At 35.7% G+C, this 288,358-nt stretch overlaps 2 protein-coding genes and 1 long non-coding RNA gene across 3 annotated transcripts; all 3 read left to right on the top strand.

Annotated features, from left to right (window-relative positions):
• The first annotated feature begins 133,101 nt into the window (after window positions 1-133,101).
• Window positions 133,102-235,591, top strand: LOC140149662 (uncharacterized). Its single transcript, XM_072171740.1, has 35 exons — window positions 133,102-133,281; window positions 173,879-174,202; window positions 181,334-181,512; window positions 182,079-182,208; window positions 182,459-182,634; window positions 183,987-184,116; window positions 184,855-185,030; window positions 185,341-185,538; window positions 187,998-188,127; window positions 189,362-189,552; window positions 192,364-192,493; window positions 193,278-193,440; window positions 194,288-194,394; window positions 195,587-195,672; window positions 196,287-196,350; window positions 197,375-197,454; window positions 198,549-198,603; window positions 200,663-200,712; window positions 203,504-203,551; window positions 210,771-210,828; window positions 216,903-217,162; window positions 217,890-217,982; window positions 219,209-219,361; window positions 221,127-221,252; window positions 222,127-222,270; window positions 223,943-224,137; window positions 225,242-225,397; window positions 226,390-226,519; window positions 226,701-226,876; window positions 227,215-227,295; window positions 228,439-228,655; window positions 230,065-230,103; window positions 232,432-232,557; window positions 233,902-234,002; window positions 235,556-235,591. Exons 2-35 carry the CDS (start codon window positions 173,884-173,886, stop codon window positions 235,589-235,591), a joined length of 4,503 nt encoding a protein of 1,500 aa, XP_072027841.1. The 5' UTR covers window positions 133,102-133,281; window positions 173,879-173,883.
• LOC140149681 (uncharacterized) lies at window positions 205,796-206,121 on the top strand. Its single transcript, XR_011858698.1, has 2 exons — window positions 205,796-205,876; window positions 205,989-206,121. It is a non-coding gene; the product is annotated as an uncharacterized lncRNA (long non-coding RNA).
• On the top strand, window positions 235,565-262,569 carry LOC140149680 (uncharacterized). The gene is made up of 3 exons (XM_072171755.1): window positions 235,565-235,735; window positions 240,158-240,421; window positions 261,614-262,569. The coding sequence occupies exons 1-3, from the start codon at window positions 235,684-235,686 to the stop codon at window positions 262,420-262,422; spliced, it is 1,125 nt and encodes a 374-aa protein (XP_072027856.1). The 5' UTR covers window positions 235,565-235,683; the 3' UTR covers window positions 262,423-262,569.
• Window positions 262,570-288,358: the final 25,789 nt, after the last annotated feature.

Below are 288,358 nucleotides of genomic sequence, written 5' to 3'. Positions count from 1 at the left end.
TTCCGTGACCTTTTTCCAACCACGCGATATGTAATGACTTAGTTCCGACCAACAAAAGCCTGGTCAAACTTACACCGGGTGCCAGGAGTAGCAGCGTTCACATTGCAACTTACGCCTGGCGGGGGTTACACCCAGCTCACTACTCCTGACTTTTGCCAGGAGTAAATCGTCGGACATACGCCTGGCGGAACTTACGTTGACCATCGTTCACACAATGCCACGACTCCTGGCAGCGCCTACCGCTACTCGATACCGCTACTTCTAGCAACCTGTGCCGACCAAGTTCCGCTGCGGCGGGCGTATGTCCGACAATGTGAAAACAACTTCTATAGAATACTCATATCATGCTGATCACTCGAACCTGTAAGATTAGTGTCTTTGAATAGAGCGGTATTGTATTCAATCTATGATTGCAGACATACACAGGTCATGAGTGTAACCTGCTTACAGTGTAGGGCAATACATTCAAAGATAGTGTGCGCCCATTGCTATGGTAATTAATCCGGTCGAATACAGGGCGAATACACTCGGGCGAATAAAGCAGAAAAACCTCGAACTCTAGCTGTTGTTAAATGTTTTAGAACACAAATGTCGTGCTTCAAGTCCCGCAATCAATATTCAAAGGGGTGGGGCAATCTATTGTCACACATCCCACGATTCACATTTCCCTGAGCACTGGATGGGTATTGGTTGGGACCAAATCAGAGTATGCATAGTAAGGGGGCCCACAATAAATCTATTATACTTGTAGAAAACCTTATCCCACAGGTTTAAATGTGGTATATCAGAACATAAAGACCCAGCTTTAATATGATATTTTATCATTTTAACAACAACAACATTTCTCTCTTAGGTGAATATATGAATAATTACATGAAATCATGATAAAGAGAACAACTAAAATAACAGCAAAACAAAACCAAAACTTGAAAACATGGGTATTTCTCTTCACAAATAATGTTTAGTTTCCTGTTGCTGCCCACCCCAAATTGACCAAAATCCCAAAGCAATTCATTATTTGAGATGATTTCATTATTTGTATTTTTCGTATGAATATTTTTTTTCAAGAATTGTTTAGTTTTCCTTCCGCTTGTTTCACAGAATGATACACGATCTAACAGCTGATCTGTAGGAAGATACTGAATATAAACTTACGAGAGTAGAAAATCACGGCTACTTTGGTCTATGGTGTATGCTTTACTCGTCATAAACATGACATGTATTCATGTACTACGGGGGTGGCATTCCCCACAAATATTTTTCTTGCCCCCCCCCTTTTGAGACAAAAAACCCAAAATTACGTAAATTTCCACTCTTCGCGGCAATTTTGCGCAAAATTTGTTGATTTTGCCCCCTGAAATTCACTTTGCTCCCCCCCCCCGGAAAAAATTCATGGTGCCGCCACTGCATGTATTGAACAAAAACATCGCTATCATAGAAATAAATCCAAAGATACAAGTATGTTTATTTGAGCTCATTTCTAGGTCATTGTGCTGTTATACTACCTACCATTTTCCTTTTCTTGTCTTCCATATCTTTTCAAGGGAACTTTACCAGATGTAACCTTTTAAGAGCTGTGTAGATCAGAATAAAACAATACCAAAAGAAAATCAAGGTTTACACAGAGAATTGGGACTTCACCCTTGGGGATGCCAATGAAGGGCACAGGCATAAAACCCACAAGTCTCAGCACACTTTACAGGAATTCGCTGACCCAATAAACACCTTATATAAACCATTTAGCATCATCCAGGATGCATCTACCTCTATACAAGCGCAAACCTTAATCAGCCTATGGCCATCGCAACCAGAATCAGCTCCCGGAGTTTCATACCGGTAGCAGACCACAACAAATAGCAGTCAGGTCCTTGTCCAGGAGAATTTCAAATAGTACCTCAATTTTCCACAAGAACATTATAACATAACACTTCGAGGAGTAACTTTTGGGGGCACGTTGGCGCAGCGGTATGGGCTCTGCCTTGTAATCGGTGGATTGCCAGTTTGAGTCACATGGTATCATCATGTAGTACTCTTGGGCAAGGCACTTTACCTTACTTGCCTCTCTCCACCCAGGGGTGTAATGGGGAGCTGTTATGAATTTGTCCATTGAGCGCTGCCCAAAGGTATGAGCATGCATTAGGCATTATACGGCAGCTGACATATTCTAACGACAGCGGAATAAATGTAAAGCGCTTTGGTACTTGTGCACATGTGAAAGGCGCTGTATAAATACCAACATTTATTTAACTTGTACCATCAAGGACTCAAGCACCAGAGTCTACGTGTACGTCTATTGATAGAAAACTCAATAAAACTCAATTAAAAAACACAGTGAAAGCATTCTTCGTCTCTTATTAGTTGTAAAATGGTTTATTTTACTAGTAAATACCCATGACACTTGCAAAATCCCGAAAATAAAAGCTGTAATTTAGTCATAATGATCAGTTCTGTAAATATTTTTCACCGGTTATCGCGCCATTACCGCGATAAAATTTCGAAATCAAAAATCAACAAAAAGTGACCCCATGTTGCACGAAAATAACAGAACAAAAGTAAAATCGAAGTTAACGTAATGAAAGATAACATATTTCCCAAATAAAAAAATCTGATGGCAAATTTATTTCATTACAAATTTTACAGAGATATAGCTGCATACAGAGAGACAATCAGCAAGGGAGAACCACAAGTGCAATTAGATGATGAGATAGATAGAAACATCAGCAAACTAGACGTTGACACCTGCTTGGCTATGATGAGTCGAGATATGCAAGTATCTTGGCAATCACTGCGAGCACATAGGTGGTACGTTTGCTCATTTATTTTCACAACCATATGGTACAGGTATCCATCATAAAATGTACCACATTTTCAATTTTCAATGTTGCCAGCTTGTATGCTATATACAACAAGTACATGTACATTGCGATGTTCATTTTAAAAGTTGACAAATGCTTGCTTGTAAGAAGCACATCAAATGTTCCAGGGGGGTCGAAGGGGGCACCCCTGTGTAATGACCCCCATTAAAAAGTCACAGCAGGGCCCCTGCACCCCCTTGTTTATGGTTTTAAAAATGTGCACCCCATTCTGTACATTGATCCTGGCTATGTGCCTGTATAGATAGTTTTCAAAATTCACAATTTACAGGTTGGGTTAAATTACCAGCACATTTATGAAGTACATACATTTTTAAACCAAAGGTCACTCTTGAGTCATGGCTTTAATTGCCCAACCTGCCACCAATCAGAGTGATCATCATGCATATTTAAGTTCAACTTTTCCACTTTTCAGGTACCTAGGCAAGCACATTGCCTCAGAGTATGCAATGACCAAGAGAAGAGACCAGCTCGTAGATGACAACTTGCAAGCAGAGATGGTTCCAATGGTTTACCAGTGTGATGATGCTTCTGGCTCTGGGGGTATAGTCACTAAGCCAACACCCATGGCATATGTTAAAAACCTTGAAATCCTCATCAAGAATCACCTGGACCATCATGACAAGTATGTGACATATATACAAAAGAAATTTTGTTTCTCTAATATCTGTGAACTGAAGTATTACATGAATGTGAAAGCCATAGCGCATCTAGCCCAATGCCCTTGGGTATTTTTATTAGTTAACGAACAGTGTCTGTGAAGCCACCCCCCCAAAAAAAAAAAACCCCACAAGCATGCACATACAATACAGCTGATTTAAATGATGTGTGAAGAAAAAACTCTTATTCATGGAAAGCTAGTACACAGCATGGTTGCAATTATGAGAACCAGGGTCTGGAAAGACTACATTGACGTCAGTATGCAAAGTTCAATTCTTTGATCATAGAAAAAAATCCAAATGGCCTCTGCTTGAAGAGTATGTACCGGTATTTTGTTGGTTGCTATAGTATGTATGTACAATAGTGTACATGTAAAATCCATCTTTTCTTTTTTCCTTGAACTTAAACTGACCTGCAGATATGGAAATCTTACATCACACAACGGTCTTATACCAGACAATGAGATCTGGATAAAGATTGGAGCAGACAAGGGTGGTAGACCAACACCAACCATGAAATTTAATTTTCAGATTGTCAATGTCAACGCACCAAATTCGGTGGATAACACCATCAATTTTGGGTGTTATGAGGGGCCGGACAGCATCACAAACATCACCATTGCAATGGAAATCCTGCGGCACCAACTGGACAATGTAAAGAAAATGACATGGAGGTAATTATTTTAAAATATGTGATACTGGTACTATATAATTCTTGGAGATCATCCATGAAGATATTCTTGGGGAAATACAAGTAGCCTGCATGGTACAAATGTACATGGTGCAACTAAATAATTTGATTTGTATTAACTACATGTATAACATTAACTTCACTATTCCATAATTGCTTCTCTGCACTGAAAGTTGACTCAATTACCGGTAAGTTAATAATCTAAGTGCGAACTACAGTACAAGGTTTAATATAGAAAGTCCCAATTTTCTTTGATAAGGCCTAAATAATCTTGAAATAATGTTTAAGTCTTCATAAGTTTTTTTTTTCTTGGTGATATTTAAAAGGGAGGGCGCCTTTAAATTACCTAAAAAGATAACAGCATGATTTGTAGAAAGGAAATTTATACTTCTACGCTACTCAAATTTGGTACACTCACCGGAGCGCTTTCACCGGGTCAACCGGATGTTATTGCTCTGAAGATTGTTGTTGCTAGTGATGTAGTACTAGGACACCTCCGATGACGTCACAGATGTTGATGACGTCAAACTTGAAGATGTTGTGCCGCCCCTTGGTTCCGGGGGGTCAGGAGGTTGTCCCAGACAGGGTCGATGTCCAACCCTTTGTCACGGTTCAGTCTGGGTCTTTTAGTTCTGATATGGATTGCTTCCAAGACCCTGCGAGGGAAGTCCTTGGACTCCCTTTCTAACACTTTTACGTTCTCCCAGTCAATCTGGTGTCCTTTGCTCCTGTCGACGTGTTTCTTGATCGCTGACTTGGAACTGGCCGCTTTGGATTGATCTTTTCGAGCTTGCGTCCAGACTCGCCAATGTATAGGGAGTCACAGTCTTTGCAAGGGATGCTGTACACGACACCGGATTGCTTTTCTTGTTCAGTTTTGTCCTTTAAGTTTGACGTCATCAACATCTGTGACGTCATCGGAGGTGTCCTAGAACTACATCACTAGCAACAACAATCTTCATAGCAATGACCCGGTGAAAGCGCTCCGGTGAGTGTACCAAATTTGAGTAGCGTAGAAGTATAAATTTGCTTTCTATTTACGTTTACCGCTACGTATGAATATACATCATTATAGCATGATTTGTACGAGCGTATTTATTAATGTATATAGTAGCTGATTAAATGATATAATTAATCTATACATATATTATCTGATCTAATGTAAAATATCAATAATACTTGTTATTGTAATAACCTTGAATTCTATATTTGGAGTGTATTTAAATAAAACAGACGGTGTAATAAGAAGTATACCATGTAGAAAAGAATAGTGCCACCAATTTCAAACCTTGCTTTATCTTATTAAGGGGGGGGGGCGATCTTTTGTGCGTAATTATAGGGGCCAGGGGATTCACTCTATCATTATAAAACAATATTCAGTAAAGTAGTACCGTAATAACATGAAGAATGAGTCCTAATTTCTACATGCAACAATTAGGTTTAAGACTGTTCGAAAGCGGTACAATATGACGTAGGCTATGTATTATCAAAACATTTGAAGGTTTATGTTTCATTATATTGCGTGTTCATAAAGAGTAGTAGAGTATTACATATACTTAGCAAATTGCCTGTCTGTCAACCTGCTACATATAGGCCCTACATCTGTACATAAGTCGCAGAATCGCACAAGACGATGAAGAATTTAACAAAGTGAGTATTTGCTACTTTTGCTTAAATCAAAATACATTATAACGTCTTTACGGAAAAACTTCAATCAAGCACGAACATTAATTAATTTACTCTACAAAATGAACACTGACAACTAAGAAAACAAACAAGTAGCCTAAAGATGACTTCGTATGGGTCTTTAGAAACTTTCATAAATGGGACCAAGTTTAAAAAGGGTGAAAAGCCACACAGGAAAGAATTTTTAAACTTGGCCCCTTTTTACGTTTTGAAACGTTTTTTTGTAGATATTAATTCTTTTTTTGAGGTAAAAATATTAAGCGGTAAGTGGTTCTTTGTAGCCATGCGAGGCGAACTAGTTGGATATCCATATTTCGCGGTTAACGGTTCTTTGTAGCTCTGCGGGGCAAACTAGTTGGATTTCGCGATGAGTGGTTTTTTAAAGCTTCGAGGGGCAAACTAGTTGGATATCCATATTTCGCGGTTAGCAGTTCTTTGTAGCCCTGCGGTTCTTAAACCTCAGGTGCAGATCACTAGCGTTGGTTGAAGGAACAACATACTATATACCATTACGGCACCCTTGGTGGCCCTGATAGCATCGGACTTAATGTCCAATTTTCTGCATTCAAACTTTAATTTCCTTTTGGTCACGCCCTGCCCATTTGGTAGATCTTCATTCTCTCCATTATAGCAGTTTTTTGTATTAATTTCCTGTGTTTTCTCATTTTCTTTTTTCCTTTTTTCTTCCTCTCTTTCTTTCTTTCTTTCTCTCCTTCTTTCTCTCTTTCTTTCTTTCCTCCTTTCTTTCGTTTTTCTTTTTTTCTTTAATAGGCCTATTTTCATTATTCCTTTCCTTTTTAGTTCTTTTTCTTTTCTTTATTTCTTTCTTCTCTTTTCCTTCCTTTCTTTTTTCCATTCTTTCATTCTTTCTTTCTTCCTTTCTTTTTCTCCTTCCTTCTTTCTTTCTTCCTCTCTTTCTTTCTTTCTTTCTTTCTTTTTTTTCCTTCTTTCTTTCTTTCTTTCTTTCTTTCTTTCTTTCTTTCTTTCTTTCTTTCTTTCTTTCTTTCTTATTTTCCTTCTTTCTTTCTTTCTTTCATAGGCCTACTTTCATTCTTTCCTTTCCTTTTTTTTCCTTTCTTTATTTCTTTCTTCTCATTTCTTTTTTTTTTTTTCTTTCTTTCTTTCTTTCTTTCTTTCTTTCTTTCTTTCTTTCTTTCTTTCTTTCTTTCCTTTCTTTCTCTTTTCTCTTTCTTTTTCATTCTTTATTTTCATCCGTTAATTTTCACCACTCTCTCTTCCTCTTTCTTTGCATTTCATTTAATATCTAGAATTTGTCTGCGACCGCTTTCGCTCGTGCTGCTTTAATTTGCGTGTTGCGCCATTTCTAGTACGCACCTTTTAACATCGCGTTTCTCGTTTTTGTTTTCCGCGCTCGCAGACATTCTCTATTTTGCTCACTTTGATAAAGTACTTTTGTACGAAACGTCAGTGTATAATTTTATATTAAAACATCGTTAAACAACACCATTTTGTTGAATTACTTTTCATTATTTGGTGGCATGGTGGTGATAAAATATCAATAATATTTGTTATTGTAGTAACCTTAAATTCTATATTTGGAGTGTATTTAGATAAAAACAGACGGTGTAATAAGAAGTATACCATGTAGAAAAGAATAGCGCCACCAATTTCAAACCTTGCTTTATCTTATTAAGGCAGCGCTGCTAACTGAAGTTGATTTAAAGTTGCGAAAGGGAGAGCACACTGTTTATAAAATATTATGCAATTCTGGTCTCGGTTAATATGTTTTAATTTCTTAGGTGACAAAGTATATACTTCTCTACCAACGGATACAAAGATATATCATCTTGATATAATATTTAAGTCTAGATAAGGTTTTTTCTTGGTGATTTATAAAAGGGAGAGCACACTGTTTATAAAATATAATGCAATTCTGGTCTCGGTTAATATGTTTTAATTTCTTAGGTGACAAAGTATATATTTCTCTAACAACGGATACAAAGATATATCATCTTGATATAATATTTAAGTCTAGATAAGGTTTTTTCTTGGTGATTTATAAAAGGGAGAGCACACTGTTTATAAAATATTATGCAATTCTGGTCTCGGTTAATATGTTTTAATATCTTAGGTGACAAAGTATATATTTCTCTACCAACGGATACAAAGATATATCATCTTGATATAATATTTAAGTCTAGATAAGGTTTTTTCTTGGTGATTTATAAAAGGGAGAGCACACTGTTTATAAAATATTATGCAATTCTGGTCTCGGTTAATATGTTTTAATATCTTAGGTGACAAAGTATATATTTCTCTACCAACGGATACAAAGATATATCATCTTGATATAATATTTAAGTCTAGATAAGGTTTTTTCTTGGTGATTTATAAAAGGGAGAGCACACTGTTTATAAAATATAATGCAATTCTGGTCTCGGTTAATATGTTTTAATTTCTTAGGTGACAAAGTATATATTTCTCTACCAACGGATACAAGAGCACACTGTTTATAAAATATTATGCACTTCTGGTCTCGGTTAATATGTTTTAATTTCTTAGGTGACAAAGTATATATTTCTCTACCAACGGATACAAGAGCACACTGTTTATAAAATATTATGCACTTCTGGTCTCGGTTAATATGTTTTAATTTCTTAGGTGACAAAGTGTATATTTTTCTATCAACGGATACAAAGATATATCATCTTGATATAATATTTAAGTCTAGATAAGGTTTTTTCTTGGTGATTTATAAAAGGGAGAGCACACTGTTTATAAAATATTATGCAATTCTGGTCTCGGTTAATATGTTTTAATTTCTTAGGTGACAAAGTATATATTTCTCTACCAACGGATACAAAGATATATCATCTTGATATAATATTTAAGTCTAGATAAGGTTTTTTCTTGGTGATTTATAAAAGGGAGAGCACACTGTTTATAAAATATTATGCAATTCTGGTCTCGGTTAATATGTTTTAATTTCTTAGGTGACAAAGTATATATTTCTCTAACAACGTATACAAAGATATATCATCTTGATATAATATTTAAGTCTAGATAAGATTTTTTCTTGGTGATTTATAAAAGGGAGAGCACACTGTTTATAAAATATTATGCAATTCTGGTCTCGGTTAATATGTTTTAATTTCTTAGGTGACAAAGTATATATTTCTCTACCAACGGATACAAGAGCACACTGTTTATAAAATATTATGCACTTCTGGTCTCGGTTAATATGTTTTAATTTCTTAGGTGACAAAGTGTATATTTCTCTACCAACGGATACAAAGATATATCATCTTGATATAATATTTAAGTCTAGATAAGGTTTTTTCTTGGTGATTTATAAAAGGGAGAGCACACTGTTTATAAAATATAATGCAATTCTGGTCTCGGTTAATATGTTTTAATTTCTTAGGTGACAAAGTATATATTTCCCTAACAACGGATACAAAGATATATCATCTTGATATAATATTTAAGTCTAGATAAGGTTTTTTCTTGGTGATTTATAAAAGGAGAGCACACTGTTTATAAAATATTATGCAATTCTGGTCTCGGTTAATATGTTTTAATTTCTTAGGTGACAAAGTATATATTTCTCTACCAACGGATACAAAGATATATCATCTTGATATAATATTTAAGTCTAGATAAGGTTTTTTCTTGGTGATTTATAAAAGGGAGAGCACACTGTTTATAAAATATAATGCAATTCTCGTCTCGGTTAATATGTTTTAATTTCTTAGGTGACAAAGTATATATTTCTCTAACAACGGATACAAGAGCACACTGTTTATAAAATATTATGCACTTCTGGTCTCGGTTAATATGTTTTAATTTCTTAGGTGACAAAGTGTATATTTTTCTACCAACGGATACAAAGATATATCATCTTGATATAATATTTAAGTCTAGATAAGGTTTTTTCTTGGTGATTTATAAAAGGGAGAGCACAGTTTATAAAATATTATGCAATTCTGGTCTCGGTTAATATGTTTTAATTTCTTAGGTGACAAAGTATATATTTCTCTACCAACGGATACAAATATATATCATCTTGATATAATATTTAAGTCTAGATATGGTTTTTTCTTGGTGATTTATAAAAGGGAGAGCACACTGTTTATAAAATATTATGCAATTCTGGTCTCGGTTAATATGTTTTAATTTCTTAGGTGACAAAGTATATATTTCTCTAACAACGGATACAAAGATATATCATCTTGATATAATATTTAAGTCTAGATAAGATTTTTTCTTGGTGATTTATAAAAGGGAGAGCACACTGTTTATAAAATATTATGCAATTCTGGTCTCGGTTAATATGTTTTAATTTCTTAGGTGACAAAGTATATATTTCTCTACCAACGGATACAAAGATATATCATCTTAATATAATATTTAAGTCTAAATAAGGTTTTTTCTTGGTGATTTATAAAAGGGAGAGCACACTGTTTATAAAATATTATGCAATTCTGGTCTCGGTTAATATGTTTTAATTTCTTAGGTGACAAAGTATATATTTCTCTACCAACGGATACAAAGATATATCATCTTGATATAATATTTAAGTCTAGATAAGGTTTTTTCTTGGCGATTTATAAAAGGGAGAGCATACTGTTTATAAAATATTATGCAATTCTGGTCTCGGTTAATATGTTTTAATTTCTTAGGTGACAAAGTATATATTTCTCTACAACGGATACAAAGATATATCATCTTGATATAATATTTAAGTCTAGATAAGGTTTTTTCTTGGCGATTTATAAAAGGGAGAGCACACTGTTTATAAAATATTATGCAATTCTGGTCTCGGTTAATATGTTTTAATTTCTTAGGTGACAAAGTATATATTTCTCTAACAACGGATACAAGAGCACACTGTTTATAAAATATTATGCACTACTGGTCTCGGTTAATATGTTTTAATTTCTTAGGTGACAAAGTGTATATTTTTCTACCAACGGATACAAAGATATATCATCTTGATATAATATTTAAGTCTAGATAAGGATTTTTCTTGGTGATTTATAAAAGGGAGAGCACACTGTTTATAAAATATTATGCAATTCTGGTCTCGGTTAATATGTTTTAATTTCTTAGGTGACAAAGTATATATTTCTCTACCAACGGATACAAAGATATATCATCTTGATATAATATTTAAGTCTAGATAAGGTTTTTTCTTGGCGATTTATAAAAGGGAGAGCACACTGTTTATAAAATATTATGCAATTCTGGTCTCGGTTAATATGTTTTAATTTCTTAGGTGACAAAGTATATATTTCTCTAACAACGTATACAAAGATATATCATCTTGATATAATATTTAAGTCTAGATAAGATTTTTTCTTGGTGATTTATAAAAGGGAGAGCACACTGTTTATAAAATATTATGCAATTCTGGTCTCGGTTAATATGTTTTAATTTCTTAGGTGACAAAGTATATATTTCTCTACCAACGGATACAAGAGCACACTGTTTATAAAATATTATGCACTTCTGGTCTCGGTTAATATGTTTTAATTTCTTAGGTGACAAAGTGTATATTTCTCTACCAACGGATACAAAGATATATCATCTTGATATAATATTTAAGTCTAGATAAGGTTTTTTCTTGGTGATTTATAAAAGGGAGAGCACACTGTTTATAAAATATAATGCAATTCTGGTCTCGGTTAATATGTTTTAATTTCTTAGGTGACAAAGTATATATTTCTCTAACAACGGATACAAAGATATATCATCTTGATATAATATTTAATAATATTTAAGTCTAGATAAGGTTTTTTCTTGGTGATTTATAAAAGGGAGAGCACACTGTTTATAAAATATTATGCAATTCTGGTCTCGGTTAATATGTTTTAATTTCTTAGGTGACAAAGTATATATTTCTCTACCAACGGATACAAAGATATATCATCTTGATATAATATTTAAGTCTAGATAAGGTTTTTTCTTGGCGATTTATAAAAGGGAGAGCACACTGTTTATAAAATATTATGCAATTCTGGTCTCGGTTAATATGTTTTAATTTCTTAGGTGACAAAGTATATATTTCTCTAACAACGGATACAAAGATATATCATCTTGATATAATATTTAAGTCTAGATAAGATTTTTTCTTGGTGATTTATAAAAGGAGAGCACACTGTTTATAAAATATTATGCAATTCTGGTCTCGGTTAATATGTTTTAATTTCTTAGGTGACAAAGTATATATTTCTCTACCAACGGATACAAGAGCACACTGTTTATAAAATATTATGCACTTCTGGTCTCGGTTAATATGTTTTAATTTCTTAGGTGACAAAGTGCATATTTCTCTACCAACGGATACAAAGATATATCATCTTGATATAATATTTAAGTCTAGATAAGGTTTTTTCTTGGTGATTTATAAAAGGGAGAGCACACTGTTTATAAAATATAATGCAATTCTGGTCTCGGTTAATATGTTTTAATTTCTTAGGTGACAAAGTATATATTTCTCTAACAACGGATACAAAGATATATCATCTTGATATAATATTTAAGTCTAGATAAGGTTTTTTCTTGGTGATTTATAAAAGGGAGAGCACACTGTTTATAAAATATTATGCAATTCTGGTCTCGGTTAATATGTTTTAATTTCTTAGGTGACAAAGTATATATTTCTCTACCAACGGATACAAGAGCACACTGTTTATAAAATATTATGCGCTTCTGGTCTCGGTTAATATGTTTTAATTTCTTAGGTGACAAAGTGTATATTTTCTACCAACGGATACAAAGATATATCATCTTGATATAATATTTAAGTCTAGATAAGGTTTTTTCTTGGTGATTTATAAAAGGGAGAGCACACTGTTTATAAAATATTATGCAATTCTGGTCTCGGTTAATATGTTTTAATTTCTTAGGTGACAAAGTGTATATTTCTCTTAAAAATTATTTCGCATAAAAGTATGCAATTCTGGTCTCGGTTAATATGTTTTAATTTCTTAGGTGACAAAGTATCTATTTCTCTACCAACGGATACAAGAGCACACTGTTTATAAAATATTATGCACTTCTGGTCTCGGTTAATATGTTTTAATTTCTTAGGTGACAAAGTGTATATTTCTCTAACAACGGATACAAAGATATATCATCTTGATATAATATTTAAGTCTAGATAAGGTTTTTTCTTGGTGATTTATAAAAGGGAGAGCACACTGTTTATAAAATATAATGCAATTCTGGTCTCGGTTAATATGTTTTAATTTCTTAGGTGACAAAGTATATATTTCTCTAACAACGGATACAAAGATATATCATCTTGATATAATATTTAAGTCTAGATAAGGTTTTTCTTGGTGATTTATAAAAGGAGAGCACACTGTTTATAAAATATTATGCAATTCTGGTCTCGGTTAATATGTTTTAATTTCTTAGGTGACAAAGTATATATTTCTCTACCAACGGATACAAAGATATATCATCTTGATATAATATTTAAGTCTAGATAAGGTTTTTTCTTGGTGATTTATAAAAGGGAGAGCACACTGTTTATAAAATATAATGCAATTCTGGTCTCGGTTAATATGTTTTAATTTCTTAGGTGACAAAGTATATATTTCTCTAACAACGGATACAAAGATATATCATCTTGATATAATATTTAAGTCTAGATAAGGTTTTTTCTTGGTGATTTATAAAAGGGAGAGCACACTGTTTATAAAATATAATGCAATTCTGGTCTCGGTTAATATGTTTTAATTTCTTAGGTGACAAAGTATATATTTCTCTACCAACGGATACAAGAGCACACTGTTTATAAAATATTATGCACTTCTGGTCTCGGTTAATATGTTTTAATTTCTTAGGTGACAAAGTGTATATTTTTCTACCAACGGATACAAAGATATATCATCTTGATATAATATTTAAGTCTAGATAAGGTTTTTCTTGGTGATTTATAAAGGGAGAGCACACTGTTTATAAAATATTATGCAATTCTGGTCTCGGTTAATATGTTTTAATTTCTTAGGTGACAAAGTATATATTTCTCTAATAACGGATACAAAGATATATCATCTTGATATAATATTTAAGTCTAGATAAGGTTTTTTCTTGGTGATTTATAAAAGGGAGAGCACACTGTTTATAAAATATAATGCAATTCTGGTCTCGGTTAATATGTTTTAATTTCTTAGGTGACAAAGTATATATTTCTCTACCAACAGATACAAGAGCACACTGTTTATAAAATATTATGCACTTCTGGTCTCGGTTAATATGTTTTAATTTCTTAGGTGACAAAGTGTATATTTTTCTACCAACGGATACAAAGATATATCATCTTGATATAATATTTAAGTCTAGATAAGGTTTTTTCTTGGTGATTTATAAAAGGGAGAGCACACTGTTTATAAAATATTATGCAATTCTGGTCTCGGTTAATATGTTTTAATTTCTTAGGTGACAAAGTATATATTTCTCTACCAACGGATACAAAGATATATCATCTGATATAATATTTAAGTCTAGATAAGGTTTTTTCTTGGTGATTTATAAAAGGCAGAGCACACTGTTTATAAAATATTATGCAATTCTGGTCTCGGTTAATATGTTTTAATTTCTTAGGTGACAAAGTATATATTTCTCTAACAACGGATACAAAGATATATCATCTTGATATAATATTTAAGTCTAGATAAGGTTTTTGGTGATTTATAAAAGGGAGAGCACACTGTTTATAAAATATAATGCAATTCTGGTCTCGGTTAATATGTTTTAATTTCTTAGGTGACAAAGTATATATTTCTCTACCAACGGATACAAGAGCACACTTTTATAAAATATTATGCACTTCTGGTCTCGAATATGTTTTAATTTCTTAGGTGACAAAGTGTATATTTTTCTACCAACGGATACAAAGATATATCATCTTGATATAATATTTAAGTCTAGATAAGGTTTTTTCTTGGTGATTTATAAAAGGGAGAGCACACTGTTTATAAAATATTATGCAATTCTGGTCTCGGTTAATATGTTTTAATTTCTTAGGTGACAAAGTATATATTTCTCTAATAACGGATACAAAGATATATCATCTTGATATAATATTTAAGTCTAGATAAGGTTTTTTCTTGGTGATTTATAAAAGGGAGAGCACACTGTTTATAAAATATAATGCAATTCTGGTCTCGGTTAATATGTTTTAATTTCTTAGGTGACAAAGTATATATTTCTCTACCAACGGATACAAGAGCACACTGTTTATAAAATATTATGCACTTCTGGTCTCGGTTAATATGTTTTAATTTCTTAGGTGACAAAGTGTATATTTCTCTACCAACGGATACAAAGATATATCATCTTGATATAATATTTAAGTCTAGATAAGGTTTTTTCTTGGTGATTTATAAAAGGGAGAGCACACTGTTTATAAAATATTATGCAATTCTGGTCTCGGTTAATATGTTTTAATTTCTTAGGTGACAAAGTATATATTTCTCTAATAACGGATACAAAGATATATCATCTTGATATAATATTTAAGTCTAGATAAGGTTTTTTCTTGGTGATTTATAAAAGGGAGAGCACACTGTTTATAAAATATAATGCAATTCTGGTCTCGGTTAATATGTTTTAATTTCTTAGGTGACAAAGTATATATTTCTCTACCAACGGATACAAGAGCACACTGTTTATAAAATATTATGCACTTCTGGTCTCGGTTAATATGTTTTAATTTCTTAGGTGACAAAGTGTATATATTTCTCTACCAACGGATACAAAGATATATCATCTTGATATAATATTTAAGTCTAGATAAGGTTTTTTCTTGGTGATTTATAAAAGGGAGAGCACACTGTTTATAAAATATTATGCAATTCTGGTCTCGGTTAATATGTTTTAATTTCTTAGGTGACAAAGTATATATTTCTCTACCAACGGATACAAAGATATATCATCTTGATATAATATTTAAGTCTAGATAAGGTTTTTTCTTGGTGATTTATAAAAGGGAGAGCACACTGTTTATAAAATATTATGCAATTCTGGTCTCGGTTAATATGTTTTAATTTCTTAGGTGACAAAGTATATATTTCTTTAACAACGGATACAAAGATATATCATCTTGATATAATATTTAAGTCTAGATAAGGTTTTTTCTTGGTGATTTATAAAAGGGAGAGCACACTGTTTATAAAATATAATGCAATTCTGGTCTCGGTTAATATGTTTTAATTTCTTAGGTGACAAAGTATATATTTCTCTAACAACGGATACAAAGATATATCATCTTGATATAATATTTAAGTCTAGATAAGGTTTTTTCTTGGTGATTTATAAAAGGGAGACAACACTGTTTATAAAATATTATGCAATTCTGGTCTCGGTTAATATGTTTTAATTTCTTAGGTGACAAAGTATATATTTCTCTACCAACGGATACAAAGATATATCATCTTGATATAATATTTAAGTCTAGATAAGGTTTTTTCTTGGTGATTTATAAAAGGGAGAGCACACTGTTTATAAAATATAATGCAATTCTGGTCTCGGTTAATATGTTTTAATTTCTTAGGTGACAAAGTATATATTTCTCTAACAACGGATACAAGAGCACACTGTTTATAAAATATTATGCACTTCTGGTCTCGGTTAATATGTTTTAATTTCTTAGGTGACAAAGTGTATATTTTTCTACCAACGGATACAAAGATATATCTTGATATAATATTTAAGTCTAGATAAGGTTTTTTCTTGGTGATTTATAAAAGGGAGAGCACACTGTTTATAAAATATTATGCAATTCTGGTCTCGGTTAATATGTTTTAATTTCTTAGGTGACAAAGTATATATTTCTCTACCAACGGATACAAAGATATATCATCTTGATATAATATTTAAGTCTAGATAAGGTTTTTTCTTGGTGATTTATAAAAGGGAGAGCACACTGTTTATAAAATATAATGCAATTCTGGTCTCGGTTAATATGTTTTAATTTCTTAGGTGACAAAGTATATATTTCTCTAACAACGGATACAAAGATATATCATCTTGATATAATATTTAAGTCTAGATAAGGTTTTTTCTTGGTGATTTATAAAAGGGAGAGCACACTGTTTATAAAATATTATGCAATTCTGGTCTCGGTTAATATGTTTTAATTTCTTAGGTGACAAAGTATATATTTCTCTACCAACGGATACAAAGATATATCATCTTGATATAATATTTAAGTCTAGATATCTAATATTTAAGTCTAGATAAGGTTTTTTCTTGGCGATTTATAAAAGGGAGAGCACACTGTTTATAAAATATTATGCAATTCTGGTCTCGGTTAATATGTTTTAATTTCTTAGGTGACAAAGTATATATTTCTCTACCATCGGATACAAGAGCACACTGTTTATAAAATATTATGCACTTCTGGTCTCGGTTAATATGTTTTAATTTCTTAGGTGACAAAGTGTATATTTCTCTACCAACGGATACAAAGATATATCATCTTGATATAATATTTAAGTCTAGATAAGGTTTTTTCTTGGTGATTTATAAAAGGGAGAGCACACTGTTTATAAAATATTATGCAATTCTGGTCTCGGTTAATATGTTTTAATTTCTTAGGTGACAAAGTATATATTTCTCTAACAACGGATACAAAGATATATCATCTTGATATAATATTTAAGTCTAGATAAGGTTTTTTCTTGGTGATTTATAAAAGGGAGACCACACTGTTTATAAAATATTATGCAATTCTGGTCTCGGTTAATATGTTTTAATTTCTTAGGTGACAAAGTATATATTTCTCTAACAACGGATACAAAGATATATCATCTTGATATAATATTTAAGTCTAGATAAGGTTTTTTCTTGGTGATTTATAAAAGGGAGAGCACACTGTTTATAAAATATAATGCAATTCTGGTCTTGGTTAATATGTTTTAATTTCTTAGGTGACAAAGTATATATTTCTCTAACAACGGATACAAAGATATATCATCTTGATATAATATTTAAGTCTAGATAAGGTTTTTTCTTGGTGATTTATAAAAGGGAGATCACACTGTTTATAAAATATTATGCAATTCTGGTCTCGGTTAATATGTTTTAATTTCTTAGGTGACAAAGTATATATTTCTCTACCAACGGATACAAAGATATATCATCTTGATATAATATTTAAGTCTAGATAAGGTTTTTTCTTGGTGATTTATAAAAGGGAGAGCACACTGTTTATAAAATATAATGCAATTCTGGTCTCGGTTAATATGTTTTAATTTCTTAGGTGACAAAGTATATATTTCTCTAACAACGGATACAAGAGCACACTGTTTATAAAATATTATGCACTTCTGGTCTCGGTTAATATGTTTTAATTTCTTAGGTGACAAAGTGTATATTTTCTACCAACGGATACAAAGATATATCATCTTGATATAATATTTAAGTCTAGATAAGGTTTTTTCTTGGCGATTTATAAAAGGGAGAGCACACTGTTTATAAAATATTATGCAATTCTGGTCTCGGTTAATATGTTTTAATTTCTTAGGTGACAAAGTATATATTTCTCTAACAACGGATACAAAGATATATCATCTTGATATAATATTTAAGTCTAGATAAGGTTTTTTCTTGGTGATTTATAAAAGGGAGAGCACACTGTTTATAAAATATAATGCAATTCTGGTCTCAGTTAATATGTTTTAATTTCTTAGGTGACAAAGTATATATTTCTCTACCAACGAATACAAGAGCACACTGTTTATAAAATATTATGCACTTCTGGTCTCGGTTAATATGTTTTAATTTCTTAGGTGACAAAGTGTATATTTTTCTACCAACGGATACAAAGATATATCATCTTGATATAATATTTAAGTCTAGATAAGGTTTTTCTTGGTGATTTATAAAAGGGAGAGCACACTGTTTATAAAATATTATGCAATTCTGGTCTGGGTTAATATGTTTTAATTTCTTAGGTGACAAAGTATATATTTCTCTACCAACGGATACAAAGATATATCATCTTGATATAATATTTAAGTCTAGATAAGGTTTTTTCTTGGTGATTTATAAACGGGAGAGCACACTGTTTATAAAATATTATGCAATTCTGGTCTCGGTTAATATGTTTTAATTTCTTAGGTGACAAAGTATATATTTCTCTACCAACGGATACAAGAGCACACTGTTTATAAAATATTATGCACTTCTGGTCTCGGTTAATATTTATTTAATTTCTTAGGTGACAAAGTGTATATTTTTCTACCAACGGATACAAAGATATATCATCTTGATATAATATTTAAGTCTAGATAAGGTTTTTTCTTGGTGATTTATAAAAGGGAGAGCACACTGTTTATAAAATATTATGCAATTCTGGTCTCGGTTAATATGTTTTAATTTCTTAGGTGACAAAGTATATATTTCTCTACCAACGGATACAAAGATATATCATCTTGATATAATATTTAAGTCTAGATAAGGTTTTTTCTTGGTGATTTATAAAAGGAGAGCACACTGTTTATAAAATATTATGCAATTCTGGTCTCGGTTAATATGTTTTAATTTCTTAGGTGACAAAGTATATATTTCTCTACCAACGGATACAAAGATATATCATCTTGATATAATATTTAAGTCTAGATAAGGTTTTTTCTTGGCGATTTATAAAAGGGAGAGCACACTGTTTATAAAATATTATGCAATTCTGGTCTCAGTTAATATGTTTTAATTTCTTAGGTGACAAAGTATATATTTATCTACCAACGGATACAAAGATATATCATCTTGATATAATATTTAAGTCTAGATAAGGTTTTTTCTTGGTGATTTATAAAAGGGAGAGCACACTGTTTATAAAATATTATGCAATTCTGGTCTCGTTATTATGTTTTAATTTCTTAGATGACAAAGTATATATTTCTCTACCAACGGATACAAGAGCACACTGTTTATAAAATATTATGCACTTCTGGTCTCGGTTAATATGTTTTAATTTCTTAGGTGACAAAGTATATATTTCTCTAACAACGGATACAAAGATATATCATCTTGATATAATATTTAAGTCTAGATAAGGTTTTTTCTTGGTGATTTATAAAAGGGAGAGCACACTGTTTATAAAATATTATGCAATTCTGGTCTCGGTTAATATGTTTTAATTTCTTAGGTGACAAAGTATATATTTCTCTACCAACGGATACAAAGATATATCATCTTGATATAATATTTAAGTCTAGATATCTAATATTTAAGTCTAGATAAGGTTTTTCTTGGTGATTTATAAAAGGAGAGCACACTGTTTATAAAATATTATGCAATTCTGGTCTCGGTTAATATGTTTTAATTTCTTAGGTGACAAAGTATATATGAGCACACTGTTTATAAAATATTATGCACTTCTGGTCTCGTTAATATGTTTTAATTTCAGGTGACAAAGTGTATATTTCTCTAACAACGGATACAAAGATATATCATGTCTTTTGATTATAATTTTGATTTAATATCTAATATAGATAAACGGTTTTTGAAATCGGACATCCCTAAGCGAAGATATTGAGTTCGGAAGTTATGGTATTGTAAAATTGGAAATTGAGATATCGGCCTTTAAAATATTATTGACAATGTTGAAGTAGGAATTTAAGTTTGAAAAATGTCTCAAAAATACAAGATGCCAGTTATATTCGGTCTGAAACTATCAGACATTATTTTTAACATTAATAACATCACAAATTCACAACATACCCAAATTGTGAAAAAAGGGAGAGCACCCACCGGCAGATTTTGGCTATATTTACGATTTCTACAAAGTGTCTCCTTTTGACAACACGTCAAAGATATCATCTTGATATAATATTTAAGTCTAGATAAGGTTTTTTCTTGGTGATTTATAAAGGGAGAGCACACTGTTTATAAAATATTATGCAATTCTGGTCTCGGTTAATATGTTTTAATTTCTTAGGTGACAAAGTATATATTTCTCTAACAACGGATACAAAGATATATCATCTTGATATAATATTTAAGTCTAGATAAGGTTTTTTCTTGGTGATTTATAAAAGGGAGAGCACACTGTTTATAAAATATTATGCAATTCTGGTCTCGGTTAATATGTTTTAATTTCTTAGGTGACAAAGTATATATTTCTCTACCAACGGATACAAAGATATATCATCTTGATATAATATTTAAGTCTAGATAAGGTTTTTTCTTGGTGATTTATAAAAGGGAGAGCACACTGTTTATAAAATATTATGCAATTCTGGTCTCGGTTAATATGTTTTAATTTCTTAGGTGACAAAGTATATATTTCTCTACCAACGGATACAAAGATATATCATCTTGATATAATATTTAAGTCTAGATAAGGTTTTTCTTGGTGATTTATAAAAGGGAGAGCACACTGTTTATAAAATATAATGCAATTCTGGTCTCGGTTAATATGTTTTAATTTCTTAGGTGACAAAGTATATATTTCTCTACCAACGGATACAAGAGCACACTGTTTATAAAATATTATGCACTTCTGGTCTCGGTTAATATGTTTTAATTTCTTAGGTGACAAAGTGTATATTTTTCTACCAACGGATACAAAGATATATCATCTTGATATAATATTTAAGTCTAGATAAGGTTTTTTCTTGGTGATTTATAAAAGGGAGAGCACACTGTTTATAAAATATTATGCAATTCTGGTCTCGGTTAATATGTTTTAATTTCTTAGGTGACAAAGTATATATTTCTCTACCAACGGATACAAAGATATATCATCTTGATATAATATTTAAGTCTAGATAAGGTTTTTTCTTGGTGATTTATAAAAGGGAGAGCACACTGTTTATAAAATATTATGCAATTCTGGTCTCGGTTAATATGTTTTAATTTCTTAGGTGACAAAGTACTAATATATATTTCTCTACCAATGGATACAAAGATATATCATCTTGATATAATATTTAAGTCTAGATAAGGTTTTTTCTTGGTGATTTATAAAAGGGAGAGCACACTGTTTATAAAATATTATGCAATTCTGGTCTCGGTTAATATGTTTTAATTTCTTAGGTGACAAAGTATATATTTCTCTACCAACGGATACAAAGATATATCATCTTGATATAATATTTAAGTCTAGATAAGGTTTTTCTTGGCGATTTATAAAAGGGAGAGCACACTGTTTATAAAATATTATGCAATTCTGGTCTCGGTTAATATGTTTTAATTTCTTAGGTGACAAAGTATATATTTATCTACCAACGGATACAAAGATATATCATCTTGATATAATATTTAAGTCTAGATAAGGTTTTTCTTGGCGATTTATAAAAGGGAGAGCACACTGTTTATAAAATATTATGCAATTCTGGTCTCGGTTAATATGTTTTAATTTCTTAGGTGACAAAGTATATATTTCTCTACCAACGGATACAAGAGCACACTGTTTATAAAATATTATGCACTTCTGGTCTCGGTTAATATGTTTTAATTTCTTAGGTGACAAAGTGTATATTTCTCTACCAACGGATACAAAGATATATCATCTTGATATAATATTTAAGTCTAGATAAGGTTTTTTCTTGGTGATTTATAAAAGGGAGAGCACACTGTTTATAAAATATTATGCAATTCTGGTCTCGGTTAATATGTTTTAATTTCTTAGGTGACAAAGTATATATTTCTCTACCAACGGATACAAAGATATATCATCTTGATATAATATTTAAGTCTAGATAAGGTTTTTTCTTGGTGATTTATAAAAGGGAGAGCACACTGTTTATAAAATATTATGCAATTCTGGTCTCGGTTAATATGTTTTAATTTCTTAGGTGACAAAGTATATATTTCTCTAACAACGGATACAAAGATATATCATCTTGATATAATATTTAAGTCTAGATAAGGTTTTTTCTTGGTGATTTATAAAAGGGAGAGCACACTGTTTATAAAATATAATGCAATTCTGGTCTCGGTTAATATGTTTTAATTTCTTAGGTGACAAAGTATATATTTCTCTACCAACGGATACAAAGATATATCATCTTGATATAATATTTAAGTCTAGATAAGGTTTTTTCTTGGTGATTTATAAAAGGGAGAGCACACTGTTTATAAAATATAATGCAATTCTGGTCTCGGTTAATATGTTTTAATTTCTTAGGTGACAAAGTGTATATTTTTCTACCAACGGATACAAAGATATATCATCTTGATATAATATTTAAGTCTAGATAAGGTTTTTTCTTGGTGATTTATAAAAGGAGAGCACACTGTTTATAAAATATTATGCAATTCTGGTCTCGGTTAATATGTTTTAATTTCTTAGGTGACAAAGTATATATTTCTCTACCAACGGATACAAAGATATATCATCTTGATATAATATTTAAGTCTAGATAAGGTTTTTTCTTGGTGATTTATAAAAGGGAGAGCACACTGTTTATAAAATATTATGCAATTCTGGTCTCGGTTAATATGTTTTAATTTCTTAGGTGACAAAGTATATATTTCTCTAACAACGGATACAAAGATATATCATCTTGATATAATATTTAAGTCTAGATAAGGTTTTTTCTTGGTGATTTATAAAAGGGAGAGCACACTGTTTATAAAATATTATGCAATTCTGGTCTCGGTTAATATGTTTTAATTTCTTAGGTGACAAAGTATATATTTCTCTACCAACGGATACAAAGATATATCATCTTGATATAATATTTAAGTCTAGATAAGGTTTTTTCTTGGTGATTTATAAAAGGAGAGCACACTGTTTATAAAATATTATGCAATTCTGGTCTCGGTTAATATGTTTTAATTTCTTAGGTGACAAAGTATATATTTCTCTACCAACGGATACAAAGATATATCATCTTGATATAATATTTAAGTCTAGATAAGGTTTTTTCTTGGTGATTTATAAAAGGGAGAGCACACTGTTTATAAAATATAATGCAATTCTGGTCTCGGTTAATATGTTTTAATTTCTTAGGTGACAAAGTATATATTTCTCTAACAACGGATACAAAGATATATCATCTTGATATAATATTTAAGTCTAGATAAGGTTTTTTCTTGGTGATTTATAAAAGGGAGAGCTCACTGTTTATAAAATATTATGCAATTCTGGTCTCGGTTAATATGTTTTAATTTCTTAGGTGACAAAGTATATATTTCTCTAACAACGGATACAAAGATATATCATCTTGATATAATATTTAAGTCTAGATAAGGTTTTTTGTTGGTGATTTATAAAAGGGAGAGCACACTGTTTATAAAATATTATGCAATTCTGGTCTCGGTTAATATGTTTTAATTTCTTAGGTGACAAAGTATATATTTCTCTACCAACGGATACAAAGATATATCATCTTGATATAATATTTAAGTCTAGATAAGGTTTTTTCTTGGTGATTTATAAAAGGGAGAGCACACTGTTTATAAAATATAATGCAATTCTGGTCTCGGTTAATATGTTTTAATTTCTTAGGTGACAAAGTATATATTTCTCTAACAACGGATACAAAGATATATCATCTTGATATAATATTTAAGTCTAGATAAGGTTTTTTCTTGGTGATTTATAAAGGGAGACACACTGTTTATAAAATATTATGCAATTCTGGTCTCGGTTAATATGTTTTAATTTCTTAGGTGACAAAGTATATATTTCTCTAACAACGGATACAAAGATATATCATCTTGATATAATATTTAAGTCTAGATAAGGTTTTTTCTTGGTGATTTATAAAAGGGAGAGCACACTGTTTATAAAATATTATGCAATTCTGGTCTCGGTTAATATGTTTTAATTTCTTAGGTGACAAAGTATATATTTCTCTACCAACGGATACAAAGATATATCATCTTGATATAATATTTAAGTCTAGATAAGGTTTTTCTTGGTGATTTATAAAAGGGAGAGCACACTGTTTATAAAATATAATGCAATTCTGGTCTCGGTTAATATGTTTTAATTTCTTAGGTGACAAAGTATATATTTCTCTACCAACGGATACAAGAGCACACTGTTTATAAAATATTATGCACTTCTGGTCTCGGTTAATATGTTTTAATTTCTTAGGTGACAAAGTATATATTTCTCTACCAACGGATACAAAGATATATCATCTTGATATAATATTTAAGTCTAGATAAGGTTTTTCTTGGTGATTTATAAAAGGGAGAGCACACTGTTTATAAAATATTATGCAATTCTGGTCTCGGTTAATATGTTTTAATTTCTTAGGTGACAAAGTATATATTTCTCTACCAACGGATACAAAGATATATCATCTTGATATAATATTTAAGTCTAGATAAGGTTTTTTCTTGGTGATTTATAAAAGGGAGAGCACACTGTTTATAAAATATTATGCAATTCTGGTCTCGGTTAATATGTTTTAATTTCTTAGGTGACAAAGTATATATTTCTCTACCAACGGATACAAAGATATATCATCTTGATATAATATTTAAGTCTAGATAAGGTTTTTTCTTGGTGATTTATAAAAGGGAGAGCACACTGTTTATAAAATATTATGCAATTCTGGTCTCGGTTAATATGTTTTAATTTCTTAGGTGACAAAGTATATATTTCTCTACCAACGGATACAAAGATATATCATCTTGATATAATATTTAAGTCTAGATAAGGTTTTTTCTTGGTGATTTATAAAAGGGAGAGCACACTGTTTATAAAATATTATGCAATTCTGGTCTCCGTTAATATGTTTTAATTTCTTAGGTGACAAAGTATATATTTCTCTACCAACGGATACAAAGATATATCATCTTGATATAATATTTAAGTCTAGATAAGGTTTTTTCTTGGTGATTTATAAAAGGAGAGCACACTGTTTATAAAATATTATGCAATTCTGGTCTCGGTTAATATGTTTTAATTTCTTAGGTGACAAAGTATATATTTCTCTACCAACGGATACAAAGATATATCATCTTGATATAATATTTAAGTCTAGATAAGGTTTTTTCTTGGTGATTTATAAAGGGAGAGCACACTGTTTATAAAATATTATGCAATTCTGGTCTCGGTTAATATGTTTTAATTTCTTAGGTGACAAAGTATATATTTCTCTACCAACGGATACAAAGATATATCATCTTGATATAATATTTAAGTCTAGATAAGGTTTTTTCTTGGTGATTTATAAAAGGGAGAGCACACTGTTTATAAAATATAATGCAATTCTGGTCTCGGTTAATATGTTTTAATTTCTTAGGTGACAAAGTATATATTTCTCTACCAACGGATACAAGAGCACACTGTTTATAAAATATTATGCACTTCTGGTCTCGGTTAATATGTTTTAATTTTTTAGGTGACAAAGTGTATATTTTTCTACCAACGGATACAAAGATATATCATCTTGATATAATATTTAAGTCTAGATAAGGTTTTTTCTTGGTGATTTATAAAAGGGAGAGCACACTGTTTATAAAATATTATGCAATTCTGGTCTCGGTTAATATGTTTTAATTTCTTAGGTGACAAAGTATATATTTCTCTACCAACGGATACAAAGATATATCATCTTGATATAATATTTAAGTCTAGATAAGGTTTTTTCTTGGTGATTTATAAAAGGGAGAGCACACTGTTTATAAAATATTATGCAATTCTGGTCTCGGTTAATATGTTTTTAATTTCTTAGGTGACAAAGTATAATATTTTTCTCTACCAATGGATACAAAGATATATCATCTTGATATAATATTTAAGTCTAGATAAGGTTTTTTCTTGGTGATTTATAAAAGGGAGAGCACACTGTTTATAAAATATTATGCAATTCTGGTCTCGGTTAATATGTTTTAATTTCTTAGGTGACAAAGTATATATTTCTCTACCAACGGATACAAAGATATATCATCTTGATATAATATTTAAGTCTAGATAAGGTTTTTTCTTGGCGATTTATAAAAGGGAGAGCACACTGTTTATAAAATATTATGCAATTCTGGTCTCGGTTAATATGTTTTAATTTCTTAGGTGACAAAGTATATATTTATCTACCAACGGATACAAAGATATATCATCTTGATATAATATTTAAGTCTAGATAAGGTTTTTTCTTGGTGATTTATAAAAGGGAGAGCACACTGTTTATAAAATATTATGCAATTCTGGTCTCGGTTAATATGTTTTAATTTCTTAGGTGACAAAGTATATATTTCTCTACCAACGGATACAAGAGCACACTGTTTATAAAATATTATGCACTTCTGGTCTCGGTTAATATGTTTTAATTTCTTAGGTGACAAAGTATATTTCTCTACCAACGGATACAAAGATATATCATCTTGATATAATATTTAAGTCTAGATAAGGTTTTTTCTTGGTGATTTATAAAAGGGAGAGCACACTGTTTATAAAATATTATGCAATTCTGGTCTCGGTTAATATGTTTTAATTTCTTAGGTGACAAAGTATATATTTCTTTAACAACGGATACAAAGATATATCATCTTGATATAATATTTAAGTCTAGATAAGGTTTTTTCTTGGTGATTTATAAAAGGGAGAGCACACTGTTTATAAAATATTATGCAATTCTGGTCTCGGTTAATATGTTTTAATTTCTTAGGTGACAAAGTATATATTTCTCTACAACGGATACAAAGATATATCATCTTGATATAATATTTAAGTCTAGATAAGGTTTTTTCTTGGTGATTTATAAAAGGGAGAGCACACTGTTTATAAAATATTATGCAATTCTGGTCTCGGTTAATATGTTTTAATTTCTTAGGTGACAAAGTATATATTTCTCTACCAACGGATACAAAGATATATCATCTTGATATAATATTTAAGTCTAGATAAGGTTTTTTCTTGGTGATTTATAAAAGGGAGAGCACACTGTTTATAAAATATTATGCAATTCTGGTCTCGGTTAATATGTTTTAATTTCTTAGGTGACAAAGTATATATTTTTCTACCAACGGATACAAAGATATATCATCTTGATATAATATTTAAGTCTAGATAAGGTTTTTTCTTGGTGATTTATAAAAGGGAGAGCACACTGTTTATAAAATATTATGCAATTCTGGTCTCGGTTAATATGTTTTAATTTCTTAGGTGACAAAGTATATATTTCTCTACCAACGGATACAAAGATATATCATCTTGATATAATATTTATTATAAAATATTATGCAATTCTGGTCTCGGTTAATATGTTTTAATTTCTTAGGTGACAAAGTATATATTTCTCTACCAACGGATACAAAGATATATCATCTTGATATAATATTTAAGTCTAGATAAGGTTTTTTCTTGGTGATTTATAAAAGGGAGAGCACACTGTTTATAAAATATTATGCAATTCTGGTCTCGGTTAATATGTTTTAATTTCTTAGGTGACAAAGTATATATTTCTCTACCAACGGATACAAAGATATATCATCTTGATATAATATTTAAGTCTAGATAAGGTTTTTCTTGGTGATTTATAAAAGGAGAGCACACTGTTTATAAAATATTATGCAATTCTGGTCTCGGTTAATATGTTTTAATTTCTTAGGTGACAAAGTATATATTTCTCTACCAACGGATACAAAGATATATCATCTTGATATAATATTTAAGTTAAGTCTAGATAAGGTTTTTCTTGGTGATTTATAAAAGGAGAGCACACTGTTTATAAAATATTATGCAATTCTGGTCTCGGTTAATATGTTTTAATTTCTTAGGTGACAAAGTATATATTTCTCTACCAACGGATACAAAGATATATCATCTTGATATAATATTTAAGTCTAGATAAGGTTTTTTCTTGGTGATTTATAAAAGTTAGAGCACACTGTTTATAAAATATTATGCAATTCTGGTCTCGGTTAATATGTTTTAATTTCTTAGGTGACAAAGTATATATTTCTCTACCAACGGATACAAAGATATATCATCTTGATATAATATTTAAGTCTAGATAAGGTTTTTTCTTGGTGATTTATAAAAGGGAGAGCACACTGTTTATAAAATATTATGCAATTCTGGTCTCGGTTAATATGTTTTAATTTCTTAGGTGACAAAGTATATATTTCTCTACCAACGGATACAAAGATATATCATCTTGATATAATATTTAAGTCTAGATAAGGTTTTTTCTTGGTGATTTATAAAAGGGAGAGCACACTGTTTATAAAATATTATGCAATTCTGGTCTCGGTTAATATGTTTTAATTTCTTAGGTGACAAAGTATATATTTCTCTACCAACGGATACAAAGATATATCATCTTGATATAATATTTAAGTCTAGATAAGGTTTTTTTTTGGTGATTTATAAAAGGGAGAGCACACTGTTTATAAAATATTATGCAATTCTGGTCTCGGTTAATATGTTTTAATTTCTTAGGTGACAAAGTATATATTTCTCTACCAACGGATACAAAGATATATCATCTTGATATAATATTTAAGTCTAGATAAGGTTTTTTCTTGGTGATTTATAAAAGGAGAGCACACTGTTTATAAAATATATGCAATTCTGGTCTCGGTTAATATGTTTTAATTTCTTAGGTGACAAAGTATATATTTCTCTACCAACGGATACAAAGATATATCATCTTGATATAATATTTAAGTCTAGATAAGGTTTTTTCTTGGTGATTTATAAAAGGGAGAGCACACTGTTTATAAAATATTATGCAATTCTGGTCTCGGTTAATATGTTTTAATTTCTTAGGTGACAAAGTATATATATCTCTACCAACGGATACAAAGATATATCATCTTGATATAATATTTAAGTCTAGATAAGGTTTTTTCTTGGTGATTTATAAAAGGGAGAGCACACTGTTTATAAAATATTATGCAATTCTGGTCTCGGTTAATATGTTTTAATTTCTTAGGTGACAAAGTATATATTTCTCTACCAACGGATACAAAGATATATCATCTTGATATAATATTTAAGTCTAGATAAGGTTTTTTCTTGGTGATTTATAAAAGGGAGAGCACACTGTTTATAAAATATTATGCAATTCTGGTCTCGGTTAATATGTTTTAATTTCTTAGGTGACAAAGTATATATTTCTCTACCAACGGATACAAAGATATATCATCTTGATATAATATTTAAGTCTAGATAAGGTTTTTTCTTGGTGATTTATAAAAGGGAGAGCACACTGTTTATAAAATATTATGCAATTCTGGTCTCGGTTAATATGTTTTAATTTCTTAGGTGACAAAGTATATATTTCTCTACCAACGGATACAAAGATATATCATCTTGATATAATATTTAAGTCTAGATAAGGTTTTTTCTTGGTGATTTATAAAAGGGAGAGCACACTGTTTATAAAATATTAATGCAATTCTGGTCTCGGTTAATATGTTTTAATTTCTTAGGTGACAAAGTATATATTTCTCTACCAACGGATACAAAGATATATCATCTTGATATAATATTTAAGTCTAGATAAGGTTTTTTCTTGGTGATTTATAAAAGGGAGAGCACACTGTTTATAAAATATTATGCAATTCTGGTCTCGGTTAATATGTTTTAATTTCTTAGGTGACAAAGTATATATTTCTCTACCAACGGATACAAAGATATATCATCTTGATATAATATTTAAGTCTAGATAAGGTTTTTCTTGGTGATTTATAAAAGGGAGAGCACACTGTTTATAAAATATTATGCAATTCTGGTCTCGGTTAATATGTTTTAATTTCTTAGGTGACAAAGTATATATTTCTCTACCAACTGATACAAAGATATAACATCTTGATATAATATTTAAGTCTAGATAAGGTTTTTTGTTGGTGATTTATAAAAGGGAGAGCACACTGTTTATAAAATATTATGCAATTCTGGTCTCGGTTAATATGTTTTAATTTCTTAGGTGACAAAGTATATATTTTTCTACCAACGGATACAAAGATATATCATCTTGATATAATATTTAAGTCTAGATAAGGTTTTTTCTTGGTGATTTATAAAAGGGAGAGCACACTGTTTATAAAATATTATGCAATTCTGGTCTCGGTTAATATGTTTTAATTTCTTAGGTGACAAAGTATATATTTCTCTACCAACGGATACAAAGATATATCATCTTGATATAATATTTAAGTCTAGATAAGGTTTTTTCTTGGTGATTTATAAAAGGGAGAGCACACTGTTTATAAAATATTATGCAATTCTGGTCTCGGTTAATATGTTTTAATTTCTTAGGTGACAAAGTATATATTTCTCTACCAACGGATACAAAGATATATCATCTTGATATAATATTTAAGTCTAGATAAGGTTTTTTCTTGGTGATTTATAAAAGGGAGAGCACACTGTTTATAAAATATTATGCAATTCTGGTCTCGGTTAATATGTTTTAATTTCTTAGGTGACAAAGTATATATTTCTCTACCAACGGATACAAAGATATATCATCTTGATATAATATTTAAGTCTAGATAAGGTTTTTTCTTGGTGATTTATAAAAGGGAGAGCACACTGTTTATAAAATATTATGCAATTCTGGTCTCGGTTAATATGTTTTAATTTCTTAGGTGACAAAGTATATATTTCTCTACCAACGGATACAAAGATATATCATCTTGATATAATATTTAAGTCTAGATAAGGTTTTTTTCTTGGTGATTTATAAAAGGGAGAGCACACTGTTTATAAAATATTATGCAATTCTGGTCTCGGTTAATATGTTTTAATTTCTTAGGTGACAAAGTATATATTTCTCTAACAACGGATACAAAGATATATCATCTTGATATAATATTTAAGTCTAGATAAGGTTTTTTCTTGGTGATTTATAAAAGGAGAGCACACTGTTTATAAAATATTATGCAATTCTGGTCTCGGTTAATATGTTTTAATTTCTTAGGTGACAAAGTATATATTTCTCTACAACGGATACAAAGATATATCATCTTGATATAATATTTAAGTCTAGATAAGGTTTTTTCTTGGTGATTTATAAATGGGAGAGCACACTGTTTATAAAATATAATGCAATTCTGGTCTCGGTTAATATGTTTTAATTTCTTAGGTGACAAAGTATATATTTCTCTAACAACGGATACAAAGATATATCATCTTGATATAATATTTAAGTCTAGATAAGGTTTTTTCTTGGTGATTTATAAAAGGGAGAGCACACTGTTTATAAAATATTATGCAATTCTGGTCTCGGTTAATATGTTTTAATTTCTTAGGTGACAAAGTATATATTTCTCTACCAACGGATACAAAGATATATCATCTTGATATAATATTTAAGTCTAGATAAGGTTTTTTCTTGGTGATTTATAAAAGGGAGAGCACACTGTTTATAAAATATTATGCAATTCTGGTCTCGGTTAATATGTTTTAATTTCTTAGGTGACAAAGTATATATTTCTCTACCAACGGATACAAAGATATATCATCTTGATATAATATTTAAGTCTAGATAAGGTTTTTTCTTGGTGATTTATAAAAGGAGAGCACACTGTTTATAAAATATTATGCAATTCTGGTCTCGGTTAATATGTTTTAATTTCTTAGGTGACAAAGTATATATTTCTCTACCAACGGATACAAAGATATATCATCTTGATATAATATTTAAGTCTAGATAAGGTTTTTCTTGGTGATTTATAAAAGGAGAGCACACTGTTTATAAAATATTATGCAATTCTGGTCTCGGTTAATATGTTTTAATTTCTTAGGTGACAAAGTATATATTTCTCTACCAACGGATACAAAGATATATCATCTTGATATAATATTTAAGTCTAGATAAGGTTTTTTCTTGGTGATTTATAAAAGGGAGAGCACACTGTTTATAAAATATAATGCAATTCTGGTCTCGGTTAATATGTTTTAATTTCTTAGGTGACAAAGTATATATTTCTCTACCAACGGATACAAAGATATATCATCTTGATATAATATTTAAGTCTAGATAAGGTTTTTTCTTGGTGATTTATAAAAGGGAGAGCACACTGTTTATAAAATATTATGCAATTCTGGTCTCGGTTAATATGTTTTAATTTCTTAGGTGACAAAGTATATATTTCTCTACCAACGGATACAAAGATATATCATCTTGATATAATATTTAAGTCTAGATAAGGTTTTTTCTTGGTGATTTATAAAAGGGAGAGCACACTGTTTATAAAATATGCAATTCTGGTCTCGGTTAATATGTTTTAATTTCTTAGGTGACAAAGTATATATTTCTCTACCAACGGATACAAAGATATATCATCTTGATATAATATTTAAGTCTAGATAAGGTTTTTTCTTGGTGATTTATAAAAGGGAGAGCACACTGTTTATAAAATATTATGCAATTCTGGTCTCGGTTAATATGTTTTAATTTCTTAGGTGACAAAGTATATATTTCTCTACCAACGGATACAAAGATATATCATCTTGATATAATATTTAAGTCTAGATAAGGTTTTTTCTTGGTGATTTATAAAAGGGAGAGCACACTGTTTATAAAATATTATGCAATTCTGGTCTCGGTTAATATGTTTTAATTTCTTAGGTGACAAAGTATATATTTCTCTACCAACGGATACAAAGATATATCATCTTGATATAATATTTAAGTCTAGATAAGGTTTTTTCTTGGTGATTTATAAAAGGGAGAGCACACTGTTTATAAAATATTATGCAATTCTGGTCTCGGTTAATATGTTTTAATTTCTTAGGTGACAAAGTATATATTTCTCTACCAACGGATACAAAGATATATCATCTTGATATAATATTTAAGTCTAGATAAGGTTTTTTCTTGGTGATTTATAAAAGGAGAGCACACTGTTTATAAAATATTATGCAATTCTGGTCTCGGTTAATATGTTTTAATTTCTTAGGTGACAAAGTATATATTTCTCTACCAACGGATACAAAGATATATCATCTTGATATAATATTTAAGTCTAGATAAGGTTTTTTCTTGGTGATTTATAAAAGGGAGAGCACACTGTTTATAAAATATTATGCAATTCTGGTCTCGGTTAATATGTTTTAATTTCTTAGGTGACAAAGTATATATTTCTCTACCAACGGATACAAAGATATATCATCTTGATATAATATTTAAGTCTAGATAAGGTTTTTTCTTGGTGATTTATAAAAGGGAGAGCACTTTGTTTATAAAATATTATGCAATTCTGGTCTCGGTTAATATGTTTTAATTTCTTAGGTGACAAAGTATATATTTCTCTACCAACGGATACAAAGATATATCATCTTGATATAATATTTAAGTCTAGATAAGGTTTTTTCTTGGTGATTTATAAAAGGGAGAGCACACTGTTTATAAAATATTATGCAATTCTGGTCTCGGTTAATATGTTTTAATTTCTTAGGTGACAAAGTATATATTTCTCTACCAACGGATACAAAGATATATCATCTTGATATAATATTTAAGTCTAGATAAGGGTTTTTCTTGGTGATTTATAAAAGGAGAGCACACTGTTTATAAAATATTATGCAATTCTGGTCTCGGTTAATATGTTTTAATTTCTTAGGTGACAAAGTATATATTTCTCTACCAACGGATACAAAGATATATCATCTTGATATAATATTTAAGTCTAGATAAGGTTTTTTCTTGGTGATTTATAAAAGGAGAGCACACTGTTTATAAAATATTATGCAATTCTGGTCTCGGTTAATATGTTTTAATTTCTTAGGTGACAAAGTATATATTTCTCTACCAACGGATACAAAGATATATCATCTTGATATAATATTTAAGTCTAGATAAGGTTTTTTCTTGGTGATTTATAAAAGGGAGAGCACACTGTTTATAAAATATTATGCAATTCTGGTCTCGGTTAATATGTTTTAATTTCTTAGGTGACAAAGTATATATTTCTCTAACAACGGATACAAAGATATATCATCTTGATATAATATTTAAGTCTAGATAAGGTTTTTTCTTGGTGATTTATAAAAGGGAGAGCACACTGTTTATAAAATATTATGCAATTCTGGTCTCGGTTAATATGTTTTAATTTCTTAGGTGACAAAGTATATATTTCTCTAACAACGGATACAAAGATATATCATCTTGATATAATATTTAAGTCTAGATAAGGTTTTTTCTTGGTGATTTATAAAAGGGAGAGCACACTGTTTATAAAATATGCAATTCTGGTCTCGGTTAATATGTTTTAATTTCTTAGGTGACAAAGTATATATTTCTCTACCAACGGATACAAAGATATATCATCTTGATATAATATTTAAGTCTAGATAAGGTTTTTTCTTGGTGATTTATAAAAGGGAGAGCACACTGTTTATAAAATATTATGCAATTCTGGTCTCGGTTAATATGTTTTAATTTCTTAGGTGACAAAGTATATATTTCTCTACCAACGGATACAAAGATATATCATCTTGATATAATATTTAAGTCTAGATAAGGTTTTTTCTTGGTGATTTATAAAAGGTAGAGCACACTGTTTATAAAATATAATGCAATTCTGGTCTCGGTTAATATGTTTTAATTTCTTAGGTGACAAAGTATATATTTCTCTACCAACGGATACAAAGATATATCATCTTGATATAATATTTAAGTCTAGATAAGGTTTTTCTTGGTGATTTATAAAAGGGAGAGCACACTGTTTATAAAATATTATGCAATTCTGGTCTCGGTTAATATGTTTTAATTTCTTAGGTGACAAAGTATATATATTTCTACCAACGGATACAAAGATATATCATCTTGATATAATATTTAAGTCTAGATAAGGTTTTTTCTTGGTGATTTATAAAAGGCAGAGCACACTGTTTATAAAATATTATGCAATTCTGGTCTCGGTTAATATGTTTTAATTTCTTAGGTGACAAAGTATATATTTTCACCTACAAAGATATATCATCTTGATATAATATTTAAGTCTAGATAAGGTTTTTTCTTGGTGATTTATAAAAGCGAGAGCACACTGTTTATAAAATATTATGCAATTCTGGTCTCGGTTAATATGTTTTAATTTCTTAGGTGACAAAGTATATATTTCTCTACCAACGGATACAAAGATATATCATCTTGATATAATATTTAAGTCTAGATAAGGTTTTTTCTTGGTGATTTATAAAAGGAGAGCACACTGTTTATAAAATATAATGCAATTCTGGTCTCGGTTAATATGTTTTAATTTCTTAGGTGACAAAGTATATATTTCTCTAACAACGGATACAAAGATATATCATCTTGATATAATATTTAAGTCTAGATAAGATTTTTTCTTGGTGATTTATAAAAGGGAGAGCACACTGTTTATAAAATATAATGCAATTCTGGTCTCGGTTAATATGTTTTAATTTCTTAGGTGACAAAGTATATATTTCTCTACCAACGGATACAAGAGCACACTGTTTATAAAATATTATGCACTTCTGGTCTCGGTTAATATGTTTTAATTTCTTAGGTGACAAAGTGTATATTTTTCTACCAACGGATACAAAGATATATCATCTTGATATAATATTTAAGTCTAGATAAGGTTTTTTCTTGGTGATTTATAAAAGGCAGAGCACACTGTTTATAAAATATTATGCAATTCTGGTCTCGGTTAATATGTTTTAATTTCTTAGGTGACAAAGTATATATTTCTCTACCAACGGATACAAAGATATATCATCTTGATATAATATTTAAGTCTAGATAAGGTTTTTTCTTGGTGATTTATAAAAGGGAGAGCACACTGTTTATAAAATATAATGCAATTCTGGTCTCGGTTAATATGTTTTAATTTCTTAGGTGACAAAGTATATATTTCTCTACCAACGGATACAAGAGCACACTGTTTATAAAATATTATGCACTTCTGGTCTCGGTTAATATGTTTTAATTTCTTAGGTGACAAAGTGTATATTTTTCTACCAACGGATACAAAGATATTATCATCTTGATATAATATTTAAGTCTAGATAAGGTTTTTTCTTGGTGATTTATAAAAGGGAGAGCACACTGTTTATAAAATATTATGCAATTCTGGTCTCGGTTAATATGTTTTAATTTCTTAGGTGACAAAGTATATATTTCTCTACCAACGGATACAAAGATATATCATCTTGATATAATATTTAAGTCTAGATAAGGTTTTTTCTTGGTGATTTATAAAAGGGAGAGCACACTGTTTATAAAATATAATGCAATTCTGGTCTCGGTTAATATGTTTTAATTTCTTAGGTGACAAAGTATATATTTCTCTACCAACGGATACAAGAGCACACTGTTTATAAAATATTATGCACTTCTGGTCTCGGTTAATATGTTTTAATTTCTTAGGTGACAAAGTGTATATTTTTCTACCAACGGATACAAAGATATATCATCTTGATATAATATTTAAGTCTAGATAAGGTTTTTTCTTGGTGATTTATAAAAGGAGAGCACACTGTTTATAAAATATTATGCAATTCTGGTCTCGGTTAATATGTTTTAATTTCTTAGGTGACAAAGTATATATTTCTCTATATATTTCTCTACCAACGGATACAAAGATATATCATCTTGATATAATATTTAAGTCTAGATAAGGTTTTTTCTTGGTGATTTATAAAAGGGAGAGCACACTGTTTATAAAATATAATGCAATTCTGGTCTCGGTTAATATGTTTTAATTTCTTAGGTGACAAAGTATATATTTCTCTAACAACGGATACAAAGATATATCATCTTGATATAATATTTAAGTCTAGATAAGGTTTTTTCTTGGTGATTTATAAAAGGGAGAGCACACTGTTTATAAAATATTATGCAATTCTGGTCTCGGTTAATATGTTTTAATTTCTTAGGTGACAAAGTATATATTTCTCTATATATTTCTCTACCAACGGATACAAAGATATATCATCTTGATATAATATTTAAGTCTAGATAAGGTTTTTTCTTGGTGATTTATAAAAGAGAGAGCACACTGTTTATAAAATATTATGCAATTCTGGTCTCGGTTAATATGTTTTAATTTCTTAGGTGACAAAGTATATATTTCTCTACCAACGGATACAAAGATATATCATCTTGATATAATATTTAAGTCTAGATAAGGTTTTTTCTTGGTGATTTATAAAAGGGAGAGCACACTGTTTATAAAATATAATGCAATTCTGGTCTCGGTTAATATGTTTTAATTTCTTAGGTGACAAAGTATATATTTCTCTACCAACGGATACAAAAGCACACTGTTTATAAAATATTATGCACTTCTGGTCTCGGTTTTGTTTATACCGTCACCATGACGGCCAGGTCAAACCCCTTGACATCTCCTCAAACACAAAGATGTTTTCAAGTACCATGGTTAATTCCATCAATACTGGCAACACTGGCGCAGAATTTTATTATCGTGCATGTGTTACACACATGACATTATGATACCGGGTATGGTTTTGAACACATCTTATCTAGTGGCATCTGTGAGTCGCATGAAATATTAATTTATCAAAATTAATACAGTCTACCGTTTATCTAAACGGATAGGCCTACTATATCATATTGCAAACTCACTATCACTACGATGAGAACGGCACATGCTAATAATTGATTGATCACCCTATTCTGTAGAAAATTGTGTGTCTGCTATAAGGTTACCAGTATCACTTATATACCAGATCATACATTTCGTCGGCCGTATCACATACTGACGTATTCGACATTTTTAACATTTTTGAGAAAATTGGTATATTAGTTTGTTATGTTCTAATCTATATATTCACCAAAAACCATGCCTCAAAATGGCTTAATTAGTAAGATATTAATTAATTTAATTATGTCGTATTTACAAAACCTTGAGATGTCCGCATCACATAACGACGTATTTGCCGATCACCTATACTGCGCAAGCCCAGTATATCGTACCTGCAATTTGAAGAATTTGCCGTTTCACATACTGACGTATTTGCGCAACGTATTTGCGCGACTCTGTCATTTCACGGCAAAATTGCTGTTTTGTCCTTTTCACATACTGACGTATTTGCGCAACTGTTTCACATACTGACGTATTTGCGCGACGTATTTGTAATTTGAACGGCGAAATTGACATTAGTCCTTTTCACATAGTGACGTATTTTATTTAATATTGATTTTTTGCAGAATGAGTTATGCTCTGATAGTGATAAGTGAATTATATTGAAAATATGGTATATTTGCATTACTGTTAACCTGGTTTTAATCGACAATAATATTTTAATCAAGATTATAAGGCAAATGAAAATCGCTAAATTTTCAAGTTCGATTTTCTCGAAATGCGTATTTTGCAAATACGTCAGTATGTGATGCGGCCGACGATTTTATTACAGAATTAACAGCGTTATTTAGCACGATGTTACATCTGTTCACTCCATACTTTCTCCCTCCCCTGCAGCTGATGAGTTCCCACTTATCCGAGGAACGAAACCGGTCCTGCTACTTATTCTGTCAACCTTACTTCATGGAATGTTTATTATAGGCCTAACATGGCACACCCGTTGACTAGTAACTGCAGTTGTTTATCACTCAACCGCACGTTTCTTTTGTCACATGGGTCTATGGTTTTAACTTAACATTCCAGGTTCTTTGGTTTGATTATAACTACCCTTCGCGTGTATGTACCATACAGCATGTATCGACTTAAGCATTCTATAATTGCTAGCTATGAAATGTGTCTGCATCATCACTTATCAGGCATACCTATGCTACCCATATTGTAGTTGAGTTATAATGAGTAATAAGTATGCGTCCCCATGTCGTTTTGGGCCATCCCCCCCTATTCCTTGAAACCTTGCTTTATCTTATTAAGGCAGCGCTATTAACTGAAATTGATTTAAATTTGCGAAAGGGAGAGCACACTGTTTATAAAATATCATGCAATTCTGGCCTCGGCTAATATGTTTTAATTTATAAGGTGACAAAGTACATATTTCTCTACCAATAGATACAAAGATATATCATCTTGAAATAATATTTAAGTCTAGATACGGTTTTTTCTTGGTGATATTTAAAAGGGAGCGCACATTTAGTAGCTGAAGCATATATCTATACATATATCTAATCTAATATAAGATTTCCATAATATTTGTTATTGTAATAACCTTGAATTCTATATTTGAAGTATATTTAAATAAAACAGACGGTGTAATAAGAAGAACACTATGTAGACATGTGAATAGCGCCACCAACTTCGAATCTCGCTAACTCTTATTAAGGCAGCGTTATTTTCAAAATCTATAGTTTGAAATGATTGTTACTCTAAAACAAAGGAAGGACAATGATGGGAGCAGTATGCAGCCAACTTTATTGAGATTATCCTCAATATAATATTTAAGTCTAGATAAAGTTTTTTCTTGGTGATATTTAAAAGCGAGAGTAAATTTAAAACTACTTAAAAATATATCAGCATGCTTTGTATTTATTAATATAGTAGCGGAATAAAGGATATAATAAATCTGTACATATATCTAATCTAACAATCATATTTTTTATTGTAATAACCTTGAATTCTATGTTTGTTTGAAGTGTATTTAAATAAATCAGACGGTGTAATAAGAAGTACACCATGTAGAAATGTGAATAGCGCCACCAATTTTGCATTTCGCTAACTGTTATTGAGGCAGCGCTATTTTCAAAATCCATATTTTAAAGTAAATGGTTACTCTAACTGAAGGAAGAAAAAAGATGGGGGCAGTATGCATCCAACTTTATTGAGATTATCCTCACTTAGTTCGTTGGTTCGATTCCTAAACAATATTGTAATCGCTAAACTTGAAATTTATTTAAAATTACTAAAGGGAGAGCACACTGTATATGTTAAATTATTATTGTAGCCTCGGTTTACCAAGGGATGAAAAAAATTGTCATCTTGAAATTCTAAATAAGTCTAGATGAGATTTGCTTTTGCTTATAATAGGGAGAGCAGATTTACAACCACGTAAAAGATATCACTATGTTTTCTATTTATTAACGCAATGGCTGATTAAATAAAGGTTATAATAGATGTATGCCTATACCTGATTTAATGTATAAAACCAATACCTTTATTGGAGGCCGTGACTCCTATATGATTGTCCTGATTTTTTGAGGCCAACGTAGGGGCAGTGTTGCCATATTTTTCGTGGTATCCTTTTTATCAGAAGTACCGGGAATGCAATCTCATCAAAATTTGTGCCCCCGTATAGCTTTACAAACCTCTGTGAATGTGCCCACTTCAGGATTTGTGCCCCGTAGAGCTTTACAAACCTCTGTGAATGTGCCATCCCTTCAAGATTTGTGCCCCGCACGTCCACCACACCCACGTATAACTTTAGAACATCCACTAGATAGTGAGTAGTTGAGCTGTCCTTCACATTACCGTACTGCTGTTTATCAATGTGAGGGTAAAAAGTCGACCATAGTCAACTCAGCCAGAAAGCTCTCAAAGATCTTACCGTTGAGGCGGGTAAGGCTGATAGGCCTTAGTTGATCAAGGCTTTTTGCATTAGGTGTTTTAGGTATCGGAGTTATTGATGAGGTTTTCCATACTGCTGGGAACACACCTTGGTTTAAACAACAATTAAATATGTGAGTTAATGGCTCAGTTAGTTCAAAAGCAAACTCCTTTGTGACACGCGATAGAATGTCAGCCGGATGCATGGACTTCCCAGCAAACACAAAACGTTTTCGACATCATTCGCAAATGGTTATAAAAGGTTGTCAGAAAACGTTTAAATGTCGGGTTATATAAAGGGTATATTAAGGGTATAAAACGTTTTCATAACATTAAAAATCATTTTTGATAATCTACTGCTCAGCAAACAAAAATGTTTTACAGAAAACGTTTAAATGTCGGGTTATATAAAGGGTATAAAACGTTTTAATAACATTCCAAAAACATTTTTGAAAACTTGATACAAAACATTCTAAACAGAATGTTATTTTGGGGTTGAAAAATATTTTGCGAAAAACGTTTGCCCAAAATATTTGCAATAACGTTTTAAAAACATTTTCATGACCTTTATATAACCCGACATTTAAATGTTATCTAAACGTTTAGAAAAAAACATTTTAAGAACATTTCTGTGCTTGCTGGGTGCAAATATTTTAACATAATGTTATTTAAGTGTTCACAAAATATATGGCAAAAAATATTTGCAAAAATAGTTTACAATAACATTTTTGAAAACATTTTAAAAATATTATTGTAGTGTGTTTTCATACAAAACGTTTTAAAACGTTTTCATGACCTTTATATAACCCGACATTTTAATGTTATTAAAACGTTTTTATGTAAACCAAAAGCCAAAATATAACTTATTAAAAACGTTTTTAAAACGTTTTTGTGTTTGCTGGGTTGTTAGATTTTATGTTACGTAATTTTTTGTTAACTTCACCAGGTGATATGCGCGGCGGAGGTAGGGTAGGACAATAAGCGGACAGGTTTCTAAGATCAAGCGGGGGTAACTGGTTACAAATATCAGCAAAATGATTGTTGATTGCTTCAGCGATAATAGGAGGATCCTTTGAGATTCCATCGATCTCTATGGTCTTTGCAGTGGATTTTCCTCCAGCTATGTTTTTAGCATATTTGTGCCATTTATCTGGTTGTTACAACGTAACCCATCGATGTTCTTATTGTAAAAGTTGTTTTTTGCGTTGACTATCTCGCGTTGCACTTTATTACGTAACTGCTTATAGGTGTCCTATTCACATATATGTGAATGTGCCCTCAATTCAAGCTTTGTGCCCTTGTATAGCTTTAGAAACCTCTCTGAATGTGCTCTCCCTTCAAGATTTGTGCTCGGTATAGCAGTACTAACATCTCCCTCTCAAGATTTGTGCCCACCCCCCCTTTTAGCATTACAAACCTCTGTGAATGTGCCATCCCTCCAACCCACCCCTGTATAGCTTTAGAAATCTCTGTGAATGTGCCCTCCCTTCAAGACTTGTGCCCCCTCATAGCATTACAAGCATCTGTGAATGTGCCCTCAATTCAAGATTTGTGCCCTTGTATAGCTTTAGAAACCTCTCTGAATGTGCTCTCCCTTCAAGACTTGTGCCCCCTCATAGCATTACAAGCATCTGTGAATGTGCCCTCCCTTCAAGATTTGTGCCCTTGTATAGCTTTAGAAACCTCTCTGAATGTGCTCTCCCTTCAAGATTTGTGCTCGGTATAGCAGTACAAAAATCTGTGAATGTGCCCTCCCTTCAAGATGTGTGCCCCGTATAGCTTTACAAACCTCTGTGAATGTGCTATCCCTTTAAGATTTGTGCAGGCGCATAGCATGACAAACCTATGTTAATGTGCTCTCCCTTCAACATTTGTGCCCCCGCTTAGTATTACAAACATCTGTGAATTAGCCCTCCCTCTCAAGATTTGTGTCCCCCCACCATAGCATTACAAACCTCTGTGAATGTGCTCTCCTCTCAAGATTTGTGCCCCCCCGCATAGCATTACAAACCTCTGTGAATGTGCCCTCCCTTCAAGACTTGTACCCACGTATTGCTTTACAAACCTCTGACAGTAAATATGCCCTCCCTTCAAGATTTGTACCCCCGTATTGCTTTACAAACATCTGTGAATATGTCCTCCCTTCAAGACATGTGCCCCCGTATAGCATTACAAGCATCTGTGAATATGCCCTCCCTCCTTCAAGATTTGTGCCCCTGCATAACATTACAAACTTTTGTGAATGTGGCCTCATTTCAAGATTTGTGCCCCGTATGCGAATTTTTTTTCCGTAGTTAACATTTGAATAGGAGAAACTTATAATACATAATGTATAGTATTACATGTATTGTGAGGCTAGATTCCACATGCCATTATTACTAAGTACTTCTTCTTACTTAACAAAAAGAAACGAACTATATTATATTTAAAATTCTACCAAGGATTGACCGGGGTTCGAACCAACAACCTATCGATCCATAGTCAGACGCTATACCACTACCCAGCAAACATTATAATATTGGCCCAGTAATGGCTTAAACCGGTCTACTTCTGGCAATACCGGACACGGCTGACGGTATAACGCCAGTACAAATCCGATACTGGTCAATGTTTGGCCGCCGTTTTCTTACCAGGATAAGCTGTGCCGTACTTGGTCCATTATTGGGCCAATTGAAGACCCTACCCGAATATGGCATCGAGCCGGCACATACATACTGGTCCAGTTGCGGCAGACACTTGTAGGCCGGGCTTGTAGGCCCCGAGTGCCGGCCCTGTATTGGCCCAATGTTGCATTAATGTGGGCGTGGTTTTGAAACCCTGACATTTTCTACTATCAAAATACAATATTTGATCAGTATCATCTTCATTTTGAAGGGCCACATGTTATTATTATTATAAAGAAGAGGCAGTGAGTTTGCGCTTGTTCCGAATATTTCATTTACTGCCTTGTAAAACATCTACGTGAGCAAGGCATAATTTTTTATCTGATGACACCATAGAATATATATTTCATTTATCAATGGCTCAATTTTGTGAGCTTGGTTTGTTATCGACCTTTAATACTTTGCACATCAGTTAACACAAATTCAATTGTGCTGAGTGCAAGTAACCTGTAGGTCTCCTTTAAAAAGAAGGAGGTCTGGTTCAACAGGTGAAACTGACCAATAATGCCTGAACCAACCGGATAATCGAGGAATGAATAGAAGAATATTCCACAGCTAGACGTGGACCAAAATGAAATAAAATAAAAAGTACCAAAATTGGACCATTACCGTTTGCTTACGGTTGCATAATGGGAATATATTGGCAATATTATATTGGCCCAGTACAGTATTGAATAAATTGGACCTCTACTGGGCCAATTTCAACCCATTTTGGCCCAGTGCTGGCAATATCTATTGGGCCAGTCGAATGCCCGTGTGCACGACCGTGTCGGACCAATACAGGCTGCCATTCTTGGTCCTTTATAGCAGCTTTTATAGAGCCAGTATCGGGCCGATTGTATAATGTTTGAAAGCCGTCTTTCTATCATACTTGTTGATTACGGAATAAAGCGTATATACACGATATACTATATTACTAGTTAATACGTATATAGGCCCTATCTCCGATCAATATTGAACCCTATAACCCTAACCCTAAGACCCTAACCCTAACCCTAACCCTATCCCTAACCCTAACCCTAACCCTAACCCTAAACCTAACCCTAAACCTAACCCTAACCCTAACCCTAACCCTAACCCTAACCCTAACCCTAACCCTAATAGGCGGAACACCACGTATAGGCCTACAGTTGCTTAAACGGGCTCCCTATTCAAATGTTAACTACGGTAAAATAGTTCGCGCCCCGTATAGCTTTACAAATCTCTGTGAATGTGCCCTCCCTTCAAGATTTGTGCCCCCCGCATAGTATTACAAATATCTGTGAATGTGCCCTCCCTCTCAAGACTTGTGCCCACGTATAGCTTTACAAACCTCTGACAGTAAATATGCCCTCCCTTCAAGATTTGTACCCCCGTATAGCTTTACAAACATCTGTGAATGTGCCCTCCCTTCAAGACTTGTGCCCCCGCATAGTATTACAAACCTCTGTGAATGGGCCCTCCCTTCAAGACTTGTTCCAACGCATAGCTTTACAACCCTCTGTGAATGGGAACTCCCTTCAAGATTTGTGCCCCCGCATAGCATTACAAACCTCTGTGAATGTACCCTCCCTTCAAAACTTGTTCCAACGCATAGTATTACAAACCTCTGTGAATGGGAACTCCCTTCAAGATTTGTGCCCCCGTATAGCTAAAGTACAAATCTCTGTGAATGTGTCCTCGCTTCAAGATTTGTGCCCCGTATAGCTTTACAAACCTCTGTGAATGTGCTCTCCCTTTAAGATTTGTGCCCGCGCATAGCATGACAAACCTATGTTAATGTGCTCTCCCTTCAACATTTGTGCCCCCGCTTAGTATTACAAACATCTGTGAATGAGCCTCCCTCTCAAGATCTGTGTCCCCCCGCATAGCATTACAAACCTCTGTTAATGTGCCCTCCCTTCAAGATTTGTGACCACGTATAGCTTTACAAACCTCTGACAGTAAATATGCCCTCCCTTCAAGATTTGTGCCCCCGTATAGCATTACAAACCTCTGTGAAAGTGCCCTCCCTTAAAGATTTGTGCCCCCGTATAGCTTTACAAATCTCTGTGAATGTGTCCTCCCTTTAAGATTTGTGCCCGCGCATAGCATGACAAACCTATGTTAATGTGCTCTCCTTCAACATTTGTGCCCCTGCTTAGTATTACAAACATCTGTGAATGAGCCTCCCTCTCAAGATTTGTGTCCCCCCCGCATATCATTACAAACGTCTGTGAATGTGCTCTCCCTTCAAGATTTGTGCTCCAGCATAGTATTACAAACCTCTCTGAATGTCCCCCTTCAAGATTTGTGCCTTTCATACCTTTACAAATCTCTGTGAATGTGCCCTCTCTTCAAGATTTGTGCCCCCGCATAGCATTACAAACGTCTGTGAATGTGCCCTCCCTTCAAGATTTGTGCTCCAGCATAGTATTACAAACCTCTCTGAATGTCCCCCTTCAAGATTTGTGCCTTTCATACCTTTACAAATCTCTGTGAATGTGCCCTCTCTTCAAGATTTGTGACCCCGTATAGCTTTACAAACGTCTGTGAATGTGCCCTCCCTTCAAGACTTGTGCCCTCGCATAGCATTACAAGCATCTGTGAATGTGCCCTCTCTTCAAGATTTGTGCCCCCGCATAGCATTACAAACGTCTGTGAATGTGCCCTCCCTTCAAGATTTGTGCTCCAGCATAGTATTACAAACCTCTCTGAATGTCCCCTTCAAGATTTGTGCCTTTCATACCTTTACAAATCTCTGTGAATGTGCCCTCTCTTCAAGATTTGTGCCCCCGCATAGCATTACAAACGTCTGTGAATGTGCCCTCCCTTCAAGATTTGTGCTCCAGCATAGTATTACAAACCTCTCTGAATGTCCCCCTTCAAGATTTGTGCCTTTCATACCTTTACAAATCTCTGTGAATGTGCCCTCTCTTCAAGATTTGTGCCCCCGCATAGCATTACAAACGTCTGTGAATGTGCCCTCCCTTCAAGATTTGTGCTCCAGCATAGTATTACAAACCTCTCTGAATGTCCCCTTCAAGATTTGTGCCTTTCATACCTTTACAAATCTCTGTGAATGTGCCCTCTCTTCAAGATTTGTGCCCCCCATAGCATTACAAACGTCTGTGAATGTGCCCTCCCTTCAAGATTTGTGCTCCAGCATAGTATTACAAACCTCTCTGAATGTCCCCCTTCAAGATTTGTGCCTTTCATACCTTTACAAATCTCTGTGAATGTGCCCTCTCTTCAAGATTTGTGACCCCGTATAGCTTTACAAACGTCTGTGAATGTGCCCTCCCTTCAAGACTTGTGCCCCCGCATAGCATTACAAGCATCTGTGAATGTGCCCTCAATTCAAGATTTGTGCCCTTGTATAGCTTAAGAAACCTCTCTGAATGTGCGCTCCCTTCAAGATTTGTGATCGGTATAGTAGTACAAACCTCTGTGAACCTCTGAGATTTGTGCCCCCGCATAGCGTTACAAACCTTTGTGAATGTGCCCTTCCTTCAAGATTTGTGCCCCGTATAGCAATACAAACCTCTGTGAATGTGCCCTCCCTTCAAGATTTGTACCCCCATTTAGCAGCACAAACCTATGTGAATGTGCCCATCCTTCAAGATTTGTGCCCCCGCATAGCATTACAAACCTATGTGAATGTGTCCTCGCTTCAAGATTTGTACCCCCGTATAGCATTACAAGCGTCTGTGAATGTGCCCTCCTTCAAGACCCCCCCGCGTAGCATTACAACCTCTGTGAATGTGCCCTCCTCCTTCAAGATTTGTGTCCCTACATACCATTACAAACTTTGGTGAATGTGGCCTCATTTCAAGATTTGTGCCCCGTATAGCTTTACAAACCTCTGTGAATGTGCCCTCCCTTCAAGAGTTGTGACCCATGATAGCATTACAAACCTATGTGAATGTGTCCTCGCTTCAAGATTTATGCCTCCGCATGGCATTACAAACCTCTGTAAATGTGCCTCCCTTCAAGATTTGTGCCCCCGCATAGCATTACAAACGTCTGTGAATGTGCCCTCCCTTCAAGATCTGTGCCCCCGTATAGCTTTACAAACATCTGTGAATGTGCCCTCCCTTCAAGATTTGTGCCCCCGCATAGCATTACAAACCTATGTGAATGTGCCCTGCCTTCAAGATTTGTGCCCCGTATAGCTTTACAAACCTCTGTGAATGTGCCCTCCTTCAAGATTTGTGCCTTTTATAGCTTTACAAACCTCTGTGAATGCATATCATTACAAGCATCTGTGAATGTGCCCTCCCTTCAAGATTTGTGCCCCCGTATAGCTTTAGAAACCTCTCTGAATGTGCTCTCCCTTCAAGATTTGTGCTCGGTATAGCAGTACAAACCTCTGTGAATGTGCCCTCCCTTCAAGATTTGTGCCCCGTATAGCTTTACAACCCCATGTGAATGTGCCCTCCCTTTAAGATTTGTGCCCCCGCATAGCATTACAAACCTATGTGAATATGCCCTCCCTTCAAGATTTGTGCCCCGCATAGCTTTACAAACATCTGACAATAAATATGCCCTCCCTTCAAGATTTGTACCCCCGTATTGCTTTACAAATCTCTATGAATGTGTCCTCGCATCAAGATTTATGCCTCCGCATGGCATTACAAACCTCTGTGAATGAGCCCTCCCTTCAAGATTTGCGCCTCCGCATAACATTACAAACGTCTGTGAATGTGCCCTCCCTTCAAGATTTGTACCCCCCATAGTATTACAAACCTATGTGAATGTGCCCTCCCTTCAAGATTTGTGCCCCCGCATAGCATTACAAACGTCTGTGAATGTGCCCTCCCTTCAAGATTTGTACCCCCGCATAGCATTACAAACCTATGTGAATGTGCCCTCCCTTCAAGATTTGTGCCCCGTATAGCTTTACAAACCTCTGTGAATGTGCCGTCCCTTCGAGATTTGTGCCCCCGCATAGCATTACAAACCTATGTGGATTTGCTTTCCCTTCAAGATTTGTGCCCCCGCATAGTATTAAAAACATCTGTGAATGTGCCCTCCCTTCAAGATTTGTGCCTTTTATAGCTTTACAAACCTCTGTGAATGTGTCCTCGCTTCAAGATTTGTGACCCCGCATATCATTACAAGCATCTGTGAATGTGCCCTCCCTTCAGTCCCTTCAAGATTTGTGCCCCGTATAGCTTTAGAAACCTCTCTGAATGTGCTCTCCCTTCAAGATTTGTGCTCGGTATAGCAGTACAAACCTCTGTGAATGTGCCCTCCCTTCAAGATTTGTACCCCGCATAGCATTACAAACCTCTGTGAATGTGCCCTCCTTCAAGATTTGTGCCCCTGCATGGCATTACAAACGTCTGTGAATGTGCCCTCCTTCAAGACTTGTGCCCCCACATAGCATTACAAACCTCTGTGAATGTGCCCTCCCTTCAAGACTTGTGTCCCCGCATAGCATTACAAACCTCTGTGAATGTGCCCTCCCTTCAAGATTTGTGCCCCGTATAGCTTTACAAACCTCTCTGAATGTGCCCTCCTTTCAAGACTTGTGTCCCCGCAATTACAAACAATGTGCCCTCCCTTCAAGATTTGTGCCCCGTATAGCTTTACAAACCTATGTGAATGTGCCCTCCCTTCAAGACTTGTGTCCCCGCATAGCATTACAAACCTATGTGAATGTGCACTCCCTTCAAGATTTGTGCCCCCGCACAGCATTACAAACCTATGTGAATATACCCTCCCTTCAAGATTTGTACCCCCGTATTGCTTTACAAATCTCTATGAATGTGTCCTCGCATCAAGATTTATGCCTCCGCATGGCATTACAAACCTCTGTGAATGAGCCCTCCCTTCAAGATTTGTGCCCCCGCATAGCATTACAAACGTCTGTGAATGTGCCCTCCCTTCAAGACTTGTGCCCCCGCATAGCATTACAAACCTCTGTGAATGTGCCCTCCCTTCAAAATTTGTACCCCCGCATAGCATTTCAAGATTTGTGCCCCCGCATAGTATTGCAAACCTATGTGAATGTACCCTCCCTTCAAGATTTGTGACCCCGCAGAGCATTACAAACCTCTGTGAATGTGCCCTTCCTTCAAGATTTGTGCCCCCTCATAGTATTGCAAACCTATGTGAATGTGCCCTCCCTTCAAGATTTGTTCCCCCGTATAGCTTTACAAACCTCTGTGAATGTGCCCTTCCTTCAAGATTTGTGCCCCCGAATAGCATAGCAATACAAACCTCTGTGAATGTGCCCTTCCGTCAAGATTTGTGCCCCCGCATATAGTATAGGCCTATTGAAAATAAGTGTCCAATATCTCTCTGGTTTGTGAAAGCCAGGATATGTGGTGAAAGTAACGGCCCAGTATGAAGCAGCATGAGTAAACATCTGATCAATATCAGCATGGTATAATTATAATGATAGTGATATTTGATTAGAAAGCTTATTTTGTTTGTAGGCTAGTTACAAACGCACTCCTTTTTTCACGGCAGTGAAATGATGCCACTTGCACCCACATCTCATATGCACAGTTTATCCCTTACATATCCTGTGTCTTGAATAGCTATATGTGGTTAACCAGTGTGGTTAAGAGGCTAGGAAATAATTCCTAATATCTCATACCCTAGTTTGTATGCCTTTATCTAATCTTGCCACACATGACAACTTAATATATAGCCTTACACCCGGGAAAAAGTCTGTTAAGTGGAGGAATTTTTTAGCCTTTTTTATAAACATGTTTTCAATTGGCTTATAGCCATCACATGCTGACAATACACATAACTGATTGGTTAATCAAAACTACCATTTCATGGTCAGGCCTTATCACAAAGTAAACATAGGCCCCCTATCATCTGTAATTAGAAAACTATGCAGCAGGCGATTTACTTCGGAAAAAGTTTAATATAATTACATTGCACAAAACTAAGTCCATTATCTATAGTTAATTGAATTGTTACGAGTCGTACTTGACTCAAGGCCAAAATCACCTTTTACCCGAACTCACACGAATGCACAACACAAATACACTGTTTGATTTTAAGCTAACAAATCTAAGTCTTTAATTGAAAACAAAGTATGCTTGGTACATATAACAACAACTACAATAAAATCACACAAACAGTTTTATTCTATCGGTACTTAACCAGCGGTCTTCTTGTTGGTGATTCTAGCGTTCTTGCAATGTTCTGGACGACTGGTGTAATATATCCTTATTCACTTGTCCTGCGAAAATCAGCTAAGTCCATTGTACACTTGCATTTATAAATCCTTGCGTATAAAATCCTCATACGAAAATGATGATGCTTTCTCCAATCTCCTTTGCGCTGCCTTCTCCACAAAAATATCTCCTTGCTCTGCTTTCTCCACAAATATATCTCCTTGCGCTGCTTTCTCCAAAAATGGTGTTACTTTCACCATTCTCTCTTTCTTCAGGGAACAGTTTTCTTTAACACAGCTCCGCTGTTTTTTGACAGATGCGTGGCCTTCACAAACCCAGCAAACTGCAGCAATTCGACAGAAGAACTTTAATCCTTTGATGAGGAAGAGCACATTTGTTTGCTCGCTATCTCCTTCGTTGCTGTATTAAAATAGCTCAATTATTGGCTACATAAACTGGTTAAAATGTACTTCTTTTGTGAAGCACGAAGACCATCACACACATGTGCAGTTTCACAATCTCCCATGACATTCTGTAAAGTCCAAATTTAAGCCTCCAGCTTTTTATATCAGTACTCATGCACAAAACCCATCATCTATTAATAAACCATCACTTCATTCACATCTTCACAGATGATGCAAGCTTGGGATTTCCCAAGATTAATTATACACATTAACCTTTCTCATTACATCACTTCCTGGGTGTTTTTTTCTCTATGGTGCAATAATGCTGAACTGGGGATTTCCAAGTTCCAAACATAGCTCTGACTTTGTTTACAATAATTTTGGGGGAATTCCAAAATGACTTTCCACACCATCATCTTGCACGTACAAGGGGCTTTCCCATCTCATGAAATACTTTCAGCTTGTAAACAAAGTTAAATAATTAAATTAAATTACTCGGGGCACATCACAGAATGTTTATTGACTCTTGTAATAACCCAGTTAATTGAATGTTTATTGACTCTTGTATTAACCCATGTGTATAAACCTGTATAATATTGGTGTTCATATAAAAGCTGGACCATGACCCTGACATAAAAATTCCTTTAAAAAAGGAACGGGGCGCCCAATGTGAGCTTGGTCGTGATGTGGTGAATTTCATGGTGTTTAGATTTGGCATTAATTATCTCTTGCAAACCCGGTGACACCTCATTATAGAAATCAGACCTATTGATAGGATGTAAGAGGGGATAACCTTTTCCAGGCATAAATTGGGCCATATATAAAGAAAGTTTTGCTACTTTGCAACGCAATAAAAAACTAAATGCAAAATGAGGTTTTTAAAAAATATTGTTTTCCAGAGTCAAGACGCAGGTATTAAGTCTCATATCACTTATTTATTGTCGAATAAGTGCAGAGTAGGTTAGATATGAATATTAAATGTTAGACCAAAGTAGCTCAAAGTAGGCCTACATGTACTATATATACACCTGATCCGTGAACTTGTCTTTTTTAAAGACAAATTCTTGTATACTTTGCATACTGCATGTTTCTAGAATGTCTTGCTGGCAAGTTGACGTCATTAGATGCATCATGAGATTGAGTGTGACATAGGGACTTATGCACACCATGAATAAAGCCTACAATGTATAGTGGCGTGCCTGACAGTACGGTATCATGGCGTGCCTTACAGTATAGTGGCGTGCCTGCAGTAGTGTTGGCCAAAATTTATCTGCGCGGGGAAAATTTTATACATTTTGAAGTGAAAATTTATAGGCCTACACATTGGGTTCATTACACGCGAAGCACGCGAAAATGTTAAATTTTACACTATTCTATCCCCGGGGGGTCACTCCCATTGTGGCCTGTACACCATCCGCGATAATCAACTTTTGAAACAAGGATTTAACCCTTGGCTAAAACGATACCCTAAACAGGTGTTTTCACACCCTAAACAGGGATTTTATTCCTTGCATCAAATTTCATACCCTATATTTCATTTCCGCGTATTAGCAATTGCAATTTTGCTACGCTATGTTTTGACACCCTAAACACGATACGCGCGTATCGTGCCTATCCACGAAACACTACCCTTTTTTACGCGTTTTTATCATCGCGGATGGTGTACAGGCCACAATGGGAGTGACCCCCCTGGGTATTCTAAAACCCAAATTTCAAGAAGCATTCGATTAGAGCTTTTACCACTACGCCAAAAAAGTAGATCCATGTTAAGAGTGATCATACTGCAGTTACTGTCCGTTTTCCTATACACAATACACAGTGCTCTTTCCCATTGACGCGTGACCTCTACAAATAGCCCTACGTTAAAAGTATGGGGATATGACTAGTTAACGTCGCTGTGTGAAAAATAACCGGCCAATATTAAAAGTACTCTTCTAAAGTTCTAGAAAATATAGTTTTTTAACATGTCCTAAATTTTTAGCTAATTTAGATGTTTGGAAATATTCGTACTTTGGTGTTTTAGTTAATGTTATAGGTAATAGTACATTGCCTAGTTAACGTCGCTGTGTGAAAAATAACCGGCCAATATTAAAAGTACTCTTCTAAAATTCTAGACAATATAGTTTTGTAACATGTCCTAAATTTTTAGCTAATTTAGGTGTTTGGAGAGGGTCGCACTTTTGTGTTTTAGGAAGGACATGTAAACGACAGATAACACCAAAAATATGAAGAAATTAGTTCCAAACCGTGTTAAGTCAACAATCATTATGTTGCTCATTTTCAAGAATGCTGGTTTACAAAAAGCACGCCATTGTGTCATTTCGTGAACAAAGGTACACATACCATTGTTTCCTTTCGTTTCCTTTATAATCGGTTACCCAACTGAAGCTATAATACCAGCTTTATTGCGATATCGCACATGTAAAACAGACACTTGTGCACAACCAGAGAAGATCCGATTTAATCAGTTGAGCTGTTTCAATGAGTGTTATCTTGGTTTAATAGCTTTTAATGGGGTTAAGTCCTGCAAAGGTCGAGATGAATTCTACTGTAGACATGACTGCATCATGCATAATTCATCTGTAAGATCTAAAATGTGCATGTTAAAGAAAGTAGACAAGTACAGGACTTGAATTAATAATTTGTGATTTTTCTAGCGAGGTGTCACAAGACAATTCTCTAAACATGCTAAATAAAATAAATTTATATTAAGGCCGTATAAAATTAATGTTTTGGTTCTCGTCCCCTCCCTCCTCAATTTCTGTGATTTGTCAGATTTTTTATTTTTTTTAGATTTTTCAATTATTTTAGACTTTGGAATGATCTATGAATTATACATATAAATAAGTTTATTAGAGAATAAGGATCACTTCCAAGTCTTTTTGTGGTACTCTAGGGGTTTATCCTCAGAATCTCACATTTGAAAAAAAAAAAAAAAAGTGCCTCATCGTTTCTTCAAGCACTGTTGGAAAAGACCGAAAACTACTGAAAATGGTGATTTTAGTTTTTTACATTGGAAAAAAAAAAAAAAAAAACCTCCCTCCTCATTAATTCATGAAAATACTCTGGACGAGAACCAAAATATTAATTTTATACGGCCTAATCTGCGATGTTAATATTCCCGCCGATTACGAGCTGATCAAAGTATAGGGCCTACGATCCGTTAAGAATTATTTAAACAAGGGTTTATTCGGTGACAGCAAAACAGAGGGGTCAATGGGTGTGAGAAGTTGAAAGATGATGGGCCAAAGTGACCGCACATCCCCGTCCCCCATGTAGCATTAAGCAGGCGGTGGTGGAAGCGATATCGCAATTTTTGACATCGCCATTGGATTAACACATAATCATGAAATCTTCACAAACAATTCTAAATTTGTTATGTGGTGTCAAAGCAAAATTATCTTACTCTAAAACCGTTGGGGTACGACAATGTACCACACTGTACGTATGTTATTTTTATAAATGCTAACCGTGTATTTGAATGGGGCTGTCAGCCTTGTATTTTCGCCAGCCTCGAACGTCACGTGTCGCGTGACCTATGCCGCCTGGCATTAAGGTGTATGTGCAATAGCGCCATCACAATATCGCACGATATCAAAGATATAGTGAGGCGTACGTATAACTCTAATTAAGGCGAGTGGGGTGGTAGGGTTTGTCCAATTTTAGCCGTAAGTTAAAACTGCAGTGTAGGCCTACATATTAATACGTTGATAGAAAATGAGTCAACAAAGCCAATAATCGCATATCAGTGCGCAAAACAATTAAGGTACCAGTATAGGCATACCATTGCCTAATCTAGTAGGCCTATAAACCGAACTTGGTAAGTGAGCTTTATTCCTTTGTAGGCATAGGCCTACTCAGATCCTCTTGCATCCCACGCAGTACGATTTACACCTCTCCCACTGCAATAGATATTTACATTTCCTAATCTTTCTTTGATTACATGATTACTATGCTAATGTTACAATTGTTTTTAGAGAAGACAATTTTACCCAAACGGTTAGGCCTAATTACAATTCAGAATAACACATCAAAGTTCCCAATCATTCCTTTTTAAAGGATATTTTACCATTGTATATCCTAAACAAAAACAAATATGTTATAATTAGAACCTACAGCTAATAGCGGCATCTTTTAGCTCGGATTTACTGACATCGTTCAAGAAATAAAAACACGATGTAATGGTCTAAAACCCCAAGAAGGATACAAATTCAGAAGTTGCAGTTTGCTCCATTGCCATTGCAATTTACACAAAGCGTTCTCGAAAAAGGAAACTTAACTAGCGCCGGCGTTAGCTTTCTAGCACATAGAACTAATATAGTGCCGTGCTTCCATTGATTAGAACATAAAAGTGCAGGTTTTGATGTCGTTCCTTCCTTAGGTTTCTCAATTAATTTCAACAAATGAGGTCTTAAATCAGAGCTAAAAGGTATATGTAGGCCTACTGGCTGCTTGTGTTAACATATTTGTCTTTGTTTTGGATATACAGGGGGTGAACATAACAGGTAGGACTACCTTAATTATTTTGCGCACTGTATAATTCCCGAGTTTTTTCCTGACTTCTTGAGTTACTATCGGAAAGTTTTGGGCATCCCTCCACTCGGTGGAAATGACACATCCCTTACAAGTCGTGATCTCCTTTGTATGACCCATGTATACCATTTCCCGTGTGTCTTAATTTTTGAGTGCAAGGCACCTCTAGTTCCCCACCGATCCGCCTTAACCTGCGATAACAAAGGTAAACAAATGGAGTGGGCGACAATTCAACATGTTCAAGTCTAGCCTGACTGATTCGCATTCACAATCACAAGTGACTTACTAGTCTAGCCACGAATTTGCTCACCAATCGTTTGTAAATTCGAAGCTAAATCTCGACTCGAGTAGCAAAATAACAACAAACTACGCATATCATGACTATGATGAGTAAACAAACAGCACAATTTGTAGACATAATTAATTCAAACAAACAAACAAAATTAATAAAGACACGACCGCACAGTACATACAAACTCTATTCAAATACGAATTCGACAAAATAATTATTAACTAAATTCTCTAAGAATAGATATTTGGTGCGTTAAACAGGATATAGCCTTTGCATCGAGGTTTGAGATTGAAATTCCAATTTCCTCTCTCACGAAGTAAGGGCTTATAGAGTAAAATTGTACAATTGTGTTTGGGAGTGGCCTTCTCTCCTTTCTCCTTTTTCCTTGCTATTTTTTCCATTTCTTCCTTTGTTTATCAAAGCTATCTGCATGGACCAGCATGCATTTTATTATAGCCTATACTGACTTCTATCCAGGCTATTGCATTTTTATTGTATGTTGGAACGGTCAATGGATTTCCCATGGATTAGCATGTGTCCCTCAGGCTGCGTTCACATAGAAGTATACGGTATACGGTATTCGCTATACGAAATACGCTCATTCGATCAGGCTGAGTTCATATAGGGTATACTATATGTGAACTCAGCCTGATCGAATGAGCGTATTCGTATTAGACTTCTGGAACTCAGTCCTCAATGATAGTCAGTCATTTATCTTTTGGTCGTTATATGACTATCATTTGAGGACTGAGTTGTTATAATATATCTTCCGAGGTGCAATTTCAGACAATAGCTGGGGATTAGTGGGGCAGAGGTTATCTATTGAATCCTTTCATGACCACTGAAGCATAGTCAAGTATGCCAAGGACACTCGGCACAAATTGAAAGACCATCACAAAAGAATGCATGCATGTCAGGTCATCGACACCAATTTGGTGTTTGTTATGACACAAATTTTGTGTCTGTTATGCACCTCGAAATATGTACCTTAAAGTCTGTATCTAATTTCGTATAGCGAACAGCGAGTATGTCAGTTTACCCATTTTCTTCGTCTTATCAAATGCTTTTAACTTTACTTCTTGAGGTCACATTGCATTCAATGAGGTGTCATAATGTGCAGAATTAGATAGTGCATCTATTAAAAAATGTATTTACCCACATATGGTTTAGGTTTTTAAAATTTGGACGGTATACACTGCACTAAAATCGAACACGCGCGATTCCCACTATACTATACTAAACGCAGGTTTACGGCCTTTTCGAATAGCTCTTATGTGACCCGGTACTATGAAATTACCTTGCTCGATTTAAGCTATACGCGTCCACCTGCAAAACGTGCATCGTATACCCAAATAGTATACTTCTATGCGATCGTAGCCTTATGTGACCCGGTACTATGAAATTGCCTTGCTCGATTTAAGCTATACGCGTGAACCTGCAAAACGTGCACCGTATACCCGAATAGTATACTTCTATGTGAACGCAGCCTCACGGACCAACCTGGGTAAACAAACAATCAAACAATTTAACAAACAATAAATATTATGTATAATATTTATAGTAACACTTTCGTGCACTATCTATACATGGTCTATATACCAAATCCATTCTTGAGGAATTCTTGTCATATAGGCCTACAGTCACACTTTGACACACCATACCCCGGATACCCCCTTATTTTGGAAAATATTAGTCACTTTTTTTTCAGCCACTTTTTGACAATTTAGCCCCAAGACGGATTGACTGACGCGCTGCCTAATACCGTGAGTATTGATATAGGCCTAAGGGGTGGTGCAAGAATTATGTGTACCCCGGTTGGTGAATTATAGGGGGGCAAATGTTGTTGGCAGGCCAAAAGGGAGGGGACAAGCATTTTTTGGCAGGTCGAAGGGGGGGGGGGGGGGCCAGCTATTTTGCCAGGTCGAAAGGGGGAGGGGGCAAGCGGTTTTTGGCACAGATATTTTAGGCACCATTTCTATATTATGCCCTAAAAAGGTGCAGGAAAACACTAGAAACACGTTCATATGCAAACTTTCCTGCTCGCTGCGCTCGCATTATACCGGGGTACCGGTACCGTATGATAAGACAATTTAAGGTTTTAAATTCAAGATCCCAAAAATCTTAGTATGTAAAGGGGGGGAGATTTTTTGGCATGTACAGCCCTAGTACCGGTAATGGACACTGCAACACTGCATCAGTGATGGGGGGTACCGGGTAGTCTCGGTACCAGACGGGTTTTGCTCCTCCGCCACTAAACAAACCGGTTTGTTTAGTTGACGGAGGAGCACAAACTGGCTGGTACCGAGACTAGGGTGGGGTCTCCTTCCTGACGACGAAGCGTGAAATTAAAAAAGCTTGCAATTAGACGTACATGCGCGTATTTTTTTTTTTGCGGGGGGGGCTTTGGTGACGCCAGCCCCGGGGTCAAAGCAGGGGCAGCCAAATCGAAGGGCGGCGGAAAGAAGGGGTGGCAAAAAGAGGGGTGGCGAAAGAAGAAGGGGCAGCAAAAAGAATTAGTAAAGAAAAAAGGGCGGAAAATGTGAAAAAATTGTACTATACAAATACATCAAAATGTCAAAATGTGTTGCTTTTGGGGTGGTAGCGCCTATAAATCCTTTGGATTTTCTTCAGCCCCCCGGGGAAGGGGCGGCCATGGTACGCCACATGCAATATGCCAGTACCGGTATCTCATAAAATTTTTGTCAATCTTTTTTTTTGCCTTAGAATCCGTTTTACTATTTAGGCCTAATGTACATGTAGCAACAATGGGCTATTCCAGATGAAACATGCACCCCCCCTATAGAGGGCAAAAAAATTTTTTTCTAAAATGTCTGGAATTCCAAAGCATACTTGAGGGAAAAACCTGGATTTCCGGCCCTGTTTAGTGCATGTAAAATCTTGAAATCGATGGAGGGGTATAGAGGGTTTTTAAAATTGTCAAAAAAAGTTGGAATTTTCAATTGACTTACCCAAAAAAATCTGGAATTCCATCGCCCTCTATAGAGGGTTTCTAAAAATATCCAAATAAAAAGTTGGAATTTTTCAATTGACTAGCAAAAAAGTCTGGAATTCCATGGAGGGGTAAAGAGGGTTTTTAAAAATAATCAAAAAAAAGTTGGAATTTTCAATTGACTTACCAAAACAAATCTGGAATTCCATCGCCCTCTATAGAGGGTATCTAAAATTACACAAATAAGTTGGAATTTTACCAAAAAGTCTGGAATTCCCTGTTAGGGTTTTTAGAGTTATTTTAGGCTTGTATAGGTGTTTATTGTTCTAAAGGTTTCATTATATTGGCTTTATCTGCATTTATTCAAAGTCATCTGTGATGTTTTACATGTATAATATAGGCCCACCACCAAGGCATATGTTTAGCAGTAACGTATGCAGGTTTTCAAAGTCGGGGACAGGGGTCTCGATTCTCTGACTGTTTTAAAATTTAATAACTAATTCCCCAGTTTCTCCCCCCGATTGGGTGCATTATTTCCCCGAACTTTTTGACAAAAGTGTGGGGGGGGGGGGGCACATCCCCCTGTCCCCTTTGCGCACGCCACTGGTGTTGGTATCCTAGGTAACCACTAAAATTAAGCTTCTCTTTTGTGAAGGGTTGCTGTTCTCCTTACGGGTTTTCAATAACAATGTGTGGTATGTAGGCCTACTAGTTTCTATATTAGGCCTAAAAAATGTTTGATTGGCGTAACATAATTTTAACATTTTTGTTAAACTGGGTCTTTAGGTCCATGAACTGAACCACACAAAGGGACGCCTACTCTGTCGGCAGCACACATTTCGAACTATAAAAGGATTGTATTGTGAAACTCAGTTCCTTGCTTCAGCTCTTTCTAAAAATTCATTAGGGCAAAATTCTTTCTTTATGTCCTTAATTATTCTTTATTTAATCCTGTTCTTTCTTTCTTGAGACCTAGATCTTTTTTACCCTACTTTACAACTCGAATAATGGATATACCGTAGAACGTTCGCCAAGTAATGGCGCTATGGGCCCCCTTGATATAACTGGTATTTTAGACACAAACTTAAAGTGCCCTCCCACAAAAATCCCACCAGCAAATAAGGGCACATACCCTTAATTCTTGTTGTGATTTTAGAGGAGGTAGCTCTCTCTTTGTACATGAAATTTACCCCAAGGCAAAGGAGCGCCATTAGGCGAACGTTTACGGTGCATAAGAATTCAAACTTTCTTACTTTGGTTTGAGCTGAGACTAAAATACCTAAAGCCTCAAATGTTGTTTTTATATTAAATATATACCTGTATTTGAATGAAATAGATATATTTATAATAGGCTACATGATAAATACATGAAGCCACTGCAAGTACAACGAGTGCGATCTTGTCGCGCCGAGGGTGCTTGCTAATTGCTGCAGTACCATGTACTACGCAGGTGCTCCTTTGTTAAAAGGGAATTCCCTGATTGGAGAGTGGACGATCAAAGCGAAGTAAGAGCTCATATCTAAATTCGTTGGGGACTATTACTTTTTAAAGTTTCAACGTCCGTATACATACGACATGTATGAATAAAATACGACATAAATAAAGTAATCGTCTTCCAAATCTAGGTATATCCATTTAACACCCAGATTCGGAAGATAGAGGAAATGGTCCTTTTGTTACTAAAAATAAATAACTTGACTCACAAATGCTAGTATTTCGAACGCAATGCAACTTCTTTTCTAAAATTTGCAAGTTTCTTGAGTTTTCTTATAAACACGACCAAGCTGAGTTGTCCACACTTGCGTTTTACTTGACTTTGTTTATGTAAATATATTCAAGGATTTTATAATTGACACCTGTCTATTTCTTTCCTTGCCCTGTTGTATAGCTATTATTATAAGATGAGCTCAAAGTGTATATTTCTACATTTTGAGCTCAAAATATTTAATAGGGATATCATATGTCTATACTATTACTGGGGTGCGCATGCGTTGTGTGGGCTGTGTGTGGGCTGTGGGAGTGAGTGTGATGCTGTTTTAAACAAGTATAATAGGCATATAAAAACAAAATCTTCGCACAAGCTAGAATGAAGAGAAGACCCAAGTCGAGCTGTAGACTGCGCTGCATTCCTTTTTTTTTTTTTTTTTTTTTTTTTTTTTTTTTGATAAACAATTATTCATACGTTTCCATGCATGAAACCATTTAAAATCTATGACGAAACACATCACATCTCCAGTGACTGCCCTGCCCAGAGAAAAAAGTTTTCTCATGGATATCTGAGCTGTTAAATCAGAACAGGAATGATGAGTTTTCCAAGGTCAGGTCAGAGAGATTAATTTAGGGAATGATAAATTAAACTGGTCTACTACAGTAGACTAGTCGAGCTGGGGATCACCATTGCAGGGGATGAACCTATACACCCACACCACTCTTCGTCATACATAAATTCTCCCAGCCACATTTCCCTAATATAATATGAAATTTAAAAAAAAAAGGAAATTTAGTTCGGCAGAGGTGGGGCTCGAACCCACGCTGCACCGCTATCATGTATACAGTATCGACATATTACCAGCGCCTTTACCGCTCAGCCAACTGACTTGTTGGGGCCATCTTGAAAGTTTGAACATATAATCACAACTTCAATTACTTCAACATACCACGTGACAAGCAAAGACAGAAAACGTACCATATTTTGGAATTTTATCTGCTTAAAAACATTAATGTGTAGAGCTACCATTATTAATATTGTTGAATTCTCAGGCGCATACAGACAATACGAGGGGCCTATGATACATACACAATTGATTTCGTGCACGCACGTGCTCTGCAAGGTAGGGAGCCTAGTCAGCCTACCATTTTTCTTGTAAGACTGTCTGGATTTTTCACGTAGGTCCCCAAAGTCCTTTCAGATATTAAAAGATAAAATTCCCATAAAGACGAAACAGTAATCTTTAGTGGGGACCAACGTAAATTTTACATAAAATTTCCGCCATCAATTCAGTGTTAATTTTTATTATTCAGAAAATATTTTGGCGTATATAAAATTGAAATAAAATTCTCTGCTTCCTAAACCACATAAACTGAAGCATGTTTGGGTATCACGAATCGTTATATTCAAATATTCTTTTACACCTATGATGCTTCAGTTTTTACACAAACAAGAATTGTCTTTAAAAAAAAAACAAGTTCACGGATCAGGTGTAGGCCTATAGTACATGTACTTTGAGCTACTTTGGTCTAACATTTAATATTCATATTTAACCTACTCTGCACTTATTCGACAATAAATAAGTGATATGAGGCTTAATAATGATACATGTGTCTTGACTCTGAAAAACAATATTTTTTAAAAACCTCATTTTGCAGTTAGTTTTTTAAGCCACCGCGGAAGCCACCTGCAGGATCTCATTTTGCATTTAGGGTTTTTATTGCGTCGCAAAGTAGCAAAACTTTCTTTATATATGGCCCAATTCGTGCCTGGAAAAGGCTATCCCCTCTTACAACCTATCAACAGGTCTGATTTCTATAATGAGGTGTCATGAGATAATAATACCAAATCTAAACACCATGAAATTCAACACATCACGCGTCACGACCAAGCTCACATTGGGCGCCCATTCCTTTTTTAAAGGAATTTTTATTAAGCCACCTACAGGAAACAAATTTGGCTATAAACTACAAAGAAAATTGTACATGTATGCAAGATGCCTTATCACTAAAGTAAACAAATTACACAGCCATTTGCTCTTGCTAGCTTTTGTCAGGGTCAGGGATATTTGTCTCATAGTCCTGCTTTTATGAACACCAATATTATACAGGTTTATAGGCCTACACATGGGTTATTACAAGAGTCAATAAACATTTGACCAATTAACTATAGATAATGGGCTTAGTTTTATGCAATGTAGTTATATTGAACTTTTTCTGAAGTAAGTCGCCTGCTGCATAGTTTTCTATACAGACGATATGTTTACTTTGTGATTAGGCCTGATCATGACCTGCTAGTTTGATTAACCAATCAGGTATGTGTATTGGCAGCATGAGACGGCTATAAGCCAATTGCAAACATATTTATAAAAAAGGCTAAAAAATTCCTACACTGAGCAGACTCTTTGCCGGGTTTAAGGGCTAAATAGTAATATGAGATGTGGGGGCAAGTGGCATCATTTCACTGCCGTGAAAAAATATTTCATTTTAAAACCCTCCCACTCAGCTATTTTAAAAAGGTAATCAGGCTTCCTCAGCATGTGCAATAAATTAGCATTACATTTTTTCTTACTCATCTGGAAACTCATCTGGAATGGATAACAATTGAAATGGCAGACATGTTGGTTTTAAGTTCTAAGTGACAGAGGGCTATTTCTCTAGTTCGATTCCACAACCATTCACACTTATCACCTGTGTTATGGTATTATTTTGCGAATTGCCTCGTGGTATACTTTATGGAGGGGAGACTTTTATTTAAATATAAAGGAGCTTAAAGGACGAGTGGCCAGAATTCGGTAGGGTCTATATAGCTTTACAAATTCAGAGTCTTGCAATTATGATTTTAGAGCCAAAGGGGTAACTATATATTATAAAATTATAAAAGGTTAGAAAGTCAGTATTAAAAGCAAGTCAGTAAGATACACCTCTACACTACAGGCTGCACCCCATAGTAGGCCCACAGCTAAAAAATACACTGACAGAAAAAAAATTAAAAAAGAGGAGAACTTTTTTATTTTTATTTTTTTCTACAATGCAAAATTGATCATTAAGAGGAGGAAGCAAATTATATTGCCAATACCGTATGTTAACTTAAATTTTCCACTTTTATGCAAGAAATAAAAGAAGAAGATAAAAATTCCCTTTTAAAGGGAAAGCCATCTTCAATGCAGAAGAGGTCTTGTAATTAGTTTGGGTGGAAGGCATTTTAGGATCACTCTAGTCTTAGGATCCATCATGTTTCATGACAGTCCACCAAACCAGGTGGTGTTCGCATTGCATTTTCATCGTCAACCGTGTAATTGAATGGGATTATTTTGAAAATTTAAAACGCTTGAAATTTCACAAACAAATAGGCCTATATGTTAATAAATAATATAAATAAAAGCTAAAACCGTGGGGGTTCGAAAATGAACCCCACAAAACTAACCGAGTACTAGTATATGGAAAATGCCATACGGCCGTCGGCCGGGCGGTTTCACAAGCTGCCGGCTCTATCATGCCATTCGCCGCCTGCACCAAACCATCAACGATGAGAACATGCACACAGAAAAGCAAAACATTCAACTCCTATAACTTCCTGTCAACTCTTCAATTAATTACTCCAAAATGTTCTGTCTTTTTGTCTTTTCTGCCTTTTAGGCTACCCTTGCTCATTAATAATATAAAGAAATACACTGCAGTTTTTAGTTAATTGGCTAAAAACTGTCATCCTACTTGCCTTATACATGCACATTAATTTTATATTAATTTATATATTAATTCGCAATTTATGCATATCACATTATAAAATGTATAAAGACTGATATTGTTCAATAGGCCTACATGTATATAAATTATACCCATATCAAAAATAGGCCCTGAAATTACATCGAATTTTTCCCGTTGAAAAGACAAAACTGATGTTCAATTATTTCATAAATTACATTTTGAGTCATTTTTATCCATAAAACGATACAGGATATAGGATATTTTTACTTTGACTTTTACGTCCATAAAGGTTTTAATCATGTTATCAATACACACATCTCATGCTGTGCTGATCTCCAGGAGGTCTGAAAATCTAAGAACGCCTGATAACAAGGATACTATCATGTTCTTTCGTTGACATGCTGTGGAAACTATTATAGGCCTGGCATATAACTTTTAATGTCATATTTCCTTCAAACCATAACTTTTGAAATTCTCACTCGTTTTCATTCGTTGAAACGGCAAAACATACTTTCTTTTTCTTACAAATCGAATAACAGGTCTTACATATATTTTCACCATAAAAATTTCCGCTAAGTAATTCAAACCAATGCTAGTACCCCATATAAATCTCTTTATCAAACAAAGACGATCTCCGAATTAGATAGCCAGCTCTTAGCTGGCGAAAATCAGAATCCCTCAAAGGGACAGGGACAATAAAATGTTTGTTTGTTGTTGTTGTTTTGGCCAAATAATTATTTTATTGTTTTGATTACGTTCGATAAATCATTTGGTTTTACCATAGACCACTTATCTTTCCTATTTTGGAGATTGATGATAAAAGACATAATGTACGATTTTGGTAAAATTTTAATTTTGTTCTTCTTTTTTGTCAAAAATTACTATGATTACATAATATTACTACTACATGTACTAGTAACACTTTATCTGTCAAGGGGGTCTTCTGATCATTTTAACCTGAGACTAGTAAACCAACAGTCTCAGGTTTTCTAGTCTCAGTTTTAACTAAGCGAAAATAATGAGGTAAACGTAAAAAACCGACTTAGCCGCTTAACTGTGGAGCTTTGGGGGATCAGAATACTTTGGAGGTTTAGTCCTTTACATGGTATTTCAGATAGCATTGGGCAATTACAATCATGTAAGCAGTACAAATTTGAGCAAAATATGCAGCAAATGATAGCTTTACTGTAATACCAGAAGATGGGAGTAATATCTCTTCTGCTGATCAAGCAGACCCCCCCGATCCAAAACATAGCCTGGAGTGACTGTGAAGAATGCATGTATTATAAATGCAAGTGTGTATAACTTTGTTTGCTAAGTCATGGAACCTTTAATGTGTTTGAAGAGCATAATTATCTTTATCCATGGTTAAACAAACAACCATGAACAAGATCTTGTTCTGTTACACGTAGGCCTACATGTACTGCTCTGTGGTTAAAGTTTGCAAATTACCAGTTTCATTTGATTTTGTTTACTTACGTTTTTTTAATCTCCATGTGTAATTCAACCTTTTTATGTTCAACCAGCATGCAGGAGAATTTTAGATGTGCTAAGAACATTGTAGGATTTACAAAAGCAAAACTTCAATTATAATGAGTTAATTAAATAAAGCCTAGTAGAAACGAGATGCAGTGCAGGGTATCTTAATATTTTAATGGCATTATCAATCAAGTTTTTTTCCTCCATCTCCTACACAAAACCCAATGGCATATAAATATTAAAATTCCTCATCAAATTTATAATATGCTAATTAATCACATCCCGTGAATAAAAGGGATTATATTTGATATTACTATATTTTGCATAACATCAGAGAAGATGTATTTCGATTGAACATCTGCATTTTGTTCCATTCAAAGAACAGTAGTTTTAGCTAGTATGATATTGGATTCATATAGGCCTATCCCTCAGAGGACTATCCATAGAGACGAATTCGTCTGACATTTGGTTTGTAATATGGAACATTTTCCAAATGCAAAACATGCAAAAAAAACTCAATGTCCGGATTTTTTTAGGCGGGGAGCATCATTTAATATAAACCATTTTTAATAATAATAATACCGGTAATATGCACTTCTTGATTTATGCTTTTGGAATTTTCAATGTATATTTAGAGTCCCTCTTTCAAAGTTTATATTTATGTGTAATCTCACTATATCATAATTTACTGATACTTTGGTCAAAATGTACATTAAAATGATCAGAAAAAAACTATTATTGTCAAAATTTCTGTTTTTGGTGTCATGTTATTTATTGTATTTTTGGCGACAAAAAAGAAAAACCCACCCTATTCTACGGGCGGACCTTTCAACTATGGTCGGGTGTTTTTTGTACTTGTTTTTCTAGAGAGAGGCTATCTTGAAATGACGCTAAAATATCACCAAAATCTGAAGAATTTTTACAAACACATTTTCTATGATTTAAGCAAATAGCAAAATAAATGTTTTTTTTTAATTCTCAAAAACACAAATTCCAGGTCGGTTGGGCCCATAGAGAAGGGTTTTTTTTGTAGCCTTTGAGTTTGATACTATATTAATTTTTTTTTATTTGCAACATTTTATAAAACTTAACTAAATATTAACAAAAACTGACGCTAAACTTAATTTGTATCCATCATTGAAAATCAATCAATTCCGGAAATTAAACTTGTTATTAAAACCCCAAGCCACAATGGGTTGATTTGTTTTTAATACACAGAATAATATTTTCCCTACCCAAATATTTGCAGCTACCCAAATCTGCTAAAAATATTCTAAAAGCACACAGTAAATTTGAAAACAGATAACACTTTGTACTGCATGGATGGAACATCATGGAAGTGTGTGTGCACTATCTGTGTGCAATGTACCACGAACAAACAATTACGTAATAGTATTGACTCTGCTCCTACTATAATTACTGTTTAAGTGGTAATTTTCGCGTACAGTTATTTTCGCGATTTGGAGTTACAGAATCATTTTTTTTTTTTTTTTTTTCGCAATGCTTAGTCTTGCCCTATACTTGCAATACATTATTATATATACTAGTATTCGCGAGGTGTTAATTTCGCGGATGGAACTCCATTCGCGAAATCCGCGAAAATAAAACCCTCGCGAAGTGCGCTTGCTTTCTGTGAACTTGTTTTCATTAACTTGGTTGACAATCTCATCCCCCACTCAGTTAGTTACCTCATCAAAATGCTGCTTTTGGTATCAGATGAAAGCTCATATTTTTCTCATAAACATATTGACATTTGGCGTTCCAATTCGTTATATTTCCGTAGAAATCATCAAAAAACTGTCAAATATGGTATGTCAAATATGGTATACCATATTTTGAGACTAATTAGGCAGTTTTTTGATGATATCTTCAGAAATACTGAGTTGGAACTTCTAATTTCAATATGTTTATGAGAAAAATAGGGCCTTTCACTTGAAATCAATATATTACATATTACAGGTCACCTTCCATGATCATGATGATTATCATTAATAAAAACACTGTAGACTACCAATATCATGCTGTATAAATGTCCGTAATTCCATTAGGAATTGGGCATATTGACAAAAAACATTTACATGTTCATTTTTGCATGAGTGCTTGAAAGGGATGACATTTTATGTTATACATAAGTTTTAAAGAATTTGATTTTCCAAATATATCAGGTCACCTTCCTTTAAGGTAGTGTACTTGTTTTAAGCTGTTTCTTTACTCAATGAAACTTTCATTAATTGAGTAAAGAAACAGCTTATTCAGGGCAACCATTTTCTTGGGGTGACTTCATTTGAAATCTACACCCCCTGTGTGAGAGACTAAAGTAATGTCTTCCATACATGGTGTATGTCTTTCAACTAGAATAGCCTAAAATGTGTATATCATATATACCTGGTATATGGCCGGGTTTGCCTTTTGATGGTCCTGTGGGCAAGGCAACATGATTGTTGCAGATCTACTCACTCAAATGGCTTTACCAAGATTGTGTGCAAAGTGCGGCAATTTGGCATTTTAATACTAAATGGGCCAATCTAGGGTTGATTTTGGTCTAAAATAGACCAAAAGGGAGATGCAAATTGTAAATTTTGTCACAACATATCTGTCAACTGAGTAGGGGAGGGGTCTGATTCGCCACCCTGCGACTTGTTTTCCGTCAAGTTGGTGTACCTTGCTCTTTTTCTTTCCTAAATAATTAAGGCTTACTCAACAAGAATGTTGGTTGTCATGGTCACTTGGACTGTCAATCATGATGATTAGGGGGCCTATAACTAGTACCCACCACCAACTTGTGGGGTGGCCGGTGGGAGAAAACACCCCCAACATACATTACATATGCACATACATAATGACAAATTGCATTGAACTGGAAGAGAATGGAATTCCTGATATCTATTTGCACAAAAGGCTGGAAATCCCGACAAATTACTAACAAAACCATCTGGAATTCCAGCAACTCAATGGACAAAAATATGGATTATATTTGATATTACTATATTTTGCATAACATCAGAGAAGATGTATTTCGATTGAACATCTGCATTTTGTTCCATTCAAAGAACAGTAGTTTTAGCTAGTATGATATTGGATTCATATAGGCCTATCCCTCAGAGGACTATCCATAGAGACGAATTCGTCTGACATTTGGTTTGTAATATGGAACATTTTCCAAATGCAAAACATGCAAAAAAACTCAATGTCCGGATTTTTTTAGGCGGGGAGCATCATTTAATATAAACCATTTTTAATAATAATAATACCGGTAATATGCACTTCTTGATTTATGCTTTTGGAATTTTCAATGTATATTTAGAGTCCCTCTTTCAAAGTTTATATTTATGTGTAATCTCACTATATCATAATTTACTGATACTTTGGTCAAAATGTACATTAAAATGATCAGAAAAAAACTATTATTGTCAAAATTTCTGTTTTTGGTGTCATGTTATTTATTGTATTTTTGGCGACAAAAAAGAAAAACCCACCCTATTCTACGGGCGGACCTTTCAACTATGGTCGGGTGTTTTTTGTACTTGTTTTTCTAGAGAGAGGCTATCTTGAAATGACGCTAAAATATCACCAAAATCTGAAGAATTTTTACAAACACATTTTCTATGATTTAAGCAAATAGCAAAATAAATGTTTTTTTAATTCTCAAAACACAAATTCCAGGTCAGTTGGGCCCATAGAGAAGGGTTTTTTTTGTAGCTTTTGAGTTTGATACTATATTAATTTTTTTTATTTGCAACATTTTATAAAACTTAACTAAATATTAACAAAAACTGACGCTAAACTTAATTTGTATCCATCATTGAAAATCAATCAATTCCGGAAATTAAACTTGTTATTAAAACCCCAAGCCACAATGGGTTGATTTGTTTTTAATACACAGAATAATATTTTCCCTACCCAAATATTTGCAGCTACCCAAATCTGCTAAAAATATTCTAAAAGCACACAGTAAATTTGAAAACAGATAACACTTTGTACTGCATGGATGGAACATCATGGAAGTGTGTGTGCACTATCTGTGTGCAATGTACCACGAACAAACAATTACGTAATAGTATTGACTCTGCTCCTACTATAATTACTGTTTAAGTGGTAATTTTCGCGTACAGTTATTTTCGCGATTTGGAGTTACAGAATCATTTTTGCAATTGTTATTTTCGCAATGCTTAGTCTTGCCCTATACTTGCAATACATTATTATATATACTAGTATTCGCGAGGTGTTAATTTCGCGGATGGAACTCCATTCGCGAAATCCGCGAAAATAAAACCCTCGCGAAGTGCGCTTGCTTTCTGTGAACTTGTTTTCATTAACTTGGTTGACAATCTCATCCCCACTCAGTTAGTTACCTCATCAAAATGCTGCTTTTGGTATCAGATGAAAGCTCATATTTTTCTCATAAACATATTGACATTTGGCGTTCCAATTCGTTATATTTCCGTAGAAATCATCAAAAACTGTCAAATATGGTATGTCAAATATGGTATACCATATTTTGAGACTAATTAGGCAGTTTTTTGATGATATCTTCAGAAATACTGAGTTGGAACTTCTAATTTCAATATGTTTATGAGAAAAATAGGGCCTTTCACTTGAAATCAATATATTACATATTACAGGTCACCTTCCATGATCATGATGATTATCATTAATAAAAACACTGTAGACTACCAATATCATGCTGTATAAATGTCCGTAATTCCATTAGGAATTGGGCATATTGACAAAAAACATTTACATGTTCATTTTTGCATGAGTGCTTGAAAGGGATGACATTTTATGTTATACATAAGTTTTAAAGAATTTGATTTTCCAAATATATCAGGTCACCTTCCTTTAAGGTAGTGTACTTGTTTTTTAAGCTGTTTCTTTACTCAATGAAACTTTCATTAATTGAGTAAAGAAACAGCTTATTCAGGGCAACCATTTTCTTGGGGTGACTTCATTTGAAATCTACACCCCCTGTGTGAGAGACTAAAGTAATGTCTTCCATACATGGTGTATGTCTTTCAACTAGAATAGCCTAAAATGTGTATATCATATATACCTGGTATATGGCCGGGTTTGCCTTTTGATGGTCCTGTGGGCAAGGCAACATGATTGTTGCAGATCTACTCACTCAAATGGCTTTACCAAGATTGTGTGCAAAGTGCGGCAATTTGGCATTTTAATACTAAATGGGCCAATCTAGGGTTGATTTTGGTCTAAAATAGACCAAAAGGGAGATGCAAATTGTAAATTTTGTCACAACATATCTGTCAACTGAGTAGGGAGGGTCTGATTCGCCACCCTGCGACTTGTTTTCCGTCAAGTTGGTGTACCTTGCTCTTTTTTTTTTTTTAATAATTAAGGCTTACTCAACAAGAATGTTGGTTGTCATGGTCACTTGGACTGTCAATCATGATGATTAGGGGGGCCTATAACTAGTACCCACCACCAACTTGTGGGGTGGCCGGTGGGAGAAAACACCCCAACATACATTACATATGCACATACATAATGACAAATTGCATTGAACTGGAAGAGAATGGAATTCCTGATATCTATTTGCACAAAAGGCTGGAAATCCCGACAAATTACTAACAAAACCATCTGGAATTCCAGCAACTCAATGGACAAAAATATGGATTATTTTGTTAAAAAAAAAAAAAAAAGTCTGGAAATCCAACCAAGGATAAACACAATAAACCTGGAATTCCAACACCCTCTATGCCTTCAGACTAACAAAACGGTGGAAAAATCTGGAAATTTTGTTGACCAGAGGCAAAAAAGTCTGGAAATCCAACCAAGGATAAACACAATAAACCTGGAATTCCAACACCCTCTATGCCTTCAGACTAACAAAACGGTGGAAAAATCTGGAAATTTTGCGCCAAGCATAGGCAGAATAGGCTGGAATTTGGAACAGCATAAGTAGAATAGGCTGGAATTCCGAGCCCCAAAGACCACCAAAAAATCTGGATTTCCGTTGCCCTCTATAGGGGGGGGGGGGGGGTGCATGTTTTATCTGGAATAGCCCAATCCGTGTATACATGGTAACGCCCACTTTAAAACTTTTCAGCCAATAATAATTTGGATCACGAGCTATCCTTATCAGATAACGAGCTGCACATGCGTAGTAGGTCTGTCTTCTAATTTTGCACGAAATTCAGTCAATCATTGTGGACGAATTTTTAGAACTGTTCACCATAGATGGAGCAAACAAGATGACCGAATTAATTAATCTGTAAGTAGTTTGTAAGTGTGTACATTGTAGTACATGGATTGATGACCTGATTTCAAGGCCTTGCTCGGCTCAATGATTGTTTTAAAAAAGGTAAACAAATATGACAAAACCCTGTCGAATTTTGCACCACGTCCATGAATTAGGTAGTTCGCAATAGCCCTAGAACTCTGGCCATAGTATCCGTTTTTACTTCTACTAGGGCCAGAGGCACTTACATTGAAAATTTGTTGGAGATGCTTGAACGATCCAGTACAAAAAATGACAGCATTTCAATGCTTGATCGAGGTCACTAATTAACATAATAAAACCCACTTGAGAACACACAATCGCCGGTCATTTCTAAAGATGCATTTATACTCAATCGCTTTTGGAGAAACCTGAATCGCACGCATGGTCAGTGTACTAAATCGCCGTCGTATTTGCCTGCTGAGCATGCGCATGATTCGCTGTTTTTCAAAAGCGACACATAGGCATATATTGACACCCTCTGTCGGTCAACGTTCTCTAAAATTGCACACATAACTTGTGTAGTTAGCGACAATGATTCAGTCTGGGTATAAACACAGCTTTACACAATGACTAATTTACATAGGCACAAAAGACCGTGTTCATGTACCGTTACTCAGCCAAACATGGCAGAGTAGGTCCCGGATAACGGTACATGTTCCTATCTCCTCAACGTTATACCTTTCCAACAAGGAAAGAGATACGAAAGGCGAACGTCTAGTTCGCAAGGCAAACTTAAAAAAAACCGGGCAAAACAGACGTGTCATTTATCGGTATGACATTTTCGTTATTGATGCTGCCCTATTTTAAGTTTGCACAGAAGAGGCATCTCAGTTTTAGTGTGTCGATTGTAAGTAAATTGCACATACTCACTCTAAATGGTTCATCAAACTAATCCTGCGTTCCTTATGAAAATAACCATATGCTGCATTTTATGTACAATCACCAAAAAAGATGAAAAACGCATCTAAAAAATTCGGTACGTGCAAGCTTACGGCACTAAAAATCAAAGTCATAAAACAGCCGAAACAGAGTGGCGTCATTGCTTTGCCACAGAGCTGAATGTACCACGTGACACCTGATCATGTGATATTTCATATTTACGGCACTAAAAGTTGAAGTTGCATTGGAATTGTGTGCTCTGGAAAACTTATTTTTTTCTGGATTAATAATGGAGTATTAATTAAAATTTCAAACATGAACGTTTAGGTAAGAAGTACAACAACCCGTGTAATTAATATTATGACAAACATGCAGATATTTAAAGCAATATTATAACATTATCATACAAAATAGATTAGCAATTCTTTGACATAAAATGTTAGTTTTTACTGTCAGATATATCCCCTTTTATTTTTGAGCCGAACAACTACGGCAAAGCAAAGAAAATTGGAATTTACTAACAGCACGTATGTTGCCAATACGTACCACTCCTTCAGTCATGTTATGGTACGACCCTTTGTTGTGTAGATCACCGCCCCATACGCCGTGTAACGTACTGTGTGTTATGAACATCGTGTATGCGTTCGACTAATAATTCCATCGTAATAATAAGACGCCGGTTCCGGCGCTTTATTCAAAATCTCGGATTTTGACAAATCTACAGCACCTAGAGTCTTGATTTTTGCAGGGTATATTGGTTTAATAAAGTACAATATAATCGTGTAAAAAAATGAATTTTAAAAAATCAGTGAGGGCGTCCTCAACAGCAAATGTTATAATATGGCTTTAAGCTTCTGGAGCCTTTATTTTCGTAATTGCTCTAATTGAAATTACGTTGCGTTAGCTTTCTGCATACATATCCTCCCATACCGTACTAGCAGAGCTAAGTACGGTATGGGTTCCTCGTACTATGAATTAGGTATGCCAGGCAAACCTTAGTAACACATTTGCTAGTCAGCGAAATTCGCCTAGACCTGGGACCAAACACAATACATATAAATTACATAGAAATTTCAATTTTTTTCAAGAACAGGGCGGTCAAGGAATCCTACATGTTTTCTATACTTCACTTGACCCAAATCCCCCAAATATATGATTTTTTATGGTGATGAGACACTCACACATGGAATTTTAGAGGGATTTTGATAGCAGTTCCATTAAAAAAGCTGCTATCGTCATAAGACTAAGATCTAGAAACACCCCCGTAATGCTGTTTTGGGGAATTTTGCTAGCAGAATCTTTTTGATGAAAGTCAATCTTTGACTAGATGTAACTTTGCTGCGGAAAGTGCTATGACAAAAAGGTTTTCAGTATCGGCTTTCTTTACTCAAGGGCTTTAATTTTATATATAAAATGATGCAGTTTGATGGCAAATTTGAATCACCTGGCATACCTACATGAATGTGGTACCATTCATGGCACCCTGAACTCAATGTTGCTGTGATGACGGCCTCTATTTATAGGAAGAATTCAAAACATGGCGACAATAACGGTCACAAGTCTGGTCATTTTACATCCTCAAATGTGCTCAAAATTTACAAACATGCACCAAATATGTTTTGTTTAAGTCTTATCTTCACGTGAGGAAATGTAGGAAGTGGTGTTTATGTGAAAAAGTGGTATTTTTTGTGTACCCTGGATAGGTCTAACCGTCTAAGGTAGACATCTCAGACCTCGCAGCGGAGAAGTCAGTGGAAATTGTAGTGACAGAGATCTATGTGAGTACCTGCGGGCTAATTTTTATTGTGTTAATTTCTGTTGTGACGTACACACAGCTATTCAATTCTCTCTCACTTCAAATTGGACATGGTGAATAGAAATGATGGCCATTGAGGTTGCATCACTGAAGTCATGAATAGATTATGTTTCCCCAAAAGTTTTAAAAATTAAGACAATTTGTTATTAAATTTGACGATCAAAAATTTAGAATTTTGGTATATCGATGGGTACAATTTTTTTGAAAAATTGGTATATTGATGGGTACACTTTCAAATTCTCAGCGTCACAGACCTCTATGCAGAGAAGTCAGTGGAAATCAAACTGAAGGTGGGGTGAGTTCCTTGGGCTAAATTGCTATGTGAGCTTTTTGCATGATTGCATCTTTTTAAATTTTTTGGACTACTGAATTTGGTTGATCTGTGTGAAATGTTTCTCTCCAGTTGGGCTGGTGATTTCAGAACTCCACTCGCCCAGCCAGAAATATACTCGCCACTAACTGGGGATCTGGCAGGTGTTATTACTAGCTGGTACTAGCTGGGGGGATCCTCAGCTAGTATTGCAAACCAGTTGTACTAGTCTTCCGCTGCCAAAACAAAATGCAGATGCTATACAACCGACCAATGTAAGGTGGCATGTCCTTTTTGTCCCCCCAAACAAGGCTGACAGTATTTGGACTGTACCAATTTTTGTAGGGAAATATGAATATGGGTTAAAATGAAGATTCACATGGCAATTGTGGTCAATTTCTGCCTGGTAGATGAAGTTTGCCAGCCTGGTTAAGCTGTCTGGGCTGGGACACTCTTCCATCAGCCCGCCTGATACGCTATGTATACTGAAATGGAAACTTTCCCAATTACTTGTATTGGAAACATGTCACTTGTTTTATTTATTTACAGTGTTTACTAAAAATCATACAGAATGTGTATTTTTTTTTTGTATATTCACAGTCAAGATGGAAGACACAAGTTTCTGGTCATAAGTAGGTCCAAGGTTGAAATGGATGAGAGCCCAGCCAGCCAGCATGTCCCCTGCACCTGATAAAATCACAAGATCATCTGTTCATTGCAAAATAGTAAGTTGTGATGTACTTGTCTGCCTATCAATTGTGGACCTCAGTACATATAGTTGTACAATGGATGTCTCACCTATGACATCAAAGAGCATAATAAATGTATTTAGGGATTGGATAGAAATGTTTGCACAGTATTTTTTTGGGACATGAGAGCACATCAGATGATCAAACATATCAAATTGCATTCTGAATACGAGGAATGTCCTTCTGATATCAAATAGTTTTGATTTTTTGAAATTTGTGATATAAATTTTTAAAAATTGGTATTTTTGATACCTAACAATAACAGTCCTCAAAGTAAACTTTATAAATCTATGATGTATACTTAAAGTCTCAGGTTCAAATCCCAATGGAAACAAACCACTTCATTGTTCACCTTCTTTATTCCTTCCTTCTGCGAATGACATTCCATACCTTTTTGGTTTCAAAATTTGATAGTCCTCAGTCTACCTGTAATGAGCTACCTAATTCATACACGAATCATTATGATGAAAATATACAACAGATATTATTGTAATTTTGCTCATAAACCTGGTATCTATGGAAACCTTTGAAAAAAAAAGGGACTAATCGCATTCCATGTCAACAATGGATATTGTTTGTCAATACATTGCAGTGAAATTCAGATATGCCTGTTGTGGGCCATATTCATAGTCCTTTTAATTTTCTGTAGAACATTTTTGACATTGAAATAAAATTGAGATAAAAAAAAATGTGATTCAGTTGTCACTACATCTACAGGAATTCATACAGTCTTGCTTTTACTGTATACCTGGCACTTTCATTTCATTTATATAGTTTTCCTTAATCTTAAAGAGTCTCGCACAAATTAGAGAAAATCATTACAGCTTTTGTCACAATAAATTTTAAACAGTGGCATAGCCAGGGGGTCCTGGATAAAATGGGGACGGCAAAGAGTAAAGTATCTTTAAAATGACTAAAAATGGGACTAAAAATTGACAAATGGGGATGAAAATTTGGTTTTGCCCCCTCACACCAAAATTGGCTATGCACTGACTTTAAGGCTTATTTAGTGATTTGCTCTGATTGCTCATATGGAACATAGTAAAAATCATCAACATGAAATTCAGTTTTTTGCACCTTTGTTGTAGCATAGGGTTAAATACCACTAATAGGCCTGGGCGATACATTGAAATACGATGAGTAACTATTTGTTTTCATGGCATTCGAAAAGACTGCATTAAAATCGCTGAAATTGATCAAGTTATATAGCCAAAAAGTACTTTTTAGAGTTTGATGCTTCAAAATGGTACATTTTCTCTCATTATGACATTTTTGATGTAATAGTACCAAAATTCATACGCACGGCTTCGGTTTTTAGTAAATAATCGCCCTATCCTATTGTAACTTTCATCTTCGAGGGCGCACTGTAATTTTAAGGTGTTTACGGTTCAGTGCGTTAAAACAAGAAAAGTCTCAGGTCAACCTATGTTGAATTTTTGATCATTTGGCATCTAAATCGTATAGGTTCACCTGATATTGGTGGCATTGAACTGTGAGAGTTCTGAATATGAGAAAATTCCTCCCGAAATTGGGCATTTTCCCATTGAAACCCGTGTAATACATAATTAGTGGTATTTAACCATAGACTTTCAACATAGTTTGGAACCCTGGATGATTACCCATGATCATTTGCATAACTGTAGCGGGCAGTATGTAGCCCACCACTTGTATAGAGCGTCTATCCTTAACAAAGTGTTCGAACCCTGGATAATTACCCATGATCCTTTGCATAGCTGTAGCGGGCAGTAGGTAGCCCATCACTGGTATAGAGCGTCAATCCTTAACAAAGTGTGTGGAACCCTGGATGATTGCCCATGATCCTTTGCATATTTAACTGTAGCGGGCTGCAGATAGCCCACCACTGGTATAGAGCGTCTATCTATTATAAACAAAGTGTTTGGAACCCTGGATGATTACCCATGATCCTTTGCATATTAACTGTAGCGGGCAGTAGGTAGCTAGCCCACCACTGGTATAGAGCTTCTATCCGAGTATTCATAAACAAAGTGTGTGGAACCCTGGATGATTACCCATGATCCTTTGCTGTAGTGAGAGCTTCAGTTAGCTTCAGGAGGTGCTGTTGGGTCTCATTATTATTATTAGAGCTAGTGCTCAGTGGACCATGTGATGCATTGCTGCCCACTTTACATGCTGTAAAGCGAGTGAGATGGCAGCAGCCATATTTGTTCAGTTTTAGCCATTAGATACAGGAGGTGCTGTTTGGGCTCATTATTATTATTAGAGTGCTCAGTGGACCATGGGATGCATTGCTGCCCACTTTACATGCTGTAAGGCAAGTGGGATGGCAGCAGACATATTTGTTCAGTTTTAGCCATTAGATACAGGAGGTGCTGTTTGGGCTCATTATTATTATTAGAGTGCTCAGTGGACCATGTGATGCATTGCTGCCCACTTTACATGCTGTAAAGCGAGTGAGATGGCAGCAGCCATATTTGTTCAGTTTTAGCCATTAGATACAGGAGGTGCTGTTTGGGCTCATTATTATTATTAGAGTGCTCAGTGGACCATGGGATGCATTGCTGCCCACTTTACATGCTGTAAGGCAAGTGGGATGGCAGCAGCCATATTTGTTCAGTTTTAGCCATTAGATACAGGAGGTGCTGTTTGGGCTCATTATTATTATTAGAGTGCTCAGTGGACCATGTGATGCATTGCTGCCCACTTTACATGCTGTAAGGCGAGTGGGATGGCAGCAGACATATTTGTTCAGTTTTAGCCATTAGATACAGGAGGTGCTGTTTGGGCTCATTATTATTATTAGAGTGCTCAGTGGACCATGTGATGCATTGCTGCCCACTTTACATGCTGTAAGGCAAGTGGGATGGCAGCAGCCATATTTGTTCAGTTTTAGCCATTAGATACAGGAGGTGCTGTTTGGGCTCATTATTATTATTAGAGTGCTCAGTGGACCATGGGATGCATTGCTGCCCACTTTACATGCTGTAAGGCAAGTGGGATGGCAGCAGACATATTTGTTCAGTTTTAGCCATTAGATACAGGAGGTGCTGTTTGGGCTCATTATTATTATTAGAGTGCTCAGTGGACCATGTGATGCATTGCTGCCCACTTTACATGCTGTAAGGCAAGTGGGATGGCAGCAGCCATATTTGTTCAGTTTTAGCCATTAGATACAGGAGGTGCTGTTTGGGCTCATTATTATTAGAGTGCTCAGTGGACCATGTGATGCATTGCTGCCCACTTTACATGCTGTAAGGCAAGTGGGATGGCAGCAGACATATTTGTTCAGTTTTAGCCATTAGATACAGGAGGTGCTGTTTGGGCTCATTATTATTATCAGAGTGCTCAGTGGACCATGTGATGCATTGCTGCCCACTTTACATGCTGTAAAGCGAGTGAGATGGCAGCAGCCATATTTGTTCAGTTTTAGCCATTAGATACAGGAGGTGCTGTTTGGGCTCATTATTATTATTAGAGTGCTCAGTGGACCATGGGATGCATTGCTGCCCACTTTACATGCTGTAAGGCAAGTGGGATGGCAGCAGACATATTTGTTCAGTTTTAGCCATTAGATACAGGAGGTGCTGTTTGGGCTCATTATTATTATTAGAGTGCTCAGTGGACCATGTGATGCATTGCTGCCCACTTTACATGCTGTAAGGCAAGTGGGATGGCAGCAGACATATTTGTTCAGTTTTAGCCATTAGATACAGGAGGTGCTGTTTGGGCTCATTATTATTATTAGAGTGCTCAGTGGACCATGGGATGCATTGCTGCCCACTTTACATGCTGTAAGGCGAGTGGGATGGCAGCAGACATATTTGTTCAGTTTTAGCCATTAGATACAGGAGGTGCTGTTTGGGCTCATTATTATTAGAGTGCTCAGTGGACCATGGGATGCATTGCTGCCCACTTTACATGCTGTAAGGCAAGTGGGATGGCAGCAGACATATTTGTTCAGTTTTAGCCATTAGATACAGGAGGTGCTGTTTGGGCTCATTATTATTATTAGAGTGCTCAGTGGACCATGGGATGCATTGCTGCCCACTTTACATGCTGTAAGGCGAGTGAGATGGCAGCAGCCATATTTGTTCAGTTTTAGCCATTAGATACAGGAGGTGCTGTTTGGGCTCATTATTATTATTAGAGTGCTCAGTGGACCATGTGATGCATTGCTGCCCACTTTACATGCTGTAAGGCAAGTGGGATGGCAGCAGACATATTTGTTCAGTTTTAGCCATTAGATACAGGAGGTGCTGTTTGGGCTCATTATTATTATTAGAGTGCTCAGTGGACCATGTGATGCATTGCTGCCCACTTTACATGCTGTAAGGCAAGTGGGATGGCAGCAGCCATATTTGTTCAGTTTTAGCCATTAGATACAGGAGGTGCTGTTTGGGCTCATTATTATTATTAGAGTGCTCAGTGGACCATGGGATGCATTGCTGCCCACTTTACATGCTGTAAGGCGAGTGAGATGGCAGCAGCCATATTTGTTCAGTTTTAGCCATTAGATACAGGAGGTGCTGTTTGGGCTCATTATTATTAGAGTGCTCAGTGGACCATGGGATGCATTGCTGCCCACTTTACATGCTGTAAAGCGAGTGAGATGGCAGCAGACATATTTGTTCAGTTTTAGCCATTAGATACAGGAGGTGCTGTTTGGGCTCATTATTATTATTAGAGTGCTCAGTGGACCATGTGATGCATTGCTGCCCACTTTACATGCTGTAAGGCAAGTGGGATGGCAGCAGACATATTTGTTCAGTTTTAGCCATTAGATACAGGGATGCCAGATTTCCTTCAATTGTAGGATTTCCTACATTTTGTTACTCCAAATTTCCGCATTTTATTTATCTATTTTCAGCCCGTTTTGAGGCTTTGTAGCCCAAAATTACACACTTTTTCATGTTTTTCATGCATGCAAAGTCACTTCATGCCATTAACACCCCTGTACGTCTTAAAATTAATACATTGATCTTATAGACCTTTTTCTCAGACGTCACCAATCAATCGATATTGGGTCCATCATTTGAGGAATCTACACCAAACGCAAATATCGCGCCACTGCGTGCGTTCAACTTTGCGTGACACTAGGCATTCTGTGCGAGATTTCCAGCTCGCAACACAAATTTTTTCCAACCCCATCCCCCCCAATGTCAAAAAGAAATCTACGCCACTGGTGTTGAGAATTAAATTTTGCTGGTATATGGCCGCATTTACCTTTTGATGGCCCTCAACATGATTGCCACCTCTGGCTCTTTGGATAGAAGACACTCCTCCCCCACAATTGTAACCCAAGTTTTTTTTTCCAAGCTGTCCCCCAGTATTCCTTTACCTGGAAAAATGCATGGAAATTTGTGCGCACGTATCGCTCAAAAATTTGCTATTTTAATGCTAAAATTCAAAGGGGATGTACCGGAGTCACCAAGCCAGGGGGCAAAATTTCCAAATCGTCCAACTGATCTGCTACTAAAAGGACATCACCGGGACAAATGCGCGCAAAGTATTTCCTTGGATTCGGCTAACAAAAATATCAGTTTATAATCTCAACAATCCTACCAAATGAATCACTTTACTGAAATCTTTTGATTTATTTTGTCATTCATTTTTTGCTTCAAAATATATTTTTTCTTGATTTCTCAAATAAAAAAACCAAATGTGGTAAAATTCGTTTTTGTATTGGCCTAGGGGTGTCATTACACCCCATGTGCATGACTTTTCTCAGGAGGGAAAATTACCAAAACATATGTTTTGATATATTATTGGCCTTAACTCAAACTGCAAGACCAATGGAAATATAAATGTGATGATTTTTCCTGTGACGTCACTTAATCGATATTGGGGTCGCAAATGTAAACAAACAACATGTGAGTTCCCTGCATGCATGTGATGTGAAAACGCCAAATACTGCATATGTTCTCCTCAGTTTTGTCATCTTCACCAAAGCTTCCATAAAATACTTGTTTTAACGTAAACTGGTTTACCTTTGTTCAGGGACGTCGCCATGGGGTGTAGGGGGGGTGCAACACCCCCTGGCGATCCCTCCCAAAAAAAAGGAAAAGGAAAAGAGAGAGAAAGGGAGAGAGAAGGGGAAGAGAGGTGGAGAGAGAAAGAGAGAGAGAGAGGGAGGGGGGAGGTGGAAGAGGGTGAGAGTATACTATGTGTCTCTCACATCACATGGGAAAAAACTACAATAAGTTCGTAATATAGCCCCTATTGTGCCGGTATATTGGGCCTACAATGATGTTGGCCAGGCATGTTGAGGTGATGCAGATGATGAAATAATGATTTTGCAAGATCAACAAAAAGTGCGCATCCCATCACCTCTCCACACCGCGCCCTTTATCATCACAGGCATAGATCACAGGGATGGGGATAAATCCCCCCCAATATTTTGCTAGGGAGATGGTCCATATAATCATCCCTGAATGTTGACACATGTGTGTGGGTTTCTGACCAAATTAACCAAATTTTTGGCCATTTTAGCCACAAAAGTGCCAATTTTTGCGAGCTTCGCGCGAATTTATTCCACTTTTGCACCATATTTCACCAGTTTTTTTTCAATATGGCAAAAATTTTTGCGCGCTTCCCGCGTATTTGTACCATAAACTTATTCTGTCGCCAAAAAGTGCTAGATTCACTATACTTCCAAGATTTTGTTTTTATATTGGCCCCCTCATTACACCCCATGTGCATCCCCCTGTATGTCAAAAAAATCTACACCACTGTCCATCAGCACCAATTGAGATTAGCCATAGGACAGGGTGGCAAGTCAGTCCCCTCCCTGCTAAGTTGACAGATATGTTGTGACAAAATTTACGATTTGCATCTTCCTTTTGGTCTATTTTAGACCCTAAATTAACCCAATTTTTGCCCATTTAGTATTAAAATGCCAAATTAACCAAAAGTTGGCACAACCAAAAGTCCAGGGGAGGGCACTCGACTTTGGAAGTGATGGGGATGTGCGGACAGCAGTTTGAAACTAGGGGTCTTTCGGTGAGAGCCTAGACAGTGAAAAAGGGGGTCTTTCAGTGAGAAGGCCCCCCAAAAGGGGGGTCTTTCCGTGAGACTGGGGAAATCTGACCAAAAAAGGGGGTCATTCAGTGAGACTGGGAAAAACTTTGGGTCAAGATATTAAAGTTTTTTTTGAAAAATTTGAAATTTTTTGAAAATTTTAAGGAAAAATACTGAAAAACGGGGTCATTTAGTGAGAGGTTATCAGAAATTTCCCCAATTTTTTGAAAAAAGGAGGTATTTTGTTGACAGGATAACAAAAAAGGGGGTCATTGGGTGAGAGGGAGTTTGACAGTAAAATAAAAAAGGGGCTCATTGGGTGAGAGGTAGTTGAAAAATGGGGGTCAATGTGGCCGCACATCCCTGTCACCCATTTTTAGTGAGTGCCCCCCAGGCCAAAAGTTGGCACATTTTAGGGCACATTGTCCCACTGCTAAAATCAACATCACTTCCGGGTAACGAGGATGCATTGTTAGCAACCAAGTCTCGCGGGAAAAGCAGTGGACCAGTTCATCTGTGATCAAGCCATCAGCCAAGATGGCGAAAACTTAGATTCGTGAGTATAGTATTTACTTGGATTCGGCTAACAAAAATATCAGTTTAAAATCAAAAGATTGTTTCTCAAACATTTGGTTTTGGAAGCAATTTATGAAATCAATAAATCATATGAAAAGCATTCTAGAATTTTCCTAAAACTTTTTTTCTCATTTTCTCAAACTCATTTTCATATCTAATCTACTCTGCACTGATTTGACATTAAATAATTGTGGTTTGTTTGAGACAGATTGTACCATAAATTCTGGAAAAACAAACAAACAAAAAAAACAACCCAAATTCCGCAAACCACATTTTGGTTTTCAGGCCACCCATGGGAAACAAACTTCTTTTTTTAGCCTTTATCCAACCCATGTACTATTCCTCTTGTGTGTCAGCTTTATCTATCTAAATATTTGAGTGTAAACACCACTAGGTCACTGCTACATGTAGGTCATGCTTCCCTCTGACCTGCCTTAATTGTGAAAATAATAATGCCAGGTATGGAATAGTCTTGATTCAAGTCTGTATCTACCCGAAGCCACATACTGTGTGGTTCCTAGTTAGCTAAAGATTAACTTGTATAAAGACTAGCTATTATGGAACTGAGCCAATTCTATGCAAGTTGCCTTTACATCTAAAGAATCACTTGAACTGTGCAAAGAGTTGTGGGATACTTACATGCAATAGGTGGTTAACAACTGCATTACAGTTATAAAAAAATATACAGTAAATGTTTACGTGGTCTATGGTTGATATTGAACATGTACATGTATAGACCTTTTTCATGTACCATTTATGCCAATATGCATACAATTCTGCTATGACAATACCAGTATTACCTTACAGACTTATTTTATTAAAAGGTTGTGTCTGGTCACCCCTATATGTGGCTGGACGCGGCGAATGAGCCGTAAACTCGGCAAACTTCATTTCGAGCTATAGGTGAAAATATATGCAAATCTCGTATTTTGGCGAAGTTGAGATTTTTGCAGATTTGAAATGTTTAAGCTTTCTTCTAAACACATACAAAGTTTTATTTTAAAGAAATAAGTGGAAATATGAAATAATCTACATTTTCTGAGGCCCATCTAATGAATGGTCATTTTGCTTCCATAACTTTGAACGAGTTTTTCTCGTTTTTGCGTTTTGATTCATGACAACCTATAACAAGCCATAACTTCGCTTCTGATTGTCATATGAAGTTCATTGAGGTGTCATTTTAATCCCTGCAACATGCTCTTTGCAAATATGTAAAAAGGTAAAAATGACCAGAGGGGGACTTTACGGCTTATTCGAGGTGTCCAGGCACATATATGTCATCAAATTGTAGTGTTAAGGGGGTACTACACCCATTGCATTTTTTTGCATTATTTTGCAATTTGTGAAGAAATGAGAAAAAAAATTGGACAAAGTGGTATATGCAAAATGAAGGTGCAAATCTTCTCGTTCTATTGGTGGCATCGGTATCAGTCAGGTAGAAGTCAAAAAGTGGTACATCAGTAATGTACCAGAAGATTTGCCCCTTCATTTTGCATACCACTTTGCCCATTTGTTTTTTCTCATTTCTTCACAAAATGCAAAAAAATGCAATGGGTGTAGTACCCCTAACAAAAAGATGCCAGTGTGTGTACAGTTTTCACTTCAATAAACTGACTCCAGTACATACTAGGCCTACCCCTTGAGTGAATATAGTTGTATAGCCATTGTATGCAGTGGTATATGGCCGTGTGTTTTGAACTCGCCACCCTTAGCGTTACATCACAAATATTATGAATTTTTACACCAATCAAGTTTCAAATTAGAATATCTACACAACTATCAACCCTAAACTAGCAAAAGTATACATTTTTGAAAAGCTGAAGGCATAAGCAATTCAAATATACACATTTCAACTCATTGTACAGGGTGACCTTGAAGTTATACAGGGTGGAATAAAAAAATTCCAAATAAAAAATGGGTCACTTAATGCATTGCTTATTACTAACTTGCAGTTATAAACTGAAAGTAAACAACATTGATTTGGTTAGAGGTTAGGGGTACCCTACTGACTGGGGAAGAAAAAAAATCACAGCTGTTTGGTAATCTCAGAATACAGGGTGTCCCAAAATATGTTCAAATTTTTTTACAATTCAACATATTTTGAACTGAAACATTTTACCCCTAACCCATACAGAAAAAGTAAGTCCATATTTAGATTCCTCATCAAATTTCCTCTCAGAAAATGTATACTTTGACTATGATAGGATAAGTAATTAAATATTTACAGCAACTTTTAGATTTTGAAGACATCCGCATTGCTTACTACAGTGTTTAATATGAAAACGGGTAGTTTTGTGCGTAAAAGTTTGTATTTTATAGACTAAACCAATCATAAAGAGTTCAAAATGATTAAAAACAATTAGCATAATTAATAACCTTTCACAAGAGCTCTTAACCATGCCTGTAGCCCATATGGATGCAAAGATATGATCAGTTGATTCAACGTGCACACACAAAATCTATATTTCTCATAGACTTTGTACATACCGCCACCGCCACAACCGCCACCGCCACAACAACCACCTTGGCCATTCTGAACTCAAAAAATTATAACTCCACTATCTCAGCTGATAAACAATTCTCCTTTGGAGGTCTGTTAGGTCACTCATTTAGCTACAAAATGACACCAAACACACTACAATACCTTTTGTTTAAGCAGAGATATAACAATTTGAACGAGTCTCGATTTGGAAAAGCGTAACAAAACCACCATTTTTGGGTGGCGAGTTCAAAACGCGTGGCCATATATATGAAAGAAAGTTACTTGAGAAAAAAAACTTTTACCCATTGAAAAACATAGGGAAAAATTAACATTTATTGAAAATTTAGGTATGAAAAAATAAGCCCTTTTGTAAAAATATATACCCCTGAATTCATGAGCATGGCTAAGAAATACGTAGGAAAGAAGACTGCATTGTTATACCGAGTTCATGAGCATGGCTAAGAAATACGTAGGAAAGAAGACTGCATTGTTATACCGAGTTTATGAGCATGGCTAAGAAATACGTAGGAAAGAAGACTGCATTGTTATACCGAGTTTATAAGACTATATCCTGATTATTATAAACCATGATAGTTTCACACACAATATTTTGCCAATTTCTCAGCTGGGGACTGCATGCTTTAGCAATTAAGATTTTGGAACATAAATGTGATTTGAGAAATTTACTTGCATGCAAAAAATTAATTTATAGTAAAAAAAAAAAAAAAAAAACCCGTTTTACCGGCCTGACCGACCCAGATTTTGCTTGTTGGGAGAATTTGTATTTTTTTTTTATTTTGTGCTAAAATCATGTAAAATCAGCCATTTTGGGCCAAAATTTATTGATTTTCTGAACATTTTCAAAATATGTTTAAAAAATAATCATCACTTAAAATTTTTAAAGCTTTCTAAAATTAAGAAAACAAAAAACCTGACCCTACTTAAAAAGTCCGTCATCCCGTAAAACAGGTTTTTTTTCGTTGCCTAACCAAAATTTTACTAAATTTTGTACAGCTAAAAAATTCACATAAAAGTGTCATGCTGTGTCATGACAATTATGTGTGTGCTTTGCAGAAATTGGACTATTCCATTTGAAATCTACCATACCCCTGTGTAAGAAAAGTCTACCACTGAGGGAGTATGTTTTTCAAATGGAATTGGCTATAGGTTACATATCTTTCACAACTGGAGTGAGTATTTCAAATGGAATAGTGGCACCCTAAATGACATCGGAATAATTTGAAATTTGGCACAGGGTAATATTTTGACCAATGGCATAATTTGACTCGGAGACTAGGTAAAAAAATGAACAGCTGGATCATAAGTCCAAAAAAGGATAATGTTATGGTTTAGGGCATTTTAGGTTAGGATTACGGATAAGGTTATGGTTAGCATTAGGGTTAGGTTTAGGGATAGGGTTATGTGACAGTTATAGTAGGAATTCCAATTGAATGAACGCAGCTTTCAATAGTGTGACTTTTTTGCGTACATTGCGCTATGTACGCCAGCGTGTGCAACTATGCATGAGTAACGCGGAAGTGAATCCAACCATGCCAACGCACTTGTGATTGGTTAACATTGTATCCAAGGTCGTGCGTTTGTGTTGTAGTTTAAAATATGCGATATACGATCGCGGTTTATCGAGTACAGCTGTTGAAAGCTGCGTTCATTCAATTGTAATTCCTACTATAGGATCAGAGTTATGATTAGAGTCAGGGTTATGTTTAGGGATTAGGGTTCAGTTTAGTATTAGGGATAGGGTTATGTGACAGTTAGGGTCAGAGTTATGATTAGAGTCAGGGTCATGTTTAGGGTTAGGATCATGGTTAGGTTTAGGGTTAGGATTAGGGTTAGGTTTAGTATTAGGGATAGGGTTATGTTATGGTTAGGGTCAGAATTATGATAAGAGTCAGGGTCATGTTTAGGGTTAGGATCATGGTTAGGTTTAGGGTTAGGATTAGGGTTAGGTTTAGTATTAGGGATAGGGTTATGTTATGGTTAGGGTCAGAATTATGATAAGAGTCAGGGTCATGTTTAGGGTTAGGATCATGGTTAGGTTTAGGGTTAGGATTAGGGTTAGGTTTAGTATTAGGGATAGGGTTATGTTATGGTTAGGGTCAGAATTATGATAAGAGTCAGGGTCATGTTTAGGGTTATGGTTACTATGGTTAGATTTAGGGTTAGGATTAGTATTAGGGTTAGTGTTAAGTTACGGTTATGGTCAAAATTAGGATTAGCATTAATTAGGGTTAGGTTTAGTAAATTAGGGTTAGGGTTATGTTTAGGTTTAGGGATAAGATTAGCATTAATTAGGGTTAGGTTTAGTAAATTAGGATTAGGGTTATGTTATGGTTAGGGTCAGAGTTATGATTAGAGTTGGTCATGTTTAGGGTTAGTGTTATGGGTATAGGTTTAGGATTAGCATGCAGCCAGCTCACTTTGGCTTGTGTATGTAAGTGGAATCAAGCCAAAGATTCCCCTCAAAAATATATGATTTCCAAGGGCGGTGTATTTCTGGCTTTTTGTTTTGCATCCCTGCAGTACCGTTTCAGAAAAAAAGACACAAAATATATCTTCCAGTGCCATGTGTACATTTTCACATGAAAGTAAACAATTTTGGGTTAAAAATGGACAGAAAAAAAATTGTCTTGCCGTCACCGAGAATTGAACCCCGGCCTTCAGCATGACAGGCGAGATTTCTACCACTGAACCATCCGTGCTATTATGGCTTTAAGTATTTTTTGGCCAAGCTGGAACATGGGTGTTGCATCCGTGTAGCGTATATATATACTAAGCGTGTACACAATGTAAGGTGCGTGCATGCTTTCTTCTGTACCTCGCTATCTGCGCGTGTTTATCGCGGTGGAACTAGCGTTCATAACATTCAAGTTTGACCAAGAATTACTTCATTTACCTGTAGCTATTTGAAATTTATAACTGAATACGTATATAAAGTTAAATGCGTTTCAAATTATTGAAATCAAATTTCATGATATAAAATCTACAAGCAATTAAATAACATTTCAGTGAATCTGCAAACTACATTGTGTAACTCTAAACATCACAATAAAAATTCTGTATAAAATTCAGATAAAGAAGGCTCTAATCATTTCCTAGGGCCGTGTGATGATATGATGATCACGCGCACGAATAACACATTCCTGCATGGGCTGTGCTGAGGAGGGTCTGTCGATACGAATGTTCTATGTGCGACTAAATGGTATGTGCAACTACATGGTCATGTGACTATCCGGAGACTTTATACTAGAGTCCGAAGTTTTCCGTTTTACGGAAAACAAAAAAATAACAAAAACAATCACGGAATCGGAGGTACAACACGGAAAATTACATTTTTGTATGACGTGACAAAAATTGTTAAAAGATAAGAGAAATAAATGTTAAAACCAATCTTGAGTTGTGTGTGTCAATTTTTATGATAAAAATACTGTTTAATTATACTGAAATAAAGGTATATTACCAAAGCATGAACCCCCTATCCATCCAAACATCGTAACAGTTGGCCTATTATCGTGAGAATATTCCAATCAGAACATATTGATCGCGATATTGAACGCTTTATTGTGACATTAATATCATTCATAATCATTGTTTATACATTTTTAGCTTTATTCATAAAACATGGATTTACAAATCGGACTCTACTTTATACATAATATTCTTTGTACCTCATCCTCTGGATTAAGGTCATATGATATAATTTCTTAATAAACTGTGCAATGTAGCGAATGGGATAATTTGCTAATTAATAAATGTAGTAGGTTATAATTCCCAAATAATTGGCAGAAGGGGGCATGTGTACAACTGGGCTCATCTGTATTCGTAGCAATAAACGATACATTTTGCACTGAATTGAGCTTTGATACTGGCAAGAAGGGGCTATATCAGGTGTCAATTCATTATTAGAAAACCTATGGCTAAAAATGTTTACCTTATAAAATAGTGTGATTTTGAGTGATTGTTGTTCTGATGGCTAAAATGTTTACCTTATAAAATAGTGTGATTTTGAGTGATTGTTGTTCTGATGGGGGAATTATGCTCATCCATAGTGTTGGTAAAGTTGCTATTTCAGTAGTAGTGGGAATCCCCTGCATCCACCATGGTGCCACCATGGTGGATGTTAACAACACTAACTGCATGCCTCAATTAGACAATATATAGCTCATCCACAGTGTTTGTAAAGTTGCTGTTTTGGTAGTGGGAATGCAGAGAAGGGGGAATTCCCTGCATTCCCCCATGGTGCAGCCACTGACTATACCTCTATTAGACAACATTTTGCGCATCCACAGTGTTTGTAAAGTTGCTTTAATACATGCTTTACTAAATTGAAATTACAGAAATACAAGGACTAGTTTCAGATGGAAGGGATGAATGAGAAGCCTAGCTGGTCATCGTCTCCACACCTGATAAAATCCCAAGATCAATCATCATTTCATCACAAAATTGTAAGTTGATGTACTTTTGCTAATTAGCCTATGATGGGTGCAATCATATATATGCAATAGAATATACACTCACATTCATACAAAAATGTGATGTAATTAAGCAAACTCAGTCTGAAGTTGGATCAAATCAATTTCCATATTTTTATATTTCTAAAAGTACAAATTTGTTAGCTTGATTTCACTGAAAATAATGTTTTCTATCATCTATTGTTAAACAGTGATTCAAAATTTAGTTACATAAGAAATACTGATACATTTTCCTTTGTATCGCCAAACTTAAATTTCTGACTTCCAATTGATTTTGCTTGATCACATCACAAATTATAATGTTCACAATTATAGCTCTGACTGGTTTAGTGCTGATGCGACCAAACTCGCCCTAGTCGTTGTGCTGTTCACTTGAAGGGCACTGCTTCCTGGCCAACCCCCATGTCATAATCAGAGGAAACCGAGTGAGTTCTAGTTCACAGTTTTATCACCAATATCAGAAGATATCAAAGTGCATCAATGTATTAACCTAACACTACAAAACATCAAAAAACATCAATTCACAATGCATCATGCGAACAGTCATATGGGTACGGAAAGCTTGAACGACCAAGGTAGACCCCCATGGGAAGGTATGGCTGTGCGTGTGTCTGGCACCCGAGGGGTCCCAGATTCAAAACCGCACCTGAGAAGAACTTGACATTTTTCTGTTCTTCTTTCTTTATTCCTTCCTTCCTACTCCCCCCCCCCCTTGCCAAAATAGGCCTGGGGCATTAGGGTTAACGTAAGTTCTCATTATAAAAATCAGGTCCAGGTGTGTCCATGAAATGCCAGACTTGTACAAACATATGATGTACAAGATGATGAAGACAACTAATATTCCTAGGCAACTGGATGCTGAGAAGGAGGAAGAACAAGTGAAAGGAGAAACTGAGCTATGGAGGTAGAGGAAGCTTATATCCTCACTCTGGTAAAACAAACCAGCCCATCTCCAGGAAGCACCCAGTGGGAAATCCAGACAACCTTGACGTCTTGCTGTAAGGTGAAGATGCAAGGAAGCTGATGTCTGGCAAAGCTTATTCTCTGCTCCCTGACAACTGCTCTGCAACATCTGCCTCCCTTTTACTCAGGCTAGTCTCTACTGTGAATCATGGACATAGCCAGCTTTCTTGGTAACAGGGGGGTTGGGCAAGATAATTTTTGTTGTTGAAAAAACAAAAAAAAACAAAAAAAATCGCTGTTACGTAATTTTGACTCGCACCTATTATCGAAGGGTATTCTACATACATTTATACCATTTTTTTTAAAGAGAGTGTGTACATTATATTAAGTCTTTGAGCTTCCGAAAAAGGCTTTATTGGGACAATGTGCACGCAAATATTTTGTATTTCACACTATTTGAGCCATGATCTGGGTGAAAAGGGCCTCATTGGGACAATGTGTACATGTAGCATGGAATTTTTTTTATTTTACACTATTTTGGCCCATGATCAGGATGAATTTTGGTGGAAAACAGGCTCCTTGCCCCTTTTCTTTTTCTTTGCCTTCCCGATTTTCTCTTTCATTTTTGTAGGAGGGACACTTGCCCCCGGCTACGCTACTGCTGTGAATGTCTATGATCCTGTACTGTTGTCTGCTCAGGCTAGTCTCTACTGTGAATGTCCATGCTATGTTATAGCACATCTGTGACAATGACAAAGGTACCAAAATCTGAATTTTGATGATTTTTACAATAGTCCGGATGAGCAACTCATTGAATGGGCCTTTAAATAACAAATACTTTATGCATCAATCAAAACCAAAATTGTCATTTGCATAATTAATTTGCATACATTTCGGTTGAAGGGGTGTTTCCCTTTGTTTTAGACTAGACTTGATCCACCAGTCCTTCAACTGCTTACGCACGGTCATCGGGTTGTGCTTGCAGGTGAGGACTGGTAACGATTGCGTTCGAAAAGTGTCGAGCGCACGCACTCATGAATAATTAATTAGTTGTGATCACATGGTCACAGCATCTCCTTTTAAGGATGTAATACGTTATTATGAATGAAATATTTGCATTGTTTACTACAATCATGACATTTGACATGAAATTATAAATAAATAAAAAAATTGTACTGCCTGAATATTTATTCATTCTAATTTTACACATCATTTTCCAGCCCGTTTTCCAGGCATTTTGAGTTGTCACTTTCGTCTCCCCATGCTCTTTGACTTTTAAAATATGCATTAAACTTTTAGACTCGAGATAAGGGCTGTGCAATAATTATGAGCCCTGGGGAGGGTAAAATTGGGGGAGCAATTTTGGCAAGCCAAGGGAGGGGGGGCAAGCAATTTTGGCATACATTCATGTGGCGCCTTTTTAATAAAATGCATTCAAAAGGCTTAGGAAAACAGTACGGAAACGCTTAAATATGCACATTTTCCTGCACGCTGCGCTCGCAACATACATCTAGTCCATTTAAGGTTTGCAAATTGTGATCCCACAAATTTGGCATGTTCAAGGGGGGGAAAGATTTTTTGGCGGGCTGGGGGGGGAAGCGATTTTGGCGGGCCGAGAGGGGGTGGGCAAGCGATTTTTGGCGAGTTGTTTGAAATTTTACCCCGGGTCATAATTATGTGCACAGCCCCTAAGGGAGGTCGTAAAAAATTTAGCCCGCGATAGGGGGTCATAAAAAATTTACTCCGGTCACCGACATATATGTGACCCCCCCTTCAGAAGAAAATGACATCCCCCTTAGATTATACCGTTTGTAAGTCATGTATAAATGTGCAGTTAGGAGTGGGCCTAGGACTACGGTACGGGATTGGTAGTCAGTATAGTGTTATGGTACGGTAGTCACAATGTTACGCAACTTACGTCACACAACTTACGTGACGTAACTAATGTTGAGTTGCATCGTTAATCTACGCAACGTAACTTACGTTGCTTTGTGAACTTACGTTGCATTGCGTTGCTAAGTTACGCAACGGAACTTACGTTATGCAACGTAACTTACGTTGCGTTGTTAATTTATGCAACGTAACTTACGTTGCGTAACTTACGTTGCATTGCGTTGTTAAGTTACCCAACGTAACTTACATTGCGTAACTTATGTTGCGTTGCGCAACTTATGTTGCGTTGCGCAACTTACGTTGCGTAATGTAAGTAACGTCACACAACTTACGTCACACAATGTTACGCAACTCACAATGTTACGCAACTTACGTCACAATGTGACGCAACTTACGTCCTAATAACAGTAGGATAGGAGTAGGCCCACGGCTGTAGACTACAGCAAGTGTAACACCATGCATACATAACGATACGATGTGTGTATAATCATGATAATAGGCCCAGTCTTAGACTAATGTGTGTATGCGTAGACTACGGCAAGTATAATGCCTGCCCCTGACGGTACGATGCATGAGGGCCTAGCCATAGACTACGGTAAGTGTAATGCCTAAATGGTGAAATGCGTGCAAGGCCCAGTCGTAGTCTTGAAAAAGGTTAGGTAAATAGGATTACATGTACCGTACATAGTCATGGTACTACTGCTAGGCCTAGCAGGACCAGTATTTTGTCCTACATTCATGCAAAACATACAGGCTAGGCCTATCATTCTTAATCTAGACCTACTCACATTTGAATACTTTGTGGCTAAGCCTAAAATAAGCCATGAAGCCAGAGCCTAGGCATACTAGGCCTAGTCATAATTTTGGGACTCCGTTTTTGGATCGAGTCTTTGTCTTGTAAAATTGAGACTTGAGATCCAACCCATGATTTGGCATGAAGACATGAACTTACCTTTTTTTAACATGAAGAATACCGTCCATTCGATTTCAAGTGCAGTGCAGCGTCTGATGTAGGAGACGTGCAGTTGCACAGCACAGTTCTCGGTGAGGCAAGTTACAATGTATTCACAGGTTGGCACTAAACTTTCACAGCGGGACTGACAGTCGTGCAGTGACAAGCATACTCAGATTCAGACATGACAAACACTATGACATCGTAATTTAAATTTGTAAACCAGCACCATCACGATCACACTGTTGGTTTGATTTTGACATGAAGACCTGGGCGGGTTCAAGAACATGACAACATTCTGCTCTTCGTGCAGCATATTTGTCAATTATGCATGTCTGAATCTGATGTACATGATGTATGCCATACTCAGGATACTATGTAGGCCCTACATGTCTATCATGCCATGGCATGGTATGCAATCATCATGATCATTCATGCATTCATGACCGAGATTCATGACCATCACGACAATGAATTTCTTTGTCTGTCTTGAGACCGTGCATGACTGAGTAGCTTTCTGTAGTACTTACATGCTTAGCCCGTGCCTAGCCTGCACTGATCAATGAATAACATCACGGTGTGTGTACAATCCGTAAAGTTGAATTTATCAGGCTGCTTGTTGACAGTGCACATTCAATTCATGAATTGCAAACTAGAAAATGCCGATCGCCGTTTTACATGGCACAAAAATGCCTCATATTTTGCTCTAAAACAACCCATGACTTCAGATAAACGGTCTAAAAGATAACCAGCAACGTCACCTTCAACTTCTCCAGCCAAAGTTTCAGCATTGACAATAAGGTTTGAAATTAAACGTATTTTGTTGTTTTTTCTATGCACTTTCACACAGACAAGCTGATGGCATCTCTCTGCTCTGATTTCACAAAAAATGCAATTTCATGAATAATTAATCAGGTATCATCTCTTTTACAAGCCCTTACTGGCCGTACAACAAGTATTGCTCAGGCGTCAATGATAATACTGCTGATGAGTTTGAGCTAGTTTGATTGAGCTACTAAGCATGCACGCGAATTCGTCGTGAAAACAATAAAATACAAAAGAAATTTCTCGACACTTTTTTGCATGTTTCGTTCTCAGGCCCCGAACGAGAAACGGCCATTTTATTCCGCCATTTTGAATTGTTTCGAGGTCGGGGCCAAGGGACTCAGGCTAGTTTTAGACCACTAAGAGATGGGGCCATTTATTGTGTGCTCACTGTGCTGCATGCCATCATTAGGCTCATAGTGATTTGGATAAATGATCCTGTCAAGTCACATGCCAGGATCCAAGCACAAGGCCATGTTTTTTTTGTTTGGCATTGCCTGTCTTCTTGGAAATTATTCTCGGGAAATTCACTTCACCAGCTGTTTTGGTACCATCCAAATATTTGACAGGTGAATACACTTTCTTTTTCTGTGTAGTCCTGTGGGGGAATTCGAAAAAGTAACTTTTACACAGAAACTTTCTTTACTGTGTACTCCTATAGGAGTCCTTTTTTACTGTATAGTCCTCCACCCTACAGGAGATCTTTTATACTGTGTAGTCTTACAAGGGATTTTTAAAAGTAGTCCTCTTGGAGAACCTTTTTACTATGTTATTACTGTAGTCCTGCACCGAGGAAGGTCTTTATTTTTGTGACTGAGTGTAGTCCTACAGGGAGCCTTTTTTCACGGTGTAGTCCTAAACAGGGGGAGGGGGATAGAAGTAGTCCTACAGGGAACTTTTTGTCTGTGCAGTCGAACCTACTCCCCTATCCTCCAATTGACACAGACTTAAAAAAAACGTACCAACCATCAAACCCAAACTCATTTATGAACGGGTGATCTGCTAATATTGGGTTCTGTTTTTAAGTTCCTGCAATTAAGTCAGTCCATCAAATCATCACAGACCATCAGACCAGATAAGTACTGGAAATGAAAATGTGTACGGTACATGATATAACAGATGTACATTCATTTTATGTGCCCCTCTAGGCTTGCAGGAAATTAATTGGTAAATCAATATGAAAAAATTGACAAAGTTAAAAAATAAAAGAAGGAAGATGTTTTTAATTTTACAGTACAAAAAAATCATACAAATGACCACTTTTCTAGCACTATGAATCATGTCAATATTCTGCCATCTCCCCCACCCCCATACATGCCTAAAATGATTCGAAATCACAATTTGGTTTCACCCAAAAGAATCAGGCATATGGAAATTTCTGAATGGTTGCCAGGGTAACAAAACATTTACTTGGTATAGTTTAGGGAAGTTCATGAGTCTATACTTTCACCTCCCTTTAGGCGTATAGGTTAAGGTTTTTCCATGACCTTTCTGGGTGAACAGGAACTTGTTTTCTGATCAGTTAGGTCGAATCTTCCGGTTATGTGTATATGATCAGATAAAAAGTTAGGATTTGTTAACATGGGATACATCTATTGCCAAAAATCAGTTTCAAGTTTTCCATTGTATTCTTGACTATTAGGGACTGTGCAATAATTATGAACCCGGGGGGTAAAATTTCACAACAGCATGCCAAAAATTGGTTGCCCCCCTGGCCTGTCAAAAATCACTTGCCCCTCTCAACCTGGCAAAAAATCTTTGCGTCCCCTTTGCACATGCCAAATTATTTGAATGATGTAGATATTGCAAGCGTAGCGAGCAGGAAAATGTGCTTATCTGTGACCGTCCATCACAAACTGCTCGTAAAGTTGGCAAATTGTATTCTGAGTTACAGTGCAAAATGTGAAGGTTGTATTCATATGTACCTCAAGCAAGCCTCGAAATAAGAAAAAAATCCAAGCCTTGCTTTAGAAATTTCAAGGGTCTCACCAATTTTCAAGGGTCCGAACCTGGACCCTTGCCTTTGAAATTTCAAGAGAGAGAATTAGCTACGGCGATCACAGTATTTAGATTGTAGAACATTGAAAACCCGGGTTGAAAACTTGATGGGAAACCAAAATGAAAGTGTACTCAGGGAGCTGGACATATTATGTGAAACAGGTTTTCCAAGGGAACAACAAAACTAGGATTTTCTGCTCTTTGCTTGGTTCAATTGTTATGGGTCACGCGGTCCCGTACGGTAGGAAATTTGCGGGTCCGCGCCTACTTTCATGGGTATTTGACGCAAGGATGCGCCTTATTTCAAACGCTGACCTCAAGTTGGTGTGACATGTTTCTCATTTTGCTAGTGAGAGTCAAACACCTTTTAAATAAATCATTAATCCTATTGTTGAAGAGGATAATAAGCTTCTACTTATGTATCTCCCCAAATAGCTCTAGTCTTTGTTTGCTTTGGCTAAATCCTGTTCACCTCACCTCACCTCACAAGGCTGTGTTCGACCATTGTTGGACGTAGCCCTCTTCATGATTCTTCCACTGTTTTCTGTCTCTTGCATTTCTTGTCCATGTAGGTCCCATCATAGGCAGTAATGTCATCACGCCACCTCCTCTTCTGTCTTCCTCTTGATCGTTTCCCTGTTCTTGGTTGCCATTCTGTAAGTCATTTGGTCCATCTGTTATCTTCCCTTTGTACAAGGTGACCTGCCCATCTCCATTTCGCTTCTTTGAGTTTCACCATAATGTCTTTGACTTGAGTTTGACGTCTTATTTCAGTGTTCTTAATTTTATCCCTTAAGGTAATGTGTAGCATCATCCTTTCCATTGCTCTTTGGGCTGTTTGTAGTTTCTGTTCCAGGTGCTTGGTTGTCGTCCATGTTTCGCCCCCATATGTCATTTTTGGCAATACACACTGGTTAACATTCTACTTCTCAGATGCATTGGTAACTTTTTATCACATAGAATGTCCTTGAATCTTCTAAAGCAATTCAAACCTGCCTTTATTCTAATCAAAACTCTTTCCCTGGTGTTGTCCTCCATCTTCACTGTTTGGCCAAGATATTTATATCTTGGCCAAATCCTGTTCAAGTGGTGGGTTAACCAACAATTAACAATGAGAGGACATTCCTGAATGTATTATTATGTCACCACATAACAAACAGAAAAGCGATGGGACTTTTGAATGAAGTTCTGTTCAAGAACTCTTCCTATACCTTTGTTCAGGAGACAAACGTTGTTAATCGGTGATAAATCTACACTTTTCCAGTAGCGTACCCGGGTAACATTTACGCGAATGCAAGTTAACAGACTGAGCATGTTACGCGTGAGTGCGTAAAATTTGTCATACCTGAACATGTGTGTTTACATGTTGAATTTGATTAATTTGTGGGTTTTAGCGGGTTCGCCGTTGGACAAGTTTAGAACTGTCAAGCTTTCGTCAGGAGTAGCTCTGACTCAGGACAAAGTACCTAAGAATGAGACATGTAGGCCGCCCCCTGCCTACGGATGGCTCTGAAAAGAGCTGTTCACTGAAGACTGCCCTTGTCAACAGAGAACAAGCAGATCTCGCCTATCTGCTAATTTTAAAGGTTTTGGTGGCTCTGAAAAGAGCCGTTCACTGTAGACTGCCCCTTGTCTACTGTCTACAGAAAACAAGCAGACCTCTAAACTTGTCCGACAGCGAACCCGCTAAAACCCCACTAATTGTTATGAAGCTTTATGAATTCCCGTCGTAAAAGCCTATCCCACAATATGTTGAATTCAGTTGGAGGTAGCAGCTAAACATTGTCATTTTATTCTGTAGTTTTATTGCTGATATCATCAAAGAAATCACTGACCTTTTTAGGTTGAGTGGCAAGGACTAACTGACATTCATCATGAAATAATCATGTGAATTAGACAATCTTTAGTTTGTTTTCGTTGTTGAAAGAGATTCAATCATGTTTTCCCATTGTTCATCACTTGCGTCTGCGTGTTTACTTCACAAGGCAACTTTAGCTGCCCAAGCAGACGACATGGATGCATTGTTGTTGGCAGTGATGAACAACAGTGAAATATGATGGAATCCCGAAACAACTATAATTTTGGATTTGTATCAATTTTTTTATCGTACACTGTCAGAAATATTTACATAAAATAACATAAAATTACAGGCTTTTGCAATTGACAACATTTTTCGGGTTTTCAGTGGTTTCCTGTTTCTGTTTTTTTTTCACAGAATGTTTCTTGTGTTACCCTAACCAAACCAAACATCAAAAAAGCGCAATTCACAAAGCATCTGCTAGTGCAGGTACCCCACGTGATGCGATTGCATCAAACACACATATGGGCACGGAAAGCTGGGCCGGCTGAGGTAGATCTATATGTGACAAGCTGTCCCCTCCACAAAAACATTACAATAGATTGGTCTTAAAAATAATACAGTCATGTTTAATTGTACAGCTGCCTGTATTAGTAATATTGCTCAAATTCCAAATAATGTTTTTTTGGAGGGTGTCTGCCTTTCATAAAAAAACCTCATTTAGAGGCATATGCGTGTAGACATAATTCTATGGTATATGGGTATTTACTGACACTTGAACCTTTAGTATGATCATAATTATAAGCAAAGTGCTACTTACTGTCAGAAAATTATGTGGTTTACCTCCCACCCGCCTCACTTTTCAAAGACCAGGTGGACGTGAAACATTTTTTTATACCCACAGTACCGAACTGTCTACTTGAAAATGCATCTTGTTTTCAAAAGACAAAAGAGAAAAGAACAAATGTTTGAATGTGGATCATTTTGAAATTGGCTCTATCTTTGTCTGGATATAATAATGCCAGGAAGGTATAATGACAACACCAGTTTCCATCTATAAACTTATACGATGTAAAGGAACCCAGAGAAAACAGGGTACCGAAAATACATATTTACTGCAAGGCTGGCTGATCCTCGTTTTGTGTAAGCAGTATTTTGTAGAGGTACATGTAGTGGTAGAGTTTACACATTTTTGCTGATTCACTTAAAAGTCGTAACTTCAAAAGTGCACCAAGTGAAAGTTAGACCAGAAATACGAGAATGATGTGAAAATTATGTTTAATACACAACTTGTACATGTAGTAAAATAAAATACCAACATTGTCTGTATTATAATGGATTAAAATATATACATTTCACTTTTTTGTCATATTTATGAATGATTTATGCAAATTATGCTCATTTTACACCAAATTTGATAGTACAATAGCATGTTATTATTACAATACTCTACGTAAAATATGCAATCTGCAAAATGTTGAAATACTATTACTACAGACATTTTGTTTCATTCTTGCAATAGCCCGTGCGGGCATAATCTTAACACTGGCTTGACCGCCAAAGGACGGGTATAACTTTGCTATTGGGCAGGTAACGTGTATGGGTGAAGGTAAAAAAAGTTAAAGCTCAAGAAATAAATTATCCATTTTCAAAACAACCAAAGCAAAGAAATATTGTCCAACCTTTTGAAGTCTTGAATAGAGCATTATAATAACTGTGTTGGTCGCACGGCCCTATACAATTTTTGACAATATTTGTTATACTTGGAAAGCTGTAATAATTCAAGTTCAATAGCTAGGTCACCAACAACAAAATACAAGTAATATGAGGATGTAATACAAGGTTAATTCCGCCTTGGTATAAGATCTGGTGCCTTGATTTTGTTGGAAAACATGCTCATTGAACTCTTGTGATGACTCACATACTGGTAGTGGATTTCCTTATTGCAATGCATGCATAGCTGCACATCACGCAAACATTTAAAGAAAGATACAAATTGCAACAAACTGAATATTGAGTTCTATATTATACAGACATCAAAAAAATTAAGGTACCAGTTATGTTCATCCCTGTACAGGGTGTATCAAAATTGGTACCCATCGGCTTTGTTTTCTAATGAAACGCCTGCTTCTTCCATATTCAACATTAGATCCTCATGAAATGACTACAGTTTTCAGCTTTATGACCTGCATAAAACTACAAATAATTATAAGATGGATTAAATGTCATAGTGCATTTTAATGGGGCAGTCCTACTCACTGGATATTGATAGGTACCAATCATTTTGATACACCCTGTATACCCTAAACAAAGATCTAAAAGCCAAGGAACCAAATCAAAAGTTGTATTTTAATATTCTAATCAATAGAAAGCATGGCGCTAGTCCTCTTGTCTGAGAACGCTTTATGTACAAAATCAATAGGACATCCAATGGAGCCATATGCAACTTTTGAATTTCTTGGGATTTTGTGATCACCGTATCTTTATTTCTTGACCGATTTCAGAGAATCAGGCCTTAAATCCAAGCTGAAAAATGCAGCTATTGTCTGCTGGTTCTAATTACGACATACCTGTCTTTGTTGAAGATATACAGGGGTGAAATTAATTAGTACCTTAATGCTGTTGCTGTCTGTATATCTTTTGTGCCTAACATGCTCCTAACTGTATATACATAATGATCTCAATACTTCTCCAGTTTTAACACAAGCCTAACCTAATCATAATGCTAAGACATACAAAGATGTGGAGGGTATATCAAAGTTCATGCGGTTATATACAGTGGCCTATCAACTGGGGGAAAGTTGCACTCCTCCTGGCTCGAAATACCGGGACAAAATTCACCAATAGTTGTTATGTGCATCTTTCTTTGGTCTAGCTTTTTAGAAATTTTGTCCCCTCCCGAGGCTTGGTGGTGCTGGTATACCTCTGGCTATAAAAGCATATAAACTGAACCGCTTCATTTCTTTTTCAAAATTAGAAGTACCTGAAATTTCTAATTATTTTCCTGAAAAGTTAGGCAAACATTGTAGAACTTTGTCCTAAAATGTAGAAGCAAAGGGGTCATGCAGTAGTTAGTAGTTTTTTTTAACAACACATGGGAAAGTCATTTACATTACCGTGTTTTTTACAAAGTCTTTTTAAAGGAAATTGGTAAGTGCTTCAGGAAATGTTTGTTTTGCTATGCATTGGTTCAATAGCCAACTAAGCAAAGCAAACAATATGATTTGTTTCATTTTCAGTATTTTATTTAGATAAAGAGACTCCTAAACAATAAATTAAATGATGGAAAAAAAATCAGATGACAGAGATAATAATCTCACAACAAAAATAGAAAAAGAAAATGCCACTTTGATATTAAGATGATACAGATCATGCCTTGTACATTTACGGAAGAAAATGGATACCTGACATGTTTCAGTGTTGGGAAAATATCGCACAGAATATTCACTAATTATTGTGTATTTTTTTATTTTTTTCTTGCTTCAAACTCCGCAAGTAATGTTTGTAATGTTACTCAATGACAAGGTTAGATGTCATTTCATGGTTTCTTTTACAAGAATGGTTATTGTCTTTTATGAACAGCCACGGCATAAGTTTTCAATTTGTTTTTAAATAGACTGTACAGAAGAAACATCACGCCACAGTAACGTTTCACTTGCCACAAGTCCTGCAGGCTTTCTGTAGATGATACATTTTGTTTTTGTGGCGCCCGCTACGACGGCACCCCTATATTGGCTTGACTTTGCAAATTGCTTCAAATTTTGGGTTTTCTAGAGTAGGTGCTTAGAATAAATAACACAACTAACTTGTTTTTGATTTTGATTTTATTACTGTTTACTAATATGCATTGAATGCAAGTAAAGTAGTTCTATATAGGCCTACAGCGGGAATTAACACTTGAAATACAAAATTAATAAAAATGCCTTTAGGTCTTCTAAAAATGCTTTTCAAGAGATGGCGCTGTTACGATCGCAGAGTATGATCCAGGTGAAGAGCGGCATGATTTGATGCGGCATTGATCCAAAAAAGCTGCTTTGTTGATCAAGGAACCAGGAATTCCATCGATAAACATGGGTTCTTATTAAAAAAAAAAAAAAAAGGGATGGATGGTCTCTTATCCCTGGAAAATCTAGTGCAGTAGTTGCAATTGACATTTGTTGTGTTATTTAAAACATTAACTTTAAAAAAATCCTTAAAATCCTGTGCGTATAGGCTTGTCATCTTTGTTTGAAATACAAAATTGGGTTAATAAAAACACCAAATAGGGCCTACACCGTGACTTTTGTGTCGCTTAAACATGTTAAACAAGTTCAAATGCTCTTAAAACCTGATATCCGCGGCGACTTTCTTTTAAATCAATAACTAGGCATGCAATATTGTCAGGTATTACAACCGACAGTTATATCATATGTCCACTTGGAAAACAATCCTTTTATAATTAAATATATGCAAACCTATATTCTAAATAAAATAGTTCTGCTCCAACAACCCCCCACAACATGATTTCCTAATAATAGTAACCGAAATGGTATTCCTGATCTTTATTCCTTTTTATTTGAAACCAACCCTCTTTCGTCCCATGCAGTACAATTTTACACCTGTTTCACTGCAATAAAATATGCTTTACATTTCCTAATCTTTCTTTGCTTACTATCCAAACGGTTACATTTCAGCCCCGGGTTGGCACTTCAATATGAAATGGATATAGGTGTAGGGCTGTGCAATCAGGGGCATCTGGTGAGAGCAAAATATAAACATAATTATGGGGTCATTGCAAGGGTGAGAGCATGATTTTTGGCATTCGGTGAGAGCAAAATGTACAAAATATGGGGTCATTGGGTGAGAGAGGGACCATTTGGATCTAAATTAGGGGGGGGGGGCATTGGGTGAGAATATGACTTTTTTTAAATGGGGTCTTTGTGTGAGAGCGAAAAGAAGCCTCGAAAATTGAATTTCTAGTTCTAAATGGCTTCAAATGGCTTTGTTATTTCAAAAGAATTAACAAAATCAGTGATAGACGAGGCGTGTTGCTGTTCAGATGGAAATATACGGGTCTAGGTCTTTGGGTGACAGATCTAAAGGAAAAATATGGGGTCTTTGGGTGACAGAGCATGTGCTGGTAATGGGGTCTTTGGGTGACAGTGATGGTGAAAAAGGGGGTCTTAACAGCCCTACATATGCGTCACCTCCAAAGTGGGAGTGCCCCCGGATTTCAGCACATCACATCAAAGCTCCCATTAGGCACCCCATTCCTTTTTAAAGGAATTTTTATTATCAGTTGATCATTTTAATCAAGGTATACATTATTGGCCTATTACAGATCATAGGTACATGATAGTCTAAGCTTACTGCTGTTGAAATTTTGCATAAATCTATTATACTGGCTGCAAAGTTACAAAGTTTCAAGTTTGATGTGTCCTTTTTTCTTATGTTTTATTATGTTACTGATTTTTATTCCCTCCTTATATTTGCCTCTTTTATATTGCAAGCTTGAGCCTATATAATTCGATTGTGTCTGTGTCACATTATAAAAAAAAAGCTCCTCGGTAGGCTCAAAGTAGAGCCCAGTTCACACCAAATTCCTGTGAACTGGGAGCGACATCGTCTGTGAAAATAAAAATGGTGAAATTGCAACAAGAACTGTCACCCTAGTGAAAATACATCTTATTTAGCAAAATGTCAACATGGGGTCAATTATGAAAAATATATTCTGAACATACTGGACTAAAACCACAGTTCACAATATAACATTAATTGAAAAAGAAGTGCGAATGTTTCGTCATTTATCGGCACAAATAATTTTGACAATATTTTTCTGACGGATGTAAAAATCAATCTCCTAATTTGCATTAAGTTGCCATTCCCCCAGCTAGCGCGTCCAAATCCTTGGTATGTGTATGTGATTAGGCAGCGCACTGTAAGGGGCTGTGCAATAATTATGAGCTGGGGGGGGGTAAAATTTCCAAATGGTGTGCCAACAAATGCTTGGCCTCCCCCTTGGCAGCGAGCAGGAAACTTTTGCATATATAAGCATTTCTGTACTGTTTTCCTAAGCCTTTTTAGTTTGTTTTATTTAAAAGGCGCCCCATGAATATGTGCCCAAAATTGCTTGCCCCCTCCTCTCAGCTTGCCAAAAATTGCTTTTCCCCTCTTTTGGCTGGCCACAATATTCTTGGCCCCCACAATTTTACCCGCCCCAGGGCTCATAATTATTGCACAGCCCCTAATGATCATTGCCCTGAGGTTGGATCAGAGCACAGCATAGGGTGACCAATTAATTAATTAATTCATTCATTCATTCATTTATTATTTTCACTCATCAAATTACAAAAAGCTAGAATACATACAAAATCATAATATAAGTGAGAGTGAAGGAATCACAGGAAAGGCCAAGGAGAGGCCTGAATTGGTTAATTCATCATTTGACATGGCAGCAGACTGTCACTTCAATGAAGTAACAGTAAGCTGTCATATCTTGATATGAATTAACCTAAATACATGAAAAATAACAGTTAACAATAGTAAATAAGAAAATGCACAACACAAATAAGTAATATAAAATATAAATATCCAATTTGGTCATATAAACCAGATACAATAAGAGTTAATAGTAACTTTGCATAAGATGTTTTTTTAAATACATGGTGGAATTGATTAATCGATGATGAACTTTTAATGGTGTTATCAACATTATTCCATAACTTAGTAGCTGCATATTTAATAGATTTTTCACAGAAAGCTCTTTTGATAAAAGGAAGCCTCAGACGATCTTTATTTCTGGTGTTTAAGTCATGGATCTTAGACTGTTTTACAAACAAATCATCAAAAACACTTGGTAAAAATCCATTTTCATGCTTGTACATAAATAAACCAAGTTCAAATGTATACATATCCCTGACACTTAAAGTATTATACCTAATCAGTAAGGGATTAGTGCTACTTCTATAATCACTTGCACTTATAATACGAAGTGCCCTCTTTTGAATTTTAAAAAGATTTATGTATGATGAACATCCACATCCCCAAGCTAAAATACCATAGTTGATATACGGTAATATCAACGAACAATACAATGTATATAACGCCTCATGTGGGAGGAAGTTTTGAAATTTATTAATGATACCGACATTTCTTGAACATGTTTTTACAATATTATCAATATGTTCTCTCCAGTTAGCAGCCTGGACAACCGATTCTTTTGTTCTGCAAGACTCACTCAGTCATTTAATGAGGCAATACAAACGATCGAATTTGGTGTTGAAATGAGCTAAATTTTGAGTTACAACTTTTCAATGTAAAATTTATTTTCTCGGCCAAATAAAAAGCAATCATTTTCATTTTTTCAGTAAATGTCAGGTCAAATTGTAGTGCTTGATACTGTATTTTTTTTTCAAATCCTAGTGTTAAACTTAGGCGTGAAATTCAGTCATTTCGTGTAAGATTTTCGATTTTGATAGGCTTAAACTCTGCCCTTGAGCCTTTTTTTTTGGATCAACCTTTTAGCTTTTCAAAGTAATATAGTTCGCTAATGAAGGATTTTCCCAACTTTCTAACGCACATCACCGTGAGCGATATATCATAGTTTTGTCAGAATTTCCGTTTGATTTCATCAGTTTTATTCCCGCCTGAAAAATTTCAAAATCAACGCGTGAAATCTAAAGCTAATACTAGCATTGTGGATCGATATCCCTGGGTTTAATAGGAATACCGGCATGGGTACAGTGTTGCCAGAACGTCAATATAGCAACGAAATTCTCAGACCTAATAGCGCTCCTACTGATCACAGCCAGCGTAGCTGGGATTTTTTCAAGGGGGGTAAGCCTGTATGGGCGGTGGCCCAAATCCACCAAATTTCCCTGCACTTGGGGGGGGCGGGGGCCCAAATAGACAATTTTTGCCAGGCTTATTGAATATAATCGTATGGTATTGCATATCGTATGGATTCTCCATCTCTCTTCCCTCCTTCTCCCTCTGTCAGGTTTTTGTTTTTTAACAAAAACCTGTTCAAGCAATTATTTAAAATTGCTTACCTAAAAACAGAATAACTTGGATGTTAATACTTGACGTAGTGTTTCAATTGTCACGAAGGTGACTGGGTATGGTGCCTTTTGTTTGTGTTTGTTTGAAACTGCTTTTGGAAACCCACCGAAAGTCATAGGCCCTAATGAAGCAGCCAAAACAATACCAGGTTAAACATGGAAGTTTATAAAACCTATAAATAATCTTAAGGAAAAAAAAAACATTTGTGGCAACAATAAGCCTTGCATTGGAAGTCATGGTTAAAGTGTGTTGAGTACCACCCCAAAGTTTCCCTACATACACCCCCACTACCCACCTCTGCACCCACCCCACCCCATAGGCCTACATGCACATGATATTACATAATAATATATAGCATAGCTATACATTTAGGTATACGCCTACATGTCAAATTAAAAACAAACCCGAACACAAGTCTGAAGGGTGTCATGAAAATGGCAACCCGCGATGGGGGGGGTAGGTCATACAAAATTCACCTGGAGATAGGAGGGACAGAAGATTATAATATATAGACCCACACGATGCGTTACAGAGGTGGGAAATATCTTTCTTTAGCAAACTATATTAGTTTGAGACGCTAATAAACCAATTCCATTATAATAACACGCTTATTTTTCTAGGTTTGGACCGTGGATTTTCCTGTGGACCTCAAGCGTGCGTCTCTTTTAAGAGAAAATACGGACTAACCTAGGTAAACAAACAAACAGACAGACAAAATGGTTTTCATAATCATGGAATCCATATAAATTGAAATTGCAGGCTATCACGGGAGCAATTTTTAAAATTCACCTCATTTACCAGAAAACCCAATTGGGGATTTGGGCTACTAAATCGCTGGTCGGGCAATATGCTTTTCAATGGAAAATTGCCCTGGATGACAACAATGAAAATATCGACTATTTCTGCTGGTTGCTCACGAGATAAAAGTACTAAGTTTGACATTTTCGAGCATGAAGGGAAAAAGGGTAAAATAAAAACGCAAATTCTGACAAAACTATAATATATAGACCCACACGATGTAAGCGTTACAGAGGTGGGAAATATGTTGCTTTAGCATACTATATTAGTTTGAGACGCTAAAAAACAATTCCGTAAAAAGCTCGCAGGCGAACTCAAGGCCTATAAAAATCAAAAATATCACACTAAAAGACACAATTTGATGCTTAATTTTAACACCAGGATTTTAAAAAAAAATATATATCCAAGCACCAAGTTTTTAACTGACATTACTGAAGAAAAAAAAAATATTGCTTTATATTAGACCGAGAAAATTAATTTCATAGCAAAAAGGTGTATCTCTGAATTGTGCTGATTTTAACATGTATCGATCGACTTTTAAGCGCGACTAAGCATTTCTAAAGAATCGGTTGTCCAGGCTGCTAACTGTCTCCAAGTGATATTCTGGTCAATTTGTAGACCTAGAAACTTAGTGCTTGGCACTCTTTCAAGCGGTGTTCTTGCTGTAGAGTGCCTGTCAGAATCAAGAAAGAGTAACAAGTTGTACTCGGGTTTTGTGTTCCTCTTGGTACCGAGTAACATATAATTAGTTTTTTTAGCATTGACAGATAATTTATTTATCTGGAACCATCTATTCACATTAATAAGCTCTTTGTTGAAAACCTCCTCAACAACATTAAACTGATTGTGAGAGTAAAATAAATTGGTGTCATCAGCAAATGAAATCACATCAAGTGAATCAGTAATTAAGTGAATATCGTTAACGTATATGATGAAAAGCAGTGGACCCAGTATTGAACCCTGTGGCACACCACAAGTAAGATTTTGCTGTTGAGATGAAACACCATTATAATAAACATATTGTTTTCTATTACTCAAATAATCCTCAAACCATTTGTGTGTAATACCTCTAAAACCATAGTGATAGAGTTTATCAAGCAATATTGTATGGTCTATAGTATCAAATGCTTTTGATAAATCTAAAAAGACACCTACTGTAAAATTGTCATTGTCAACAGCTTCAGTAATTTGTTAACCAAGTCAATCACTGCCATATATGTGCTGTGGTTTTTCCTAAAACCATACTGACGTTTGTATAAAATGCGATGATGATCTAAATATGACATGCACCTGTTAAAGACAAGTCGCTCCAGAATCTTTGAGAAAATTCGTAAAACAGATACTGGGCGATAATTCGAAAACAAGTCATTATCATCCTTCTTATATAGTGGAATTACCTTCGCTACTTTAAAACTGTCAGATATTTTACCAGTACAAATAGACTCGTTAAAAATTATCTGAAGTGGTTTTACTATCACTGGAGCAACTTTTTTTTATTATAAATGAACCGAGTCCATCATGCCCTGGACTTTTGTTAGAGTCCAATCCATTGATAATTTTTAGGATTTAGGTGCTCAGTGATAGGTGTAAAAAACATACTGTTGTCATGACTGATTTTACTCATTGACAGATAATGCGAGTAATCAATACCTGGAATACATTCAATTGATGAAGCCAATTTTGGACCTATGTTAACAAAGTAATCATTAAAGCCATTTGCAATGTCATTTGGATCTGTGTATACTTTATTATTATCACGAAATTTGGTGGTGAAGTTTGTTATTTTTATTCAGTATATTTTTAAGTATTTTCCAGGTGTTCCTCATATTGTTTCTGTTTCTGTTCCTCATATTGTTTCAGTGATCTATTTATTCATAACAGGTAATTGACAAAATACAATGCATGGGGAGGAGGAAGAGGAAGCAGAGGATTGGATGTCGTCAAACAACCGCACACAGGAACAGGTTAGTTATGAAAACAAAAGTTCAAAAATACATATACAGGGTGTCCCAATAGAACATGTAAGTTTGATGGGGGATTATATGGGAACTATAAAAAGGATCTTAATTTTAGGACAAAATTGCACCTTTTATTTAAATAAGGTATATTTTGTTTTTTGAAATTAAATATTTGAATGTCTAACTTTATTCTAAGTAAAATTGGAAAGAAATTGGGAAACCGACATTTATGCACCAACATTTTGTCAAAGAAATCAGATCAGTAAATCGTATCAAAATGTTACTGATTTTTGAAAAACCATTGGATTTATGAATGATTTTAACTTGTATACACCAAGTAAGATTTTTTTTCCTTTGGGAATGATGGTGTTATGAAGAAACTTGGAATGGGTTAGGCTATTGTATGATTATACTTGCAGCCTTTATTTTCAAAATCAGTGAACCGAATCTGATGCAATTTTACAATAGGTAATGGACTTCATAATTCTGTTATAATTAAGATTTTGTTTTTGTATTTTGAGCCCTACCTCCTGATGGACATTTTTATTGGGACCCACTGTATCACAACTTCCTGTATAAGTAGCTTTACAAATTATCTTTTGCATCAGTGGCGTAGATTTCTTATTGACATTGGGGGGGGATGGGGTTGGAAAAAATTTCTTGAAGTATAGTGAATTTTTGGTGACAGAATATGTTCATTGTACAAATGCGCGCAAAGCGTGCGAAAAATTTGCCATTTTGAAGCCAAAATGATGAAATATGGTGCAAAAGCGGAATAAAATCTTGTGAAGCACGCAAAAATTTGCACTTTTGGGGCTAAAATGACCAAATATGAGGTTAATTTGGTCAGACACCCACATATAGGTGTCAACATTGGTAGGGGATGATTGTATGGATCATCCCTTCTGGCAAAATATTGGGGGGAATCTACGCCTATGTTTTGCATCATGATCATTGCTGGTCAAATCAGATAGCTAGCTAGTAGGTTATTGAACATTATACCATCTGCATGGCCATGGGGGGGGCAAATTGTATATCACCCGCGTACAAAAAACAAGTAAATTAATTGTCTTTTTTTTAAGGTTGGGTCCGTTGATACATGAGTATCTCACTTAGGGTGCTGTAATTTTCTTCGGAATTTATGTCATGAATATACTTAGGGATTTTTCATTGTTCTTCTTGACTGATCTCTAGCGACAGCTTTAGGTGTGTTCAGCATGACTGAATATAACACTAAAATTGGGGGGCGACAACTTTGGAAGTGATGTGTGAAGTGCCCCTCTGTTGAAATCTAAGAAGCCCTTTCTGAAATAGCTGCCTTATAGATATATAACAATTCCTGCATTCTATTCTTGTGCACATCTAAATATATGACACCTGGCAGCTATTGCAGACGGTAGCTTCTTGCATTTTTTAGCTTTTGTTGAATTTGGTATGATGACTGTGACTGACCATATAGAGCTGCATACTTAGTAACCTTACTATATAGGGCTACAGCTCTATGACTGACTGATAGGCCTACCTGGGGACTGTCTGTTGTAACTGGTAATAATCAGAACAAAGTTATATTGACCTATGCTCACAGTAACTTTGCTCAAAGGAAGTTGTACAAGCTAGATGTAGGCTTAATCGGTTGTTTTGCACGCGATGGTACAGTGTGCATTCTATGATTTTTGATATTAAAAGGAGGAAATGTTACTGGTATTATAGAGACAGAGTATAATCGCAAATTTGCTGGTTTTAAAATGATCATCAAATAACAATCATAAACAAAAAGTACACAAGTTATATGCCATATGTATTGGTGATTATTAGATAGGGGTAATGGGGTATAGCCCCTCAATATTTGACAAGGAGGAATTGCATATGTAATCATACCTCGATGTTAGGCAAGTGTGAAACAACACTGAGTATACAAATGTATTATGTTGTCAGTCAACTTAACATAATGCCATAAAGTGCCTCCAGTATAGTCACAAATTTTCTGCAACGCCGTCGACCATCTGATGCTCCACTTTCCCCTTTCTCAGATGGGGAAAATAAATCTCCTGGGGTTTATGATGTTTAACAGTAGCAAGTATGCAATTCTGGCCTAATGATAGAGGTGGGCTATAGAGGGTCTTAATTATCTGAAGTATGTGTACTGATCCCATATTGAGAAATTAAAAAAAAAGCAAAATCCAGTGCCCCATAGAACCCTATATTAGGCTCTGTGGTTGCCCGACTAGAGGTGGGTTATAGAGGGTCATAATTGTGATGCGATCAAGCAAAATCAGTCGGAACTCGGAAATATTGATTTTGAGATATAGCCAAACAACAAATATTTCCTTTTCTTTCCTCTTGTTTTGGAAACTCTTTAACTGCTCATATCTTTGGAACTGGTTGTTCAATTTCAATGTGGGTTTCTGCAAAATCCAGCTTTGTAAATGCATTTTACTATCCTATAAGAAACTGAAAATTTAATATTTCCGAGTTCCGACTGATTTTGCTTGATCGCATCACAATTATCAGAAGTATGTGTACTGTCAGTCATCCCAATTGACAAAAGCCTTCAATTTACACATTTTCTCGCTTTGTGATATATGATTTTGGTATCTAATTATGTATTCCTGACTGGGAATCAGATTGTGAAGCTTAACACATCCTATATGCGCAACTCGCAATATTGCCAATTGTGCAAAATTACACTCGATCCCAACCATTGGCGTCAATCCTGGGGGGGGGGGGGAATAATTATGTGTTCCCCGGGGTGGTGAATTCTCAAAGTGGTCTGCCAAAAATTGCTTGTCCCCCCCCCCCTTTCGACGTGCTAAAAAAATCTTTGCATATTTGAACGTGTTCCTATAATGTTTTCCTACACCTTTTTAGGGCGTAATATAGAAACGATGCCCAAAATATCTGTGCCAAAAATCGCTTCCCCCCCTTTCGACCTAAATCGCTTGACCCCCTTTCGACCTGCCAAACAATGTTGCCCCCCCCCTTTTGGCCTGCCAAAAATCCTTGCCCCCTATAATTCACGACCCCGGGTACACATAATTATTGCACCACCCCTAAATCGCCTCATGGTGGAGGCATCCCAATCGACGCCTTGCGTCAAAAACCGCGACATTTCTACTTTGTTCTTTTCAGCCACTTTTGACAATTCAGGCTGATTGTCCCACCCTACATTTCAAGATGGATGGACGGTCATGCTCGTAACACAATTGTTAATGGAGGGGTGTTTTGTGACAGTTTCAGAAAAAATTGTCGCCAGGCCAGCCTATTCACGTAACACAAATTGTGAGATCCAATGGTATACTGTAAAACTGCGCCTACAAGAATATAGAGTGCTTTTGATGAAAGCTAAATTAATCCAGGTGCCATCCATCGACAAAATTCTAACATTATGGAGTTTGAGCAAATAAATTACCGATGCACACATATACAAACAAGTACTATTGTAAGACCAATCTATTGTATTGGCATATTTACATGTACGGCTGCTTTGTATTAATTTAGCTTTCATCAAAAACACTCTATATGCTTGTACTAGTTGTAGACGAGGTTTTACAGTATTGCAGGAGCGAAGCCATTTATTGCTGCCAAGTTTTCCTTTCCTGTTTAACACCAATATTGACCTTGATTATGATCAAATTTAGTAATAGTGCAAATTTTCATGCACTCTACACACAATTAGTCAAACATTAATTTTCATTCATATTCATATTAATTTTATTTCCATCATATAAACACATACGAATACCGTACCTGACGGAAGTCTTGAATTGTAGCTCTATTATTAATAGTAGTAGTTAGGTCCCTTTTACTATGGCCTCCTTGAATTGTTTAGTGATGAGAAAACGTATGTTAGGCCAAAACAAATTGTTGTGTTACCCTAAAATGGTAAAAATCAGGTCGTTCGGTCGATTGATTTTTTTAAAGCTTCAGTTTTTTAAATTCCCAAAATATTAAATAATGCTTCTTCCATGGGGAACATTTTGACTACTGGATAATTGTGTTAGATATTCTTATTCAATGGGTGCGTCTTGTAAAGAATTCACGTAATTTGATTGGTTTTCTGGTGTATAATATCTCACAATAGTTGATAGTGATATTAGTCAGGGCGCTACGCCAATCGCAACGGCGGCACGCTTGTTGCTCCTCAATGATCGCTGCGATAATGCGTCACAGTAATACACGTCTTGCGCGAACTAAGAACGCGATTCGGCGGCTTAGATGTTCGTGATGGTTTTGTTCATTTAAAACAACGGGATGTCCTCACAAAAGTAACTTAATTTTTTTCTGAAAAAAGGCAGTTTTTCTCGCAAAAATTACATTAAAACTGAATAAGAATGAGAATAAAAGATAGGATTTTGTCTTTTGCCTATCCAATATCGTGTCATAATGGATGGGCTGGCCAATATTTTTATCGTAGTGGATACCGGCTGGGCCGCATCCACTACTCAAAATATTGGCCAGCCCATCCATTATGACACGATATTGATAGGCAAAAGACAAAATCCTATCTTTTATTCTCTAAATCAATTTAAGCCTAGTCTTTCAATAAAACGTTTATTTTAAAGTGGAAAACATTGATATTTTGAACATATCTGTAAAAATCCTCATTAAAAAAAATGAAAAAATTGCAACCCTGATTTGTCACGATTTAGGGTCAGTCGCTGAAGGCAACACAGCCATATTTTTTTGCCTTATATTGAAACATGATCCAACCAGGAAGTATAAAACAATTTATTGAAAAACCGACTGAATGTGGAAGATAATCACCTAGCAACAATACTCATCAGTTGTGCATAAAGGAGTATTTCGTGATTCTAGCATCCTCTTTTTATGACATTTTTCAGTAGATATCCATGAAAAAAGCTTATTCCCAAGATTTGAGTTGATTCCGATTTTGCGTTTGCAAGTTATGCATATGATTATGCATATTACACTGCTCCATAGGCCATTGTTGTAATTCCGTTCTGGTATACCAGAACAAAATTCAAATTTGACGATATTTTTGCTAAACAAATTAATCTGCAAGAAATTTTTGGTAAATAAACATTGTGTAGCCAGAGGTTTCCAGTGGTATAAAAATCTCAACTTTTTTTGAAAAAAGTGGGGGGATGAGGCTGTGGATCACGAAATGCCCTTTAATTACATGTATTACAGTGCCTCATAGGCCACTCTGTTGTAATATGTGTCTTGTCGACAGACAGAAAAACAAATCGGTTGATTTCTTCATGAAGCAGGACACACCCCTTGTATATACCATCTCTATTGGTGAATCTATGTTTGTGTGAATTAGTCAATAGTAGCCTATATTAGTGTATTCATGTATTAGCCACTCTAGCTGACACACTAAATTACCCTATTCCCTTTAAGCCTACATTTAGCCTATCTAGTCACATGAAGCAGGACACACCCCTTGTATATACCATCTCTATTGGTGGATCTATGTTTGTGTGAATTAGTCAATAGTAGCCTATATTAGTGTATTAGCCACTCTAGCTGACACACTAAATTACCCTATTCCCTTTAAGCCTACAGCCTATCCAGTCACATGAAGCAGGACACACCCCTTGTATATACCATCTCTATTGGTGAATCTATGTTTGTGTGAATTAGTCAATAGTAGCCTATATTAGTGTATTCATGTATTAGCCACTCTAGCTGACACACTAAATTACCCTATTCCCTTTAAGCCTACATTTAGCCTATCTAGTCACATAATCTAATTACCCTATTCCCTTTAAGCCTACATTTAGCCTATCTAGTCACATGAAGCAGGACACGCCCCTTGTATATACCATCTCTATTGGTGGATCTATGTTTATGTGAATTAGTCAATAGTAGCCTATATTAGTGTAATAGCCACTCTAGCTGACACACTAAATTACCCTATTCCCTTTAAGCCTACATTTAGCCTATCTAGTCACATAATCTAATTACCCTATTCCCTTTAAGCCTACATTTAGCCTATCTAGTCACATGAAGCAGGACACGCCCCTTGTATATACCATCTCTATTGGTGGATCTATGTTTATGTGAATTAGTCAATAGTAGCCTATATTAGTGTAATAGCCACTCTAGCTGACACACTAAATTACCCTATTCCCTTTAAGCCTACATTTAGCCTATCTAGTCACATAAAGCAGGACACACCCCTTGTATATACCATCTCTATTGGTGGATCTATGTTTATGTGAATTAGTCAATAGTAGCCTATATTAGTGTAATAGCCACTCTAGCTGACACACTAAATTACCCTATTCCCTTTAAGCCTACATTTAGCCTATCTAGTCACATAATCTAATTACCCTATTCCCTTTAAGCCTACATTTAGCCTATCTAGTCACATGAAGCAGGACACGCCCCTTGTATATACCATCTCTATTGGTGGATCTATGTTTATGTGAATTAGTCAATAGTAGCCTATATTAGTGTATTAGCCACTCTAGCTGACACACTAAATTACCCTATTCCCTTTAAGCCTACATTTAGCCTATCTAGTCACATAATCTAATTACCCTATTCCCTTTAAGCCTACATTTAGCCTATCTAGTCACATGAAGCAGGACACGCCCCTTGTATATACCATCTCTATTGGTGGATCTATGTTTATGTGAATTAGTCAATAGTAGCCTATATTAGTGTAATAGCCACTCTAGCTGACACACTAAATTACCCTATTCCCTTTAAGCCTACATTTAGCCTATCTAGTCACATAATCTAATTACCCTATTCCCTTTAAGCCTACATTTAGCCTATCTAGTCACATGAAGCAGGACACACCCCTTGTATATACCATCTCTATTGGTGGATCTATGTTTGTGTGAATTAGTCAATAGTAGCCCATATTAGTGTAATAGCCACTCTAGCTGACACACTAAATTACCCTATTCCTTTTAAGCCTACATTTAGCCTATCTAGTCACATAATCTAATTACCCTATTCCCTTTAAGCCTACATTTAGCCTATCTAGTCACATGAAGCAGGACACGCCCCTTGTATATACCATCTCTATTGGTGGATCTATGTTTATGTGAATTAGTCAATAGTAGCCCATATTAGTGTAATAGCCACTCTAGCTGACACACTAAATTACCCTATTCCCTTTAAGCCTACATTTAGCCTATCTAGTCACATAATCTAATTACCCTATTCCCTTTAAGCCTACATTTAGCCTATCTAGTCACATGAAGCAGGACACGCCCCTTGTATATACCATCTCTATTGGTGGATCTATGTTTATGTGAATTAGTCAATAGTAGCCTATATTAGTGTAATAGCCACTCTAGCTGACACACTAAATTACCCTATTCCCTTTAAGCCTACATTTAGCCTATCTAGTCACATGTAAAGGGGTGTGTCCATCTCTATTGGTGGATCTATGTTTGTGTGAATTAGTCAATAGTAGCCTATATTAGTGTATTAGCCACTCTAGCTGACACACTAAATTACCCTATTCCCTTTAAGCCTACATTTAGCCTATCTAGTCACATAATCTAATTACCCTATTCCCTTTAAGCCTACATTTAGCCTATCTAGTCACATGAAGCAGGACACGCCCCTTGTATATACCATCTCTATTGGTGGATCTATGTTTGTGTGAATTAGTCAATAGTAGCCTATATTAGTGTATTAGCCACTCTAGCTGACACACTAAATTACCCTATTCCCTTTAAGCCTACATTTAGCCTATCTAGTCACATAATCTAATTACCCTATTCCCTTTAAGCCTACATTTAGCCTATCTAGTCACATGAAGCAGGACACGCCCCTTGTATATACCATCTCTATTGGTGGATCTATGTTTGTGTGAATTAGTCAATAGTAGCCTATATTAGTGTATTAGCCACTCTAGCTGACACACTAAATTACCCTATTCCCTTTAAGCCTACATTTAGCCTATCTAGTCACATAATCTAATTACCCTATTCCCTTTAAGCCTACATTTAGCCTATCTAGTCACATAATCTAATTACCCTATTCCCTTTAAGCCTACATTTAGCCTATCTAGTCACATGAAGCAGGACACGCCCCTTGTATATACCATCTCTATTGGTGGATCTATGTTTGTGTGAATTAGTCAATAGTAGCCTATATTAGTAGTAATAGCCACTCTAGCTGACACACTATATTACCCTATTCCCTTTAAGCCTACATTTAGCCTATCTAGTCACATGAAGCAGGACACACCCCTTGTATATACCATCTCTATTGGTGAATCTATGTTTGTGTGAATTAGTCAATAGTAGCCCATGTTAGTGTATTACCCACTCTAGCTGACACACTATATTACCCTATTCCCTTTAAGCCTACAGCCTATCCAGTCACATGAAGCAGGACACACCCCTTGTATATACCATCTCTATTGGTGGATCTATGTTTGTGTGAATTAGTCAATAGTAGCCTATATTAGTGTATTAGCCACTCTAGCTGACACACTAAATTACCCTATTCCCTTTAAGCCTACATTTAGCCTATCTAGTCACATAAAGCAGGACACACCCCTTGTATATACCATCTCTATTGGTGGATCTATGTTTGTGTGAATTAGTCAATAGTAGCCTATATTAGTGTATTAGCCACTCTAGCTGACACACTAAATTACCCTATTCCTTTAAGCCTACATTTAGCCTATCTAGTCACATGAAGCAGGACACGCCCTTGTATATACCATCTCTTGGTGAATCTATGTTTGTGTGAATTAGTCAATAGTAGCCCATGTTAGTGTATTAGCCACTCTAGCTGACACACTATATAACCCTATTCCCTTTAAGCCTACAGCCTATCCAGTCACATGAAGCAGGACACACCCCTTGTATATACCATCTCTATTGGTGGATCTATGTTTATGTGAATTAGTCAATAGTAGCCTATATTAGTGTATTGGCCACTCTAGCTGACACACTAAATTACCCTATTCCCTTTAAGCCTACATTTAGCCTATCTAGTCACATAATCTAATTACCCTAATCCCTTTAAGCCTACATTTAGCCTATCTAGTCACATGAAGCAGGACACGCCCTTTGTATATACCATCTCTATTGGTGAATCTATGTTTGTGATACTTTAATAGCTAGACCAATGGGGAACAATGTACAGAAGGAAATGACACGCCTACATGTAGCTGGTTCCAACATAGTGCATGCTACTTGTATACAGTATAAAGCTAAAAGCCTATGTGGAATCCTGCTCAGAGTTGATTTGTTCGCTATCCTAGTTAAGTTTATACCAGTCAATTTGTGCATAATTATAGACAGCTCTTGTCTCTGATTTGTGCTACTTGGACTTCATATTTATATCTCACCTTTTTGGATGTGACACTATCAGGTGCATTAAGTTTGCTTTACTTGTGCATTACTCACTCCTGTCTCTAATTTCTGCTACTTGCACTTCATAGCTTGCCTAATTGGAGTTGAATAAAGCCTGTTTGGAATATATACCACTTCGAAGTGACACATTCTAGTAAGTTTGCTTTACTTGTGCATTTTTACAAAGTTAGCTTTTTATGGGGCTGTTTGTTGTAACTCTCACAGCCAGCTTGCTCAGTTTTACTCTTGTCTGTATTAGGGATGCACCATTAGATATTATCGGGGGGTTAGGGAGTTTTTTGGAGAAAAAAAACATTGCCCGCTAGTGAGACAAAATTTGTTTTTTGCCTCGCTGATGCGTGAAAAAAATTCCCTACCCAACTCTGTATAAAGGTATAGGCCTACATTAAAATTGGAAAAAGACAACTTCGCCACTTCAGCGCGAAAAATTGCCGCCAAAGGCAGTGATTTTTTTTGCCTGGCCCTTACTCCCTAACCCCCCCAGATAATATCTAATGGTGCGTCCCCTATCATATGCATTTTCAGATGTAATCACAGTTTAGGGAATAGGGTTGCATGCTTGATTAGGGTTCATATCCATGCAGTTCAGGATTTAATTTTATAGAGATTTGGGCTGGTTTTAGGATTTGGAATAAGTGTTCAGTTTAGGATTAGGTTAAGGGATTAGGATTCAGCATATAGTTGTTGTTTTTTGTTTCCTTGACTGGGCCAAAATATGCAGCCCCTTTTGACACGTCAAAAAGTCTTTGGCCCCCTTTCAAAATGCAAGCAGAAAATTTGCATATTTGAACGTTTCCTAACATGTTTCTATGCTTCTTATAGGACAAAAACGGTGCCCAAATATCCATGCCTAAAATTGTTTTTGCCCCCACTTTTTTTTGCCTGGCAAAACTCTTTTGCCCCCCTATAATTCACCACCCGGTACACATTCTTTTTGCGCAACCCTTAATGATATTGGCACAAATACGTCCCACAGGCCGTCCCACATATATGGGGACTGAAGGGTTTGTCTTAAACCTGGAATTATGGGAACTTTGGGGCCTCATAACTGCTAAATTGTTGGTCTAAAGTATATAAAAGTATACATATTTAGAATGCCAAAGACTTGATGAGTTCATCTGTGAGGTCAAATTTTGGCCAAAATGCTCATTTTTGGAGAAAATTTAAAAAAATGTTTTTTTTGGGCCCAATTTTTTTTTGGTCAACGTAACATTTATTTTTTGCCACTTCATCCTCAACCAGTTGGTCCTTTACCCACTAATGCCCTGCAGGGCAAGATTTTTTTCCACCCCGATCCTGGCATTCCCCGAATAATACCAACCCGACCCGACCTGTCCCGAACAATTTGGAACAAACCCACCCGATTCAACGATTTGAACCGAATTTTTTGTGATCACCTGACCGGCTGATCCCATCTTCTGTTAACCGCATCCCGACCAGTTTCAAATCGGATCCGATCAGTAATGAAACTAAGAATGACCTACATGTATGTATCCACCCATTTTCATAATAATTATGGATTTATAATACCACACACACTTCCACTCACCTGAAGTTAAATTTGACTGTGAATAAAGAAATAAGTGAACACAACACCACTGTTGTATGGCAATCATTGTTAATTATCAAACAAATGTCACATGAACAATTTTAGTGTAGTTTGCAATCATGGTATTGATGGTAATTACTTGATAGTTATGCATGCAGTAGTACTTGAAATAAAAGGTTTCTAATTTTCCTCCTCAAAATGTATCCCTAAATATACAATGTTCTTATTGAAAAGAAAATAGTAGTTGTAAGATAACAAGGGTTCGGGCAAGGGTGTTTTTTTTTGTAAACTTTGCACTTGACTGAAATATTGGGGAAGATTTTTGTATGATAATATGCAATAAAGTTGTCAAGGTACATACACAGATTGTTCAAACCACCTTTGGAATAAAAAAAAACCCAAAAATAAAAAAACATCAAACTTGTGCTGTTTAGTTGAATTAAATATGATTCAGATACCTAGCCATAACTTTTTTTATCATTTTAGCTCTCGATTTACTAATGTACAAATATTAAAAAGAACGGAGCCCCTGTTTTAATCAGTTTAAAGGTTTATTTTTGAAATTTATCTACAATCATGGAGGTTTTGGAAATATTACATGTTTGGTATACATTCAATTCTGAGCCAACATATTAGATAAAGCTAAAATGAAAACTACAATGCTAGACAAAATAGAATGTGCACATTGTAATGACCATATTTTCGTTATTTTTAGAGTGATGAAAAGGCGCCTTCTTTAGTGTCAAGTCTAAACATTACCCTCACCCCCAATACCTCCCCGGCCCCACCAATCAATGTTGGGTACTACTGAGCGCACATGAACAAAATGTCATGATTCAACATTAATTGGGGGTACAGGGGCTCATCTGCAATACCGTACTTATTTCATTCCAACCCTTTTGTCCAGGGTTGTCTCTAAGGCTACCCGGAATTGCATAATGACACATGTTTTATAGCTATAGTTTTTTTATTCTTCGTCCGATTTATATAAAATTTTACATCAAGACTAACAATTTAACTGTCTTTTCCATAATGCCAAACCCAAAATTGTTTTGGTGTTACTAGTGTAAGGGAATGGTCAATTTATATGCATGCAGCCTTTAATTTGAAGTTCATACAATTCAACTAAAGTAGCTCATATAACGTCATATATATGTAATTTACATCATAAGTGTTGTACGTCCAAGAAATGTTCATTTTACCTTTTACATGTAAATGAAATATTATAAATGCAATTAATTAAAAGTATGATCAGAGAAACAGAACATGACAAAATGAAATAAATGTTTTTGAAGTTAAAGAATAGACAAAATTCACAAAAAAATCATTATTTCGTCTTCAGTAGATAGTTTTAACTATGTTAAAACATGTTTAGTATATTTTACAGGTTTTATAGCTATATTGTTCTTACCGTAAGTCCGATTCTCATGAAATTTTACATGAAGAGTCACAAAGGTATTACCCTTTAACTCATAACCGACAATTAATATTGCTGGTGATGGTCTAAGGGTGCGGTCACTTTTTATTCATAGATATCCTTTATCTAAAAGTTCATGGTTTACATCGTTATATCAAATATATCGTCTTTGGTAGACAGCAAAAAATGTAAATGCATATTGGTGAATTCTCGCATAATCGTCATGTATTCACATGTGCGTATATGGTCGAATCCAACGAAAAGTGTACACGGCATGTTCAGGGCCATAACTTAAAAGTATTAATCAATTGGCATTCGTTTTTGTATTGTGTTTATTCGCTTTGATTATACGCTTCGCCCATATATAATAAGACCCCTTTGTGAAAAACTTAGACACAGAGACCCCAAAACATGCTATTTTTACCCATTTTTTCAAAATATTTCTTAAGGTATTTTTAAAAACATCTAAATCAGTTATGAAAAGAAGTCATTGGATTGAATCTAAATTGATTTCCTGAAAGGTGTGTATTCAAAGATTGCCTGTTCAATTTTTCACATATTTGTACATAATTATGAATTTTTGTGATAATTTTTTTGAGTGGTATTTTTTTACATTACCTACGAATACAATTTTTCATAGCATTAGATATATCTTTAAAAAATGGAAATCACTAATAAATTCGTAATTGATACAAGCTTTGATATGTCCAATACTGAAATGCATTGCATTCGGACATCTTTATTATTGTGTTTAGCTGCCAGAAATTCTAAATGGCACAAAGGTAGGTTTGGTAAAAATATGCATTACCTCCGAATACATGTTAAAAGCTGTGCCATTTCCACAAAGTGAGAGAATAGTAAACAACAGTTAAGCAATAGGTGCAGGGTAATACACTCTTTATTTCTACCAAGTTTCAATAACCTGCGTTTAAATATTTCTGAGATGTCAACAATAAAAGCAACTATTCGTAGGTAAATTGCGGTAACCGAATGTTACCTACGAATACACTTTGACATCATGACAGTATTGTGAAACACCACCATTCATGCCGATGCCCATATTGGTACATAACGAAGGCCTGTATGTTTGCTATCAAATCATATGTCAATGAAAGTTGCGAATTCACATACATGCCCACCATGCAAAACTGAATACGACTTAATTGGTGAAAAATATGTACTGAAATAGACGACGGTCTGCTCATTTGAAAGAAAAATCAGATTCAAAGAAGATCAGAAGGGGATAAATACTTGGATTTGTCAACTGTCATGTGTGCTTCATTTTAAATGTTATACCGACCTTCTGGTTTCTGAGTAATTTGTGTCCAAATTGATTTATTCGAAGGTAACTTTTGACGTTTTCGCTAAGGTTACCTACGAATACCATGGAAAAAACGACTGTTCTCATTGTCTCATGATCTAGACAACACATTGATGGACCCTGGTATAAAGCTAATTGTAGTTACCCTCAAACGAAAGGCCACAAGACGTAACTGACTCCAAGATAGACTTCACAAGTCTGCAATAACGGTTTTAAGCGATTTGTGTGCAATTAAGCAAATTAAAGTCACTTTAGTGCCTTTGTTTCTTACTTCAATCCTCTTTCAACCGCTGTGAACCGACATTATTAATACATGATAGGGTCTAAAGTATCAATAAACGCATTATAAAGAAAATAATACATTCAAAGTGCTTTATAAAATGAAGTTTTGATTACGATATCCACCAAAAGTCTAATTCTTACCTACAAATACTGAAATGTTACTTACGAATACAGCATAATACATGACATGTGTAATGAAGTGTCCCTACCAATGGAAATTAATTGTCAAAAACTTTAAGCGGTACCCCAGGACACTATTATTACCCATATACGGATTCATTCAACAATTATTTATTATGTAAAATTGCTGATTAACTACTTGTATATCAAAATGAAGTGGTCAAAATCTTGCTAAAAGCATCAAAAATTTTTTGATCTAAGGTAATAGCATTTATTCATTTGGACGCACCATCTGAAAGAGATCTAAAACTACCATTTTATTAATTCATTACCATAATAGCAAAATTTAAACCTATAAACTCAATATAGATATTGTTAAATCGCTCATGTTACCTACGAATACCCGGGTTTCTTCACCTTTTCATTGTATAAAGCGTTAGGTGTATGCGTATAATTCCTAATATTCTTGAAAACATACATCATACTCGTTCTTATACAATGTGTAAATTGATTCATACTCCTTTGATAAATGAAATACAGAAACTGACCTAAACTTCATTTTCAAAAATAAACTAGCATAAATTGACTAAGATCATATTGATCGCGTTATAAAAATAAAAACAAATATTTTCTGGTTGAGCTAGCATTTTCCTGACACCATGTGGTCTAAAATAAAAAAAAAAAGCGTTAATGGGAATATTCCATTTGTTTTAGGTTGATTAGTATTGCGATAGTGAAAGCATCCTAGTGGTATTCGTAGGTAACATTGGGTTTTGATATCACATTTACTATCACACGTCCTGGATTTATTTTTCAAGATTAGTAATGGCACTTTTGGTTCCTATAAGGCCAATATGTCATCAATCAATGGGCAAAAGGAAAAAAATGTGGAGACATTTTTATTTCGGACTTTTATTTTTGGCTCGTGGACACTTTTGGTTGGATTCGACCATATGTGTATGTGCACCAATACGTGTGTGTGTGGGGGGGGGGGGTGAAGGAGATGTAATCGTGTTCTTGTGTTCTTTGATGGATTTGTTTGTATGTTTGTGTATAATGTATGTGGTACTGTTGTTTGACCTTTAGTCCATCCATCCCATATTCATTAATTGCATCTATCATTACAACATGTTACAGGCCATGTTGCAGTAACTTTGTTTTCAATTCCATTAAAGCATATCAACAAAACTATTGAATCTATGGACAAGAGACTACATGAAAATATAAAAGAGAAAGAAGATTGCCGTATCAAATACTAAAGATAACACAGCTATATTTTAGCTCAGTTGATTCGTTTCTTTGGTTTATATACGTATGTGTATGTGTTGTTGGTTTTTGTTTTGTTTATTGGAAAAATATACTATATGTAGAATGAATATAAATTCAAATGTTCAGTACAAAAATGAAGCATTCAATTTAATTTGTATTCATAGACACAAAAAAAATTAAAAATTAAAAAATTAAAAAATTGCAGGGAATTGAACCCAAGCCCTTCCGTTAACTGCCAGTCGCCTTATCCACTGAGCTATTGAAGTGTTATAATTCTACGTGCACCTAGATTCTTTATAAACGAATAAAGAGTGTTTAAAACTAATCCACTTGTTTTATGCAATAATGATTGGCTTATAGAGGCCGTCAGCATGACGTCATATGCCGCCATCTTGTGGGTACACGCTGCGATGATCGTTCTTATAATCTCCACGCGTGAACAGCAAAATCACCTTGTCGATGCGTGATAACAGCTGTGTGGCAAGCTGCGCCTTGCGCGTAGTGTCCGACGCATGAACACGTGTATCATTTGTACCCACAAGATGGCGAAAGGCTGACGGCCTCTATTGAGTAGAGAACCACGGTATTCAGACCTGTTCTTCACAAATTAGATTCCAAAACTGGACAGAAATAGACAAATACACGGTATGCAACCCTCTAAACAGAATAAAGACATACCGTCGTTTTATCTTTTCAGTTTCTGTTTCCGTATCCGTTTTTGAAAGTCATTGTTATTCTGAAGTGGTAGTCTCCCAGTGTGACCAATCTTTTATTCTAGCCTTTTGTTAGTTACTGAAAATATGAAACTCGTGAATTTCAGTTTTCGTTTTGGTAAGTTATATATACATAAAACCTTGCGATGTGCGGTTGGGTGCTAAAAGACAAATAAAAGAAGAGTCTAAATTTTACGGTCCTAAATTCACGGTAAATTGTACGGCTTCAATTGACTTGTGTTTGGTGTATATGCACTTACGCCTAGACGTAAGTGGCTCGTAAAAATAGTCTTGCATTGAAATATATACTAACCATGTTGAAAAGTTATAAGCAAAAGTCTTTCATATTGGCGATGAAACGAGCGTCTGAAATAAGGCCGGTTCAAAGTGAATACGTTTTGGGCGTCAAAATATATGCGGCTTCGAATAAAAAACTATGAACTGGAGAAAGATATATTTCTACAGCGTTGCCCGACTGTATTGCCCGTTGACCAAGGTAAGCAAAATTTAGAGAATTTCTTTAACGAAGTTAATAAAATCATAATAGGTAAACTCCATTGAAATATTGTCATGATTTAATGTCTGTATAAATGGGTCTAAATGGGAGCAGTGGCGTGACAAGTGGGGGCCGGGGGGTGCAAGCTGCCCCTGGACACAAAAAACCTGGAAGAAGAGTCAACAATTGGGAAGGGAAAAGGGGAAAGGGAGAAAAGAGGGAAGAGAAAGGGAAAGAAGAGAAAAAGTGGAAGGAGAAGAGAAAAAAGGAAAGAAAGAAGGAAGAGAAGGGGAAAGAAGAAAAGAAAAAGAGGGAAGAAAAGGGGAAGGAGAAGAGAAAAGGGAAGGGACTCAAGGGAGAAGAGAAAAGATCTATAGGCCTACTACTTTCATTGTGAAATTTGTACTCTGAAACACTGATATTTTCTAATATGCCAAAAACCAGGAGCTTCATGGCGCTCAGCCCCCTTGACCAGGGGCGTAGCAAGAGCATCAGGGGCCCATGGACAAGGAGCAGTATGGGCCCTTTTAACCAGGGCGGGATTTAGCCTACCTTATGGGCCCTGGTCCAGGCTAAAATTTGGAGGCCCCGAACTCACGTGCCGAGGAAGGCATGTGCATTTAAGTCAGTGGCCAAGTTTTGGTTTAACGGTAAAGGGGGACAAAGGGGGGGACTAACATATTTTGTTCAATTCAATTTTTTGAATGCGCGCGAAGCGCCGAAAATTTTACAATTTTTTGATTTTGGGGCCCAAAATTGCCATGGACCCGGGCCCATCTGTCCCAATGGTATAAAAATCCGGTCCTGCTCTCCATTATCAGCCCTTATTTAATTTTCGCTTTTGTGCTCGGGGCCCCTGAGCCTCGGGCCCATGGACTTCGGCCCACCCTGTCCCCCGCTTGCTACTGCGCCTGCCCTTGACCCCCGCCTGGGTTTCTGGACCCCACCAACTCCACCCGTTTAACGCTTCGCGGCAAACGAGCTATCCCTCGAACATAATACTAAAACTTTTGATCAGAAATTGGGAATTTTTTAATTTTGCCCTCGGAAGGTCAGGTCTGGTTACGCCCCTGACCTGAATAGGAGTCAAAAGATTTGCTTTTAGGGCATTTACGACCTGCCTGTAACTCGGTGCGTAGGTTGACCCATACCTTCTTGCAGGTTTCAACTGCAAACAAATCAAGAAATTAATGAGTCAATAGATAAATAAATAAGTAAAAAATAAATAAATAAGTCAATAAATAAGTCAATAAATACATAAATAATTAAATAAATAAATAAATAAATAAATAAATAAATAAATAAATAAATAAATAAATAAATAAATAAATAAATATATAAATATTATATGATTGAAGCGACGACAAATATGACAGCCCTCACAAGTGGTATATATGAGACCACCCACGGTGACCCACCAAATATATATCTGTCGAGTTCAACAAAATTCAACTCCCACAAATATATTTCCGGTGAATACTTTTTTCATTGGCTGATATCCACTTGAGATCGGTATCATCAAAGTAGTATTGCTCTCATTTCATGATTCATTGAGCAATCAATTTTGGCATTCGACCGAAATACGCGTCAAAAGATAAAAAGTCTCGTTCCGAACTTGTGTAGGCCTACATTGCTAGGGCCTAAGTGTGTTTTAATGTCTGATTCACAAATTCTAGAAATAAACAAGAATTTTTTTTTTAAAGAACACGCAATGATAGAGTACCAACACTCGTGGTTTTAGTTGTTCTGCATTATAGTTTATGAAGATATTCATTGCAAAGCGATATATATCCATTCCTACATGTTACTTATTTTGCCCACTTAATTATTAATTATAATTATGAATTTCACTGATAATAATGCATTACATCTTTATTCCGCCCAAAATAACATTGTTTATAGGTGCCAAAAACGTCAAGAATTCCGCTAGTGCGGAAAAGATGACAAAAATGGGTGAACCTCCATGGCAAACGCATTTTTATATCAATAACCAATGATTTACCACCCCAGACCCTCACACATCCTCTGCCAGGGGCAGATGCATATGGGGACCTATAGAACTGGGGCCAAACATTATTTATGTAAAACCGGGGTGGAGGCATAAATCTGAATTTGGAGTTAGACTTTTTTCTGCATCAGTCGATTTAAATAGAGCTACGTTAATCTGGAAACATTCACTTGTACATTTAGGTTATGTTTGTAAGCCTAAATATCATATTATTTGCATAAAACATTACTTACCATCACTACAGCATTGGAATGCTATTAATGAGTTCCGGTAAAATACAGAAACTATTTGAGGTATTTTGGGCTGGTCTTTAGACTTATTACTTAAGAGTGGCGAATTGTAGCTTAAATAAAAGTGGAAAGCCTATACATAAATTTGAGCCACCAAAAAAGTCGCATTTTTATAATTATTGAGAAAATAGGTCCGAGAATTAAAAAATGGCAGAATCGGGTTTGCAGTCTTGAGAGCATGTCAAAAACAGTGAGGGCGCTGTTCGTGGCCTCGTAGCGGGAAAACAAGGTGGATTTACAATCGACTGGTGATCATAAAAAATTTTTAAACGAGCCCAAAAGGCCTCAAAATGAGCAAAGAAAACCGGTGTTTTTACACGTATTTCAATGGGAAGATTATTTAGTGGTGTGCGCCCATAACATTTTCTTTCAGTTCGTTATCAGCCATTTTGGAACTATCCAGGCGTATTTGACAACTGGGTAGGTTAATTTTCATTGGGGATTTTTGAAATCATCGTTCGTCGAACTATATTCAGGTGACCTCGAGCCTTTCATATAAATCAATAGTATCTCGCTATCAGTTGCGCGATATTTAATCCGATTCAACTCGGCGTGTCATCATATTTTATTCGTTGTCGTATATATTTTGACGTCACAAAAAGTATTCGAAGCCGAATATTCGCCTTCGAATATTCACTATGAACCGACCCATAGTCAAATATCTCCCAATGAGGCGCGTACAAGTGGTGATTTGGTAATCATGTTTTATATTGAAATGCAATACAAAAGAATTGCAGTGGAGCAAAGATAATGTATTCTATTCATTCGTACCAATGGCAAGCTAATCTGATAATTGGTTGGTCCTATATGCAAGACTCGGGTTTATTTTAAATGTTTATTTTCGAATTTCCAGAGCTTATTTTCAGTCATGGATCATACTGATAAATTTCGCAAGGGAGGGGGAGGGAGTGAGATACTTGAGACTGAACAAGTGAGAGTGGGAGGGGGTGAGGAAGAAAGAGAGGAGAGGGAGAGACGGAAAGACTAGAAAGAGAAGGCTCGAGAGGAGAGAGTAGGGACTGGGGAAGGAATGGGGAGACTGATAACGGGGGGGGGCAGGAGGAAGCAAAATAGGGAGATAGACATTGATACGAGGGAAAGGCGACACTGTGGCCCTGCACAAGTGCATTGGGGCGCGACAGGCTCATAAGCGGACCTTTTGTGATTTAAGGGCTTATTTTCAACGTTTTTACAGAAAAAAAAGTGGACATTATCATTCGGATTGGCATGCATTTTGTTAAATTTAATGTAGATCAATTTAGCAATGCAAAGACGAGAGGGCGCTAGACCATTAAAAACATCGGTCTTGTCTCTCCCGCTTTTATTGACATAGCCATCTTGCCTCTATTGAAATAAGCTGATTGGTACTTCAAAGTTAACAATGAAGTCAGATTACAGTAAACTTACTGAATCACTTGCGTTTTCAGTATCTGAACAATAGACTTACAGAAACTGAAAAGATAAAAAGACCCCAAGTATTAAAATCTTTATTGTGTCTGCATACCGTCAAACGCATCTTTCATTGCAAATGTCTATATTGACTGTAGTAAATGAACCGTGCAAGCACACAAGTGACAGTACTACTGTCCTGTCCTTTCTATATCTACCTTTGCATACGCTCGTTTTTCACTTAACACACAAAATAGAGTCTCATTTTGTCAGAATACTATTGAATACCGTTGTGATTTTCCTATTGCCAACATTTTTATAATCTAAAAGCAAGGAATAAAGTTTTGAAGACGTAAACTTAAAATTCATACATTGATATGGTCTAAATTATCGCAAACAAGTAGAGTTACATTAAATAGCTCCATTGGTAGAGCGCCTACCAATAATTAAACGGGCAATTTTGTCCGCATCGGGTTTGAATCCTACATGGTCAGTTGTTTACTTTGATTATGATATTTTTTTTTTTTTCTTCGTATTTACTTTTATAGAATAGATTTCAGATTTTGATTGATCTAAATAATAAAAAAAGGTAATCTGCACTGAGTGAAAACTGAAACAGTTTGTACAAGCTGGCATTCCTTTGCATTGTATGAGTTTCCTGTCTTCTAGGAATCATAAGACAATGGAATTAATCTTAATTTTCATTTATTTGTAGTGTCTGTTTCAATTTTCGTGCAAAATTTTTGAAAACATGGTTCTGGTGATTATCATGGAATAGCGTCACAACTGTTAACAAGCGATCACTAGACCGTATTAAAGAGCAGTGTATTGTATGTTCATACTCTGTCACAAAATAGTAATCAGTATTGTGTCAGATATTAACTGACAAATTGAACCCTGAAAAGTGTGTTAACTTTTTAGATTCTTTTAAATAGCAAAGCATACACAAGTCATAATAATATGTATTTGATTATATGTAGCATTCACTATTTGCAGCCAATAATTACTGCTTCACAGATTATTATTAAATCGAACACAAACAATTTTAACCTTGGTTCCCATGACTGTGAATAACATTTTATATCTTCAATTTATCTTAAGTGTAATGGTTTGGGCCTGTCAGTGATATCAAGAAAGGAGCAAAATGCCATGTTCAAAAATAATTTCATTTATATAAAGATCTTAAAATCAAAAATCAAAAAAAAAAATCAATTATAATATGTATTAGTGAAAAATACAGTATGTTTAATATTACTATTAAACAAACTGTATTTTTATACATGTATATACAGTGAATGAAGTTGATCCAGTTTGTTACACATTGGTGTGTGCAAAAACTGTGCATAATTATTTGTTTGCTTGTTTGTTTACCTAATTGGTCCATAATTTGTTATGAGTATATGGCAAGTTATGGCATAGGCGAGTTACCAAGAGTTAGTGGACAAGGGCAAAAGGCGAGTTAGTGGACAAGGGGGAAAGGTGAGTTAGTGGAAGGCGAGTTGACAACGTGGAGTTAAAGAGGCAAAAGGAGGGTTAGTGCATGTATTGGGCAAAGAAGAGTTAGTGAACAAGGTGAAAATCTGACAAGTTTAGACAAGAAAAGACCAAGTTGGATGGTGAAAACAGTTTAACAACCAGTGGCGGCGCCAGGGATTTTTTCTTGTGGGGGCATTGAGGGGGCATTCTCTTGTAAAATTGGTTAACATTTTGGTCATATACTTGTGCATCAATTATGCCTTACACCCTTGTCCACCAACTTCATCTTGAAAATCAACTCGCCTTCCCATAACTCGCCTTTTCCTTTCCTTTTTGCTGTGATCTATAGGGTCTGTAGTTTGTGAGTAATTTCAATGTAAGATTATATGTGATGAGTGCACATGATCTCCTATAGACTATCTAAACACCATAAAAATGCATGTTTTTGGCCCTTACTTCCAAATTAGCCGATGTGAATAGTTTCCATTCTTAGAAGGATCACTTGGTTGCATGTAAAGAATACCACAGGTACTGATAAAAAAATAAACAAGCAAACAGTAGTATATACTCCCCAACAAAAAATCTTGACGGGTGCAAATATAAGGAACCTATTCATAGCTTTCTCCCTTTCAGAGAACAATGGGATTAGCTTGTATACCCAAGAAAATCAATAAGTGTTGTTTCACTTTCAATCTCTGATCTTTTTCAAAATTGAGAAAAATTGTAGGAGATGTTTGCAAAGTGTAAATTAAGTTTTAAAAGAACAGTCTTTGCTTCACACAGATTTTTGACACTGAACAACTGAAAATGACAGAGTAATGCTGAGAATTACCAGAATGAAGAAAAAGTAACACTGAAATTGTTTTCAGAAGTTTCTCAGTATATTTTGATTCTAATAAAACAATAAAATGGTTTCAGTGGAATTAATGAATAACCAAGGATCATTTTTCAGTGTGGCTGGACAAATGGTCATTTACATACAGAATAACAAAAGAACTATTTCAGTGTTACTTTCAGTGGAATTAATGAATGACCAAGGATCATTTTTCAGTGTGGCTGGATAAATGGTCATTTACATACAGAATAACAAAATAACTATTTCAGTGTTACTTTCAGTGGAATTAATGAATGACCAAGGATCATATTTCAGTGTGGCTGGACAAATGGTCATTTACATACAGAATAACAAAAGAACTATTTCAGTGTTACTTTCAGTGGAATTAATGAATGACCAAGGATCATTTTTCAGTGTGGCTGGATAAATGGTCATTTACATACAGAATAACAAAATAACTATTTCAGTGTTACTTTCAGTGCTGCTTTCTATTGTGTAAATTTTCATTGTTGATTTCAGTGTGATTTTCAGTGTTGTAGTTTCATAGCGATCTGGTCTTTTTATTGGGGGAGTATTATACATGTACATGTATTGGTTCAAACATTGCTGTATGGCCTGCCTATACTATGTACAGTCATGTAGTTATGAACTATGGTAAAATTGATAGATTGTGAATCTGAACTTGTACAGTTATGTTTTGTTCTGAGGTAGTCACTGGAAAGAAAAGTTTCAATAAGTTATTAATAGTAGTGTTGCTATCTAAATGTACGTCAGGTGACATTGCTTTGCTACGGCAAGCCATGTCATTGGTTATTGCTATCTTATTGTTATTTAGATGTCTTCCCCATTCAGAGCCTACATATTGGCATACCAACCCAATTTCATATCATAAGAGACCCACCCATCATACTGACTACTACCTTAGTGTCGGAAAGACAACGGATATATCGGGAGGAGACAGGAATCACAAGACAGGAATCACACAGGAATATAAATCACAGGTATGTATTTGATATTGTAAGATTTAATACCGTGATAAGGAAAGCCATACTGGTGTGTAACTTACTTTGATAATCAACAAGTAGTAATCTTTCATTGTGAATTTATACATTTTGGTATGCATAAATTTGACTTAAATTGTGATGACAAGCACACAAGCATCAGCTCTTGTATCAGGACACGGGATAAGAATTTCCATTTTCTTGTCTCTTAACCCAAGGGCTATGAGCAAAATTGTTACTCAATTGTTTGTAGTGGCCTTTGCTTCTTTCTATATCTTAATTTCTTGTTTTTTGAATTTTTAAACACTTGACAACTTCTTTCAAAACCAAGTGTGGACTCTGTGTAGGTTGATTTTTCTTATTTTCTAAAATAACCCCTGTAAAACAAGCAACTTTTATGAAGAAAATTGACAAAAAGTGCTGCTAATTTGCAGCATAAAAGATTTATACAGTAGCAAGGTAAAAAATTGGTTTTCAATCTCTCTCCCTCACCCTCGTGGTGTGTGGATGGTATTACCCTGGTAGGTCCAATTTTCACAAACATGTGTGCAATGTATATTGTCATAGTTATTCCATGTCGTTTGATGGTTAGTCTTGTACCTGGAGTATGGTGGTTATCCAATATTCACCAAAATGAGTGCAATGTATAGTGTCACAGTTATTCATCCATGTCATATAATGACTGATAAAAGTTTAGCATGTATGATTTTGAAAGGGACACAGCCTTCTCTATTAGACGAGGTATAATTATGACACAGATTATACATTAAATGTGCGCCTAATGGTGCTATGGGCTCCCTTGACATAAGTGGAATTTTAGGTATAACCTAAAAGTGCTGTCCCTTGTTGGGATTTCAGAGGAGGGAGCTCTCTACTTGCACATGAAATTTACCCCAAGACAAAGGGGCCCAAGTGCCCAATTAGGCAAATCTTTATGGTAGTGAAAGGTTATTCTTATATATTTAGCATGACTGTATGTAGCCAATTCAAACTAAGTGCTCCTATAAAATTTGTGTATCACAATATGTAACTACATGTATGTTAGCTGTAATCCAATATCAAGAGCTATCAAGTAATGTAGCTGAGATTGTCTGAAACAAGTGATGAAACAAACATTTTGTGATGCATTAGCGGTAGCTGATCAAACTATAGGCCATAGGTGGCAATTGTTTGTTAAACCATTTGGTCTGGGCAGACACATGCTTGCATCCTGATAGGACCAGGTTCAAGCAAAAGGCTCAAGGCAATTGGAAGGGAGATACAAGCATTGTAAGAACTCCTAACCTTCCAGCCAAGCCTTAAGGCAAGTAGGGTAGCAGGAGCCATATTGTTCCAGTTTTAGCTATTTAACTATTAAAACAATTCCCTGTAGAAGTGACGTAATTTTTATAATCGGATTAACAACCATAGTAATAGATGAATACAATTTTTGACTATGTTGCCCTGCACTACAGCGTTCACATGGTACCTATGAATTGAACCAAATCATGCTGATCACTCGTACCTGTAAGATTAGTATTTTTGAAAATAGCGTAATTGTATTCAATCTATGATTGCAGACATACACAGGTGATGAGTGCAACATGCTTGTAGTGCAGGGCGATATAGTCAAAATTGTATTCATATATTGCTAATCAGATTTATTACGTCATTTCTACAACGAATCACTGTATTCTTTTTAATATTAATAAATTAATCTTACAGGACATGATTTAAGGAAGCCAATAATAGCATTTACATGTACATAGGTCTTGCGGTTCTTAAGTTAAACGGCTAAGAGAGCTAGCATGGTTTCTTGCATTTTACCTCATTATTTTTGCTTAAAATTGATGACAGACAAACCTTCCTGGAAGTTATTAGAAATACTTCTGATATCATTTCATGCAAATAATAACAGAATTAAAAAAAAACCTCATATATTCATGGCTTTAAGCAAAGTTTAAAACTTCCAGATCTGTCAAATTGTAAACTTGTTTATTTTTCTCCAGATATTAATTTTTTCACTATCTGCCCTTGTAAGAAATCAAACTTTTTAAATAGTGATTGTGCTTTACATAATGAGCAATGTTTTGATACTAAAATTCTAAAGAAATATTATTTCGTTTATTTATTATTAGTATTACAGTGAACAACAATGTCAGTATAATAATAAAAGGAAGAAAAAGCACAGTAGTATTGTTGCTTGAAACTAACTTTGATTGTAGTATACATTGCCTTGGAATTGTCAGTGAATTGTGAATGTTTTGACTTCAGAGTTGCCACTTCTTTCACTCAATGCAAAGTTGAAAAGGAGCCCAATTTTACTATGCAATTAATGAATTATGCCATTAGTAGGGTCACTAGGGTAGTAATAGTAGCCCAAATCGTTGTGTTAGGCACGCACCGTGGCAACTTTGTACAATTGAACTTGACTCTATTAGTTATGCATGGTTAGATTGAACACAAACACACGCCAAAAGACCCTATTCCATGCACCATGTACAGTCATAGAAAGTACTCAGTCACATGAAGCAAATTACGCCCTTGTCTGTGCCACATTCATAAGTTGAACTGCGCATGAGTACGAGTGTGGCACTTTGCTTAACTAATCATATACCATTCAGACTAAGGAGAAACACCCTAAATTGGTTCCAACACAGTTTGCACTATACTTAGTGTGTACAGTATATAGCTAAGCCTATGTTTATACCGCTCAGCGTTGATACACTCTTTAATATAGTTGGTTTCAATAAGTTAGGCCTGTTTGGGTGTTTATAGATGAGCACATCAGAATTTAAGTAAAACCTAGGCCATTTGACAACACCTATTAGTCATTTGCACTTGCAGTAAGTTAGCACTACTTTTTTCATAAGTTTTGAAATATAATTTTTTGTTTGGCTTCCTGTTGTAGATGTGACGGCTAGCTTGCTTAGTTTTACTCTTGTCTGTTTTAGTCGTATCATACAATGTAATCAACGTTTAGGGATAAGGGTTGCATATTTGTTTATGGTTTGTATCCACGCAGTTTAGAATTGGATTTATGGCAGGAACATTTAAGATTGGGGAAAAGTGTTCAGTTTAGGATTAGGTTAAAGGATTAGGATGTCCCAGCTGGCCATAAGCGGGAAATTGGTTTGCAGTGTCCAAAGTTGTCGGGGCTTTGTTTTGACTGGGCCGAAATATGGTCCAGTTACCGAATTTATTTTCCTTGGCCGGTATAGGTTCAGTGTTGTATTAGGTTAATGAATGGGTTGAGCATTTAGGAGTTTAGGTTTCAGTTAAGGATTATGTTATTATAGGATTTGATAAGGAAAATCCATGTAGGATGATGTGTATGGATTATGGTGTAGAATTTAGTGTTGGTCCAGTGTATGATTAGCTTTGGGATTGGTTTAGGTTCAGTGATTAGGGCCTAGGGTTTAGCATTTGGGATAATGGCTTAGTTTGGGCTTGGTTTAGGGATTGGGGTTTAGCATATGAGATAAGGGCATACCTTAGTTTAGGGTTTAGAATTTAGGATGTTCACAAATGTTGCAGTGACCTATCTGCAAAGGAATTCAGAAGCAATGACTATACAAAATATTGGCATTGCTCCAGCTGTAATGAAAATTTGACACTGCCTTTTAATCATTTTACTGATGAACGTGAATTCCAACTTGAATTGTATAGGTGTTTTGAGGACATGTCGGCTGATACTGAATATATGAAATCTCATTTCGATAACATGAAATACAATCCTCTAGATAATAATGATGCATTTGAAGTAAATGATTGTAATAATAACACACAATATTTTTCCACAGACAACTTAAAAGAAACAGCCGGTATAAAAACAGCAATTTATCATTACTTTGTAGTAATGTAAGAAGTCTGACTAAAAACTTTGATGTATTAAAAGAATTACTGTCAGAAATTGATGTCAACTTTCAAATAATTGGATTGGTTGAAACTTGGCTGAAAGAAAAGCCTCATGATTACTATCATCTCAGAGGATATAACCTCGAATTGTGTAATAGAAATGACAAGAGAGGCGGTGGTGTATCTATGTATGTTGATGAGAATATTGCTTATAATGTTAGACATGATATTAATGATCTAAATCATCTGAAGTATACTGAATCGTTGTTTTATAGAAATTGAAAAAAGTAATTAGCAAAACATTGTAGTTGGTGTAGTATATAGACCACCTGACCAAAATATTGATGAATTTAATAAATATATTGATGCTGTATTATGTAAAATAACAGGTCAGGAAAATAAGCTCCTATATATAATGGGTGATTTTAATATAAACCTACTCAATGATGATGTTCATAAACCAACTGGTGAATTTGTAGATGTTATAACATCATATTCTTTATACCCTAGTATAACTAAACCGACTTGGATAACTAGAAAATCAGCAACTTTGATTGATAACTTTTTTACCAACAATTATGCAAATCAAACATCTGGCATTATTCTAACTGATATAAGTGACCATCTTCCTATATTCGTGTCAACAAACTTAAGTGTTTATGGTAAAAATACCAATGATGTTGTCATCGAAATTAGGGATATGAGTGTACAAAACATTGATGCATTTAAAGATAAACTTAGCAAGGTTGACTGGGACAATGTGTGTGATATAATCATGATGCCAATGTATCATACAACATGTTTATTGATAAATTTAAAGAGGTATTTGATGAATGTATTCCAAAAAGGTAGTTAAGAAATCTCATACAAAAATAGGATGCCTAGGGCACCTTGGATAACATTCTCTACTAAAATGTATTCAGTAGAAAGAACAAGTTGTTCAAAAAACATATCCAAAAACCTACTGATGCTAATGTACATAAATATAAGATGTATCGTAACAAGTTAAACTCCTTATTGAGGAGGGCAAAACAAAATTATTTCAGTTCTCAACTGGACAAAGAAAGGTATAATATGAGAAATACGTGGAAAATTCTGAATTCGGTACTCAGATGTCCAAACAAGACATCTTCTCACAAGTTTGTAAGTGACAATGAAACTTATAATGATCCATCAAAAGTAGCAAACAAATTCAATGAATTCTTTGCCAGCATTGGACCTACACTAGCTGCCTCTATAAAACACCAAGGTAAAAATTTTGATGAGTATCTAACTAATAGTTGCAACTCTACTTGTTTTTTCAAACCGACCGACGAAAATGAAATCCTGAAGATTATTAATAACTTAGGTAATAGAAAAAGTCCAGGTTATGATTTAATAAAGTCTGACGTGGTAAAATTGGTTGCCACTGAAATTTTATATCCATTGAAAATCATTTTTAACAAATCACTAACAGAAGGAATCGTTCCTGATGCTTTGAAAATAGCAAAGGTTGTACCTATATATAAGAAAGACTCCCCACAATCATTTGGTAATTATAGACCAGTATCTGTGTTGCCTTGTTTTTCTAAAATTCTTGAAAGAATTGTTCATGAAAGATGTAGTAATTTTTTAAATGCCAAAGAATTACTGTACAATAGGCAATATGGGTTTCGTCATAAACATTCTACGTATATGGCTGTATTAGACTTGATTAAAGATACAAACAAGGCTATTGATGATAATATGTGTACTGCAAGTATCTTCATGGACCTTTCAAAGGCTTTTGATACTATTGATCATGACATCTTATTACAAAAGTTGTACCATTATGGTTTTCGTGGTGTACCGTATAACTGGTTTGAAAACTATCTGTCAAACCGTAAACAATATGTATCTTTTAATTCTGCAAAATCATCTTATACCAGTGTGAAGTGTGGGGTGCCACAGGGCTCCATCTTGGGGCCATTACTATTTATTATATATATGAATGACATTAGCAGAACATCCAAACTTCTATCGTTTATATTATTTGCAGATGACACAACTGTTTTTCTTTCTGATAATAATATTCAAAGGCTTTGTGACAATATGAATAAAGAGTTGAAGGAGATTGTTAACTGGTTTAAGTGTAACAAGTTATCCTTGAATGCCAGTAAAACAAATCTTATGTTTATTGGAACACCTCATCAAACAAAAAATATAACTGATGTCCACAATGTATTTCTGGATGGCAGCAAACTTTCACGTGTATATGATGTTAAATTTCTGGGCATTACACTTGATGACAATCTAACTTGGAGGTCACATATTAATAATGTTAGTAAGACGTGTTCTAGAAATATTGGTGTTCTAAACAAACTTAAACTTTTTTTACCAAAAACAAGCCTGTATCAGTTGTATTGTACGCTAATCTTACCATATTTAAGCTACGGTATAATATTGTGGGGTTCTGCTAATAAGTATAATTTAAGCAGACTTGTGAAGCTCCAAAAAAGAGCAGTAAGAATTATAAATAATAGTTCGTATCTTTGCCACACCAAACCATAGTTCGAAAAGTACAATTTACTTAATATATGCCATCTGCATAATAAAGAACTGGGTATATTTATGTACAAATATCATAAGGGACTATTACCAAGATCATTTGACAACTTGTTCATAAACATGAAGTCTATTCAGAATTATAATACCAGAAAGAAAGAGAATTATCGAACTGACATCCATAAAGTCACTGATGTTTTAACACTTGGTCCTAGGCTATGGAATAGTTTGCCAAATGAAATTAAAGAAGCTAAACTGGTAAATGAATTTAAAAATAGTATGTTAAGGTATCTAAAAGAAAACAAATAATGCCTCTTATAATTCATATTATGTTATTCACTGTACTACTTGATACTATACTACTGCTAAAATATTTGAATACTAGAATATGATTTAGGCTTACTGATTTAGGATTTATTATAAGAGTTTCATTCAGGATCAGTTGTGGAGTCAAATTTAGGATCGTTGGTGAGGGGGAGATAGAGTTACGAAATCTAATGTTCAGATATCGGTAGGCGTATATTTTTTTAGAGAATAGATTGGTATAGCTATATATTTACCTTCATGCAAATTAATTGCAAATTTTTAGGTAAAAAGAAGCTGTGTTTTTGCTGCAAAAAATGCATATAGAGGTTGTAATATGATGGATGGTTGTGAAGAAATTCCAACCAAAAGGCCATTTATTCCGTATAGGAAAAAAGACACTTGAGTTTCTCTATTTTTGAGAAACTAAAAAGCCATCGTAGGATGCGTTTTGATTAATGGTGATCAAGACTTACTTGATCTTTTTATTAATCTCATCAGCTACATTTTGCTCAGCTTAATTTTAAGATCACCTAGTATTTTGGTGTATTTGTTCACAGTAGAAACATAAATCTGCATAGCTATATAACTTAGGTCTAAAATGCCTAACTTTTTTACATTGGCAATTTGGTCCATTTTTAGTGACAGAGTGTTTTTTTCTACAAATGGAGTATTATATCTATTATGGTGAGGTTGAGCAACTAAAACTTCCAGAAAACAGTTTTTTGGTGACAATAGAATGGAATGTTCACAAATATTCTCCAAAACGAAGTGGAGAAAGAATTTCTGAAAACCTTATCGGATACCAATCCTGGAATGTACTTTTCTAGAATGCCACTAGTTCGTATGGAACATTATTAAAACTAGTTTTGCAAAGAAACTGCTTCTCACTTAATGAGTGGTAAAAAACAGAAATCAATTTTCTAGACCTAACTCTGTTCAAAGGTAAAAGATTCCAAAACATGCAGGTTCTAGATATGAAATGTTTCAGCAAACCCTGATACATTCCAATATCTTTCCAGAGATTTGTCTCACCCAAATTCATGCTTTCACGGCATGATTAAGGGATTATGGTTTATGCTTACTGATTGATGTCTAGGGATAATGGTTTATCATTAGAATTCTTATCAGTTTAGGATTAGGTTTAGAGATTGGTATTTTAGATTAGGGTTATATTAGCATTTTGCATTTCAGGTTAGAGTTCAGTTTAGAATATGGTTTATGCCTACTGATTGATGCCTAGGGATAATGGTTTAGCATTAGAATTCTTGTCAGTTTAGGATTAGGTTTAGAGATTGGTATTTTAGATTAGGGTTATATAGCATTTTGCATTTCAGGTTAGAGTTCAGTTTAGAATATGGTTTATGCCTACTGATTGATGCCTAGGGATAATGGTTTAGCATTAGAATTCTTATCAGTTTATGATTAGGTTTAGAGATTGGTATTTTAGATTAGGGTGATATTAGCATTTTGCATTTCAGGTTAGAGTTCAGTTTAGAATAATTATGGTTTATGCCTACTGATTGATGCCTAGGGATAATGGTTTAGCATTAGAATTCTTATCAGTTTAGGATTAGGTTTAGAGATTGGTATTTTAGATTAGGGTCATATTAGCATTTTGTATTTCAGGTTAGAGTTCAGTTTAGAATATGGTTTATGCCTACTGATTGATGCCTAGGGATAATGGTTTAGCATTAGAATTCTTATCAGTTTAGGATTAGGTTTAGAGATTGGTATTTTAGATTAGGGTTATATTAGCATTTTGCATTTCAGGTTAGAGTTCAGTTTAGAATATGGTTTATGCCTACTGATTGATGCCTAGGGATTAGCATTAGAATTCTTATCAGCTTAGGATTAGGTCTAAAGATTGGTATTTTAGATTAGGGTTATATTAGCATTTTGCATTTCAGGTTAGAGTTCAGTTTACAATATGGTTTATGCTTACTGATTGATGCCTTGGGATAATGGTTTAGCATTAGAATTCTTATCAGCTTAGGATTAGGTTTAGGGATTGACATTTTGGATTAGGGTTCAGTTTAGCATTGGTTTAGAGATAATGGTTTAGCATTAAAATATTAGATTTATGGATATGGGTTGAGCATTTAGGAGTTTAGGCAGTTAAGGATTAGGTTATGGGATTAGTGTTTAGCTTTGAGTTTAGATAAGAAAATCTGTGTAGGATTATGTGTATGGATTATGGTGTAGAATTTAGGGTTGTCCAGTCTATGATTAGCTTTGGGATTGGTTTAGTTTCAGTGATTAGGGTTTAGCATGTTGGATAAGGGCTTAGTTTGGGCTTGGGTATTAAGGTTTAGCATGGGATAAAGACATAGCTTAGGGTCAAGGTTAGGGTTTAGAATTTAGGATGGGTTTCCGGTTCAGTTTAGGGTTAGGTGTAGGAACTAGGATTGTGCTTTTTGGATAACATGGATAAGGGGTCAATTTAAGTTAAAGAATTAGCATTTAAAAAGATAAATATAATGTGGTTTGGGATTAGGTTTATGGTTCAATTTAGAATTTGGTTTAGAGATAGTTGTTTATAATTAAGATTGGGTTTAGGATTAGGTTTAGTGATTAGCATTTTGCATTTCATGTTAGAGTTCAGTTTAGAATATGGGTTATGCCTATTGATTTAGGATTTAGGATAAGGGTTTCATTCAGGATCAGTTGTGGATTAGAATTTAGGATCGGTGATGAGGGGGGTGATAGAGTTACGCAATCTAATGTTCAGATATCGGTAGGCGTATATTTTTTGGCCCCCACACATATGTGGAGCTTATGTTATCATCCAGATGGTTGCCTGTTTGTTTGTTTCTTTGTTTGGTTGGCTACGTAGTTGGCTGTCAATGTCCGGGCGCGCTGCGGAAGCAAATTCATTAATCCACTCTGCAGCTCCAACGCAGTAACCGATCAACTTCATTATTATGTCATTATTATGTCATACAAATATCGTCCAATATTTTTATGACTCATCCGATATGTTATGGTATCATGCTCAGCCATCCAATATTATATCAAACTTGGTATGGGAATAGGATGTGGTAGGCTGATGTGCTGTATAGTTTTGTGTCATGTTATTTGCATATTTATGAATATTAATGAGCTTATTTGCATATTTTGCCTAAATTTTCATTAATCCACTCGGCAGCTTAAACGCAGTAACCGATCAACTTCATTATTATGTTTCCAGGGTTATTAGGAGTTAAGAAAACCTAATTATGATAATATTGGATGGCTTATTTCGCATGATACCATAACATATCGGATTCATCATACAAATATCGAACTCGCCGTTGGCTCGTCCGATATTTTTATGACTCATCCGATATGTTATGGTATCATGCTCAGCCATCCAATATTATATCAAACTTGGTTTGGTGTTTGGATATGGTGGCTTGGTTTGCTGTATAGTTTTGTGTCATGTTATTTGCATATTTATGAATATTATTATTAACAAACCTTTGTTATTTACACACCTTTGTGTGGGGGGGCCACCTTAATTATGAACAGTGTAATTCTAGTTTAGAGAATAGATTGGTATAGCTATATATTTTACCTTCATGCAAATTATAATTTTTAGGTAAAAAGAAGCTATGTTTTTGCTATGCAAAAAATGCGTATAGAGGTTGTAATATGGGTGATTGTGAAAAAATTCCAACCAAAAGGCCATTTATTCCATATAGGAAAAATGACACTTGAATTTGTCTATTTTTGAGGAACTATATTTTTTTAGAGAATAGATTGGTATATCTATATATTTTACCTTAATGCAAATTAATTGATAAGTTTTAGGTAAAAAGAAACTATATTTTTGTTATGCAAAAAATGCGTATAGAGGTTGTAACATGGGTTTATTCTGTATACGAAAAAAGACACAAGAGTTCCTCTATTTTTGAGAAACTATAGAAAGCTATTTTAGGACGTGATTCGATTAATGATGATCAAGACTTAGTTGATCTTTTTATTAATCTCATCAGCTACATTTTGTTTCACTTAATTTTAAGATCGCCTAGTATTTTGGTATATTTGTTCATAGTAGAAAAATAATTCTGCATAGCTATATAACTTAGGTCTAAAATGCCTAACATTTTGACATTGGCAATTTGGTCCATTTTTAGTGACAGAGTTTTTTCCTAAAAATGGAGTACAATATCTATCATGGTGATGGGGGTGATAGAGTTACACAATCTAATGTTCAGATATCGGTAGGCCTATATGTTTTAGAGAGCACCTATTTAAGAGATACAGTCTTTTGGTGACAATAGACTGTATTGGAGTGTTCACAAATGTTCTCCAAAAAGAAGTGGAGAAAGAAGTTCTGAAAACCTTATCTGATACCAATCCTGGAATTTACTTTCCTAGAATGCCACTAGTTCGTCATATGGAAGCATTATTAAAACTAGTTTTGCAAAGAAACTGCTTCTCATTTAATGAGAAATATTACTTGCAAACAATAGGCTTTCCAATGGACCAAAAAAGATGTGCCCCAGAATTCATTGGAAAATAAATTTATTTCCCTTAGTGATAAAATCATCAAATGGTTCAGATATTGTGATGACGTTGTTATGTTTTGGTCAGGAGATGAACATGAGCTAATTAATTTCTTAAGTCAAATAAACTCTACATGCTCTATGCAGCCGACTTTGAAATTCACTCAGGAGTGGTCAAAAACAGAAATCAATTTTTTAGACCTAAGATTCTAGATATGAAATGTTTCAGCAAATGCTGATACATTCCAATATCTTTCCAGAGATTCGTCTCACCCAAATTTGTGCTTTCACGGCATGATTAAAGGTGAAGCAATAAGATATATTCAAAATTCCAGTTCAGAAAATGAATATAAGCACAAACTAAACTCATTCATCTCCAAACTTCTATTAAGCATGTTGAGAGGATGAGGAATCAGAAGTGCTCGATTGCCTGACTGATGTTTCATACAAAAGAAGAAACATCTATCTGGAGGATGTCAAACATTCTGATGATATACATCGTGACTTTAGCACCGATTACTTCCCCCAGAGAAGTAATGCTAATATCAAAGCTCTGAAACATGCTCAATGTCTCTGACACTCAAAGACTTGCTAGATCTTTTAGCCAAAAACTGATTATGCTGATGCTCCTACATCTCATGAAAGCGCGTGTTTATGACATTTCATGACACTATTTTTGGTTAAACTGCTTGTGATTTCTTTATTGTGAACTTTTCATACATTATGGTTTTTTTACTGAGACCAGTAATGACCCCATTATATAAAATGCACCTAAGCAATGCAACATATATGGATTTCATTAAATGTACTAAAAATAGCATATACCATAAAGAATTGATTCACTATGAAGGCACTTATATAATAGGACCTACTCCTCAGTTTATACCAAATACAAACTTTATACCTATTGTACCCAACTAGATTTTCATTATCGTGATATATCTAAGCCTACTAACAGGTCTACTCTTTTTAATAAAGAAAAGACATCCATTTTAATTAATTTAATCACCCCCCTTCACCATAATAGATATTGCACTCTTGTCACTAAAAATGGACCAAATTGCCAATGTCAAAAAGTTAGGCATTTAGACCTGAGTTATATAGCTATGCAGAATTATTTTTCAACTGTGAACAAATATACCAAAATACTAGGTGATCTTAAATTAAGCTGAGCAAAATGTAGCTTATGAGTTTAATAAAAAGATCAAAGTCTTGATTACCATTACTCCGAAACGCATCCTACGATAGCTCTCTATAGTTTCTCAAAAATAGAGGAACTCAAGTGTCCTTTTTATAGAATATACCCATATTATTACAACCTCTATATGCATTTTTTGCATAGCAAAACATAATTATCCCCTTTTTTTAAATCAAAACTTAGCAGTTAATTTGCATGAAGGTAAAGTATAGCTATACCAATCTATTCTCTAAAAAAGTATAGGCCTATCGGTATCTGAACATTAGATTAACTCTATCACCCCCCCCCCCCCCCACCAGTTTAGACTTAGGTTAATGATTGATGCCTAGGGATAATGGTTTAGCATTAGAATTCGTATCAGTTTAGGATTAGGTTTAGAGATTGGTATTTTTGATTAGGGTTATATTAGTATTTTGCATTTCAGGTTAGAGTTCAGTTTACAATATGGTTTATGCCTACTGATTGATGCCTAGGGATAATTCTTTAGCATTATAATTCTTATCAGTTTAGGATTAGGTTTAGGGATTGGTATTTTAGATTAGGGTTATATTAGCATTTTGCATTTCAGGTCAGAGTTCAGTTTACAATATGGTTTATGCCTACTGATTGATGCCTAGGGATAATGGTTTAGCATTATAATTCTTATCAGTTTAGGATTAGGTTTAGGGATTGGTATTTTAGATTAGGGTTATATTAGCATTTTGCATTTCAGGTTAGAGTTCAGTTTACAATATGGTTTATGCCTACTGATTGATGCCTAGGGATAATGGTTTAGCATTAGAATTCTTATCAGTTTAAGATTAGGTTTAGGGATTGGTATTTTAGATTAGGGTATATTAGCATTTTGCATTTAAGAAATAAAGGGTAATGCATTATCCTTTACACGAAAATAATGTGTCCGAGGTAGTAAAAACGTAATTAATGGGTGAGGCGCGGCGAACCCATTATTTAAACGCTTTTACTGCCGAGGACACATTATTTGCGTAAAGGATAATGCTGCACCCTTTATTTCTATTCTATTACCACAAAATAGTGCGATTTAAAGAGAAAATATCACATTTTTGCCCAAATATTTCAAGTTGTTTACCTCAAGGTGGAGCGCCTATCGTAGCCAAAGCGTAAATGATAGCGAGTATTGCAGAACGCGTAACCAAGCGTAATGCTTTGCGTAGAATGCGTAACGACGCTAATATACTGCATCGCGCTTTGCTATGTGCTGTGATGCGAGAAGAACATAAAGTTCGTTGCCCTGGCCACTTTATTGCTAATTAATGGTCTTTCACGTGACGCGTTTCAACAAATCACAGTGTGCGATTTTGAATAATGGGTCGTTTGGGTAATAGAATTCAGGTTAGAGTTCAGTTTACAATATGGGTTAGGCCTATTGATTTAGGATTTAGGATAAAAGTTTCATTCAGGATCAGTTGTGGAGTAGAATTTAGGATCAGTGGTGAGGGGGGTGATAGAGTTACGCAATCTAATGTTCGGATATCGGTAGGCGTATATTTTTTTTTGGAGAATAGATTGGTATAGCTATATATTTTACCTTCATGCAAATTATAATTTTTAGGTAAAAAGAAGCTATGTTTTTGCTATGCAAAAAAATGTGTAGAGGTTGTAATATGGGTGATTGTGAAAAAATTCCAACCAAAAGGCCATTTATTCCATATAGGCAAAATGACACTTGAGTTTCTGTATTTTTGAGGCACTATATTTTTTTAGAGAATAGATTTGTATATCTATATATTTTATCTTAATGCAAATTAATTGATAAGTTTTAGGTAAAAAGAAGCTATATTTTTGTTATGCAAAAAATGCGTATAGAGGTTGTAATATGGGTTTATTCTGTATACTGAAAAAAGACACATGATTTCCTCTATTTTTGAGAAACTATAGAGAGCTATCTTAGGACGTGATTCGATTAATGATGATCAAGACTTAGTTGATCTCTTTATTAATCTCATCAGCTACATTTTGTTCCGCTTAATTTAAGATCACCTAGTATTTTGGTATATTTGTTCATAGTAGAAAAATAAATCTGCATTGCTATATAACGTAGGTCTAAAATGCCTAACTTTTTGACATTGGCAATTTGGTCCATTTTTAGTGACACAGTTTTTTTTCTAAAAATGGAGTACAATATCTATTATGGTGAGGGGGGTGATAGAGTTACGCAATCTAATGTTCAGATATCGGTAGGCCTATATGTTTTAGAGAGCACCTATTTAAGAGATACAGTCTTTTGGTGACAATAGACTGTATTGGAATGTTCACAAATGTTCTCCAAAACGAAGTGGAGAAAGAAGTTCTGAAAACCGTATCGGATACCAATCCTAGAATGTACTTTCCGAGAATGCCACTAGTTCGTCACATGGAAGCATTATTAAAACTAGTTTTGCAAAGAAACTGCTTCTCATTTAATGAGAAATATTACTTGCAAACAATAGGCTTTCCAATGGGACAAAGATGTGCCCCAGAATTCATTGGAAAATAAATTTATTTCCCTTAGTGATAAAATCTTCAAATGGTTCAGATATTGTGATGACATTCTTATGTTTTGGTCAGGAGATGAACATGAGCTAATTAATTTCTTAAGTCAAATAAACTCTACATGCTCTATGCAGCCGACTTTGAAATTCACTCAGGAGTGGTCAAAAACAGAAATCAATTTTTTAGACCTAAGATTCTAGATATGAAATGTTTCAGCAAATGCTGATACATTCCAATATCTTTCCAGAGATTCGTGATTCGTCTCACCCAAATTAGTGCTTTCATGGCATGATTAAAGGTGAATCAATAAGATATATTCGAAATTCCAGTTCGGAAAAAAGAATATAATTACAAACTAAACTCATTCATCTCTAAACTTCTAAATGAGCATGTTGAGAGGATGAGGAATCAGAAGTGCTCGATTGCCTAACTGATGTTTCATACAAAAGAAGAAACATCTATCTGGAGGATGTCAAACATTCTGATGATATACCACTTGTCTTTAGCACTAATTACTTCCCCCAATGCTAATATCAAACAGGCTCTTCTCACATGTCTCAGGAACTGGCACTACTATCTAATAATCATAACCTGCATAAGATCTTCCACATTCTCCTATAATACTTGCATTAAGACGAACGTCTTATCAGAGCAAAGATAACTTCAAACAACAATGACCATGATGACTTATATTTGACTTCTTGCCAAGCAAGGAGGATGTTAGCTCTGAAACATGCCCAATGTCTCTGACACTCAAAGACTTGCTGGATCTTTTAGCCGAAAACTGATTATGCTGATGATCCAATATCTCATGAAAGGGCGTGTTTATGACATTTCATGACACTATTTTTGCTTAAACTGCCCGTGATTTCTTTATTGTGAACTTTTCATTTCCTGCAGAACTGACACCTTCTAGTACAGGTTTGACGATCACATGACAAATCGAATCTGTGACGTCAATATTGATATCGATATCAATTTAAGGCTGTTCTAGTTAAATTACATACCCATTGGCATTTTGGCTGTTCCATTTAATTTACATACCGGGTACTCAACATTTCCCTGTGCACTTTAATAGTCCATGAATTGATCTTGATTTGCATTGTCGTATAAGAGTTTTTTTTGTACACAACAGGGATGTTACTATTGTTTAACTAAATGAAGCATACTTTTGCTTTTATCTTTCTTTGTCCTTTATTAATCGTAAATTAGGTGATTTAATTAATAATTCTTTGTTTCAGCGACCCTGGGGTAAACAGACAAACAAAAACATGGGTCAAAATCCTTCAATTTCTGAATTGAACAAAAAGTACCCAAATCTCTACATTTTATATCTCCCTGTGTTATAGACAAATTTTATACGTCACATTTAAAATCATTTAAAATGACTTATAAATTGCCTTATGCTATAATGGGGTCTTTATAAATTTGTATTGTGTGAACTTTGTTTTTAAACGCCTTTGGCTTCCAGGTTAGTTTCTCGGAGCTGGTGAGGTGTATTGGGGTGTAACTTGGCAGGGTGGTGGTAAGTGGCTGCCCTAAGACTTGATGCAATTTTTGGCACAAAATATGCAAATTAGGTAGCTAATTTGCATATTTAACTTTTTTGTGACATTTCGAAGAACTGTATCTAGGGATGTAACCGGATGAGTTTGTAGTAAGCGGCAGTTTCTCGGAGCTGGTGAGGTGTATGGGTGGTTGTAAGTGGCTGCCCTAAGACTTGATGCAATTTTTGGCGCAAATTAGGTAGCTAATTTGCATATTTAACTTGAAAATTGTTTTTGGGTGGTTTTTTTTTTGCCATTTCGAAGAACTGATGAGGTGTATAGGGATGTAACTTGATGAGGTTGTGGTAAGCGGCAGTCGTAAGATCCGATGCAATTTTTGTCGCAAGATATGCAAATTAGTCACCACATTTACCTATTTTTTTTATTTGTCAAAATGCTTTTGGCCATTTTTCGGAACTGGTGAGGCATATAGAAATGTAATTTGGTGGGGTGATGGTTAAGAGCAGTCTTAAAATCAGATGCTATTTTTGTCACAAAATATGCAAATCAGCCACCTCATTTCCTTTTTTCTATTTTTAAAAACGCTTTTTGCCATTTTTCGGAACTGGTAGGGGGTATATAGATGTAACTTGGTAGGGTGGTGGTAAAGGGGCAGTCTTAAAGATCCCACGTGATTTTTGTCGTAAAATATTCAAATTAGCCACCTCATTTGTATATTTGTTTATTTTTAAAAAAGGCTTTTTGCTATTTTTTTTTTTTATCTGGTGAGGCGTATAGAGATTTAACTTGGTTGGATGGTGGTAAGGGGGCAGTCTTAAGATCCCATGTGATTTTTGTCACAAAATATGCAAATTAGCTACCTCATTTGCATATTTTTTATTTTAAAAAACGTTTTTATTTAGAATAGAAGGCTGACGCTGCGCCAAAACACGTATTGTAAGTGTATAATTATTTAATGATAAATGAACTACCACTAAATGTTCCTGTCAGTCCTGCAGTGCAAAACTTCTCATGCAAATCCATCTTTAACATTACATTCAAATAATAATTACATTGTAAATTGGAACTGACACGAATTTTTTTCAGGAATATCTTGTTTATACTGAGACCAGTAATGATTCCATTATAAAATGCAACTAAGCAACGCAACATATATGGATTTCATTAAGTGGAATAAAAATAGCATATTCCATAAAGGCCTACTTCTTGATTCACTATGAAGGCACTTTTATAATAGGGCCTACTCCTCAGTTTATACCAAATACAAACTTTATACATATTGTACCCAACTAATTTTTCATTATCATTATATATGTAGGCCTACTAACAGGTGTACTCTTTTCTAATAAAGAAAAGACATCCATTTTAATGAATTTAATCACCCCCTCATCATAATAGATATTGTACTGTCACTAAAAATGGACCAAATTGCCAATGTCAAAAAGTTAGGCATTTTAGACCTATGTTATAGCTATGAAGAATTATTTTTTCAAATTAAGCTTAGCAAAATTAATAAAATTAATTAATAAAAAGATCAACTAAGTCTTGATCACCATTTTTAAAAATCGAAACGCGTCCTATGATAGCTTTCTATAGTTTCTCAAAAATAGAGGAACTCAGGTGTCTTTTTTCGTATACAGAATAAACCTCTATACGCATTTTTTGCATAGCTTCTCTTTACCTAAAACAAAGCAATTAATTTGCATGAAGGTAAAGTATATAGCTATACAAATCTATTCTCTAAAAAATATAGGGCTACCGATATCTGAACATTAGATTGCGTAACTCTATCACCCCCTCACCAGTTTAGAATTAGGTTAATGATTCAGTTTAGCATTTGGTTTAGCATTTGGGTGTATCCTTCGTGTAAGAGAATACCAAACAAATCCCAACTCTAATCCTAACCTTAATCCTACCCTAACCCTAATTCCTAATCCTAACCCTAACCCTAACTCTAATCCTATTAGTATTTCGTGCTCTCTTACACTAAGGATAAACCAGCATTTGTCTTTGAGATAATGGCTTAGCATTAGAACACATTTCAGGTTAGGAATAGGTTTTAATAGGGATTGGCATTTTAGATTAGGGTTCAGTTTAGCATTTGGTTTACAGATAATTGTTTAGCATTAGAATACATTTCAGTTTAGGAATAGGTTTTACTAGGGATTTGCCTTGTGGATTAGGATTCAGTTTAGCATTTGGTTTAGAGATAATTGTTTAGCATTAGAATACATATCAGTCTAGGATTATGTTTAGGGATTGACATTTTTGCTTTTGAGATCATGGTTAGCGTTTTTAATTCTTAAGCATTTTTTAATTTTCTCGATTAATATGCAGCCTATATAGTTAAATTTGGTGTCAAATAAAAGCTTGTGATGAGTCCAATACAATAAACACAATGAATGTTGTAAAATTATATAGACATTTGAATAATTATCACTTAATTAGCATAATGTGATGGGTGGAGGAGGATCAGGAGGAGCAAATTTTTTTAAAGTGACCCCAGGGGTCATATGATGCAGGAGGTCCATTTCTTTCTTCTTTTTTTCACATTTTTACAATTCACTTTAAACTGCATACTGTAACACCATAAAATCATATATTCCAGGCAATTTAATTTGCTTTAAGAAGCAATTTTGCATATTTTATCTTATTTATTTTATTTGGATTCTTATCAGTTTAGGATTAGGTTTAGTGATTGGCATTTTGGATTAGGGTTCAGTTTAGCATTTGGCTTAGAGATAATGGTTTGGGGATAATGGTTTAGCATTAGTATACTTATCAGTTTATGATTTGGTTTAGGGATTGGCATTTTGGATTAAGATTTAGATTGTCATTTGGTTTAGGGATAATGGTTTAGAGTAATGTAATTATTGGCATTTTGGATTAGGGTTCAGTTTAGCATTTGGCTTAGAGATAATGGTTTAGCATTAGAATACTTATCAGTTTAGGATTAGGTTTAGGGATTGGCATTTTGGATTAGGGTTCAGTTTAGCATTTGGTTTAGAGATAATGGTTTGGGGATAATGGTTTAGCATTAGAATACTTATCAGTTTATGATTAGGTTTAGGGATTGGCATTTTGGATCAAGATTTAGATTGTCATTTGGTTTAGGGATAATGGTTTAGAGTAATGTAATTATTGGCATTTTGGATTAGGGTTCAGTTTACCATTTAGTTTAGTGATATTGGCTTAGCATTAGAATACTTATCAGTTTAGGATTAGGTTTAGGGATTGGCATTTTGGATTAGGGTTCAGTTTAGCATTTGGTTTAGAGATAATGGTTTGGGGATAATGGTTTAGCATTAGTATACTTATCAGTTTATGATTAGGTTTAGGGATTGGCATTTTGGATTAAGATTTAGATTGTCATTTGGTTTAGGGATAATGGTTTAGAGTAATGTAATTATTGGCATTTTGGATTAGGGTTCAGTTTAGCATTTGGCTTAGAGATAATGGTTTAGCATTAGAATACTTATCAGTTTAGGATTAGGTTTAGGGATTGGCATTTTGGATTAGGGTTCAGTTTAGCATTTGGTTTAGAGATAATGGTTTGGGGATAATGGTTTAGCATTAGTATACTTATCAGTTTATGATTAGGTTTAGGGATTCGCATTTTGGATTAAGATTTAGATTGTCATTTGGTTTAGGGATAATGGTTTAGAGTATTGTAATTATTTACATTTTGGATTAGGGTTCAGTTGAGCATTTGGCTTAGAGATAATGGTTTAGCATTAGAATACTTATCAGTTTAGGATTAGGTTTAGGGATTGGCATTTTGGATTAGGGTTCAGTTTAGCATTTGGTTTAGAGATAATGGTTTAGCATTAAAATACTTATCAGTTTAGGATTAGGTTTAGGGATTGAAATTTTGCATTTTGGATTAGGATTCAGTTAAGCTTTAGAGATAATGGTTTAGGGATAATGGTTTAGCATTAGTATACTTATCAGTTTATGATTAGGTTTAGGGATTGGCATTTTGGATTAGGGTTCAGTTTAGCATTTGGTTTAGAGATAATGGTTTAGCATTAGATTTCTTATCAGTTTAGGATTAGCATTTTGGATTAGGGTTCAGTTTAGCATTTGGCTTAGAGATAATGGTTTAGCATTAGAATACTTATTAGTTTAGGATTAGGTTTAGGGATTGGCATTTTGGATTAGGGTTCAGTTTAGCATTTGGTTTAGAGATAATGGTTTGGGGATAATGGTTTAGCATTAGTATACTTATCAGTTTATGATTTGGATTAGGGATTGGCATTTTGGATTAAGATTTAGATTGTCATTTGGTTTAGGGATAATGGTTTAGAGTAATGTAATTATTGGCATTTTGGATTAGGGTTCAGTTTACCATTTGGTTTAGTGATATTGGCTTAGCATTAGAATACTTATCAGTTTAGGATTAGGTTTAGGGATTGGCATTTTGGATTAGGGTTAAGTTTAGCATTTGGTTTAGAGATAATGGTTTAGCATTAGATTTCTTATCAGTTTAGGATTAGGTTTAGGGATTGGCATTTTGGATTAGGGTTCAGTTTAGCATTTGGCTTAGAGATAATGGTTTAGCATTAGAATACTTATTAGTTTACGATTAGGTTTAGGGATTGGCATTTGGTTTAGTGATAATGGTTTGGGGATAATGGTTTAGCATTAGTATACTTATCAGTTTATCAGTTTAGGATTAGGTTTAGGGATTGAAATTTTGCATTTTGGATTAGGGTTCAGTTTAACATTTGCTTTAGAGATAATTGTTTAGGGATAATCGGTTAGCATTAGAATTCTTATTATCAGTTTAGGATTAGGTTTAGGGATTGGCATTTTGGATTAGGGTTCAATTTATCATTTGCTTTAGGGATAATGGTGTAGCATTATAATACTTATCAGTTTAACATTAAGTTTAGTGACTGGCATTTGGGATTAGGGTTCAGTTTAGCATTTGGTTTAGGATTAGGTTGATGGATTGACATTTTTAATTAGGGTTCAGTTGAGCACTTGGTTTAGTGATAATGGTTTAGCACTAGAATACTTCTAGTTTAGGATTAGGTTTAGGAATTGGCATTTTGGATTAGGGTTCAGTTTAGCATTTGGTTTAGAGATTATGGTTTTAAGCATTAGAATACTTATCAGTTTAGGATTAGGTTTAGGGATTGGTATTTTGGATTAGGGTTCAGTTTAGCATTTGGCTTAGAGATAATGGTTTAGCATTAGAATACTTATCAGTTTAGGATTAGGCTTAGGGATTGGCATTTTGGATTAGGGTTCAGTTTAGCATTTGGTTTAGAGATAATGGTTTAGCATTAGAATACTTATCAGTGTAGGATTAGGTTTAGGGATTGGTAATTGGATTAGAGTTCAGTTTAGCATTTGGTTTAGAGATAATGGTTTAGCATTAGAATACTTATCAGTGTAGGATTAGGTTTAGGGATTGGTAATTGGATTAGAGTTCAGTTTAGCATTTGGTTTAGAGATAATGGTTTAGCATTAGAATACTTATCAGTGTAGGATTAGGTTTAGGGATTGGTAATTGGATTAGAGTTCAGTTTAGCATTTTGTTTAGAGATAATGGTTTAGCATTAGAATACTTATCAGTTAAATATTATTTTTAGGGATTGGTATTTTGGATTAGGGTTCAGTTTAGCATTTGGCTTAGAGATAATGGTTTAGCATTAGAATACTTATCAGTTTAGGATTAGGTTTAGGGATTGGCATTTTGGATTAGGGTTCAGTTTAGCATTTGGTTTAGAGATAATGGTTTAGCATTAGAATACTTATCAGTTAAGGATTAGGTTTAGGGATTGGTATTTTGGATTAGGATTCAGTTTAGCATTTGGTTTAGAGATAATGGTTTAACATTAGAATACATATCAATTAAGGATTAGGTTTAGGGATTGGTATTTTGGATTAGGGTTCAGTTTAGCATTTGGTTTAGAGATAATGGTTTAGCATTAAAATACTTATCAGTTACGGATTAGGTTTAGGGATTGGTATTTTGGATTAGGATTCAGTTTAGCATTTGGTTTAGAGATCATGGTTTAGCATTAGAATACTTATCAGTTTATTATTAGATTTAGGGATTGGCATTTTGGATTAGGGTTCAGTTTAGCATTTGGTTTAGAGATAATGGTTTAGCATTAAAATACTTATCAGTTTAGGATTAGGTTTAGGGATTGAAATTTTGCATTTTGGATTAGGATTCAGTTAAGCTTTAGAGATAATGGTTTAGGGATAATGGTTTAGCATTAGTATACTTATCAGTTTATGATTAGGTTTAGGGATTGGCATTTTGGATTAGGGTTCATTTTAGCATTTGGTTTAGAGATAATGGTTTGGGGATAATGGTTTAGCATTAGTATACTTATCAGTTTATGATTAGGTTTAGGGATTGGCATTTTGGATTAAGATTTAGATTGTCATTTGGTTTAGGGATAATGGTTTAGAGTAATGTAATTATTGGCATTTTGGATTAGGGTTCAGTTTACCATTTGGTTTAGTGATATTGGCTTAGCATTAGAATACTTATCAGTTTAGGATTAGGTTTAGGGATTGGCATTTTGGATTAGGGTTCAGTTTAGCATTTGGTTTAGAGATAATGGTTTAGCATTAGATTTCTTATCAGTTTAGGATTAGGTTTAGGGATTGGCATTTTGGATTAGGGTTCAGTTTAGCATTTGGCTTAGAGATAATGGTTTAGCATTAGATTTCTTATCAGTTTAGGATTAGGTTTAGGGATTGGCATTTTGGATTAGGGTTCAGTTTAGCATTTGGCTTAGAGATAATGGTTTAGCATTAGAATACTTATTAGTTTAGGATTAGGCTTAGGTATTGGCATTTTGGATTAGGGTTCAGTTTAGCATTTGGTTTAGAGATAATGGTTTGGGGATAATGGTTTAGCATTAGTATACTTATCAGTTTATGATTTGGTTTAGGGATTGGTATTTTGGATTAAGATTTAGATTGTCATTTGGTTTAGGGATAATGGTTTAGAGTAATGTAAGTATTGGCATTTTGGATTAGGGTTCAGTTTAGCATTTGGCTTAGAGATAATGTTTTAGCATTAGAATACTTATCAGTTTAGAATTAGGTTTAGGGATTGGCATTTTGGATTAGGGTTCAGTTTAGCATTTGGTTTAGAGATAATGGTTTGGGGATAATGGATTAGCATTAGTATACTTATCAGTTTATGATTAGGTTTAGGGATTGGCATTTTGGATTAAGATTTAGATTGTCATTTGGTTTAGGGATAATGGTTTAGAGTAATGTAATTATTGGCATTTTGGATTAGGGTTCAGTTTAGCATTTGGCTTAGAGATAATGGTTTAGCATTAGAAAACTTATTAGTTTAGGATTAGGTTTAGGGATTGAAATTTTGGATTAGGGTTCAGTTTAGCATTTGGTTTAGAGATAATGGTTTAGCAGTAAAATACTTATCAGTTTAGGATTAGGTTTAGGGATTGAAATTTTGCATTTTGGATTAGGATTCAGTTAAGCTTTAGAGGTAATGGTTTAGGGATAATGTTTTAGCATTTGTATACTTATCAGTTTATGATTAGGTTTAGAGATTGGCAATTTGGATTAGGGTTCAGTTTAGCATTTGGCTTAGAGATAATGGTTTAGCATTAGAATACTTATTAGTTTAGGATTAGGTTTAGGGATTGGCATTTTGGATTAGGGTTCAGTTTAGCATTTGGTTTAGAGATAATGGTTTGGGGATAATGGTTTAGCATTAGTATACTTATCAGTTTAGGATTAGGTTTAGGGGTTGAAATTTTGCATTTTGGATTAGGGTTCAGTTTAACATTTGCTTTAGAGATAATTGTTTAGGGATAATCGGTTAGCATTAGAATTCTTATTATCAGTTTAGGATTAGATTTAGGGATTGGCATTTTGGATTAGGGTTCAATTTATCATTTGCTTTAGGGATAATGGTGTAGCATTATAATACTTATCAGTTTAACATTAAGTTTAGTGACTGGCATTTGGGATTAGGGTTCAGTTTAGCATTTGGTTTAGGATTAGGTTTATGGATTGACATTTTTAATTAGGGTTCAGTTGAGCACTTGGTTTAGGGCTAATGGTTTAGCACTAGAATACTTCTAGTTTAGGATTAGGTTTATTAATTGGCATTTTGGATTAGGGTTCAGTTTAGCATTTGGTTTAGAGATTATGGTTTAGCATTAGAATACTTATCAGTTTAGGATTAGGTTTAGGGATTGGTATTTTGGATTAGGGTTCAGTTTAGCATTTGGTTTAGAGATAATGGTTTTAAGCATTAGAATACTTATCAGTTTAGGATTAGGTTTAGGGATTGGTATTTTGGATTAGGGTTCAGTTTAGCATTTGGCTTAGAGATAATGGTTTAGCATTAGAATACTTATCAGTTTAGGATTAGGTTTAGGGATTGGCATTTTGGATTAGGGTTCAGTTTAGCATTTGGTTTAGAGATAATGGTTTAGCATTAAAATACTTATCAGTTTAGGATTAGGTTTAGGGATTGAAATTTTGCATTTTGGATTAGGATTCAGTTAAGCTTTAGAGATAATGGTTTAGGGATAATGGTTTAGCATTAGTATACTTATCAGTTTATGATTAGGTTTATGGATTGGCATTTTGGATTAGGGTTCAGTTTAGCATTTGGTTTAGAGATAATGGTTTAGCATTAGATTTCTTATCAGTTTAGGATTAGGTTTAGGGATTGGCATTTTGGATTAGGGTTCAGTTTAGCATTTGGCTTAGAGATAATGGTTTAGCATTAGAATACTTATTAGTTTAGGATGAGGTTTAGGGATTGGCATTTTGGATTAGGGTTCAGTTTAGCATTTGGTTTAGAGGTAATGGTTTGGGGATAATGGTTTAGCATTAGTATACTTATCAGTTTATGATTTGGTTTAGGGATTGGCATTTTGGATTAAGATTTAGATTGTCATTTGGTTTAGGATAATGGTTTAGAGTAATGTAATTATTGGCATTTTGGATTAGGGTTCAGTTTAGCATTTGGCTTAGAGATAATGGTTTAGCATTAGAATACTTATCAGTTTAGGATTAGGTTTAGGGATTGGCATTTTGGATTAGGGTTCAGTTTAGCATTTGGTTTAGAGATAATGGTTTAGCATTAAAATACTTATCAGTTTAGGATTAGGTTTAGGGATTGAAATTTTTTCATTTTGGATTAGGATTCAGTTAAGCTTTAGAGATAATGGTTTAGGGATAATGGTTTAGCATTAGTATACTTATCAGTTTATGATTAGGTTTAGGGATTGGCATTTTGGAATAGGGTTCAGTTTAGCATTTGGTTTAGAGATAATGGTTTGGGGATAATGGTTTAGCATTAGTATACTTATCAGTTTATGATTAGGTTTAGGGATTGGCATTTTGGATTAAGATTTAGATTGTCATTTGGTTTAAGGATAATGGTTTAGAGTAATGTAATTATTGGCATTTTGGGTTAGGGTTCAGTTTACCATTTGGTTTAGTGATATTGGCTTAGCATTAGAATACTTATCAGTTTAGGATTAGGTTTAGGGATTGGCATTTTGGATTAGGGTTCAGTTTAGCATTTGGTTTAGAGATAATGGTTTAGCATTAGATTTCTTATCAGTTTAGGATTAGGTTTAGGGATTGGCATTTTGGATTAGTGTTCAGTTTAGCATTTGGCTTAGAGATAATGGTTTAGCATTAGATTTCTTATCAGTTTAGGATTAGGTTTAGGGATTGGCATTTTGGATTAGGGTTCAGTTTAGCATTTGGCTTAGAGATAATGGTTTAGCATTAGAATACTTATTAGTTTAGGATTAGGTTTAGGGATTGGCATTTTGGATTAGGGTTCAGTTTAGCATTTGGTTTAGAGATAATGGTTTGGGGATAATGGTTTAGCATTAGTATACTTATCAGTTTATGATTTGGTTTAGGGATTGGTATTTTGGATTAAGATTTAGATTGTCATTTGGTTTAGGATAATGGTTTAGAGTAATGTAATTATTGGCATTTTGGATTAGGGTTCAGTTTAGCATTTGGCTTAGAGATAATGGTTTAGCATTAGAATACTTATCAGTTTAGAATTAGGTTTAGGGATTGGCATTTTGGATTAGGGTTCAGTTTAGCATTTGGTTTAGAGATAATGGTTTGGGGATAATGGTTTAGCATTAGTATACTTATCAGTTTATGATTAGGTTTAGGGATTGGCATTTTGGATTAAGATTTAGATTGTCATTTGGTTTAGGGATAATGGTTTAGAGTAATGTAATTATTGGCATTTTGGATTAGGGTTCAGTTTAGCATTTGGCTTAGAGATAATGGTTTAGCATTAGATTTCTTATCAGTTTAGGATTAGGTTTAGGGATTGGCATTTTGGATTAGGGTTCAGTTTAGCATTTGGCTTAGAGATAATGGTTTAGCATTAGAATACTTATTAGTTTAGGATTAGGTTTAGGGATTGGCATTTTGGATTAGGGTTCAGTTTAGCATTTGGTTTAGAGATAATGGTTTGGGGATAATGGTTTAGCATTAGTATACTTATCAGTTTATGATTTGGTTTAGGGATTGGTATTTTGGATTAAGATTTAGATTGTCATTTGGTTTAGGGATAATGGTTTAGAGTAATGTAATTATTGGCATTTTGGATTAGGGTTCAGTTTAGCATTTGGCTTAGAGATAATGGTTTAGCATTAGAAAACTTATCAGTTTAGGATTAGGTTTAGGGATTGAAATTTTGGATTAGGGTTCAGTTTAGCATTTGGTTTAGAGATAATGGTTTAGCAGTAAAATACTTATCAGTTTAGGATTAGGTTTAGGGATTGAAATTTTGCATTTTGGATTAGGATTCAGTTAAGCTTTAGATGTAATGGTTTAGGGATAATGTTTTAGCATTAGTATACTTATCAGTTTATGGTTAGGTTTAGGGATTGGCATTTTGGATTAGGGTTCAGTTTAGCATTTGGCTTAGAGATAATGGTTTAGCATTAGAATACTTATTAGTTTAGGATTAGGTTTAGGGATTGGCATTTTGGATTAGGGTTCAGTTTAGCATTTGGTTTAGAGATAATGGTTTGGGGATAATGGTTTAGCATTAGTATACTTATCAGTTTAGGATTAGGTTTAGGGGTTGAAATTTTGCATTTTGGATTAGGGTTCAGTTTAACATTTGCTTTAGAGATAATTGTTTAGGGATAATCGGTTAGCATTAGAATTCTTATTATCAGTTTAGGATTAGGTTTAGGGATTGGCATTTTGGATTAGGGTTCAATTTATCATTTGGTTTAGAGATAATGGTTTAGCATTATAATACTTATCAGTTTAACATTAAGTTTAGTGACTGGCATTTGGGATTAGGGTTCAGTTTAGCATTTGGTTTAGGATTAGGTTTATGGATTGACATTTTTAATTAGGGTTCAGTTGAGCACTTGGTTTAGGGATAATGGTTTAGCACTAGAATACTTCTAGTTTAGGATTAGGTTTATTAATTGGCATTTTGGATTAGGGTTCAGTTTAGCATTTGGTTTAGAGATTATGGTTTAGCATTAGAATACTTATCAGTTTAGGATTAGGTTTAGGGATTGGTATTTTGGATTAGGGTTCAGTTTAGCATTTGGTTTAGAGATAATGGTTTTAAGCATTAGAATACTTATCAGTTTAGGATTAGGTTTAGGGATTGGTATTTTGGATTAGGGTTCAGTTTAGCATTTGGCTTAGAGATAATGGTTTAGCATTAGAATACTTATCAGTTTAGGATTAGGTTTAGGGATTGGCATTTTGGATTAGGGTTCAGTTTAGCATTTGGTTTAGAGATAATGGTTTAGCATTAAAATACTTATCAGTTTAGGATTAGGTTTAGGGATTGAAATTTTGCATTTTGGATTATGATTCAGTTAAGCTTTAGAGATAATGGTTTAGGGATAATGGTTTAGCATTAGTATACTTATCAGTTTATGGATTGGCATTTTGGATTAGGGTTCAGTTTAGCATTTGGTTTAGAGATAATGGTTTAGCATTAGATTTCTTATCAGTTTAGGATTAGGTTTAGGGATTGGCATTTTGGATTAGGGTTCAGTTTAGCATTTGGCTTAGAGATAATGGTTTAGCATTAGAATACTTATTAGTTTAGGATGAGGTTTAGGGATTGGCATTTTGGATTAGGGTTCAGTTTAGCATTTGGTTTAGAGATAATGGTTTGGAGATAATGGTTTAGCATTAGTATACTTATCAGTTTATGATTTGGTTTAGGGATTGGCATTTTGGATTAAGATTTAGATTGTCATTTGGTGTAGGGATAATGGTTTAGAGTAATGTAATTATTGGCATTTTGGATTAGGGTTCAGTTTAGCATTTGGCTTAGAGATAATGGTTTAGCATGAGAATACATATCAGTTTAGAATTGAATATATGAATACAAAAGCCACCCAAGTCCATACTTTAGCCAAATTGAGTTAAGCATGGGGAATTGTTGCTATACACAGGCCTGTCATATGTATGAAAGAACAACTCAAATTCATCCTCTGTGTCTATTGAGCATGTGAAAAATAGCATGTATGAAAGAATCACCCAATTCCATGATTTGAGTCTTGTAACACATTGATTGAAATCCAGTATGTATAAAAGTCCACTTGTAACACATTCATTGCTAGAGAGTGACTTTTGAACAAAAAATGGGTTTAATAAAGGAAAGTGTATGGTTTATATTACATGGCAGAATGCTTATCAACATTATACATACCTGTGTGCTTTATTTTGTATTATCTTACTAGTGGTAATCTCATTCTAACATTGTTGTCTTTGTATATGATTCAAAAAACCACCCAAGTCCAAAATTTAAAATGAACCCCACGAAGTCCCTGAAATGCTAATCGTCATACCTAATACAGGTTAATCCACTCATTTGCACGTAAAACTTACCATATTGACCAGGTAAATCTAACTGAAGGAATTAAAATGATACACATGTTTTTCACTCAAAATCACTTCCCATGGACTTGGGTGGCTTTTGTATTCATGTATTCAATTAGGTTTAGGGATTGGCATTTTGGATTAGGGTTCAGTTTAGCATTTGGTTTAGAGATAATGGTTTGGGGATAATGGTTTAGCATTAGTATACTTATCAGTTTATGATTAGGTTTAGGGATTGGCATTTTGGATTAAGATTTAGATTGTCATTTGGTTTAGGGATAATGGTTTAGAGTAATGTAATTATTGGCATTTTGGATTAGGGTTAAGTTTAGCATTTGGTTTAGAGATAATGGTTTAGCATTAGATTTCTTATCAGTTTAGGATTAGGTTTAGGGATTGGCATTTTGGATTAGGGTTCGGTTTAGCATTTGGCTTAGAGATAATGGTTTAGCATTAGAATACTTATTAGTTTAGGATTAGGTTTAGGGATTGGCATTTGGTTTAGAGATAATGGTTTGGGGATAATGGTTTAGCATTAGTATACTTATCAGTTTATCAGTTTAGGATTAGGTTTAGGGATTGAAATTTTGCATTTTGGATTAGGGTTCAGTTTAACATTTGCTTTAGAGATAATTGTTTAGGGATAATCGGTTAGCATTAGAATTCTTATTATCAGTTTAGGATTAGGTTTAGGGATTGGCATTTTGGATTAGGGTTCAATTTATCATTTGCTTTAGGGATAATGGTGTAGCATTATAATACTTATCAGTTTAACATTAAGTTTAGTGACTGGCATTTGGGATAAGGGTTCAGTTTAGCATTTGGTTTAGGATTAGGTTTATGGATTGACATTTTTAATTAGGGTTCAGTTGAGCACTTGGTTTAGTGATAATGGTTTAGCACTAGAATACTTCTAGTTTAGGATTAGGTTTAGGAATTGGCATTTTGGATTAGGGTTCAGTTTAGCATTTGGTTTTGAGATTATGGTTTTAAGCATTAGAATACTTATCAGTTTAGGATTAGGTTTAGGGATTGGTATTTTGGATTAGGGTTCAGTTTAGCATTTGGCTTAGAGATAATGGTTTAGCATTAGAATACTTATCAGTTTAGGATTAGGTTTAGGGATTGGCATTTTGGATTAGGGTTCAGTTTAGCATTTGGTTTAGAGATAATGGTTTAGCATTAGAATACTTATCAGTGTAGGATTAGGTTTAGGGATTGGTAATTGGATTAGGGTTCAGTTTAGCATTTGGTTTAGAGATAATGGTTTAGCATTAGAATGCTTATCAGTTTAGGATTAGGTTTAGGGATTGGTATTTTGGATTAGGGTTCAGTTTAGCATTTTGTTTAGAGATAATGGTTTAGCATTAGAATACTTATCAGTTAAGGATTATTTTTAGGGATTGGTATTTTGGATTAGGGTTCAGTTTAGCATTTGGCTTAGAGATAATGGTTTAGCATTAGAATACTTATCAGTTAAGGATTAGGTTTAGGGATTGGTATTTTGGATTAGGATTAAGTTTAGCATTTGGTTTAGAGATAATGGTTTAGCATTAGAATACTTATCAGTTAAGGATTAGGTTTAGGGATTGGTATTTTGGATTAGGATTCAGTTTAGCATTTGGTTTAGAGATAATGGTTTAACATTAGAATACATATCAATTAAGGATTAGGTTTAGGATTGGTATTTTGGATTAGGGTTCAGTTTAGCATTTGGTTTAGAGATAATGGTTTAGCATTAAAATACTTATCAGTTAAGGATTAGGTTTAGGGATTGGTATTTTGGATAAGGATTCAGTTTAGCATTTGGTTTAGAGATAATGGTTTAGCATTAGAATACTTATCAGTTAAGGATTAGGTTTAGGGATTGGTATTTTGGATTAGGGTTCAGTTTAGCATTTGGTTTAGAGATAATGGTTTAGCATTAGAATACTTATCAGTTAAGGATTAGGTTTAGGGATTGGTATTTTGGATTAGGATTCAGTTTAGCATTTGGTTTAGAGATAATGGTTTAGCATTAGAATACTTATCAGTTAAGGATTAGGTTTAGGGATTGGTATTTTGGATTAGGGTTCAGTTTAGCATTTGGTTTAGAGATAATGGTTTAGCATTAGAAAACTTATCAGTTTAGGATTAGGTTTAGGGATTGGTATTTTGGATTAGGGTTCAGTTTAGCATTTGGTTTAGCGATAATGGTTAAGCATTAGAATACTTATCAGTTTGGGATTAGGTTTAGGGATTGGCATTTTGGATTAGGGTTCAGTTTAGCATTTGGTTTAGAGCATTTGATTTACCATTAGAATACTAAGATTAGGTTTATGATTCAGTTTAGTATTTGGTTTAGTTTAGGGATAATGGTATAGCATTGTAATAATTGTTAACAGTTAAGGATTAGATTTAGGGATTTGCATTTTGGATTAGGGTTTAGTTTGGCATTTGGTTTATAGATAATGGTTAAGCATTATAATACATATCCGTTTAGGTTTAGGGATTGGCATTTTGGATTAGGGTTCAATTTATCATTTGCTTTAGGGATAATGGTTTAGCTTTATAATACTTATCAGTTTAACATTAAGTTTAGTGACTGGCATTTGGGATTAGGGTTCAGTTTAGCATTTGGTTTAGGATTAGGTTCATGGATTGACATTTTTAATTAGGGTTCAGTTGAGCACTTGGTTTAGGGATAATGGATTGCTATGCTATGCTATGCAGGCACTCATATAGCGCTCTTACAAAGAGAAACTATGTATCACAGCGCTTTACAAATAAATAAGATAAACAACATACAAGAACAAATTACAAATCAAATATTAAATAAATGAGTCTTAAGATTAGACCGGAAGGTTGCCAGCGTTGGAGAGTGGCGGATATGGTGAGGGAGTTTGTTCCAAAGAAAAGGTCCTGCTACAAAGAAGGCTTTATCACCAGTTAGAGTGCGTGTATGTGGAACAATGAGAAGCCTGTTGTCCTGGGCAGAGCGTAATCCACTTCTACTGGGAATGTAAGGCTTAATGAGTTCAGTGATGTAAGATGGAGATGTTGTTGAGTCCATGAAACATTTGTAGACAATGGTTAACAGCTTGAAATGGTTTAGCACTAGAATACTTCTAGTTTAGGATTAGGTTTAGGAATTGGCATTTTGGATCAGGGTTCAGTTTAGCATTTGGTTTAGAGATAATGGTTTAGCATTAGAATACTTATCAGTTTAGAATACTTATCAGTTTAGGTCTGGTACCAAGCTCCCTTTCTGCCCTAACCCAGTGTACCTGGGGGTCACACTAGATCGATGCCTATCCTACAAGGCCCACGTGGAGAAGACCAAGGCCAAGGTCAGCACACGCAACAACATCTTGCATAAACTTGCCAACACCAGATGGGGTGCTAGCCCAGATACCATCAGATCAACAGCACTGGCTTTGAGTTTCTCCAGCGCGGAATGCGCATGCCCTGCTTGGGAGAGATCATCACATGCTAGGAAGCTGGACTCTGCACTCAACGCAAGCTGCCGCTCTATCACAGGATGTCTAAGGCCTACCAACATGGACAAGGTCTACCTCTTGGCAGGTATCGCACCACCTGACATCCGGAGAGCCGTGGCAAGCAAAGAGGAACGCCGTAAACAGACCACGGACGTAAGACACCCCCTCTTCAACCACACACCACCAACCAGATGGCTGAAGTCAAGGAAAAGCTTCATCACAAGCACCCTCCTCTGCAAACAACATCATCAGAGGCTCGCACCCAGATGTGGAAACAAAGGCTTTCATCTGAAGCAGCCACCACTGAGATGGGGATTCAACCCACAGAATCACTACCTCCAGGAGCAAACGAAGTCTGGGCAAACTGGAGATGCCTTAACCGCCTCCGAACTGGTGTTGGACGTTGCAAGGACACCCTTCACAAATGGGGATACATCAGTGGCCCGACCATGTGTGACTGTGGACAAGAGCCACAGACGATGCAGCATCTGCTGGAATGCCCGCTTTTGGAAGATCCTGTGACGACAGACGATCTGGCGCAATTTTCTCAACGGGCACAAAAGTGTGTTTCTCAGTGGATAAGTACAGTTTGATGTAAGGACACGAAAGAAGAAGAAGAAGTTTAGGATTAGGTTGAGGGATTGGTATTTTGGATTAGGGTTCAGTTTAGCATTTGGTTTAGAGAAAATTGTTTAGCATTACAATACTTATCAGTTTAGGATTAGGTTTAGGGATTGGTATTTTGGATTAGGGTTCAGTTTAGCATTTGGTTTAGAGATAATGGTTAAGCATTAGAATACTTATCATGTTTAACTTTTCTTATTTCTCACAAACTTGAAAATTGCTTACCGAGAGGGAAGCTTTCATCCAGATTCTCTTGGACGTCTTCAGCCCCAATATTTGGCACGTGGGGGCGCTGTTGGCTATTCTGAGCCACCGACACCAGAGGGTGTCAGTCGGCTCAGAAGAGAGTTATACACGGCGGGCAGGTAGTATCTCCCGGCATCCCTGTACTTATCAGTTTAGGATTAGGTTTAGGGATTGGTATTTTGGATTAGGATTCAGTTTAGCATTTGGTTTAGAGATAATGGTTTAGCATTAGAATACTTATCAGTTTGGGATTAGGTTTAGGGATTGGTATTTTGGATTAGGGTTCAGTTTAGCATTTGGTTTAGAGATAATGGTTAAGCATTAGAATACTTATCAGTTTGGGATTAGGTTTAGGGATTGGCATTTTGGATTAGGGTTCAGTTTAGCATTTGGTTTAGAGCATTTGATTTACCATTAGAATACTTGTCAGTTTAAGATTAGGTTTATCATTCAGTTTAGTATTTGGTTTAGTTTAGGGATAATGGTATAGCATTGTAATAATTGTTAACAGTTAAGGATTAGATTTAGAGATTTGCATTTTGGATTAGGGTTTAGTTTGGCATTTGGTTTATAGATAATGGTTAAGCATTATAATACATATCAGTTTAGATTTAGGGATTGGCATTTTGGATTAGGTTTCAATTGATCATTTGCTTTAGGGATAATGGTTTAGCATTATAATACTTATCAGTTTAACATTAAGTTTAGTGACTGGCATTTGGGATTAGGGTTCAGTTTAGCATTTGGTTTAGGATTAGGTTTATGGATTGACATTTTTAATTAGGGTTCAGTTGAGCACTTGGTTTAGGGATAATGGATTGCTATGCTATGCTATGCAGGCACTTATATAGCGCTCTTATAAAGAGAAACTACGTATCACAGCGCTTTACAAATAAATAAGAAAAACAACATACAAGAACAAATTACAAATCAAATATTAAATAAATTGAGTCTTAAGATTAGACCGAAGGTTGCCAGCGTTGGAGAGTAGCGATATGGTGAGGGAGTTTGTTCCAAAGAAAAGGTCCTGCTACAAAGAAGGCTTTATCACCAGTTAGAGTGCGTGTATGTGGAACAATGAGAAGCCTGTTGTCCTGGGCAGAGCGTAATCCACTTCTACTGGGAATGTAAGGCTGAATGAGTTCAGTGATGTAAGATGGAGATGTTGTTGAGTCCATGAAACATTTGTAGACAATGGTTAACAGCTTGAAATGGTTTAGCACTAGAATACTTCTAGTTTAGGATTAGGTTTAGGAATTGGCATTTTGGATTAGGGTTCAGTTTAGCATTTGGTTTAGAGATAATGGTTTAGCATTAGAATACTTATCAGTTTAGGATTAGGTTTAGGGATTGGTATTTTGGATTAGGGTTCAGTTTAGCATTTGGTTTAGAGAAAATGGTTTAGCATTAGAATACTTATCATGTTTAACTTTTCTTATTTCTCACAAACTTGAAAATTGCTTACCGAGAGGGAAGCTTTCATCCAGATTCTCTTGGACGTCTTCAGCCCCAATATTTGGCATGTGGGGGCGCTGTTGGCTATTCTGAGCCACCGACACCAGAGGGTGTCAGTCGGCTCAGAAGAGAGTTATACACGGCGGGCAGGTAGTATCTCCCGGCATCCCTGTACTTATCAGTTTAGGATTAGGTTTAGGGATTGGTATTTTGGATTAGGATTCAGTTTAGCATTTGGTTTAGAGATAATGGTTTAGCATTAGTATACTTATCAGTTTATGATTAGGTTTAGGGATTGGCATTTTGGATTAGGGTTAAGTTTAGCATTTGGTTTAGAGATAATGGTTTAGCATTAGTATACTTATCAGTTTAGGATTAGGTTTAGGGATTGGCATTTTGGATTAGGGTTCAGTTTAGCATTTGGTTTAGAGATAATGGTTTAGCATTAGTATACTTATCAGTTTATGATTAGGTTTAGGGATTGGCATTTTGGATTAGGGTTAAGTTTAGCATTTGGTTTAGAGATAATGGTTTAGCATTAGAATACTTATCAGTTTAGGATTAGGTTTAGGGATTGGTATTTTGGATTAGGGTTCAGTTTAGCATTTGGTTTAGAGATAATGGTTTAGTATTAGTATACTTATCAGTTTATGATTAGGTTTAGGGATTGGCATTTTGGATTAGGGTTAAGTTTAGCATTTGGTTTAGAGATAATGGTTTAGCATTAGAATACTTATCAGTTTAGGATTAGGTTTAGGGATTGGCATTTTGGATTAGGGTTCAGTTTAGCATTTGGCTTAGAGATAATGGTTTAGCATTAGAATACTTATCAGTTTAGGATTAGGTTTAGGGCTTGGCATTTTGGATTAGGGTTCAGTTTAGCATTTGGCTTAGAGATAATGGTTTAGCATTAGAATACTTATCAGTTTAGGATTAGGTTTAGGGATTGGCATTTTGGATTAGGGTTCAGTTTAGCATTTGGTTTAGAGATAATGGTTTAGCATTAGAATACTTATCAGTGTAGGATTAGGTTTAGGGATTGGTATTTTGGATTAGGGTTCAGTTTAGCATTAGAATGCTTATCAGTTTAGGATTAGGTTTAGGGATTGGTATTTTGGATTAGGGTTCAGTTTAGCATTGTTTAGAGATAACGGTTTAGCATTAGAATACTTATCAGTTAAGGATTAGGTTTAGGGATTGGTATTTTGGATTAGGGTTCAGTTTAGCATTTGGCTTAGAGATAATGGTTTAGCATTAGAATACTTATCAGTTAAGGATTAGGTTTAGGGATTGGTATTTTGGATTAGGATTCAGTTTAGCATTTGGTTTTGAGATAATGGTTTAGCATTAGAATACTTATCAGTTAAGGATTAGGTTTAGGGATTGGTATTTTGGATTAGGATTCAGTTTAGCATTTGGTTTAGAGATAATGGTTTAGCATTAGAATACTTATCAGTTAAGGATTAGGTTTAGGGATTGGTATTTTGGATTAGGGTTCAGTTTAGCATTTGGTTTAGAGATAATGGTTTAGCATTAAAATACTTATCAGTTAAGGATTAGGTTTAGGGATTGGTATTTTGGATTAGGGTTCAGTTTAGCATTTGGTTTAGAGATAATGGTTTAGCATTAGAATACTTATCAGTTAAGGATTAGGTTTAGGGATTGGTATTTTGGATTAGGGTTCAGTTTAGCATTTGGTTTAAGATAATGGTTTAGCATTAAAATGCTTATCAGTTAAGGCTTAGGTTTAGGGATTGGTATTTTGGATTAGGATTCAGTTTAGCATTTGGTTTAGAGATAATGGTTTAGCATTAGAATACTTATCAGTTAAGGATTAGGTTTAGGGATTGGTATTTTGGATTAGGGTTCAGTTTAGCATTTGGTTTAGAGATAATGGAAAATACTTATCAGTTAAGGATTAGGTTTAGGGATTGGTATTTTGGATTAGGGTTCAGTTTAGCATTTGGTTTAGAGATAATGGTTTAGCATTAGAATACTTACCAGTTAAGGATTAGGTTTAGGGATTGGTATTTTGGATTAGGGTTCAGTTTAGCATTTGGTTTAGAGATAATTGTTTAGCATTAAAATGCTTATCAGTTAAGGATTAGGTTTAGGGATTGGTATTTTGGATTAGGATTCAGTTTAGCATTTGGTTTAGAGATAATGGTTTAGCATTGGAATACTTATCAGTTAAGGATTAGGTTTAGGGATTGATATTTTGGATTAGGGTTCAGTTTAGCATTTGGTTTAGAGCATTTGATTTACCATTAGAATACTTGTCAGTTTAAGATTAGGTTTATCATTCAGTTTAGTATTTGGTTTAGTTTAGGGATAATGGTATAGCATTGTAATAATTGTTAACAGTTAAGGATTAGATTTAGGGATTTGCATTTTGGATTAGGGTTTAGTTTGGCATTTTGTTTATAGATAATGGTTAAGCATTATAATACATATCAGTTTAGGATTAGGATTAGAGATTGGCATTTTGGATTAAGATTCAGTTAAGCATTTGGTTTAGGGAAAACGGTTTAGCATTAGAATACACATGAGATTTAGGGACCTCAGTGGTGCAAGGCAGGGAACAACCGCTGTGCCAACTCGCTCTCCCTAGCATTAGAATACTTAGTGTAGGATTAGGTATAGGGATTGACATTTTGAATTAGGGTTCAGTTTAGCATTTGGTTTGGGGATAAGTGTTTAGCAGTAGGATCAGATTAGGTTTAGGGATTAACATTTGCATTTTGGATTAGGGTTCAGTTTATCACTTGATTTGGGGATAATTGTTTAGCAGTAGAATAGAAAAGGATTAGGATTACATTTAGAGATTGACATTTTATATTTTGGATTAGGGTATAATGGTTTAGCATTTTTATTGGTTCAGTTTAGCATCAGGTCTAGGAATTAGCATTTTGCGTTTTAGTTTAGTGTTCGGTTTAATATTAGATTCAAAGATATTGGTGTAGCATTTAGGATTGAGTTTAGTGTAGGAATAGGTTTAGGGATAAGCATTTGCATTTAAGATTATGCATAGTTACACAGCAAAAAATATTTCAAACAACTCAAGTTGTTTAAGTGCCAGGTTTAAACAACATAACAAGTTGTTTAAGCTTGGCTGTAAACAGTTATTTAAAATATGTTTAGAGAGTAGATGTTTGTATTTAGGATTAGGGTTGAGCCTAAGATTAGATTTGGGGATTAGGGTTCAGCATTTGGAATATGGATTTAGGTTAGGATCAGGTTTATGGATTAGGGGTTTGAATTTAGGTCAGTTTAGCATTAGAATACTTATCAGTTTAGGATTAGGTTTAGGGATTGGCATTTTGAATAAGGATTCAAGTTAGCATTTGGTTTGGCGATTAGTAGATTAGGGTTAAGGATAGGCATTCTTTTGTCATGAAATGTGTGTCATGATTTATGTGGGTAGCCAGCTGAAAAAGATAAAAATCGTATGAAGAAATGTCACAGAGCATCTGGAAGGTAAAAGTGCAAGGAATATTATTATTGTTTTTTGTTTTAGTGCAAAAGGAACTTATTTTTGATTTTTCAAATTTGATATCATAAAACGGCGTCACTTTTTTTAGAAAGTGATTATGACATCAGCATTCAATATCTGACTTGTAAGCTATTTGGTGATCATAGGTGTCAGAGAAGATTTACAAGCAGTCCCATGATACTACTGAAACATCCGGGTACTTGAGAACCAGTCTAGTAATCACAGAGTTTCACACCATTCTTCACTGTTGATTCCCATTCCAGAGTCGCGGTTTTCAAACACTCACAATAATGTCCAAAACTTGGGTCGATAAGCGTTTTGAGATGATCACTGAAAAGAACATCGGTACCCTGTTCAATGTAGACTTCTCCGTAGTCCACTTGCCCATTGTGCATACTCTGGCTATTGAATAAAAGTTTAAAACTCTGAATTAATTAATTTGTGCACAATTGGTAGATTTTCACATCTGATCTTTTTAGTCACCGTACTCCCTCTGTTTGTTGGCTTCCCAAGTGGACTACTGACTTTGGATTGCGGTTAACATGTTTAACACGGTTGTCTATGGATTAGATTGTCGGATTTCTGGCCTACTAAAATTGGCCATGATGTAATGCATCTTTAAATGGATCTGGCTTGTGATTGGTCGCCCAGATCTCGTTATGGTTTAAATCTTCTCTGCATAGGTGTGACAATAATCCAAAGTGCTGCTTAAAGTAATGTTTTCTAAGGTAAATTGACTAGTATTTTTATGATTTTGGCACTCGAAGTTGTCCAACTTTTGAGATTTTTGCCATTTTATGGTCAATTTAGGCTGAATTACCTCCTTTTTGGCATGACAAAATGTTTCATGTGGCTATTTGGAACATAAAAAGTACCTTTTAAACCATTAAACATTAGCTTTTTTAAACATTGAATGTTAATAGACCATAGGTTTTTTGCAATAAAAACATTTTGAATAATGTGAGTTGTTCATACCTTTTTTCCGGAAATCTGGTGTCAAAGTTACAAATTGGTACACAAAATTGCTTGATCTCGGAATGTAAATGACCATAAATCCAAAATGGAACACCTGCAAAGTTGTGTTTGGTATCATTCTGTTCAAAAATTTAATAGGAACAAGTGATACCAAGCAAAATATTATCCCACCCCTGCAGGCATGAAAAAATGATTTGTGTTCGTAGAAGATTTAAATTTGGGTACATTTCACATGATAGTAATTCCATTAATGTGGCTATTTATTTTTGAAAAGTGTGACCATTGCTCTTTTTACAGGTCAACGTATATTCTCAGTTCTGCTTAAATAAAGCTACAGCACTAAGCAACTGTAAGCACAAGTTTCCCATGTGATGTGATTGCTTCATCATGCACATGGCACAGAAAGCTGGGCCAGCGCTATTGCCATTTGTATGTCTAGCACCCAGAGGTCAGTGGTTTAAAACCACACCCAAGAAAAAATTCTCTTATCTTCTTCCTTCCTTCGTTCTTTTCTTCCCCTCTGCCAAAAAGCATCCAGTAGTTTAGTTATACAACCTTTTTCCCTTCATCAGGGTGTTCACTAATTCTAACCCTATTAAAAGTCACAAAAAGTTACAGCACCAAGCAATAAAGTGATGTGAATGCATCATCATGCGAAAGCAGATAATGGGCATGGAAAGCTGGCTGGCCAAGGTTCTCCCCCATATGGCACGCTATCGCCGTTTGTGTGTGTAACACCTTAGGGGCAATAAGGTCAGGGGTTGAAAACCGCAACCGAGGAAAAAATGTTCTCTTCATCTTTTTCCTTCATCTTTCACTCCCCTCTGCCAAAGAGCCTCCAGTATATCAAGATTTTATGAATAAACTTAAGGGAGCCATTTAAAATAATGCATTTGATCTTGGCATTGCAGTCACACACTGAGTGTCCAAAATGGCAATCTGAGAAAACCTCTAGCAAACTGATGAAAAGCCATGTGTATTTGGTGCTAGGTTACAACTATTGAGCACAAAGGATGACATTTCATGATTGTCTAATTAAACTAAATTACATTGTAGGATTCTCTAATGAATTAAGTAATATTTGTTATTATCCATTTGGTTTTTAGGCATTATGGCACAAGACAAACAGGAAACTTTCCAAGAAATTCTGGAAGACTCCTTAGAGATCCTTGGTGAAGAATTAAAGAATCTCAAGCCAATTCTACTAGCATTGAGATCCAGGCGAGCTATAAACAAAGATGAATATGATACCATAAGGAAAGTAGAAGATGCAGGTGATCAAGTTGTAGAGCTGATTAGCTTACTGGAGGAAAAGCCTGTTTCATCCTATGAAACATTCATGCAGGTACTGCATGATAAGGAAAAGGATATCTGGCAGAAGGTGACAGAAATAGAAGCCAAGCACCATTATGTTAGAGAAGCAGTACCAGGTGAGTAAATTATTCTAGAACATCCTATAGTTATTGAATTGTGTCTTGGAAGTTTGTTTTTCAAAATATTTGTAACTGAGTTCAACAATGGTCTATTTACTATTTTCATTTCGGGAGTGTTCATAAATACGTTGGTGGGGGCTGGGCAAAATGGAGGGGGACCCAAAAAAAGTTTGCTCCTTATAGAAAGAAGGGGGGTCAAAAAAGTTTTAGCCAATATTGGTAAAAAAATTCGCGCATTTAACCATATTTTATTACAAAAGTCTATTTTAATACCAAAATCGACCTTTGATGTTAATTAAATTGGTAGCATTCATGCAAAAATTTTCCGCACAAATATTTTACAACAGGACAGCAGCATTCCATATATCCTTACCCTTGGATACCCTAGTATTGTGGGGAGAGACCAGGGCGAAAGTGATACTCTGATGTATGTCAGAAGAAAACAAAATAGGGCGAATATACAGCTTAGACAGATCTGGATACCTTCGCAGCAGTTAGTGCCGATTTGTTGTGATCATACTTGTTGTGTTTTGTCACCGTTGTTATTTTGTATTTTGTGTTACGATGCTTACATAGCTGCATTGTGTACTGCCAAGAACTTATTTTCTCAGTGATCATAGGCCTATCCTAACATGCATTTTAGGATAAGATAATTACTAGTATTAATTTTGGGTAGGCCACCTACTGTTAGTACATTACATGCCTAATATATGAAGTGTCTAGCCACCTCTTGTGCTGTAATGCTCTGTGTCATGTTATTTGCATATTTATGAATAGGTATTTGCATATTTATGAATATTAATAGGTTATTTGCATACAGTGCCTGAAATTCCAATTAAAGCCATATTATAACATTTGCTGAGGAAGACGCCCTCACTGAATTTTTAAAATTCCTTTTTTTACACGATTAAATTGTACTTTATTAAACCAATATACCCTGCAAAAATTAAGACTCTAGGTGCTGTAGTTTTGTCAAAATCCGAGATTTTGAATAAAACGCCGAACCGGCGCTTTATTATTACGATGGAATTATTAGTCGAACGCATACACGATGTTCATAACACATAGTACGTGCACCGCGTGCAGGACGGTGATATACAAAACAAAGGGTCGTACCGCAACATGACCGAAGGAGTGGTACGTATTGGCGACATGTGCGCTGGTAGTAAATTCCAATTTTCTTTGCTTTGGCGTAGTTGTTCGCTCAAAAATAAAAGGGATATATCTGACAGTAAAAGCTAACATTTTATGGCAAAGAAATGCTAATCTATTTTGTTTGTTATAATATTGCTTTAATCCTCTCTGAAGCTTATAACTAAGGTGATAGTGTATGATCACCTATTGTGCTGTACATATTGTGTCAGATTATTTGCACATGAATATTAATGCATTATTTGCATATCCTTTGTAATTACAAACCTTTATTATTTATAAACCTTTGTTGTCTTGCCATGGTCATTAACAATTATTAACAACAAAACTAACAAATTTATCTGTGCTTTATGCCGGGGAGGTCACTCTCACACAAAAGTGCCTCCCACCCGCGTCCGAACACCTCTGAAATGCACCCTTAATGGCGAATTTTCACATAATCAAATTGCACTCCTTAATGGCGAAACACATGCAAAATCCTACCCTAAATGGCGTAGCACATGCAAAAACCATACCCTAAATGGCGTCAACTTGGAAATATCTATATTGATACCCTAAGTGGCGTAAACAGGGAAATTAGTTAATTTGATACCCAAGGTGTCTTTTTGATGTTGCAGACATATAGATACTGAAGAAAACATGCACAGAAGTAACAAGAATCAATTAAAAAGTGGTGATTTTTATCAAATTAGTGCAAACTCACTCAAAAAATAATATTACTAACCCTAAACGTCTAAGGATTTGGCTGAAAAAGGACCCTTAAATGGTGATGCCTTCTGAAAAAGTACCCCTTTTTCAAAAAGACGTCGACGCCGCTGTGTGGTGAAAACGTACCCTTTTAGACGTTTTTCTTGGACACGGGTGCGTAGCAAGTCAAGTATATATTATATATATTAGACTTTATTTCAACACGGAAAGCCCAATTCAACAAAAGTTGTTCTTCCTTGGGGCCGTGCATAAACAAACATACATGTACAAAATAACAAATAATTACAAAAGCTTATTATCTAGACTTAAACATATTACAAACTCAAAATTATTAATTGTCAAGTCAAAATGATACTTATGGTTACATACATACCATGCTTACAGGCATGGCTTTATGATTTTTTAAGATTATTTTTGAAAGTATACAATGTTGGAGAGTTTTGGATATTATTTTCTAGTTCATTCCAGCTTACAGCACCTCTATATGACAGACTGCGCTTTTTGTACTCTGTTCTTGGCAGGGGAATAGTTACATTGCTTTGGCTTTGACGAAAATTATAGGTATTGTTTACGTGACTGAAAATATGACTCAAATAAGGAGGTGCAAGATGATTTAAGATTTTGTAGGTTAAAATTAAACAATTTGAGTTTTGTCTGTCAATTAATGGTTTCCAATTAAGTTCAGCACGGACATCTATGCTAGGTGTGTCCCATTGTGCACCACAGATCGTTCTTGCAGCCCTGTTTTGAATAACTTGAAGTTTCTTTGAAACAGTAACACCACAATTTCCCCATACAACATTACAATAATCTAAGTGTGGCAGAACAATAGCATTATACACAGTACATAAAATATCCTTAGGAGACTATTTGCCCTGCATTGTTTGAGCATGAACATACCTTTTAGACTTTTTTTACGTACATTATTGATTTGCTCATTCCAAGTTAATGTGTCATCAATAATTACACCCAGATGTTTACATTTATTAACTTTCTTTATAGTTACACCATTTATGTTGATAGATAATTCATTAACACTGTTCTTAATTGTATTGAGTCTTTGTCTAGATCCTATTAGCATAAATTCAGTTTTATCAGTATTCATACTAAGTTTATTACTTTGTAACCAATTATTTATAATTTTTAAATCATTATTAATACATTCCGTGATATCATTTGACGAGTTAGAGGCATAGTACAACACAGTATCATCTGCATACATATTAACTTTACAATGAGAAACATAATTTGGTAAATCATTTATATAAATGAGAAAAGCAAGTGGTCCGTCAATTGAGCCCTGGGGCATTCCACATACAGTTTCTTTAAAGTCTGAGAGAGTCCCATTTACAGATGTACATTGGGTGCGACCAGAAAGATAACTAGTAAACCACTTAATACAATATTCACCTACTTTATACATTTTAAGCTTACTCAAGAAGATATTATGGTCTACGGTGTCAAATGCTTTCTTCAGATCCAGCAGACATAATCCAATTAAATTACCTTTATCAATTTCATTATACCAGTCCTCCGTGATGTTTATAAGAGAAGAAGAAGTGGAGTGAGATGGCCGGAAACCAGATTGGTTTATATTAATTAAACAATTTACATTTAAGTACTTGTGCAGTTGATCAAACACGGCCCTTTCAATAATTTTAGAGATAACAACTAGAATTGAGATAGGTCTTTAATTGCTAGGATCATTGGGATCACCAGCTTTAAATACTGGAATCACCTTTGCACGTTTCCAGCATGTAGGAAAAGTACATGATGCAAAAGAATTATTTATTAAATAAGTTACAATTGGTGTGATTACTGGTGATGCTATTTTCAGTAGTCGAGCTGGAATGTTATCTAAACCAGTAGCTTTATCATTTGCTAACTTATTGAGTTGATTGAATACATAGTCATTTGATACATTTACAAATTCAAAATGTGACTGATCAGTTTGCTGCTTTTCATTGACTTCATAATTACAAAAGTTATTTTTAGCAATCTTACTTGCCAGTTTAGGGCCTATATTGGCAAAAAAATTGTTCAATTCATTTGCTTTATCCTTAGGTTCAGTTAGTGCCAGGCCATTTTCAGAGTTAATAACAGAGATTTTGTATTTTTACCTTTAGATGGAACAATATGCCGTAGATGTTCCCAGCTTTTTTAAATATTATTCTTGTGTGCATCAAAACCTTGTTTAAGAAACTCTTTCTTTTTATCTTTTATAAGTTTATTAGTTTTGTTTCTAATTTTACGGAAATTTTCCCAGCATTTGTTATCATTACTTGATTTAATAGCAATTTGTTTAAGTTTGTCACGCTTACGCATCATATTTAGCACATCATCGGTGATCCATGGAGAACACTTTTTACTGAATTCTATGCTTTTTAAAAGGTGCATGCCTGTCAATTACTTCAAGAAATAATTTTTCAAATAGTTCAGCTGAAGAGTTAACATTACCAGTATTAAATACACTATCCCAGTTTGTTTGACACAAATCATTTAAGAAGTCAGTTTCATTGAATTTCTTGTAAGAACGAGATGTTCTGAAGTTATGTTTATCTGCATGCATTTTATCATCATCATCATTTTCATTTGTTGGTTCATTACATATCCTGTGTTTTTTTCTCCGATTGCATATGATATTGAATGGTCACTTAAACCAACATGAATTACTCCAGAATCACATATCTTAGAAGGATTTGTACAATATATAACATCAATGAGTGTTTCACTATTCTTGGTTATCCTGGTTGGTTCCTTAATTAGCTGTACAAGGTTCATATTACTACAAATTTCTTTGAGTCTATTTGTATAACAACGAGGAGTGCTTGTTATTTATTTATTTATTTATTCGAACATACGCTTTTGAACCAGCGGCACACGCCTACCCGGCGGTGCGTTCATACACAAAATTACAAAAATTACACAGTTCTACACATGTACTGGAGTAAAATTTACAAACGTGATTACATAAACATGATTAAGGAGAATAAGAAAATAATTAGAACACACCCTTTTTTATATATCCCTGTAAAATACCACACCAAATAAACATAGCAATATAAACGACTAAAATGCATTTAAATCATCCGCACCTAAGAACCACGCATACTCAAGTTATGTATCCGCGCAAACACCTCTAATAGATCACAATTTAGATCACCCATAAGTATATAATCTTTACCTTCTGACTCAACTACTTGAAGAAGATGATTAAGATGATTGAATAGATCAATAGCTGACCCAGGCACTCTATACCATAATATAACTATAATGGGTTTCCTTTAAGAGGCATTAGTTCAATAGTAAGCAGTTCAAGTTGATTTGAAACTAAATCATCTCTTACTTTGTGAATACAGTTTTTGTTTACATAAAAAGCTACACAACCACGCCTATTATTAACATAATTTCCATTTAGTACTCTATCATGTCTATACAAAAAATAATTATCAATATCTATAATGTTATCTGATATATGTTCATTTAAGAAAGTTTCACCAAGTCCCATTACATCAATGGGATTATCATTAAGTATATGCTTTAGCTCATCAATATTACCAGTAAGACTGCAAATGTTTAGGTTTGCTAAAACAATATTTTTTTCATGTGTATTAAGAACTTTGTAGGGATTAAAATTATTCAAGTGATTAATATCATTACTGTTGTTGTCTTTACTGATTTGGTTTGAATTGTCACTTGATATATTCAAACTATTGTTGCTTTCAATGCCCATACAAATATCATTTAAAACATAATCAGTATAACTGTCATTGCTATTTTCAGCACTATTTTCATTTAAAAGGTGGATGCTATTTGTTAATTCATTGATCACTTCGTCATCATTATCATTAGGATCAACATCATTGTCATTCTTTACGTTAACATGAACATTATTTCTCACAATCGTATTTTCATTTTTGACTCTACTAATTTCTTCTTTTTGGTTTGAATTTTCACTTGATATATTCAAACTATTATTGCTTTCAATACTCATACAAGCTTCACTAATATCATTTATGGTATGATTTATATTGTCATTATTAATATCATTAACATTATGTATGCTTTCATCCAAGACAGGCAAGTTATTTTTAACATGAATATTTTCGTGTGAAGTAGAACAATCAATGTTTTCATCGATACTAGAATTAATTACGCTTACAATTACAGTATCTTTAGCTTTTTCCTTACAATACTTGTTTCTATAGTCACATGTTGTAGTTCTAGAAAGCACAGTTTTGGAAAAGGAGTCATCTTGATCAATATCATATTCCTTATTAAAAGTTAACTCCTTGAAATTCCTTTTGACAAAGCAAGTGTCACTACAATCAATACATTTCACATAACAATAGGGGCATATAATGCCTTGGTCATCATCAAGATGAGTAGGAATATTTAAAGATCTTATTACTTGGCTCCCTGTATATCTTGTTTGTGAGGGAAAACATTTGTAGAAATAGCTATGCGAAGGAAGGTTACTGAACAAGTAAACTAAGTCCATAATTGTTCAGGTGTACATTGTCCCAATACAGATCGTCCCAATACAGGTGTACATTGTCCCAATACAGATCGCAGTGAGTGACCCCCCCCCGGGGCTTTATGTCATATCATAGGCCAGTGTCATCGCCCCGATATCTTCATGGCAGAAAATGCCATGGTAGGTTGAATCCACAGCCACGCATGGCCATTGTCTTCCCACCTGTTTAATAGTTTAAACTGTGACTGACCTCTGTACGGTCAGCAAGCATACATTCGCCATTGTCATCTGCTTATAGACTGCCTCTCCGATAGTCTCCTACACAGCCAGTTTGTGTCAGTCGGTCTGACACTCGTCGATCCTGTATGTTCGTGATTGCCACATACAGTCTGGCCCGAGACTACCTCCACGAGGGTCTACGCTGCGCTATTTAAAATCTTGAATTTTGGTCACTTTTTCAGCTCAAGACACAAGCTACTCTCTCAAAGCGCAAACTAACGACTATTATATCTGTTCAAAATATATATTCAAGTGCAAGGAACCACATCTGGTTTCTTTATACGAAATCATTTACGGGAGATATTCATCATTTTCCACCCCGGTATCCAAAGATTTATCGTCCGAATATCAATCGTGCATAGCACATTTACGTGTATCGATCCTGTGTATTCATTTCAGTGTCTCTGGTTGTATAATGTAATTATTAACCGGCGATGTCGTTGTGCCCCGATCCCCCAGCTATGTCACTGTAGTAATATATTTTGTATCTTCTTTACAACCTATATACATAGATAAACCTGATGCACCAGGCAAGCCTGATGTAAAGAATGTTGGCATCAAGAAGATTGAAATCAGCTGGAAAGCTCCTCAGAGTGATGTTGGGTCAGATGTTACAGGCTATACTATTGAGTGCAGAGGAAAACCTAAAGACAGTCAGTGGGGTGAATGGCAGACAGTACTGTGTGAAAAGGTATGTAAACACATCACAAAAAATAATTCCCTTTTTATTGTGAGATATGACTCAAGTCTAAGCATCAAACTGTACAATCCCCAGTTATGTTCTGCAACATTTGATACCTTGTGAATATAATTTCTATTAACCATTTTAGATTTTAAGAATTGGATCTTTGGCTAAACTTTAGAATACCCTACGACATTTTCTTGTCGCCGAAGCTATCCTAGTTTAAGCCCTGCTACTACAACGGCGCGAAACTCGAAGATACGATTACATTAAATAATGTTTGGATTAACTCAGTGCAATACATAAATCAATTAATTTAGCAAATTAAATAAACGAATGACAGAGAGGCAAAACAACATCGTAGTAATTTAATTAATAATGCCACTAATATAATGAAGGAGAGGTAAATTATAAATAATTAATTAATATTCATAATTATTGCTTTGCTTTCCATAATCAGCCATGATTACCAGTTTCCATTAATTCTCTTATTTCAAAAAGAGAGAAATAATTAATTAATTTATGGACATTCATTCAAAATATTTGTTTGTTTGTATGTGATGTGTGTTCACTAGGTTACTGCGCATAGTTACAATACTACTGGAGATCTACAGAGAGCAACAGAGTACCAATTCCGTGTGTATGCTGAGAATGAGCTAGGGCGTAGTGAACCAAGTCAACCATCAGACAGCATTATCCCAGAAGGTAAAGTTTCTTTTAAATGGATCTCATAATGAACTACAGAAACTTGAGTAATGGGAGAGAATTCTGTGTGAATTATCAATTGAAATTGAAGTATGTTTGTGTGAAATTATGTGAAAGCATTGTGCATGTTGGGTGTAAAAGCACAGGAATTGGCACAGATGTAGCTCTTGGTATGTCGTTGTGCCCCGATCCCCCAGCTATGTCACTGTAGTAATATATTTTGTATCTTCTTTACAACCTATATACATAGATAAACCTGATGCACCAGGCAAGCCTGATGTAAAGAATGTTGGCATCAAGAAGATTGAAATCAGCTGGAAAGCTCCTCAGAGTAATGGCGGATCAGATGTTACAGGCTATACTATTGAGTGCAAAAGAAAACCTGAAGACAGTCAGTGTGGTGAATGGCAGACACTGTGTGAAAAGGTATGTAAACACATCACAACAAGTAATTCCCCCCTTTATTGGGAGATATAACTCAAAATCTATGCATAAAACTGTACAATTTTCAAACTGAAATAGCAAAATCCCCAGTTATGTTCTGCAACATTTGATACCTTGTTACCTTGTAAATATCACTTCTTTTGACCATATTGTTTTCATATCTAAAATGGACATATTTCCAGCTTACTTAGCAATTTTAGATTTTAAGAATTGGATCTTTCTTTTTGAAAATGCACCAAGGAGGGCAAAGGTTGGCAATTCTCCCAATATTGAGCTTATATCCCCTCAAAAAAGGCTGTTAATTTTGGGCTGATGATGTCGTTCTTCTTGCTAGTGACATACAGACTTCAAAATAGAGCTTCAAAATATGTTAGACATTGCATCATTGTTTTCTTGACTGTGGATATTAGATAACTGCGATAAGTTTAATGTTTTAGTAGTTGGTAAACAAGTTAGCAAGGATAAAGTATGGAATTTCTGTGAAATCACAATATTATCTAGTTGTGACAGTTCCAAATATCTCAGGGTTTGCATCTTAAAAACCTGTCAGATCACATGTACCCTTTGGTGCAATTTTGAATCAATTTGATTGCCTTTTGCTGGTCTGTTGCTACCCATAGAAAGGAACATGCATCCACTAGTGCTAGGTATATTTATCAGAGGTTGTAATTAAGTGCATACCAATAGGAAATGTGGTGGGCAGAGGAATTTAGGGACCTGAGAAATAGCATATATAGTAAAATATAGAATTTTGTGTATCATAATATCAACCAATGGGCTATTCAGATGTATTTCGCACCCCCCCATGGAAGACACTTCCGAATTCAGGGCTAAATTGGCAGCGAATTCACATGTCAGGAAAACCCCATGGAAGACACTGCTGGAATTGTGGTAATATGTCTAATATGGTTAGCCGAATTCACGTAAATGTAAATGTCTTCCATAGGGTTCCAGCTGGAATTAGAACTTTTTTTGTTTCCAGCCAGAATTCAAGTAAATGTCTTTCATAGGTTAATCGAGATGGTGATCATAAGTGCAGATTCTGCTGGAATTGGAGCATTTTTGACCACTTTCCAGCCGGAATATTAAGAAACGTGAATGTCGTTTATTTTAGCAGCCGGAGTTTCACCTAATCTCAATGTCTTCCATACCCTCCAGCCGGAATCTTTGCTAAAAATGGCTGCTGGAATTCTAGACACATCTCAATTCCAGCTGGAATTGTATTTTTTTTAAATGTCTTCCATAGAGGGGTGCGGAATACATCTGGAATAGCCCAATCTTAGATTTTCTCCTGAGTAATATTTGTGTGTCTGTATGCCATATGTGTTCACTAGGTTACTGCACTTCGTTATAGTACTACTGGAGATCTGCAGAGAGCAACAGAGTACCAATTCCGTGTGTATGCTGAGAATAAGCTAGGGCGTAGTGAACCAAGTCAACCATCAGACAGCATTATCCCTGAAGGTAAGGTTTCTTTTTAATTGATCTCATAATGTTCTACAGAAACTGGAATAATGGGAGAGAATTCTGTATGAATTATCAATTGAAATTGAAGTATGTTTGTGTGAAATTATATGAAAGCATTGTGCACTGTGGGTGTAAAAGCTCAGAAATTGGCACAGATGTAGTTCTTGGTATGCTGAGCAGTTTGGTCTAGCAGCCAATTTAATTTCTTTCCAAGGTGGCCAGAAAATAATCATCAAAGTTTACACAAAAGTCAAATTCAAAATTGCTCATATCTTGTTGAAAACCACACCAAACTTTTCCTCTAGTCATAAGCATAATAGTTTGATCTATATGTGGCGTACGGCTCGGTTATAAGGGACTAGGTCAAATTCATATTTTGACCTTCATAGGGGTAAAATCATGCTCTAAATGGTCTCAAATGGTTCCTGTTGTAAAACAAATTTAAATTAATCCACTCTACAGCTTACATGCAAAACCTATGAACTTTTAACTTGGTAATTGATAGCGTATGATCATAGTTTGTATCAGGTTATTTGCACATTTGTGAATATTAATGTGTGATTTGTATATTCTTTGTATTTTACAAATCTTTATTATTTGTTGTTGAGCCATCTTAATTATGAACCACGTAATACTACAATAAAACTGTAACAAATCTGTGCTTCATGCCTGATTATAGGCCCTGATCCCCCAGCTATATAATTGTATTGTATGTTTTTTACAACCTATACATAGATAAACCGGATGCACCAGCCAAGCCTGATGTAAAGAATGTTGGCATCAAGAAGATTGAAATCAGCTGGAAAGTTCCTCAGAATGATGGCGGGTCAGATGTTACAGGTTATACTATTGAGTGCAGAAGTAAACCTAAAGACAGTCAGTGGGGTGAATGGCAGACACTGTGTGAAAAGGTATGTAAACACATCACAACAAGTAACTTGCCCCTTTATTGGGTCAGATGTTACAGGCTATACTATTAAGTGCAGAAGTAAACCTAAAGACAGTCAGTGGGGTGAATGGCAGACACTGTGTGAAAAGGTATGTAAACACATCACAACAAGTAACTTGCCCCTTTATTGGGTCAGATGTTACAGGCTATACTATTGAGTGCAGAAGTAAACCTAAAGACAGTCAGTGGGGTGAATGGCAGACACTGTGTGAAAAGGTATGTAAACACATCACAACAAGTAACTTGCCCCTTTATTGGGTCAGATGTTACAGGCTATACTATTAAGTGCAGAAGTAAACCTAAAGACAGTCAGTGGGGTGAATGGCAGACACTGTGTGAAAAGGTATGTAAACACATCACAACAAGTAACTTGCCCCTTTATTGGGTCAGATGTTACAGGCTATACTATTGAGTGCAGAAGTAAACCTAAAGACAGTCAGTGGGGTGAATGGCAGACACTGTGTGAAAAGGTATGTAAACAGTAACTTACCCCTATATTCGCCAGCGAAGTGTTACATGTAATTTGATTATTACTATGTCAACTAGATCACCCTTTTGAGTTCTACACCACGATCGAAATAATTGCAACACAAAGTCTATGGCATGTACTACCAATTCCAAAACGTGCGTTATCCAGTTACCAGGGAGTTATGTAACAACTTCACTGGCGAATTGGGAGATTTGACTCAACATCTATGCATCTATGTTATACAACATTTGACACCTCATGTGTGTCAATAGCCAAAAGTGTTACCATTACCCACTATGCCCCTTTGAATGAAAGAGATAAGCTGAAAGTTACAATAGGGTAGGGCAAATATTTACTAAAAACCGAAGCCCTGCATATGAATTTTGGTACTATTACAACAAAAATGTCATATAATGAGAGAAAATATACCATTTTGAAGCATCAAACCCTAAAAAGTACTTTTTGGCTATATAACTTGATCAATTTCAGCAATTTTAATGCAGTCTTTTCAGATGCCATGCAAACAAATAGTTACTCGTTGTATTTCCATGTATCGCCCAGGCCTATTAGTGGTATGTAACCTATATATGCACAAAAGTGCTCCAATCTTGGGTAAAATGCCATGAATGTAAACATTGACATTTGCATTACATGTTTTAACAAGAAAATTTCTGGAAAACTGCATGACGAGTAAAAGATCAATGATTTTCAGACACCCTGTATGATGACTGTTTCGCTGTTTTTGCTTCAACCTAGGACTATATTTGGAGATTTGTATCTGTAGCCTGTCCTAGCACAATCAGATCAGATTAAGATTGATTTAGGGTTAGTGTTCCCAATTAGACTTGCTGATTAGTGTTAGAATTGTTGATTAGCGTCAGGTTCGCATTAGGATTAGGGTTTTATAGGGCTAGGCTCATGGATAGGGATAGAGATATGGCTAGGTCCGAGGATTAGATATGGGTTAGAGTTATAGATCAAGTTAGGATTCCAGCTAGAGTTAGGATAGAGTGAGGCCATACAGGATGCTGTAGAGGCCCATAGACAAAGTGTACACAAAGACTAGGTTTTATTTTACACGTGACTATTATAGGCCTTACGTGCACCTTAACGCTTAAGCAAAATGCCTAGCCTAGGCCTATACTGTATTTACACATATAGGCCTATGTACGATATTTAGGGCAATGAAATCACCAATAAAATGTGAATGTGGGTCTATTTAACAAAGTGGATTGTCTATATGGTCATCAACATTGATTTTTCATCATCATTAAGGTTTCTATATGTATACGCAGGCAAGCGAAGGTTGTTTAATTTAGAAGCCCTGAAATCACAGAAACCAGCCGTAAACTCAATACTAATGCCACAAACCCCCCTCCTAATCCGTTACTTCCTCAACGGGTTCTAAAACATACCTTAGTAGTCGAAGACGATGTATGTTTTTTGCCAGGGCAAATACAGTTAAATATTGAGAAATGTAAGCAAAAAAATAGCTAGAGAAGCCTCCATGACGAATATCAGATCCATAGAATTCAGGGTTCCTATATTAGGTTAAATACCACTAATTATGTATTACACAGGTTTCAATGGGAAAATGGCTAATTTCGGGTGGCATTTTCTTATATTCAGAACTCTCACAGTTAAATGCCACTAGTATCAGGTGAAACTATATGATTTGGATGCCAAATGATCAAAAACTCAACATAGGTTGACCTGAGACTTTCCTTGTTTTAACGCACTAAACCGTAAACACCTTAAAATGGCAGTTATTTGGGTTTTATCTCAAACTACCTTTCAGCTCACACTTGCACTATCCTGGTATATTTAAAGTATGCAGTGAGTTGATCATCCGGAGGACCATAAACACATCAAAATGCAGATTTTGACACCTTAATTGGTGTCACAGATGTGCTAACTTATCCTGCTAGTTGTTAAGGCAAAAGCTGTGTATTTTAGACAAAATAAGAAATTTTACATTAATCTGTAATTTCTCTATTAGCTACATGTATTTGAATTGGGTTTCAACTTTGTCTGTTTTCCTTGGTTTTGCCACATTTTTCATATCTAAAATATCTATCTATCTATTTTAATGACTTATCCTTCACTTTTAGGCAATTTGTACACAATTTTAATTGTTTACACTTTTGCTGGGATCACCGAATAATAAATTGAATAAATTTGATTACCTTTTGCTGTTCTATTTACAGAAAAAAAGGGAATATTACACAACTGTTGTTTTTGTGGGTGTATATATACGCCTGTATCATAAAGGAACAGGTATCCACAAGTTCTTGGTATAATATTTTTCAGGGGTTGTAAGTGCATAGAGGAGTTCAGGGCCTGAGTCATAGTAAACATAATTAGATATAGAATATCATGTCAACCTCCCATTTTATCTGATAAATCTTGCATTTGCTCCCGAATAATATTTTTTTCTTTTATGTAATGTTTTTGCACTAGATTCCTGCATTTAGTTACAGTACGACTGAAGGTCTAGAGAGAGACACACAATGCCAATTCCGTGTGTGTGCTAGGAACAAGCTAGGGCTTAGTGAACCAAGTCAACCATCGGAAGGCATTATCCCGGAAGGTAAGGTTTTTTTATTGATCACATTTCATTGTACAGAAACTTTAATGTATAGGGTAGAATTCCTGGTACATTTTCAATTGAAGATGTGGTATGGTATGTGAAAATGTTGATAATTATCTACTATTGTTTCTTAAATTTATATAGGGTCCACAACTTATAAGTTCCCCCCTTATACTTTTTAAAATAAGTCGAAAAAATAAAAAGGTATGTATAGCCCTATTTGTTTTACACATTTGGACTAATTTATAGCATCACACATCATTGCGTTCAGTCACAATGGTTAATAGAGGCTGTCAGCCTTTCGCCATCTTGCGGGTACAAATGATCTGTGTGTTCATGCGACAGACACTACACGCAGGGCGCAGCTTGCCACGCAGCTGTTATCGCGTATCAACGCAGTGATTTTGTTGCTCACATGGAGATCGAACGACCATCACAAGATGGCGGCATATGACGTCACGCTGACGGCCTCTATTGTGTAAAGAGACTTTTTTTAAAGTTGCACCTGAGTGCATAGCAGTCCGGTTTTCTGTAACAAACACATGAATAGACCTAGCCTACTTTATAGTTTGAGAGTTGACTCCTATCCCATGGACTCAGATGCAACTTTTAACACTGTTTATTACAGTCTCTTTTTTACATAATGAACCATTGTGGCTGAACGCAATGATGTGTGATGCTATAATTTGGCTCCAAAATAGTATCTTGGACCCCAAAGGATCTTGGGCCCAGAGTTTCTATCATGTGGAAGATGTTATGATATAATGATATTCACTTCAAAGAAGTTTACAATTCGGAAATCAAATCATTAAAAAGTCTTTGCCGACTTTTCCAAATATGGCATGGGTACACAATTATTATTCAATTTGTATTATGATATAAATAATGAAAACTGAATTAGGAAATAATTTGTAAGACATTGTATAGTGGTGAACAAAATTAATAGATAAAGCTGATATCATGTTAATTAGCTCAGCGTAGTGCAAACACAGAGTGGTATGTTAGACTAGATGAAACACATGTAATACAGTGAAAAATCAATACTTCAGTGTTACCAGTAGAATCCATGACAAATAGCTCGATTCTGTGTTTTGCCTTCAAATAAACGGTAAAATATTCACACTTTTAAAAATCAGATTCTTGGACTGATCAAATTTGGCAGTATTGGATTTAGAAAACCATCTCTACTTTGATAAAACTATGTACTGTTCAATCTATATATACCAATACATAGATAAACCTGATGCACCAGGCAAGCCTGAAGTAAAGAATGATGGCATAAAGAAGGTTGAAATCAGCTGGAAAGCTCCTCAAAGCGATGGTGGATCACCCCTTATAGGCTACACTATAGAGCACCGAAGAAAAACTGAAGACAGGCAATGGGATCAGTGCATGTGGGAGCCAGTCATGTCAGTGAGAAAAAAGGTAAGGTACATCACAAATAATATCATTTATTAAGAGCTCCTAGTGAATTAAAAGTGCAGACCTGCCAACTTTCCCTCATTTTGAGGGACTGTCCCTCATTTGAGGTTTTCCAAATTGAAAATGAGGGACGGACAGTCCTGTTTTCTGAAAATGTCAGTAATGGCAAATTTAAATGTAAGAACAGCAGAAATGATGCAGATTTCATTTAAAATTTTGCTACAGCATTCTCTCTAGTCAATTGTGATAAATTTAGACCTGCAAAACCTTCCCTGAATTCTGAAAGTATTGCACACCTCAAGTCTTTGAATTTGTCAGTACCTGGTTTGTGTACATGTACAAGGTTTTGGCCTCAATGTCCCTCATTCTGACTTTGGTAGGTTGGCAGGTCAGAAAGTGGCTTAATTCATTCTCATTGAACAAAAGGATGATGCTGAAATACTGTCAACGTATCGCCCTATATCAATCTTGCCATGTTTCTCTAAAATGCTGGAAAGATTAGTTTTCAACAGATCAGTCTATGGAATTTATTGACAAAAACAATATTTTAAATGTAAAACAGTTTTGTTTTATAGAGCCAACCATTCAACCTATATGGCAATTATGCATCTACAATCTCAGTCAAAATTGTTGGAACATTATCATGAGTTCCACTTACATTGATTAACAGACATAAATCAGCATGTCAACAGAAGAGTTTATTACATCTCTTACATATTCATGAGCTAATGGTGCCAATTTATTGTTCATGTATGACACAACAAAAATAGATTCAGCTTCCACCAGCTGATCTACGTATAGAGACTATTAACCATAACACCCATCTTACAAGGAAAACCACTGCACATGCATGCATACCACGTGTTGTCATGATGCAATCACCCTATGTCATATATATGCACAAAATTGCTGGCCAAGCAAGCAAAACCCCATGGCTAGAGGTCAGTGATCTCATGCTTTACACATGAGGGGTCCCAGAGTCAATTCCTGTGGGCACCAAGTGACTTTTTTTGTTTATCATCCATCATTTTTCATTCCTGCTTTGTCTTTCGATAGCAAAAAAGCATGGTCCGTGTAAGGGTTAATCAGTTAATATTTTCTGCTATTTCCCTGCAACCTCATTTCCATTGCACATCAGACCCCTATTGAATGTAATATTTGACTTTCTGCTGATCGGTAATAAAGTTATAACATTGGAAATTACATTTTTGGAAGATTTTGGGAGTATTTTTGGCTACGCAAAAGAAATGACTGGTTTGCAAGTACCACCTTTAAATGCATGTAGCGCAACACAACACTTGGATAAATTACAACACTATGACATTCGCAATAACATTCATACATGGATAGCAAACTTCCTTAAGCACCGTAAGCAGAGGGTCATTGTCGGGGTGAACACTGGCTTGGACAGATGTGTTATCTGGCGTGCCCCCAGGGCACGGTGCTAGGACCTTTGCTATTCCTCATATATATCAATGACTTGCCACAAAACATACAGTCTGAAGTCCGGCTCTTTGCCGATGATTGTGTTATCTATAGGCAAATAGTTCACAATCATGACCATGTTCAACTCCAGGATGACTTAAACACACTTGTCAAATGGCAGAATGATTGGCAACTACATTTCAACATCCAAAAATGTTTCGTCATGAGGATCACCCATGCACGTTCCACTAAAATGTTTGATTACAAACTAGGAGCCAGCATTTTAGAAGAGACAAAATGCCATCCCTACCTAGGAGTTGAGATTTCCAACAATCTTTCATGGTCAAATCACATCAACCGCAACACATCATCTGCAAACAGACAATTAGGATTTGTTAGAAGGAACTTATACTCTTGCACCAAACAAATCAAACAAAATGCCTACATGTCACTTGTACGTCCCCACATTGAATATGCCAGTTCAGTGTGGGACCCCACCAAAAGGACCTAAGTAACAAAATTGAGATGGTGCAGCGTCGCGAAGCGCGCTTTGTTATGAATGACCACAAAAGAACTAGTAGTGTCACTAACATGCTGAAGGAGCTGGATTGGTGTTCTCTTAAAGATCGTAGAACAGCCAATAGGTTAACCATCCTCCACAAGGCTAGAGAGGGTCTCCTGCCCCTACCGGTCGACGACCTCCTTCTGCCGGTCCAACGTCCTTCTAGGCACTCTCATCAGAACTCATATCAAATTATAACAGCAAGTAAGGACTGCTACAAGTACTCGTTCTGGCCAAGGACAGTACAAGACTGGAACAAACTACCCTACCACATCACCACGATACAAGACTCAAAAGAATTCAAGAATCAAGCAACCAACCACCTAAAGCAACTACAATAAATACCATTCCGCATGTGCACAACCATTTCCTGTTCGTCTGGCTTCACCTGAAGCGTTGAGCAGTATTGCTACAGATACAGATACAGATCAAATTTGCCCAGATTGTGTTTTTCTCTTGGAATTGCCATTTTACATTATCACACTGCCTGGGAGATTGTCTAAGATTCCCTAATGATGCCATCACCAATTACATTCTGATATCAGGAATTTCCCCATACATGTATATAAATAGATAGATGTTATTATTGCAACCAAGGGGATTTCCAGATACTAAACATACTATTGCATGACTGTCTACACAGGTGATCATCACAACAATCATAAGAGGAAACAGAGGAAACTGGTAATAAGTAGGGCATATATTTGTCTCAGAATGTTGTGTAGTATTATTCACGATAAACTCCATTAATTACTTTTTCTGATACATCTGGAATTCACTTCTGAGTACTATTTGAATTATGATTGTATTTGATGTGTGTTCACTAGGATACTGAGCTTAACAATTGTACCGTGGAAGATCTGGAGGCAGACAAAGATTATCAGTTCCATGTGTATGCTGTGAACTTGCGAGGGTGCAGTGACCCAAGTGACACATCGGACGGCATTACTCCAGAAGGTAAGGTGTTTTTTAATTGCTCTCATAACATTCTACAGATATATGCATAGCATAAGAGAATTCTGGATGGATTATCAGTTAATATTGATACTTAGGTTTGGAGTTATTGCAACTGAAGGCATGTGCTGACAATAATTATGATGTTACTCGCACAAGACTTCCAATGTTTCATTATGAGACTATTAAAGCCATAATTATTATTATTCTTTGCAACATACAACAATAGGTATGTCTGAAATGTCTTAGTGATCATGAAAATTATTATTAATAGTTCAGTAGGTCTTTAAGATTGTTCTTGAACTAATTTTAAGAATGAGGCATATGTGCTTGTGTCTTGTTTGATAATTGCTTTCATATTTCCCTTCACATTTTAACAAAAGTACGCTGCCATTAGCACCAAGGTTTGATATATTATATGAATTAGCAACTCATAGCCTAGATATGAGAAACAGTAAATGTTGGCAGCTGCAAGAGTCTACAGGTTTTCTACAATGAATGATATGTAAGTCTTTTTGCAAACTCAGAACAGAGTGAATTTTGGGTAATATGTTTGGGAGCCAGCTGGAACTCTCACTTTAATAAGGGTGCACTTGACTTTGTAAAAAATGCTTTGCACGTTTGTTTGCATATTATATTTGGTCTCGATGTCTTGCATAAGCATCTAGGCCTGAATTGGTTGAGACATGTTTTCAGCATTACACACAATGTACATATCCTACTCATTAGCACACTATTTTTTTCTGCATCTGTGAAATAATAACCACTTTGCCATTTTCCTTTCTAGATGAAACACCACTAGAAATCAGACTGAGAGGGGCAGATGCATTAGCTGCATATCTGGAAGCAGCTAAAGAAGGAAAGAAAGAAATACGGAGCATAAGACTGATGTTGGTGGGGCAGGAGAGAGTTGGAAAGACAAGCTTGGTGAAAGCATTTATGAGAGATAAGTAAGAACAAATAAAACTCTATTTTAAGAGGAGGGAAATATTGATTGCATTAGCTAAAGGTTCATGATAAATAAAAATGCAAGCCTAGCCCTTTGCAAGTTGCAACTGACATATATTTGGCAAAGCATGCAACTTAATAACAGTCTAACAATTATACAAATAGGTTTGCTGTCATTCCGGTCTATAGATGAGATCGACCGCAGTGTTTAAAAGTAAAGATTAGCAGCTGGTTTGTTGATATACCAGTGCTTGAGGGAACAGCATAATAACCACTTGTTTTTTTGTTTGTTTTTTTATAATGCAAAATATTTTGTAATACTATGAATGTATTTAATAAAATTGAACTTGAACTTGAACACTTCACTATTCAATTGCTTTATTGCCCCGTACTAGCTCTGGCGTTGTTATTATTATAAACATTTTCCATTGTTATGATTATGGTGACGATGATGTAAATGATGGTGCTGCTGACTGTATTTGACCTAATTGGCTCCCGGACACTGACTTCATAAGTCATCTGAAGGGGGCTTAATAATTGCCATATTTTGAGAGTCAAACTTTAATTTTAGATATTAAACAAGAAAGAAATAATTCCCATAGAACAAGTGTCACAGCTTTTGCAACTCTATGCCGAGACAATTCCCCTGTGAATCAACTAAAATTGTACCCCTTTTCTTGCTAAAAGTACATTTGCAAGGGCATTTAAACAGATTCAAGTTCAGAAGTTCACAGGGTGCTAACGAGGAAGGGGTGTTCATTAAACCGAAATTAACATGAACATGAAGTGATATATGTATATGTTTAATTCAACCAGAGTAATTTACACAAAACTTACAAATCATTGCAGATTTGAATCAGAAGAAGAAATCACTGATGGTGTTGATGCCTCTAAATGTTGTTCTGTAGCCTTTGCAAACCCTAGTGTGTGGAAGCCACTTCAGCGTGATCGAAAAGGTTAGAATACATGTGTGTTTATAAGTAATACACCCTGCCAATTTTGTGCCTATTTTTGCATTTTTCTCAAAATTATAGAGCATTGGTGACAAGTAAGATCATGTATATTATAGGGGCAAGGACTACAACTGCTACACTGGAAATTTTATTTCAGCACAGACAACAGTTGTGGAGTTACAGTCAAAAATGAGGGAAAACCAATATTTGATCAATAAATCAATAACTACTTGCCTTGAGTTGCTGAATTTTCAGTGCAGTAGTTGTAGTCCTTGCCACTATAATATACATAGCTTACTTATCACCAATGCGCTATAATTTTTGAGAAGAACGCAAAAATAAGCAAAAAATTGGCTAGGGGTGTAGTACCCCCTTAACACACACACTAGGGAGATTATTTGATATTAATTTGTTAGAGAAGGGCAAATTATATTTAGTATACTAAACAATGCTGAATTACTGAAAGAAATTATAAAATTAGATAGGTGTGTTAAAAGGGGGGAAAAGTTGTACAGACTTTGACTCATGGCCACAAGGTTACTGGTTCAATTGTCGCAGGTGCTATAATGTTGTGTACGTAAATCCTAATACCAGAAAAAAATTGGGAAACTGTAATTTTGTTTCAAATAACAAGTTTATAAAGACCTCAACATACTTAGCATATTTGCTTGATACTGTACTGGGATCTATATGCAGGGCTTCCTTGGAAATCAGTGTCTTGACAATAAAGAGCTACCTTGGGTAATGAAAGTAATAAATACATTTATTTAGGTTTTCCCATACCCAGCTTCAAATAAGATAGGCAGGCATATTCTAAGATTACAACATAGAACTATTCCAGTTGAAATCCATATGGAAGACATGACCTTAATCTCTCACACTGGGAGTGTAGATATTAAATGGATTTGTCCATTTAAGTAACCTCATTTGAAATTCACACTCCCTGTGTGGAAGATTAAGGTCATGCCTTTAAAAGGTGATGTGTGGATTTCAACTGGAATAACGCAATAAGACAGAAACATCATACTTTAAGTTAATTTATTTTTGTTGATTTTGAACAATATATTTCCTTGTGCTTTGCAAATATGTAGAAAAACAATACTTTATTGTACTTGAAACAACATAGCAGGTATCATCTTCTTGCATATACGGAATAAGTAGGTGTTATTTCTTTTTAATTTTTATTTGAATTTAGAACATATCAAACAACTTGACCAAAAGCATGACTGGGGAGTGGCGCATGCAGCTGCAAGCCAGCTGGATCCAACTCTGGCTGATGAGGTAAGAGAGAAACTGAATTGAATGCAATTTGAGTGATGAGATACATTTAAGTATTAAATCTGTTAAGACATTCTTTGTGAAGGGGTGTTACATGTAGTCGGTGACTATACAAATATTACCTGAGATACAAGAATATGGCTGTATCTACTCATTTTTAAGACATCCTTGTGGTATAAATATTATGAGCTATTAGCCAACTTCCAAATGCTATTTAATTTTGTAGGGCTGTGCAATAATTCTGTGTACCAGGGGGTCCAGATACCAGATCTTGGGGAACCAATGTTTAAATTATGTGTCTAAAAATGTGGTACAAGGCAGCAAGCAGGAAATTGTTCATGCTTGAATGGGCGTAATATCAAAAAGGTGGCACAAAATTATCTGCCAACAATTGTGTGGTCACCTCTTTTGATGTGCCAAATATTTTTTGGATCCCCTTTTTTCTAGCCAAAAAATGCCTCCCCCAGCAGCCTATAAGTATAATTCACCGTGGGGTACACATAATTATTGCACTCTTAAAACAATACATGCAGGGTTTAGACCCTTAATTATTTAATATCTCTCCCAAAGAGAGTTTTAGCAGCGTTTAGCATTTTTTTCTTTGATTTGTTTCACAGTCAACTCCCCTTCCTGCAGAGGAAAAGGATGATTTACAAGCAAAAGATCCAGAAACACTTGCAAGTAAGATAATGTATTTTATATAACTCGTACAAAGATTCTTATCATTTGATTGGTCAATTACTATTGAATATTTTTGCTATTTATAGAAAAAGACTATTGCACTCTGTGCGAGTACAATAGTACATTGTCCATTGCACTGGCGCACAGCTACCATGGCAATGCTGACAGACGCGGGCGTATATCGTGAACGGTGACCACCTCGACTCGCCAATTATGGGTGTGGGTGTCGCTTCTAAAATAAAAACAGTTCGTAAAATTTTTGTAATTTATTTTGTTTCCTGGTGATTTATAAAGTTAAGTAGAAGAATATTTTTATTCAGTGAAATACGGACTGTTCCATTCAACTCGGCAATGACTCGTTGAATGGAACAGACCACATTTCACCTCATGAAAATATTCTTACCATTGTACTCATAAACATTCAATATTTGTATAATATAACAGCCAATAGTTTAATGTATAGGATGTTCTGCAGCAAGCTACATTCACACCAGGGGGGCACTCAACTTTGGAAGTGACAGGGATGTGGGACAGCAGTTCAAAACTAGTGGTCTTTCGGTTAGAGCCTAGACACCAAAACAGGGGGTCTTTCGGTGAGAAGGTCCCCCAAATAGGGAGGTCTTTCCGTCAGACTGGGGGAAATCTTACCAAAAAAGAAGTCTTTGCGTGAGACTGGGGAAAAATTTGGTCAAAATATAAAAGTTTACATTCTATTGTATTATGCATCCATATTGATTACATTAACTTGATTGGTTTAACTTGATTCAATGGTCTAATCTGTATGCTCCAAACTCTGTACAATATTTTATATTCTGTAGCTTTTAGTTCCCGCTTATCTGTTCATATCTGCATTTTGTAATCTTTGAAGATATTCTACATATAATAGTAAAATGAGAACCTCACGTGATAGGCAAATTTCCCTTGTATGGAATGAAATGTTAAAATAAGGCTGACACACAGCTACTCAATATGAATCCTGTAGATTATTTAAAGCTGTTACTTTGATTTTAAATATATCCAACAGGTCCACCTTTAGGCCCAGAAGACAGTCAAAATTCTCCAGAGCAATCAAAGCAAGAGAGTGATAAAGAAAAGGAAGCCACGGTGAGTCAAAATTTTAATGGCTAAAGATTGCAATTTCCCTGTTAACAGGCCAAAAAGAAGACGTGTACTGTAACATGTGTGCGTATTGCCCGTATTGATATCATATGTAAAGGTCATTTTAATCTTATATACCCTCTTGTTTGAGGTGACATTAATCAAACAACAAAAGTCTCTTGTCAGCGTCCAGAGGAAAACTGCTAGACAATACCAAACTTGAACTGAAAGCACTCTGCATTCAACCTCAAATGTCAACATTTGCAAACTTGGTGAAGTTACAAGTAAAAGTAAATCAATCACTGATATCCCACTCCATTATGGTTGCAAAAAGAAATTATGCTGCCCGGGCGGAATGGGAGTGGGGATATCTACTCAGCCACCAAAGTCTGCTCTTTTTACAATGTTTTAGGCTGTATAACAGCTAAATTTATTACTATGCATGTAGAAATATAATATCAATATTGCAGTATGCATTTTCCTTTTGACCTCAAACAAAATGGGAAATATAATGCAAATGATCTTTGTATATGTACATATATTTGTACATATAGATTTGGATGTAGATAAATGGTGCACATTTACAGTATATGACTGACTGAGAAAGAAATGAAATACAATCTCAACTATTATAGGCCTAAATGGATATTTGAGTTCCATTTTGTAAAACGCCCTCTAGCTGCACCTTTCAATTAAATATCATGCCTTGAATTACTGTGGAACTCAATTGTTGCTGATATGAAATCACACCAAAGTTAAGGTCAAAATAGCTATTTTTAGTACATATTTAAGTCATTAAAAGGCATTTCAGGTGGCCACTTTGAAAAAAATAACAGTGCATGCAGTTAAATGTTTTTCTCGGCGATATCAGTAATACAACGCCAAGCACAACGTGGAGTACACACACATTGAAAAAGGGGGCTTATATCATTTAAAATCAGCTGGTGATGGGAAAACCTTAATGTATTACCTACATGTGTAATTATTTGTAATAAATTGTTGATAATATATACCACTTTTATGTCATCATCACCTTCTATTTACATATCTACCATTCTCCCCTCATATGTATATGATATGTTTCTTTTTATTGCTATCAGGGGAATGGTGCTGCAACTCCAGATCTGTTGGGGAAAAAGGGAGATTCCAAACAAGGTATGATGCCGCTACCTAAATATCTGATGTGATAAGAAATATTTGAGGAATTAAACATTAATTTCACAATCATTGTTATTCTGGTCTATTTGAGCAGATTAATTTGTATTATGGAGCACTAGATTGTCATTCATTTTTAGATGTTAGTCAATTCAAGAGATCCTCTTTAATGATCAATAAGATCCATTTTCATAATCAGTGTGAGGTTAAATCAATTTATCCTTTTAACTCGATCATGAAAGGGTATGATACTGGTGTAAATCACAAATCATGGAAGAATTGGATAAATTAATTAATGTACGAGGGGTGGACAATAAGTACAAGCATGCACACTTTGATGACATTTAGGAATGATAAATGCAAGTTTGTACCTTTGTCTTTCAAAACAAATGTGACTATCCATCAGCGACCATCACAAACCCAGTGTAAAGTCGCTAGTGCTTCTTCAGAGATATGGACCAATAAGCATTACAGAAATCAATAGAAAACAAAGGAATTTCAAGAGCAAAATTGATTTTTGAGTACCTATTTCCCAAGCAGTTATGACAAGTGATATATCATTGTAAAGCTTGTTTAATGGAGATATCAACTGTTTAATAACCTAAGATATTCAAAAGTGTGACTTTACACTGAATTTGTCGTGGATGGTCATAAATGTGTATTAGCGATATTGAATACTTGATGTACGTAAAGACATAAGCATAAACCAATAGCATATGGACACTGTCTGATTTATGGTGAAAAGTGGTAGAATAATAAGCCAAATTTATACCATTTTTATTAAAGATAAGGGATCATGTTGAATATCTCTGCTTTGTCACCCACTGTTCTTTATGTAATAAGAGATAACAAGATTAATAACAAAATAATTTAACAGTGGGCTTGTGTGGTCTTGGGGTTGAGCACAGGCCTGATTGTGGGATTGTGGGTTCGAGCCCTGTCATGGCCATGCGTGTTGTGCCCTTAAGTATGGTCATTTACCTCTTTACTCCTCTCCACCTAAGTATATAAATGGGTATCATCATTCTTTGATGCTGGGAAGGTAACAGACTCGCTGTGGAGGAGGTGTAGCAATCCCCCTAGAGCAAAATTACATGGAGGAGTCTGACCTAATCGCCAATGTAAGAGAGATGCGCACTCCGATCACTGTTTCTATACATGTTCACCTCCTTTACCTTTACCTTTTTACCTTTTAAATTTAACAAATGCTACCTGCTTGGATCAGGTAACTACTAGTACTAATCATTAAAAAAGGGAGGTCCCAGTGGTGAAATTACAAGCATTTCTTGATTGAATAAGTAATTTTGATTCCAAAAGGTTTGTTTAATTTTTAGTAAAGCAAATCACTTACACTGTTACTGTTCTGAAGACAAATTATTTTCAGTGTACATATAGCTATGACTATTGCTGATGACATTGCATCATTAAAAGTACTATGATAGTAATTGTTGTGTGTTTTGAAAGATAAAGGCATAATTATAGTTATTATTATTATAAATAAATGTTACTTTAAGCCTTAATGTACGATTTCCTTCAAATTTTAAATTTGTTATTATATACTCAAAATGCTGAAATAATGCTAGTAATAATTATCTGGAAGGGTTTCTGTCCATTTTGAGCTGAAATAACAAGGTAAAGTGAAAGAAACCCTGCTGGTTATTTTGGCCGTTTAACACACAGTTATATAGGAGGACATAATGTCATAATTCTTGAATTGTGACATTATGTCGAACTTTGCTCTGTTGACCTACAAACACAACAAATTTGGCTGATTCCATTTAGGTGCAAGTTGGGACATGTGTAAACATTACAAATATGCCAAAAAATCATGTTTGAAAAAAATTTCATATTATAAGATCGTACATTATGGCTTTAAGTCACGCCTGAGTGGAGATACTCTCAGATACATAATGGTTGGGTGAACTTATTGTCCACCCCCCGGGGTCCACCCCTCGTATTTTGATTTGACAATTGTGATGAACAATTTAAGTAGTAAAAAGACATTACTTATTCATTCCTAACACCTCATTATTGCTTTGTTTCTTTCTTATGTATATAGAATCAGCAGTGCTAAAGAGTGATGAAAAAGAAATGCCAAAGAAGAAGACGGTAAGTAATAAACACTTGATAACAAAATATTCCTTATTAAATGCAGGGTCAGTCCACGTCAAAACAGACTGAGTGTACACCCACCCTCTTGGATTATGCTCTCCTTTGGCTCAGGGGTACCTTTCATGGACCCCTAGGTGAGGTCACAAGAAAAAATTCAAATTCAATTTCGTTTCGAATGGCGGGCCATCTAAGTTTGGCGACCTTGACCAAAATTGGGAATTTAAGGTGTCCAAATGACAACGCGCTCTCTTTGAGAGGCATTTTCTTCTTAATTAAATCAGTTGTGACCCTCTTTTTGAATGTGGTCACTCACTGGCTGTGTCTGAAATGCCTAATGCCAAAAAAAGATTGATTTGAATTTCGTTGGGATTTCAGAGGGGTCAAAATCAGCACTTCATACTGTTCAATCAAATTATCTTTGATTTTGAAGGACCCATGATAATGCCACAGTGCACTTATAGGTCCTAATTATGTTCAGAATGGATTAACCATGTGCCAATGTCTATGAGCAATTCAAAAAAGAGAAATTTCTAGACCCCTACAGAATTTTAGGCCCCCTAAAGTGGTTCAGCCACAAATGGCGCTTAAAATCGGAAAAATTTTGACACCTAATAACTTTAGGTGTACACCAGATATGAATTTCTAGTCTTTTGCATCTGAAAGAATGCAGTCTAATGTTACTAGGAACATAAGATTTGTTTTGTATTTTTGTGTTTTGATACTTTCAAAAGGTCGTTGACCTATGAACATTTTTCGTCATAGCGCCCTCCTGAAAGGTCTGACACATAACAAACTATACATTTTGGAATCCTCATGACCATACTGAGTAATTTGATATATTACTTGACATAATTGGGAGCATTCTGAAAATTTGACCCCATAACCTGTACTTTGCATGTGCATCGTTGCCAGGAAGTGCATTTTGACCCCTTAAAAATCCATACAGAGGATTAGAAAGTAGTTTTTCTTATTACTTGACTCAAGAGCAACTTGAAATATCAGGATAAATAATACAAATGGCTATAAAGTGATCAAAAATATAAAAAAATATCATACTAAAATTGGCATTTTGTACCGTGATCCTGTATGCATGGTATGTTAGGCAAAAATGACTATTTTTGAAAGCGTCAACTTAATACTAAAACACAAAAAAATACAAAACAAATCTTATGTTCCTAGTAACATTAAACTACATTCTTTCAGATGCAAAAGACTAGAAATTCATATCTGGTGTACACCTAAAGTTATTAGGGGTCAAAATTTGCCGACTTTAAGTGCCATTTGTGGCTGAACCACTTTAGGGGTGGCCTAAAATTCTGTAGGGGTCTAGAAATTTCTCTTTTTTTTGAATTGCTCATAGACATTGGCATATGGTTAATCCATTCTGAACATAATTAGGACCTATAAGTGCACTGTGACATTATCATGGGTCCTTCAAAATCAAGATAATTTGATTGAACAGTACGAAGTGCTGATTTTGACCCCTCTGAAATCCCAACGAAATTCAAATCTATCTTTTTGGCATTAGGTATTTCAGACACAGCCAGTGAGTGACCACATTCAAAAAGAGGATCACAACTGATTCAATTAAGAAGAAAGTGCCCCTCAAAGAGAGCACTTTGTCATTTGGACCCTTTAAATTCACAATTTTGGTTGAGGTCGCCAAACTTTGATTGCCCGCCATTCAAGAAACGAAATGGAATTTGAATTTTTTTCTTGTGACCTCACCTAGGGATCCATGAAAGGTACCCCTGAGCCAAAGGAGAGCAAAATCCAAGAGGGTGGGTGTACACTCAATCTGTTTCGACATGGACTGACCCTGCAGTGATCTGACAGAGGCACTGGTAGGAGTGATAAGGATACAGTCTGTCCTTTTATCCAAGCCCTGATGTATTGTACTATAACGAATAGAATATCTGAGCAGTTTAATTGTCACATTTGTTTTGCAATGAGAGATGCATACTCATCTTGGAGATATCTGATGTGCGCTTATTGTACTTGATACAAATCTTGAAACTCAATTTATGTTAGCTCTTTTTCGGGTCTTAGAGTGCCTAAGACTTTCATGCTGGATTCAACAAATCTCACTGATCTTGACAAACATGAAAGAATTTGCTGATCCTTATAACGTATCCCTTGCTTGATCATTCAGACAGAGATCGACAGACAGTTTTATATATTTGACTGCATCCTAAATAGCCACAATTTCTACCTGTGTGTCTACTCAAGTAGGTAGGCTAGATGGAAAAAAGAATCCCCTATCAAGCTGATTAGTTCCATCGGACGTTTGTCCATTTTCATGTACCTCATCATGATCATCTGGTGAATGTTCAACAGTTTCATCAGCCAAATTGTTTGGTTAAGTCTTTGTTCAATATTCTACAGCCTAGCTAGTTGAAACCGAGACCATAGTTTTTCTAATTTGGATATTGCAACTTTCATTTCTATCAGATTGGACAGGATTTTGTTCAATTTTTTCTGCTCAATGGCCATAATCTTCCGCCAGTGTAGAAGCACTGAACAAGAGCAAGACGGTTAAAGGAATTATCAGCTGTAGCACAAAAACTATGCTCTGTTATAAGATTTTTAAAAAATCTAACACAAAATCAAAATCAAATCAAAATCAAATCAAAATAAAAATAAAAAATAACACAAAATCAAACACTTTTAAGTGTTTGATTTAAAAAGTGTTTGATTTTATGTTATTTAAAAAGTTATTTACCAAATTATAGGTGCTGCTCAGACAGCTCATACACATACTTTTGTATTAATTTTTTCTTTAAATCAGGTTCTGAAGCAACTGATGAGTAGAGGCAAGGGTTTTTTCCATAAGAAGGTAAGATAAGATAAACTTTATTACATCAAAAAAAAAAAAACCACAAAAATGCACAATATGCTCAAGAGGTGGACAGCCTGAAATGACACAGGCACCTTTACATTTGAGATTGTATTGTTTAAACAGGGGAGCTGAATGGCTTCAGATTTCTCACCACCAAATAGTATTATACGATTGTGTGCCCTGAATGCATTTCTCAGAAAAACCCATAGATGGCCTAAAGTAAGCATTAAAATGAGCAGAAATATGCATAACTTTAGCTAAATTTGGATTGGTCATGGTTAGTAATATTAAATCCTGCAAGTGTACCACAGATGGATGGGAGAGATCAAGTATTTTTTAATGATTTTTTAAAATCATTAAAGACTGCTTAAAAGCAGTCTTTTCTATACAGAAACACTGTCATGATTTTGCAGGTAAATTAAGTAATTCCCAGACATCATAGACTTCGAGGGCCAGTCGCAAAAAAAATAATGACGGTCAGCCTATATTTTTTTCCAGTCTGAGGGATCAGGCTAGGGCTAATTTCAGCCATCGTAGCAATATGAAGAATACAATATCATTTCCGGAATAAATTGTTTAGGTTTATAAGGGTAATAGGTAATAGGGATGATACGTTTTGTGCCTATTTGAGATGGACATTTGGGGGCAAACTTTGGCAATGTTTGACCCAAGTTTGGCCAAAAAAATTGAACACAGTGTTTTTCAGGCTAAAAAGGAAGATGCACACGGCATTTATTGCTTTATTTTTTACTTCTATTAGGATTTCTAGGGGATATCCCCACATGGAAAAAGTTAGGGGACATGTCCCCAACCCCGCGTGTTCACTCACATGTAAAGGTGTACAAGTATGTGCAGCGATCAAGGGTCCCTTTTTCAGGCTCTCCGACAGTTTCTTAAGACCCACATTTGCATCATGATCCAGTTCATTGAGCTTCAAATAATTTAGGACTGTTAAATATCAAAAATATCAATTTTTAATCATTTGCCATAAAATGTGTATTATATTGCGAATTTCAAAAATAAAAATTATTTGATATCAGAAGGACATTCTTCGTATTCAGAATGCAATTTGATATGTCTGATGTGCTCTCATGTCCCACAAAAATATTGTCCAAACGATCATACCCCACCCCTAAAAGTGTATGTAGCTGGGATGAAAAGCCGACAATCAATTGAAAATTTTGACCTTTCATATCAAAGATATGGATTTTTTTCACCCAAAACACACAAAAAAAATTATCCTTTTTCATCCCAGCTACATACACTTTAAGAACATATCATTAGATTTATAAATTTTACTTCGAGGACTGTTTAACTCAAAAATTTTAAAAATATCTAATTTTAATAATTTGTCATAAAATTTGTATTATATCGCGAATGTCAAAAAAATCGAAATTATTTGATATCAGAAGGACATTCTTAGTATTCAGAATGCAATTCGATATGCCTGGTGTACTCTCAACATCCACAAGAAATACAGTGCAAATGTTAATATCCGATTCCTTAAGTGAATTTATTCTTGAAGAATATGAATATCAATGTTAAATAATCTCCCCCAATAAACCATCCAATAGCATAAACCCTTTCTAATTTTGATTTGTGAAGCAGCGTTTTCACAACCAAATAACGATGCTTAAAAAGAAACAATCGTTCATGACTGATCTTTTTATTGCAGTGCGACATCTGAAAAATGCACCAACTTAAAGAGCAACTAGAGTGGTTCTCAGCTTTTGCAGTTCTCTGCATTCACAGTCCTCGGTACTTGGGTTTTGGAAGGGGAGCCATGCATGATTCTGGTTGGTGTGTTTTGATTGATTGGATTAGGTCTTTGTGTTGTCTTGGTCTGCATGTGATATTTCTGTTCAGAACCTTGTATAAAGCCCAATGGTTTTTTTCTTTGTATTGCTTGTCTCTCTGTGCCATTGGAATAACCAATGCAAGAAGTATCATATAGTTTGATTTTGAGATAATAGAGGTAGAGAGGGTTTGTTAGTTGCACATAATGGATTTGAAATCTTCATACCTTTTTGTAGATTGTAATTGAGCGTCAATCATAACGCCTCCACCTTGATGCACGTTGTTGTAAGAAAAGATGTGCTTTTTGTTTTGAAATTGTGAAAAAAAAATATTTGAAATGAAATATAACTTTGTATTTAACCACTTTAACACAATGTCAACATTCGTTCATAGGGTTGCCAAACCCACGATTTAATAGCCCAGTATGACGCATTTTTAAGGGCTCATATTGAAATCCCCTTACACAAGAAGGTGTGCGCCATCCTGCAGCTTTCCTGTGCTAGCCTTCTTTTGTTAAAATCCTGTGTGATTATAACACTGCAATTAGCCACTTAAATTAGGAGCGCGCTTTCCTGGGTTGTGCGATTAGCCATAGTCAGTTTGTTTTCTTCCCATTCGTCATGGACCACTTCAAAAGGCAGGGTGTATCACTGATGCATATAATCCATCCGTTTTATGACCGAGCTTTCCTAAGGCGCGCGCTTAGCGAGGGGAATCCTGCCTTCTTTCTGTGTGAAAACGTGGTAGGGTATTTCAATATGAGCCCTAAGGTTTCCCCGCGACTTTTGACAATTTCCTGTCCTATAGAAACCAATGGTTAAGAAAAAAATTGGACGACTTTTCAACATTGGCTACCGCGATTTCTAGTAGTTCATATCCCATAAAAACCAATGTTTAAGAAATATATGGGCATTTCAATTATTTGACCCGCGATTTGTGCTGATAATTGTTGGCAACCCTGTATTTGCCATGTTACGTAACTAGTTTGGTTCACTCAGGTCAGTGACAGGGTTGCCAAACCCGCGATTAATAGCCCAGGACGACTTTTGAAGATTTTAACCGCAACAATTTCTTGTCCTGTAAACACCAATTGATGGTTAAGATAAAAAGGGTGAATTTTAGACATTGGCTAACATGAATTCTGGCACAATATGCTCAAGAGGTGGACAGCCTGAAATGACACAGGCACCTTTACATTTGAGATTGTATTGTTTAAACAGGGGAGCTGAATGGCTTCAGATTTCTCACCACCAAATAGTATTATACTGATTGTGTGCCCTGAATGCATTTCTCAGAAAAACCCATAGATGGCCTAAAGTAAGCATTAAAATGAGCAGAAATATGCATAACTTTAGCTAAATTTGGATTGGTCATGGTTAGTAATATTAAATCCTGCAAGTGTACCACAGATGGGAGAGATCGAGTATTTTTTAATGATTTTTAAAATCATTAAAGACTGCTTAAAAGCAGTCTTTTCTATACAGAAACACTGTCATGATTTTGCAGGTAAATTAAGTAATTCCCAGACATCATAGACTTCGAGGGCCAGTCGCAAAAAATAATGACGGTCAGCCTATATTTTTTTCCAGTCTGAGGGATCAGGCTAGGGCTAATTTCAGCCATCGTAGCAATATGAAGAATACAATGTCATTTCCGGAATAAATTGTTTAGGTTTATAAGGGTAATAGGTAATAGGGATGATACGTTTTGTGCCTATTTGAGATGGACATTTGGGGGCAAACTTTGGCAATGTTTGACCCAAGTTTGGCCAAAAAAATTGAACACAGTGTTTTTCAGGCTAAAAAGGAAGATGCACACGGCATTTATTGCTTTATTTTTTACTTCTATTAGGATTTCTAGGGGGATATCCCCACATGGAAAAAGTTAGGGGGACATGTCCCCCAACCCCGGCGGGTCACTCACATGTAAAGGTGTACAAGTATGTGCAGCGATCAAGGGTCCCTTTTTCAGGCTCTCCGACAGTTTCTTAAGACCCACATTTGCATCATGCTCCAGTTCATTGAGCTTCAAATAATTTAGGACTGTTAAATATCAAAAATATCAATTTTTAATCATTTGCCATAAAATGTGTATTATATCGCGAATTTCAAAAAATAAAAATTATTTGATATCAGAAGGACATTCTTCGTATTCAGAATGCAATTCGATATGTCTGATGTGCTCTCATGTCCCACAAAAAATACTGTCCAAACGATCATACCCCACCCCTAAAAGTGTATGTAGCTGGGATGAAAAGCCGACAATCAATTGAAAATTTTGACCTTTCATATCAAAGATATGGATTTTTTTCACCCAAAACACACACAAAAATTTTTCCTTTTTCATCCCAGCTACATACACTTTAAGAACATATCATTAGATTTATAAATTTTACTTCGAGGACTGTTTAACTCAAAAATTTAAAAAATATCTAATTTTAATAATTTGTCATAAAATTTGTATTATATCGCGAATGTCAAAAAAATCTAAATTATTTGATATCAGAAGGATTCTTAGTATTCAGAATGCAATTCGATATGCCTGGTGTACTCTCAACATCCACAAGAAATACAGTGCAAATGTTAATATCCGATTCCTTAAGTGAATTTATTCTTGAAGAATATGAATATCAATGTTAAATAATCTCCCCCAATAAACCATCCAATAGCATAAACCCTTTCTAATTTTGATTTGTGAAGCAGCGTTTTCACAACCAAATAACGATGCGTAAAAAGAAACAATCGTTCATGACTGATCTTTTTATTGCAGTGCGACATACGAAAAATGCACCAACTTAAAGAGCAACTAGAGTGGTTCTCAGCTTTTGCAGTTCTCTGCATTCACAGTCCTCGGTACTTGGGTTTTGGAAGGGGAGCCATGCATGATTCTGGTTGGTGTGTTTTGATTGATTGGATTAGGTCTTTGTGTTGTCTTGGTCTGCATGTGATATTTCTGTTCAGAACCTTGTATGAGCCCAATGTTCATTTTCTTTGTATTGCTTGTCTCTCTGTGCCATTGGAATAACCAATGCAAGAAGTATCATATAGTTTGACTTTGAGATAATAGAGGTAGAGAGGGTTTGTTAGTTGCACAGAATGGATTTGAAATCTTCATACCTTTTTGTAGATTGTAATTGAGCGTCAATCATAACGCCTCCACCTTGATGCACGTTGTTGTAAGAAAAGATGTGGTTTTTGTTTTGAAATTGTGAAAAAAAATATTTGAAATGAAATATAACTTTGTATTTAACCACTTTAACACAATGTCAACATTCGTTCATAGGGTTGCCAAACCCACGATTTAATAGCCCAGTATGACGCATTTTTAAGGGCTCATATTGAAATTCCCTTACACAAGAAGGTGTGCGCCATCCTGCAGCTTTCCTGTGCTAGCCTTCTTTTGTTAAAATCCTGTGTGATTATAACACTGCAATTAGCCACTTAAGGTTGGTCTGAACCCTGGAATTATGAACACTTTCGGGCCTCATAACTGCTAAATTATTAGTCTAAACAATATAAAAGTATACATTTTTAGAATGGAAATGACTTGATGAATTCATCTGTGAGGTCCAATTTGGACTAAAATGCTCATTTTGGAGAAAATCCCAAAAAAAGCGGGTTTTTGGCCCAAATTTTAGTAACGTAACAAAAAAATTGTTTCGCCAAAATTTTTTTTTATTAATTTTAAAAACTAGATAAAAATATCTAGGGACCGTTTTTCATTTTTTGAATTTTGACCAACTTCACCAAAAATATTTGAAATTTGGGCTGAAAATCAGGCTTTTTATGATTTTTTTGACAATTTTGCATTTTTTGACCATTTTTGGTGCAAATTTCTCAAAGTTGGTCAAAATTAAAAAAAATAAAAAAACGGTCCCTAGATATTTTTATCTAGTTTTTAAAAATTAATAAAAAAAATTTTTGGCCAAACAATTTTTTTGTTACGCTACTAAAAATTTGGGCCAAAAAACCGTTTTTTGGGATTTTCTCAAAATGAGCATTTTGGCCCAAATTGGACCTCACAGATGAATTCAGCAAGTCATTTCCAGTCTAAAATGTATACTTTTATATTCTTTAGACTAATAATTTAGCAGTTATGAAGCCCGAAAGTTTCCATAATTCCAGGGTTAAGACCACCCTTAAATTAGGAGCGCGCTTTCCTGGGTTGTGCGATGAGCCATAGTCAGTTTGTTTTCTTCCCATTCGTCATGGACCACTTCAAAAGGCAGGGTGTATCACTGATGCATATAATCCATCCGTTTTATGACCGAGCTTTCCTAAGGCGCGCGCTTAGCGAGGGGAATCCTGCCTTCTTTTTGTGTGAAAACGTGGTAGGGTATTTCAATATGAGCCCTAAGGTTTCCCCGCGACTTGACAATTTCCTGTCCTATAGAAACCAATGGTTAAGAAAAAAATTGGACGACTTTTCAACATTGGCTACCGCGATTTCTAGTAGTTCATATCCCATAAAAACCAATGTTTAAGAAATATATGGGCATTTCAATTATTTGACCCGCGATTTGTGCTGATAATTGTTGGCAACCCTGTATTTGCCATGTTACGTAACTAGTTTGGTTCACTCAGGTCAGTGACAGGGTTGCCAAACCCGCGATTAATAGCCCAGGACGACTTTTGAAGATTTTAACCGCAACAATTTCTTGTCCTGTAAACACCAATTGATGGTTAAGATAAAAAGGGTGAATTTTAGACATTGGCTAACATGAATTCTGGTACTTCCCTAAGCCATAGAAACCAATGGTTTATATAAAAATATTGGGTGACTTTTCAATTATTTTGAAACACCATTTGGGCTGAAAATTTTTGGCAACCCTGGTATGTGATGCTCATCTACCAACAATGTTTTGTCATATAAAATTTGTTAATTTGCAAATTTTTTAAACACTAAATAAAAATACAAAATGCGAAGCATGGTACTATTTAATATTATTGCAATATAAAACCAGAAAAATTCGACCTTGACACACGCAAGTTTTCCTAAGGTGAATTTATTCTTGTAGAATATGAATATCAATGTTAAATAATATCCCCCAATAAACCACCCAAGGCATTCTCAAATTGATGAAGTGCCACATTAATAAATTAAATAACATAAAGTGCCACTAACCAAATAGAGCATTGTGTCTCATGAGTGGGGTCCAGTGTCCCTCCTTAGGGCCTTCCCTCCTTTGGGCCTCTGGCTGAGACCAGGGGCAAAGCCCTGGCATGGTCCCCGGAATCTTGTGGGTTTTGGCCATTGAAAGAGGTATAAGAGGGATCTCCTGGCATGTTTTTGTTCATGTTTTCAACTATTTCAACAGACATAATATTACAGATAAACATAAATACAATCCATAGAACTTGAGTTTATCCAAAGGCAACTGTTTAATGATATTTCTTTATTTTGCTTTATTTAACAACAGTCAAGTACACCGGCAGAAGTCAACAAAACATCAGTTGAAGCTGCAGTTACTAAACAAGGTATGTGTATGACTAAAAGGTCTTCGAAGTAAACTTAATAAATCAAATGATATTTACTTAAAGTGTATGTAGCTGGGATGAAAACCTGACCATCAATTGAAGATACACATTTTTCCCCAAAAGACAAAAAAAAAATTTGGTGGTTTTGGAAGAAATATCTATATCTTCAATACAAAAGGTCAAAATTTCCATATGATGGATGGCTTTTCATCAAAACTACATACACTTTAAGTACACATCATTAGATTTATGCAATTTACTTCAAGGACTGTTAAATTTAAAAATTATCAATTTTTAATCATTTGCCATAAAATGTGTATTATATCGCAAATTAAAAAAAAATCAAAATTATTTGATATCAGAAGGACATTCCTCGTTTTCAAAATGCAAATTCAAATCGATATGCCTGATATGCTCTTAGGTCCCACAAAAAATATGTGAAATCGTCCCTAAATATCTGAGCCCTTAATCTGGATCTGGAATTTAAAGAAAATTGAAAATATGGTACCAGCAGATAAAAGTTGTTACCAACTACACATCCAATTTCTCACTGGATTGTACTCTGGAGCTACTCCGGATTACCCCCAGGGCTACTCTGTAGCGGTGTACCGTAACGCGAGTCAAAAATCTGTGGACTACTCCTATCCGGTTTTCCACGGTGTACCTCCCGTAGAGACAGACTATAGCGGAGTACCTCTAGAGGTACTCTGTAAAAATATGCGTGATGATCTGTTGCCAGATTTAATGCTATTTTCTCAATTTAGCTTTATTGTATGCTTTTATTAGGATATATTAAGGATTTTTGTTCTTTCTTTCTTTTATTATTTTTCAAATATATGTTAATAATATAATTATAATAATAGAAAATAATAAACAAGTAAATAGGCCTACATAAATACATAACCAAGTTCAGAAATAAGAAAGTAAGAAAAATTGATAATCTAAATAATTGACTAAATAAATTTATCAATGAATAAACAAGTAAATAAATAGATAATTAAATTAACAAGTAAAAACTACACAAATAAGAAAGTAAATAAGTAAACATGTGCATTATTTGGGCCTAAATTTAAAAAAAATGAATAGTACTCGTAGGCCTAGGATAATAGAATAGAATGATAATGATTGTCATTAACTTGGTTGTTATTTAGCTTTTTAATTTGATTACCTGTTTGCTTACTTGTTTTTTCATTTGTTTGAGTAGGCCTGCATTTTGTATGTTTTTAAGCATTTTTCTTTGCATATTATACTTGAATGATTGGTCATTTTATATCTAATATTTATTTTAGGACCCCATTTTTATTCAGTTATTGTTTACGCTTTTATTAAATTTATTATTAATTTTATATTTATTATTTCTTTATATGTATTATATTTTACTTATTTACTATTTAATTGTGTAGTAAGTTATTTAAATATTTACTTTTTAATAAGTGACCAATCATTCAAGTATAATAAGCAAAGAAAAAATGTTTAAAAAACAAACAAAATACGGCCTACTCAAACAAACGAAAAAACACATATCAAATAGGTAAGTCAAAGTAAGAGATGAATAACAACCAAGTAAAAAAGATATGAAAACTGCGAATAACATCAATGAAAGATGAAAGACTAGTAGGGCCTAACCAAAATATATAAAATATCAAAACTGTATTGCAAGTAGGCATATAATAGGCTTAGGCCTACGACTTGCTAAAATCGTTTTCTTTAAACTTCCGTGGTCGTGCCTGTGCGTATCGCGTACACGAGCGTAAATGCAAAAGCAATAAACAATCACGCTGATTGGCTGATCAATGCACTTGACAACAAGCCGGCTGACCCATTGGTCTTCGGCGGCGCGCGTAGTAGGCGACCTCCACGCGATCGCAATTCACCAGCGCTACCTGGACCACGGAAGTTTAAAGAAAACGATTTTAGTAAAGTAATGTGGTGCAAAATGTTAGGAAAACGGCGTGAAAACAAGAAATTCAAGAAGTATAAATTATGAATAAATTTTAACTGTGGGCCTAGTAATAAACTTTGGTAATAAACAAACAACATGGGAAAGTAGAACCGCGAACCACAGTATGCACACTTGCTTTAAAATACAGAAAAACAACGTCACGCAAAGATCTCAAGTTTAGCAAAACTAAAAACATAACAAGAAACACAAAATTAAATAATGATTAAAAATGATTTTAAAAGCAAATTGAGAAGAAGTCGATGTCGTTAAACAAAAGAACAAGTTCCTACAAAGGAAACAACCACTAAATAGAAACAAAATGTCTCCATGACATCGACAACTGTGATTCTCGCTCCGTGTGGCTGAAAACGATTCATGACGCCCTATGCAAACGTGCAAACATGGTCAATCAATTAATCAAAACAACAAACGTTACGCTTTGCTTAAAATAGCTAGGTATCGCGCGCACTAGTACGCGGCCGATTACGCTGCTCGGGCGAAGTTGTTTACCGCTGCCGGTCAATGACCCGTTTGGCTGCGGTTGTACACCAGAGCTGACTTCGGTGTTACTCCAGGGTTGGCTCGTGGCTGACAGCTATCAGATGTACTTCAGAGTAGCTTCTTAAGAGTACCATTGGAGTAGCTCCGATATGGCGTATCCAGAAGTTGGCACTAGTGTATCACCGGAGTTGGCTTCTAGACAGACAGTGGATGGAGTAACAGCGAAGTAGCTATGATATGTTGTATCCACTATGGGTTTGCTAAGGTGTAGCTACTTCGAAGTAGCTTCAGAGTAGCTCTAGGCCTATTAAGGTGTAGCTTCAGGGCTACACCAGGTGTAGCCGCGAAGGTAATCTGCCGCGGTGGTAAACCGTGAATGAGAATCTGGATGAGTCCTAAGCTCATCTTGGACATGGCAGGTATAGAGGTAAAGCTAATGCAATCAATGAGTGTCTTGACCCCTTGAATTTTAGTCATCTGCCTGCAGCTGCTTGCTTACCTGCTACTTGTATTTGTAGGAAGTTTTTGCTGAAGTCGGCCAAAGCCGCAGGTCCTGATTAAATTCCACCTCGGCTGGTAAAAGAATTGGCTTATGAATTTTCTATATTACATGTCCTATATTAATATATTTAATACCTACGTAATAGCTGTAGGTGTCTTCTATCCAGTGATACCAAAATAAGTACAAACATTCCTCACATGATATTGCTGTGGTTTGATGTGAGTGCGCACCCGTGACATTGGAAAATCCCCGAAAATCATACGCAAAATATAGGCCAATATTGTTATTTTTGCTTTAAAATCCTCAAGTTTTTGCTAAATATTACATGGACGACAATTTATAACTTATATAACAAGTTAAGTCTACATAGCCTTAGGACAACCACTAATTTCTACACAAAAGCCCCAAATCAAGAATGCGTGCTATGGTTTATACGTAGTTGAATGCGTATTCGACCTCTTTCTGCACAGGGGTACAGCATAAAGCCGAATAGCTGTTAAAATGCGTTTTGAGGGTTATATTGATTATTTCAGAACATGCAAGTATACCAATATTTCGTGTACATTTCAAATGAGTGCTCACGAATCTTCTAAATTTTTAGAAGGACCAATGGAATGGTACCACGATTTTCAAACGCTGTTTACTCAGAACAGCAATTTTGCGTATTCGGCACTCTGCCGTGTTCATAACGATATATATACAACATAAAATTAATAAACGTCAATGCAATGTTAAAGGTGTCACGCCATCCCATTACCTTGTTAGTCTTCTTTACCACCTGTATCAAATGGCAGAAGGAAGTCACAATGTTGGAATGGTGGTCCTAACAGATTGTTTCAAAGCATTTGACTTACTTAGTAGTTGATCATACCATCGAAAATAATTCATGTGTGGGTCCATCGTTCAATGGATTTGTGATTTCCTTCATGATAGGCAGCAATGTGTTCACTTCAATGACACTCTTTCAGGCTATGTTCCACTTCATGAGGGAGCCCCTCAAGGCACAGAACTGGTTGTTGTTCTGGTTGTTGGAAATACGCAGATGACCTGACATTTGCAGAGAATGTAAATGGATCACAACTATCCAGCTTTTTTACAATCTGGTCTTGATCAGTTTACTGAGTGGTCCAAGGATAATTTGCTCAAATTAAATCCCTCTAAATGTCAGGCCCTCCCGATTTGCTGCAGTAAAAACAAACCCCAGGCCGGCGACCTGCGTGTCGGTACAGAACCACTGTCATACGTCACAGAGGCCAAGATCCTTGGCATTTATATTCAGAACAACCTCAAGTGGGACATCCAGGTCCCGCAAGAGGTTTGGCTTTGATAGGGATGAGCTAAGTGTCATTTACAGTGGTTGGTTATGTAAGACTGATTCTTGAGTATGCCAATGTTGTGTGGCATTCCAGCATTTCAATAAACAATCCATAGAATTTAAGTTTATCCAAAGGAGAGCCTGTAGAACAACCCAGGGATGAGATTACAGTTCATATCATGATGCCCTGATTAGTTGTAAACTTGACTCTGTAGTTTGCTGAAGGGCTGCCTAAAAATGAGCTGGACAAAGTCCTCCTACGGGACTTGAGAGGCACAGTCGCAATTTGCGCAACTCTCAATTTTCTGTGAGAACCAATTGCAAGCACTTTCAGCTGAACCCTATGACCTTTTGATAATCTGGTGTAGCTGTTATAATACTTTGCATGCATTCTTTAAAATTATTAATTTGTTCAATTCATGTCATTATGAATTCGGCAGAGTGACGAATCGAGCATTTTGAGCAAAATGAGTTACTGTATGCTTGTGATTATGTATCAGGCGATCTTTCATTTCCACCAAAAATTAATGATAAATCTTACTTCCCGACGTAGATATTGAAATTGTGATTTGGACGAATCACGCCTAAGTGCGATTAATGAATTTGACCAAAAGACGAATCCTATACTTAGCTGTACAAAACATGCTGATAAATTGTATAGTATAGCTGGAAACTCAGAATTTTTTATATTACATGTCATATACTGTTATTTTTGATACCAATGGGTAGCTATAGGTATCTTCTATCCAGTGATAGCAAAATAACTACAAACATTCCCCACATGATATCGCTATGGTGTAATTATGTCAGAGCGTCGTCGCAAAATTGGGAAATCACAGAAAATTATACACAAAATATAGGCCAATATTGTTATATCTACTCTAAAATTCTTGATTTCAACTGGAGTTTTCACTAAATATTACGGGGATTACTAATTATAACTTATATACCAAGTTTAGGAGCTATAGCCTTAGGACAACCAGCAATTTTAACATAAAATCCCCAAATCAAGGATGAGTGCTATATTTTACACGTAGTTGAATGCGGATTCGCTCCGTATACAACTCTTTAAGTGAGCGGTTGACACTTTTGGATTTAGCATAAAGTCGAATAGGGAAATATCGATTGTTTCAGAACTTGCGAATATTGCAAATAATTAGGGTACATTCACTTCTATAATATATATTTCAAATGAGTGCTCACGAATGTTCTCATATTTTAGAAGGGCCGATGGAATGGTACCAATATTTTCAAATGCTGTTTGCTCAGAACAGCGATTTTACGGATTCGTCACTTTGCCGTATTCATAACGATATGTTTGATGTGCAATATTGGTGTGCAATTTTGTGCTTTCCAAAGTGTATATACCTTTTTTATATACGCAAGTTTTGATGTCTTTAAGATTTCTTAGAGTATCCTTTTTAATGTTCTTAATACTGTTAAGAGTCATAAATGACTCAAGGCCAAAACACCTTTTACCCAGATTCACTACAAAAGCACAATAAAACACACTGTTTGATTATGTTAACAATGCCTGAATCTTTATTTAAAAGTATAATATGATTGGCAATGATGTTTTTTACATACACAAACATGCGTGGATACATTTTTATAATTATACTAATAATTACTACCTATCCGGCAGTCTTTCTTCTTGTTGATTACAAAGTTCTGTTGCACTCAATGTTCTGGACAACTGCTGTATATTCTGATTCACTTGTCCTGCGAAGATCATTGTTCAGCGAAGTCCACTGAAGACTTGAATATTTATTTTTAATTTGTACTTTAATTTGGAACTTGATTTCCCAAACCAGAAGGAGGTGCCATTCCTGCCAGAATCACTAAACCCATAGAAGAACTAGCTAAAATCTCCAAACCAGAAGAAGGTGTCATTCCTGAAAGAATCAGTAAACCCATGGAACAACTAGCTAAAACCTCCGATCAAAAAAGGCAGCCTAAGGAGCAACCAGATGAAATACCAGAAAGTATAAGAAAGGCTAAGAAGCAACATAATGATCTTGAAATTACATTTTGGGACTTCGCAGGGCAAGACTTATATTACACCACGCACCAGGTGAGTTATACCAAACCAGACGGATCAGGCTATAGATAAATAAAGTCCTTGTTAAATGTAAATGTACCTCCTCAATTGTTACACTTTATTTTTTTCTTACTCTAGGCAGCCAGAACTGAGCCAAACTCAGAACCCTAATCTTGATGCCTTATGATAGAGCATGGATAACATAATATTTCTATATAGATTAAACTGAATATGTTGCATGCAAATGAGAAGTGCAATGCAGGACATTATGTTTCCATTTATGTTATGATTCATTTAAATGTTTACCAAATTTGATGTGGCATGTGTTCTGAAAGGAGGCGCTGAAACGTGTAAGTTAAAAAGCCCACACGTGCTAATTAGGAAAGGGATATTAAATAAATTAATAGAACAAACCTGATTTGCTGTAATATTTTCCAAATACTCTGGGGATTTTTACATTTTGGTCACAGGTCTATTCATTGGTTATACATAATATGATACAAAGATTGTTTAGATTCACATCCCAAAGGCTTCTGTGTTCTATCACTCCTGACCTACTTCATAATAGACTGTATTAAATTTTCAATTATGATTATGAAAAACTGCTCATCATACCCAGGGCATAAAATAAGGATTCTGAAGGGCACTCATTTCAAGGCAATTTTGAAAGGGCACATCTATTTTACAAGGCAATTACATGTTAAAGAATAGCAGCCCTTATGTAATTATCATTTTCACATTTTTTATATATTTGTTGCAGGTGTTCTTTAATCGAAGAGCCGTCTTTGCCCTTGTGTTTGATATGAGCAAGAAACTAGAAGAGTCATGTGAAGTTCAGGATTTCTCTTCAAAGGTAAACATTTACAGTGTGATGATCACCTGTGATTATGCAATAAGGGAAACTACAAAGACAATCATGCAATAGTATGTTTAGTTTCTGGATATCACCTTGTTTTGATTATGCAATAAGGGACACAATCATGCAATAGTATGTTTAGTTTCTGGAAATCCCCATGGTTGCAATAACAATATCTGTCAGGACTATTTATGTGCGGGGAAATTTCCAGGTATTTGGGGAATCTTAGATTTCTCTTCAAAGGTAAACATTTACAGTGTAATTATGCAATAAGGGAAACTACCCAGGCAATCATGCAATATTATGTTTATTTTCTGGAAATCCCCTTGGTTGCAATAACAACGTCTGTCAGGACTATTTATGTACGGGGAAATTCCTGGTATCAGAATACAATTGGTGATGACATCATTAGGGGAATCTTAGGAAAATCCCTCAGGCAGTGTTGCAAGGTAAAATGGTAATGTCTTTTATTAGGCATGGGAATTTTTGGTTTGTTGAATATATAAGAGAGAAAACAACAATCTAAACATAGTGTTCCAAGTGTGAGCTATATACGTCTATTTGCAAAGCCAATGTGCTACTAGTCTAGCCAGAAGTACACCAAGAGGGAGCATCTTTTGCTCACTACCGGCTGTAGCCTGGTTTATGAAAGGACATGTGTGTCAATGTATAAGTGGAACAGCCTGAGGAGTGCTGTTTCAAGTGAAGAAGGATTTTGTATTTTTGTGGTCTTGGGTCTTGGCAACCCGTAACAACTGGTTTTTTGTTGTTATTAAAGTGTGTGAGAAGTGGGTTTGGATTTTTTAAGATCAACAGCTATCAACTGCTGTGTAATGTCAAATGTGCAAAAACATTCAAAATTACAATTTGAATGTGTTATTGTTGATTGTTTATTAATTTGTTTAGGACAAATGAAACACTGATAAATGTTTGGCCTGGCCATGTTTCATGTTTTATTAAAGTGCATTGCCTTTTTGCTCAACTTGAGCATCACAAACTAAAAACAGTTTTGCTCAATTAGGCTCTTTTAATATGTTTGCTGTTCTTTGCACAAAACAAAGTTGTTCACTTGAACTGTTTTTACCTTTTTTGTTTAGGAGAAAAAGTCTCGATTCCATGATTTCAATGGGGAGGACTTCATCAAGTTTTGGTTGCAGTCTATTTATACTTATGCAGCACAAGATTCTGTTCACTTTGCCTTGTTTCCTTTTTGTTTTGTTAAGGAGGAAACATCTCGATTCCATGATTTCAATGGGGAAGACTTCATCAAGTTTTGGTTGCAGTCTATTTATACTTATGCAGCACAAGATTCTGCCGATGATAAAGGATATCCACCAATCTTCATCATTGGGACACACAAACGAGATTCACCAGTTGTAAGATATATTTTCTTTTAACCTTAACCGAACCAAACATCAAAAAACCTCAATTCACAAAGCAAAGGCACAAGCAGGTATCCCACGTGATGCTTAGAGAATAAATGTATTGTTTTTAGCCGCTGGAGTGCATCTATCGTCTCATATAAAATGGGCGACATCATTATTTTAAGTAAAACAACGAGGCGAAGCCGAGTTGTTTTACGACAGCGGCTAAAAACAATACCTTTATTCTCATTCTTTAACACTTCAATTCAAACAAAAATATTATAAGTATTACAAATTTTAATCAAATTAAATCCTACATTTTTGCAAGGAATTACCTAGGCCTTAAAATCGATTAGTCCCGTTGTTGCTATGCGCCTCCGATTGGTTCAAATAGCGAGTACGCATATTGCGTAGACGCACACGCGCTGAGCCGTGTGATATCGTGTCATATCACACGGGTAAGAACCAATAAGATTGCAGGAACGTTCTCAAGTGTTTAAGAAGGCGATGGAAAGCTTGGCTGGGCAAGCTACACCCCGTGGCAAGGTAGGCCCGTGCACGGGTGTGGAACCCGATGGGTCGGGGGTTTCGAAACCGCACCCGAGAAAAAAAATTCCTGGGGCGTTAGGGCTAATAACACCTTAATTTTCATCTTATATGTATATATTAACCCTAACCGAATCAAACATCAAAAAACCTCATTTCACAAAGCGTAGGCACAAGCAGGTATCCCACATGATGCGATTGCGTCATCAGGCAAACAGTCATATGGCGACGGAAAGCTTGACTGGGCAAGCTACACCCCTTGATTTGACAAATTTATGTTTTGTTAAAAACTACCGCTCTTCAAATAATTTTCCTAATATAGATCACTGTCTTGTTGCAAAATTAAACAAAACTTAAAACTTTTTCCTTGCTATCGTGTGACGCATAATAGAACTGTGTTATCATTTGTATGTGGGGGGTGCATGGATTGATATATTAAAGGATCCCTACATGTACTTGTGCAGAATTATTTGTACAATTTTGAATGTGTACAGGAAGATGTACACTCACTTTTGTGTTCCTCCAGATCAAATCAATGTCCCTATATTACCCAACAGACCCTTGAGCTAGAGCCATATTTGTACAATTTTGAATGAGTACAGGAAGATGTACACTCACTTTTGTGTTCCTCCAGATCAAATCAATGTCCCTATATTACCCAACAGACCCTTGAGCTAGAGGCATATTTGTACAATTTTGAATGTGTACAGGAAGATGTACACTCACTTTTGTGTTCCTCCAGATCAAATCAATGTCCCTATATTACCCAACAGACCCTTGAGCTAGAGGCATATTTGTACAATTTTGAATGTGTACAGGAAGATGTACACTCACTTTTGTGTTCCTCCAGATCAAATCAATGTCCCTATATTACCCAACAGACCCTTGAGCTAGAGCCATATTTGTACAATTTTGAATGTGTACAGGAAGATGTACACTCACTTTTGTGTTCCTCCAGATCAAATCAATGTCCCTATATTACCCAACAGACCCTTGAGCTAGAGGCATATTTGTACAATTTTGAATGTGTACAGGAAGATGTACACTCACTTTTGTGTTCCTCCAGATCAAATCAATGTCCCTATATTACCCAACAGACCCTTGAGCTAGAGCCATATTTGTACAATTTTGAATGAGTACAGGAAGATGTACCCTCACTTTTGTGTTCCTCCATTACCAGCCATTTAGGTGCACATTTTCTTATTGTGATTACCTTCTGTATTTGTTTCAGGAGGAAGAAGCTGTGAAGCGTAAAATCTTTGACATATTAAAAGAGAAGAAATACGAGAAGTATGTTAGAAGACAATTTCATTTCCTTGAGAATGATCCAACAAAGAAGCAGCCATCTGATGAGGAGGTAAATATGCAGCTTATTTTATTTGGATTTATTGGAATTAAGCCATGATTATGTGGATTTGATTTGATTTAGGGATTCAATCATATTTCACCGTTGCTCGTCACCGATTAACAACGATGCGTCCGCGTCGTCTGAGTGGTTTACTTCGCTCGGGCAGCTTTATCTAATTCACATGATTCTTTCATTCGGAATATCCGTTTGTCATTGCCACTCAACCTTACAAAAAGATCGCGGCATTTCTCTGTTGATATCAGCAATTAAACTAAAGAATAAAGCGGTAATATTTAGCTGCTACCGCCAACATAAGAGAGCTCAGTTAATGTTTACGCATATGTTCCAGCCATGACGAATTTCACGCGCTCATGCGTAACACGTACGCGTAACCTTGCAATTGCGTACACGCTACTGAACTGTGGATTCATCACAGATTAACAATGGTTGGATCCTGTACAAAGGTATAGGAAGAGTTGTTGAATTATTGATAATCCAGGCAAGACTTGAGTGGACTTGAGTTGAATGTCAACAATTAACAATGAGGTAATAAAATTCAGAAACCATGCTGAATATAGGAAGGCAATTAGTCAATGATGGATAACCATTCACATCAACAGGCATTTCTTGCAATACTCTTTTAACACAATTAGCTGATGTGATCACACTGACCTACAGAAGTGACTGAGTTTTTAATTTTGCTACTATGAAAATAAGAATGTTTAAATTATCAGAATATCATTCATGATTTGTATGACTTGAGTTTTGTTTAATAACTCTAAAAAGATTTTTGCCTAAATTGAACATGACATTTTGTGTTGAGAAAACAGGTATAAATTATTAGTTTTTAATATGAAATATTTGATGCAATTTGTATTTTCAGGCATTTAAGGCTACAAAAGTTGCTGTCGCGAAGGCAGCGATGAACGCACCTCACATGAAAGAAAAGTACCCGATCAAGTGGCTTCAGTTTCACAAAGCTGTGATTGAAAGCTGTGACAACACACCCTACATGAAATTAGATGAGGTACATCAAACTTAAAATATTTCTCTGCTGTATACATATACATTTTATTAATTACAAGTTATTAATTGGACCTCATTGATTGAGAGGAACATGTGGTTGCTTGCTAGTTTGCATTGTACAGTGGTGGCACTACTGGGGAAGTTTGCCCCCCCCCCCCAACACTTTTTCAAAAGCGAGGCAAAGTGGAAAAGTGCAAAGGAAGGCAAAGTGGAAATTTTGGGGAAAAAAACCCATTTTATGCCCCCTGAAATTCACTTGCACGCCACCCCCATGCTCCCGACCCCTCTTCCAAAAAAAAAAAATCTTCCGCCGCCACTGGTATTGTAGTCAACCATGATCAAATGGAATCAGGTTTGTCCAATTTGAAACGCAGTTTCCAATAATATTACTGGCACTTTTTTTAAATCAGTTTATAAAGCCATGTGTGATTTGCTTCACAGCGACGCCCTCAATTTTACTCGGATTTCTACTTTTTGCATAATTATAATGCCCAGTGGTGTACTAAAATACCACGTAAAAGACTAAGTCTGAAGTGCTTTAATAACAGTAAAATTTAACTTTTTATATTAAAACCGGGTAGACCAGAGTTCATCGATCGACTGCTTGCTAACATCTCCCATGGATGTCAGCTTATGTGTACACACGTCTTGCACGATGCTCCGTGTAGTATTACATATTACAATCGGCTAGTGTATATATAGTACACGCATAGTAGGCGCTGGAATGAAATCGCAATTTTCTTTGTTATACCTCATTTGTTTGGCTCGAAATTAAAAGGGGATAACGTGATCAGTGAAAACAAACATTTAAATAGGAATCTATTCTTTTTGCAAATCACACATTATTGGTTTTAATGGGAAGAATATTGATGCTATGCAAATGAAGCAAGGTGCTCATACAGATCATATATAACACTCCCATTTGCAGGAAGGTGGTCATGCCTAATGAATATAAACAAATCAGGTTGTTCTATATTGTATAGTATAGCTGGAAACTCCAAATTTTCTATACTACATGTCCTATACTGTTGATACCAGTGATACCAAAATAAGTACAAACATTCCCCACACGATATCGCTATGGCAGAGCACTGTCCCAAAATTGCAGAAAATTATACACAAAATATAGGCCAATATTGATATTTCTACTCTAATTTTAACTTACATACCAAGTTTAGAATCTGTAGCCTTAGAACAACCAGTAGTTAATATTTACATAAAAGCCCCAAATTAAGGATGAGTGCTATAGTTTACATGTGTTAAATGCGGATTCGTCCCCACATACAACTCTTTGCGCAGTGGTGGACACTTTTTGGATTTAGCATAAAGCCAAATAGCTGTAATTAAATACCTGTTTTGAGGTATATTTTTTTATTGTATATTTCTGTTTTGATATATCGATTGTTTCATAACATGCAAGTATTGCAAATAATTGGTGCACATTCACTTCTATAATATACATTTCAAATGAGTGCTCACGAATGTTCTCAATTTTTAGAATGACCAATGGAATGGTACCAAGATTTTCAAACACTGTTTACTCTTAACAGCTATTGTGTATTCAGCACTCTGCCATGTTCATAACGATATCCTACACCTCCAATTGGCAGCCTAAATCTACAACACAAGTTACAAGTCTCATGTGATTCCATTCATATTTGAATTTTATGCAGACGCGAGAGTTAGCAGCTGAATGTGATATTACAGATGAGTCGCAGTTTACCACCATGCTGGGTCTGTATCATGATTTGGGAACCATCATCTGGTTTGGAGAAGACAAGATCTTGAGGAATACCGTCATCTTGGATCCGCAGTGGCTCATTGATGTGTTCAAGGCAGTTATTACAGTTCTACCTGATGAAAAACAGGCAAGTCAAGACACTTTTGTTAGTTTTAGACCTTATATGGATTTTCTGTTTGTCCTTCAGAATCAATTTGTACCGAAACTCCTTCTCACAATGCAATATGCATAAAAGTAGGTAATGGTGTCTCCAACGGACAAGGTACAAAACACACCAAGAATCAAAAGATGATACAAGAGGATACCTACAATATATGAAAACAGAAAGATTTAGATATACAAAGTAGGTAACAGTGTCTCCAACGAACAAGGTACAAAACACACCAAGGATGAAAAGATGATACAAGAGGATACATAATATAAAAACAGAAAGACTTAGTATATACAAAGTAGGTATTACCTAGAATATATTAAAACAGAAAGAGACTGTAATCAGTTTTAAGTGATTAACCCTAACACCAGAAAGAAAGAAAAAATGAAATGAAAAAGGAGAGAAGATGAACAAAGAAGTCACTTGGTACCTTAGGCCCCTCGCATGCCAAGCACACAATCCCCGCCCGGTAGCCACAGGGGTTGCGCTGACCTGAGCATAGCACTTAGGGTAATATGCATCATCGCATCCCGTGGGATTCATGCATGAGCGGTGGCCATCACTGTGGTGTTTGTGGTTTCTAGCCATGTTAGGGTTAACATAGGCCTCAATCTAGAAAAATACTGGTTAACTAACCCTAACACCAGACACTGCTATTGAAGTTAAAGTAGAAACGAAAAAAGGAGAGAAGATGAACAAAGAAGTCACTTGGCACCCCTGGGATTCTAACCTTAGGCCCCTCGCATGCCAAGCACACGATCCTCGGCCGGTAGCCACATGGGTTGCGATGGACCGGCTAGCGATTCCTTGAGCAAATAGCACTTAGGGTGATTGCGTCATCGCATCCCGTGGGATTCATGCATGCGCCATGGCCATCACTGTGGTGTTTTGTGGTGTCTAGCCATGTTAGGGTTAAATGTGTGTGTCTGCATGCATGTGTTTGTTGGTCATATATCGGGGTGGGGGTGTGTGTGTGGCTTGCACTTCATCTCATATCATACAGTTCTTGCACATATTGAATTATAAATAGGTAAGAGGAAGTGAAGTCTTAATGCTAATCAAAACCTAATCATTTTACAGGATCCTAAGTTTGTCAAGATGTGGCAGGAACTTCGAGACCATGGTATTCTGAGTAACAAACTCATAGAACATGTGTGGGTGAAATGGATAGGTATTAAGCAGGAACTACTGGAGTTGATGGAACGATTCGACATGCTGTTCAGACAACCTGCACAGGTAAGCACAGTTCTTTCAGTTTGAAAACAAGCAATAAAATAGAGTAAATATATACCTTAATATATATTTTATAGGAATTAGTGATAGTTAACCAAGGGTAATGTGAAGATTGGTGTGTTAATGTTGTGTTGAATAAGATCCCAATCAATATAAACTCACTCAGTTTAATAAACATCGCTTTGTGGCAATCATTTGAAATGTATATGTACATTATTCAATTACAATACGATTGATATAGCCATGAAATAGCCATGAAAACAGGTTTTACAGCTATTTGGGTTATCACAAATCCAAAAAGTCTCAACTGCTGTGCCTAAAGTAGTATTTGGGGTCAAATATGTATAAACCATAGCACTCCTCATTTAGGGTTTTTGTGTAGAATTTGCTAGTTTTCCTATGGATATAGACTGTAAACTTGTCATTAAAGATAAATAGTCATTTCCTGTCATATTTAGGTGACAAATCCAGTTGCATTTTCCTATAGGATTTTAAAGCAGAAAACAGGATCACAAAAAAAAAGAAATTTTGTGCATAATTTGGGATTTCCCACTTTCCCAGGGCGCACTCACATTATTGCATCATAGCAACATGTGGGGAATGTTTGTACTCCCTGGGTTGTACTTATTTTGGTATCACTGGATAGAGGAGTCCTATAGCTATACATTGATGTCAAATATAGCAGTTATAGAGCATTTAATATAGAAAATCTGGGTGTTCCAGCTGTACTATGCACTGGATCTGCCTATTTTGTACAGCTAAGTATATGATTTGTCTCTTTGTCAAATTCATTAATTGCAGTTTGGTGCCATTCATCCTAATCCAAATTTCGATATCTATGGTGGAGTAATAGTTTCCATTGATATTTTGTGGAAATGGAAGAGGACCTAAAACAACAAAGGCATGCATTAAATCAATTTGCTCAAAATTCTTGATTTGTCACTCTGCCATATTCATAAGGATATGTTTGTTTGTTTGTTTGTGTGAGTACACAGGATATGAATGGGCAAACAGAAGAGAAAGGACAACAGAAATATTGCGTGCCTGCATGTCTGCATCCAACAGAAGGAAATGTGGATATAACTGACGGCATATTCTATGTGGACTTTGATACCTTCCTACCTGGTAAGCACTGATGTTGTAATTAATTCAGTTATCTGATAAATTTACTTTTTACTCTTTTAAGATTTAAAAATCTTATATCATCTAAGAGAAGTTCTGTATACCTCACACTTTATCATCATGAACTTTGTAACGTGTATTATACTATATAATCTATGAACTGTTAATTGGTGTTTTTTCTTAGATGGTTTCTTTCATCGTGTACTTGTACACTTCGCACGTTGGTCATCTCAACACACGGACAAAGCCCCCGAGCTGTTCTACCGATTTTGTAAATCTATCGTAGGCCCTGAGAACAAAAGACATGTGTGCTCTCTGCAGATGATTCAAAGTAGTGAAAAGAACAGTGCATGCATCAAGGTATATTTTGATTAATTCCACATCACTTGAAAACTGAAAACTATGAGAGATTTTGCAAATTAAACACAATTTGTATAATAGAAAAGTATCAAAATGTTTGATACAAAGAAATACCAAATATACATTTTGAAGAAGCAGTAAGCATTGCTAACTCATTGGTGCTAATTATTTTTTATAGTTGTAATTTGTGAGTTGGCATCAGGTTATTTTGCTGAATGTTTTTTCTTACAAACAGGCCCCATTTGATGGTTAAATGTTTGTATTCTTTTAGTTGTCTTGTACCAGAATCATTGGTATGATTGGGTGTAATCAAAAATGTCATATTTCTGTCATTATAGATTACGCTCAAGAAAGTAGCTGAGCATGGAAAGACGTCAGGAAGTAGTACAGGTGAACCAGATCCAGAAGTATGCACAACGGTACGTAATTAATACATCTATAGACTAGTCCGTAGCCTGCAAAGCACCATCTTAAGACAGTTGTAAGACAGCATGAAGAATATTCGGGTAGTTCCATGATCTAGTTGTCACTCCCTAACCCACCCATAACCTACCCCACCACCAACCCTATATGCTAGCCTGATACAGTTCTATTTGATGCAACACGCTTTTCGAGAAAATCACTATTGAAAATTCTGTTGTTAGATTTGGCTTCATACGTACTTATTTCTCAATAGAATTTCCTCGACCGGGTATAAAGAAGTGACTTGGAAGTTTCATTTTGGTGAAATTGACATCTTTGAAGTAAAATAGTTTAATATGGTATTAAACTTATAGATCTGTAGACTGTATGTGAAACGATTATTTTTGTTAACTCTGTCGCCATATATGATGCTACAGTCTTGCTATGTTCTTCTTTATACGTATAGATCTCTATGTGATGAGTGTATTGGTTATGAACATAAATAAGCTGTAAATAGATCTGTATGTGATGCATCGTTCACTGTATAGATCTGTATTTGATATTTGTACCAATGACTTTGGTAGAAGTAGCTTATTGCGTTGAATAGTGCTGTATGTGAAACACAAAATTGAAAAAAAAAACAGCAAAAGACCAAATCAAAGTTTAATATCTGATTAATTAGAAAGAATTGAAGTATGTACGTTGGTGGATTTGAAGAGCTCAAAATCATATTGCTACACACCAATTTTCTCAAAAGAGTAAAAAAACCTTGAATAAAACTGTATGTGATGCAACCAACAAGATTATTTTATGGTGCCAGTACTCTAATAGAAATCTCTAGCATTTTGAAATCTTTCCAAGGTGTTTTCTTGGTACCTGCATGACAGGAAAAGAGTGTTGACACTTAATTTGAAAAGGGTAATGTAAACCAGGTGTAAGAATTCTCAAACCATTTGTATTCAGGTTATGTTGGTACCAATTTGGCATGAATTGTTTCAAATATATGCCAGGAAGAAATTCTGTATAAACAATCCATATGATTACATATGATTTGTTTGTTTGTTTGTTTGTTACGCATGTTTTCTGTGGGTAGGGGTGCATGTGTGCAGTATCTATGTTACTGAAATTAAATGTATTTTGTTGTTGTACATGTCATTCAGGTGTTTGATTTCATGAGCAAGACATTGCATGAGCTAAGAGACAAATGGGCCAAAGGCATCAAGTACACAGTGACTGTGGGCTGTGTGGCTTGCAGGGAAGAAGGGAAACAAAAACTTCACCTAATACCAATGGAAGAATGTGGCAGTGGCTCATATCTCTGTAGAAATACAGATACAGCAATTCCTGCAAAACGGCTGTACTGGAAAGCAGACACTGGTGAGTTAACTCACTAAATTCAAAATGCAGCGATTCCCAACCATTGTACCACAAGGGTCTACACCACTAATGCATTCGTCTATATGTTACTGTGTAAAAGATAGCTATTAACACCGGCGTGTCCAGGATCTTTTCCTGCGGGGGGCTCAGAGGGGCTTCAGAGTTATACGGGGGCTTAATGGATAAAATCACTAAAGAACGGCTGATTTTACATGATTTTTAACAAAAGTCCCCCCCCCCCCGGACATGCCACTGATTAAAATGTGATTTTGTAAATCGACTGGTTGCTTTAAAGTCCAAGATATAGGTAGTCACAAAAGATGAAAAAAGTATACAGATAAACCGTCGAATGGGCTCAATGTTTTGTAAGTGCCATGACCTGAATCCACCTTACTGCAGTAAATTTGTATCTCTTAAATACCACATAATTTGCGTAAATATAACACAGAAAATTAATAATAATTATAATTATAAATAATAATAATTAACAACATTTATCAAGCGCAAAATACAAAGGTTTCTAAGCGCTAACTACAACTTACATTACAACTGAGACTACTACAAAATGACATGAACATGATAAGCAATAATTAATACAGAGTTAATTAATTGAACAAGAAAGTTTTGAGCTTGGTTTTGAATTGATCAATGGAGACAGCAGAACGAATGGTGAAAGGGATATTATTCCAGAGGCACTGCAAAGGCCCGGTCGCCATAGGAAGATTGCAGATGTAGTTGGGTGCATGTCCATTAAGAGCTTTGTATGTTTGCAGCAGAATCTTGAAACAAATTAAGAAAGTAATGTCCACTGATTTAGTCCTGGCGGAATAGGCCATTATTTTATGATTTTATAACGAATTTGCACCAAAATACATATATTCATACAGTGTAATTTTTTTCAATTTGGCCAGGGCAACTGCTGCCAATTCACCTGCTAGGTTAAGTTATTTAGTGGGGTGACTGGATTCACAAGGTCACCATGCTACACAGGAATTATATTAGGGACATATGACACAATTTTGACAAGGAGTATTGGTCTGACTTTGCACAGAATGTGTCATGTTGAGAAAACAACTGTAGTGAATAGGTTATATAATTGTGATATGATATTACTTGTTCATTGTTGACTCAATAAGCAAACTACTTTGGTGGCAAAACAGGCAAATAACATAGCTTCAGTTTTAGGAGAATTTATCAAACAAAAAGCATGGGATGTTCACCAGAAAATTTTAGTATTTAACTTGATGCAATATGGCCTGCTGGAAATACAGCCCAAGTAGACAATGGTATATTGCCTTTATATTCACAGTGATGTCTGTTCCATCTTGTCAAAATATTTCATTTGTGAAACATGAATATGACATTGCACTGATATTATTCTGTTCATTTTTTGTTTGGTACCTATACAGGTGTATCATCCTCAACTGAAAAACCAAAGCCAAAGCAAGGTGAGATTATGAAAGTGGATGAATGTTAATTTGTTCCTTGTCCTGTTGAAAGCTATTATTTTAGTTTTATGTACAAAAACAACAATATATGTGAAGTAGATTAGTAAGATTCACTTTTTTAATGGAATATATTGTATGTTGCACAGAAGTATATCATTTGTGAATACCTCCAGCATAGATAATCTTCAGAGCTCTACCAGATATGATGTGCATTCATGTTGAAGGCAACTTGCAATTGGTTGTCATAAAATTCTATATGCTTCATTTGGTCGACTGTCGGGTCCCTGGATTGCGGACCAGGCTATTTTGTTTGAACCCACTCGTGTTATTTGGCCAATTCCCTCAAGAGTTATTGAATTTAGATTTTGGTAGTATGGCATTTTCTGATAAGGCTTCAAATGGTATTCATACAGTTCTTGAATACTACAACTACAATCAGAAAAGGAATATTTGCATAGGAATATTTGCAAAAGGAATGTTTGCATACATTGTCTTTTGGTTAATACGCCTCTGCTCCCACTCAATGTTAGACAAATCCATATTGTCCACAGGGCTGTGAGACCCTCCAACATTGAAAGATGGGGATGGGTGGACACCAGAAATTTTGTTCTAGGGAATTATGCTGTAAAGAGAAGTGAAGGGGGGAAATAACATGACATTTCTGTGAAATTGTGGCAAAAATTGTAAATTTGATTGGGGTCAAATGGGCAGGAGGAGGGGTCAAGATCTCTGACTGGGTGGCATGTGCCACTTTCAAAACTACATTATTAAAGTAACAAGTAATTATTTAATATCTTAAAAAAACAATTTCTTTGCAAAAGTCTTGGTGGGTGACTTGGAACTTGTTGACCTTTAACTGTCAGCCATGTGGCTGTTCAAGTTAAATGTTGGCTGGTAGTTTGAGTATTGCAATAATCATGATAATAGGGATTCAACCTGTTTAGTATGACTCTGTACTTTTATGTTGGGCAGGTGAAATGTATTTTTATTAGTACTTGTTGAACTGGCTAGTGCCAAATAAGTTCAGGTACACCTTTCTATATAGATGACTAGCATGCAGGTAGTCATCTATATAGCACCCATCAATGTGCCAAAATGGTTTTCGCAAGGGTAGATCAACCACACCACAGATTCTAGCCCTTAGAAGGATAATAGAAGAGCTTAAAATCTCAAAGAAGCAGGCATATATTGTGTTTGTTGACTTCTCAAAAGCTTTCGACAGTGTTAACCGGAAGGCCATGCTGCATATTCTTCGTAATTATGGGATCCCTCAGGAGATTGTGAATGCTATTGCAATAATGTATGATAATCCTTCAAGTTTTGTACAAACAGGTGATGGACCAACTGAAGAGTTTCTCTCTACTGCTGGAATCCTGCAGGGTGACACCTTGGCCCCTTACCTTTTTGTGATAGTGGTAGACTATCTCCTCAGACAGTCGATAGACACTGACAAGTCCAAAGGGATTGACATCATGCCCAATAAGACGAGCAGAGAGAAGAACAAGTATTTAACCGATCTTGACTACGCAGACGACATCGCTTTAACAGCTACGTTATCACAAGATGCCCAAGATCTTCTGTCATCTTTAGAAGATGCTTCCGCCAAAGTTGGCCTCTTTCTCAATTCCAAGAAGACAGAATATATGTGTATTAATGGAGATAAGAACCCAACTCCAATCCTTTCTCGGGATGGCACACAACTCAAGGAGGTGTCGGACTTTAAATATCTTGGTTCATTTGTTGCCGACAGCAAGAAAGACTTTCTGACTCGCAAAGCCCAAGCATGGAAAGCTTGCAACAAACTGCACACCATCTGGCAGTCCAACATATCAAGAAATACCAAGCTTGCCTTCTTTAGAGCCTGCATAGAGAGTATCCTCTTATATGGAAGTGAGACCTGGACAATGAAGAAAGATCTTCAGGACCGTCTTGATGGTACCTACACCCGGCTGTTGATGAGGGTTCAAATATATCCTGGCGTGAACATAAAACCAAAGCAGAGATCTATGATGGTGTTCCACAGGTGTCCTCCATCGTTGCTCAACGGCGAGCCAGATTTGCAGGCCACTGCTACCGTGCAAAAGACCAAATAATTTCAGATGTCATCTGTATGAGGCTTCCACGAACATGTAGAGGAAGAAGACCATTCAACTACATCGACTGTGTGGCAAGGGACGCCAATCAAGAAATTAATGACCTCCCAAATCTGATGGCTGATAGAGATTCCTGGAAAAGAATTGTAAACTCTTTCTCGGATGCGTCCGCAAGATAGATAGATAGATGTGCCTTATCAATTGATATCTTTCCTTTCTATATATTTTATTACAGGACGTCCTCATGTCATGATATCCTACAGTTGGGGTCAAAGAAAGGAATGCCAGAAACGGATGATAACACTGAGAGATCAATTGCAGACAGCCGGTTTTCAAGTTTGGCTTGACGTAGATGAGATGCGTGAGTAATAACTTATAATGCTCTCCTAACAAAACAGACCTATATTCTCTAATTATCATGTTCATCACATAGTGGCGTATTGTAAAGAAAACTGTAAAGTGCATTTCGGAGAAAAATGATTTTGAAAAAATGGTGATTTGCAACAAGCTTGTTTTGTTGTGATAATTTTGAATTCATTGTATGAAAACTGTTCCCAAGTGTTCAAAGCACCTTATTGTACTATATTTACTTCATATTTTAGCTTTTAAATAGGTAAAAAAGGATTCCAAAGTTATACGTCAGTATATGAAACAAAAAAATGCCGTAAACATAGGGAAAAGTGCATCACATAGTGGCGTATCTACTCTACGCCACTTTGTGATACGCTTTTTACGAAAAAGGTGCATCACATAGTGGCATATTTTGATCATGTGATCAAGATGCGCCACTTTGTGATAAGCTTTTTACGAAAAAGGTGCATCACATAGTGGCGTATCTTGGTCACGTGATCACGATAGTAGATACGCCACTATGTGATGCGCCTTTTTCTACTTTGTGTATGTGTACAATTTTTGTACTATACGCCATTTTAATTATTAAATTACTAGTTAATTACAGGTTAATTACTTAACTTTTAGCTCTGGGACTTGGTGTAATTGAAGAAAACGATATTCAAAACCTATATAACAAAAATTGCAAAAAATGATGATATGTCACTATGTGATGAACCCGACGAATTATATTGACTAGTCATTCATAACACAGAATAAAAGCATTCCTACCATCTGTTTGATTTGGTTCTCGACTCATGGTACCAAATGCCAAAAGCAGAATGCATGCTATGATCTAACAGAATATTGTCACTTCAGGAGCTTTATTTATTCCTTTCAAAGCAATATCAAAGAAAGATGTGCATTTCCAAGCCAACATAGTTTTGCTAAGGTTTTAAAAGTATGCGTAATGCAACTTAATTTTTTAAGGCCACACATACTCATAGAAATTTTCACATGCTATGTCTTTACAACTAAAATAAATTGCTAAAGATGCACATTTAATAGTACATTAATGAATGAATAAATGATTTTAAAATATTTGTTTGAAATTTTGATAGTATATATTTTCGAAGTAAATAATTATGCAACAAGAGTGCCACCATCCTGTTGCTCTTTGTCATGCATGCCCAGTCTCAGTCAGGACCCCTTGTGCTTGGTCTACAACCATATGCTTTTATGCTTTGTTCTATAGTTACTCCCATATCTTCACAGTGAATCAATTTGAATTACAAAGGGTAACTCAAATGTTTGATATTCAGAATTTCAGATATGACCTTGCATAAACATAAAAATTGTTGCTTTTGTTCCACAGGGGGGAACATGGATGATCGGATGGCAGAAGCTGTTGATGGTGCTTTTGTCATTCTGCTCTGCTTTTCAAAGGACTATCAAAAGAGTGGAAGCTGCAAAAAGGTATGCCTAGCCCTAGTATTTGATTGGTTTTTGTATTAACACAAGGTCTAGCTTTTATACTTTTTATCAGGCAATTTTTCAGCTGATCTCAGCTTTTTTAAGGGAAGGGGTATGAACGTTTGGACAGTATTTATTGTGGGACATCAGAGCACATCAGACATATCGAATTGCATTCTGTATACTGAAGAATGTCCTTCTGATATCAAATAATTTTGATTTTTGAAATTAGCAATATAATACACATTTTATGGCAAATCATTAAAAATTGATATTTTGATATTTAACAGTACTCAAAGTAAACTTTATAAATCTAATGATATGTTCTTAAAGTGTATGTAGCTGGGATGAAAAGCTGACTGTCAATTGAAAATTTTGACTTTTCGTATTGAAGATATGGACTTTTTTCCCAAAACACCAAAAAAATTAGGTCTTTTTGGGAAAAAATCCATATCTTCAATATAAAAGGTCAAAATTTTCAATTGATCGTCGGCTTTTCCTCCCAGCTACATACACTTTAAGAATATATCATTAGATTTATAAAATTTACTTCGATGACTATTATATATCAAAAATTTGAAAAATATCAACTTTTAATAATTTGTCATAAAATTTGTATTATATCGTGAATTTCAAAAAATTAAAATTATTTAATATCAGAAAGACATGCTCCGTATTCAGAATGCAATTCGATACGTCTGAGGTGCTCTCATGTCCCACAAAAAATACTGTCGAAACGCCATAAACGCTCATTCTAGATCCCTTAACTGATCAAATATACAAGTTTTTAGTTATTTTCAGCCCAATGTTGGGTCAGTTTTGCCAATTTCACACTGTTTTTCAGCTTTTGTACTACATCAGCAAATAAAGCCAATTTCATAATTGGTTTATACCTGCAGTGTGTTTGGTTGTTGGGGTATTTATTTTTGTGATGGTGTGTGCATGCGCATGTTTACTTGCAACACAAACAAGACTTTTTGTATTCAAACCATGGACCTACCTGCAACGAGCACCTTCCTTAGTTTTGAGGTCTGCAGTAGGTCCCAATTGCGCAGCTATATATATATACACTAAAAGTCCTCCATTTTGATCCTAGGCTTGGTGATTAAACATCGATTCAGACATCCTCGGTTGTCCGGCAATACACAGTGTCCACATATGGTGGCAGGTGTCTGGGGTGTGTGTCACCATTAAACAAATCAATTATTGATTGAGGATCCAAAAACAAACATATTTTATCAGCGAGAGCGTGTGTATGTGACCTTAGACTTTATCACAGACAAGACTCCTGGAAGTATTAACAATATCTCCCTGTCATTTTTGAGTACTGGCTCGTTAAATGTGATGTAAACTGCCTCCTTAATGTGCCATAATTCTGGTTCAACCAGTTATCCCATGCGCAGACCATGTGTTAGATTATTAGGGTTGTGATTATAGTTAGGGCAGTGCCCTGTTTAATCCAGAATTATTCACAGGTCTCCTTCAATCCACCTGTGCAAGATTTCACAATTAGCAATTATCTTTATAGTTATTGTTATTGTTATTATTATTTACAGAGGCCCAGTATGCAAAGTACAAAGGAAAACCAATAATTCCTTTAAAATTTGACAAGCACAGTCCTGATGGTTGGTTAGGACTTCTAATCTGCAGCTTACTCTATTATGATGTACAGACTGAAAACTCCATGTCGGCAAACTTGCCTGGCATCATAAAGGACATCCAGAGCTATCCTGAAGGTAGGCACCAACAGCAAGTATTAATTATTTTTAAATAGGCCTAACTACATGTGGTTTTGCAATAATACCTTCAACTAGAACTTTTGCTGCAGAAGAAAATACTATAAGCATGCACATGGCATTTATGAACCAACTAATACCATTTACCAGTTTTGGAGCTTTGGCTTCACAGTCAGAGACCAAGACCTCAGGAATCCGAGAGCATGACCTGGAAGGCAAAGAACATCCTACTTGTCTTATGTGCAAAAACTGTTGGGGGACTTTGCCAACTTTTTACTGCCAGATGCCATTACTACTTTGGCTTCAAATCGTAGTACATGGAGAAACTTTTAGTAGTCGCTGCTTCGCAGCCTAATGAAATGAATGACCTCAAATACAATTTCCTAAGCAAAAATATGCCCACTGTGGTTTATTTATAAACTCTTTAGCCCACTGGTCTGTGGAGAAATACAAAAATTATACATTATGTCCTTGGAAGATTTGGCAAAGAGAGACCGTGACAAGAGGGTTTCTCTTTTAGCCCAGAGGATGATTTAACTACTACCCAACACCCCACTGGTTAACTGTGCAGCAGTTGAACAGTGTGAGTAACATGACACCACTGCTCTGCTATGCTGCCTAGAAGTGCATGGTTAAATTTGAATTTGTACAGTTATATTTGAATTAAAAACCCTGTGAACATGCTGGTCGATTTCACATTTTATGTTATCTACAGAAGGTGTGAATTACCCTTTAAACACACATCACTTTTGTTCTGAAATCGACCAAATAATAATGACACACACACAGTTCTAAAACAACATCTTTTGTACAGAATTCAATGGGATTTGAAAAGTAAAGTGACAGTTGAAACTCTAGTGATAACACTTTTGCAGTGCATGATGGGGCTTCCTTAAATCATCCTCTGCTTTTAGCCCTAGGACAAACAAGACAAAATTGAAATTCATCCTCTGATCGTTTAAATCAAAAATCTGGCAAAGTCTATCGATTTGGTTTTTACACCTTACGTAATGAAATGATATCCTTAGATGTTATCTTCCATCAAATCCAGTTTCAATAATTTATAATTTTTTTTATAAAAATGGCGGTGTTCTGAGTGTTATAGATCCCCAGTATTGACCATAGACACCTTTATATCTTTGTTCAGAAGCACTCAAAAATTGAACATGATTTTCAAAACCAAACGTGTCCAAAACTATGATAATTTAGGATTTTACATGAATTCAGGTGTGTGAAAGTATTGAAATCAAAAATAATAATGATAAAATTGGATGCTTTACCCCCAACTTGATTTATTGAGTTTAAAAATATTGGACTCAACTATATCTTGTCTATTATTTTAAAACTAATAGCTCGACCAAAAAAAAATTAGGCTTATTTTGTTCCAATTTTATATCAATACCATTTCCATCCAATCGTTTGAGAAAAAATAACATTTCAGTGGGATGCAATTTGGATCTATGCTGATGATTTTTAACCAGTATGAAATCACTCTCTTGTAAGTCTTAATGCATGGAAATTGACCTAATTCTGCTCTTGTCAACATTAATGGGTATATTTTCACGGGAAAATTTTCTGGATATGTGACCAATGCTTATCAATGTGAGTGTGACCTCGAGCCTGATATCTGACCCCCGGCGGTGACCTCGCTATTCAAGTCTTAGTAATTTTGAATTGGAATGGTATTCTGGGCTGCAATTTCGATAGAAATTCGTGTATTGCAAATTTATTAAATATCATGCAATCTTAATTTCTTCACAATATCATCAAAACGTAATTTCAAAAATATCTACCTACGGAAAAAAATATTTATCTACGGAAACTCTTACCATAATATTATTAACTTGCGACAAGTTACTTATTTTGCATCAAAGGAGGAATTCTTCCTATTCAAATACATTGGTAGACCACCCGCTGTACTCTGGGTCACATGAAAATTTACCTATTAATTCTGACTGTGTACTGTTTTTTGTGGTAAAGTATGGAATACTAAGAACAGTTTTACAATATTTTGTATGAACAGATTCATATTTTTGACATTCATCTTGGTCCAAAAACCTTGTTTTAACACAAAATGATATACTGGTGCAGTACTGCTTAAAGGCCCACTCAGTGATTTCCTCATCCGGATGATCGTAAAAATCATCAAAATTCAGATTTTGGTACCTTTGTCATTATCATAGATGTGCTAACATAGCTTGCTAGTGGTTCAGTCAAAAGCTAAGTATTTGTGAGAAAAAATAAGGCATTGATATTAATCTGTAATTAATGTAACTAGCGGTCACCCGTCTTTCGCGGTTCGTACATAAATGCAATTTTACAAATGCATCACCACCCTCCGAGTTTTATTATGATTAGTCAGTCGTTTAATTTTATTCATTTTAATCAACTTCTTCTTTGTTGCCCCCCCGTGTTATCTCCTATCCTCCCGTTCTTTCCACTGGGGTCCTTTAGCTCACACCCCTCTTCTCCCTCTTATCCGCTCTGCCTCTTAAATGATACGCGGTTTTTTGCTCCTATCCTCCCGTTCTTTCCACTGTTCCCCCTTAGCTCACATCCCTCTTCTCCGCTCTGCCTCTTATCGTGGTTTTAGTAGTTCTTCCTAGTCAACTGGTAGAAGTGAAAGTGAAATTTGCAGTTGCATCACCACCGTTCGAGTTTTTATCACGAAAAGTTTTGCAACTCGGTAATTTGTTATAGATATAAATTAGCTACATGTATTTGTATGGGGCTTCAACTTAGTCAATACTACTGTTTTTTGCCAAATTTTTCATTTTAAAAATACCAAATGACAATTTGAATGACTTCACTTTTAAGCAATTTATAAACAATTCAATTTGTTTACATCTGTGCTGGGATCACTGAATGGGACTTTAAGTATATTTTAAAAAGACCAGCAATTCCAAGCTGAACTTGAGTTATTTAATTTGAACCACAGTTTATCTTGTTTCCTCCTCGAGTATATAAAGTGTGAATTTATGATCAGTTGTACTGAAACCTTTTCAAAATCCACCTTGCATTTCCGTGATAGCATTGAACTTATTTGCCCAATTTAATTAAATAAGTACATGTGTGAAAAGTTTACTGAATATTGGAAGGAGAGATACTGCATGGTAGTTATCTTTCAAAAAAACTGTTGTGAAAGACTATAATGCCCCTTTTCCAGTCATTAGGAATGTTTGTCATGATATTAGCACTGGAAATCTTAGTGATAATTAAAACCAGAATGTCACTGCAACATTTAAACATTTCACCTGGTATTCCATCAATGATCAATACCAGCACTTTTACCATTTTTCAAAAGGGAAATTCCACTGCCAACATCCTCGGTTATGTGTTCAAAGGAGAAGCATCATAACTGCTTGCTTGCATAAATAACTAACAGCCACTATTGTGCACGGGTGTAAAGTGTCGATCCTGTGTCCATTAGGCTAGTTGATAAAGATTATGTAAATAACTGCTCAGTAGCTCAAGTAACAAAGGGAAAATGACCTTGGAATAATCATTCAGTTTTCCTGAGATACCAAATTTGTGTGGGTGTAGAGTCAACTTGACATAGCGGATCCAGTATGCTAATACTCACAATTTTGGCAGATGACTGTGAATTGCAGATAGGTCCAGTACTCTTATCTTATTATAAACACTCTGTTTGAACCACATTTTGTTTGTTTGAATTTGAAAGAAATTAATACACAACATTATCTCTGTAACAATAATTATTATAACTCAATTTTTAAATTGCCACCCCTCTATACGTAACATCAATTCGCCCAATGATGAGTGATTCAGTCAATTATACAATTAAAACGTCAATTAAAAAGCCTGGCAGGGAACGATGCACAATAATAAGTATAAAACCAGGCAACCCTAGAGGGAGCCATTGAAATCAAGCAACACTTTTGCTGTTTCTGAATTGATCAAAACTGATTTGTTCAAAGCTTGCTGACCTAAGTATAGTCTAGTTTCACCGTTACCGGTTATGTAGACAAAATAAGCATCAGAGCTCAAACCATCATGAATGCGGCAGACATACACCCAATATTTAATTACCCAGTGCAACACTTTCAAGTCGGGATAAAAGAGTTGCCAATGTGTCATCACAGACAGCACACACACACACCCCCATTACATATCATTGCTTCATTGTTCAAAATTACACTGTATAGTGGCTTTAATGTAAACTAAACTGAAAGCATGGATGGTTGTTACTTGCCCAATCCCACAATCAGCTGTTTAGTATAATCATGATCACCAGAGAGTGAAAGGAGCACCAGATCCTCATGAATATGACTTGTGTACATCCATTTGAAAATCTACAAGAAATAAATCCTTGAGGCCTTACTATTCATGTGGACTGCCAGATCACATACTGTAATGTGTAGCTTAATTTTTATTTTATTTTTTTATTTTTTGTTGATTTAGGGGCCCAGTCTGGACTGGATAGTGTTGATGCGGGCAAAACAGTAGCTTCTACACCTACAACAGGGAGTAAGAGCACAGATACATTGGCTTCAGGAAACGACAGTGGGACCAAGCCTGGAAGTGTGGGGGGTCAGGACAAAGCAGCAGCTCCTACACTTACAACAGGGAGTAAAACCACAGATACATTGGCTTCAGGAAACGACAGTGGCTTGGGGGCCAAATCTGGCAGTGATGACAAAGCAGTAGCTTCCACAACAACAGAAAGTAAGTAGAGTCAAGTAGCCTCACCAACAACTGGCGAAACTGGTTGGTTTATTACATTTGTTTATAGTATTTTCCGCTGAGTGCACCAAATCTGCATAACTTTGGAGTAAGCTACTAGTCTAGTAAGTTGGCGAGTATCTCGCATTTTGTGACTTCCAAATCGGCGTAAGTTACTAGACTAGTAAGTACTATTGTTATTTACTCTGCAACTTACTCTTCGTCTTTTGCGGAGTAAGTTGGCGAGTTTCTCGGAATTTTGTGACTTCCAAATGAGCGTAAGTTACTAGACTAGTAAAGTTACGCCGCAGCTATTGTTATTTATTAGGTAACATACTCTTCATCTTTTGAGGAGTAAGTTGGCGAGTACGCAAATCGATTCATAGATAGAGGAGAAAATCATTGATATTGATGAGATTTTGAAAGTATATAATAAGATATTTTGCAATAGAGCATATTTTGTGTGTGGAGCGTATTGTATGCAAGGGCGCAAGTCGTTCGTGTAGGCCTACTGACGGAACATTTTAAAGTACGGTTGGTCTTAACCCTGGAACTATGGAAACCTTGTTACTGCTAAGGGGGCTGTCAATTTCTTCGGAATATGGGGGTCATGAATATACTGGGGGTCATAGAATTTTAAGACCAAAAATAAGGGGGTTATAATTTTTTTAACACCCAAAATAGAGGGGTTATAGAAAGGGCTGGTGACTCTAAATTTTGACACGCTGCGCACGCATTCTTTAGCTTAACAATCAAAATGTGCGCACAATCTTTAGTTACATAATGCAACATTTTTACGCGCTCAGCACGCTTTCTTTGCACTTACAATCAAAACTTTAATGTGCTCCGCTCACTTAATTTGCTCTAAAGTTTTGGGGCGCTACGCGCCTTAGTTCCGCAATGTATCATTTGTCTTGAGTTTGTGTAGGCGGAAGGGGGGGGGGGTCATAAAAATTTTCGACCCAAGATAGGGGGCGTAAAATATTTAGCCCACCTTCGGAAGAAAATGACATCACCCTGAATTGTAGGCCTATCCCTCTCTGTGTCAGGTGGCGCTGTGTAGCGCTGCTGTGGTCTTCACAAGAGTACGCCATCTCACTCGATCTGATGCCAAGTGCGTTGCATGTTGCATTCCTTGGTTAGAAACCAGCTTCACGTCATTAGTCCAAGATGTTGGTGGACGTCCTCTTCCTCGTTTGCCTTCCATAGCCCCTTGCAAAATCTGTTTTTCTATACCTCCATGTTTCCTGACAATATGGCCAAAGTACTTTCTCTCCATTATGCCGCTTCTGATGGTTAGACTTGTACCAATCTTGTCGAGGATCCAGGAATTTGTTTGAAGCCTCCTGTAACACCACATCTCAAAAGCATCTACTCTTTTCCTATCATTCTTGGTCATAGCCCAAGTGGCAATGGAAAACACAGTTGCACGAAGTAGGCGTACCTTGAGGTCAATGGATAGGCCTATGCTTTTCCATATGCTTGACATGCCCTGCACAGTTGTCCTTGCAATAGCCAGTCTTCTCTTAATTTCAGTTGTGCTGTCACCACTGTTGTTAATCATTGAACCCATATATTCAAATTGCTTCACCTCCTCAATCTGCTGTCCATCTATCACAAACTCATCACTTTTCCGCTCTCTGTCTAGGCCTACATGTATATAAAAGTACAAATATTCAGAATGGCAAACACTTGAGGAAATGGTAAATCATAAGCGATGAGATCCTTGTTGCCACCATGAAAAAACATTATCTCTTGAAATGCCGGTGATGTCATTTATTCTGGAAGGGGGGACGAGGCAGTTGGAAGGTGGTGATCATTGTTAATTAGTATAACCGCTCATCCATCAATCAATTATCAGTCAATCAATATTCATTCCCTGTGATGTGTCACATAGTGATTATCGAATGCATGTTGGATTCCATTTTTATCTTCAGTAGATAGCAGAGTTATAGTAGGCCTACCATTTAAATTTCACTATAGAGTCAAAGTCCCGTTATTTTATGTGTTTATTTTATGCCTTACATATTTATGACAATTGCATTCTACTACACTAAGTAATAATTCGAATCTATACAAATATTTTCATGTCTGGTTTTCAAAACTCAAGATATCTTCTATCTCTAATATAGGCCTACATACTTAGCTATATAAATTATCTTATCAGCTAGGATTGGGAATAATTGCAAGTTTTGTGCCAAATAAATATTCCCTCCACACGGCTGGATACAACACAGAAATAAATTCTTTCCTCATAATAATAATCTTTTATTTTAACCTGATAACTGGATGAGATTTTATTTTAAGTATATTTCCCGACCCTTGAGGAATTACATGCCCCACTATCATGTTGTTTCTTCCATTCCCGGTTCGCCTGGTTTCAGGGCTGGAAAATTACACACTATCACAAAACGCTGTATATACCCACCCCTGGGGCACACCATCCGGTTAATGCTTGAATAGTGTACCATGCCTACGATTGTCAGATATTTTGGCCAAATTGAAAACAATTTCGCCACATTGTTACCATCGTCGTGGTCCTATGGGTCATGATTGACCCTTTGTGACCCTGTTGATGATGGTATTCCAGCAGCTTCTGTCTTGAGCCAGGCGGTGGGCTGCGACGAGAGAAAGGCCTGTTAATTGTTTAATTCCATCAGTCCATCTAAGCTTCTGTCTACCTCTTCTACGACTGCCTTCTATGTGACCTTGCATAATTATCTTCTTAATGTTGTCACCATCTCTTCTAGAAATGTGGCCAAAATACGCCAGTTTAAAACGATCTGTTTTTGGCACATGGAAGCATGGTCTCCAATTTGGTTTCTTACAAATTTGTTGGTCAAAAGTCAAGATCTTTTTCTTATCTGTCATTCCAACCGCCCACGTTTCACAACCATACAAGGTAATCGGGAAAACCAGAGCATCCATAATATGAATCTTGGTAGCTTTAGAAATGCCTCTGTCTTTCCATATATCTGTCAAAGCAATTGCGGATGATCTTGCCATGGCTAGGCATCTTCTGATATCCTGTGAACTGCATGCCTCCTGCATTGTCTATAAGTGATCCCAGAAAGTTGAAAGTGTCAACTTGTTCCACAACTTCTCCATTCACCTTCACTTGCTGATTTGTATCTCCTCCACAGATCATTGTCTTTGTTTTCTTGACATTGAGATGCAGCCCAAATTCCTCACTGCTTGCTTTTACTCTGTCTATGAGGTCCTGAAGCTCATCTAAATGACTTTGCAATAAGGGTGGTGTCGTCAGCGTATCTGAGGTTGTTTATCTTTTCGTCCTCCGACTGACACCTGACCTGTAACACCAACAAATGCTCTCCTCATGATGTACTCTGCATATGTGTTGAAAAGGTACGGTGACAGAATGCATCCTTGATGAACGCCTTTGGCCAATAGTGAACCACTCACTGTCTCCACTCTCTGTTCTAACGGTGGCTTCTTGGTTGTGATATAATGAGCGAATCAGATCGGTCACATGCTCGGAGAACCCCATTTCTTTCATTATTCTCCATAGCTGCCTATGCCGCACACAATCGAATGCCTTTGAGTAGTCAATGAAGCAAAGGTATAATGGTTGCTGGAATATGTTACCAAATATCATTAAAAAAACTTTTTATTTAGGTGAAATGTGTGATGTTTTCGAAAAATGCAAACCTTTATACTAAAATTGTATATAAATGGGGAGGCATTATTATACAAGAGGCCTAAAATGAGACACATATTTTGCAGCTGATTGTGACATATGGTCATTTGAACTGAGTACTAAGGTGGTCTTTGAACCCCTTTTAATGAGATGGTTTGCTAACTCAAACCCCCTCAAAAAAAAAAATTCCAACCCCCTTAAAACCAACCTCACAAAAGAAAATGTCAACACCTTAAAACCAACCCCCTAAAAATTTCAACCCCCTGACCCCGTATAAAATTGAAAATTGGCCCAGTAAACATACAATTTTACCCTTATTTGGGCAAAAATAATGTAAACTTGAATATTGGCATAGTAAACAAAAAATTTCACCTTAATTTTGGGCTATAATGGTATACAATTGAAAACTATTTTCGCGTTTCGCGAGCAATTATCACAATAACACAGGAACAAACTGATGCCCACCAGAATTTTGTTTGTCTTTGCCCCCTCCTACAACTGTCCCCACCCCGGTGGGTTTATTCCCTTCTGCCATGGTGTGACAGAATAGATATCATAATCAAACCTATTATAATAGGCCTACTCCAAAATCACAAGGCACGCAAAATACACTGATTTTGTTTTTACCGGGGTATTTCATGACACTGTCTATTAATATTGAATAACAATTGTTGACGTAAGACCGTGTGATTAAAAACGTGATATCAAAGGTGCTGATTTGGATTTACTGCTCCAACGAAGATACTAAAGAAGTACAAAGTTTTGAATTAAATCAAATACTGGAACTTACATTTTTTGCAACTTGCTATGTTGCATCTCAAACCGTCAGATTTCATCAGGCAACTGACCCGCTGGGCTGGTCATGTGAGACTTTGAGACGGCTAGGGATCGTCTTGATGGCCTGGTCTCATGCATGAGATAAGTTGTGTCTCAGACCCCTTTCTTATTAAGTGATGGCTGCTCTACTCTTTCCCAGATGGCTTCCTTGATGCCTCTCCTATGCCACTGTTCCTCCTTATTGAGAATCACTGCGTCCTCGGTGTCAATATTATGACCAGTGTCTTCAAGGTGAAGGTACACGGCGGAGTTCTGGGCCTCGTTTGTGCTGGGCCTCCTATGTTGATTGAGTCTAGCTTTCAAGGTTTGTTTTGTTTCGCCAACATAGGCAGCAGAACAATCAGCGTCACCGCCCACTAATCCATTACACTAAGTTTGAGCGTGTTTCTTTTGATTGTTTGTCCTTTACTTGTACGAGCTTGCCACGTAGGGTGTTATTTGGCTTAAACAACGAGGCTCCCTAGCCGTCTCAAAGTGTCACATGACCAGCCCAGCAGGTCAGTTGCCTGATGAAGTCTGATGTTTTCAGACTTGCAAAAAATGTAAGTTCCAGTATTTGATTTAATTCAAAACTTTGTGATTCTAACGACTGGATGACTGAGAATATTCACTATACTGAAGAAGTAGTACTGAAATCCCAAAAATACTAGTTGCGGAGTAGCTACTAAGCTACTAAACTAGTAGGTTATGCTAATCTGGTGCACTCAATAGTTTATGTCACTCATAGAGAGGTCAAATAGTATATATCTGGATCAGTAGTACATGTAGGGCTGATGCCGGGGCTGATGATCACATTTAGGATTAGATGCAAAAATTTCCCACTCATTAAATTGAATAACAATTAATTGTCGACGTAAGACCGCGTATTTAAAAATGTGATATTAAAGGTGCTGATTTGGATTTACTGCCCCAATCAAGATACTAAAGAAGTAGTACTAAAGTCCCAAAAATACTAGTTTAGTAAGATACTTGGCAGTTGCGGAGTAGCTAATAAAGAAGTAAGCTCCTAAAGTAGTAAGTTACACCGATTTGGTGCACTCAGCGGTTTATGTCCTTCATAGAGGTAAAATAGTGTATATTGGATCTGGGGGCTGATGATACATCCAGGATTAGATGTAAAAATTTCCCACTCATAAAATTAATTCCAGTTGCTCAGATAGTTCAAATGTTTGTATTATTTATTACATGGATGACATTATGCAACTGATAAACTTAGATTTTAATTGACTACATTCACACAACTTTGTTACATTACTGATCAAAACTTTGTTTCTGGTGGCATGATATGCAAAGGCACAATGTTAGACCCAATGGTAGACTTGGAATTACTTGTTTGTACACCAAACAAGGTTTTACAATGTTTTTCAAAAGTCTGTTTTTTACTCGATTGATTTTATTTAATATTAAACTAACACACCCTGCAAAAATTAAGACTTTAGATATCACACCACAAATAAGTCCCCATAGAGATATGTACTAAATTTGCCTCAAGAAAACACCATTTTTTCTTCGCAAGAGCGACTCAGTTCTTAGCGACAGCTATGATGGCTGAAATGAGCCCTAGCCTGATCCCTCTGACTGGGAAAAAATACAGGTTGACCGTCATTATTTTTTTACGACTGGCCCTCGAAGTCTGTGATGTCTGGGAATTACCTAATTTACCTTCAAAATCGTGCCAGTGTTTCTGTATAGAAAAGACTGCTTAAATTCATTAAAAAATACTCGACCTCTCTCATCTGTGGTACACTTGCAGGATTTGATATTACTAATTATGACCAATCCAAATTTATAGCCAAAGTTATGCAAATTTCTGCTCATTTTAATGCAGGGAATGCGGAGAAATGCACTCAGGGTGCACAACCGTATAATACTATTTGGTGGTGTGAAATCTGAAGGGAGCAAATATTTTTCAAAAGGATTATTTTACATCATCTACAGCCTATCTCAACATATCTTGACCATTAAAAGTTAAATAATTCAAGTTTAAGTATGATGCTGACTCAAATCAATACAGCATGTGCATTGCTAACCACATGCTATCTACTGAAGATAGCACCATTAAGATATGATAATTAGGCAGGGCCTAATTTTTTTCATCTCAATCTTTTAGATGTTTTTAATTGAGTCACAGGGCACATGTAAGAGTTGAAACAAATGATAATATATCCAGATCAATTTTCAAGTAGGCAGCACCATAATTAAACTTACTCATGGACACCCCCAGACAAACAAGTACCTAGACCAATGACTTTGCTTCGCGTAGTGAAGTCAACACTGCATAGCAACAATTTTTGACAAGGGCGCAACCCAACGCAAAGAAGCAGACATGTTCGCATCTATGGAACATGTTGCATTTGACGCGGGTGGTAACGGCGCAGCAATCATGCAAACGAACGCGTCAGACACGTATGCAATATGTCTCCGCGCCTAGTAACCCCGTCAATCCGTCAATATTACCTTGGATACAGGGCTTCACCTCCCGCTGTGGTAAGGAATGGGCAGTCATAGGTCTAGGTGATATGTCTATGTGGACACCAGCATCCCTTTTTAAAGGCTTTTTTGTTCAGGGTTTTCTTTGTTAATCTTGTTGGTAAGTAGTCACAAATGCTTAAGGGGTGGGGTATGAATGTTTAATTGGACAGTATTTATTGTGGGACATTAGAGCACATCAGACATATCGAATTGCATTCTGAATACGAAGAATGTCCTTCTGATATCAAATAATATTGATTTTTTGAAATTTGCAATGTAATACACATTTTATCGGCTTTAATAATGTCATGTGCAAGTTGAATGTTCTAGACTAGCTGTCTACATGTACTTTAGCATGATCAAGCTCAGCTCAGTGTAAGAATATTGCTGTAAGCTTAAAGTCAACACTTCAGTTCAAGCCATTTTTGAGCAAATTTCCAAGTCGCCATATCTAGTACCCCCCCAATTTAAAGTTGGCCTACATTTAACAGAAAACTTACCCAATACAGAAGAAAAGCACTTAATCTGGGACTTAATCTGGTTGAATATTATTGTAAATTACAATTTTCTACCACAGAGATGCAAACAAAGTGTGTCACCTATGCACCAATGTTGCTATACACAATGCAGATATCACACCACCAAATAAGTCCCCATAGAGATATGTACTAAATTTGCCTAAGAAAACATCATTTTTTCTTCGCAAGAGCGACTCAGTTCTTAGCGACAGCTATGATGGTTGAAATTAGTCCTAGCCTGATCCCTCTGACTGGGAAAAAATACAGGTTGACCGTCATTAAATGCTTACTTTAGGCCATGCAAGGTTTTTTCTGAGAAATGCACTCAGGGCGCACAACCGTATAATACTATTTGGTGGTCTGAAATCTTTAGGTGCTGTAGTTTTGTCAAAATCCGAGATTATGAATAAAGCGCAGGAACCGTTGTTTAATTATTACGATGGAAATATTAGTCAAATGCATACACGATGTTCATAACATGGTACGTACATGTCGTGCGGGATGGTCACACACATCAAAGGATCGTTCCATAGCACAACCAACAGAGTGACATGCACTGGCGACATTGGCGCTTGTAGTAACTTCCAATTTTCTTTGCTTTACCTTATTTGTTCGGCTCAAAATTAAAAGAGGATATGTCTGAGAGTAAAAGCTTACATTTATTGGAAAAGAAAAACTAAACTATTTTTATGGAAATGTTACAATAGGACTTTATAACAAAAGCAATAGTTGTTTTTTATAAAATGCTAGAGTGAACAATAGCTCATGAGGAGTGACACAGGTCAAGAACTTATCTAGGCACCTATGCACTATAAAAGAGAACCACAAGGGCAATCAGTGGTTCACAGCACCTTAGTGAAGGGTACAGGAAAGCATCAGACACATGAAATAAGATGCTTATTTACTCTGCTCATGAAGGATGGTGCGCCATTGTCAGATATGTCCCTGACTACTCCATATTCCAAACATGTACTGCAGTGTGGATGAAGGTCATGCCAGTAGATATGGTTCTAGAAACTGGTACTGTGAGAGCATGGCAAGGCATGGACAAGCTGGACCAGGTAGCTCTTCTGACTACAAATGGCTTTGGTAGGAGTGCCTTCAGATCTGGTGAGCACAAGGTGGTGTGCAATTTGTAGAGGACTGTTGCTGCAGCCACTTGATGTCTTTGATGGAGAGATGTGATGTTCAGCTTCTGTACTTGCTCCCTCTTTACTCATGCCTATGATTTGTAGGGGCCTTCCTCTTAATAGAGTCTGGTAATCTTTGAGTGGGGGTGCTGGCACCCATCCCAGACACCTCATCACACTGCAAACTTGAGCCTTGTAAACAGTTGTTCTGCCTCAGATATCAAGTTTATTTGCAACTCTCCTCAGAGTGTCAAGCTTCTGTCCTGCTCTGGATGAGATGTTTGGAATGTGCTTTGTCCAGGACAGCTTGCTATCAACTGTGATTCCCCAGATCTCCAGACTCAAGCTCCTACTTCTCAGCCAGTTCGGTGGTGCCAAACAGAAGATTTAGCTTGGTTGGATTCCTTTTTCTTGATATTGTCATTGCCTTACATTTCAATGGCTCAAAGGTCACCTTCCATCAGCCTGCCCAGATCCTCATTTTCTCCATGTCTCTATCTGTTCAGGCTAGCAGTAATAGCTTCAGGGTGAGCAGCTTGGTGGATACTCCTTTTGCCATATGCTTTGAGCAAAGGCCATTATGCCAGACCTTGTCAAATGCTCCTTTGATGTCCAGGGCAATCAGGCACACTTAGTTGCCTTTGTCCAGGGAATTGTACCACTCTTGGGTCAGAATGGTGAGGATGTCAGCTGTGCTTCTGTGGGGCCTAAATCCAAACTGTCTATCTGATATCAGTTGGTTTCCAAGGAGGTACTCCTGAAGTTGGTTCTGTACAACAGCCTCCATGACCTTGCTGATGATGCAGAGCAAAGAAATGGGGTGGTACATAGATGGATTTGGACTTCAAATCTCTCTTGTGGAAAGGGATGACAGATGCAGTTTCCCATTGGTTTGGGAAAACTCCCTTGTAGAAGCAAAGCTGAAACAGCAGGCTGGGTGGTAATGAAAGTTCTGCGCTGTACTCCTTCAGGACTCTTGCAGGGATTTCATCAGGGCCATTAGCTTTACCTGGTTGCAGATTCCTGAGAAGCTTCGACCCTGAAGGCTATCTTTTCCATTGAGCAGTTGCTGAATGCTGAACTTCAGGAGCAGATTCTTCTGCACTGGCAAGCTGACATGATTTAGTGGCAAAGGTCTGGCAAAATTTTTCAGACACTAAACCAAATTTACCAAATGAAGTAGTCAATAATTGAGAATTGTGTTCTGCATATTTTGATACCTCATTTGGCACGATATATGCTTAATCAGTAGTAAGTTGTAAGCTATATTAATTGACTTTATTATGAATTCATTATTATAATTAGTTAATTTTGATCTGCTTTGTACACATGATTGATGAATTGCATACAGGCGGTGTCTACTGTCTTTGATATTTGTCCTACTTGTGCGATGTTTTGCCTTCTGTTCCTGTGCTTCTCTTTCTCAATTTGGGTGAATTATTAGATCTTGGTATTCATACCATACCACAAAATACAGTGCAACAGAGTGCAAGTAGGCCTACACTCTAGATTGCAAGGATTTGAAAGTGAATCCTTGAGACTGTGGTTGGGGACCGGTCGATTTTAGATTTGAAATCAATCTTGTGGATTTTAATTTTAAATCTTAAAGATTTAATTTTGAATCCTAAAGATTTGATTTTGGATCTGGCACTTGATTGGTCCCTAATCGCGGTCCCTTGGGATTTATTTTAAATCCTTGAAATTTGGAGTGTATACTTCATAGACATTTCCTTAAGCTGTTCAGCCTATATTGATATCTATTATACTTATTTATATTTGACAGTACCTTACATTACTGATGACATGTTCAGCTGAAATTAATTCATGATATTGGGGTATATTGATAGGCGTGTACATACACTTCCCAATTGTTCTTTCATTATTCTATATATTTATGTTCATGACATGTTGAGTATCTTGATCATGTTGAAGTATATTTCTTTGTATATTAGCCAACATCCAGCCATTACCCTTTTATTATCAGTATTTATTATTATCCCAGCCCACCCATATTCCTCACATTTTGGTATAAGTGAGCTTGACTCATCTGTTCCAACTGTTTTTAATTTACTTTTGTTTCTAGATAATCCAATTCCTATTCACTTTGGATTGTATATATATATTATTATATATATATATTTTTGCATTGTATATTTATTATTCGTTATGTCTACGTCTGATTTGTCCGATTTTATGTCACATGTCAAATTCAATCCATCTACTTTTGATAGCACTTTAAACCCAAATTCATCAACATCCGATCAATCATGTAATATTGACAACACCATGATTACTGATTGCAATTACTTCGACATTGAGCTTTTCAACTCAACTGACTTCAAAAACACTGAAATTTCTCTTTTCCACCTCAATGCATTAAGCCTTAAGAAACGTGCCAATGATGTACCAAACTATCTTCCAGCTATTGATCATCAGTTTGATATATACGCATTCACCGAAACATGGTTTAGGTCATCTGAGGACGCTTGGATCTCATCGATCTCAATGATTATTCAAACGAAAATTGCATCAGGCCAGGAGGAAGAACTGGCGGAGGGCGCCTCTTTCATTCATCCTAAATTCCATTATCGTATTAGACATGATTTAAAAATTGATTGCCCTGATTGTGATTCATTATTTATTGAAATTACAAACAACTCCCATAACACCATCGTTGGAGTAGTTTACAAACCTGATACTGTTGTTATGAATGACTTTATTATGCAATTAGACAATACACTGAACATCGTCACTAAAGAGAAAAAAACCTGTTACATCACTGGTGATTTCAACATTGATCTCCTAAAATATGATTCTAGGCCTGAAGTAAATACTTTTGTCCATCTTTTTTACTCGTACCAATTCATCCCATGTATAGATAGGCCTACACGTATTAAAACAAATAAAATGGAGTCACCAGTGTTTCCCTCATTGATAACATTTTCACCAATAACATATCACAAGTAACTAAGTCTGGTATTTTTGTTACCGACCTCTCTGACCACTTTCCAATATTTTCCCTCGTTAATAGGAATTCACGTCATAACACATCCAAGAAAACATCATTTAAAAAGTCACGTCAAATGAAACCAGATAACATCAGAGGTTTTAAAAGTGCTCTTGCACTTGTGGATTGGTCATTCATTACAAACAACAATGACACAGAAAGTGCTTATAATGATTTCAATAACAAATTAACCACCTTGTATGATATTCATTGTCCAATCAAAATAACTAAATTATCTAAGGAAAAATCACCTCGGAAACCATGGATTACAAGTGGCCTAATAAAATCGATTAAAACTAAAGACAGACTCTATAAAAAATATATCTCTAAGCCCACTGTGGAGAATAAATTGAAATATAATAAATATAGAAACTACTTAAACTCACTGCTTCGTACCTCAAAGAAACTGCACATCACATCAGAAATTGAATTTCACAGTCATAACATGAAAAAAATGTGGCAAACTCTAAATAAACTCTTAGGTAGGAATAAAAAAACGAAATTTCCTGATTTCTTTACTGATACCGTTAACGGTCATAAAGTCACTAATAATAAAGACATTGCATTGAAATTTAATGATTTTTTTATTTTTTTTGGACCATTATTGGCAGAAAAAAATCCGGAACCCGATAATAATTCCCCGTCAACCTTCAATGACTTTTCAAACAACAAAAGCCTCTTCCTTTCTCCAACATCAATTGAGGAAATTATCAAGCTCTCTTCCAAAATCAACAACACCTATAGCTCTGGTGCAGACGGAATAAGCTCCAATCTTCTAAAATCAATCATCTTCAAATAAGTATTCCTCTCACCCACATCTTCAATTCATCTTTATCATCCGGTATCGTACCCTCAAAACTAAAAATTGCTAAAGTCACACCCATTTTTAAAGCAGATGATTGTCACAATTTCTCTAATTATAGGCCTATATCAATTCTACCATCAATATCAAAACTTCTTGAAAAAGTTATTTATAATCGTATTTTAAATTTTATTTCACTTCATGATATTCTAAGTCCTCATCAGTTTGGTTTCCGGCCACAAAGATCCACATATATGGCCATTAATGAGTTTTATTGCAAAATTGCAGAAAACCTTGATAAAAAGCATCATGTTGCAGGCATTTTTCTTGACCTCAGTAAGGCATTCGATACCTTAAACCACAACATCCTCTTGAACAAACTCGATCATTATGGTATCAGAGGTCTGGCCAATACATGGATTCGAAATTATCTCAGTGATAGGAAACAATGTGTGTATTTAATGAAGCAGTTTCTCCTCTCACGAATATCACCTCATGGAGTTCCACAGGGGTCAATTCTTGGTCCCTCCTCTTCTTATTATATATTAATGACCTTCCCTGTGTTCCAAAATCCCACATTTTATCCTTTTCGCAGATGATACCAACATACTTTTTTCGCATGAAGATCACCATCACCTCGAATCAATCATTAATGCTGAGCTTATTTTAATATCAAATTGGTTTAAATTAAATAAACTTTCACTAAACATCAAAAAACTAATTATATGCTTTTTAAAAATAAATACAATAATAAATCTGAAATCAATATAAAAGTACTAATAGATAATACAGAATTAAATCTGGTTCATACTACCAAATTTCTAGGCCTACTTATTGATGATAACCTCAGCTGGAAATCACACACTACACACATCACTAAAATTGTGTCAAAATATAATGGTATTATACGTAAAGTCCGCCTTTTCTACCGGAGGCCTCTTTGCAAACCTTATATAATACACTTGTGCTTCCCTATTTAACTTACTGTGCAATTGTCTGGGCAGATAAAAACAACGCCAATCTGGATTCTCTTTTCTCCTACAAAAAGCGAGTTGTTAGGATGCACAAATTCTTTGTGGCTCGCCCACACTGACCCACTTTTCCACCAATTAAATGCCCTTAAGATCCATGACATTTTCAAATTTCAAACAGCATTTTTATGCATAAATTTCATTACAAAATGCTACCAAATGACCTCTACGACAACTTCTTTACTACTAATGACGACATCCATACACACGATACCAGACATTCTAAAGACTTTCACATCCAATTATTTAATACGGTTTTTGCTAGCAACACCATCAAAACACATGGTGCTCTCCTCTGGAATGATCTTGACCAATCCCTTAAACTCATCCCGTCTCCTACAGTATTTAAAAAAACATTCAAACAAAACCTCATCAATGGATATTTACATGATGATGTTTAAAGTGCTTTCTCCTGCATGATGGATTTACATGCGCTGCTTTAGTTCGCATTTTATGCTTCATTGATTTTTCGGAATTTATGTTGTCTGTCTATGGCATTCATAGAATTTGTAACCTTATAAATATCGAATATTGTATTTAAGCTATAGACTTGTCTGTAACTTTCAAATGGGTGCCACAACTTTACACGCTTTGCGTTTCTGTGGCATCCACATCTCTCATTATGAGTCTCATACCACATTGTTAAAATATTATTTTGTAATATTAATATTGGTATCTCAATTATAAATTATTTGGCATTGCATTGTTACTAATTTATTACAAAATGTTTTTTTTTATATCATGTTATTTATATGTATGTGTGTTGAGATGAAAATAAAACTGAACTGAACTGAACTGAACTGAACTGATGCAATTTTATTTTATCAAGTTATACCAATTTGAGTACAAAATAGAGCAATTTCAAAAGTGGCAAAATTTACATAGGCCTTTCTCTCAAAATATGTTAATTATGAGCATGGCGAGTGAGTGTTGCTCTATCAGGCTATAATGAGCCTGTGAGAATAGCCAGTAGGAATCCCCCTGAAGGAGGAAATAGTACGGTGAGTGAGTGCTGATCTGTCACGCTATGAGCCCATTAGAAGAGCCCCAATTTGTCATTTTTGAAAAGCTCTCCTTTCCATTCAATTCGGTATAACTTGGGAAATAAATTTGGATCGTGCCAAATCAGGTATCAAAATACACAGAACAAAATTATCCATAAATGATCACTTTATTTGGTACTTTAGATTGCATTTTTTGCATGCAGATGTGTGTGACATTACTAAATGTCACAAAAAAGCTACTCAACACACCATTGGCACAGCTGTCAACTAATACTGATTTCAAGTATTTTGTACTGATTTTACTAAAGAACACTACAAGGTGCACACCAGTAAATAGGCTCCATTGACTTCCTGTGCAAACAGGGTCTGGGAAAACGTCATTTTCTTGACTCCGGAGCGACTCAGTTCTTCAAACCTTACACTTTCTGCAAGTTGAAGGTCAGATAAAGACATCCAGTGTAGAGAAAATATACGGAGTCCAGTGACTTTTTCCAGAAAAATGCCGACTAGATCACCCTATAGCCCATACAGCTTACGCCACCTCACAAATAACTTGTTTCAAGAAAGTTTAGCCAAATTTTCATAAAAAGTCAGGTCCTGCTCATTTTTCACAGATAATCTATTTCCCAGGCCTAAATCAGGATTAAATATGAATCAGGGCCTCGTCATCATCAGTCGGCTGCGGAGTAGGCGACTACAAGCTTTCTCCAACTATTGCGATCTTGGGCAAGCAAAACAATTTTGTTTGGCTGCAGCATGGTGGAATATAAAGGGCATATTCTTCCACAGGCTCGTCATCTTCAAGATGCAGTATATGGCCGAGAAATTTGAGTTGATGAATCTTGACTTTGACAACCAGTGGAGTGGTGTTGGTCAGATTGCAGATGGTTTCATTTGGAATCTGATCCTCACGCTTGATGTTTAACATGACTCTGTAGCAAGATGTTGCAAAGGCATTGATCTTGTTTTCCATGTCCTTGGTGATTACCCATGACTCACACCCGAACAGGAATAAGACAGTAACACAAGTTGTCTCAAACAGCTTGATTTTTTGTTTCGATTGGCAGGGACGGGCTTCTCCAAAAGCATTCCCGTTTCCAGAAAGCTGCCCAGGCTAGTGCTTTTCTTCTTTTTAGATCTCCAGCACTGGAGCCCATCTTGGAACCCAAGTACTTGAAGTCTGTGACATGGTTGATGGTACTACCATAGACTTCAAGTGCTGGTTTGGCATTACAGTTTGTAGTCATAATATATTCTGTCTTAGGTGCACTGATGACAACGCCTAGAGCTGCTGCTGCTGTTGCAGTCCTAGTAAGCTGCAACTGGGTCCGGGCTATGAAAGATTCCAACAGGGCAATATCATCAGCAAAATCCAGGTCATTCAGCATCCTAGCAGGATACCTGCTTGCCCGACGTGAGAAGGTAACAATTCCAGCGTCAATTCCAGAAGTTGATTTCTTCAGAAGCTAGTCTACCAGGATAATGAACAGGAATGGTGCCAACACATCACCCTGAAGCACTCCCGTTGTTACTTGGAAAGGCTCTGAGATACTTCCATCTATCATAACGGCACTATTGGAGTCCTTTGAAGTCCACAAAAGTGACTGTCAATTGAAGTTGGTACTCCTTGAAGCCTTCCATGATCCTCCTCAAAATGTGTATTTGCTAGCACAGCTGTGACCTGATTTAAAGCCAGCCTGGTTGCTTCTCAGTAAAGGATCAATGTGAGGTCGGATCCTGTTCAAAAGGATCTTGTTGTACACTTTTGCGGCAATGGACATAAGCGAAATACCATGGTAGTTTGTCATGAGTGATTACATTTGTGACCCATTGACGTGGCGGTGTGAGCATTGAGAATACTTCCATACAGAATTTGAGGATTATATCAATCATGCTATCCCCTCCTCCCTGAAGTGCTTCAGCAGTTATAGCACAGTCCAATGCTGCTGCCTTGTTTGGTCTTCATGGCTGCTATTACTTCAACTACTTCTTCAAGAGTTGGGGGCTCAATGATGATAGCTTCAACAGCTGGTGATTCAGGGCCTAATAGTTGGTTTTAAGCCTTTTCTAATGTATATATTACATTAAGGGAGACCCAGGGGGTTCTTAGTGGAAATAGGTGTATGGGAATCAGCCTAGTGACCATGGGGACAAGACCCAGGGGGTTCTTAGTGGAAATAGGTGTATGGGAATCAGCCTAGTGACCATGGGGACAAGACCCAGGGGGTTCTTAGTGGAAATAGGTGTATGGGAATCAGCCTAGTGACCATGGGGACAAGACCCAGGGGGTTCTTAGTGGAAATAGGTGTATGGGAATCAGCCTAGTGACCATGGGGACAAGACCCAGGGGGTTCTTTAGTGGAAATATGTGTATGGGAATCAGCCTAGTGACCATGGGGACAAGACCCAGAGGGTTCTTAGTGGAAATTGGTGTATGGGAATCAGCCTACTGAGCATGGGGACAAGACCCAGGGGGTTCTTAGTGGAAATTGGTGTATGGGAATCAGCCTAGTGACCATGGGGACAAGACCCAGAGGGTTCTTAGTGGAAATAGGTGTATGGGAATCAGCCTAGGGACCATGGAGACAAGACCCAGGGGGTTCTTAGTGGAAATAGGTGTATGAGGATGTGTGACAGATTCAGGGTGCATTTTCGGTCATTTAGTTTAGTTATCATGGTTATGGGGTGCATTTTCAGTCATTTTAGTTTACTGATGACCCTGATTTCCATGTATTTTTGTGGTGATTTTTTTTTTTTTTTTTGCAAGTATATTTTCCGGTAGTAATATAATCCCAGGTTATAGACCGGGTGTGAAATGGTATTACACTGTCTGTTCAATTAGCTTAGATACCGTAAACGTTCGCCTAATGGCGCTATCGGCTCCCTTGACATAACTGGAATTTTAGACACAAACTAAAAGTGCCTCCAATAAAAATCCCACCAGCAAATAAGGGCCCATGCCCTTAATTCTTGTTGGGATTTTTAGAGGAGGTAGCTCTCTATTTGTACAAGAAATTTACCCCAAGGCAAGGGAACCCAGGTGCGCCATTAGGCGAACGTTTACGGTAATTGTTTTTTAAGATAGTCGAAAAAATTTAAAAAATTGGCCCAAGTCATCAAAGAAAAGTAATAAAACACTCTTAGACTCGACATGATTTATACTTTTCAAATTCAAGAGTTCAATCATTTTGGCCTTATTTCGAAGGTAATCAGGGTCCACCAAAAGAGTTTGCGACCTCGACACAGATCGATTGAGATGGTCCATTCTCAGCTTAGGGAGGGCATTACTATATGGATAGTGTAGACCATTGAATTTGAACAATCTGTATGCGTGGAAATCAAGGGATGACCTGCATATTCATGAATTATTTTTCTCTGGCATGGAAAGTTGGCCTATGCATATGCGCCCCGTGCGTGCGCGTCACATCCCTTGTACCCCAGCCCACTAACGCCAACGCACTGCCATTTAGTTACGGTACGCGCTACCACTGAGTTTCGACAATAAAAAAGCCCGGGAAAAAAAAACCACCCAGTTTTAACCATATTTCTTGACCGTTTTCAACCAAATGAATTTCCCGTATTATATTCCTCAATCTCCTGTATGAAGTTGGCTGTAAAACTAAACGACGTTTCATAGGCCTAGAATAAATAATGAAATTGTACACTGACTGCCTCCACCTCGGTCTCCTGATTCACGCGTCGTAGCCTTAATCTCTTGGCTGCCAACCTCGATGCAGTGGCGGAAAATAGGGCGCGTAGCTCTGCGTAGGGGTGAAAAGCTCGTAAGATCATTAATAAATTATGCGTTGTTGCACATCTAGATAGCCTGAATCATTTCTTGGCCACCTCGCAGTTGGCAGAAAACGGGGCAATGTTGCTCTGCGTATGGTTTTTGAATGTAAATATTTATACTACGCGATTCACACTGTCCTTATTACCCACAATGCCACTGCATGCGATTTTGCATAGCAACACAGCAGTTTTTTATGTTATTTTCTTAGTTACCAACAATTTGTGCAAAAACGAATGTCCGATGAAATAATGGCAATATGTACCCGATCAATAAACCACTAAATCAGAGTCGAAAGTCAAGGCAATTCGGAGAACACTCGCGCACAAGATGGCAATCTTCCTTTTATTTATATAGACATTATGAATATTTTGAGACCTTTACACGACTTCTATAATGCATGGTGCAACAATGTACAGAGTTAAAACATAGTGTCTTTTTGTGTTGTTATATTGCATTGATTTTGAAGATTGGTCTTAACCCTGAAATTATGAAATTGTTTGTGCCTCATCTGGGGTCACCCAGGGTCATCTGAGGTCAAATTACTAATAACTGTTGGATGGGCATGAAATTTGGTGGACACAGTCAACACTTGGAGCCAAATTTTTGGAAGGTCACTTTGGGGTTATCCGAGGTCACCCAGGGGTCATCTGAGGTCAAATTACTAAAAACTGTGGGCATGAAACTTGGTGGGTACAGTCAACATTTAGAGTCAAATTTTTGGAAGGTCATTTTGGGGTCAGCCAACTAAAAACTGTTGTATGGGCATGAATCTTGGTGGGTACAGTCAACATTTAGAGCCAAATTTTTGGAAGGTCATTTCAGGGTCATCTGGGGTCACCCAGGGTCATCTGAGGTCAAATTACTAAAAACTGTTGTATGGGCATGAAATTTGGTGGACACAGTCAAAATTTGGAGCCAAATTTTTTGGAAGGTCACTTTGGGGTTATCCGAGGTCACCCAGGGGGTCATCTGAGGTCAAATTACTAAAAACTGTGTGGGCATGAAACTTGGTGGGTACAGTCGACATTTAGAGTCAAAAATTTTGGAAGGTCATTTTGGGGTCAGCCAAGGTCACCCGGGGGTCATCTTAGGTCAAATTACTAAAAATTGTTGTATGGGCATGAAACTTAGTGGGAACAGTCAACATTAAAAGATAAATTTTTGGAAGGTCATTTCAGGGTCATCCAAGGTCACCCATGGGTCATCTGAGGTCAAATTACTAAAAACTGTTGCATGGGCATGAAATTTGGTGGACACAGTCAAAATTTGGAGCCAAATTTTGTGGAAGGTCACTTTGGGGTTATCCGAGGTCACCCAGGGGTCATCTGAGGTCAAATTACTAAAAACTGTGGGCATGAAACTTGGTGGATACAGTCAACATTTAGAGTCAAATTTTTGGAAGGTCATTTTGGGGTCAGCCAACTAAAAACTGTTGTATGGGCATGAATCTTGGTGGGTACAGTCAACATTTAGAGTCAAATTTTTGGAAGGTCATTTTGGGGTCATCTGGGGTCACCCAGGGTCATCTGAGGTCAAATTACTAAAAACTGTTGTATGGGCATGAAATTTGGTGGACACAGTCAACATTTAGAGCCAAATTTTTGGAAGGTCACTTTGGGGTTATCCGAGGTCACCCAGGGGTCATCTGAGGTCAAATTACTAAAAACTGTGTTGGCATGAAACTTGGTGGGTACAGTCAACATTTAGAGTCAAATTTTTGGAAGGTCATTTTGGGGTCAGCCAAGGTCACCCGGGGGTCATCTTAAGTCAAATTACTAAAAATTGTTGTATGGGCATGAAACTTGGTGGGAACAGTCAACATTAAAAGATAAATTTTTGGAAGGTCATTTCAGGGTCATCCAAGGTCACCCATGGGTCATCTGAGGTCAAATTACTAAAAACTGTCACATGGCATGAAACTTGGTGGGTACAGTCAACATTTAGAGCCAAATTTTTGGAAGGTCATTTTGGGGTCACCAGGGGTCATCTGAGGTCAAATTAGTAAAACTGTCAGATGGGCATGAAACTTGGTGGGTACAGTCACCATCAGCCAGGTAATCATGCCCAGCTAAATTTAGGGGTCGAAGGTCAAATTTCAATATTGGTCCAATCAAGTTCATATTGAACAGGCAAAATCACCATGGGTTGTTGCAGGTTCATTTACTTCTGCTAAATTTAATCGCGAAAGCAGGCGGTCGCGAAAGCAGGCGAGACACATGGTTCGAGAAATGCCTTGTTTCTAATTTGGAAGCCCTGAATACCCCTGCCCCCGGAAAACATTACTGTGACTGAGCTGCAATACCATAGACCCATATAGAAAATGGGGATAAGGCTTTTGGTACATATACGTACATTGAGCATTTAAAAAGTGACATTTCAAATGATCAGCCAATCATCCTTATTATAAAAAAATATATAAAAAAATTCTTCAAATAAAAATAGTAAATAGTTTTAAAAATACTTTGCTTCCATTTAGAGAGTGTGTTAATATTATTATTAGTGCATGTAGTAATTTAGTAGTATTACATTGATAGGGTTGTTGTTATTATTATTGTTGTTGTTGTTGTTGTTGTTGTTGTTGTTGTTGTTGTTGTTGTTGTTGTTGTTGTTGTTTATGTTGTTGTTTATATTGTTGTTTATGTTGATTACATTGTTGTTATTGTTATTACATTGTATTATTATTGCATCCTGATACAAGTTTTGTTTAGTTTCTTCTTTAAAAAAAAAAGGGGACGGCAGTCTGGTAATATGTATTTATTATTATCAGACCACCAATTATTTTCTTGTTTTTATTACTATTTGAACATGATTATAATTAATATGATGTCATTAATGTAATCATTTAGGAGTAATAGTATAATGTAGTTGACACATTTCATGATTTAATACAAATATTAATGTGAAATAATGCATTTTGTCTCATTTATCTGTTTTCTGTTACAGGTATGACATGGCAGTACCTGCACACAGTACGAGCTGGCATGTATGGTGTGAATGCATGTCACATGATAAGTCACAACCAGCTGGCTGTGTGTACGTATGGATGTGTACAGGTGTACACTGTGTCTGCTAACAACTCAACTCTGGCATACACAGTGTATTCCTGGGAGTGGTTAGGGAAGCGCATCCATGGTGTCGCCGTGAGTGAGTGCATGCCAGACAGCATGCTGGTGATATGTAATGACATACCGTATGTGTATCAATACCCATGCTATGAATCTAATAAAAAGATCAATAAATATGCGATTCAGGGTAATAATAAATCCCCATGGTGTATATCAGCTAATGCTAGTGTTGCTGTCATTAAAATGGAGGGTGACAAGTCATTTATAGTGTGTGGATTGCCACAATTTACACAACAATCCAGTGTACAAATAGATTTCTCTCCATACCATATGAGTATGACATCAGATTATTTGCTGGTAGTGGGTTTGGACGTGATGGTAGTGAGGGCATTATCTGATGTGTGGCAGGATGTATGGAGGGTAGAGAGACCTGATGGGTGGGAATTCCAGGCTGTTTCCTTTAGGAATAATGGCACAGAAATATATACTGCTTGTTTGGATCAGGGTTATAGCAAGGGTTGTGTGTACAAATACACATGGAACGGGGTGGGCAAGCCAGAGTATATCAACTCTGGTTGTATCATTGATGGTTTAGGGTTTGTGGGTAGCGGTAACTTATCAGTGACATCTGATGGGTTCCTTGCTGTGGGACAAGGGAGGAAGGTGAGGATATACAAATTACAGTAGACCAAATGCAACTTTTATATTTCAACATCAAATTAATTACAAGCAGCCATTAAAGGGGACGGCAACACTGTGGGTTTATAATAGCTTGGTGGGGGTTGCTAATAATGGGTGGGGGGGTTAAAATATAGGGGGACAAATGTTTTACATCACATAAAGGGGAATGAATATGGGGGGGTAAATGTTGTAAATCCCATGAAGGAGAATTAAAAAATATGGTGGGGGAGGTGGGGTGGGGTGGGGGTAAAAATGGGGATAAAATATAGGAGGGTCAAAATATTTTTCATCCCAAAATGGGAATATATATGGGGGGGTAATGTTTTACATCCTTTAAAGGGCAATATATAAATACTGGGGGCAAAATTTAGGGGGTCAAATTATTTTACTTCCCAAAAAGGGAAGTAAATCTGGGGGTTAATGTTTGACATCCCATAAAGGGTATTAAAAAATATCGGGGGGGGGGGGGCGAGGTTTTACATCCAAAAAGGAGAATGAAAAATATGGGGGGGTAAAGATGTGGTAATCTACACACTATAAATGACTTCATATTATGCTGTGTAATGACAGCAACACTAGCATTGCTGTAATTTGTAACCCCATAATTTTCCCCTGACTGCCTTTTAATTTGAGTCAAAACAAAGAAAATTCCTATTTAATTCCAGCACCAGCATGTCGTCAATGCATGTCACTCCGTCAGCTGTGACTGAGGTCGGTCATTTTGATGTGTTATGACCATTCCGTACACCACTAATATTTTGATCATAATAATTAGGCATGCACATCTTATTGAGAGGTTTTATGCTTTATGCATTTATTGATGTTGTGTATTGTAATGAATGTGTGGGAGGCTGCATGCAGTGGTGTAGCGTCATAGGGGCACGGGGGTGGGGTACATGCCCCCCAATCGATCTGAAATTTTAAAAATCCCATAGGAAAAGTGCCGGAAAACGGCTTGTGCCCCCCCCCCCCCAATCAGACCCGGTGCCCTCCCCCCTCCCCAATCATGGTCGGTGCCCCCCCCAATGACCCACGCTACGCCACTGGCTGCATGGATGTGTTTATATCTCCTACACACTTTTTGTATACCCTGGCATGGTTATGTACCGTTTCTTGCTCACTTTTATAAATTTGTATTTAGGTTTCCAATATTGGTCTGTGATTTTATCTTGTTGTAATTTTGGTGTATCAATGATGCCTGTGTGAGGTACACCGACGGACCCCTTGGGGATTTTGTGGGTGGGCCCCCAGGCGGACCTCTCAGTGGTGTTACTCTTATACATCTTTTTATTTGATTTGCTTGCAGCTGGCCTGCTATTTTTATGCATATGGTAATATTGGTTTAATGTGTATGTTTTATTCATATTATGTAAATTGAGATTAAGTTGGGTAGTTTTGATAATGTTAAGCGCATTGGGGAATCTGTGATTCACAATGCACTATATAAATGCTGTATTATATTATTATTATTATTATAAAAAATCGGATGTTGTCACAACTACAGCACCAAAAGTGTTGATTTTTGCCAATTTTGGAAAATAATATGCAATTGGTTTATTCATTGTGAATGTATTAATGGAGTATATAGGCAGTGGGAACTGTTTAATGAATCATTTGACTTGTTTAGTTATGGATGGATGCATAAGTGAAAACAGGCAGCGCCATGGGGGATTTCCATGAATAGTAAATCGGAATGCAGAAATTGGCAAATTAAGAATATGTGAGTTTCAACTATAGGCCCTACCTATGTACATGCATGTTAAAGAATGTATGAAAATAAGTTTGTCATTTAAAATGTAATAAATGCATGTACATGTATATTGTACATGCATGCATCAGAAGGTAAATTATGAATAAATTTACTAGACTAACCTTTCATGTTAATGAATGTATGAACATAGGTTTGTCATTTTGCAAATGTAGTGTAGGTCCTACCTATACAAGCATACTTCTGTCTCATCACATGCATTTGAAAATTGTATGTGCAGACCATTTTCTGTCACAATAGCTCCATGAGATGTCACAGGATACACAATTAGGCTTTCATCATTTTAAATCGCATACTGTTTTAAACAGTTTTGTGACTTCTCTACCCTTAAGATTATAATCAGAGCATTGGGCAAAGGTTAGAGGTTTGGGCCTTGACCATAGTTCCAAAAGGTAACAGAAGTAAGCATTGTTATTGATCTCTTCCTAACTGCATAGTATGGAGTCCAAGGAAGTTTAATATATGCATGGAAAGAAAATGGATTATGTAACATGTCGTTCCTTTGTGCCAAATTGATTTGGTGACTGACTGTCAATAAGTAATGAATAGAAAGTTATGTGTAAGCGTACAACTTGGGAAAGTGGTACCATTGTTTTGAACAATAGGGTTCCGCCATTAAATTGGTAACTGACCCGACAGCATTTTAACGCATTATCTGGCAGGTGACTGTCAATATAAGTAATGAATAGAAAGTTATGTGTAAGCGCACCACTTGGGAAAGTGGTACCATTGATCTCACGTATCCCAATGGTGTGTTTGTGCGGGTCTCAAACTTATTCTCGGTAGAAGTAGTGATGTAACAAGATTAATTACCATAACGATAGGTGAAAACAATTTTTGAATGTATTTCCCTGCACTATAAATCCTTTCATGTCTGTGTATGTGTGCAATCATAGATTGAATACAACACCGCTCTTTTCAAAGACACTAATATACAGCTGCGAGGGAAACATACCGGTAATGTAAAATTTCTATAGAATTAGGAATTAGGTCTTTATGTCTATTCTTTGATAATCAATGGTGCCATGCAGAGTGCAATCATAGATTGAATACTATACTGCTCTTTTCAAAGACGCTAATTGTACAGCTGTGAGTGAAATGTACAGAATGTGAAATTTCCATAGAATTACCCAGTCATTATGCCTATTCTTTGATAATCAATGGTGCCATGCAGAGTACGTCTAGTGCCGGGCAATACATTCTAAAATTGTTTTCCTTGCTAGCACTGTAATAAATGTCTTCCTGCGTAGGTGCAATCAATTCATCGGTAAAATTAAGTTGTATAATGAAATAGACAGCAGCAAAAATGTTGATTACTGATGAGATTCATCATGATCGTTCAAAAGTCAATTAAATGTTAATAATACCTGTACAAAAATCAAGATTACTTCAAACGAATGTGGAATGTATTTTAATACACACAATTTGGTTTGGGACAAAAGTCAATTGAATACAGATGTTAATGTTGACTGCATCTTCATTAAGGCCAAAAAAAAGGGTTTGTCTTAAAGCCTGCGCAAGCATTTGCAAAATCACGCAATTTGAGACAAAAAATCGAAATGCAGAATTTTTTTTATTTAAAAAAAAAAAGTTTTTCCAGAAAAATTTCGGCGAAAAAAAACTTTACCATGAAATACCAAGTCGGGAATAAAAAAAAAAATCGCATTTCGCATTTGTTTTCAAACCACTCATGAGCTTTGAAACAAACCTTTTTTGTTGGCCTAATATAAATTGGGTACCATGTTCCTGAACCCAGAGTTGTCAAAATGTCTTATTTATGTTGAATGTATCTTAAATTATAAAGAATTGTTTAAAAAAGTTTGGCACAATCTTGATGTATATTAAGTGTCCAGAGATAATTTGAATTGCCAGGAGTCAATTATTAAGGTGGAGTGTATGTTGTGATAATATCGTTATGAATTCGGCAGAGTGACGAATCGAGCATTTTGAGTAAATTGAGTTATTGTATGCTTGTGATTATGTTTCAGGTGATCTTTCATTTCCACCAAAAATTAATGATAAAATCTTACTTCCCGACTTAGATATTGAAATTGTGATTAGGACGAATCGCGCCTAAGTGCGATTAATGAATTTGACCAAAAGACGAATCGTATACTTAGCTGTACAAATCAGGTTAGATCTATTGTATAGTATAGCTGGAAACTCCGAATTTTCTATAGTACATGTAATATACCGTTATATTTGATACCAATGGGTAGCTATAGGTATCTTCTGTCCAGTGATACCAAAATAAGTACAAACATTCCCCACACGATATCGCTATGACGTAATTATGTCAGAGCGCTGTTACAAAATTGGGAAATCACAGAAATTTATACACAAAATATAGGCCAATATTGTTTTTTCTACTCAAAAATCCTTAATTTCAACTAAATATTATGGTGATGACTAATTATAACTTATAAACCAAGTTTAGAATCTATAGCCTTAGGACAATCAGAAATCTTTACACAAAAGCCCCAAATCAAAGACGCGTGCTATAGTTTACACGTAGTTGAATGCGGATTCGTCCCATTATGTAACTCTTTGCGCAGAGGTTGACCATTTTTTGGATTTAGCATAAAGCCGAATAGCTGTAAATACCTGTTTTGAGGGATATATCGATTGTTTCAGAACATGCAAGTATTGCAAATAATTGGTGCACATTCACTTCTATAATATACATTTCAAATGAGTGTTCACGAATGTTCTCAATTTTTAGAATGACCAGTGGAATGGTATCAAGATTTTCAAACGCCGTTTACTCAAAACAGCAATTTTGCGTATTCGGCACTCTGCCGTATTCATAACGATATAATGTAATAATATTCTTCATAATTTAGAATAATATTTGCCTCATGCTAAATTCTAAAAATGCTGCGTTTTATATCAATTGCACGTCGCATATTAGGCGATGATGGTCAATTATCAAACCGACCATGTCAAGACATTTCTCATCTCGGTCTTCCAGCAATGTTTCATTTAGTTTGAATACATAGGTCATTTATTGCTGGCATAGGACACATATTAATATACAGGGTGATTTAAAATGAACTGTACCCAACTTTACCCATTTTTTATATATATTAGCGGAGATTGTACATATCAAAAAACTATCATACATGTAAAAAGCAGTGATAAGTGTTCTGTAGTAGAATTTTTTAATTTTGATAATAAGTGGTTTTAGTCAGAAGATATCGCATTTTCAATTTATCATCCCATTTTTAGACCAACACATGGAACTAAGTTTATCTGTGTTCTCTACCGCAGTAACAAAATTGGTGTGTTTTATAAAAATGTACTTTTCATTAAAACCATTTGAGGTAAAGACATGATTTTTTCACCAATAATAGGAAACATACTATCCTGTTACAGCTTACAAACACAAATTATTTAAATGTTGGTAAGTATTTTATTTTAATTTTTGAATTTGGGTACAGTTCATTTTAAATCACCCTGTATATCATGATTATGTCAAATTAGCTCAATCGATAAGGCGTTCGACTATGGTACGAGAGGTTGCGGGTTCGAACCCTTGGCGGTGGTTTAGTACACTCTCGTGGAAAAATTAGTTAACTTGAAATTCACCTGGACAAGAAACTTACTGCTAAGCTGATCCTGGCTGTGAAGGTCAATTTTGGAATTTGTAGGGTATGTGCTTCTAAGTGGTCAGCAAATGATGTAAAGTGTGCTGAGGCTTGTGGAACAATGTCTAGTCATTGTGCCTGTCCATAGCACATAATAAATCATTGCGTCTTTTCCTTTCTACCCATCGGGTAATTTTACATTTCAAACCAACTTGATACATTTGTTCATCTTGATATAATATATTGAATAAATGTAATTCAGAAATGTAAGCCATGATTCCTTTTGTTATTTTGTTGTCACCAATTGTTTCTCTCATTTGTTATGATCCTTCCACACCTTTGGTACCGCCATGTTTGCGATCTCTGAATCCTGTACCACTCCACTGCTAATTGATTCCCTTTTAGTTTCCTTTGTTAGTTTTGGAAGTTATAACTCTATTTTGTCCTTTAATATTAAGTTATTAGTATTACTCATGCCAAAATGCATTTCACACATAATGTTCCAAATATTGATGTTAATTTTACAGATTTCCAGCTTTGTTAAGCCCCCCCCCCAAAAAAAAAATAGCAATTGTATGATTGTATTTATGAAATGCTGGTACGTCACCTATGCCTCTATCAGCATTAGATAGCAATGCTAATATGTCATGCATGCCTCTATCAGCAGTAGATAGCAACATGTCATCCATGCCTCTACCAGCATCAGATAGCAATGCTAGTATGTCATCCATGCCTCTATCAGCAGTAGATAGCAATGCTAGTATGTCATCCATGCCTCTATCAGCAGTAGATAGCAATGCTAGTATGTCATCCATGCCTCTATCATCAGTAGATAGTAATACTAGTATGTCATCCATGCCTCTATCTGCAGTAGATAGTAATACTAGTATGTCATCCATGCCTCTATCTGCAGTAGATAGTAATACTAGTATGTCATCCATGCCTATATCAGCAGTACATATAGCAATACTACGAGGGCTGGTCAATAAGTTCCCGCAACTGTGGTCATGGTGGTATATCTCCGATAATGCATGACTTGGATGACTGTTACTTATGCTAAATACAAGTTTGTACCTTTGTCTTTCAAAACAAATATGTATTAGCGATGCTGAATACTTGATCACGTAATGACATTAGCATAAACACAATAGTGGATGGACACTGCCTGATTTATGGTGCAAAATAGTCAAGAAAATCTCGCACCAAATTGCAGTATTGTTACATAATAACAAATATCTCGAGAATTAAAGTATGGAATCTGGCGCGGTTTTTGCAACTTTGTAGACCGATAACATAGAAATGATGCTGTACTCTTTTTAGATCTATACCATTTTTTATTAAAGACAAGGGATCGTGTTGAATATCTCCAATTTTGAGTAGGCTTTATCACCCATTGCTCTTTACATAATAAGAGATAGAAAGATTAATCGATGACAAAATTTAACAAATGGTACCTGGTTTTATTGGGTATCTACTGATTATTAAAAAGGGAGCTCCAAGTGGTGAAATCACAAACATTTCTTTCTTAATGAACCCTTGTTTTAAAAAAGGTCTTGTTTTTGTAATCAAAGTAGCACACGATAGAGAGGCTCTGGATTGAATAAGAAATTTGAATTTCGAAAAGTATGTCTAATTCTAGCATAAGACTTGGTATAGCAATTCACTCACACAGCTACTGTTCCGCAAACCTTGTATTAGTCATGTTTTTAGCGCTTTTTTGATGAAATTTTACTTTTTTCATACATTTTTGGTACTTTCAATCATGCGTACCATCAACGCATGCGCATATTTCTATTTTATTGCAACAAATTCTATTGCCCTGACTATGATCTCTCATACCATACCAATAATCGAACAGAAGCTTTCAAAACTCATTTGTGCCCCGCACAATAAAGGACTGGAATAATTTGCCATTCAACATCCAGACCATCGAAGACAACAAGCACTTCAAAGAAAACATTACAGTCTTCTTCAACGAAGAAGACACACAAACCAGAGACTAAGGCGCCTACTTGCGCACTCACACCCTTTTCGCCTGGTTCCAGTCACGGGACGTTGAAAAGTATTCTGAAGAAGAAGAAGAAGAATCATATTTGTTTTGTTCTTTTGTGTGTTTTTTTTTGAGATAATTTGGATTCTTTCTTCTACTGTGTGGGCTCTTTTCTCCCGATTTTCACACCATTTTTGTTTGTTTGTCGTTAAGGCCTATTTTTGGTGAAGTTCAAAGACAGTCCCTTTCTTGATCTGTTAACAGATACAGTTCTTCTTTCACAATTATCAATTGAATATACTCAGATTACCTCATACCAAAAATTATGCGTGTAAATTGCTTTGGTCCTTACTTCTGCTTCTTTTTATTACACGTTCCTCAACTACAATTCAAATTTCCTGCCAATGTTGACAATTGCCAGTGTACATATGGCAATGACTTTATGCAAATGAGATTACGTAATTAATGGTACTCTGATACTAATTGTTGTGTGTTTTGAAAGACAAAGGTACAAACTTTATTGATCGTAAGTAACAGTCATCTAAGTCATGCATGAGCGGAGATAAATAATGGTTGCGGGATATTATTGACCAACCGTCATAGTATGTCATCCATGCATCTATCTGCGGGTGGTAGCAATATAATGCTGCTATGTTGCCCATGCCTCCTTCAACAACGAAACATGTCAGCCATCACTTACTCGGTCAACATGGTTAAACACTAAAACTTCAATTTTACTGTAATTAAAGCACTTCAGGCGTAGTCTTTCTCATGACATTTTAGCACATCATTGGGCATTACAATGATGCGAAAAGAAGAAGAAAGTCAAGAAAGATTTAGGGCGTCACTGTGGAGCAAATCACATGGTTTCTGCTGACAGGGCGTGGGCGACATACCAGCATTGCTATCTACTGCTGATGGAGGCATGAACGACATACTAGCATTGCAATCTACTGCAGCTGATAGAGGCATGGATACTAGCCATGCTTCTATCAGCAGTAGATAGCAATGTTAGTATGTCATCCATGCCACTATTAGCAGTAGATTATAATCATACATGCCTCTATCAGCAGTAGATAGCAATGTTAGTATGCCATCCATGCCTCTATCAGCAGTATATAGCTATGCTGATAATCATAGGCTTCGATGGTTGGAGGTAAATCCCTGCCCGCCCAATATTTTGTTAGATAGGGGGATGGTCCATACAATCAACCCCCCTTCCCTCCATGTTGACTTAAAGTCTGTGGGTTTCTGACCAAATTTACCTCATATTTGGCCATTTAGCCTGAAAGGTGCCAATGTTTGCTCTCATGCACCATATTTCACCAGTTTAGCTTCAACATGGTAAAATTTTCCGCGTGCATTTGTACAGGGTGAGTCAAAAAAAGTGCAATAGAGCAAAAAATCGATATTTATGTAAGAACCACGTTGAACTTTCCAATTATTGAAAGTTTCTATAAATGCCACACTCAATAGTCACCTGTTGCGAAAAAATGAAGTCAATCACATCTACCGCTTAATTTTTTGACTTTTTTTTAGTCCTTTCGCTACGATACCCAATTTCCTTATTTGTCCAAGAGGTACCATGTATTTTGAATGAGAGCACACAATGCACGATAAAATCACCAGCTCTGAAACTGACTTTAACTTAAATAAGGTTGATTTTTGCGTTAATTTAATTTCTTTTTTTCTGTTCAAACAAACTTTCTAACATTAGTTTAAGTCCTTCATACCTCACTCGACTCCAATTCCAGTTTTTTTAATCCCAATATGTCCAACTTACTGGATATTTATAATTCACTCCACTTCAATTTGCGCGCATTTCATCTCGACATTTGAAAAAAATCCGCGTACAAATGTGTATGTTTTTGATAGAGAATTAACATCTGTAAAGTAAAGGTAAAATGAAAATAACAACAAATAATGTTTCTTTTCCTTAAACAAGACCAAGGACAATAACAATTTGGGTGCTCCATTTTATTTCAATGCCAATGAGGTTAAGAAAATATCAGTTGTTCCAAATCTACCATACATGGAGTGGCTGACATTTAAATTTTAGATGCTTCTTGGACAAACATTAAAATTGGGTATAGCTATAAAATGTGTCATAAAAACAAAACAGTAAATGCTAATTCCTTGGTTTTTTCACACAAGGTCACTAATGGATATATCATTTATAAAATGTTTTAAAACCTAAAAGGTTCAAATCGGTTCTTAAATAAAAATGGATTCTTTTCTCTATTGCACTTTTTTTGACTCACCCTGTACAATAAACTTACTCTGTCACCAAAAGGAACTGGATTCACTATATATACTCCAACCCCATTGCCCCAATGACAAAAAGAAATGTACGCCACTGCACTACTGATAATAAACACCTCAAAAAAAAGTAACTAACCCCCTTTAAAAAAATGGCCATTATTCAAAAAGGGACTATTGTATTACAAATCTGTAAATTGCGTTGGAAGCAGAATTTATATCTGCGCATTTTTTGACACCTCATTTGATACGATAGCCCAGAAAACAATAAAACACCGGACAATTTAATATAGTGAGGTCCAGATTTGAAAGTTGCACTTACGTACAATACAAAAACACTCAGATATCATTACACAGATCTCCTTCCATTATACTGATAGCTATATTATTACTACTTCATCAACACCAATATCAGCAGTAGAATGTTATACTACTTCATCAACACTGATACCAGTAGTAGATAGCTACACTACTTCACCAACACCAATATCAGCAGTAGATAGCTATAATATTTTATCAACAGCAATACGTATTAGCAGTACTACTTCATCAAAAAAAAAAGCGCAGTGATTTATAGTGCGCTACGCACAGGCACAACGCCTAGACGTTGATCCACAAGCCTCAGCAATATCAGCAGTAGATAGCTGAACTACTTCATCAACAGCAATATCAGCAGTAGATATATAGCTACAGCACTTCATCAACACATATATCAGCAGTAGATAGCTCTACTAATTCATCAACACCAATATCAGCAATAGATAGCTATACTATTTTATCAACACCAATATCAGCAGTAGAAAGCTATACTACTTCATCAACACCAATATCAGCAGTAGATATTTGAACTACTTCATCAACACCAATATCAGCAGTAGATAGCTATGCTACTTCATCAACACTAATATCAGCAGTAGATATTTGAACTACTTCATCAACACCAATATCAGCAGTAGATAGCTATACTACTTCATCAACACCAATATCAGCAGTAGATATTTGAACTACTTCATCAACACCAATATCAGCAGTAGATAGCTATACTACTTCATCAACACCAATATCAGCAGTAGATAGCTACACCACTTCATAAACACAGATGTCAGCAGTAGATAGCTATACTACTTCATCAACACCAATATCAGCAGTAGATAGCTACACTACTTCATCAACACCAATATCAGCAGTAGATAGCTATACTACTTCATCAACACCGATATCAGCAGTATATGGCTACACTTCTTCATCAACAACAGTATCAGCAGGAGATAGCGATACTACTTCATCAACACCAATATCAGCAGTAGATAGCTACACTACTTCATCAACAACAATATCAGCAGAGATAGCTGAAATACTTCATCAAAAGCAGTATCAGCAGTAGATACCGTAAAACTCGATAGTTAGCATATGTGCTTTAAAACATGCAAACATGATGAGCCCCATCCATAAAAGTCTAAAGGGTTTTGAGCAAATCATCGATACACGTAGTTATATACAAACAAATAAACCTGCAAATGTGTGTCTCAACCCCATTAGCTCAGTTGGTAAAGCACCGAACTTTGGTACAATTTCTTGTTTTCAAAAGCGCTCGATAGTAAGCACGTATGCTAATCGAATTTTTACGGTAACTGAGAGCACGGTGGCCGAGCGGGAGCACGGTGGCCGGGCGGCTTAATTTCTTTCTGCAACCATAATGGGCCGCAATATATCACTAACCGCATATGGTCCAAGAGATAGCAAGAATTTCTTTGACAAAAATGACCAGGTGTCTTGTTATGATAGTTGGATAGAACATCCCATGGGACATCTGAAAAGTGATGTCTTGAGTGTCGTGAGCGGTGGAGCGTGACATCAGAGGTCAATGACCTCAAATTTGACCCGTTTTCTTGTATAATTCGTATTATGCATGCCATTTATTAACAACAGCCTCGATTTTCACATTTTTGGTGTCTAATGAAAGATATTGAAATCATCTATCAAACAAAACCAATATCAATGAGATTTAACAATGTTTCAACCCTAATTTTGAGCCAAAAACGTCAAAATTTAGCATTTTTACCCATATTTTGCAAATTGACCTGACATAAAACTTATAATTTCCTGAAAAGCGTGAATGTATTACTTAAACATTCTTACTCAAAAACTAACCCATTATGTTCACAAAAAGATGACCAAAAACAATGTGTGTGGATAAAGTCGTTTTTGGGCAAGGACGTTTAAAGTGCAATGACCTCTTAAATTTACAATGTAAGAGGTTTTCTGCACATATAGACTGTGGGCTATGCTAACCCCACTCCCCCTAGGGGGATTTATGGAGGCAGGTATTTTTGGGACCCTAATGCAATGAGGTTTTGAAATCCGCTTGCCTGCACATTGGCCAGCGGTGGGTGAGGCGGTGAGGGCGCTTTTTTTCAAAATGGCCGCCAAAATCACAAAAATCAACATAACTAGGCCAGTGAAACTCCTAGCAGCATAATTCTGATGTCTACACCCATGTTTTTAGGGTCAAGGAATCCAATAGTATCACTTACATTAACAGGGGACCTATATTTCCAAGATGGCTGCCAAAATTTCAAAATGGCCGACATTGAAAATGAAAATTATCTATATCTCAGTCCTTGAAGCTCCTGCAAGCATAATTTTGATGTCTATACCCATGTTTGCAGGATCAAGGAGTTCAATAAAATCACTAAGAACAGCCCAGGACACAAATTTCAAGATGGCTGCCACTGAATTTTAAAATGGCTACCATCAATTTTGCCTATATCTCAGTCGTTGAAGCTCTAAGGAGCATGTCTCTAATACATTATGCCGTATTGTCAGAATCAAGGATATCAGCCAATGCATTTAGGTTTTGAAATCCGTTTGCCTTCACATTGGCCAGCGCACAGTGGGCCAGAATCGCCTCAAAGTGTGCCAAAATTATAAACGGACAATCAAACGCATACAATCACGGTAAAATGACTATATTAGGGGTTTTCGAGGCTGCAGAATTCAATGGAAGCATTTTTACAAATGTATGACGTCATCAAAATGCTGAACGGTGATTGGTCGATTATTTTTACAACAGTAGTATTTCAAATGATACATGTTAAAATTTTAATTGAAAAAGCAAAATAGGGGTTCCAAGGGGAGCAAAATTCAATGATGACATTTTGGAAAGCGTATGACGTCATTAATAGGCTGATATATGATTGGTCAATTATTCCTCCCGCAATAATTCAAATGCCTGTATAAGAATTATTATAAACACTTTCAAATCTGGGGTTTTAAGGACTTCGGAATCCAATAGAGCCATTTTCCAAGGCATATGACGTCATTAAAATAACGAGCCGTGATTGGTTAATTACTCTTACAACAGTGATTCAAATGTCCGATTGGAAAAGTATTATCAAATAGCATATTCAAGGTTATATATGGATTGCAAAATTCACTGACGGCATTTTCTAATACGTATGACATCAATAAAATGCAGACATTGTAATTGTTTAATATAAGCAAAGAAACAACCAGCCAGACTAAATGTTGGGGGTGGGCCGGGGGGGGGGGGAAAAATTTGTAGGTGATTCTTCCTGCCGGACTCCAAAACGTTGCCATTGTCTTAAACGTAATTTTGGCCCTAATTTGCAACCCATCAATATACCAGTTTCCTTGAAAAAGCAACCGATTTTGCTCAAATTGGGTGCTTTTACCAATATGTTTATCAAAATACACAATAATACTGGGCGTTTTCGTCTATGGTGAAAACCCACCCATCGCTTTACCAAAATTGGCAAAAAAGCACCCCAAAAGGCAAGCACATAATACGTATACCATGTCAATGGAAGGTCCCCACCCCGGATGTTACAACTTCAACGTCATCACAAACGACACTAAATAATTTGATTCAAATTGCAATTCTCCATTACAGACACGTGATTTGGTCGTTCGCTATATAGGCGAATGTGAATTAGATTTTTTTCAAGTAGGCCTAGACGTAATACCAAATCTAGATGTCACGTTTAAAATTGGCAGACCATGGGGTTCTTGTGTCTTGAGTTTCTTTCATAAATTCTATAATTTATATGGATGTTTAAAGCAGAATAGAATGTGCATGTAATATTATGAATGTACGTTTCAATCAAAAGGCTAATGAGGTTAGAATAGGCCTACCCCTGATATTCATAATTTTAAAAACAATTATTTTTCCGACCAAAACGACCACAACTTTATCCCATGCCCTTAATTTTAGCACAGAGCTTAGGGTTTTTCATATGAACTGTGAAACTGAGCTACTTTCATGAAATTGTTTTATGATATATACCATTATCATGATTAAAAAGTCACAAAACTAATCCAAAAACTAATCCAAATGTCTAGTTAGATCATGTGCTTTCCTTTTCTTTGAACGATCGACAGTGCCTCCCACATATTCGATGGACGTCTCGGCCCTCCTAGGAGGTGCTGGTGCTGATGAAGTTCCTTCAGAATGAGAAGTGCTACGAACCTCTGCAGCTGAAAGTTCAGCTGCTGTATTGGAGTTCTTCATTAAACAGGGTCGGATCCAGGATTTTTTGATAAAGGGGGCGCCTTTTGGTCGACGACGAAAAAAATGTGTTAAAGGGGGTTACCCCCTCGAAAACTCAACGGTTTTGGCCCATTGTTTGCTGTTCATGGCCGAATTTGTTCCTTTTTTTAATTTCTTATAATTTTTGTATTTTTAAGTTACCGGCGCCCTTTGCTAGTCAAAAAATAGAGGGGGCGCGCGCCGGCTGCGCCCCCCTAAATCCGCCCCTGTTAAATGTCAGTTTCCGGTTAAGCCAGTCTTTATTTTGAGTGTGAAATGATCCACATAGTGTCTACAGTTATTCCATCGTTCACGTAAACGATAAAGAATGCTTTTTACTGTCTTTTAATACCTTTCAAAATGTTAAGCTATGTTATCTGGAAGTTCAATTCTATGATGAGTGTGCAAAGCATCCATACAAACATGGTATGATAAATTTATATCTGAAAGTGAGCCTGCTGTATAAGCAGCATAAACAAAAAGTTTTTGATAAAGATTCAATGATTTTGTTTTATCTCGATCAATGATGTTTTAAAATATTGAGACCTTATGCTATTTCTTAGAGCAGAGTTGTAGTGAAAACCGCAAAATCCCCAGGGTATTTAAGCAATATGAGGGCGCTATGCACATGACATGATAAACCCGTGCGCCGTACTGATCCATCAAAATCAGCTGAAATGTGAGCAAATAGGGCCACATTGTATGGACCCTGGAATGCAGGCTGGCAAATATTTGCAAAAACCATTGCCATCAACATAGTTCTAAGACTTGTCTACAAATGATAACATTATTTTTTGAACAGGAATCGACAGGAATCCAAACTAAATTTCTATTTTTTCCCAAAAATGCATATTTTTACCCGATTTCACCAAATTAGCCCCCTCATTACTCCTGATTAATACAGTTACTTATATTTTGGCTTTAATGATCTGGTTTGACTACTATTAGGTATGACATATGCACAATGGTAAGACAGCAGTTTCTCATTTACTAACGTTACATTAGTTGTTTTCAAAATTCACACTTTTACCATTTTAAGAGAAAATATGACACTTTTGGGGCAAATTCATGACTAAACGACACCTATGAAATCCATCTAAACATAAATTATGGGCCAAATAATATACTTCAGAATGTTTTCTTTCTCAAACAACTGAAAAAGTTTGGAAATTCCACATTCACCAAATTTTAATGTTGGCACACTTTGATTCCGCCCTGGCCCACTGTGCAGCGGTGGGTGAGGCGGTGAGAGCGCTTTTTCAAAATGGCATCAATAATGACACCATAAATAATCAACGACATGTCTATTACCTAAACACAAGAAGTATCAAAGCCTTAGTACTTTACTTAGTAGGATAAGTGGGTAAGTGCAATAGCTGTCCTGTGAACATTTGGCAATATATTATATATTGTACTCATATACACATGTCAGTTACACATGGCAGCTATTGCACTTACCCACTTGGGCACTCAACAGTCGATGTCCCAACTCCAAGATCAACAACTAATCTAATCATATTCAGTAACTCTATTTGTAAAAGGATTAATTCTAGGAAAAAATGAAACGATAGCTAAGAGTAGCTTGATGACGTAGCTCCCAGTTGCTGATTGGTGCTGGGTTTACTATACTGGTGATACTGGTGTTGATACAGTCGCTCCCAATTGCTGGATGGTACTGGGGTATCTATCTACTGCTGGTATTGGTGATGATAAAGTAGCTACCAACTGATTGTTGCTGGGTTTAGCTATCTACTGTTGATATTGGCGTTGATGAAGTAACTTCCTATTGCTGATTGGTGTTGATGAAGCAGCTTTCAATTGAAGTAAATGTTCATTGGCGCTAAGGTAGCCATCTACTGCTAATATTGGTGTTGACGAAGTAGCTGCCAAATGCTGCTTGTTGCTGTGTTAGCCATCTACTGCTGATATTGGTGTTGATGAAGTAGCTTCCTTTTGCTGATTGTGTTGCTGAAGTAGCTTTCAATTGTTCACTGGTGCTAAGGTAGCTACCTACTGCTGATATTGGTGTTGATGAATAAGCTTTCAATTGCTCATTGGCTCTAATGTAGCCATCTACTGCTGATATTGGTCTTGAAGAAGTAAACAATTGAAAGCTACTTCATCAACACAATCAGCAAAAGGAAGCTACTTCATCAACACCAATATCAGCAGTAGATGGCTAACACAGCAACAAGCAGCAATTGGTAGCTACTTCGTCAACACCAATATTAGCAGTAGATGGCTACCTTAGCGCCAATGAACATTTACTTCAATTGAAAGCTGCTTCATCAACACCAATCAGCAATAGGAAGTTACTTCATCAACGCCAATATCAACAGTAGATAACTAAACCCAGCAACAATCAGTTGGTAGCTACTTTATCATCACCAATACCAACAGTAAATAGATACCCCAGTACCATCCAGCAATTGGGAGCTACTGTATCAACACCAGTATCACCAGTACAGTAAACTCAGCACCAATCAGCAACTGGGAGCTACGCCATCAAGCTACTCTTAGCTATATTTTCATTTTTTTCCTAGAATTAATCCTTTTACAAATAGAGTTACTGAATATGATTAGATTAGTTGTTGATCTTGGAGTTGGGACATCGACTGTTGAGTGCCCAAGTGGGTAAGTGCAATAGCTGCCATCGTGTAGCTGACATGTGTATATGAGTACAATATATAATATATTGCCAAATGTTCACAGGACAGCTATTACACTTACCCACTTATCCTACTAAGTAAAGTACTAAGGCTTTGATACTTCTTGTGTTTAGGTAATAGACATGTCGTTGATTATTTATTGTGTCATTATTGATGCCATTTTGAATAAGTGCTCTCACCACCTCACCCACCGTTGGCCAATGTGAATGCAAGCGGATTTCAAGACATGCTCCTTAGAGCTTCAACGACTGCGATATAGACAAAATTGATTTAAATGGCAGCCATTTTAAAATTCAGTGGCAGCCATCTTGGAATTTGTGTCCTGGGCTGTTCTTAGTGATTTTATTGGACTCCTTGATCCTGCAAACATGGGTATAGACATCAAAATTATGCTTGCAGGAGCTTCAAGGACTGAGATATAGATAATTTTCATTTTCAATGTCGGCCATTTTGAAATTTTGGCAGCCATCTTGGAAATGTAGGTCCCCTGTTAATCTAAGTGATACTATTGGATTCCTTGACCCTAAAAACATGGGTGTAGACATCATAATTATGCTGCTAGGAGCTTCACTGGCCTAGTTATGTTGATTTTTGTGATTTTGGCGGCCATTTTGAAAAAAAGCGCCCTCACCGCCTCACCCACCGCTGGCCAATGTGCAGGCAAGCGGATTTCTAAACCTCAATGCATTAGGGTCCCAAAAATACCTGCCTCCATAAATCCCCCTTGGGGGGAGTGGGGTTAGCATAGCCCACAGTCTATATTTGCAGAAAACCTCTTACATTGTAAATTTAAGAGGTCATTGCACTTTAAACGTCCTTGCCCAAAAACGACTTTATCCACGCACATTGTTTTTGGTCATCTTTTTGTGAACATAATGGGTCAGTTTTTGAGTAAGAATGTTTAAGTAATGCACCCATGCTTTTCAGGAAATTATAAGTTTTATGTCAGGTCAATTTGCAAAATATGGGTAAAAATGCTAAATTTTGACGTTTTTGGCTCAAAATTAGGGTCGAAACATTGTTAAATCTCATTGATATTGGTTTTGTTTGATAGATAATTTTAATATCTTTCATTAGACACCAAAAATGTGAAAATCGAGGCTGTTGTTAATAAATGGCATGCATAATACGAATTATACAGGAAAACGGTCAAATTTGAGGTCATTGACCTCTGATGTCACGCTCCACCGCTCACGACACTCAAGACATCACTTTTCAGATGTCCCATGGGATGTTCTATCCAACTATCATAACAAGACACCTGGTCATTTTTGTCAAAGAAATTCTTGCTATCTCTGGAATAGTCCGAGGCAAGGTTCATTATTGCCAGGGTTAGGGTCTTAGGGTTAGGGTCTTATGGTTATGGTTAGGGTTAGGGTTAGGGGTTAGGGGTTAGGGGTTAGGGTTAGGGTTAGGGTTAGGGGTTAGGGTTAGGATTAGGGTTAGGGTTAGGGTTAGGGTTTAGGGTTTAGGGTTAGGGTTAGGGTTTAGGGTTAGTGTTAGGGTAAGGGTTAGGGATTAGGATTAGGGTTAGGGTTAGGGTTAGGATTATATTCGTATTTATTAGTACTAATATACTAGTAATAGTATATTGTATGTATGCACTTTATTCCGTAATCAATAAGTATCATAAACAAACACCTTTCTGGCACAACGAATCATAGCACAGTCGTGTAGGCATTAGACTATGGATACATAGGTTGTGGGTTCGAACCCCAGGTAAACCGTTGTAGAATTTTAATTCTATCGATTTCTTTTTATTTTATTAAGTAAGAGGAAATAATAATGGTAATAAACTCGTGTTATATCTAGCCTCATAGGCCTATAATTACATGTATGTACTATGTGTTATCGCATTGCGGCCCATTATGGTTGCAGAAAGAAATAACGCGGCCGGGCGCGGTGGCCGAGCGGTACGGGCTGTGACTCATGATCGGAAGCTGGTTGCGGGTTCGAACCCCGGCGACGCCATCGTGTTGTGCCCTTGAGTAAGGCCCTTTATCTCGATTACTCCTCTCCACCTAGGTGTATAAATGAGTACCGGCATTCTTAAATGCTGGGAAGGTAACAGAATCGCTGTGGAGGATGTGTAGCGACCCCCCTGCAGCAACATTACATGGAGGAATCTGGCCCAATCGCCAATGAAAGAGAGATTGGCACTCCGATGACTGTATATACAGGATTGTCTCCTTTACCTTTACCTACGGTAACTGAACTACTTCATAAACAGCAATATTAGCAGTAGGTCTAGATTAGCTATGCTACTTCATCAACACCAATATCAGCAGTAGATACTAAACTATATTACTTCATCAACACCAATATCAGCAGTAGATACTAAACTATGTTACTTCATCAACACCAATATCAGCAGTAGATACTAAACTATATTACTTCATAAATAAATGTCGGTATAAAAACGGTATCAAACGTTGTCATGACATTTAAAACATGTTTTTGAGAATTAACTAAAAATATTCCAATATCATGTTATTTAAGCATTGACGAAATATTTGGCAAAAATGTTTACAAAAATTATTTTACAGTAACATTTTGACAACATTTTTAAAATGCTGTTGTAATGTATTTTCATATAAAACGTTTTAAATACTTTTTATGACTTTTTTATAAACCGATATTCAATGTTATTAAAACGTTTTTACCAAAACCAAAACCCCAAATATAACCAGTTTAAAAACGTTTTGTGTTTGCTGTGATACTACATCATCAACATTATATGACTAGTAGAAAGCTATACTAAACACCAATATCAGCAGTAGATAGCTACACTACTTCATCAACACTCATATCAGCTGTACTACTGCAACACCAATATCAGCAATAGATAGCTATACTACTTCATCAACACTGATATTTAGCACTAAATAGCTATACTAATTCATCAACACTAATATCAGCAATAGATAGATGTACTACTTCATCAACACCAATATCAGCAATAGATAGCTATACTACTTCATCAACACTGATATTTAGCACTAAATAGCTATACTAATTCATCAACACTAATATCAGCAATAGATAGATGTACTACTTCATCAACACCAATATCAGCAGTAGGTAGCTGTACTACTTTATCAACACCAATATCAGCAGTAGCTATACGCCTTCATAAACGCCAGTATCAGCAATAGATAGCTACACTACTTCATCAACACCAATATCAGCAGCTGGTAGCGACACCATTTCATCAACACCAATATCAGCAATAGCTAGCTACACTACTTCATCAACACCAATATCAGCAGTAGATAGCTACACCACTTCATCAATACCAATATCAGCAGTATATTGCTATACTACTTCATCAACAACAGCATCAGCAGGAGATAGCGATACAATTCATCAACACCAATATCAGCAGTAGATAGCTACACTACTTCATCAACAACAGCATCAGCAGGAGATAGCTATACTACTTCATCAACACCAATATCAGCAGGAGATAGCTACACTACTTCATCAACACCAATATCAGCAGTAGATAGCTACACTACTTCATCAACACCAATATCATCAGTAGATAGCTACACTACTTCATCAACACCAATATCAGCAGTAGATAGCTACCACTACTTCATCAACACCAATATCAGCAGTAGATAGCTATACTACTTCATCAACACTGATATTAGCAGTAGTTAGCTATGCTACTTCATCAACACCAATATCAGCAGTAAGTAGCTATACTACTTCATCAACACCTATATCAGTAGTAGATAGCTATACTACTTCATCAACACCAATATCAGAGGTAGGTAGCTATACTACTTCATCAACACCAATATCAACAGCAGGTAGCTATACTACTTCATCAACACTGATATTAGCAGTAGATAGCTATACTACTTCATCAACACCAATATCAGCAGTAGGTAGCTACACTACTTCATCCACACCAATATCAGCTACAGAAAGCTATACTACTTCATCAACACCAATATCAGCAGCAGGTAGCAACACCATTTCACCAACACAAATATCAGCAGTAGATAGCTACACTACTTCATCAACAAAAGTATCAGTAGTAGATAGCGACACTACTTCATCAACACCAATATCAGCAATAGATAGCTACACTACTTCATCAACACTGATATCAGTAGTAGATAGCTAAAAGTAAGGTAGCTAAAAACGGTTTAGTGTCGGGTTATAAAGGAAATATAAAGGGTATAAAACGTTTTCGAAAGATTACTGCAAAATATTCTAACATAATTCAGTAACCAAAGTTCTTGATATCTGATCCAGAAATTGCACTTACTTTGTGTACGTTTCAGCAACACTGTTGCCTTTGTCAACACTTGATGAGTGATTCCTACTGGCAACCGAAGCTAGATGTATCTCCAGCGTAGATCTTGGTGTTGCCATTTTATTTTCCATCTGGGGATTTTGTTGAACCCAGTTCTAGAAACTCATCAAAAATGTGTGAGAGTGGATACTGCCCGTCGTCTCTGTTCATGGTGGTGCCCCTCCTCTTTCTAATTTCTATAGCCTCCTTTATCCAGCGTGTAAATCTTTCTTGCTGGAGATACATCTAGCGTCGGTTACCAGTAGGAATCACTCATCATCAAGTGTTGACAAAGGCAACAGTGTTGCTGAAACGTACACAAAGTAAGTGCAATTTCTGGATCAGATATCAAGAACTTTGGTTACTGAGCTTACTCTACCGATCCTGATGAATTTATTGAACCATTCTAACATAATGTTAGTTAAAGCCATATTATAACATTTGCTTTTTACACGACTATAATGTACTTCATTAAACCAATATACCCTGCAAAAATCAACACTCTAGGTGCTGTAGTTTTGTCAAAATCCGAGATTTTGAATAAAACGACGGAACCGGCGTTTTAATATTACGATGGAATTATTAATCGAACGCATACACGATGTTCATAACACACAGTACGTACACGGCGTGCGGGACGGTGATATACACAACAAAGGGTCGTACCACAACATGACCGAAGGAGTGGTACGTATTGGCGACATGTGCGCCGGTAGTAAATTCCCATTTTCTTTGCTTTACCGTAGTTGTTCGGCTCAAAAATAAAAGGGGATATATCTGACAGTAAAATCTAACATTTTATGGCAAAGAAATGCTAATCTATTTTGATTGAAAATGTTATAATATGGCTTTAAGCATTGACAAAATATTTGGCAAAAACGTTTTTGACATCATTCGTTTTTCACATCAAAACGTTTAAATGTCGGGTTATACAAAGGGTATATTAAGAGTATAAAACGTTTTCATTACCTTAAAAAACATTTTGTGATAATCTAGTGCTCAGCAAACAAAAATGTTTTACAGAAAACGTTTAACTGTCGGGTTATATAAATGGTATAAAAACGTTTTAATAACTTTCCGAAAACATTCTTGAAAAATTGATACAAAACTTTCTAAACAGTTTAAAATGTTTTTTGGGATGATGAAAAAATATTTTGCGAAAAAGGTTTGCCCAAAATAACATTTTAAAAACGTTTTCATGACCTTTATATAACCCAACATTTAAATGTTATTAAAAGGTTTTGAAAAAAAAAACATTTTAAGAACATTCTGTGTTTGCTGGGTTCAAATATTTCAACATAATATTATTTCAGTATTGACACAATATTTTGCAAAAATGTTTGCAAAAATAGTTTACAATAACATTTTTGAAAACATTTCAAAATATTATATTGAACGAATCTTGTTTCTCTACAGCAGTAAATATTAGCTCACCTTGGGTAGCTTTCAAAATATTGTTGTAGTGTTTTCATACAAAACGTTTTAAAACGTTATCATTACCGTTATATTACCCGACATTTTAATGTTATTAAAACGTTTTTACCTAAACCAAAAGCCAAAATAAAACTTATTTAAAACGTTTTTAAAACGTTTTTGTGTTTGCTGGTAGCTATACTTCTCTAGTAACTCTCATATCCACAGTAGATAGCTATCCCAGCAAACACAAAAACGTTTTAAAAACGTTTAAAATAAGTTATATTTTGGCTTTTGGTTCAGGTAAAAACGTTTTAATAACATTAAAATGTCGGGTTATATAAAACGTTTTGAAACGTTTTGTATGAAAACACACTACAACAATATTTTTTAAATGTTTTCAAAATTTTATTTCAACAATTTTTGCGAAATATTTTGTCAACAATTAAATAACAATATGTTAAAATATTTGCACCCAGCAAACACAGAAATGTTCTTAAAATGTTTTTTCAAAACGTTTTAATAACATTTAAATGTCGGGTTATATAAAGGTCATGAAAACGTTTTTAAAACGTTATTGCAAATATTTTGAGCAAACATTTTTCGCAAAATATTTTTTCAACCCCAAAATAACATTCTGTTTAGAATGTTTTGTATCAAGTTTAAAAAAATGTTTTTGGTATGTTATTAAACCGTTTTTATACCCTTTATATAGCCCGACATTTAAACGCTTTCTGTAAAACATTTTGTGCTTGCTGGGCAGTAGATTATCAAAAAATGTTTTTTAATGTTATGAAAACGTTTTATACCCTTAATATATCATTTATATAACCCGACATTTAAACGTTTTCTGACAACCTTTTTATAACTTTTTGCGAATGATGTCGAAAACGTTTTGTGTTTGCTGGGATACTACTTCATCAACACTGTAGTAGATTGCTATACTACTTCATAAACACCAATCTCAGCAGCAGTAGATAACTATATTATCAACACCAATATCAGTAAATATACTTCATCAACACCAATATCAGCAGTAGATATCTACACTACTTCATCAACACCAATATCAACAGTAGAAAACTACACCACTGCATCAACACCGATATCAGCATTAGATAGCTACACTACTTCATCAACACCAATACCAGCAGCAGTAGATAACTTTACCACTTCATCAACACCAATATGAGCAGTAGATAGCTATACTATTTCATCAACACCAATATCAGCAGTAGATAGCTACACTACTTCATCAACACCGATATCAGCATTAGATAGCTTCACTACTTCATCAACATCATTATCAGCAGCAGATAGCTACACTACTTCATCAGCACCAATACCAGCAGCAGTAGATAACTTTACCACTTCATCAACACCAATATGAGCAGTAGATAGCTGATCTACTTCATCAACACTGATATCAGCAGTAGATAGCTACACTACTTTATCAACACTAATATCAGCAGTAGATGGTTACACCACTTCATTAACACCAATATCAGTAGTAGATAGCTATACTACATCATCAACACCAATATCGCAAGTAGATAGCTACACCACTTCATCAACACCAATATCAGCTAGCAGTAGATAGCTATACTACTTCAGCAACACCAATATCAGCAGTAGATAGCTATACTACTTCATCAACACCAATATCAGCAGTAGATGGCTACACTACTTCATCAACACCAATATCAGCAGTAGATAGCTATGCTACTTCAAGTATGTGGTATCATACGTGGTTATTATGGTTTGAAAGACAAAGGTTCACTCTGTGTGTGATCAAGAAGAAAATTTATCAAAATAATCCATATATGGGGTCATAGGTCAACTTTCATTATATATTGACCATCCTTCGTACTACTTCATCAACATCAATATCAGCAGAAGATAGCTACACTACTCCATCAACACAAATATCAGCAGTAGATAGCTACACGACTTCAACACCAATATCAGCAGTATGTAAATACTATATACTTCATCAACATTAATGTCAACAGTAGATTGCTATACTTCTTCATCAACATCGATATCTGCAGTAGATAGCTATACTACTTAATCAACACCAATATCAACAGTAGATAGCTACACCACTTCATCAACACAGATATCTGCAGTAGATAGCTATACTACTTCATCAACACCAAAATTAGCAGTAGATAGCTACACTACTTCATCAACACCAATACCAGCAGTAGAAAGCTGAAACTGCTTCATCAACAGCAATATCAGCTGTATTTCATCAACACCAATATCAGCAATAGATAGCTATACTACTTCATCAACACCAATATCAGCAGCAGTAGATAACTATACCACTTTATCAACACCAATATAAGCAGTAGATAGCTATACTATTTTATCAATACCAATATCAGCAGTAGATAGCTTCAGTGGGGGGCAAGACAAATTTTAAGGGGGCACTTTTTGCGACAACAAATGCGCGCGAAGCGGGCGAAAAATTTTAGCATATTGAAGCTAAACTGGTGAAATATGGTACAAAAGGGGAATAAATTGGCACTTTTTAGGTTAAAATGGCAAAATATAATGTCAATTTGGTCAGAAACACAAAAAAGTCTTAAATGTCGGGGCGGCCACCATCCCACAGGAGGGGGGGGGGGGCAAGATTTTTCACAGGGGGGCAGCTGCCCCCCCCCCCCTTGGCTACGCCACTGCGTAACTGGTACCTTAATTTTTTGGCTTACTGTATATCAACACAATAAAACACTAAGATAACATGCAATTTTACAACTTGAAACTTTGTAACACCTTTATTGATTTTATAAACTTGTGCAATTTACAACATCAACAGTATAGATATACACAACTTCTAGCTCCACTGATATCAGCTAACAGTAGATAGTAGATGGGTACTCCACTTCATATACTGCACACCTTAATTTACACAGATATCAGCAGTAGATGGCTACACTCGTGGGCGTTAATCCTGGGGGACATGGGATATGCCTCCACCTTTTTCAGCCACATTTTGGTAATATGAGCCAAATGGCCCCACGTACAAAGATGGATTGACGCTACACTACTTCATCAACCCCAATATCAGCACTTTGTAACATTTTATTGATTTATAAACTCGTGCAATAATTAGCTTGTGCAATTAAGCCAATTGTGTGATATGATTAAACATACCTGAAATGAAATCATCAGATTTTACAAATTGTAAAAAATATTATTTATAATACAAATAATAGTTTTCCTGGTCAATTTCGCAACTTGTGCGTTCGATTTAATAAAAGTGTCATTCGTTTTCGCGCCAGATTGAATGATCACAATGAATCCCGATTTCATTTTCGCATTATGAGCAATCGATTTCATTTTAGTTCAATCAAATTGATGTATGATCAGAACAATTCATTATTGTGAAT

Source organism: Amphiura filiformis, chromosome 4, assembly GCF_039555335.1.
Source record: "Amphiura filiformis chromosome 4, Afil_fr2py, whole genome shotgun sequence".
NCBI lineage: Eukaryota > Metazoa > Echinodermata > Ophiuroidea > Amphilepidida > Amphiuridae > Amphiura > Amphiura filiformis.
This window is presented reverse-complemented; position numbering and strand designations above follow the sequence as displayed.

Coding starts and splice junctions, on each gene's coding strand:
- LOC140149662 (XM_072171740.1), top strand. CDS start 173,884: ATGGCACAAGACAAACAGGAAACTTTCCAAGAAATTCTGGAAGACTCC. Junction 188,128..189,361: donor GGAAGGCATTATCCCGGAAG/GTAAGGTTTTTT, acceptor ACCAATACATAG/ATAAACCTGATGCACCAGGC. Junction 221,253..222,126: donor AGCAGCCATCTGATGAGGAG/GTAAATATGCAG, acceptor TTGTATTTTCAG/GCATTTAAGGCTACAAAAGT.
- LOC140149680 (XM_072171755.1), top strand. CDS start 235,684: ATGTCGGCAAACTTGCCTGGCATCATAAAGGACATCCAGAGCTATCCT. Junction 235,736..240,157: donor CATCCAGAGCTATCCTGAAG/GTAGGCACCAAC, acceptor TTGTTGATTTAG/GGGCCCAGTCTGGACTGGAT. Junction 240,422..261,613: donor AGCTTCCACAACAACAGAAA/GTAAGTAGAGTC, acceptor TTTCTGTTACAG/GTATGACATGGCAGTACCTG.